The following is a 288,358-nucleotide window of genomic DNA, read 5'->3' on the forward strand; positions in this document are numbered from 1 at the left end:
CAAAGTCAGCTTGAGACTTGGGAGCAATTGCATGAAAGGACAAGACACGAGTCCACTTTGAATAGAGCGAGCAGAGGGAAGATGCTGGCTGAGAACGTTTTGACCGGATTAACAGATTTGCGCTTACAGAAAAAGGAGAGAGATATCAAGAGGAAAATATCGTCTGCTTTCCGAACACTTTTTAGGCTGAATAAACAGATTTTTAGACTCAAAGGTGAAATCTGAAGGTCACTTTGTGTTCAAACCTGCAATGACGCATTTTACTGAGCCACTTCACACACACGAGAGTGAGCCAACCAATAGTTATATTTTAATGAAAACTATAGGTGGGCTCATTTGTGTTTTCACCTACTTTAACAAAAACGGCAAAATACAACACAGCACAGAGCTGTTTCTTCTCCATTTAAAACAATAAGATGGAGTGTGATAATTTGAAACAGCATTACATCACTCAGACAGCTGGTTACTGACTTGAGAGGTCACACTGCTGTTATTAGTGAGAGACTGTGAGCCACAATGACCACACACACTGGTTCCATATAACTGTAGATTCATTACAAATGTTCATAATAAAATCACAGTCGATGCCAAAGTCCCTGCAACAGATCACATTACACTTCACCCATGAAATAGATTAATGAGGGAGGGGAGGCCACGTGCTACTGTTCTCACACTGTTAACCAAAACGAAATACATCGAGCCACTTTGAACAAGTGTGTAAAATGTGTTTTTCTGAGATGGAACTGTATTTATTTCCATTTCATTTTGCGGGGAATAATCAGTTCTCCTCATACCTCGAGGCTTTTAATGACAGAACAAAACAGTTGTGCTGACGTTCAGAGAAAACAAAAGCTCAGAGTTTCAGATTTATTTACGAGGAAAAGGAATCAAGCAGAAAATGTAAAGACTGTCTGTCTCTGCTGAGCGGCGAGAGGCCCGACCAAAAAACAAAGTCATGCGATGAACTACAAGCGAGCATCAGTCTGGACTGACGACAATTATACTTCATGCACGGTTAAAGCGAGACGCACAAAATAATCTAGGGCTCACGGTGCAATGCAGAATATTAAGTAAAGTTGAAATAAAATAAAATTAGAAAGCCGCACGCAGCGCAGCAGACACTCTCTCATTTCGATCTCTGCAGCCGTCTGTACGGTCTCCGTTCAGCTGAACTGCATTTCACGCTTTAGCTTCATGTTGGCTGTTTAACGCTTCCTGGTTTTCCACAATGTGACCATTCGTGCAAATCAAGAGAGGAACGATTCATAAGCCAGAGCAGAAACAAGAGTCCAAATTTACGGTCTCTTTTCAAACCTGTGAGGCTAATGGGTCTAATGGGTCTCTTAGTGTGTGAGAGAAGACGTGGAACGTCACTGAGGTCACAGAGATGCATGCACACACTTACGCAGTTACACACACACACACACACACAATATTCTCAACAAGCGACCTATGACCTGACCAAGTGAAGAAAGCATTAAAGCTCCTTCCAATGCAAGAAACGGTTGCATTGAAGGAGATTCACTCAAACCAGATGTTGTACAGTATACACAGCAGAACATTTGAATAGTGAATTGTCGCTGTGTTTTAAGTCTGAATGTGTAATAAAACGAGATATTACAAATAAAGACAAATCTCAACCTCTCTTTGTGTTTATGATGGTATCTTGATGGATCTTATCTGAACAGAAAGGAGAATGAAGGAAAAAGTATGAAAAGAATATGAAAAAAGAAGCCGCAAAACTAAACAATGTGCAAGTCATCTTTCCCAGGATGCTCTATTAGTTCAAACCGCAAGTCTACAAAACACATCAGAGCTAATAAGTAGCTTTCAAGTCTAATGGGAAGTCAGAAAAGTCCAAAGAATCTCAGGAGACTTTGATCGATCTCCGGGTGTGACAGCTGAAGACGTCACAGGTGGTGGAGGCTATCTGAACGCAGACTTCATCTGCTTCGTCTCACTTTACCTTCACTCTTTGGTTTTGGTAATAAATCATTACCAGATGTGGTGGCAGCAGCTGTATGCGAGTGAAGGATGGTGGCCGTGGAGGGTCTATTGGTGGGGAGTCTGCAGCTTAGTGCCAGGTTTTTTTGGAAAAATGATGGACGGGAGGAGGGTTTCGGTACGGAAGCCTTTCATTACCTTTTCCAGCTTGTCTGCCAACTTAAAACACAAAGTACAACAAAAAAAAACAAAAACAAAAACGACAAAAACACTCCAAAAATACCTGACTATGCTTCATTTCCAGACGTTACGCTCATTTACTAACTCTTTCAAATGAATTTAATACCGTGAAAAAAGCATAGCACACAAACTGCATAGCGAGGATTAAACCAAGTGTTGCACATCAAGACGAGGTCAAGGCGAGTGTGCTGCATGCAGCCTGCGGCGGCGGTTTCAGCGGGAAGGAGCCGGTCACACGGTTGAAAAAACCCCGTTACTGCAGCCCTCTCTGCGTCTCCATGGGTATTGACTCGGAGCGCCATCGTTTTGCTTTAATGACGCAAAGAAAGCGAGAGGCATGGAGCAAAAACAGGATCGGAATCTCTATAACGGCGCGCAGAAACACACGGACTCCAGACGTCCTGATCCACAGCCGTGGCTGCGGAGCGAGGCCTGAGCTGGGAGTGGATTATCCACTTCTTCTCCACAGCGGGGACAAACACGGGCCCGAGCCAACTCCATTTTATAACACAGGATCAAAAGCCGCGCTCATTTATATGAACCCAAAGCCTGCCGGCAAATCAGCTCGGCTGACACGCGGTTCTGTAAAAAACCCGTTAAAAAAAGATTGTTTGGGAGGAGGCAGCAGACACAAACAGACTGTTCTGGAGCTTAGTTCACAGAAAGTTGTTAGAATACTTGTTAGTCAGTGTTCTCCACTCGGTAAAAGTCTTCATTGTGTTGCTGCATGCTCTGTGGAAACCAGAACATTCCTCCTTTGAATCTGAAGTTACAGCAACTGAGGTTAGGAAGCAGGTCCACGGCTAAAAGCATCTCTAATCACATGTCAAACATCATTACGCTGGATGGAACTCTTCTTCTGCTGTTTCCTCCATGCCCATTGGCTTTTCTTCCGTTCCTCCATCTCATATGCTGTTGCTTCTTGCTCGCAAACTGTAAATCCCGTTTGTTCACCGACACTGCGCAAGCGATCAGCTCTGGGTATTGCTTTCTGTTTCTTGACCCTATTTGGTACCTTTTTGATCGAGATACGATGTGGCTTTTGTTCTATGTCTCGGAGGATTATTTTGCCCTGTCGAATATGTACAGAATGTACAATGTACAGAACTATGTTGCTTTGAGAGTTTTTTTAAGTGGACTTTTAGAAGCCTGTGTAACTGAGTCGGTCTCACCCACAATCCATTTCTGTACCCATGTTAGAGTTCCTGTGTTTCGGATCCTCGTGCGCTATCCTGCCTATACAAAGCTTTGGCCTGCTTGTGTCTCCAGCTGCTGGAAACTGACTAAAACATCTGAAATGAGAGCAGCAAGTAAAGGGCTCTAGAGAAAGTTATTTTTGTATTAAATAACGGTTAAAAGAATGTATCTAAATCTGACCAAATCTGATCAGAAAAGATTTAAACCAGACTTTGAATCCCATGAGTACTTCACCGCTTCCCAAACTCTGTGCTGCGATATCAAATCAGCTGCTTCTCAGAAACTGAGGTTCAATACACAGCTGTGTGTAAAATGGAGAATCATATAAAATAAATATGATGAGGCTTTGGTTTGGCCTTTTTCTTCGGCCCTGCAGTGGAAACCACAGTTTTCTATTCTTGACCAGAAGGTTACAGCTACCATGGTGCGTGTATGGAGTTAACGGTCTATTTCAGTTCAAACCACATCTGATGTCATGTATTTTGTGGAGAGCAGGGAGTCATAACTGCAGTATCTGATTCAGGGCAGCCCGGGTCATTTATCCCTGCTGCCTGACTGAAAGGCCTTCTGGGGCTAATCAACGAAGGGGCCCATCCATCGCTACAAAGACTGTATTTTATATCACACACAGTGCGTTACGCTAGATACACAAAGATTACTCTCTGCCAAGTGGAACCCAAGCTGGACAGGTCCAATTTTACTGGACGGGTGACTTTAAAAAGCCTCGGACTGACTCCGGGACTGCGAGAGCGCGCTCTTTGGATCAGATGTTCCAGCGACACTTCCCCTCCTGACCCGAGCTGTCTGAGACACCTGACCCCCCGGAAGTGAGCGCGGGCTGTGACCGATGGCCCATAGCCCCGGAGCTCGAGTTGATGGTGCAGCGTGATACTCCCAGAGAGGGAAGGCGGAGAGAGGAGAGCCGGGCCTGGACTCAGGCAGCTCCTGGGGCTTAAACACAGCTGCTGCTGCTGCTGCTGCTGCTGATGATGATGATGATGCCAAAGAGGAAAGCTTGTCAATGCAACACCGAGGTGTCAGTGCAGCCTGTGTTAATGTCCAAGTTTATAGAAGGATTTCCAGGCTTATTGTGTGTCTATATGCATATTTCTGTATGTGTGTGTACTACATGAAATGTCTTATGCCTGCACACATGCTGCTGAAATCTCACCCCTGTATTTATATCCGAGTGTGAACGACGAAGACGAGGGGCAAAACAAATCTAAAATCGGAGCCAGCAAACTGCTTTCTCTGGATCTCGATCCGACAGCCAACACTCCTTTACGGCACTGCCGGTCTCCACCTCTCCTTCAGTCAGAGGTTTGAGTGCTGGAGGGGGTCAGCCAGACAGGAAATGACCTCATCCAGGGATTGATGAGGTTGGGCAATCAACACAAAGATAAAAGCAGAGCGCACTTAAGAGGGGAGGGGCTGAGAAGGTAACGAGAGAGCTGAGATCAACAGAGGAGTGAGGGGGCGCTTTACAGCTGGGGGCCAATGTGTGTGTGTGTGTGTGTGTGTGTGTGTGTGTGTGTGTGTGTGTGTGTGTGTGTGTGTGTGTGTGTGTGTGTGTGTGTGTGTGCATCCAAATCCAAATGTTGGTGCTGCAACAATAATAATGTAAGAAAATGAAAAATGAAGTGAGTTACTGCTTCTTCCCTCATGTCAATGGAACATCTTTGTTGTTTTTGGACTGACGGTCGGACAAAATAAGACATTTGAAATGTGAAATGAGTTTCAAAAGTGCTGGCAAAACAAAGTGAAATCTATAGAGACCGGGGAAAACCTATTTTACCCCAAAAAAAAGCTCTGACCGGAGGGCAAAACTGAACCTCTACATACATAACATGCTTCCCAAATTATAATGCATTCATAAATTAGCTCATCTCCTGCATGCTGTGAAATATTTTGACAGATTATTTTACATTTTAGTTGGGTGATACCAAAAACACTATCAGCAACATCAGAAACCTCCAGCACATAGAGCACACTGGATTTACAGTGTGTGCTCTTATTTCATCTGTACGCATGTATCAGTAATGCAGTAATGCAGAACAAAGAGGGTGACATCATGTAGTATCCATCTTGACGACCACATCATTAATCACACATCGGCTGATTGAGTTTTCTCCTCCTGTCTTCATCCCTCCTCCCACTCCCACTATATGAATCATACAGCCAGTCATCTGTCACAGAGGGAGGAGTCGTTGGGGGAATTTAGCATTTAGAAGTTTATGGAGAGTGAAAGAAAGTCAGAGGGAGGGAGAACACTTTTTCTATGTGACCAAAAGTATGTGGGCACATAATCGATTTTGCTCCATTTTCCTGGTTTAAACTCTTGAATTTGTTTAACATCTGAAACCTCGATTTGAAAGAAAGCTCCACATGTGGAAACTCATCTTGTGTCATGTCAGAGTTGCCTTGTTTTCATATTTGATCCAAAAAAAAATGACTGCACACGATGAACGGCAAGATCTAATGAACAAGTTTTGGCTGAACCTTCAGGGAGGATTTATCAGCGGCGACCATTTTCTTTCTTTCCATCTCATCTTCTAATCAGTCATCGCTGCCCCTTTGGTTGGGATCAATAGCCAATCAACAAAAGTCTTATACGCACATCACGAACAGAGAGAACAGACAGAAATTCATCATTGTTGTTTTAGTTTATTTGACTTTTCCCCGGGATTTGATTGAAGTTTGAAAGTTGATTAGCAGAACATTTGACTCCTCGCCACTTGGACGGTATCGATTTTCTGACCCAATTAAGGACACTGCTGAGTTGACAGAAAGCAGAACCGTGGCAGCCTTCACCATCAGTGACCCCAGTCAACAATTCCAGGTTGCACACAGTGACGAACACAGATGTCTTCTGGTTAATTTACTCGGTTACGGTCCTTAAATTAAACTTTATTTCTGAGAAATCCTTTTTGTCTTTCTTTCTAGGAGCAAAACATGTCAGCACAGCTGATCCAGGAAAGGTTTCTGTTAGCCCTGTGATTGGATGTTTCGAACTTAAATGGACCTTGGGAGTCGTATCGAGTTTCTTTCCTTCACCATGTATTTTCTAACTTTTCTTTCGTACTGACGAGGAGACGTTCATGCTCATCCAAGAAGCACCAACACATGTGCTTAAAAGGTCAGCACTTTGTTGGAGCTGCAGCAACTAATGTCTGTTAGAGGAAGTAGATCTGAACACACCTCGGCACTGGCTTCAGGTGTTGGCTGCTTGACAGCGGTGAATATTTCCCTCGTGCAGAACTGGCAGAGAAGTTGCATCCGCAGTATCAAACATCTTTCGGGCACTGCACGTGTTTGCCGACTGTTGGCCGATGCGCTAGAAACACTAGGATTCTGCAGATCGGACAGGAAACCACCCCGCTAAGCTGATCCTCCACAACGATCCTCGCGCTCGGTCGTCGGTGCCAGAGCTAATCAGGAGACATCAACATGTGCATACACATTCGGTAATGAACAAGAAACACACACATTCTCTGGCGAGCACCCCGAACAGTTGAGAACAATGATTATGACAACCGGTTCGTCTTCAGGCCTCAAAGACAACAAGGAAACCGGAGGGGAGTCGGCACGATCTGAACGTCTAAACACGGAGTCATTTCCAAACCGTCTCCAGAGCGGAACCCAATACGTGTTCCCGAGCTGCTCCGAACACATGCAGGCAGCGCGGGCAAGGCCGCGCAAATACTTTCCATCAGTTTGTGTACGTAAGCAATGATGAACACGTTACATGTAAATCATAAAAGCATGGATTTCGTGTTACGGCCGGGGCAGAGCTTTGGCAAACGAGATGTCCACTTTTCCCATGGTTGTGTTATAGAGGGAGAGTAGGTCTGTGTCTCATTTCTGTGTGTTTATGGCAGATCTAAATTATGGTATCAGGTTCGCCCCAAAACCGAACCAACTGCCAACTGTCATGGCCGACCCTCCAGCATAGACCACTTTTGTCTCTGGGAAGTAGTGTAACCCAATCTCTCCCCGAATTTCTGGCTCTCCGCTTGGATTCATTTTTGCCGTACGAGGGGAGAGAGAGAGAGAGAGAGAGGGAGAGAGAGAGAGAGAGAGAGAGAGAGAGAGAGAGAGAGAGAGAGAGAGAGAGAGAGAGAGAGAGAGAGAGAGAGCAGACAGGTCTGAAAAAGCAAACACAGACCTTTAGAACAAAGTTAACAGGTTCTTTTTTTTTATTATTTATTTATTTTTTAAAGTTGTTTTTTCCTCAAATAGAAAGCAGAAGAAATTGCGTCCGGCAGAGCCACGTTTTGCGAATGAATCTCAGCTGACAAACAGAGCGGCACTGTAAAGACTTTGTGATGTTTGTGTGTGCAAGCCTGAGTTTATACAGCCTTAGGAAGCCTAAAACACACACACATGCACACACGCGCACACACTTACACGACTGTCATGACGGGGAGATGCGCATTAATGACACGCTGTTTGTGACATGTTTTTATAATCAAAGCTAATGTTGTGTCACGTCACTTGAATCTGTAATACATAAGTTGTCCAAGAGATGGCGATGTTACAGAGAACAGTCAGGTGTCAGGAAGCGTTGGACCCCTTCCATCGGCATGTAGGTCAAGACACAACGATGATCACTGGGAAATTAAAATGATCCAACAATGGTTCAGAGGAAAGTGTTCTCCATTGCTGCTGAACGCAACGCTGACGAATCCCGTTTCAGTCCCTTGAACGTCAAGACGGCTGAGCACAATATGGCAGGCAGCATATCACAATGTAACCACGGCGAGGTCTGTTACATAAGCCCCCTGCAAGGGAGGATCAATCTTTTTTCAAGGTTGAAGAACTTATTGAAAAATACAATAAAGTAATGGTCGAGCTCAGCAAATTGGTGGCTTTTGCGTGACACCTTGCAATATGGAGTGCATATTACAAATGTACAATTCCTTGAGAACAATCATGAAACATTTTCTCAGATATGTGTTTTTTATATGTGTATGAGTTAAATGATTCTGAGAAAACAATTATGGTATACCTCCTCCCAATCAAATGGTGTACCGGGTGAAATCACACAGAGATGCCTGTAAGACCTGAATAAAAGGTCATGTATCCAGGCTGCACTTATACAAGCACGTTAAAAGGCCCAGGTGTGCATGGGTTCGTTTATGTGCCGAGGATGTGTTCACTGTTGGCCTGTAATTACAAAAACACATGGCTGGTAAATGAGTTGTTGGACCGCTTTCATGTATTCCTGGAGAAATTCACTTTTTAAATGTTTGAGGCTTTTTGTCCAACAGAAGCACTGCACACACACACACACACACACACACACACACACACACACACACACACACACACAGAAACACACACACACACTTGCTCAATGTTTGTGTGGGAATGTCAGTGGACAGCGTGACCAGCGAATGTCAACATCACTGAGCATCACTCTGCAGGTGTTTGTATAGATGGACTGGGTCGGTCGGCAATATATGTACATATAATACATTGGTGTCTGTGTGTGTGTGTGTGTGTGTGTGTGTGTGCGTGTGTGTGTGTGCATGTACTGTATACTGTATATACACTGGATGCGTGTCCTGCTTTCGGTTGTCTGTGGATGGAAATCAAAGGGACAGAGAGCGGGGCCCGAGGGCGCCGCTGCACTGAACCATCAGTTCGCAGGAAGAGAAGTGACTGTAAAATGAGACAAAGGGGAAGGGGAAGGGGGTTGTGGGGAAATGGTGGGTAAAAGAATAAATGGATGACATGATGGAGGCAGGAGGAAGAAGAGAATGGAGCGATCTGGGCAGAGGGTGACCTCATTTCAGAACGTGAGCCAATTAAAAACAACACAGCTTCCTCTGGGTCATGTTCAGTGATGGACTGGCCTTTGCATTCAATGTGTCCTGATTCAACGTCCAATCTTATACCAGAAGTAGATGCTAACAACCAAAGTCTTTCCCTGTTCTTTAAAGAATCTCTAAAATAAAAAAAAAATTTGAGTGAAAGGGATCCGATACTGTCTATTTGACGCTTTGAAATTCTTAGCTCGATTAAATTCATCATCTAAGTTAACATGGAAGAATGTGTTTTGCATAGTGATTTAATCTTTTGTTCATGTAAATATTGTGGTTGTGTGCAGCTTCATGTACAGTGAATGTTTTGCACACACCATGTACAATATGAACTTGTGGAACGTTAAAGAAAACCTTTGTAGCAGAGACACTTGAGGTACACTTGAAGCAGTGGGAATAAAACATATACATATGTTACGTATTTTATGTGTAATGCAATAAAAGGTATTCTACTTTTACAAAAGTATTAGCAACATGGATAACAAATGTTTTACTGAAGTATCAATAGTACAAATACTCATTGGGAATATTATCACTGATAACACGTTAGCATCATTTTAATGTTACAACTGGCAGAGGCACATTTTACATGCTGTTGGATAACAGCAGCACTGCTGTAGATAAAAAATAATCTACAGCAGTGCATTATGTATCACAAACTGTGCATATGTCGAAATCATATTCTGTAAAACAACTGAAAAATAACTGTATACCTGGAAGATGCATGTAGCAAAAAGTATACTATGAATTAGAAGTATTAAGTAACACAAAATAGTATGGAAATACTATAAAGGTAAAGTACAAGTACCTCAAAATTGTACTTATACAGTGCTTGAGTGTGTCTACTTAGACTCTTTCCACTGGCTTGAAACTCATTAATTTCCTGTCAGATAGAAATTGTATTTTCCTGACAGACTGTGTGTAGTTATGTCACTGCCGGAGTTTCCCACGTTACACACTGTAACCAACAACAGCTGAGCATGATTGTCTCTCTGTGTGAAGTAACCAAACATGTAATTATTCTGAGGGAACTTCAGGACATCAGCGCAACACTTTGGTGGCTTAGAATCGTGTGAAGCCTTTAAATGCTTCAGATTGTAGCGTTCACAAACCATCTGGATGGAATGTGAAAACGAGGGAGACATCGACTGCTCGGTCGGAGGAATTGCGCTTTGTCTTAAAGGAGGATTTGTTATATTGACTGGCACGTAAAATGGACTTATTAGCATTTAACTTACTGCTTTCTGTTCAAAAGTCTCTGCTGCATTAAACAGTATAAAAACCACAAACATGGGAAAACATGGTGGCACTGCCAGGTGAATTACGCGTTCCCCCAGAGTCTGCTGCTGGCTGCCTGGCCCGGCGCTGCGGCTGCTCTTCATTAGCCATCTCCACTCTACCTTTCTCTGACAAATTCAATAAATGTTCAGCTGGTTCCAATTAGGCCCTCGTTAGCAATAATTGTCCTGGTATTTACTAACAGCATTACTCAACACTGGCTGGCGCGGGCTGGGCCGGTGTGATCCGAGCCAGGCTACGCTCAGCCTTCTGGGTTTGTTAGTTACCTGCCAATCCACGGTGCCTTGCAGAAACCTGCTATCTCCAAGAAGGTCAACGTTCCACAGCTTGAAAATCCCCTAATCCCTCCTCCCACCCACTATTTTCTTCACGGCCTTTTTTAAACTTTCCCTCATTGTTCAACAAGAGTTTTATTTGCTCCCGGGGCTCAGAGACCGCTTCAACTATGTCCAAACTTATCACCAAACAAGAATGCAGATAATGGGCAATTCTGCTAAACCCCCTGGCTTAGGCTCACCGCCAACGCATCACCAAAGTATAGAAAGTGCAGTATGGTAAGGGTCGGCAACCAAAACACTTGGTTAAGGTTTGGAAAAGATGGTCATTATTAATACCAGGGTGAACATGAGGGGCTGGTTTTCCTACGTGAAAGTCGTGTGAGCTTCACACTGCACCATCATGACCTCCACATTTACTAACTCTACTTGTAAGTCTATTAAAGGCACTTGCATATGAGATGTATACCCATGTGTCGCATCACAAATTGCAGAACAATCACAGCTCTCTATATAATGAGGTGCCATTGTCATAAGTGTAAAGTCGTAAAATGGCCCTAAAGCTGTAAAAATGAAGTTTGATTTTTGAAATTATTCATATCTCTTGGGAAAACATAGCTTTACTCATGTGGATGAGCTGTTTTGGTGATGGCAATTAGTTTACGAAGGTCTTAGGTTCACAAAAGCAGTGGAATGTATGAATAAAATTCAATGGATTCAAGGGAATTACAGATGTCTCTTTTCCAATGTGGGGAAAACATTTTAATTTTGTATTGTTTATAAGGAGTGTGACATGACCCATTGGTTTGTGGACTGTCGTATTGAAACCTCGAGTTCACTGTTTAGGCCTTCGCCATCTTGGATTACGCCCGTCAACATCCTGGCATTTTTGCAACTGGTGAATGGAAATGACCATATTTAGACAGCAGAGAAGTGACGTCGAGAAGTCGTAAGATAGCGACATGTCTGTCTCAAGGTAGCCCCACCCGGAAGCATACTCTGCTTTATGGACCATAATTTACTTTAATATCATGCTGCATTGAAGAAGACTTAGATCTAGAGATTGAGAGCGTACAGTAATGTTCACTATGTTTAATAAAGTAATACGTCAAGTGAGAAATAGAGTCATTTTCTCATAGACTTCCAAACAATTGGACTTGTTTTTGCAACCATAGGAGTCGCCTGCTTCTGGTCAGTGGTCATCATACAAGTATTAAGGCACTTCTGCATTGGTTTCCTTCTTCAGAACCAGAGGTTTCTGCCTGACCCCATAGCTTCACATGACGAACCCAAAATTTGTAATTCAACCTTTTGGCCACTACGTAGAATTTGCTCAAGAGCCCGGTGTTTCTCCGCGGGGCTTGGTGGTATCCCTACCGACCAAATACTCCAAAGAGCATGTGTGAAACCTAAATTCTTAAGTGATAGTTTAGCTTTTGTAGTGGATCATTTGTTATTTGTTTGTCATTCGTCATTAGACAAAGAGCATAGAAACAAAGTCTCAGGAAACAATCAAACATGCATTTGTTTTCTTCAAGGCTTGAGCTCCACCATAATGCTCCTTCACACGCAAATTTCACTCCGTGCTTGTGTAAATAAGCAGAAACTGCATTCGACTAGGAATTATCCACTGACCCCACAGTTTGATTTTGTGCACCATCACACCCTGCGGGTAAAAGCTTGATTTTTAATATTGAACTCAGTGTAAACATCATATGGTTTTGATAAGGTATTGGGACAAAAAAAGTTGCAGAAATACTGCATTTCACACAATGTGAAAAAGTCAGTAGGAGGATCAGGCCTGTAAAGGTTAACATGTGTTGGACCGAGGTTGTGTGGGAGATGTGGGGTTTCTGCAGGACACTTAGGCCGTCCAGCTCCTGTCAGCCTCACCCAGCGGGGGCGAAGGCAGCGAGCCTTTGGTGCCGAGCTTGACGGTTCATTTCTAATGTTTCACTAGCAGAGTGAAAATATTTTTACAGGACGAAGAGAGAGAGACAGAGAGAGAGAGTGTTTTTCAAAGGAGAGAGAACAACTGCACTAATGAGGATTACTGCCATTTCACAAACTCTCAGGGGGATTTCAGTTTCAGGAAAAAGAAGAGTTGGATTTTTTAGTTTTTGACTCTGCTGGAAAACATCATGAGGTCAATTCATAGGGAGTCAGGAAGACAACGGGAGTGCCACAGACATGACATTACCATGGCTTGAGATGCGCTGCATGATCATGGGACAAGTATGTTGTGACCCGTCCGGATTTACAAGAAGTAAAGTCTGCCAGGTATGCTGCAGCAGAGGGCAACAACAATGTGGAACTCCATCTCTTTATATTTTCTAAATTGCCTACCTCCGTTTGTGGCTCCAATCCCATTGGTTCCTACAGAGACTTCCTAAAGACTTGCATCATACATCTTTTAAAACACCTCACACATATCTAGTTTAACTTGAAAAAAAAGTGGTCTATAATCTTCCTAAGACAGCTGGTATAAGTACTTAATCAAAAGAGGAAATAGTGCATATGTTTGGGACTATTTTCAGCCGAGGAATAATCCACATTTGGTGTTTTAGTGAGTATTTGACTGCTGCAATAGTAGGAATGATATATGTTCAGATTTGATCCACACAATACTCAGTAGACAGTCACTGTCATCTGGGCTTAATTCACATTGGACAGGCAAAAAAAAAAAGGGCCAATCAAAATCCAATCAGGATTGAAAACATGTTCCAGGGCCCTGCAGTATGATGAGTAGGGGTTGAACACATAAAATACTGTTTAGAGTGAAAGTGACAGACGATATGAGAACAAATGAAAGAGTGTTAAAGGGGCAGATGGATGGGGAAGGGGGGGGGGGGGGGGTAAGAGACTGAAAGAAACAAAAGAGAAGATTTCAAACAGAAAAGTGAGTGGCTGATGAAAATCGGTAGTTTCTCTGGCTGCTCCTGGTCTTCCTTTTCCCCCTCTGCTTGCAATTATTCCATTTAAAAGCTCCTTATTCACCGATAAGTCAGCGCTTTTTTACCAAAAGGCACCTGTCCCCAAAGCAGCAGAAAAACTTTCAATTTCATCACCCCATTCTGATTCCAGGAACCGTTCATTGGAAATAAATGATGACACATGGGTGAATATAGATCAGTTCCAAGTCAGGTTTTTTTTTCTTTCTTTCAAACAAGTTTTCCCTCCCTATTCTCTGGCAAGTGGGTGAGTATTCTCTGGTATGTGAGGAGGGAAGGGGAGGGGAGGGCTGTCTGTTCGGAGGTCTGCTCCGCACATGTCGCTCTTTCACATTCTTTTATAAGTTATCCCAACAGAGGAAAAAGAGAAGGAGATTTAAAGGAGGGAAAGAAGAAGGGGGAAAGCGAGAGCCTGCAGAATGAATCTGTGAGAGAAAAAGAGAAAGAGAGAGAGAGAGAGTAGATGAAGAGATGGCTTTGATTACACACAGATCTGGCCATTACCAGCCCACAGACAGACTCTATAACACAATAACAAATGGAGACCATCAGTCAGTCCATCAGTAATAAGCTACAACAACCAGCCCGCTGATGGGAAACACACCTGACAATCAGAGCAGCGGGACTAAAACGGACACAAAAGGAACCTTGTGCAAATCTAAATTCAATTTACCCTCCTAATGAATAGGTGTGTTTGATAGAAACACGACACAGGCGCCAGTTTGGAGGATGGAGGTTGAATCGGTCCAGCGAGTCGGCTTTTGTCGGGTAGTGCGTCGACATTTGTGTGTCTTGGCCTTTGGCAGAACATTTCAGACTTGTATCTTGTGCATTTAGGCCAACAAACTTGATTTTGATTAAATAGGGATCCTCGTTAAAATAAAGCTCCCTCTCTCTGCAGGGGGGAGGACCCACAGGACATCGCAGAACACTTTTTTTGAAACATTTTCTTGACACACATGCATGGACTCTGTGCTCCGGCTGGGTATCAGACCGCAGCTCTTTTTGTGGGACTGAACAACATGTGTCTGTGTGAGTATCAAAAACTGTCAACTGGCCCTGAACGCATTCTCAAATTTGTACTCTTTGTCTCATATTGTTCGATCGGATATAGGCTTCTTTTCTTATGGGCTTGCATAAAAAAAGGTTAATATTACTTAGACCTTTCTTTACGCTAGCTGTATAAAAACTGTGTATTTTATTCATGTTTTAGGATCTGCTCCTGTTGATTACAAAGTCAACACTTCCTCCATGTTTACCCTTTATCTCAATGATTTTAGAATATTGTGTTATGCTGACTTCAGCACCATTATATTACTTTTACAGCCTTCTAAATGTTTTTTACAGCTCAGTTCTCAAAGTAAGCTGTTGCAAAATAAAACTTGTTGTGGGTTTTATATCAGCAAGCAATGTAGACAGTAAAAAGTGTTTAACAATAAGCATTGTCCCCTCATGTGTTTTCCTTTATAAAAGTAACACAGAGCCATTTCCTGTGTCTGGTGAAGTGCAAACATTTAATGCTAAAATCCATCAAATTATCCTACAGAAAAGATGGCAGCTGTTGCTCTCCAGTTTACTAGCAAAGAAAAACCAGGTGAGGTGGCTGCCAAAACAAATGTTCTGACACTTGCATCAGCATATGTGGCTTGAAACAAGTACCTTTTGTCCAAAACTCAATTTCTGTTAACTGAAATACAAACAACAGCTGTTACAGAGTGGTTGATTGGCTGTTCTTTGTACCTGTTAGCACCAGGTGGCTAAACAGGAAGTAGAAACCAAAAGGAATAAGTGGAGCTCAGTAAAGACGGGTAGGGTTGAGATTATTGGGCTTTTTAGTTCCTAAAAGAACATATGTTGTATGTATTGTTTGAATAATGTGGAATATGTTAACAGTCTTTGCACAAGCAAACAAAAAAAACTGATCATGTGATCATACCTGACATAAGAATTTGACTTATGTCGGCCCAGTTGTTAATTCTTTTTGTAAAAAAATTGCAATTTTTGTCATGTTTTGTTGATTGGTTTTGAAAATGTATCTAGTATAGTGATTACCTCATGATCTTCCATACAATTAGACCAGACAAAGTCCTTATTGGTTACTTGTCTAACTGTCCAATGACTTTGTCCAGCATGTTTTCATAAAGCCGCAACAGAAATCATTACGTTTTATATGAGACATCTTGAATCGTGGTTTTAGTCTTGTGAGGTCACTGTGTTTACTGGTGATTGGTCAGCTGTACAGAGTGTCTAGAGACTGTGGTTTTAAACGCCAACTATACTGTGAGGGTAATTGCAGGATTTGGTCTGCCACTAAGCAGAAGACTGATTCATAAAAACACTTTTTTCGTCTTCTTCTTCTTCTCCTTCATCTTCATCTATTGCCTTTTTGTTTGTAACCGCTTCCACATGATCTGTGGGCTCTGGGGAAGGGAAGATGATGAAACCTAATGCATGAATACCTTCTGAATGAAATAAAAACACACAATGGAGCTGTGGAACATTCTGTAAACAATATAGAGAAGACATCCTGGAATGTGTAGATCATCAAAGCATTCATACGTGCACACGTCCGTGTATCGGACAAAACACAAATCATGTTGAGGAGCAGAAGATGATTTGCTGCCATGTGAAGTCGGTCACACATCAAGTATACGTGATGAATAAGACACGAGTTTGTCAGAAATGAAAGACAGATATACAGTCTGTCAGGTGTTTCCAGCCAGAGCCTGACGTTAACAGTCGGAGCGGCTGTATTACCGCAGGGAACAGATTACTGTACACTTTAACTGAACAATTATCATCCATGACCGACGCCGTGATCAAGTCAATATGTCTTCTCTGACCCGCTGAAGAGGAGCACCAATTTATTGCACGCGCCTGGGATCAATTAACAAAGTGGAGCTCAAACTACACCGACGGACCTCCAGAGTGAGTCTTTCTGTCTCTCTCCAGATGGTGACGCTGGTGCGGTATTGTGCAGCCGGCCTGAGAAACTAAGTGTTCTACAGACGCCTCAAGATGCTCGTGATGACATCTTTATGTGCTTTTGTAGGGAAGTAAAGATGATTGTGGTAAAAGTCCACTATATCTTGGCAGCGACGACGACAGCCGAACTCATAGCTCATCCAAAAATGGACCAATGGGTCGACCACACCTTGCAATACTTTATACCTTAATGTAATAACGAATGATGAGTTACATAAAAATGTATCTAGTATACAATTGTCATTCACAGTTAAAATATCTATGGAGCGCAAACCATGTTTTTCTATCAGGCTGTAGATGTGTTTATTTCTGCTGTAAAGTTGGGCCTAGAGGGATTGACTCTAGCAACCAGTGGCCTGAAAGCAAAGATTTCTCTGTGTTGTACTTGTAACCTGTGACTTCAAAGTTCACAATAAAAGGGGAAATCCACAGATTTTAAACCTTATGTCTCCCTACCAGATCTGTAGCTGTGCAGTCTTTGCTTGTTTTACGTTGCTAACAGTGGAAATGCCATCCCAATAAATGAGTGAAGACGAGGACTAGGATTTTTTATAGTGTACATTTCAGTGTTTTGGCTGACTCGTCCGTATCCAGCCGGATGTGCTGCCAAGAGTAAAAGACAGACTGGTGGTGCCTTTGCTCTCCGATGGCAACATGAAATGAAATGAAATCCTTCTGCAGTAATGAATGTCCGCTCGGGCAGATTTGTTCGATGTTGTTTTGGAGATTTTCAGGTATTCAAATAAAGCCAAAGTCCTCTGTGAACCGGGTAAAACAAAAATTGTAAACAAGTTTTTCTAAAATCTTTTTGGAGGTTTGTCGTAAGTCGTAGGCATATTAAACATGAATAAATTACGACAGTATCTCTCCAGCTTGCCGTGTAGGTTATTGCTGGTTTGACTGCTCTGTGGCAGCAATGTGCTGTCACTGCTGTCATGTGATGTGTGACAGAAGGACACTGAGTGTGTGGTTGTGTCTGCTCGTGCACATTGCAAAGATGTTAGTGCAAATGTGATTTAGAAAAGCAATTGTCATGCAACTGGCCATTGAGAACATTTCAAATTCTGTGTGTATGTGTGTGTGTGTGTTTGTGTCCGATGGCTAATTTGAGCCGGAGCAAATCTGCTGGTTGGCTGAGCTGAAAGCTGAGCTGCTGTGTATCGATCTGCAGCCTGTCTGAGTGCTGCTGCGGTGAAAACCGACTCCTGTGCTGACAACATGTCCATTAACGCACATCGGCTCATCCACCCGGATGCACTGCAAAAAGTTCACTCTGTATCACCCCTAAATCTGCTTCCCGAACATTTCGTTGAGGGAAGAACTGAGATGCATTCGAACATTTACTTCCTTTCAAAGTAGAGTCACACAGCTCCTCTCCGACATACTTTGTTTAATCTATACTTTGTTTCTTGTTGCTATTCATGTGATTTATGTGAGAAATATAGATAAAAGTAAAGAAGTATAGCAGAAGGGATCCTGCAGGGTTGACAAACAAGTGCAACAGCAGTTTAACAACAAGAAAGTCTTTGATTCTAAAGGTCATCTTTTTTTTTTTTTGTCAGGATAATAGCTATTATTAGCAGGTATTAAAACCAGATATATTGTATCTAATCCAAGCACCTGTTGTTTCATTTATCAGCTAAAAGAACAAAAACAAGACTTCAATTTATGTGACGTTTTTTTGCAGTGTAGTTGGGTTAAGGTGCAGACAGACAACCTGACATCAATATCTATTCTTAGTGGGAGATTTGAGACAACCAGAGAGGAGGAAACATGTTTCATACTTCAATATCAGTGAGGCCGTGTGGGCTTGGATGGTTTTTCCTCTAAAACCGATTGTTCTCACAAAGCTGCACATCATCCATTTCCTGTTCTGTTCTCCTAAAGCCTCTTCCCTGCTCAAAGACATTTCTTTTATGAAAGACAAAGACCAAAACTCATTCAGTTTGTTATTCCTTTCTGTTCTGTTTCCTATCCTCCTCCTCGAGCCAGTTGTTGGTTTTCTTTCCCGCTCTACTCTCTCAGTACAGGCCACATGGGCAAACTCATACGACGCCTCATCAACGCTGCACTATTAAAGTCTGCGGTGTCCCGGAACTCCATTTGACCTCAAACTCATCTGCCCGTCCATCTTTTGTTCTTCCCCTCCGTCTATATTGACATTTATCAGTATTGTCTTTTGAATATGTTCAATGTTTTTAAATCACAGAGCTTACCAAAATATGTTTTTTTTATTATGCACATACTACTTCCCCAATGCCTTTAGATTCCAGCAAAAAGTCTGTTAAATACCATAATAAATTTATTCTTTAAAAAAAAACTTCTACCGGTGTTGGCCACATGTTTTTTGTAGAACATTGTAAGCCATTAATGAATTTACTGCAAGCTTCTTGTATGCATCCTGTTTTTGTAAAAAGGTGAATGCTGTTGCATTGTGGTGAAGACAACTATTGCTTCTGCTGGCTGTGCAACACACTTTAGAATCCATTCACATAGTTGCTGTAAAATTTAGGCCGCAGTGTTGCCTATACATACCCCGGAAAATCTGCCTCACACGCTTTCACAACCGCGCCCAAGCGAGTGTCAAGACAGCCATAAGAACCACTAAACAACAACACACGCAGCAACCACCGAGCAACACCTTAGCAACCACCTAGACACAACAATTGTCCCAAAACCCACAGAGACCACTGGTGAGCCCATTGGACAGGACTGCTAACAACCAGCTAACTGCCTCAGACGCGCTAGTAACAGCTAAGCGACTGTTTAGCAAAGACAAAACATCAGACGTCGACATTGGAGGCCGCTGTTCAGTACCAGCTTAAAACCGCGAGTCAACTTTGGTTTGATCACAATTGTTCTTGACCAACTGATTAATATGGTAACCCGAAGTTCTCATTGAACCACAAATCTTGACCTTTTCCTCAACACTTTGCTGACAGGGGCTTCAGACCGAGCCGGAATATGTTTCTATTTGAGGCTCTGGTGGACGTGGACAAACAACATATTTTCTGTTCATTTAGAGGACTTGATTCACAAAAAAACTGTTCAAATTCATCCAAAATGTGATAGTAATTATTAATATTATTATTAGAATCAGGGAAAAGTCAAAAAATAAAAAAGACTTTAAATTGGTTGTATTGAAAATGTACAGCTTTTTTATTTTTTGCTAGATGACAGAGCATCACTGAAGTAAATATTCAGCATCATCTGTACAGTGACTGGATGTTTCTGTGTTTATCCAACAGTACAGCGCAAGATATCAGCTGCATAAAGCCATGAATCAGAGCCAACAGCTCGAGGGTTGAACACACACACACACACATACACACACACACACACACACACACACACACACACACACACACACACACACACAGCATTCTGACCTATTTACAAGTAAAACAACAAAAACTATGAGAGCTTGAAAAGCGAGAAGGAGATGAGAAACTCTAGGTAAAGGGAATTAAAAGAAATGTGTCATTTTTATCACAAATGGATTTCGCTGTCGGCTGCAGGATCGCGTGTTCCCTCTGTGTTTTGGTCTCCGCAAAACACGGTCCATTACTGCCACTCTGGCAATGGTAATCCAACACCGACAGACCTTTTTTCAAAGTGAACACTGAGGCCGAGGGCAAAATAACAGATTAACAACCATAATTTGTCCTGAGGTTTTAATGGCCAAAATTATATGCAATCCTCCCCCTTCTTCTATCAATCTAAGTGTCTCTGTGGTCGGTTTGAATTCACATTTATAGGCAGCCATGTGCTTTCAATTTCTCCCGCGGACTAATAAAGGCCATTTGAGAAAGGGGCATTTTGATTGGGTGATTTTTCTCTTTTGAAAACCTCCGGACTGCAGAGCGTGAATGTTTGACAGTTACAAATGCCGCTGTGGCAGGTTCGTGTTTCTTTCAACCAGCCTGCCGGAGGATTGATTCTTTAAACTGACGCAAATGTGGAGCGAGGACAAACTGTACGCGCACGCACACACTCACAGCCCTAACCTGGATTCAATAATCCAGACTGCTCTATTAAGATGAGAGGACCCACATACGCTACTGCTGTCAGGAAAACTTTATGTAAAACTACAGTGGCAAAGGAAGGTCAACAAACTTTAATCTGCTCCATCAGAATGAGGAGAACTTTTCAGACAGGACCTCGACTGTTACGTCTCTACTCAATAGCGAAAATCAGTTGTTTCCCTTTGTTATAGTTTTTAGGGTCTGAACTGTAAATAATCCAGGCCCGTTGATGGAATGCAGATAAATGACCTTCTGAACTCTGGCCTGAAAAATCGCACAGCGTAACATTTCAAAATAGTTTCTTGCCAGTTCTCTCGGTTTCTGAAATAACATTGAATTGAACATTATGTTTCAAAAGCCCTATATTTCACTGGATTAAATGTATCTGTCGAGTTCAAAAAGGTTTAGATCCAACTGAGACATAACATCCTCCTCAAAGTCAACCGATCTCGACCGACCGAAAGCGAGGAGCGTTGCCCAGATTTGCACACGAAATGCTATCAAAACTGTGCAACTTAACTATTTCTACAACAGTTTCCGCAACACTTGATCTAAAAAGGGAGAGGAAAAGAAAAACGTGCAAAAGTTTCCAAGGAGTTCTTGCAAAGTGGGGACTTGAGTTGAACTTTCACTTCACGGTTCACATGGAGCATTTGTCAGAGACAGTTGGACTCTGCATTGTCAGAGGTTCATTATTACAATTTAACATCATCTGCTTTGAAAGGTCTTCTATAATATAGGGCGCTGACACGTCATCCCACCCATTTGTCAACTCACAGAGATTAGAGATCTGAAGTGACACAAATACACCATCATATCACTTTTAATGGTAATACTGTTATAGATTAATTGAAAAATGTTAAAGCAACACACCAGGCAGGAAAATAAAAGGAAATATATATATGTGTGTGGTTTCTCACAATAAAGTCAATAAAAAAGAGACTACATAAATCCTCACTACCACAACATTCTTTAAAACCACTGTGCAACAGTGACTGAATTTAAATAATTATTTGTGGAAAATGGTGTGAAACATGTAAAAATTACTGGACCGGTCCTTTTCAAAAGGATTTCTGCAGGCCTGTGACACGTCTGCTGCGATTCGAACCCAGAGTCAGCGATCTCAGTCCATTACCCCTCGTCCCATACATGCAAAGCCGCTGTTTCGGTTGCAGTCTGTATGTCTGCATAAAGCGTGACTCATCCCTTCATCCCTCAGTGGGATAGTCGTAGGAAAACTTCAAAAGGAGAGCTGCCGCACAAATATAGCCTCCAACCAACCAGCCAAGAGCTTGTTTCTCTGCCGCTGCTCATGGAGCTGCAGGAGAAAAAAGCTCTTCATCCCGACAATACAAGGTTTTATATTCAAGATGCTTTCACCCACATGACGCTGGCATCCACATTGTTTTTTTATCGAATAACACAATCCACCTTAAACCAGACAGTCCGAGCAAAAAAATAATTACTGGAATGTCACTCCTGTCCTGGTTGAAGTCCATTTCAGCATAAACATGGACAATATCTGCACAGTTACATATGGCACACTGTGCTGGCTGATTTGAATTAGCAGCAGGTTTCCACATGTGTGGGAGTAAATCATTTTGCTCTGCAGTTCAGCCATCTTTATTTTGGTTTCAAAATGATTTCTGTTACATCTCTATGATGCAGAAGGAAACATAAAGAGTTACCTCAGCCGTATATACACAGGACTTAGATGCGTTGCATGTGCCTGAGGATGGATGTTCTAAACTAATTCATGCGTTGGACCTACTTTTGACGGACATGTCAGAACCGCTATAATTCAAAGGTCATATTATACTACAGTATGTCAGCAAGCTAGGCCTTAATTATCTCCCACATTTATTTTCTGTCTTGCACTTTATCTAAATACTAAACTGTTGGACTTGTCACTCCCTAAGATGAAACTGTGTGTGCCTGCAACTCCTTTTTGCAGGTTGTATGAATCTATGACAGCGATGTTGTAGTATACAAGAGAGGGGGGTTACTGTTTATACCTACCGTAAACGTCTGGTTACAAGCCGCTACTACCTTTGGTGAGTGTCCCCATGTAGCAAGCTAGAGCTGCTGCTAGCTTCTCGCTGCTGCTGCTGCTGCTGCTACGGCCAGCGTCCCCGCTGCTCATGCTGGGCGTCGTGCCGGGGCTGGTCCCGCTACCTTCGGTGGTTGTCGGGGAACTAGCGTGAGCTAGTGGGAGCTAGAGGAGAGCTTTAGCGGAGAGCTAGCGGGGAGCTAGTGGAGAACTAGCAGCAGTGTTAACTAGCTACAGCGGGGAGCTAGCAGGGACACCAACCGAAGGTAGTAGCGGCTTGTAACCCGATATTTACCGTGCATCAATTATTATTATTGAGACTCAGCCCAACTTATGATCCTGGATCTTGGTTACAAGAAGTCGAGTAGAGCCTGGCAGATGTGTAGATGTAATGGATACTGTTAAAGCGCCAAGCCAATGGTAGCAGTGGAAGAGTTTCAGTGAAGTAAAATGAGGTGTGATGCAAAGCTTTTAAAATGTTGCCTCTTGATACTATAAATTACCGGCTGTTTAAAAAGTCAAAATGGCCTTCAGGAGAAGAAATACAGTCTGTTATTTTTTTTTACCGCCGCTTTCTGTGTCTCAGAATCAATCAGAGATTTTGTTCTACAGGAACGGGTGGATTTCATCTCATCCTGCTGGAGTTTTACATTTCATATCATTTGACCTTTCTTCCCTCAATACAACACAAGCTCTCCCCAGTAATTCAGCATTTCTACAACCTGCTCCTCCTCCTATGGCTCTGTCCTTTACTAAAAGGGGAACAGCGTAATTGCAGCAAGCACCTCCAGAGTTATATCAGACCCATAATGCACCTGGCAAAGCTCCCAGAATCCATTACTTTGGCACAGAACCAGAACCAGAGGAAAACTACGCCTCTCATCTTCTCATTTCAAAAGCCAGCAGACATTATTTAGCTGTGTGGCTTTTCATACAGAATGCCTGATTCCAACATCTAAGAATATGTCTGATAGGATATATGGGTTTCAAATATTTATACTGTATATCATTCACATATCTCTTGTTAATGATCCTGTCTTAGTGTGAGGCATTAGCTAGGATCGGGGATACTTGCATCAAGTTGTAGAGAATGTGGAAACTTTCGAAATAGCTGCAAGGAAAATGATGCCCTGTAATTTCAGATTAGTTCTGTTGAATTTTGTATCCACACTAAGCCAACCTCAGAACAAGAAAAAAATGTTTGAATGTCTTCTTTTTGTAGTCTTTTAAGGTCAAAGCTGTGAGGAAATAACTTAATGGCCCAATCACTGCCGTAATGTAGCCGTGTGATGAACAGCAGGGTAAGTCTGTCCAATAACACAATACAGATGTAGTCACTGACATCTCTTTAGGTTTCTGCAGACGACTGTAACCTGACCGCAGGTCCGAAATGCCATCCATTAACTAAAGGAAACACTAATCCTGGGCCTTTAAAAAATAAAAAAACTTCACAAAGTAACTGAAAAAGAAAGATCTGTCAGTCACCACACCTTGAATGTGTGTCTGCCATGTTTTCTGAAAGGTTGACACATAAATGAATCCACTTGACAAAGTGTTTCAGACTATCCGATTGGGGCTATTAGAGCTAAGTGTGAGTAAGAGGCCAAACAAATCAAAGAGGGGGAACACAGTTTGTCATAACACAAATGTGGGTGGAGGGACAACTTGAGGACACAACGACGTTTGGACATTTGGTAGCGAGTTCATCCACAGGACTGATCTTGGGACCAATGAAAGCCTGCGTTAACGTGACAGCAGCTACATAAACGCTGATTCTTCTACAGACTCTCTAGCACATTGCTCCCTGGATCCAAAACGCTGCATCTCACTCCATCAACTCCAGAACACTAACGTCGGGTGAGTTTTACCCGAGCAATTGTGGTTACGATATTTTCATTGTGTTGTTTTTGTCTGCATAGCGTGGGTCCTTCTGTAGCTTAATGCTCCAACCTCACTAATGTGATTGAAGGGGACGTTGTCTCTCTGCTCCAATCCCTGTACACACGTGTGCCCTGTGCACGTGTTCGGATGATTTTCAAAGAACAAGTTCATAGCTCCATTATTTATATTGTATATCCTATAATATAAAAACTAAAAAAATATTATAACTCTATATTTTTAATCCAGCAGCACGAATCAGCAATTCCAGTTGATCAATCCGCTAAAAACAAGTCCTGTTATGTAATCAAAGACAATTAAGGTGAATGCAGAGCTCCATTTAAATGAGCGCTGTACAACTATATGTTACTGTATTTGTGAAATATGGGTAACCGATATGGATAAGGTCCTGTCAGACCTGGATCAGGACTACGGGCAAAACCCAGAGTTGCAACATCCTTAATATCCATGCAAGAAACGGACTGTGGAGAGTCAGCGGGAGAGGAGCAACATCTTTGACTCATGCAGAGTTCCTGTTGCCACATCATCTTCTTAAGCACACCTACATAGTGATTACCACAGAGCAGACACAAGCCTGGACATCTCTGACACACAGCGCTACGCTAACGTCACAACTGAAGCAGCAAACTCAAACATCATCAGAGCATGCACTCCGTATCACAGCACATGTTCTTACCTGCTCGAACTCTCTGAGGCTGTGCATCTGGACTGGTGGGCCTTTATCAGTCTCATCACACGAGAAATCTGCACGGATGGAAGAAAGAAGGACGTAAATAAATCAAATTAAACCGATTGTTCAAAAGGACTAGTTGAACCTGTAACTTCGGGCTTCCCGTGGCCTGGAGGTTTAAGAACCTTGTGAGGTTTTGTTATTTGGTTCTCTCTTGTTTCAAATTACTTTTCAAACTAGGACAATTTAGATATCTATCATTACAACCGCAACCGCACAACTGTCATTTTACGTACTGCTTGGTAGGAAAATGAAGGCAGTGATTGGACAAACCTTGTCATTAAATGTGTTTTAACTTTCCAAAAACACCAAGAGAAAAAAATCCAAATCCTCCTGTAGCCAGCGCACAATCAGTGCACACATTTCTTTTGCTTCACTGTGGTCATTGGGATCTTTAGTTTCCTCAATCATTCATCCTGTGTCATCTGTGTGTTTTATCACATTTCAGTTTGAGACATCTAGTGTGGTATCAGAGAGCAATCATTGTTCCTTTTTTAATTTATTGGTTATCCTAGTGATTAAAGGAATGCATGTAGATTTAGTTTCATAATTGAGGGCGGCACAATCAAGTTTATTTTGAATAATATAAATACTACAAATTCCTTTCTATTTTAGGGATGCTGTTACTGTATCTGACCTGTGAGAATGGAAAAGACTCATGCAACAGACTCATCATAATTACATTGAGCTTGACATTTAATTCAGCAGCTGACGAATCAATCCCCTCTCAGCTTTTTGTCAACATATTTTACTTCAATAGAAGATGAGCATCATTTTCAGAAAGGCGCACATGTTCTGTGTTTGTCTAGTAGGCATGTGTTTAATGCAAATAAACACATTTAATTTTAAAACTGCACCGTAAAGCCTGCACTATTTTTGAACTATTTAAAATGAATTACCTTCATTTAAAAAAGGTCCACTGCTGCTGAGAATCATCAGTCACACAGAACAGAGCTGGAATGTAAACACCTCTGGGCACAATGAGCAGCATCTCTGAGACGTCCTGATCAACCCTCCCCTCATTATAACCCTATTAAACCTGGATATATGGGCCGTGTCCACACACACACACACACACACACACACACACACACACACACACACACCCGACACGGTATAATACCGTCCAGCTGAAACACTTCCAGAGGTCTTAAGACGTCTCAAAGCCAAACTTATCATTTCTAAAAGGCCTGGAGCGTTCCCAGAAAGCCCCACACAGAAGGGATTTGTAAAATAGTTTGTGTTTTATTCTTCTAAAATAAGGGGCCAATTGGTTCGCAGTGGAATAGGGGTGGGGGTGCCAGATCCCAAGGGGTGTAATCAAGACGACTTTGGCGGAGCACAGACTTCTGACGGTTCCTTAAAATTGCGGCGCATTAAATGTTATTAAAAAGCTGCTCTGTAACATGAAGGTAGAAGGTATTCTGGATCAAGGCCTGGAGCAGGCCAGGGTACAAAATATTACACAACACTGATTTGAATGACTCACTAGTGCAACTATGCAAACACACACATACATGTGTTGTGTTGCTGTACTTGTGAGGCCCCTCAAACACATTGTGTTCCCTTCGTCCAAACCCAGATCCCAACAAAACCACACCTGCACATTTGAGCAAATGTTATTTTGCTTTTGTTTCAGGAGGGAGAGGTTTCAGATTGGTACCAATCCCATGGCTGTGTGATAAAGGGAAACTTCTTTATCGTGGCAATGTTGGTGGCGTATGAAAATGAACGATGTTCCACTTCTCTCCGCCTGGACCACACAAACCCACACTCCAACGATGCAAAGGTGGTCAAGCAGCAACGTCAGCATTTATGTACAACACTTGAGTCAGGATGTGATTAGCTTAGCTTAGCATAAAGACTGGGAGCAGGGGGAAACAGCTAGCCTGGCCCTTCCTAAAGATTTTACGGTCAACCTACATCTTGCTTGTTCAACCTGTATTGGAGGTAAAGTCATCACCTTTAGAGACAAAGCAGTACGCATATTCCCAAAAACAAATGGAATTTAAGTTTGCTACTAATATCCCTGAAAAGAACTGATATATATATATATATATATATATATATATATATATATATATATATATATATATATATATATACATATATATATATGTATATATATATGTATGTGTATATATATATGTATATATATATATATATATATATATATATATATATATATATATATATATATATATACATATATATATATATATATATGTATATATATATATATATATATATATATATATATATATATATATATATATATATATATATATATATATATAACTGTAAATTCTTTTTAAAAAGTTCCTAGAAACCCAAATATGTTCTAATAATAGGGGATAGTGATCACTAACCTCTAATTAATCAATTATCAGTACAATACTGAGAGTCTTTTCGTCAGTAAACAATGGGTGGAAACAATGTTTAAATAATACTTGATTTGAGTTCAAATGGATCTGTCAGTTTTTAGTCATTAAATCTTTCCAGGTTTATATAAACTCCAAATAACTAAGAAACTACTTCATGATGTTTTGGTTCTGTCTATAACCCACAAACAAATCAGGCAACACACACTATTAAAGGGGTGGTGGCTGCTCCCGACACACTCGGTCATTCATCGACTCGTAGTGTTGCTGCAACAAACAGCTAATTAGTCAACACAGGAGCTTGTATCAGGCTGAGGGCGGATTACTGTAATGAGGGGTTTCTACTGGCTTTTACCAGGAAAAACAAAACCGTAAAGTCTGAGAGGTGTGACAAATGAGACCAAGAACTCATCGATTACAGTTGAGAGAATTAAAAACCCATCAACAAAGAGCAAAGCTATACCGGAGTATTCATATATTTGGGATATGTACTCACCCATCATAGGTCCGATGCTCTTCGGCCTGGCCCGTTTCTCTGCACCACAGTGCCTGAAACAAGAAACAACCATCAGCACCGCGTCTTTGCTAGCAGCCACACACACACACGCACACACACGCACACACACACACACGCACACAGCTTCTTATCCCCGCACTGAAAACTGCGTTCATGGTCGACCATCTTTTCCCCTCGAGTACAGCCTACCTGCTGGTGTCCTGTCTGCTTCTCACGCCACTGTAAATGTGGCCAATCCTCAAAAAACACAGAAGGTCAAAAATAGTCCAGGATGAGCAGAGCTTCCCGCTGACATGTCAAGAGACAGCAGGCACACTCACACTCTGGTGGTGGAAACTGAGTCAGCGCATGCTTGAAGTCACACAGCCATCACTCAGCAGCTGAGAAACAGTAAACAAAGACGGAGAGTGGAAGAATCCATGAAGCCCTTCCACCCACTGGTCACCTCTCTATTCAGAAATGAAACCCTCTGGGGCTTTCTGAGAGTCTTTATTACTCATAAAAGGCACATTAATTCAGAGTTCAGCTAATGAAATGACTTCATTGGCTGCTAAAGTGAAGGTTTGTGTTTTTCCTTTACCTAAAAGAGTCGAAACGTAATGCTGTTCTTAACGTGGCTTAATGATTAAGGAGGATTCTGTTTTTAGGATCAGAGCAACGTGGGCAGGATTTTCTCCCCATTAGCACGTCCTCGGAGCCTTCCATGAATAATTTATGAGCAAGATTAAGTCAAAGCGGCTGTAAAAAGCTTCTTTTATCAACTGAATTGAAGATCAGGCAACTGAGGAGCTTCACGTCAGGGTGAGAAAGTAATGAGGCCAATTGTCTCTGGATAACACAGGAATCAAAGGCTTCAAATGCAATGAGTGGATTAATTTATTGGACAACAGCTTGACCACCGAGGTGTGTGTTTGTGTGTGTGTGTTTTCTGGGGGGTATACGATTAGACCTCCATGCTAGCCAGAACACTTGGTGATGACAGCTGGAGGAACTGTGAGTAAATGTGTGACAATAGAGGCTGAGCAGACAACAATAGGTGCTGAGTGCACGACATTTGTTCTCTAACGCGTGTGGTTACTCATTATCAGACCTCCGCCAATCAGCTCCTTCTATGCAAACTGATCCAACACTTGCAATGTATGTATAGGCCGAGGTTTCTGTCGGACACGTCATAACTTCTGCAGGAAGATCGCAAATATTTTAGACCCTGATTTATTCTCTATATTGTCCTATAAAAGTTAATCACATAACGGGCCATATCTATTCTGTATGACGACGCACACATTCTGTCTCATCGTTCCAGCGCTTAATTGAAACTGAATGCAGCACATATGTGTAATACATCTAAATAATAATGTGGTGCGAATAGATTTCCTTGTGTCAACTATCTTCAGAAAGATCATCTCTAGATGACTGTGGCATTTATGGAGAGGATTAGGAATGTAATTAGTGCTGTGTTAGTAATCGTGTAAAAATACGTGTGTCTTGATTCTATCAACTTGTTTTTCCAACTTCTGACAACTGTCTGATAACTTTCCACTGACAACGTGGTGATGGGTCAATGAAAAACAAAAATCAATTCTCTCTCTCTCTCTCTCTCTCTCTCTCTCTCTCTCTCTCTCTCTCTCTCTCTCTCTCTCACTCGGTGCATTCCAAACTCCAAACAAAGATGGCGACCCACACCACTATCATCACTTCCTGCTCTTGACTCTCAATAACAGATGTAAAATGCTCAAAAAATACAACATACAGGGACAACTGAATTCAAAAGCTTGGGACAAAGCACAAGACAACTCCAAGACATCAGTTTGAGCTCTGGACACGTTTTAGCTATGTGTGTTAGTGTTGATATTTAGAGACATCTAAAATATGTCCATCTGATGGAAAGGTCAGGAGTCCTGCTACATTTCACTCAGTGTAAACATCATATAGTTTCAATGAAGAGCTCTAATTGTGTCTCATCCAACTGACTACATACAATACAGAGAAACAGTGTGGAATAAGACGCACTCTAAATAAATCTGTGTTGAACATCTGTGTTGAACACATATATATATATATATATATATATATATATATATATATATATATATATATATATATATATATATATATATATATATATATATCGTATCAAACCAGATTGAAAGTTCTGACATGCATAACAGACCAACTGGAGTCAGTGAACAAATGTAAATTCAGGCGTTTTGCTTTGAAACGACTGAAACGGGCTCAGCCAATGGCTGCCCATCAGGAACACCACATGTGGGGAGTCCAGACCTCATTATGTAACACTGGCACAAAGGTCCTCTTTTCACTGCAAGCGAAAGAAGACTTGTTTTTACTTTTTTTCATCTGCATTCACTGAAGATGCGAGGCTTTTCTATTCACACAAACAAACACAAACCACACAATCACCCACACCGAACCGGCCCCCATGACTCATCACAGGAGCTGTTCTCATCCAGAAAGCCTTACCTTCCTCTGTAAAGATATCCACTCATTTTTCAGCTGAATGATATTTTAAAAAAAGTTTTTAAAAGAAAGTACAATTCCAGCTGCTCCAGCAGCTCCCAGTATCTCCTCAACCGGCAGGTGAGTCAGTGAGAGTGCCTCCACGGACCTGAACACATCAGGTTTATCTTGCAACCGGCGAGCGGATCCAGCAGACAGTCAGGCGCGGGCCAAAGTACCAGGCGGAGACGCGAAGCCGGCAGTTGGTGCTGGAGGGGAAAAAAATCTTCCGGGCAACGGTTTCTGACTCCTCAGACCGAGAGCAGAGTGACCACAGTCAGGCTTGTTTGGCCGCGAGGCTCCCAGAGGAGCGAGCCAAGCACCCAGGCAGTCATTTGACGTGGCAGAGAGCAGCAGAGAGAGGAGGTAAACACCAGTGGGGAGCAAAGGTACATGCTCTGCCCGGTTCAGCATGAAAGCCTGGTCTGTTTCAGCATGCCCCAAAACAGACGCTTCACTAGAGGTGTGTGTGTGTGTGTGTGTGCGCGTGTGTGTGTGTGTGTGTGTGTGTGTGTGTGTGTGTATGTGTGTGTCAGCATGTGTACAAACCACACCAACGTCTTTCCGCCATAGCTGGTAAAACAGTCACGAAGCTGTCAATTGACTACTTGCCTGTGGGAGTTTTTTGAAGGCAGGGTGGAGCACAAGGAGGACACCCGAAGATGTGTGTGTTCATGTGTTTCCTCCTCCCCCTGCAGGTGTGCGCGTCTGGCGTGTTGGAGCATGCTTTCAGCAGGTAAAACAAGGTATGAAGCTGTACCCAAAACCTGCTTTTATATTTCTGCCTGCAGGTCACAGGCTCAGAGATGAGAGCTCTACCTTAGTAAACCACATCAACTGAGTCTATTATCGCTCTGTTAGAAACGCAGTTCAGAAGACAAACAGTGCAGCTGTATTGACTTGATTCAATCAGACAGGCAGCACATTGAGGCTGGTGAGGGAGCTCAGGATCAAAGACAGACAGCGACGGGCCCAAAGTCTGGATCAACATCCATGGAAATTCCTCCTCGTTGCTTCTCCAAACAGGAGGGTGTGGCCTGCTGGAGTGTGTGTCTGCAGAATTGTGTGTGCGCACACACGCACACACACAATTATGCACAAAACATTTGTGTTGTTTGACCTTAAATGACCATCTCTGTGGTTTTGGGACGTTTAGTCTTATTGCAAATAGTCAAACGGTGCCCTTATGTACTGTAATGGATCAACCTGAAGTCTCACCTGCTCCCATTCAAATCTACTGCTGTTTCAGAATCTGTCTCAAATTAAAAACAGGCGAAACAATGACGCAAATCTCGCCGGAGGGCTTTTATTATGAAATTTCTACAGGAAGTGTTGAGTTTCAAGAAGAGGACTGTCCCGCAAAAGCATAATTGATTGGAAATTGCTTTCCTAATTCACAATGCGACCGCAATGAGCTATCAGGACTTTGAAATGAAGTGCCGCATTGTGTGCCAGATAACCGCCGCCCAATAGAATAGACAAAGAATCTGCATGTGAATAGTGAAAAATGCAGTCTGTCCCTTTAAATAACTACAACTCGATGTTCCCTGAACACCTGCAGCATGGGGGAGGAAGGTTGGAGCAAAATACATTCCAGATTCAGGACCTTGTGTCACCTGTCGTCGTCTGCATAAACCGACACATGCACTGTTGATGTATTAAAATTCAAGGAATTTCTCTCCCTCCCTTCTGCCCTTCCTCCCTTCCTTTCTCCCGACCAGCATAAGTATCCTCACATACCTGCCTCACATTCCACGCGTGCAGCCGGTTCAGTCAGTGGCGAGGGGCTGCAGCCCTGCAGGACTGAGAGGCTGAGAGGCTGAGAGGCTTCCCTCTGCCGAGCCAAACGCCTTATGCAATCAGCCAAAATAACAACCTGTCTCTCTTAGTGATTTACTGCATGTACACTTGGAGTCTTGGGAAGTTTATCGCTGCGTTTTCAACAGTTCTGCTCGTGGAGCTCAGAGTCTGAGACACCGATTCAAAACCTGAGCTGCTGGCGGATGAGGTTTCACAAAATAGGACGGAAAACTTAAATTGTACATTTGTTAAAAACTAGTTTCTCTGTTCAGGAGTAAAAAGTTAATCAATTAAGCTGAGAAAGCGAGTATACATTACTCTTTTAAAAAGGTATTACAAGCCACAATGGTTGTGAACTAGTGCACTAATCGAGAGTTGTTACATACTTGAACGTGTCACACACACAAAAGAATCCCTGCTGGCTGTTCATCTCAACTTCTCTTTACTTTATGTGGACGTGGTTTGTTTATGAATCTGCAAACTTGATACGTAGATGTTTCTGTGTCGTTTGCGTTTGCCTGGTTCAGGTTACAGAGACCAGGTGAGAAAATGTGCGGTCAGATTATCTTGGATGAGTTTCCATGTTTATTTTCAGGAGAGCCTGAACCTGAGCTCCAGAGATAAAACGAGAGCGGCTCAGTTTGTTCTGGATTCAGAATCAGTCAAGTTGACCGAGTTCATCACAAAGTTAACCAAGATGAGCGAGCTTGTTATTTTGGTTTGAGGCCGTCCTCCCAGCTCCCTGACTCAGAGAAGGAGGAGGAAGTTACCGGAAGACAAGAAGAACACAGACGAGACCCGAGGGAGAAGAAGGGCGGTCTGTAATTATCCTGATCGCACCTTTCCTCCGTTCTTCCCACATCAACCTTCCATGTCTACAGTAGGTTCCTCCCTCCATTTTCTCTGTTTTGGCAGCCGTCGCTAGAACAGCTGGGACAGCGCGTTCACTCACAAAAGATCCATCACCTAAACCTCCTTCTTTCAGACTAAACACATTAAAGCTGCACTTAGAGTCACTTCACACACAGATACTCACATATTCATCTGGAGACGGAAAACACAGTTGACAAACTACAGCTGAGAAACACCAAACAAAAATCACAAATACCTGGAATCACTCGTGATTGGTGGGTGGAAAGTGCCTTTGCACCCACTGCGTCTGGAGACATCATGATGATGAAGCTTTGTTTGGTTTACTGAGAGCATGTTGCATTATTATTCTACTGCAGATGTTTTCCCTAAAACCTAATCAACATTCAACTGCATTTATTATTAATAAGCATCCGACCAACCCCAAAGCTCATATTACTAAACACCACTCTTAAGAAATAATCAATGAGTCAACGTGATGTTTTGGCTCAACTCATAACCTCTTAGCAGTGGCCCAGTATTCAAACGCTTCACTGCAGTAAAAGCCAAAATAAAACTGTATAAGTCTTGCATTCGACATGTTAAACCACGAGTCTCCATCTTTTTTGGTGGTATTTTCTTTTCTTTTTTTCTCGCGCCCATGAATAGTCAATTACAAGCAGAAAATAACATCTTGTCTATAATCTGTGATGACTTCAAGCCAGACTCTGGTTATGTGTCTTATCTGTTTAGAGCTTCACATAATACACTAGACTGACAGAGTTGATATTACATTAACATCCTGCAGAGGCCTTTTCTATACGGTCCAAAATGAAGCCACTTTAAATCTTTAAAAATGATGCATATACCGAATCATTAATGTGTTCAGTGTCTTCTCCATATTCAACGTTTCCTGCCAACATGTCCCAAAGCAGATCTATGAATGAGTTTTGCTTATAGTTGCTGCTGGCCTCCACTCATTCACACAGTCTAAAAATCACTTTGATAGCTAATGTACACACACACAAACACACACACACGCAGACACACACACGCACGCACGCACGCGCTCACAGGGCCTGTTGGGCGTCATGCAGCTCAGAAATCAATAACTCAATACTGGACAGGAAGCTGTTATTGGCCCGGAGCTGACAGACCACCAGACAGCTGTCATCAGATCTTGATCCTGGTTGAAAATATAACTCCAGCACAACACAGTCAGCCTGCAGGAATTATAAACTGTGTTAAATCTGCTGCAATTGAAAATCAGCAGCACATTGCTCACGTATAAACACATTTGGAGCAATGTTCTCCCACTCGCATGATGGCAATATGTAAAAACAGTTATGTCACGCTATTGCAGCACTCCGTGCTTTACCTCTTAGTCCCAGACTAGTGGAGTGCGAGGCGGTGACAGCCGCGGTGCCCTCTCCATCTTCTCCTCAACACGTCGACGGGATCCTCCGCGCACATCACCGGTTTGCCGGCATCCTGAGATTAACCATCCGTCATCCGACTCGCCTCCCTCTGATTCGATCCCGGATCCATCCGCCAGTATCCCCGATTATCACCTCAATCTGGAGTCAGAGTCAGAGAGATGCTGCGCTGCTCTCAGACGACACCGCCGGTGCTCCCGTTTCAGCTCATTGGTCGGTTGCCCCGACGCGTCAGATGTCTCTCTCCCCCCCAACTACCACCACCACCACCACCACCAGCAGCAGCAGCAGCAGCAGCAGCAGCGGTGCGGCGTACCTAAACATCAAAAGAAAAAGCCACGTGACGCGCGGTTGGGGAGGCCTGCTGCTCTCGTTTTGGGCGCACAATCATATGATCAGTGGAATAACACCTGTTTACAGGAGAGACAGGAGATGATGCCCTGAAAAGAAGGTGGGGGGGGGCTCTCCAAATGTAAACAGATGGATCAGCCGTCCTGATCAGGTAACTGCTCACAACACAGCACCAAACATTCAAGTTGTCATCGGACTCTGAAGTCAGGTGGAAACATGGTGAGTTTATTGGTTACGCAAAGATGACCCATGAATAAGAGGGAACAAGTTGCAAAATGTTGCCGAAGTTGCCAGTGGGCAAAGACAAACAAATGCATGAATTGAATAAATATGATAAGCAAACATTTCTTGACTCCTGATTAGTCAGTTATGACCCCTGCGATAGTTTTCTCAAGAAGAACCAAAACAGGAAAACGTCTTTCTCGTAAAATATGATAAAAGAGAAATAATGCAGGAAACATTGAACTAAGCAGAGGTTCTTGTCGGCTTTTTGACCATCATCCACCACGTTTTATAAAAAAAAACCTCCAGAGAGCTTTATTTTTAGGTCTGCTGGCCTGTTCCCTCCGACATAATGATCTCTGTCGACATGTTGCTCTTGCTTTTGTCCCACATCAAACCGCATCCTTTCTTCTTTTTTTCCCCCTCCATTCTCTTTCGTTTTTATATTTATAGGTTTCGTTTCATCACTCCTCAGTTCTCCCACACAAATCTACTTCCTCCAAACAAGCCTGAGCCAGCGACTGCTTTTATGTCCCCTGGTGGCCAAATGCTGAACTACACACTTTTTGTTGCGTCTGCTCCGCCGTCACCTCTGTCATGCGTGTGTGTGTGCGTGTGTGTGTGTGTGTGTGTGTGTGTGTGCGTGTGTGCGTGCGTGCGTGTGTGTGCGTGTGTGCGCGCGCGTGTTCAGATTTTAATTACTCAGATAGTTGTGAGTATGAGAGATGACCAATGGATACATGTGGACCCAATGTGTTTTCTCTGTGTGAGTGAGGAAGTCAATCTGCAGATTGAGTCGATTGTGGACAGCATCTGGATCCATCATAGAACACTATCACACACACACACACACACACACACACACACACACACACACACACACACACACACACACACAAAGCAAGGTTCTTGTCAGATGGCACCATCGCCGTTCTAACTTGTTGCAGTCAGCCAAAGAAAATCTTTGTCAATAAACAGAGAAAGTAAAAGTACAATTGGTTAATTTTAGGGGGAGCTACGTGTTGGAACTATTTCTTGGGCAACGACCATCTCTGAGCCGCGATTAGGTGAACAGGCAGCTCCAGGCTATAGAAGCAGGGGCGCCATAATGTTGAATCAGTTACCTTTAAAGTTCTTTAAGAGGTGGTTAAAGGGTATAGCCTGCTGCCCCCCACCCACCTTGCATGAATCAAATGTGTGTACCGACTGCCGGCCTGTAGACGTGTTGATGAGTGACATTGCGTTTATGAAAATCTGCGCTGCTGACTGTTGTAGAAATACGGAGCCGCCCTCTCTTCAGTTTCCTGCTGTGTTTGTTTGAATTTGTCATAATTGTGCGTGACGTACACGCTAAAGTCAGAACATTTCAGCTGACTGTTAATATTAGCCCATTCCTGCAGCCAGAGCTGATGTGGAGGTCAAAACCCTGTGAGCTGGAGGATACGCAGCGCCCCGGCTGCGGCCTGGCACTGAGGTCCATCACAAGCATTACGAACACATGCTTACGCATACACCGGTACTTCATTCTGTTTATTGAGTTAGTCATTGATGAATGATGAAGGGGATTGACGTCACCGTCCTTGATGATGGCCATGGCGATGAAGGTTCAATGATGACAAGTGAGAAAGTATATACAAGGTTACCTTCGTAATAAAAAAGGGCCCTCAAAACGAACGTGGGACTCAAAAATATTTCCAAGGAAACAAAGCAAATCACTTGAACCCCAACTCTCTTCCCCCTAAATTAATTAGCGGCAACATAAAAAAAACCCTCTGTTGCCCTCTTCATCGTTTTCTCCTGCAGGCAAACAGGATTTGCTGGAATGCAGTGGCAGTGTTGCAACACAACAACATAGTTTGGGGCTTAATGAGGGATTAAGGAACAGGTGAGTCTCCATCAGGGAACGACCGACCTGACTGATAAAAAGCTCTCTCAGTTGGCGAAAGAAGAAGCAGGAAGTGGAAAAGGAGGTTCAAAAACAGCAGCAAAGTGACTATTATGAAAAGTTAATTGGTTAGAAAAATATACTCTTAAAGGGGACATAGCAATGCTCGTTTTCTGGTTCATACTTGTTCCGTGTACTAGCATGTTTAGATGCTTTAACGTTCATAAAACACATCATTTTTCTTATACTGTCCAAATATACACTTGTGTTTCTGTTGGAAACGCTCTGTTTGAGCACCTGTCTCTTTAAGACCCCCTCCCGAAAAAGCTCTGATTAGCTCAAAAGGAAAACATGGTGCCCCTTTGCAAAGGTTCTCAAGCCGGATCTGAAACACATGTACACACTTTAATTCATACTAGTTTAAAATGTGAGATGTTGGAGGTCTGTGCTCACTGAGTCTCCTTCAGATTTAGTATTTGTACATAACACTTTATGTCTATTTATCTGGTGCGACTTCAAGGCTTTTTCAATGGTCCAACATGAATGCAACATCAGCGCTATGTGCTCAACAATGACACGTGAATGCTTAGTGTTACAGTCAGAGTGTTTGTCAAACGTTAGCTCAGTGTCACATGCCAAAAGCTAGCGGACAGTATGAGCTTTGAGCAGTTGTTAATATGCTAACGGTGGGATGTTAGCAAGTTGGCTTCGCCTCGTTTAACTTGTGATAGAGCTTGTTTCGTAGCCAATGTGCTTCCAGTTGTTGTCCTGAACTGAGATCCATCCCTTAGCGCTTCTTTTTGACTGGATTCACATGTGGCGGAGTTTAGAGATCTTCTCATCTGACGGGACAGGAATCACACTCATTCCCTAAAAGGCTTCAGAGCAGTATTCGTGTGTAGTAGCCTAAGTGTTGCTGTTTGCTAGAAATGTGTAAATTGCAGCTCGGTTGCAGAAACAACGCTGTCACCTTTTGCAGGTCGTCATGCCAGAAGCTGGTTTCTGCAGGATTAATACAATCTTCAGTTTCTCGCCATGAGCTAAGAGACCATTCTAAAATAAACTGAAGGCCGATGTAGTAGATCAGAGAAGAGCCTCTACTCTTCTCTGATCTTTGCTCTGCCTTTCGTCTTCACCTCATTTTCTCCCACTCCCATCATTCCTGCTGTCCCTGCAGATTTAACATGTGTTCAGGGCAGATCGGCCTGTCTGGCCGAGAAGAAAAAAGATCCTCCACTGCACAATAGTCCAACAGCACGCATAATGAGCGGAGAGGGAAAAATAAAGATGAAGAAGAGTCGTTCCTCGGGGGAAGTGAGGCGTCAGCGATATTTCATGAGGCCCATTCAGGATGATGATGATGAGTCAGAAGAAAAACAACAACTGCGGAGGTGAAGAGTCCGACTAAAAACACTTGGACGACGTTTAATGATAAGCCGCTGGGCGTAACGTGTTATCGTTTCAATTCAGATTGGACTCCCCGCTCCGCCAAGTCGGTCTCCGTCATGGAAACTTGTAGTTACAGCCGATCAGAACAGACACATTCTGGAAACTGCAGACTCAGTGCTTTTTATGGCTGCTTGGCTGAACCGGAGGCCCGGTTTCGTTCATCATGCTGCATGTGTACTGGAATCATCTGTGCTTTCCTGTGCTCGTGCAGCAGAGCGTGAACAGAGTCTGGATCACACGAAGGACCCGCTCTCCAAGTCCAGATCGTCGGTTCAGGAACCGCAGGGTGCGAGTGAGGTGATGTCCTTGTCACTGAGGAGAGTTTACATTAAACACATACACATGGGTATGTTTTTATTGGCTGATTCAAAGGTCTGTATTTATTTTGAGTAAGAAAATAGTGAATGCATAACTGATTGAAGTTGGAATAAATTCACATTAAAAAGCAGCCTAATCCTGAATTAACATTACATCGTGACACTAGACTTTAGGTAATGTTTTTATTATTGTTTTTTTATAGGTCAAACTGAAAGACTGGATCAAAACCCCCTCTATCATCCGTCTGGGCCTTCCAAACAGTCATAAAATATATTCAGTATATAATGTGACAATGCTGAAGTTACAAAACAAACTGGTCCGCTGACTTCCTTTCATCATTTCTACGACCGCCAGAGGTCTTTGTCACTTGAACATAGACAGATGTTTATTTTTTTGGGGTGAAACATAATATAAGGAGGACAGTCTCAAGAGAACAATATTCTAGTTTATTCAATCAGACAATAGTTCAGAGGAATGGGAGTGAAGACAAATGTAGAATTATGTACCATTATTAAAGATTGAATTCATTCCTTTAAATGTGTTTGTACTTTGGATGAGAAGTGACAGCTTTAGTTAGTCGAGGTCTGTGAAGCAGCCTTCAGACTTTCATGTTGGCGTATAAAACTTGAAGCAAATAGTATAATCAATTGTTATAAAACACATTTTTACACACAAAGAGTTATAAGTAGCACAAGATTTAATAGGCATTTGAGGCTTTTCTCGAGTCACATAACGCCACGTCGTCGCCTTAAAATGGTTGCTGTTATGTTTAGGCAACAAAACCACTTAGTTAGGTTTAGGAAAAACATCATGGTTGGGCTCAAAATAAGTAAAACACAGTTGAAAGTCCTGTGTTTGACCCATCCACATGCCCAACAAGTCTATTACACATTTGATATACTACTCACACGTTCAGACTGTAGCATATTCACAGTCACATGGATGCGTTTACATTTCATCCAAAGAAAAAACAATTTTCAACAAAACAACTTTTTTAGTATCCTGGCTGCTGCTCTGCATGCGAAGAACATAATTATCAAACGAACCGAAAAACATCGACCATCCGTGTGTTACTCACACTCTCCATTGATTCCAGCACACGAGTCTCTAACACACACGTACTCAACATTCCCACTCGGATCTCAATCGAGTGCGTATGGAAAAAATAAAGTCACGGCTCCCAGCTCAGAAGTCAGCAGAGTACAGATGCAGAGATTGTGTCTGTGAGAAAAAAAAAAGCACTTGGAAAGCTAATTAAAGAAAAAAAAAAACGTCTGGAGAGGTTGTGATGGTCGGAGGCGATTACTGTAACTAGACAAACAAAGCAGCGTCGCAGCCAGCTGTCTCACAAACGCACGTCTCAGTGGTGACTCGCGCTCACTAATCAGGTATTAGTTTAAACGCCATTGTTAAATGAGGACAATACAAACATTTCCTCTCGGCGTGGAGCCCATCAGGCGCCTGCCACTTACACTAAATGGATAATTGAGAAAAAAAATAAACTGTGGGGTCCACTTGCTGCGGGCCAACTGGATCTGCGAGTTAATGTGTGTGAGTGTGTGTGTTGGGGGGGAGAGAGGGGGGAAACGGGGTTTTGGCGTTTGGTTTGTTCAGTGTGTGTGTGTGTGTGTGTGTGTGTGTGTGTGAGTGAGAGAAAAAGAGTTGGAGGGGCGAGCGCATGCACAGCCACCAGTAGAGGAAAATTGAAGGCAGATTTTCCAGCGGCAGGCGTTGGCTCTAAATTGCTCGTTTTGGACGGGGAATTTGCTCTGGCACGAGATGTGACAATGATATTCATTTCAGAGCTCACCCCCATTTATCCTGTGCTCAACACACACACACACACACACACACACACACAAACATAGGACCCAGCTGAACCAAAACTATTACAGAAAACTCAAACTGCCTTCAAAGGAGAAAAAGAAACATTCCTCATAGCCTCAAGTTTAGGCACTGATCAAAAGGCACATAAACTGTATCCCTCGCTTGTGCTCTCTTACACACACACACACACACACACACACACACACACACGCACACACACGCACACTTATGTACACCGTGTTCCGACGTCCACAGGCCCAGACCTGTAACATGTGCCCACATCGGGCTGATTTGATCCAAGCCCAGTGTCGTGTTTCTCTGAATAATCGTCTCCAACTGGTCGGCGTGGAGCCCATGACAGGCGACTCCACTCCAGAGGGAGTTTGTAGTTTCCTCCTCTCGGCCTCAGTCGGCAGCTCAGAGGAACATGGAAGGAAAAAACAGAGATTAAGACACACATGCATCATTTCACCACAGAATATCAACAGTTTCTCGCTCAACCTTGAAATGAGTTTGCAATATAATCTCATATGATCTTTTTATCGTTCATTTTAGTTTAAGTGTGCGCCAGGTCTTTTCTTGGCAACCGTGTTTGATTTTTATCCATTTTACTCATATTGATAACTGATTATTAGAGTTGCATATCAAACCTCCTAATTGGAGTTTGTCAAATTGATACATTATTGGACTGTAAGTTTGAGAAGTTTGGCTTTTTCCCTGGAAGTAAAAATGACTTTTGAAGGGAAAGAAAATCAATCAAAGTCAGGCAGGGTAAAGTAAAAGTGTTTTTTTACATTTTTGTTCAGAGATTTAATCTGATTTCCCACAGTGCACTGAGAGTAATTCAATTAGTTTCACTCTAATCAACTTGTCAATTCAACTGGGAGGCTTGATGAGCTGAGGACGATTATGTCTTCTGATCTCCAGTTCCCAAATTTTGTCCACTTTGTTTCACTTCGTTTCACATATTTTCTAAAATCTCGTTCTCGCAGAACCGCTCGACCTTCCTTGTATTTTCTTCGTTCAAGATGCATCTTCAGGTCGATTTCAGATTAAATGAAAAGAACGGACTTCAGGAACATTTTAGTTTGAGTTCATAGAGAGAAACCACTTGACGAGATCAATTTGTCTCTGATCAGCTTGTTGGTCAGCGGCTCCTCTGACCTGCAGCTGTGTGCACCGGCAGTGTCCAGCAGAGGGAGTAAGACAGCTGATAATCTGTGGACGAGTCCCTGTAAAGGTTACACATGGACAACCATGTCATAACCTTTACCATCGGCGGTGAGCAGAAGTCATAGTTGTTTTTGAGCATTAACATTTATTTTTTTTACAAACAAACTCTTTTCTGTTGTTATTTTGAGCCTGACAGTTGGAGTTAGATCTGCAGCTCTGACCCTCACGTCAAGACTCCAGAGTGAGCTGAAAGAGCCAGAGGTTTGGAGATTGTATCAGACGCCTAACGCCAGCTGACACACAGGATTGTGGGCACTCAACAGGCTCTGCTTTTAATCTGGTAACGTCTTTTGAAGTTTTAAATGTATCAAAACCCGAGCGGACTGCAAAGCCCATCGGAGGAATACTGTAACATTCCCCGCGGTCAGTAAATGTCTGCGCTCCTGAGACTTCGTACAGATCTCATCCACGTGTTCTGCTGCGAGAGGCCGGACTTCCTGTAAGTAAGAGCTGGAGAAAAGTCCCCCCAACACTGAGAATAGTTCATGCCATGAGGGAATATGAACTCTGGTGATGATTATATATCTAGTGACGATTTCTCGGAGCTCACGTCACGGGACTCACCATAATTGTTGTTTTGGTTGATGCGCTGCCGGACCTCAGCACGGCCGAGAGAATTAAAATGCTAATTCACAGAGGACCAGAAGGCTCACAGCAGCCATTTAAGTCCAGCCAGAAGCTTTTATCACACCGTAATTAAGTTACTAAAAGCTATCTTTGTCACTGTGTTACGTGCAGCATGGGGAAGCGCAGCATGTGACATTCGACAGCCTGTGCGTCTGTCTTAATGTGAAAAGTTTTGTCGTGTGGATGTGTGATACAAACGCTGGAGCGCTCACTTTTTCCCACACGAAGGGATGTATATCCATGTGAACTGCGGTAGTGTGTTCATCCGACTGCTCGCCTCGTGATCGTCTGACCCTCAAATGGATTTCCTCGTGTTTCCAGATCTCAGAAGTTAAAATGTTCCCGCTTTTCATGAATGATGGCCTGAACTACCAAAACCAGACCCGAGTCGCAATAATCCAAGCAGTCTCAGTTGCAGCCAAATCCATATTGGAGATACGAGGACGACTTAACATTGACATTCAGAGCCGTGATCATAAAAGGGAATTATTATGAAATCACATGACAAAGCAAATGGCAGCTAAGTGATGCTTAAGACTTTTTTTTTTTTTTTTTAAAGCAAACATTTATTGGTCAGCAAAAGCACGTAGAATCCCTTCTCTTGGGTAAAAGTCAGCTCACTTCATGCCCGTCCAGCACCCCCAGGGGGTCAGCGTGCTTGAAACAAACTGATTCATACGACTGTGCTGTCCAAAGTCAAAGTGTTTCTATCGTTCTGAATGTCCTCGCTGGAGGGCGGGGTCAACTAAGCCTGCCGCCGTTGATCTCCCTCCAACAACTCTTTTCAGCGCCAGGAATCGCACACATGTGGAAAATGTGTTGCTTTTGTTTTTTTTCCCACGAAATAGTTGGGTGAAGGACGGAAATAAGAGCTTAAAAGAGAGAGAAGTTCAAACCTCTACTCTCACCTCCACACACCTGGCCGATGACTGGCTGAGGTGGGGGTGACCGTCTGTTTTTTTGGAAAGTGACAAAAAATGGTCATACAGAGGCCCATAAAGTCCGACTACAATGAGACAGCCACGTTGAGTCCTTTCCTCTCAGCCCCGGCCACGTAAAGCGCACACGACTCCGACACTGGCACGGAGTGCTGCCTGACTACAAAAATAAAGCCAAAGTTTTAATACACCAGAGTCCTCCTTTAACGTTTACATGGTCTCCAGTTTCTAAGAGGATTTAATGACCTTCGAGCCCATTAAGCCGTCGTGAAATGTATACTTTTAAAAATAGTATGTTAATCAGAAAAAAAGGTATGCATCTTTTTTTTCATGGGCCGGAGGGGGGGGGGGGAAGCAGCCAGATTGTCTCACTTCTTAAGAAAAAGAAGCAATCACTCGTTGGCGACGTGCAGTGCACATGGTCATCAGCGTTAACCTTGAGATGGCAGTTTGAAGTTAATTATGTTTCCTTTGCAATCCAACAGAGAGTGTATTGCAGCCCGCATCTGTGTTTAGGAAAAGTGCGTAATAATAGTGACTTAATCACACAAACAGTGCAACCTCTCAGTCAACTTGACTTTGCGTGGAAACTCCACATCTCGGGGAAATTCTTTTGGTTGTTCACCCAAACCACACACTGTTAACAGCTGTGCAGTATTTCACTCGAGCTGCTCGGAGATTTTCTCTCTCTTTTTTTGTGTGTTTTTTTTCTTGCGCCGAGCTCTTTTCCAAAACCACTCATTAATGTAGTATGTTTTGATCATGTGGCACTGACAGCGGGACAAAGATCGCTGCGTGCAAAGAGGGAAAAAGCCAAAGTTAAGACGAAAAGAAACAAAGAGAAGAAAAAGAGGAAGAAAAAAAAAAGGTGGATGTTTTAAGGGAGAAGGGTCAAGAAACGCTTTCGTTCCCACTCCTCCTGCACGCACACACACACACACACACACACACACACACACACACACACACACACACATTCTGCATGCAGACTCCCCGCCCCTCCCTCGCTCTCACTGTCTCCTCTGTAATGAGCTCCAGATGTGTTGCTGAGGATGGGGGGTGGGTGGGTGAGGGCGAGGGAGGAGGAGGAGGAGGAAGAGGAGGAGGAGGAGAAGGAGTGCTAAAGGGGAGGGGGGGGGGCCTGCCTTGCATGTCATGTGCTCAGGCGAGGAGAGACGCTGTCCGAGGGGACGCTGTCAGCCCTGATGGAGTGGCTGGCCAGAGCCTGGGGGCGAATATGAGGGGGAGGAAGAGGAGGAGGATGGAAGGGGGAGGGGTCAAAAAGATCCCCACATCTGGAATCACTTCAGGTCAGCCCAGGCCCTGGCCGTGAAAGGTGAGACCGGGCGCCTGGCAGGGGAGAGGGGGACAGGGGTCTGACACTGGACATACCACAGTCAGGGATCAGTGATCAGGAAAACAACCAACAGCAGAAAGAGAAACGGCCTCAGAGAAAACAGAAATATCCCTTCTTTAAATGTGGCATCAAGGCAGCGAAAACCCCTCAAGTCACAAGGATGAAGCGCCTCTTTCTTCTGACTAGCCCTCACTCACTTTAAACACGCAACATGTGCAACAAGTCCTTCAAACTTTTACTGGATTAAAAATGGAGACAAAAGTCCTCCGACCGAAATATAGAGCAGGAAAACCTCCCACACTGGAGATAATGAAATGTTGTTGCTCCCCAAAATGTCAGGGTGTCTTGGGGATTGTGCTGCTTTATCAGATCAGAAGGATCATGAGGATTAGGTGCCAAACTAGTAAAAAATCCTCAGATCTAATTCTCTCTTTATGTTTTTTACAAAATTGTCAAGCAACAACAAGGCTGTTTAAGAGTTTATGAAAGGCTTTACCTCATGTTGAATGTAAATGGATGTGTAAGGTAGAAATTACAATGAACAGAAACAGGAAACACTCCAGCATCGTAAAGCTGAACTGAAGGAAGAGAACTTGAAAAATGTAATTAAACAAGAGGCTGAAACAGCGAATAACTGAATATAAAACAGCGTTTACCTTCAGGCAACACACAGCAGTGCTGAAACATTTTAAAAGATACACGTTCCCTGAAATAACTGAAAGTTAACATGTTTAGTTTTATGCCAAATTAAAGAAAAAACGATAGGAATGTAAAATATGTTGAAGGCAGTGTTTAAAGCTCGTCAAAGCAAAATTAAACTTCTGACAAAAAGAAGCAAATCAGCGTCTTGGGGGTGTTGTAAGTAATAAACATCTCCCAAAAGCATTTCTTGTGCACCCATTGAGCACTTTCAAAAACGAAGACTCCACCACGTCAGCTGCAGTTTCAGGCGAGCCCGCTTTTATGGCCCGTGTGCGCCGCACGGGGACGAGTGTCGACATGTGTTTGTTGACGGCAGAGGTTATGAGGGGCCAAGGAGAAGAAACACCTTGAATGACAGCCGCGGAGCCAAACGAGGCCCAGGGGCCCTCCGTAGTGAGGAGAGGATGTCCCTGCTCATGAATATCCTGTGTTTAAGATGGAAAATTCAGGTTGCGGCAATCATAGAAAAAGAAAACACACAAGGCGGGAGCGGCTTTAGTTTTTTTCTGAGGAGAAACTGTTTCTTAGGTTGTAAATCTCCCGTTTATGAGGCGCGCACAAAGTCCAGGATCACTTTGCTTTTTCTCATCATCTCAACTATCAATATACTTCTTCTTGGATTCATTTAGTTGTCTGCTTGGAGATTTTTTTACTCTGAGAAATAAAAAAAATAAAAAATGGAAGTGGAAGTTTGCTATTTGACCCTCTTTTGTAAGATCTGTTGAACTGGACACTGTGGCATTGCATTGCTTGAAATGCATTTTTATTAATATACAAGTTTTTATTCTGTTACAAATAAAGGATATCATAGGAAATTAAGAGATGGTTTTGGATTCAGAAATACATTAGCCTCTCCTTTATACTGGACTAGTACATGAAAATCAAAATGCGTTGGAAATGTTTGCTCGTCAGTGGTATAACATGGAAAGAAATGTGGAAAGTCAAAACTCTCTCTTAAAAGAATTGCATAAATGTCAGAGGAAGTCCTTATCGGGTTGTTGTTGTTTCAAAAGAGTGTTGATCCCAAACGTGGTCTGTAATTTTATCCGACACCGCGACCGAAGGGCCGAAGGGAATCCCACGTAGTCCGTACATGGCTCTCCGTCGAGAACAAGTTCTCTGATTAAAAAAACAAAACGATCTTTGAAAAACTCGCCCTCCACACCACAAATGTAAAACTATGCAGATATGCGACTATAGCATCCAGTCTAGCTGTCTTTTTGTACAAATGAGAGTTTGTTGATGCTCGGAAGAATAAAAAAAAAAAAAAAAAAAAATGAAAAAAGGCGGTTTAAGGGAAATCCTGCCATCAACTCGGTGTCCAACAACTTGCATATAGGTGTAAGTGTCGCCATCGAGGCTGCTCCAAAAGGGGACGGGAGGCCTCATGATCCAGGGTATGTAAGGTGATGCTCCACCCAGAGACGGTGTCCGTCCGCGGGGCTCCAGCGGCAGGGAGGTTCCCCTCCCCTCCTGCGCCAGTCCCAAGCCGCTCCTCCTCTCAGTTCACCGTGGGCACCTGGTTCAAGCTGTACTCCTTGGCTTTGAGCCGCAGGTTGGCGATGCTGTTGGCCATGTTCATGCCCTGGGACGTGTTGGTGTTGGAGCAGGTGGGCGGGTACGGCGCCATGGCGCTGAGAGACAAGAGGAGGAAGGGGGGGGTGGGGGGGAAAGGTTACATCACCTGTGGCTGACAGCGAGCTGAAGCTCAGCATGAGCCGCAGCTGTGGAAATATGAAAAGGAACAAAAACAGGTATCACTGATCACGTAATGCGATTCAGACAAAAGCTGACGTTAAAACCCCACAACCCCCCCCCCCCCCCCACCCGACCCCCCAAATAAATCACCGAAAGGAAGTCAAACCAGCGTTCCTGCACATTTTTACCCAACCATCACATTTCTCAGAACATGTGAGATGTGTTGATCTGCTATCGTTTGAGGTGTGCCGCCTTTCTGCGTAAAACTTCACACAGTATCTGATTTGATTTGGAAATTAAATATTCAGCCTTTTACTTTAAGGATTAACCGGAAAACTATTTAAAAGAAGACATCTGCTTTATCGTGTTTCCCCCAACTGTCAACATGAACACTTTTTCCTCCTTCCACACAACATTTAAAGAGGGACAGATCATAAAGAGTAGTTTCTGTTTTGTTGTTAGACTTGAATGAACATGATTTGACTTTGTCCAGGATTATTCCTTCCATGGAGAGAGCTTTCAAAGTTTATATTTCCAATCTTTAACAATGTTCCTCATTAAGTCCATCACTTGGAACATGTCACAGTTTGAATATTGAAGCCTGATGTTGCTTGTTTAATAATGTCCAAAAAATAGCAGAATAGCAGATATTGATAATTAGCTTTGGGAAAATGTCCAATTTGAAGAGGTATTTATTTTTAAGGTAAGGAATATAGAATTAGTATATGCTTGTCTAATGTGGGCCTTTTTTTGTTACTTAGTACTGAAGGTGTTTCCTCGTCTCCTTAGGACTGAGGACAGATCCCTCATTCTAGCTTTTTTTACACAACAGTTGCTCTCTGGCTTGATTTATTTCCTTTTTCTTTCTTTTTTTTTTTAAACTAAAAATGTTGTAAATTTGCGCAGCTTTTGTTTTCAGTTTAAGAGACTAAAAATGTGCTTTATGTTAGTGATGATCGTTTCTGTTTTGGGGTTATTTTAGTTTGTCTTTAGCGATACATGCAATATTATTTGTAATCATCCTGAGGCACATACACCTGCAGACATTATTTGCAGGAGCTGGCTCACAATTATCTGCACAAAGAATTTATGAAAAAAAATAAAAATAATAATACACTTTAATTTGTGATTGTATTATTTCCAACTGTGTTTAAATCATTGTTTATACTGTACGGTTATTATATGATTATTCATCTGAGAGAGCAGAGGGATTTAAAACATCACATTACCTCAGAACGATTACATGACTTTAACTAAAATAAAAGCAGATAGCAATTATCTATCTAAAGAGCGTTTAGAGAAGCAGTATCTATTGATTTCACTGTTTAGAAAGAGATTGTTGCAAAGAGGAAAGGATTTTCTTTTGGGGTGATTTTTGAAATTGTGTTGAAATGCGCAAAAACACTGTAATAATCCTTTTTTTTTTTTTTTTTACACACACAAACAAACACTGTTTTTGAAGTAAAATTGTCAAAATTGACCAAAAAAACATTTAAAGGGCGCATTCAAATTCAAGAAATAGATTCAGAAAATAACTTAGAAAACAATAAATGTATGTGAAAAAGGGCAGTATTCTTCTTTAGAGGAGAATACGGCGAGTTTCCTTTAAACAGAAAAGAACTGAATGTAGTAAAGTGGCAGCGTACTTGTTCTCTGAGGGCAGCATTTTCTGTGGCACTCGCACTGGCCCCCCCTCCGGCATCGGATACCAGCTTTAGGATAATATACAGGGAAGTGTTAGCACCACATTAGCGTGTTCCACATAGCATTATTCCTGCTTCACAAAAGACTTCCCCCGCTGCTCTGCGTCCGGCCAAAAAGCTCTCAGAGAGTTTGAGCCGCGGCCGCAGGGTTTGACATTTTACACCCGAGTTTCATAACGGAGGATTACTGTAAATCATGACCAATGTAACCAGAGTCACAAAAAATGTTGCCCAGTAGAGCTCTGTCTCTCGGTGTAGCGTTCATTATCTGGTGTAGTGTAGCAGACGGAGGTCACAGGGGTCAACAGTGGATTTAATACGGTTTGTTTTCACATTATCACCTCGTCAGGAGGGTCACAGGATCTGGTCCCGCCCTGCTCATGCTGACAGAGGGGAGCGATGGGACTGAGGGCGAGGAAAAGGGTGTTTTTATTCAACACAATTAGTTTGGAGTAAGATATGTGCAAGACAGGACTGTGATATATTCAGTGCAGGAAAATGGCTGCAGGAAGGACGAGGCAAAAGGCCACAGCAGAGTGAAGGGACAGAGAAGGAAAAGAGTGTTTTAGGAAAACTTTGGCTCAATTTTCACAGCAAAATGTAATGTCAAAAAGAGAATGCGCTGAACTCTAGCTGAAGGTAAATAATGTATTCCTATAACATCTCGCATAGCACAGAAATAACACACATGGGTTATGACACAAAATTGTCATTTCATGATAAAATAATGCTTTTAAACCATCCTCATCAGGATTTGCTGACAAAGCAGGAACTTGCAACGTACATAGAAGTCTGTGTCTTATATATTAAAGGCACTGTAATACTTAGATAATGTACTTTACATTAGAGTAAACATTAGATATTTTCATTACTTGAGAGTTTAACTAATCATTTAAATTGTAAGCCAACGCTGTAATGCTACAATGCTAGAAAGCATGCACCAGAACATTCACATTTTAAGACAATTATTGTTATTTTGTGTTTGGCATGTTGTTGTTGTAAAAGCAACCACACAATACTGCAATATCACAGCGGGAGAATACAAGTAACACTTGGCTTGTGGCGCTCAAAGAGACAAAAATACATTTAAAATACTCAGCAGCGATGTCTCGCCCCTTAAATCATGACCTGGTTACTCAAGAGGATCCACACAGCTTGTTGTGAGCAGTTTCACAGGAACGATGAATATTAGATTGAAAAATAGCACTACAGGGAAGAGGAAAATAGTTTTCATTTTGGAGTGAACTGTCCCTTTAAGTAAAATGGCTACAGGGAACCAGCTGTTTCTCACAGTATGTGCATGTACACTTAACTTACATTTACTGAATACATTCAGGGAAATGTGACGCTGATTTTGAAATCAACATGAATAAAAATGTTCACCGCCGACACTTTTCATTCGTTTTTCTTGAAATATTTGCTCATGAATAACAGAAACAATTCTGCTGCCACAAATACCAACGACAATACCAAACGTGGATTCATACGCTGCTTAAAAAATACATGCCAACACATGCGCCTGTTTGTTTGATGGAAACTCCTGTGACCAGCTGCTTTCAGGAAATGACAGAGCCTCTTTTAAAAGAAGGAAACTACTGTTTCTATAGATTCATATCTTCAGGAGGAGCCAGTGGGTTCACAGCCAGGACGCCAGGGCAGCGTTGAGAAACGGACTAACACGTTGGAGGCTGAACATGGGATTTGATGAGCGTAAGGATAACATATAGAGCATAACCAGACCCATGCCATAACTTTTTATATCCCGCGTATAAATAAAGGTTGAATGAATAAAACAACACACATTAAAGGGTCCGGTGACCTGCAGCTCTGCAGTTTGAGTCCAGGTGGATCAGAAGAGATGAGGACGGTCAGAGGAGCTATGAGAAGCATGTGCAGGTAGAAGAGAAGGAGGAAATGAAACAATAACAGGGAGCAGTGCCAGGGTCCGGGTGTGTGTGTGTGTGTGTGTGTGTGTGTGTGTGTGTGTGTGTGTGACGGTGGTGTTAACATGTGGTTATTGTGGTATCAGCTGTGCTTATTCATCTGGAGAAACGTGTGTGATTGGTGTTCTGCAGCAGGGAGCAGAGGACCAGTAAGTACAGTACTGAAGTACAGTTTGTGGTACTGCAGTAGTACTTAACTTGTGTATTTTGAAATTTGAGGGAGCGTTCTACGTTCTACTCCACTTCGAGATTTCAGATCCAACACGAGATAACTCACATAATTTATGTTATTACATATCGCTTTTGGTCTGTCCTACTTTTCTGCTCTTCACACTTTTCTCCTTCCCTTCCTTTCTTCTTTCTATCCTTAGTTTATTTCCTCCTTCCTATCTTAAGCCACTCTCTTCTCTCTGTGTTTCCCTTCATGTGTATTTTTTTTTCTCTTCCTGTTACGCTGTCTTCTTTAACAGAAGTAAAAGCGCTGATGGGATTTTCACTCAAGCGAAACTAAAGTTCTTCACCATTTCCTGCTTTGAAGATTTTACAAACAAATTAAGAAAGAAGGCTTTCGTTGCTAAATCTAAGACCTTTAAACACATCATGAAGCCCTTATTTGCAAATGAAGAGACCTTTTACTGCTGAAACTTTTCCATTTGGGCTTTCTGAAGGCCCGACTCTCTTGGCTGTGCGTCTACTCGAGTAGTTTGAGCTCTTCTTCGCTCTGTGCTGCAGATGAGCTGCCGGAGCCGTCAGTGCAGAAGCAGAAGGAGCGCAGAGTGGAGAACAGGGTGTGTCGCCGTGACGTGAATGTGAGGTGATGGGGTGCGTGGTGTGAGGCGAGAGAGCGAGAGAGAGAGAGAGAGAGAGAGAGAGAGAGAGAGCAGAGAGGGCTCTACCTGTAGGGGGCGGCGCTGCCCCAGGACAGGTAGTCGTTTGGGCGCGGCGCCGGGCGCGGGACGATGGGCTGCTCCACCGCCGTCACGTCGCCCGAGTACGACTTGAGGAGCGAGGCGTTTTTGCTGGCCAGCATGGCGCGCTCGTTCCTGCGGAATTTAGCTCTCCGGTTCTGAAACCAAACCTGGAATCAAAGAAGACAACGGCATGAAGCGAGTCAAACGACACTTCCCTTGTTGTCTTATCATTGCATTTTCCTCCACGGATGCTACCAGCATCACAAACTCTTGACAGAAGCACAGATCCAAGGAGGCCACGTCATTTGAACTTTAAAGGGCAAACCAATGTGATCCTGAACAACCTAAATTCAAGTGCAACATGTTGCTCTGCGCCTCGGCCTCCTCTAACATTGTGTGACAACATCTTCTCAACTCAAAGCTCCAACGTTTAGCTTTTCCTTGTGCGCTCTCTACCACATCTTATGGTCTTCATTGGAGGGTTAAACAACATGAGACGGTTCTCGCGTGTGCTGACTGTGTTTCTCAGCGCCAGGAGGAATCAAACAAGAGGAACAGAGGCCATGAAAGTCCAAATGCTAAATTAAATAAACCAGAAGTGGTTTTTTTTTCCTGTGTAATTCTCTGGCTCTAAACTCTTTTCTCAGTTACAAACTTTATATTCTCACATATGCATCCCCCCCCCCCCCTTCCTCTGCCTTACGTCCACACGCATCCTTCATCTCCAATTCACCATCCACCCCTCATCCCCCCGCCTCCTGCCCTTTCTTCAGAACGTACCCCCGCCCTTTACCAAACACATGATGATGTGACTCGGGGGTTGCTAGTGTTGTTCCTCGCTGTGAAATCAAATCCATTATTAGATGCCGTGGGCGCTCGCAGGGGCTCTGTGTCTGCTGACGCACGGCCTCAGGAATGAGCCCAAAGTCTCTTTTATCAAAGCCGTGCTGCATCGCTCTCTGCTACACATTATTCACAGATGTGCCGCTTCGCTCCCTCCAACATCACCATTTCCTCTCTCCCGCTCTCTCGCTCTGCCCACTGAACAAATACTCACTTTGTGTCTCCAAAGACACCAAAAAAAAAGCCTGATAGTTCCATATTATTGCAAGTGTGCATTTATCTTATAGTTGCACGCTACTTATCTTGAGCTGCTCGTGACAAATGTGCTTTCATTTCTAAACTAATGCAGTGCAACCAGGAGAGTAATTCCTCACTTATCAGGTCATAGTTGTGTTCCTCTGACTTTTACAGTTGCCATTAGAGTGACTCATCAAAATCACTAAAAACAGCATCCTCTTTTTATAATCAAGATGAAAGAACATCTGATTGCACACATGCACAGCCGTAATTTCACAGCTTCATGAGTATTTGTGGATTTTTGTTGATCTCGTTTTTTTAATAAAATAGGTTGTTGCAGCAACATATCTCAGCCTTACTCGTCTTTCACTGGAACGAAAGGCTGTTTTCAGTTGCCTTCATGCATCGATGCCATTATTATACTCTTTCGTTAACTGTAGAACTGCACGTAAAGACAGAAAGTATAGCGGTGACTTTTCTCAGTGGAATCCGTGTTCTCTGTCGTGTCAATGACGGCATTCGGGAGAGTGATCGCCCTCATTTGGCCAAATACTGCTTCATATAGCTCCTGTTCTTCTGCAGCCCGCATGTGTTGCACATTTTATCACTGATCTGTAAACCGCTGAGGAAATTAAACAACCATTACATCCACTTTTCTGATCACATCCAGTTCCCTCGGGGAGTTTACAAGCTGCTCAAAGGCTCAGCGGTCATTTTAGAGATTGCGTGAGAACGATAGAGGATGTTTGTGACATGGTGACGAGTTCTTATCAGTTCCTTTAAAACCCCATAATGGAGAGCCTAAACAGATTAATGGACCATGAAAACTGCTCGCCACGAAGGAGGCCTAATAACTGAATCTATTAGGCTGAGAGGCAACAGATGGCGTGAAGATGCCCTCCAGTGTTTTGTCAAACTTATTTTCAATAACAAGTTGGTTCTGCTGCTCTCTGTTCATCATACAAACAAAGCTGTCCATTAATCGTTTTTTAAACCCTGGTACGAGTCATGAGGACTCAACGGACTCAACAGGTCCCCACTGGGATTCAGCTAGTTTCTGTGTGTTCATAGGAACCTGATTATTTGTGAATCCCTCCGGTCAAAGTGGTTTTAAAGGGGAATGACTAAGGGCCTCCTTCTGTCCTTTGAGACTGTGCATTTGAGATCTGGTGTGTTTTACGACCGCTGTCTTCTTTGATCAAAGGTTAAACCGGCCTGATAAATCACTGCTGCTTAAGGAGAACCTCCAGACTTCAAGGCATCAGGCTTTTATTTTGTAAGGGCGTGTCCAAAATAGATGTCCCTGACTGACTCTCGAGGTCACATGAGATTAACAGGCTTTCGTTACCTGGACTCTAGCCTCGGTGAGGTTGACCCGGCGGGCCAGGTCCTCCCTGACGAAGGCGTCGGGGTAGTGTGTCCTCTCAAACACTCTCTCCAGAGCCTGCAGCTGGCTGCTGTTGAAGGTGGTCCTGTTCCTGCGCTGCTTCCTCTTCTTCTTCTCCTCCGTGTTCATCTGTTCGTCTGCGGGGAGAGAAGAAGAGGGCGGTGTAGCCTCGATAAGACTCGATGGGAACACGGCTGTCCCATCGGTGCACGATGCCCGAGGAGATGCAAGAAGAATATAATAATAATATTTTTTTTAAAAAGCCCCGTGTCAGACCATGTTCCATTTTAATAATAAAAACAGCTCCCTGCATTCAGACAACTGCTGCTCAAGGCCGTTCAGAGTATGAAGCATCAACGCAGGCGCGCTATGCTGTGTGTTACTCGTGGGCTCTTTAAATTAGCATTAAACTACTGCCGACACATTAATATATCAATAACTCTGAAATGTAGACTCTTGGATGTAGAATTAGTATTGCATGCATATAGGAACTTTTGTCCGATGTGCTTTTGTCTAATTGTATTTCCCGTGCATGCACACTTCGGGTTCAGGCGCGAGCTGCTCTCCACCTGCAGCCTCGACCGAGTCCTTTCACTTGGACAGCTGAGTTCAGCTAATACTTTTGTTTACCAGGACATGTTAACATCACTGCGTTACTGTTTCTACTTAAGTGAAAGGTCTGAATTCTGAACACTGTTGTCTGTTAATCTGATACCATGGCAGCACCCTCATTTAGCATCTCTCTCTCTCTCTCTCTCTCTCTCTCTCTCTCTCTCTCTCTCTCTCTCTCTCTCTCTCTCTCTCTCTCTCTCTCTCTCTCTCTCTCTATCTCTCTCTCTCTCCTTTTCTCTCTCCCCCTCTCTCTGCACTTCCTGTCTGCTTCTCAAATCTTAACATTATTAAAGTCAAATACGTCCGAAAAAAAAAATATATATATATAGATTTTTTTTTTAAAAGAAGAAATGCACACACACACACAAAAAACATTTAACCTGGATAACCCAATTAAATCAATACAAAACTGACCCATTATATTGGGTGCGGAGGCAGACATGTCAGGGACAGTCATCTCGAAACATGGCGAGAGAACACGGATGGCGTGTGAGGAAATTGGGTGACGTGATTATTTAAAAGATCCTTCAAAACAATTCCTGGATCTGCACCAAAAAACAGCAACTTGTTCCTGGATCCCAGAGCCAGACTAACCAACAAACAGACACACATCCAGGCAAACAAACAGGAGACATGTGTAATCCGCTCTGGACCCAGAGCACCTTCATGTGCGTGTGTGTGTGTGTGTGTGTGTGTGTGTGTGTGTGTGTGCGTACATGTTGGGCTTGAATGCTCCTGCCGGCTGGAGTCAGTGTCGGTTCCTTGTGGCCGCACAACAAGACCACAAATAACACTTTCACATCGAGAAAAAACCCAGGCCGCGATCATCCATGTTACTGCCTAATTATGCACTCAATACACACACACACACACACACACACACACACACACACACACACACACAGGTGGGAAGTTACTCTGTACATTCTTGCAGAACAGTTCAGGGCTTCATAAACTTTATTTAAGTATTTTAATGTTGATAAATCTCATATTTTCCACTGCATTATGTTTATCTAACAGTGTGAGCCAGGACGCACTTTGCAGTCAGTTTTCATTTCATTTTAAATAAAAAATGCCATTTTGTCCGCTAAAAATCTTGTATCACTAAAATATCAAATTTTCAGAATTAACACAGAGCATAAAATAGTATTGAAATGAAGTTCAATGTACATTTGCAAATGCCAATTTATTTATTTTTGTGGTCTGAAGATTTATTTTGTTCTTATTTTAGAGTTTGACCAAGGTGTTATTTCTTTGGATTAAGTGAACATGGTGAAGAACAAACATCAGCATCGAATAACATCAGTAGTTTGTTACAACCTGAAGTCTCAAAGTTTTTATGATCCTTTTACGATAAATGCCTGAACAAAATATTTTCATAAATTGGCTTTAACGGGATGCTAAAAGGGAAAGTTAATCATTTGCAGATGCTCGGTGTGAAGATTTTTGGCAATTTGCTGATAAAAAAAAAATAAAATCTCTGCAGCATTATTTTTTAGCTGATGCAAAATATGAATGCAATATTATAGAGAACCGCCTGCTCCTTGTTTACTGTTTTACTGCAGTGTACATTTTGAAGAGCGGTATTGATGTACTTTTACCTCAAAGATTTGAACCCTCGATCCATCACTCACGTGCAAGTCTTGTAGCTCCAAAATGTCGACTAGATGATCAAACGACTTTATACATTATCCAACGATGAAACTACGAGTTCAGTCTTTACCTTATAAACTTCTAGACGTGTTTGATTTGAAAGATGAAGAACTAGATGACAAGAAAATCTCCAAATTATAGAGGTGCAGGTTGTCCGTCAAAATCCCAAAATGGCAGATTTTTCTATTCACAACAATTGTACTTAATTCATATGTAAACTCTTAAATAACATTATTACGTTAAATTAAATGTAACTACATGCGTTGGCTTTATTTATCTCTTTTAAATTAACAGGAGCACCAAAACGTCCTCGGCTGGACTCGAACATGTTCAGTGCAACTTGTAAAGGACTGCTTTTACTTCTTCCACACACACACACACACACACACACACACACACACACACATACACACACACACACACACACACACACACACGCACACACACACACACACACACACACACACACACACACACGGCAGGCTCGGTCAGATGCTGCAGTGTGTCAACACTGGGCCTGTTTGCTTTGTTGTCTAATGACAGAACCCCTCCCCCCCTGCAGCTTCAGCCAATCAGGAGACAGATGTAAACTCTTACAGCTGCTGGTTGAAAAATGACAGAACAGACTATAAAGCAAAAAAACACTTGTGACCTCAAATATTAGTCTGTGTTTAACTACAGTTTGGTTGTTGAGCCGTTTGGAAGGGACGTCTCACATTGAAGGATTTTTACAGGCCACATTAAACGCGTTTGGTAATTCACCAGAAGAAAAAAAGAAAAAAAGGGAAGGATTTGAGACAAGAAGTTGTTTTTGAGAAAGATAAAACCATTCTTGTTTATTGATTAAATGAATTGAATCATCCTGTGACCTCTCCAGGGTCCAGAGTGTATTCATCTTTTACAGCTGATGTCAATGTTGGTAAAATGTTGCACAAAAAAAAAATGCGGATTTTTATTTCTGTAGACTGAGATGCGTTAGCGTTTTTTATCCGCCCATATGTTGTGAAGACGTTTTAAAAGCTGCTCCACAATCCCTTCGGCCTTTCAGCGGTTCTTAAAACTCTGTGGGCCGTTTAAGTTAAACTGACTTTTAGTGAGACGTCTATTGTTTCTCTGTTCCTTCCTTTTGTTTCAAAGTTCTTCTTTCTCCTCGCTTCTATTTGTTAGTGGAGATGTTGTTGTGGAGAGAGATGTCTTTTTGTTTGTGTGCTGGTTTGCTCTTTAAAAAAAAATCAATTCACATATTGAGACTCAAATATTAAAAATACAAATAAAGAAAAATAAACTTTTTTTCTTTCTAATCCTGTTAATCCTTCCGTGACCTTTCAGACTTTATCTTGACCTCTGAGGGGCCTGACCCCGGCAGTTAAACGTCAATAGATTAAAAACATTACAATACTAAATCATTGATAAAATGATTATGTTTTGACAGATAAGTGAAAGCCTTCAGCGTAGCATTTATTTTGTTTTATTTTATTTTATTTTTTCTGAGGTTGGGGGGGGAGGGGGTATTTCATCATCATCATCATCATTATAACAATGATTATTACCACTATTAAAATTGCTCTTTGAAAAAAAAACACGTGATTAAATCCGAAGAACTGGCCTAAAAATGACAAAATATGAAAATGTACCAGAAACTAGTCTGTGCTGCTCTGATCTCTACTTCACATACAGACGCGGTATTATTTAATCCAGTTGTGAATGTGTTTGTGGTTCGCGAGGAAACACTTCTCGCAGCTGATCGCTGATCTCTCCTCCGGCTCCGACACGTTGGATCAGTTGGCGCAGCACGTGCGGCTGCAGGAGGATCGCTGAGCAGTCGGACAGTAAAGTGCGGCTGTAAACGCTGATGGCAGCCGCACATGGCTAACCAGCGACCGCGCATAGTTTCCCCCTTAAAACACGCGCGCGCGCGCACACAGACACACGCGCACGCAGCCGTTTTACAGGCTCGAGGTTTTAGATTGAAACCGTGACGCACTTCATTAGCCCGCGTGATGACGTGACAAGCGGAGAAAAGTGCGACGACAAATTAAGGTGTGTCTGTCGGAAGAGTGAGATACAGAAAACAATGTGAAAAACTAAATAACATGTTAAAACGACATGAAGTTGGTTATTAAATATGATTGTGACTTGGCAAGTCAAAAATAATTTGCGGAAATTACTATTGTTAAAGCAATTGTAGAGCATTTAAATCACTAAAAACGTATTTTAAAGAAGGTTAATTGAAGGGGTTAATTAAATATTTGTGGTAAAATAATAGCCCTTATTTTTTACGAATTAATTATATTATATTATATTCTGTCCCAGCTGCTTTAACATAACACAAACATGAAAGATGAAATCCAAATATTTAAAAAGGGATCTGTGTTCATTTTATTAGTCTTGCAGAGCGGTTTGGTTTTGGAAAGCATTGAATCAAAGTGACATTTCAACTAAATCACATGAATCAAAGTTATTCCCGTCACCGTCCTCCTCCTCCTCCTCTTCATCCTGCAGTGTGGCCAACACGTGTGAGGAGACTGATCTCATCAGCAGCGTCAGTGAAAGTCAATCAGCTCATCCGCGAGGGGAGAGCTTGTTAAGTCCTAAAATAACAAAACACTTTTTCCCCATTTTACTTTAAAATGTTGTTTTATTTTCGATGTGAGTTTGTGGTCTATTTAGCTAATATCAATGGTAATTTGTGAAATTGATTAAAAATGCCCAAAAGTCATACTGTTGCTTTCACGTTCCTCACAATAAAATCGGGGGAAAAAGAATTTGCGTTATCGGCTCTATGTTTAGGCTCCAACACGTGTCAGTATTTCTTTCTGAATCTTGTGTAAATCTAAAAATGTTTCCTAAACCCGACTTGCTCACTTTAATGAGATGCTGTTATTTGATTCCTTAATTGTTGTCGCGAGGACACGCGTGGTAATTATGACAAATGATTTCGGCTCAGATATTCTGAGCGTTTGACAGGCCGAAAATAACCGGGAATTAACGACGTGACCCGACCACTTCCTCCCGCATATTTCTCACACGATTTTTAGCCTTTTAAAAAACTAACAATAACACTCATTAAAGCCCATAACGTTTCTGTCAGCCGCTGCAAATGGCCCTTTGAGCAGAGGAAGAGGAGGAAGAGGAGGAAGGAGGGAGCGTTTATTTACTCTCTCGATGGTGCGCCGGAGAGAGAGAGCGCGGCGGCTTTTTGTGGGCTTATCCCTGTTTTTTGTCAACTTCCACACATAAAAATAGAAAAAAAGAAAAAAAAAAGTTGGAAATAATAGCTCCGATTGTCAGGTTGGTGCACGAGCGGGTGCTCAGCGAGCAGTACCCGCCTCTTAGCTCATCAAACCCGGCTTAGATCGGCCACATGTTTACGCACACACGGAGGAATGTGTGGATTGAAAAAAAAACATTATTTAGTAATAAATGAATATTTATTTGTATCATTAAACGATCATACACGTTACGTAATCGACACGTGACTCGATCTAAATATATAGATATAGATATTTTGGATTAGTCTTTGAATTGTATTTATGTCGAGGTAAAAAAAAAAAAAAGATCAAAACGTGCTCGATCAAGAAACGTGGCCTCGTTTAGGTCACGAAAGAGATTTATTACCCCGGAGTCTGACTCGCAAGGTTCCTTCACTGACCATGTCCACCAACATCACCATACCTCACTGACATCAAAGTGTTAATGGTAAATTAATGGCCATTTTGAGGGGGAGGCCGTCAGGGATGATGCATTGCCAAAACTCACTAAAGGATTCCTTCCGTGCGCGCTGCATTCTGCAAGAGCTTCATTCATGCGCGCTGCACGCGAACACACGCCGGAAGGTAATGAAAACAAATGACTTTATTCTCAGCGAGATCTGCGTTTGTGTTTTGTTTTTTTCCCCGGGTATCGAGCCGCGGTTTTCCCCACCGAGGTTTTCCGCACACACACACACACACACACACACACACACACACACACACACACACACACACACACACACACACACACACACATACACACGCACGCACGCACACACCTACACACGCACGTACACGCACACACACACCGGTGGAAATGTAACATTTGGCTCGCACGATGTAAAAGTTGGGTTCGATCTCCTCCGCTCGGTCGCAGCCTGCGGGGCTCTCGCTCGGTCTGCTTTTCACTTACTCTCCTGCTGGGTCGTGTCGCTCCCGCTCGTCAGCCCCGGAGACTCCAGCATACTCCTCCCCGCCTCCCCGACGCTCTCGTCGGCCTGGGTGCCGACCATCTCCCCGGCCTCCTCCAGGTCCAACAGGTGGCTGACCGAGAAGTTCTTTTTGGCCTGCAGGTTGTCCAGGTTCGACGTGATCGGACTCTCCAGGCGGTTTGATAGCGAGGCTTGCCTGTCCATTACATGTGCGTAGCTAGAAGTCATGACGCAAGCGTGAAAGAAGAAACAAAAACGTATGAAAAAAAAGAGAGAAAAGAACCAAGAGAAAGAGAGGAAATCAACAAGCGAGCAGAAACAGATCCGCGCGTGCAGAGCGCACGAGCTCCAGAAACCAGAACCCGAGAGAGACTCGGTTCTTCCAAAGCGGAACGCGGATCTGTTCACATCCAGATCAGCCGCGCGAGGCTCGAACACACTTCAGCAACGTTTTCTCCTCGCCTGCTTTTTGGTTTCTTCTTTTCCCCCGATCAAACCCACAGACAATCCATCCAGCGGCGCGCGTCACCCGCGCAGAGGAAAAATATCAGCCTGTCCTGCTGCCCGAGAGAGAAAAGTCTCAAAGTCTCAAGCACGCGTTTCCCAGAAGTCCTCTGAGGAGACGGAGCTCTCTTCCCACTCTGGTTGAGTCACATCTGAGCAGGAAGAGCTGCTGCTGCTGATGATGAGGATGATGATGATGACGACCAGATGCGCGAAGCTCCGTGTGCGCAAAAACTTGCTCAGCGGCTGCAAGGCGCGGGGAGGCAGGACATTCCCGCCGCTCCTCCAGGCTACAGACCCTGTAGTCTCTCTCTCTCTCTCTCTCTCTCTCTCTCTCTCTCTCTCTCTCTCTCTCTCTCTCTCTCTCTCTCTCTCTCTCTCTCGTAATTACGTGGCAATGCCTTTATGTTGTGTCTGACGTTTCACAGGCCCTCACCACGAGCGGCCCCTCCTCCTCCTCCTCACCCCCCCTACAGGCAGAAACATCACCATCAGCACCATCAACACCCTGGTTTGGCCTGTTTTTGTTCCCCTGGCTGGCAAACCTCACTGCCTAATGAGTGTGTGTGTGTGTGTGTGTGTGTGTGTGTGTGTGTGTGTGAGGGGGGGGGGGGGGGGCACTGGTGTTATCACTGCTGGTGTGTTGATAAACTCCACTCCACTGTGGTCCAGCACCGATTAAAGCAACTATACAGCCCGTGCCGGTCAGCCTATCACAGGTCCGTCCTCATGAGGCTCAGCTGTCGGGGCGGCAGGGAGCACAAATATAAACACTGGATCCATGATTTCAAAAAGAAAAAAATGGAGTTGGGAAAAATAAATGGAAGCGAGCAGCAGTTTGGGGCCACCGTGGGGCCCCAACATGTGCAACAGGGAAATACATGCGTTACATGACTATGAGGTGAAAAGTGTCACGCGTCACGAACCCCCCGAGGTTTGTCACCAACCCTGTTGAGCGGTTCAGCCTCTTAGTTCTGGTTGTTGCCATAAAACAAGCTCATGTGCGCTGCCTGCAGCACCAGTGGAGGAAAGGAACTAAGTACATGCACTCAAGTAGCCTGCAGGTAAAGTTATTGTAATGGAACTTTAACTGCTTATGAAACTGTCTCAGATAATACTGATTCATCGAGCAATACTGATTCAAGCAAAAAAGATTGGCGATTTAGGTATTCCTAATGCTTTCCATCGGGGCCACTGCTGAAATCATGCAGGTACACCAAAGGGACACTGGGGCTCCGAAACACTACCGCTTTTGTCCACAGGGACCACCAAAATCAATGTAAGTTCCACGTCGTAGCTTTAAGTTCAATTTATTTGTATTTGATGGATGGATGATATTTTGTAACATCAGCAAAGACAGAAATAATGAAGACAAGAAACAGGGATGCTATTACAATCTTTAAAGAGATGTCCATTAGGTGGAGCGGGTTTGAATCCAAAGTGGTGGAAAGACACTTTCATAGCATGAAGTATTACAACACCGTAGACCACTGGTGTCAAACCCAAGGCCTGTGGGCCTGTTCGGCCCGCCATGTCATTTCATGTGGCCCGTGACAGCTTGAAAGGCATATGATGGCCCTAAAATGAAAGTGTATTCTGCTTTACGGTTTGCAGATACCATAGACTACATCTCCCACAATGCATTTTGATTTTGTGAGCAGGTGTGCTCTGGACCACATCTGTCACAAATGTTCTTAGCAGCGCACAATCAGTCGTTGGACCTGTTATGTCCTTCTCAACTGTGACAAAAAAGCTTTGAACAAAGTGAAAGTAATAATGTGCGTTTGATCTTTGTCTATATATATATATATATATATATATATATATATATATATATATATATATATATATATATTAAGTTAGCACCTTAATAGAGTAATGTGGGTTTCTTAACCTTTTATTAAATGGAGTTATGTTGTGATAAGAGATGTTATGCCGTTGTTTGTGCACAGGACTCAAACAGCCACACTCGGCTCTTATCGTCAAGCCACGTTGGCCGACTTGTGAGCTTAATCAGCCACTTAACTGCTCACAGGTGTGCGACTCTCAGGTGGTTTACAGAGGCTCAGCTCGGCCAATCAGAGCGGGAGGAGAGTCTGGACCGCCCACTCCATCAACTGGGCCCTGAGCTGATGCCCCCACGCCCCAATTTGAATCACAGCCCATCTCTTTTAATTTGAACAGAGCGGGAATTTTCATGCTCTCAGATCAGTTGAAGGAAGAAGAGACAGTTGCTCCATCCAAGGGCTCCTCAAGCAGTCCCAGGAACATTTGATGGGTTTACCTTTAAGGTGACATGTTTATTTATGTGTACTTGAAAAAGGCAAATCTGAGAGGGAACAGTCCCTGTTTGGTGAGCTTAATCACCAATAACTTGGTCACAGTCATAACCAAAAAAAAAACCGCCCAAACTCTTAGGACCCTCTGATTTCGGTGAAACATGGGTCGTGCTCGTACGTCATGTGATAACCTTTTCTCTGGATCTGCAACGTAACTGCAGCCGTCAGATTAACCTGCTGGAGTAAAAGTCTCTCAGTGTTTACTGAACTCGGGTTGGAGGGTGGTGGAGGTGAAGGGGTGAAGGAATGGAGGGAGCTGGGTGGTGGAGGTGATGGGGGGGGGAGGTCATGTGTTCAGATGGCAGGAGTCGACTCTGGGCTCCGAGCTGCCATAGACATCCCGTAGCTCGCAGCCCCCTGATCTGGGAAAAGAACACTTGACGCCATCAAAGGGACGCGGATTGAATCCAGATGTGCCTCTCTCGTTCTTTCCATGTATTTAATGAAGGCACAGGGATAGAGTAGACTTTTTCATCATTAGTTTTCCCCCCAGATTCTCTTTTCCTGCCTACAAGTCTATTCCGGTGCCAGCTAGGGCAGAAAGAGAAGGAAAAAAAAGAGGAAAAAAGGCCTCCCCATGTCTCAGACTCTCAGTCTTCTCCTCCAGGGGCCCTATTCTTTGTTCAGAGCTCGATGTGAAAGTGGCCTGTTTGCTCCCACTGCTACAGTTTGTCTGCGGCAAATGGAAAAGTCCAAACAACTACGAAAAGGAAAATGCCATCCTGCGGAGCTGACATTAGCGGGAAGAGTCTGTGAAAGAGGCTCAAAGGCTTCGCCGCAAAACAACAACAAAAATGAATCTGCTCTGGTCCATTTGCAACGTTTTGCTTTTTTTGAAACTTTTTTTTATAAATGCTTTTTGAAGTCGCTCTGTGTTGTTTGACCAAACAGAATCAAGAGGAACAAAAAAAAAAAGTAAAACAAGCAGCTTTCATAATAAACAGCTTATATAAAAGGTCATGAAAATATTAGCTCGATAACAGCAGCAGAGCATATTAAACGCGGCGTGCATATTTTAAAGGTCATTGCAGAGGTTAACGGCTAAGTGTGAGCTGTCATGGTTCTTCCCAGTCATCCTGAACAACTGCGGTGGACTTTAACTAAATTATCAGGTCATTTCAACATTACAACATTTAGTTAAAACAGCCCGACGCCGCAGGATTGCGTCGGAGGCATTAAAGACCCTGAAGAAGAATCAGGAAACCATCTGTTGGGGCGTCCTGATGCACCAGCGGCTTAAGGAGCATACCTCGTCGTCATGAAGTCCCCACTTTGAATCCGGCCTTCAACACCTGTGTGCCTCTTTACCGTAGCGATCTGATTAAAGTCCCAAAAAGACGAGCTTTTCATGTCGAATCCGTGTGGAATAAATCCTCCACGAGTCTTGAGTCTTCAAAGTAAACAATCAGCGCTCCATGAGAGTTGTGTTTCAAAACTTCTGTGTAAAACTTGCATTCTTACAAGGAACTCACTTACGGTACATGTTTGTATATTTGAAGGTATACTTACATTTGCATTTTATGATACTTCATACTGCTCCTGCGACATTTCAGACATACGTTGGTACTTTTTTATATCACAGCTACTTTTCAGATCAACATAACCTATAGTAATCACATAATCAAATATGAATTATTTTAAGATAAATTCCCATAACATAAAATGTTGCTCACAAGTTAATGAACCTGCCATATTCCATTTTTATGTGATGAATATAACATGTGGCTTGTTTTGCAAAATAAAACTAATTAGTAATAGTATTTTTTTTTTAATTTGATGCTTTTACTCACGAAAAATTTCAAATTTGCCTGTATGGGTATTTGCTTTTAAATTGCTGCGTGTTATGACTTCCAGGAGCAGTGAGTCAAAACATCCTCACACCTCTTCCACTGCAACTCATTTGGTTTTCTCCTCATCTTAAACGGAGAGCATTCGATGTGCCACAGGGCATATTTACACCACGCCTGCGTCACGTCAGTCGTCGCATTTATAAAAAATAAAACACGTCACAGCGGCCTCACAGACAGACAGGACACTTTCCCAGGATCAAGAAGGAACCAACAGTGTGTGTGCCATAAAAAGAAGAATAATAAAAGCTAAATGGGCCCATGATGGAGCATACACCAACAGCATATGAGCACAGTGTTACCTGTGTGTTAAATAAATGGAGGTTCACTGTGTCACAGCCACTGTCCTCCTCTGATCTGCAACGCAAAGCACTTGACGGTTCAATAAAGGCTCTGAGTGTTTGATCAGATACAGGCGTCTGTCTTTGTCTGACAGGCAGGTTCTGGGCTCGGAGTTCACGTCGATAAAGTCGCTCCACATAAATTTCAAACACTGATCTCTTTCGCTCTGATCCAGTATGGAACACGCCAGGAACACGGACGACTAAATGAATGCCGGGGAATCAGATATGTTTCGTGAGTCTGAACTGGAACTTGATCACAGGGTCGTGAAACTCCACACCTTAACTCATGTCAGGACTGGAAGCCTGAAACCGGGATAATTAAGGTCTGTACCGGTTTGTCTGATCCAGCTCGAGGAGCCTGTGGGTGGGAACTGAACGGTGGAACCCCTAAAAGCCGGCTGACCCTCTGAGACCGCTGTAAATCTTCAGCAAGGCCGGTGACAGTGTGGTGTCACAGAAAACACAACGTTTCTGTCTTGATACACTGAGTTGTTTTACCATAATGAAGATCTGCCACCTTTACTGCCTTTTTCACTCAAAAGACAATGCTACAAGGGCTGGAAGCAACTGATACTCTTATACAGATACAATACTTACGTTACATTTCCAAAACACATAGTGCATTTTTACTCACTTGTCTGATGTATAAAGTGACTTTCCGATGCAGTCTGACATATAACAGGAGATCAAACTCATCCTTAAATCATAAAACATCACTGTCTTCATGTACAAACCTGTTTGGTGTAAATATCTCCAATTATCTTGATTGGAGGAGATTTGTTTAACCTTTAGTGGAGCCACGGAGGAAAATAAAAGTACATTTTCTTCCTGTGAGCACTTTTATTATCTGCACTACATCTCAGAAGGACATTGTATTTTGTACTCCTCTGACCTGACTCCTCTTCATGGAGTAAACATTAAAATACTGCTCACATGATGGGCTAAAAACCGAAGTGTTGAAAGTCCTGTAATACAATTTAAATGCGACACCTTCACTTTAGAAAGTATTTGTATACTATTGGAAGTTAAAAACGTGCCCTACCAGACCTGTCAATCAAAACGACCCCATTAGAATAACAGCCTTAATGCGCTTCCTCTGGGTCTGAGTCAACTCAGTCCCTCCGTGCAGTCTCGGCCCCAGGCTGTGAAGGAGGAGGAGGAGGAGGATGATGATGAAGATTCCGCCACCGCTGTCCAGTGACCCCTGGTGCTGATTGGAGTGGCACTTTTGGCCCCTGTCCTGTTTTATTTCCCTAATTGGGAGTAAATGGCCTCCTCGCCGGCTCTGTACATCCTGTGCAGGAGCCACATGTTGCGGACGCGCTCCCTGCGCGCCGCGCCTGAGTGCTGCGGCTGCACGGGGACGCGTGCAGCGCACCGGCTGCTGCCGAGCGGCGGGTCCTCTCACAGACAGACAGACAGACTCTGGGGCTCATTAGAGCTCTTTCAGAAGGAGGCTGTCGGAGGCGGAGGAGTCAGGACTGGAGCCGCGGGTCCGCAACGCTGAACATGAAGGTTGTGTTGAACGTGCAGCAGGTTGCTCATCCTTCACTTTGCACATTAGAGGTCGATCTCTGACTCTAAAGAGTTCGTGCGCTATATACAAGGTAGAAGATGAGGTACATGTTGGTGGGAGGCAAGTATTTACACAATGTGTACTGCAGGATTGTGAGGCTTCACTATCTGTATTTTATACCACTTTTTTTTTATTTCACTCCTTTTAGGTCAAACTGTTTTATCCATTACAGCTGTGCTTTGCCGTGTTTTACCCAAAACATGTGATCAATTTAAACTAAACGGCATATAATAGATTTGTTTGTGCTTACATTAAAAAAAAAAAGTTGTATACATGTTGCTAAATTTCTACCTTTTTGAGTGCAGGAGATTTTTACTAATTTTTGCTAATGTTTACTAAATACATGCAAGCCATTGCTGCTGTATTTTGATCTGGAATAACAAGATGAAGCTGCACAATATGCACACAGGTTTAAGGCCTGGAGACGGATTTGTCCCTTTTTTAAAATGATTTGTCCTGTGTGTTCATATACTTGTGTGGTGCTGTAATGTTCTCCTCAATAAACTATTCTTTCTTGAATATATTGAAGACATCCCCATCAGCATCTAAACATACTTTGCTGAGTCGGACATTTGCCTTAAAATGGAGAAGCATTTGTTTACATCAAAAGTAAAATATTTAAATAAAAAAACATGTATAATAAAAAGTATTATTCTTAATATTAAAATGTACTTATCGAATTGTTACATAATTAATGCATCAATAAATCTCCATCTTTTTGAAGCAGTAAACGAGCAACAAATGAAATTCTGCCAAATCTATTTTTTTTCCTCCCGAATTAAATTGGAGGATCACGTGTTGTTCTGGTGTTGGCTGAAATAAAACTCCATTCACACGATGCTCGAGTTGAGTTTTTGTTATCGAGCTGAAATGAGCCTGAAAGCCCCCTTTGGAGAAAACAGCGATGTTTTATGATATGATCAAATGAACCCCAGCTGTCTGATAAATGCAGTGAAAAAAGCAAAAGGAGAAGAAGAAAAAAACACATAAATACTACACTTGCCAGTAATTGTTTTAATCGTGAGTAAATGTGGGCTACTTATATGAACTATCTGTGTCCTCTTTATGTTTTACGACTCGTTGGGTTCCTCTGTCTCAATTGCTGCGCGCGCAGCTGTAACTGTAAACGGTCTGTGGTGCTCCGACATAAAACAGCCAATCTGCTGTTGATTAAAACAACACGCAGAGTTTACAGAGCAAGTGGCCGTGTGAAATTAATTCAGATTCTCTTTATTGCAAAGCCCCAAAAACCGCTCAGAAAAAGGCGGCCCGGGACACCGCAAACAGAGCTGATCATCAGGGGACAGAAATAAATCAATCAGTCAGGCTTATTAGTGGTTTTCTTCCTCTGGGGTTTGGTTCACTTGTTTGTCAGATTAGGGTTTGGTTAATTTATATTTATAGTTACGGGGTGAATCGTTTTCCAAACAGGTCAAAGACGTTTTATTTTTTTATTATATGTATTTTGGTGCTTTTTCTCCTTCGTAAACATTTCTAATTTTTTGGGTGAACTGAATTCGTTTCCCATCAAATGTTTTAACAGCCGGGACATGGAGCCATGTTTCATTCACGCTTCTGTACATTTTGACGTCGAAATAGTTTAATTGTGTATTTATTTGCGGATGGATCTAGTATGAGTCCACCGGCGGGTTCTTGTGGATTTTAACAGGATTTCGGCTACAACAGTGACGCAATCACTAAAAGTGGTATTGTGTTAATTACCCAGCAGCTCAAATAACCCGGGACCAGGTTTTATTAATTACCAAAGCGAATTAGGCCTCGATAAAAGACGTTGTTTTACATCACTACAAAAAAAAAACAAAAAAAAAAAAAACATAAAGCCAGTTCCATCTATTTCTCTATTTTCTGTCGCTTCACAGTTGAACCGACAGTGAGTTCAAAGGTCAGTTGATGTGGAGGTGAAGCTCGGGCTCGTCCAGATGGCGGAGATTTTTTTTTATTTTTTAGAAAAACTTGATTTGGGTTTCTTTTCTTTTTTTCTTCTTCTTCTCTTTCTTTTCCTCTCGGACTTCTCAGGTTTCACGGTCTCTCTCGGCCTGTCGAAGGACGCCAGCGCCACATAAATCACACTTTACTTTATAAACCCTGCTCTCTGAAGTCCGGCCCAACACACACACACACACACACACACACACGCGCACACACACTACTCCCCTATGGAAATGTATTTCTAATGTAGAAGCCTTTTCTGCCGATGCCTTAATCTCCACTGCCTGTATCTTCTCATCTTTCTTGTCATAATCCAGAGTACTTTTCTTTTCACAGGAGACCTCCTCTGAGGAGTTTCGACAATCATTATAACTCCCCCTTTTTTTTTTAAACGAAGCAGTGAGGTAATGTAGAGGAGCATAAACACCCTCATGTTCAGCTTGCACTTTTCATCTAAACAAGTTCTACAATATCAATAAATAAAAAATTATGATGAGAAATCTACTCTAATAACATATGTATTCAAGATGCACTTAAAATATTGTAAAACGACAATATTTTACTATACACCTCTTTTACATTCTAGATTTGTTATTGATACAAATACATAAGCAGCATTTAGATGTTGAAGTGTAACACAATCGCATAAGTCTAGAACTTAAACAGGGTTGACAGAATAATGCTGGTTGCTGCACAACAATTATATTAAAAAAATAAACTTGATTTGAGAAAGATACTTCAGTTAATCTGCATTTTTTATGAAATATAATTATAGAACTGGCAGATTCTCCCTTTTAAACCTCAAATGTGGACTTGTGAGATCACATGAGAACCTCAACAGTACTTCATAGTGACGTTCCACTAGTAGATGTTGTGTAAATTACATATTTAAGTCCTTTATTGGAACGTCTTGATAATTTGGTCAAATCTGACCTGGAGTCTGCTCCGGGGGACTTCAAACGATGACCTTGGAGGTTGTGTGCAGACAGGACGGTGGTCACTCTCTCACTCTGAGCACCTACCAACTAATTAAGAGAGCTGCTTTTACGGCCTCCCCTTCAGACGGCCAGATGTGACCGGAGCGCTGTAAAATCTCAAAGCGGTTTACAGAAACACTTACTGCACTTAGAAAAAAAAAAAAAAAAAAGAAACAACTTTTAAAAGCGACAAGTCCCAAAGTGCTCCCCGGGAAAAAATATTTCCAACACCACAAGCTCCAGTCCTGCAGATAACTCATTAATTTAAAAAATGACTGACGTGATGACAACATGCCCAAAGGGAAAATATGTTTTTTAAAGAGTTTATTTTTGTAAAAAAAAAAATAAAAAAAAAAGAAATCATACTGTACATGTATATCTAAATAGTACATCTTTAAATATTTACCTCATTTAAATAACTACATCTTTTTTTTTAAATATTTTTTTCATGTCATTTTGTTCACAGCAGGCTTGGGCCCGGCAAACAGATGCAGATCAACATCAGATTATTGTCAGAGAATATTGTCGACACATTGTGCAGTCGGAGAAAGTAAACTGCATAATGGCATGCAGCTGAAAGTACACACATTAACAGGTATCATGTGACCATATGCAGTTGAAAGTACACATATTAACAGGTATTATGTTACCATGTGCAGCTGAAAGTACACACATTAACAGGTATCATCTTACCATTCAGGAAGCCCGCTGCTCCTCGACTGCACTGACAAGACGAGAATTAGCTTTGAGAAACGCGAGCCCAGCACCGGCGGACATGTTCGTCTACAACACACAGGACAGGCGGGTTCATGTTCTGGAACAGAAACAGATCCGTGACTCCTTCCAGGAAGTAAGCCCGGCCCGTCGCTCACTGCTGCCGCAAAGAACACGACAGTCGAACGAGGTCATCGTTTCAATGCAACCTTCGCTCGGAAGGATGATTCATGCGAGCGATGTTTTATCCACAGGCGTGGACGCGTTGGAAGCGCACAAACAAAAAGACACTTTGATTTACTCTGCAGCTGAACAGGATGTGGGTCTGATCCTGCAGGTACACAGACTGAGGGAGGGTGTTGATCGCAACCTGTCGATATTGTACTCAGTTTTCACCAAAATAAATATTTATTTTACTACTTTAATACTTACCGACACCTTTCTACATTCAACAAAAGAAGTCTCAACTGTTGTCTCAATACAAGACGTTAAATCCAATCAGAAAATCCCCCTTTAAGATCATGAAGCTGAACCAGATTGTTGATATGAACTTTGGATGCTTGACAGTTTAGTAAAAAGGTTTTTTGTTATATACACGACTAATCAGCAACATAAAATGTCTTTTGAAGGACATGCAATACCACCCAGATTGTATTTCTTACAAACAAAATAAATATAATGCACAAAGTCTCAAAAAGAGACACATCGATCCCAATCCGATAAGAACGCTCTCTTTTACCCCCCCAACCTAGTATTAAAAATTTGTGAAAGCTACTTTACTGTTAGAGATTGTGGGGACAAATTTCTCTAACTGCAGCCTGACAATCTTTGTTACAGTCACACGTCGTCATAAACAGTCAACAGCTCACAGGACTTTTTCAATAACCAGACGTTGTCACAGCCCTGGACATTACAGCGTCGAGGATCACTTCCTCTGGCGGAGGGAAACATTACTGCGTTACTCAAGTCCCGATGTTATCTGAGCATCACGAGGCTGCGACGCCACCCGGAACAGAGTTTTCTAGAGTCTGACCGTCGTGTTTGTTCTTCGGTGCTTCAGTCGGCGGGACGCCACCTCCTTTCCCCTCTATCACAGTCTCCTCCTCCGTGGGTCGACGGTCGTTGGTCGATTGCACCGTTCCCTCCGGATCCGCCACCGAGCCGTTCCCCTGTTTCCCATCACTCTGCGTCTCCACGCAGTTTCTTATTTTCTTCTTCTCCTCCTCTTCCTCCTCTCTCTGCTTCTCCAGCTCTTCCTCCGTGGCCTGAAGCTGCAGCTGCTGCATCAGCTCCTCCAGCTTGTGGGCTTTCCGCAGCTCGTTCTGCTGGATGATGGCACAGAGGTGCTCCGTCAGCTGCTCCTTCGCCTCCGTCTTCTTGTGCAGGTCCAGCTTGGCTGTCACGTACTCCACCTCGGCCCTCTCGTACCGCTTTCTGAGAAAACGTTAACAGACACTAAATAACGCCGCTGCACAATTTCTCATTTACACTCTGCAGAGTATCTCACCTTCACATACGGATAATAACATTAACTGTGACAGTCTGTTCATTCCATTTGCAATATTTGCTGCAATAAATCAAAGTACTCCTGTCTGCACGCCTCACCTGCTGAATATGCCGAGTGTCTATCACGCAACATCTTCCTCTTCTAACTCCTATTTTTTTGTGTGTTAAAGACAGAATAAGATAATTCTGATTTGCTTAAGACAGAAATAATCCAGCTAATATATTTAAGATCAGAGACAACACGTCTGACTGAGATTAAAATCCCAAAACACAGAGTCCACTGAGGAGCACGGTTAGTTGCAGCGCACAAAGGATTTGTCAATGAACTGATTTGTTTAATTGTTAATTGATCATCATGTCATTGTTTCAATTATTCACAAAGAATTTTTTTTTTTTAAATGAAAAGCCAAATATTATCTTTTTCCAGCTTCTAAAATCTGTCAATTTTCTATTTTCTGTAATCCATATCCCTTTTAAATGTTGCATGTATTTAAGTCTTATGTCTGTCATCAGTATTTTCTCATTTGCAAACATGATCAGACCGATTGATTGATTAGGTCTAATTCACCCTGGTTGGGTTTTTAACATTGAACTTGTTAGGTATAGATGGAAATATGAGTATCATAACCTTCAGACAATTGGCAGAATCATAATCTTGTTTACCAAAATTTAGCATTTTAAAGCCTTGGCTTCTTTTGATGAATGTGGAATTTTTTTCTAGCAGAAAAAGATCTTTATATTTTCACCAGAAAAACACAAGTATGGTTTTGGTATCCGTTTTAAAACTCAGGTATTATAATGGCACCACATTCCCGCAGCTCCTCCTTCAATGTCTGGATGCAGAAACATTGTTGTAATGTGAAGAACAGAACATCACATGTTGTTTAGAAAACATTGTGGTAACTAAACAGATGATGTCAAACACATCCCCTCAGGGTTTTTATGTTGTAACCTCAGCAAAACCTCAACAATTGATTATATCAACAGAATCGTAACAGAATCCAGCATCACGACTGTGTGAAGGTCAGGTCCTCTTCCTGTTATACAAACATCTGGAATGAACACTGTTCATGACATGGAGATAATCTCGCTACACAACAAGCTGTCAAACAGCTTTCTGGATCAATGTTGGTCGAAAAAAAAAAAAACCACAAAATTATTCAGTCTTCATACTTTCTGTGACTGCTGTGGAAGTTTAATGCGGCTGATTAACAAGTAACATGTATATCATTTTAATTGTATATTGAGCTTTTAATTGCTGTCCTGCTTCATTAGTTTCTGCAGGTGAAAGCAAAGATAAAGACTCCCCAGACCATCTGAGCAGGACAGTCTGCGGAAACTAGTTCACAGCGTTTGAGAGCATGAGGATTACAAGTGTCTGGGGTGATGGGGGGTCAGGTTTACACGAGTACTGGCAACAAGCTGCAGGGGGCAGCATTTACAGTGGATGTAGGCTGCGTTACCTGGTTACTTTGATTTGTTGAAAACAAAGAGCTCACAGTGCCGTTTAGTTCCGTTTCAATTATTCAAATCAGATTGACTGGTTTCTCTTTCAAACACAAATGTGATTTTATAAAATCATGAAAGCTTAGTGGTCGTTTGTTTACATACATCTTATTGTTGCTGATGTCCCAGTAGTCACCCAACTCATCTGTCCACGTGTTGAAGTGTCCTCGGGCGAGACAATCTACCCTAAACCTCAGGTATTTCAACATAAATTTACATTAACTTGATAAGTGGCACTGTCGCATCCTCAATTAAAGTCTGTGAGTTCAATTCCAACTGTGGCAGGTTGTTAACTCTTTTACCTTCAGCCATGTTCAGGGCCCTTCCCATAATCTTTTATGTGTACAAAATATTCCAGTTTTTGCCTGTATTCCAAAAAAAGAAAATACTCCTAAAAAGCAATTTACATGGCTACTAAAAATGAATATTTCATGATATCGTGCAGACTTAGTGTGCATGATTGTACATTTAAAATCACAAGATGAGAACAATTCACTTTTTTGTAATTTCTCATTTCCTTGCGTTGTCTCTATACCTGGCAGCGGAGTAGTCCCAGCTGGCTTGTTCTATCTTCCCTCTCAGGATGCCAATATCATTGGACACCATGTCATCGAGGGCCTGAAGCTCTTTCTGGATCCTCTTCAGCTTCACAGCCTCTGCCTGAGTCTGTTTGGACCTGTAGGCAATGAAAAACTCTTGAGTTAAATGTCACCTTTCAGCCCCAATTTTGTTTTTACTTTCATGACAACGTGTTGCTCACTGCAGTACCAAGACAGCCATGCTTACTTCTCAGCAATCGTTTTCGTCAGCAGAGCTTTCTTGCGCTTATTCCTCTCTTCGATTATCTTTTGCCCCTGCTGCAGTTGCTCCAGACGCGTCTTTTCTCGTCTGTGATCAAACACAGTGAGAATTCAACACACAGAAATGCAGAGCAAATACAAAAATAAAACTAAATCCACACTATGAAAGGAGTTTTGGGTCTGATGCCAAAGACACATCGAAACAAATATGTACTTTAAACAACGATTTGACTAAAACTTTATAAAATAATAACAACTCATAACATTCACAGTATGAAGGAAAGATGCAATAAGACCCTTAAATTGCGTGACAATGGTTAAATTTGTGGTGCACAAAACCCATGTTTATTTCATAATAAACGGTACATCAAATATCAGCATCAGTTACATCTCAATATCTGTACATGTTCAGATTTCAGATTATCCCCCAAAAGACTCTCCTTTATTGTTAATTCAATCACTTGTGTGATTGTAGATTGAGTGACATCTCCTCAGTGTCTCTCTCTTTCATCTCATCCGTCAAAGATGAAAGAGAGAGAGAGACGCTGACTTGTTTTCCTCCTGTTCGCACAGGTTATGCTGTGAAGCCTGAACATTGAAGCAGCACAACCACAGGGAGACTGGATTAAAAACTATCTTTAACAATAGTGGTGACAACGCAGGACAGACATTTCTTTTTTTTACAAAAATCCCAACGGTGAGTGCGATATTAAAAAAAGGTATATACTAACAGTGCCACCTCTTGTTTCTCCAGCTCTTTGACAGCCGGAGTCTCCTGCTCCGGAGCCGGCTTCATCTCGGTGGGTTTGTGCTGCTCGCCGTGTCTGACAGCCGGAGCTTGTGCTGGCAGGGCTGCGGGATGAGGCTCGGGGTCTTTCGGCTCTTTGGGCGGCGGTTTGGTGAGCTGTTGCTCCGGCGGGAGGCAGACGGCGCTCTTTTGAGCGACGACCTGAAGGGCCCTGTCCCGCTGCAGCTGCTGCCGACTGCGGTTGGCCGGAACCGGTTTCCTCCCTCGGGCTGCCGCTGCAGGAATCGCTGCGTCTGTTAATACGAAGGTACATTTTTTTTTTCTTAGTGGAAATTGTGTTTGAAACCAAGCCAACAACAGCGGCAGAGAGGGAGACGTCAACGTGCCCGGCTACTATTAGCACTAGCTGTATGAAGTGTTACCTTGCTGCTGCATCTTCCGAAGCTCCGCCTCAGAAAAACCGGCCCAGCCGCTCATTTTACAGCGTCACACCGACAATGCCTCAAAAACACAGCGACAAGTATGCATATGTAAAATATATAGGCCTACTGGCTTAAGATAATCATTCTAAACTACTAAACATAAAGTCAAACTCTATGAAGCTCTACTTGCCACCGCCATCTTTGTTTATTGATGCCACGTCAAGGACCCTCAAAGACCAGTGATGTTCCAGATATTGCCTGAATAAAAAATAAAGAAAAACACTTAACACTAACGTTAAATATAAATGAATAAATACACATTTAATCTGACACAGTTATATAACATTCCTCTACATTTTAGAAGAACATGAATTATTAAGCTTGTTTTGCATTGTCTTTACATGTACATTTTATTTTGGAGGTGACAATTCAGAAGGCATTTCTTGTGGCTCACCTCTTACTATAGCTCCACAAAACTCCTTCAAAGGTTTCTCTGAAGTAAATGCTTTGGTATTTATGTGCCGATTGTGGCTGTCCATTGCTTCTGATATTCCAAATTATGCAGGGTGTTGCTGCACTGCAATGCCCAATCCCAATGCCCCCTCCTCCAATTTACCTCAGTGCACCTGACACCAAATTGTCTCAGAATTTCGTGGAAAATAACAGTTTACCTAGACTAGAGCACAGTTTTTAACAGAGAACAATGTACGTTACATTTTTTAAAACAAATTTGCCTTGAATGTGTACACTGTTGGAATTGTTTGTTACACGTTGAGTGTACATTCAGACTAGCAGAATTCTGGTGATGGTATTACTTCAGGTACAGCGGTGAAGATAAAATATGATCAAGGAAGGCTGCATTGTTAGAGGATTAGATCCATTAGCTTGAAGTCAGATAATAAGCCAATTTCCAGAACAGGTTCACAAAGTAAAACAGGATTTTACAGCTGTCACTCATCTTCCATCTCCATAATAATTAAGTTTCACTCAGCTGTCAACAACCTTCACTCTGCACCAAGGTGACAGCCCCCCCATCACCACATAAACACAAGACACCTTCCTTAGGGTAGAATATAAATACCTGTTTATACTCTCAATATTGTCTCTACTGTCTCTACTGTCTCTCATATTATCCAGCACACTGCACTGCACCTTAACTGCTTCTTTTGCACTCTAGACAGATGCAAACTACATTTCGTTATCTCAGTATTTGTACTATGTGTAATTTGGATCTAAACAGTAGAGTTACACAGTTCACTTTACCAAGTAATTCATCATTAAGTGAATGTGTGCTTGCACATATTAAATGGTGAAAGCACTACTAAATGTCCTGATGTTTTTGCGGTATAGCCTCTGCACCCTGTTGTACCAATAGAGGTATATGAGGGCTACATGTTTTCACACAGTGCTATTGTCAGCCTTAACATTGCCTTGAAACAGGTTTCACCATTGATCGCTTGTTTAGGTTACACATAAAAATTATGTCTGACTTTTAATCTGACTTTGCAAGCTCCCCAGAATGCCACAAAGTTTCTCATTCTTGTCATGTCGATGTGCTTTCCTTGTGAATATTGCCTATAAATTCATACAAATTGACAGCGGGCGTATTATCCCTGGTGAGTCAGCTGTGGAGGTGGAGTCTATGGACAGGAAACAGCACAGAAGGTATTTCTGAGTGCATATGATTTGATTACCTTTACCCCTGTCATTCAGCAAACACCATCACACACTGCCTTTGTTCAGCTCTATATTCCTTTATTGCGTCATTTTATTATTTACTTTGTACGGACTCCTTGTTTCTTTCCCTAATTGGTCAAGGTACAGACATAAAGCGTGTCTTTTTAACCTTGAGTGTACTGAGGAGTCAAAGCAATGCAAAAACAATGACCTCTGCTTGGCAACTAATAAAAACTGGCCCCCACATCGTTGTTTTTGCATCTGGGGGCCAATTATGTGCAAGTTAAAAGGCAAAACACCTCAGGAGGGCATAAATCGCTGGCAGAGTGGAGACGGGGCCAGGCATGGAGGCCAGATGGAGAGGAGACAACCGGAGCGTGTTTTGCTGCCGCGGCGTCGGGTCGAGGATGGGACGGCCTTGGATCCCTGATTAGTGAGCGCCAGAGGGGACCACATGGCTCATTACTGGCGTGACCTGCGAAGGCACATCAGGGCGAGAGGTGGGGTGAGAAGAAGTGTATGAATCCCCCCGGTAAGAAAGGGTGGAACTGATAGGAGAGAAGGAGGTTACCGCGATGACTGAGCACAGTTCAGAAGTTCAGCGTGTCAGATCTGTCGTCCACGTGTGTCGAGACGAGTCTTCTAAGAACCAGAGAAAGTTCATCCTTCTTGTTACACAGGAAGTGGAACTCTGATGCAAGAAACGTAAATCAATGTACGTTTGGCCCTATTCTGTGGAAGGAAAGGGAATTTAGGTGATATATCTTTGTGAGGATTGACTGCTCGTGGCGGTGGATGATTTAACACGAGCAGTAAGCGTGCACATCACCTTTGGCCCCCTCCAGTGCGCTCAGTGAAGCCCGAAAGCCCCGGGTGCTCAATCAAACAGGAAGTGCTGTGAAAAATAAACAGCCAATCTGAGGAGACATGCATCAGAGAGTCAGAGCCTGAACCAAATTGAGGATGATTAGGGGTCAGGCCGTCGCCGAGGCTCTGAGCTGGAAGCTGGAGGAAGTTCTAATTGCTGTTTTAAAAAAAAGAGTCTATATGCCGGGTCCACGCTGACCCAGAGCACCTTCCTCTCCCCTTTAGCTGCTGCTCTGAATTTGTTCTTTAATTTCCATCCCTGACCTCTCGTCCCGCCATCTGCAGCCAGTTTGCGGCGCCGAGTGGCGGCCTGACATCATGCACGCTGTTTCCCTTTATCTCTAACTCTCTTCCCCCTCAGCGTCTGTCCCTCGATTGTCCTGTGTATTCCTCCACCCTCCCTTTTCACTCGAGACAAGAAAGCGCTGCTTTGTCATCTCTTTTTTTCTTCTTTTTCCTTTGTCAGGGTTTTGAATTGATGTTTTCAAGCTCTCGAACCTTATTTTTCCACATTTATCTCATTTTATTCCGAGAAAGCGAGACACTTATACGGAATCTTGGCTCTATCTATTCCTTCAATTGGCTCTTTTTACTCTGTTTGACAATGTCATATGTGACAATGTCAATTCTAGCAAGCATATTAGTATTTTTGATAGCTTTCGGATCTTGAGTACAACTTGAACCAAAGTCAAGGTGTGTGTTATTGTCCCCAGGAAAATATCATATTCTTGTCAGCATGAAATCCCTGCAAGAGAGTTGATTATTCCTTGGTTGTGGTAATCTTTAAATCACAGGAAAACCTTCAACTCAAGCTCAAAACAATCTTTGGTGTTGATGAGGTTAAAGTGTACACAAAACTACAGATATCATCACTTAATTCTGCTGAAGCCAAAGGCTGTCCCACCACAGAATAAGGGCCTCTCTTGAGCTGCTCTACCATCATCACCATTTCCTCTAGACTTGGCTCTCAGTCGCGCCAACCTCACGTCAAGCCCTCTTACTGTTCTTGGAGAGTGTCCCTGATCCACCTGAACAGAGGTCTGTGCTGCAGACTCTGAGGAGTCTCACCTGTAAGGTGACATTGCCTCTCTGTCTCACCTTGCCTCCACCCCTCTATTTCCCCTGGCAGTCGGTTCGATGTGCGGGCCCTTTTGAACGCACCGGTGAGCTCTTTGGACAGCGTTCAGGCTTTCAACGCGTTTCAGCGGGCACTTCAACAGTCTGACGTCCAGACGTTCTGGACTCGTCCAGGGAGCCGAGGCTCAGCTGCAGCCTCGGCAGCTGGCAGGGCGGACAGGGTGCAAGTCAGTCTGGAGCCGGGCTGTCAGTTTGCATTGAGATGTAAAATGCAAGCAGTTAGATAAGACAGACACTCAGACCCAGAAAGAAGAGGGCAGGAGTAGAACAAAAGGACACATGGGAAGTACTATAAGTGGAAAAAGAAAACCAGCTCGGAGGCATACAGACCCCTCCATCCATCACTGGGATCTCAAACAAACTACAAATGTGAAATCTCTTTCTGATCTTTGGTTTCTTACCGAGAGTCAGATGAGAAGAAGGACAGAATTATTCTCTCCGGGTCCTGAACAGAGATCAAACCCAGCCTCGCCCGGAAACAGCCTCCCTTGATCAAAGTGTCTCTTATCAACTCCCAATTGCATCTCGTCAATATAACTTGGCTGCCTGTTCTCACCCAAAAAGATGCTGTTCTAATACTATGTTTCATGTCAAGCAGCCTCTTGTAGTCTGCTGTCACAGAGAGGCAAAGTCAACGGAGCAAACAAGGAGCAACCTCCGTTAAGTTTGAGTTGATAGGTATAACTTTCAGAGGGTAGCGGTCTGCTCCAGCTGCTAGTGTTTGTGCTAAGCTAAGATCAACACAACTTGGCGTACTATTTCTTGTCAGGTTGGGTGTCATTGTGCCTGTAAAAAAAACTAAAATCTGTGCTCAGCAGTATCGTTATAGCTGGAGATGTTGCACAGTAGTACGACCGCCACACAAAATAGTGACTTTAAGTTCAAGTCAAAGAAACAACAGATACCATGTGAATACATGTTTTAGGTGTTGGTTTGTGTACTTTTTTGTCTTTAGACAGAGCCAAGCAAGCTGTTTTTCCTTTGGAGCCTGTCTTTATGCTAAGCTATGCTAACCATGTCCTGACTCCAGCTCTTTGATGAACACAAAGAGGCAAGATTGACATCGATCTCACTCTCAGAAGTAAAGCCAATATGCGTACCCAATTACTCTAATTTTGATTCGATTTTTACTGTATTTAATTATTGCGGTGTCATTTACATATTTGGGAGCTGTTTTTAACCCCTCAAACACTTGTGCCTTCCCTGAGCTCTGTGATTAATAAAAATGACAGGGAGCTGGAGACACTTGCTGATGAAGGCAGGTTACTGGCCGATCAGTGGGAGTGTTTTGACTTTGAATTGACCCTGGCTGAACCTGACTAAACCGAGACAGAAAGTTTGGGACTTTTTAAACAGGCAATCACACGTGATGACAACCGATTCATTAGGCCTCATGCTTTGCCCAGAAAGTCCCCATAAAAAGACCTTGATCGAAGTCTCGTTGAAGCTCGTTAGGAGGGGAAATGTGGTCTCGCACACCAGAGCTCAAATAAAGACACAGCTGTCTCCGGCATGGCCTCGAACAATTTGGCCGCCGAATCAGATTCTTAATCAAATTATTTTTAGCTATGGCACATTTAATCCACTGTTGTTTTATTCATTAGCCATTCCACAAATTTATTGTGGCTCTGGCGGCCTCGCAGTCTCTCATCTCAGCCATTTCCCAGAGTGTAACACACACACACACATCTGTTCCCAATTAAGGAGAGGGAGAGAATGCCTAGCAGCCTCTGGCATCGGTACATTGTGAACAGTGGTGCCCCATCTCCCCTGGAGTTTCTGGTAGTTTTCAACTGTATACAAGCTCTCACTCGGCTCCGTTGCCACGCCCTTATTAACAGATTTCATTAGGAGGGAAACAGAATGAACAGGAGTTGTGGATTTTTTTTTTTTCTGGCAGCGCTGGAGGTATGGAGCCCCCGCTGAGAGCAGAGTTGAGATTTATGACACAGAAATGCAGAGTTAATCATATTAAAGCTAAGTATGTGTCGTGTATGTGGATATGAAAAGCAATAATGACTCATTGTTCCAAACCCCCCCAAAAAAGCTGTAATAATTATGCTAATTTATGACCTTCCCTTATTAGGTCTTTTTGTGTACTTCATAAACAATTACATTAAACTGATTTGATTATTTTTTAAATCTGATTTCATTAGGATCACTGGATTGTAGATGTAAAACAATACAATAGGTTGAGACAAGAGGTCCTGGATAACTCCAAATAGACTAATAGAAAGCATTCATGTGCATAAGCCTTTATTAAAAGTAGAAGCCAGTTGGTGAAAGATCCCCGATGTTGTTTTGTCTTTGAATCATCTGTTGGAATTTGAAAGCGTTTCAACTTGTTTTGATTTCTTGTAGAGAGAATGAGCCGGCTGGAAAGACTTAAAATAAATAATGGGAAACATCATGAAGTGAATCCAAGAGAATGAAAGTTTTGATGGAGATGAACTCTCAGCCGCCCTAACACCACCGTGACCAGAACCACAACCGCCATCACACACGTAAGTTGCTCAAAACCAAAGCGGATGTCCTGAACTTCTCAAAACAATATTAATTATAATTACATGAATAAAATAAACCCAATGTGCCCTAACTTTTCAGATTGTCTTCACCATAACGGTCCTCACTTTGTCTTAACTTGTCCTAGCTTTACCACACATGTCCTATAATGTAATACATTTTAATAATAATAATAATAATACATTGTATTTATATAGCGCTTTTCAAAGTACTCGAAGTCGCTTTACATGGTTATAATCAACATAAAACAAGGACATTGTATCAAATCACAGCATTAATTACATTAATATTCCAAAATGTCCTCACTTTCCAATTGGTCCGCCACATTTCCAAAATAGTCCTCAATTTCTTTCCTCTTGGGGATGTCCTCATTTCGTCCCTATGTTTCCCAATATATCCTCATTTCATAATAGGACACCAAAAATATAACCTAACCCTAAAGGACCTCACTTTCAACAATGCCTTTACTTTACATAAACATCCTGACGTTTTCAAAATGGCCTCACTTTCCTTAAACGTCCTCACTTAACGCCCCTCATGGCTACTGGCTATGTTAGCCCTCTGCACAACACGCCCCCCTCCCTCCACTCCAGCCTGGCCTTCTTCTCATCCAACTTGTTTTTAATTTTTCTTTGGACAATCTTTTTTAATAGTGTGTGTATGCATATATTATGTTGTGTGATGTAAATGTAAATGAAATGCAAAATTAGAAATAGAAAAGCACGCATCCACTGACGCGTGCACATTATGTGTTCTCAAGTCATTAGTCCATTCCATTTTGTCTTACATGCATGTCTTGTAATTTACTGCTACACTTTTCACTTGTACTTTAAATTAACTTAATTAAGTATTTTTCATATTGTCGCATTGCTGCTTGTAGCTTCTATAAAGGAGTATGTCGTCTACAGCTGCTACTTGCTGAACAAATATCCACAAATGGTATCTGAGGAGATATTAAACTGGAGGGGACAGTGTGAATTGTCTCTCTCTTACACACACACACACACACACACACACACACACACACACACACACACTGATGAAGACATCCTCTCACAAACACACAGTTAATCAGATGCAGGGACCGACTCGTCGAGCTATTCCCCTCAGAGACAACCTCCATATTTTGTGGGCCTGATTCTAAACATCACAAAGCTTTTGACTCTGGGTGACGGATTCCCGAGCTGCAGCATCAAATGACCACAAGCCAGCTGATAGTGCGGGACTGGGAACACGGTGGTGATGCCACGGGAACCAGTGACAAAGATCAGCGCACACTCGCGCACACTCACACACATATTGACACTGGTACACAAACCAACTGCACCGGGACTCCTGTTGATATCACTTCAAGTCCTCATCATGTACGCATGTGCCAGACGTTAAAATACAGTATGTGTGCCTACTGTAAGTGCACACATTTAGTCAATGTTCATTCATGGCATTGGATTTTTTTTTTATATGTCATGTATTACATTTTTAATTGTTGAAGGTCTGCAGGAAGGTCGTCCTGCCTTTTTTAAATGTCACAAAAATCAAGGAGTCAATCAGGATTATAGCCCACGTCTGATCAGTCACTTTTAATGTCTGCAGTTTCCCTGGTTTGGGAAAAACAATCGAGCTTTACAGGCCACGTTGACAATGTGGACGTTTCTGTATTCCAGAACAATGGCGTATATTGCTGCTTCTCTTCTGTCAACTGAAAATTAGGGCAAAATACCTGCCCCTCAGCCTAACAAACAACACAATGACAGACTAAACAAAGTAGGCAAAAAAAAGAAGAAGCATTTTCACAAAAGAAATTGACTTTAACCCCAAGGAGGGAAAACATTTCTGGCTCGGAAGCAGCTATTTGCTCCTAAGACACATGACGTGACGTGAACTGATGCAGTTCAGTTATCATGTGAGGAAATGATAAGCGCCTTTTAGGGGAACATGCTTTAAACAGTGCCTGTAGTCACGCACAAATAGACAGCTTGAGTAATTTGATTTCTGCCGCTTGTTTATCTAATTTGAGTTACAGCCTCGTAAATGTATCCGCTGTCGCCACCGCAGCAGCTTTTCCGAACGCCCGTCTAAACGTATTCACGCAATGAGCCGTTTGAAATCCGAGGCCAAGCACTTTCATCAGTGCGTTTGTTGGTGTTGATTGTTTCTCAAAGAGCTTCTCCCTCTCTGTCTCTGTCTCTGGGTGACATGATCCCCACGGCACCACATCAGAGCAACGCCGCTGTTACGTGTCGCACATTTAACGTAAACACGAGGGGTTGCCATGGGGAGGCTGGCAGCGCTGCCCGTTCGTGCCCACTTTCTTTCCCATCATCATCATCATCATCATCATCAGGCACCTCAAGCATTACGCAACATTTTGCTTTGCGCCCGCCAGACGACCCTTACTTTTTTATTTGGGTCCCAAACTTCCCAAACTGACAAAGTGGCTCTGGTGTGATCTCGCCCCTTTTTTGTGGAAAAAGTTGCTCTTTGTGCCGATGTGACCCGAGCTGACTCCATCGCATGCGTTCCCTCATTAGACCTGTCCGCCCTGCATTTGAAAATGTCTTTTATGTGTCACAGTTAGTTTCCACGCTTTGCATTTTCTCATTGTTTTCTCAAAGAAGTCCCAAACAACTAAATATTTCACCAGCATCTGGCACAAACATGGTGCGTTCCTCTTCTCGGTCTCTCAGCAGTGTGAGGCTTTGTTCCCCCTGTGATCTTCTTCTTTTTCTTATTTCGATCTGAAATGCAGCCAATCGCACAAAACAGTTGTCGTCAATAATGTGGTTTACTATCATGCGTCATATGTTTTTTAGTTTTTTTTTACCAATGCATTTACAAAACAACTCAGATGAGCATTTTGCTGATCTTTTGTTGCCATCTGTGACATGAAAGCTAGTTGTGTCTGCATGTTGAAATGCAAAACAGCTTTTAAATAGTAAATAACAAAAGTGTGAATTATTTAAGCTGAAAAGGTGACCACTCAGCTCACATTTCTGGTAGATTACTTTGCAACGTGAATGGTTTGATTCTGCTGTCAAACTGCCAATCATCAAGACTGAGAAGAACGCTGTTGTCTGTCGCGTTTCATGGTGTTCTAAACCTGCAGCGTCTTGTTGTTTGATACGTTTTCAAACTCATGGGTGTATCGTGACACTTGACTTTCTGATCACACCGGTATCTGGCGCGACACACGCTCACCAAAGCAGCCTCTTGTGCGTTTTGGGTTTGTTCTGTGTGCCGGTGAACGCCGTTGATCCTGGGAAGAGATTAACAAGAATCTAGTGTTGACTGTTGTGAACCTCCGTTTTGTCCTTTTTTGACTTCGTAAGACTTTTCCCGGCCTATAAGGATGTCACACTACGACTCCTGCAGTAGTGGGGCATTTAATCCACTTCAGCAATCAACCTGTGCTACTCTTTTTCTGTGGAGGGCATCTTAAAAAAATCTCCGCTTTCAAGGAGCGACGATGTCTTTACATCGACGCGAAGCCAAAGAGCCCAGAGAGAAAAGTCCATTTCTACATGCATCTGCACGAGTGTGAACATGGCCTTATTTGCAAACTGTTACACCCTTTCCTCTTTTACACCCTTGCACATTACTCTCTCTTTTAGCCTATTTTCTATCAACCCACAGGTCCCCTGGAGCCCCATTAACAAGCATGTGTTAGTAATTACATCCCTTTAGCCACCAGTGACATAGAGGTGCCCTGGCACAGAATCACTGGCAGCCAGTGCCTCTGCCTTAATGTTTGTGCCCCCTCCCAACCCTCAGCACCCCACCACGCCAACCCGTGTGCCCAAAATAGTTTAATGAGCAGCTTTTTAATGCCTTTATTATGGCAGAAGCTGGCACCAAGCTCCGAGGCCTAATGCCGCCACGCCGCCCCCACCTCAGCTCGCTGACTCATCCCCAGAGGTAATACTGTGTGAGCGCCCTGCCCTCCGGATTTGGGGAACATTTAAAAGCCTGTGTTGCCATTTTGTTTTTAATGCACTCACCCTGAACCTCACGCTGCTGCACGCACCTACGTCTGCACACATCTCGCTTGCACGCAAAAAAATAATGCACAAACACACAGCTGGGCAATCAGGCATCCTCGGGGGCAGTGATTTACTACCCGGGAGTATTTTATTAATTTAATTACACTTTTACAATCATTCTTCTCAGAGAAAAACGGGGAAGAAAAGTGCTGCCTGCTTGTGTTTTTTGCGGACGCAGACAATCTCGTTTTTATTTAATGCCAGAGAGAGAAAGATGTTGTTTTATTTTACGAGCGGCCCTCAAGGTTTCCTTAATGTGTTGGAAACACAAAGGGTGTGTCCTGTAAAGCGGAGGTTTTAAATGCCCTTGCTGTTTGTTTGGTTTCTTCTCTTTAAATTTCCACCAGCGTGACGAGGGAAACAATCACTCACTGTAAAACCAACAAACAGGGAAGCTTTTTTTTTTGCTATTTAATTTTCTAAAATTGCGCTGTCTGTCAAAACATGATGTGTTTCAGAGACATGAGGGCTTTCACGCTGAATCATGGGAGTCTGTTTTTCGCTTTGATTGTGTCAATATTTCTAAAAACTGTCAATTTTGCGAAATGATCCCACTAGTCTGTGTCAGACGACTTCCCACATGACGAGAGTCAAAATAAGGCGTCGTTAGTTTTTGTTACAGCAGGCCGGGAGATGAAATTTGTCAGTTTCATCCTTGAAGGGGGGAAAAATCTGTCACAACATTATTGCTCAACCACGATGCTAGCAGCTTGACAAACAATGAGATACTGCTGCTCTTTGCAAAGACAACCGTAGCCGGACATTCTCCTATTTAGTTGCTGACTAATTGATTCTTCACGCTGAATCACATGCAAAGTTTGAATGTGTAGAAACGGTTTAAGTGACTCAAACCTGTAAAGTCACAAGATGCAGAAAGAGAACAATTTCCGTGTGAACGTCAGAATCTCGATGATGAATGGAAAACATTGCCGATAAGATTTAAATCAGTGTGGCCCTGCTCTCGTCAAGTCATTTGACAAAAACAAGCCCCATTTTCTTGATTGAAAATATTCAGGAACACAACTGTACTCCCTCAGAGCTTTTAACTCGTTCATTGTTTCCACCAAAATTGCCATTCCTAGCCACTCAACTCACATTAACACATAATGATATTACAACAGGATTTGACAGTTAAAAGACGTTCACACACAAAAGTCTTACGGATAAGAAAGTGTCAGTGAACTTGTGTTAAGCACTGCATGTCCTGAAGGCGTACTCTGTCCCAGGCGTTGTAATCTCCACCTAAGTACACAGTACCAAGTCTCAGCACTGCGCCGGGTCGTGACTCCGAGCTGAAAAGTTAGTGGGCGTATCGCGTCATTCATCTCCTCGCCTTTCACTATAAGGGCCGGTCAGAAGCGCCGCCATTTGCAAGCATGGATCTGTCGTTAGCATGCGGCCGTCTCTGAGCTCAGGGAGGTTCGTCTGCGGTGGAAAACATCAGTCAGCCGCCAGCGTCTGACAGAGCTCATTACTCACGTTACCGGCTGACGATGGCAAGGAGCCTCAGCTTCAAGTCAAGACATCCAGCATCGCCTGCTATTTGGGCCCTTCAAGTACTGGGGCAGAACACACACAGACAGGGCTAAACACAGCCAGCGTAGCCACCAGGAATGTGTTTTTGCCTTATTTCTGTTGACGTGTAAGAGCAGCGAGGCTGAAGCATCTGTCTTCGTTTTCCTTGAAACTCTATATATGCAGAACAAGCCTTAATGCTGTCATTACATGTACTGTCTTATTGCTGCAAATCAAATCCATGGTCATGGAATTGGAAATAGATATGGCTGACAATCACTGTGTGTGTGTGTGTGTGTGTGTGTGTGTGTGTGTGTCTCAACTGCAGAGGTGTGCACAGACTCTCTACAGGCCACGGGGCAAATTGGAGAAGGGTTCATTTGTACCCATAGGTCACACCAGAGGGGCACCTGTGAGGGGTACTTGGACTGTTAGACTAATCAGAGGGGCATTTGATCGCTTGCTATATCCGGGGGGGAGTGGCTTTGGCTGCACTTTGGCCAATCTTAGTGTCATAAGGACCAACCTGAGGGGCACTTAAGCCATCCAAAGACACTTGTCCCAATCAAACCGCCACTGTAAGGTTTAACAATGGGAGCACTTGGTGACTTGAGCCAACCAGAGTCGTACCAGAGACAACAGAGATGGAACTTGGGTGGACGATAGGGGCAACTGGCCCAACCAGGGGGCAATAGAGGCAAACAGCGTCCCTCAGGGAGGCTCAAATAGTACATTCCAGATAGGCACTTGGGCCAACTAAAAGGTCAACCAATGATGTACATAGGCCATCAAGAGGAGCACTCGGTTTTCTTGGGCAAATTAAAGGGGCACCTGGGTTATTAAGTGGGCCCCCATGGCTGAACAGAAGGGTAATGTAGTAAACTATGAGGAAACTTAGGCCACAGAGATAGGCCCTTAGTTGTGTTATATCCAGCGGGGGATTAGAGTCAATCAGAAAGGCAACGGGGCTGAACAGGGGCAATTCAGAAGGGCATTTTGAACCAACCATGGGGACACAAGGGCCATTAGGAGGAGCACTTGAGAAACATAAAAGAACTTGAGCCAATCATGAGTTGGCCAATAAGTGATCGATAGAAGGTCACTTTGTCCAATTAAAGGACTGCTTGGTCCAGCGGGGGACTTTTTGGCCTCTTGAGTGATACTTGCGATATGGGATCAATGAGGGAAAAGAATGAGCATGTCCCATTATGGCATCGAGATATCACGACTTTCAAAAACAAAAGTCACTTTAGCTTTTCCCATGATGTCTTTTATTGGAAACAAGCTAGGTTCTGATCCCTGATCCACTTAACACTCATTAACACACACAGAAGGCACACAAGGGCTCCTCCCTGAAGTAATGTGTACACCAAACTACGACACCTGTTAACTTTCATGTCTGTCACTGTGCGTGAGCATGGCCTGAATTACAGGGGGAAAAAACAATTTCCCACCACCGACACCTCCACCGCCGAGCCTCGTACAACAAGTTGACTAACTTCTGGCCTGCAGAAGGCAGATTATTACAAGAATTCGGCTTAATGAAAACAGACACACACACATTAAGCCATCACAGGAAGAATGACTTGCAACGAAGATTACAGCATCCTCCGTGAGTCAAATGTGTGATACACTTTATGAGGGAGGACATGGGAAAACAAAAACACATGGATCCACTTTGATTTTTTTAAATGGGGGATCTGTTGGCTTAACAGTGTCCAAGGTCGTGACATGCACAACACACACAATAGTTCTCTTAACCATATCTGAATCCCACTTGTGCTATAAAATATTTATGATTGCACTCGCATACGTTTCGTATCCAGTATGAGAACATTGTAGATTTGTGTGTGTGTTTGTGTGTGTGTGGCAGTTGTCCAACAGCTGGATGGATGAGGTGTGATGCTGGCTTTATTCTCCCATGACAGAGGAGCAGCCAAGGAGCAGAGCAGCGACTCCCATGTCTCCGTCTCACATGATTCCTCAGTCTGACTGACGGAGTGAAGGAGGCAAACAGTGACTTAACCTCATTACAGCAACAACGAAAAACTACTATATGGACTAGAAGGATTTGTTTTCAATTATAGTCTTATCATATTTGGAAACCCTCGCCCCTCCAACACACACCAGAAGCAAATAAAATAAAAACATAGTGTCTGATAGAGTTTCATTTTGGAATGACAATGGAAATTAAATTAATGTGATTATCATGCTCCCAAGCCAAATGTGTGATTTGTTAAAATGTGTTTTTACTCCTCAAACTTGTTATTTTGAATAATCACAAACTGTATTGGCAACTCCAAATACAATATTTGTTCTAACAAAAATGAACTAAATTCTTTCAGTGGTCCCAAAATCTTTGGTATAACTTGCCTTGAATCAATTTTATCCTAAATGTCCTATTTGTGATCCAAAAATCTAGAGCATGCTTCAAATCTTTTTTTTGTGATACACATAGTTTTCAGGAATTTCCTCTCACATCAAATTGTCAAAAATAAAACAGAAAATGAGCCGAAGGAGAGTTTGTTTTGTTGATCGTTTTTGGGCCCCTGGTGGCTCCAACCTGCATGTACACACACAAACTTGTACACTTGTTTTGTGTGAAGAAAAAAAACAAACATGATAAAACATCCACTGCATTAACACTTTTCTACCTTTACAATTTGCTCTCATTCAACCATTCACACATGGAAACACACATTCACACACTTATGTTGGCGGCGCTGGCCGGCCCATTCGAGAGCAGCTTGGGGTTCAGCGTCCCCCCCACCCCACCAACGACTCTTCATCCAGGAGAAGCCGGGGAATCGAACAACCATTCTCCCACAGCGGTGGGACTCCATTGCTCACCACATCTCCTCTGCGGTGGAGGCTCCTCCACTCAGTGATATTAAACCCCGGTGCGGCGATCAAGAGAACCCTACATTGTCTGGCAACCTCGCAAGGCGCAGCCTGTGCCCCCTTATTTTAGCAGAACAAAAGCTTCTTGCTGTCAAAAAAAAGCACCCATCTGGAGCCAAAGAGAGAGAGGCTCCATTGTTCTTCCTCCCTCCTCCTCTCCTCCACGACCCCATCTTCCTGTTGTGCTGGCTTGGCAGCGAGGAGGGGATTTTTATTTTGGTTTCTCTGCTGGAGGTCAGAGTTCCCTGGGATGTGGAATCAGAGAAGACGTTGCCATGTTTCCCCTGGCTTTCTCAACCCTTCCCAGCAGTCCCTCTGGGGATAGGGAGCCGCGCATTTCATCTTCCATGGGAAACGTCAGCGGGCCGCGCGCGGTGGAGGCGGCGTGGAGCCGCGTGATCACGCGCCGTGCAGGGGTCCGTGCAGGCACGCAATCCCACGTATGATGCGTGCATGCAAGCATGGGAGCGAGCACATGTGCTGCTGCAGATGGGTTCACACACAGACACACACTTAGAAATTGCTCAATTATCTCCTTCTTTACTTCTATTAGTAGAGATATTTGTGTCTTTGTGGACTAAATTCTTATCAGTCATAAAATACAATACAAAAGCTCCTGTCAGGAACATAACTCATTATATTTGTGCAAAACTATGGTAATTGCGGTAGTTATGGGTGCACCATTTCTGTGAAATCCAACGGCCGTTTACACCAGACAGTTTGAGGAATAATTAAAAGTCTACCTTCCTTTGAACTATTAATATCAGCTGTTTATGTAATTATGTTTAATTGGACTTTTGATCATGTGGCGATGTTCAGTCGATGTTGTAAAGCGGTTGCAGTGTTCCTGTGTAAAATGTTATCATAACCAATGAGAGTAATGGCTAAAAACCACAAAAAAAGGCCCCAGATTTTTATGGAAGTCTCTAGGTGGACGTGATGGAGCTCTTTAGGGGCCCGGGCCAATTACATCATTATCTTAACCAAGCTGACTGAGGAGAGGCCTCGAGACCTTTTTTCTTCCTCTCTCCAAACACAATCACACGGACATTCATCACAAAGGCCTTTTTCTTTTCCAATTCTCCCTTTTACATATTTTTTTTTCCAATCTATTTTTTTCACACGACGCACAGCGGAGATGTTTTCGATGACACAACTGCACATGATGCCAGGTGAGCGTCTGACACATGCGATGAGTGGGCTGCAGATGTGTCTATCGGCGGCGGCAGAAGCCGCAGGGTTCCCGTGTTTCTGGCCCACAGACAGACAGCAAAGGGTGACTCTCCCATGTTGTTGCGCGGCAGAATGATGAGTCATTAAGTGTTTTTAGGAGGCCTTTTCAGATGTCTGCCGCCCCCCATGTTCCTCCTCCTCTCTCCTGGCTGCCCGGTCCAGCCCGGCTGTTCATTGCCAGTTTGGGGGGTTTCATATTTTCCGTGCACTGTGTCCAGGACATTTACAGTTGGCGTCAGGGTACGCTGTTGGTCTGAGGAGAGGCACTTTGAAGTGTTTGCGGTTTCGCCACATCTGCAGGCAAGATGTGCGTACGGGGCTGGGGGTTTAGGGTGGTGGGGGGAGGAGGAGGATGGAGTGAGGAGGCGGGTTTAAAGGAGGAGGTGGAGAGTTTTCTGTCGGCGCTGCTAATGTCATGTGACAATGAACAACATCCCTTAACTCTTTCCAAGGATCACCCGGCTCAGCCCGCTGAATCCTCATTTATCATATCATTTGAAATTGTGTGGAGCGAGCTTGTTTTTCTCTGACCGAGAAACAAATGTGCCAAGCATCGTGGGTTTGGGTGCACGCACACACATACACAGAAAAAAGGGGATCCATGTCCACAGGAAGAGGTGGATCGCGAGGCGGCGCTGAGCGAGGGACTTACCCAACATGTGCTTTTCATGTTGTCAGGGAGGTGTCTCTCCCATAATGTAGATAAATGCCTCACATTACTTCTGCCCCAAAACGAGAACACTGGCTTAGTGGATTAAGTGCTTGTTAGTACAACTTTGGCGAATCATTATTTTCAGTTTGTTTCACACTTTCTAAATATAGGGAGGAAAAAACATGTATAAAAAAAAAAAAAAGACTTCATCATGGTTTTAAAAAGTCCAACCACAGTGCAAGGGTGAAGCCAGGGTGGTGCCGCCGGTGCCTCCATTAAACCGTACACCGCGGTGCCCGTTAAACCCCCTCGTCAGACGTCGGTTTGTCTCGGTCTGCTCCTCTTCTTCAGGGGCCCAAAAGTTCACCCTGCGAGCCGCCAAAGCAAAGCGGAGCGTCTACACAGAATTAAGCCCTCGCCGCAGGGACATCGAGTTAATCATCAGTTTATGGAGCTGGATTTCGCTGAGCCCGTAGTCGCCGCGCCCACAAGTATTTTCACATTTCATTAGCTGGCGGGCGTTTGGGTGGCGGCGGAGGAGCTGGTGTTGATCCCAGCGTTGGAATTCTGACTTCTCTATTTTCCACACCCTATATCCCGCAATATTCCCTCTCCCTCCCGTGCTCCCAGACGCCGCAGCTGCCATTTGTAGCCATTATTAAAGTCATATTTCACAGCTTAGTTCATAAAAATCACTCGAATTGCTTCAAAATTAAGAGGGCTCTCTCATTCCCCTCATCTGTTCCCCTCTTGGCTCCGCCTTGGTTTACGGCGGATTTTGCCATCGAGCTTTAAGCTGCCATCTCGGGCCGAGATCTCTCGACTCACATCGGGTTCAGGTTCGAGTCTTGGCTCCTGAACACATGGCAGCACATTTCCTCACACCATAAATACTGCGACGACCGTATAAGTGTGATAGAGTCTCTCTCTCTCTGTGCCTGCACTCTGTTTTTTGAGAGTTTTTGTGCAGAAGAAACGTTTTTACATTTTCATTAAGTTAGCGTATGGTAGAGAAGAGTTTCATATGTTTATGCAGTCATTATTGACAGGTTAGGCGGTTAAAAAGTGCAGCTTGTTCAGCTAGCTGACCCCAAAATAGGGAGCCATTTTCCAAGATCTCTGCTGGTGTGTTTTGCAATTTTAGCATTAAACTTTTTAGCGTTTGGCAGCTAAACTACACTTTTTTTGTTTCTATTTTTCCAGCTGACGCAACATGTTCTGACCAAACAGCAAACGGACGGCAGTAGAGACCAGATATTTCCCCGGGGAGTTGGTGGAGACCAAACCGGAGCTGTGAGAGAGTGAATATTGGTTTCACATTCATTGGGGGGACATAAACACCACGTAAAACAAGTTCTCCATATCAACTTTATGTCCATGTTGTATCGGTAGCTTGTTGCGTTGCCCCCAAGCAGCTAACAGAAAAAAAGAATCAATGAATGGGGCTCTAAGGTAACAACGCTCGTCATCATTAATTGTGTGCAGCTGCAGAAAAGGAGGAACAAGTCGATGCTGTTGCTGAGTCCTGTGATGACTTTAGACTTTTCTGAGTGTAGTTCTTTCAACTATTCTATCATGTCTGTACATTTATTCGTATTAAATACTATAGTTTTTCGACATTTTTTGCACATGAGGTATTGCTGCTCTTCAGAGCTGCATGAATTAACTTTCACTTCCTTTCTAAACCCACAGTTTTTTTTATGATCCTCCCACACATTCCCCCCTTTTTTTTAACAGCAATGGGTTTTCCTTTTAATCGTCTCAAAAGCAAACAAACAAATAAACCTCTAGTGACTGTTTCAACAAGTAAACAGCGATAAAATCGAAAAGAAAAGCATTTGCTTTCCACATCAATGTGAATATTTGATTTGAACCGTGAAACGCTTTGACACATGCCTTTACTCGGTCGTTAACTGAGCATCACTCATCATCGCACAATTTTACCCAAATTACTTCCAACTATCCTCCTTCCCTGGAACAGTCTGCCCATATGAGAAGCAAATAACTGTTAAGGTTTGACTAAAAATGGCGCCCATGTGACTCCAATAAATCCCTTCCCCCTCTCTCACATCTTAACCACCGGCGTGTTTCAATGTTCCCCTTGTATACAAGCCCAGGAACACGACAGAACAATGTCTCTCTTCGTCATAAACTCCTTTAGTGTGGTTTTAAAAGTTCACATCCTGTTTTCCTCCAAATGCAAACACCCTGCTTGAGGTTGAGGGGGGTTTGGAACACTTACTTAAACTAAAAGATGCTGCAGCTCTTTCGTGAGTGGGAAGAGAATAAAGAGTCATTTCAGACGAAAAGAGGCGTCCACGGTTTCTTCCTCCGTCTCACCGCTTGTGTAATTAATGCATCAGGAACATTGAGACAGCCCTCACCAACAACAAGAAAACCAAAACCTGCCAGCATCGGTTATTTGTTCAAATTCCCAAAATGATCTTCAGTATAGTTTTGGTTATCCGGCAGGCGACCTCTCGTGATCGCAATTACGACTTTTGTGATTCACAAGGAAAGGAGAAAGTAGTTGGACGTTTGACACCTTATTAATAATATTGGGGATTGCTTCGGTAGGATAAGGGGTACTTTCAAGGATGCTACGTCATCTAATAAAATGTAATTTTACCAACGACTGAGTCCTTTGCTGGATTTATAAGGATGCATGCGTTTATCCTCCGTGCTTCTAAAAACACCCACATTGCTATGTGCCGAACGCATTTCCTGTTTCCCACTTCGGAAACAGGCAACATGTTGGTGAATTTTAAAGTATTTCATTTAATCAGTCGGATGACAAGCCACCAAAATCTTCACCTCGAGGCGTAAAAGACTATTCTAACCCAACCTAAGACTAATCTCGTTTGAAGCAAGTATGTTTTACAATTGGCGAGTAAAATGGCTGTTTTTCTGGTGGTTATGAGGAGTGCATATCACTTGTATGTTCAGTACTTCTATAAATTATGAATTCCATTACATTATCCGAACCGCTTATCCTGTGTAGGAGCCGATCCCAGCTGTCATTGGGCGAAGGCAGGGTTCACCCTGGACCTGGCGCCAGTTCATCACAGGCTCACATTCACACCTACGGGCAATTTAGAGTCCAATTAATCTGGGACACTTGTAAAAAAAAAAAAAAAAACCAGGCCAACAGACAGGATGGGAGGATATTCAACCAAACGGTATCGCTGACGTGTAGCGTTAACGCCACGTGGGCATATAGCTTGATGAGTGGATGAGCCTCAGGTATGCAGGTTTATTGGCAGCAGGAGAGAGATTGAGCGCCATGCCCAGACACACACACACATACACACCCACACACAAACAAACAAACATAAACAGAGAAAGGGGACCAAACAGGGAAAGTAGAGTAATGCAGAAAGACACTGGGAATGATGGAGGGATGCTATAAAGAGTCTAGCATCTTCGGCTTTGAGAGACACTCGAACTTAAATGCGCTCCACAAGTTGTCTGCTTTTTATAACCACACAGTCTTTCATCATCTTTAACCAGGCAGTTATTATCACAATGAATTTAACAGCGTAGTGGCTCAACAACTAAAGAAAACTCAAACATGAAGGTGGAAGTTCACACAACTGTGACATGAATCAGTTATTCTTTTGTTGTGGCCACTTGAGCCCGGTCATGAACCTGGAGCTTCTACAACCGAGTCCAGCTGTTTTCCTCACAATTAGAGGCCAGCTCCTCGTTTTCTCAAACCAGCCTCAAGAACAAACTCTGACGTTTCCATTTCCAGCCAGCGCAACAATCGGTCTAAAAGCAGTGCATCAGGGCTCGTTTGAGGAAAACCCCAACGTATTTTTCTCTATAGGTTCGTCACTGCGAGCGACCCCCTTTTTCACATCACACATTTAGTGCATTGCTAACATAAAACATTTGATTAGTGAAGGTTTAATAAAGTGTTTCGCTTTATAAGAACCACACCTTGCAGGAATATTGTGGGGAATCATTAATCTGAAAGAATTGGCAGTAAACATTTCAGAAAGCTGTTGCCAACGTGGAGTTTTACAGAATTGTCCAATTACAACAGTTGGCGAGTGTCCTGCATGCCCTCCAGGATGGGAATTTATACACACACACACACACACACACACAGAATGAAATTGAATAATAAACTGTTTGGCATCAAACCGCAACTTATTATGAAGGCCGAACCCCCACCGGCAGAAATGAGCTCTGCCTCCCAAGATCAAGAGACAGGAAATACCTGCCGCTGAAGGGCCGACTCTCTCAGGTCCCAGCAGATTTACTGGAGCAGCTAATGGCTCCAGCAGCGGGGCCTGTTTCTCTGCCCTGCTCCTCGTGAATATGTCACATCACACACATGCACACACACAGGCATATATACACAGGCATACAGTACACACAGGTAGTTTAGGCTGGATTAATTGCAAAATGGAATTATACGTAAAAGCAAACAAAGTGTTAACAGGCATTTAGACCAAGAAGCACTGCGTGAGAAATACACAAGAGGCTGCGTATGCGGGGAAGTCCAGTTAAAGTAACTGTGATCTGTGAGTTTGAAAGGTTTTATGCCTAAACACTGCGAGGCGGTTTTATAATCCTCTGGAGATTTATTAGGGTGGCAATCGTTTCATCTCTTATCACGGTTATCATGAAGTGGAGAAATAAGGCGATCACGTTACGGAGGAATCTGGCAAAAATGTGCGCTTGCATGGATTTGACTGGCAGCATTTTTTTCATTTCGCAAGTTTGCTTTTGACGCGTTTCGTTGTGCCATATTTCAATATAAATCCAAAAAAAAGTATTGTTTAGTGCGATGTTAGATCAGAGCTCTATTACCAGTTTTGGGGATTTTTGTGCTCTCGGATCATTTGATGGAGGGAAATAGAGAAAAAGCAAAAGAAGAAAAGGAAAGGAAAAAGAAGAAACAATGATAAGAAAAGGACACAAAAGAAACAAGGTTCGTTGTGTGTTTTTTTGAGTCATTAGATACATATAAAAATTAATATTTGCTTCGTAAATTCAAAAAAGGAAAAGTAGAATGTCAAGTACCAGAACTTACAGAACTGCAACGAGCATGAATAAATGTACTGAGATACTTTTCACCTCAGATGCTTTTTTAACAAACAAATGCACACACACACACGCACATACACATGCACACACACACACACGCACACACACTTGACTCCCCACACACATTTGACTCCCTGTAGACACACACCACGCTCCAAACCTCTGCCTCTCTGGCTCTCTGCACTGACTCAAGTAGGAAAAAAAGATTTAATCATGGGAGTAAATTGGCTCGGTCGGAAAAATGATTCGTCTGGGCATAATGTGCATGTGGAGGCCATTTCGACTCATTACGCCGTGATCTGAAAGGTTATGGAATTGAAACCAGCATGAGGGACGAGGCTTCCAAGGGCACCGAGAGCGCCGGGGCCCCGAGAGCGGCTCCACATGTTGTCAGACAACATGCTACCACGGCAACACTGAGGGGGGCGGCGGCATGAATTGTGGGTAAATCTAATTGGGTGGCTCTGTTCTTTAAACCTCAGTCAGAGGAATGAAATGAGGTGTTTGTTGTTCCAAATTACGCTGAATTTATGTACACACTTTCACTTACCACACACACATACACACACACACACACACACAGATGCCATCATCTGTGGTGTTTGTTTCCAGCTGGGATACGCTGTGTGTTTGTTTACAGGACAACACGTGGCCAAAAGTACGTGGACACCCGAGACACTCAGTCATGTAATGTGATTGTAACATCATGGCCATTAATGTGCTGCTACAGGATCCGCCCCTCTGCTTTCACGCTTTCCACCAGATCCTCCAAAAAAATCAAACGACTACATTGTTTGTCCAGATCCTTGAGGATCAACAACAGCAAGATGACGTATATGTCATATGTCGTTACAAATCCTCTGCCAAAGAATACATCTGTTTTGGGATTTGACAGTTCAATGGTTAAGGCTTAGTTAAGGCTTAGGGGAGAGCGGGAAATTGTGGTTTTGGTTCAAATAAGTATTATGCAAAGTGAAGTCATCATGGCTACAGTAATAACCACGTGGTTTATGTTTGATCGTGGTCCTGCTGGGAAAAAAGAGAAGTGTCTACAGGTTGAGTTTGTTGAATGGGGTTGAGGTCAGGACAGTTAGCCTCTCCTTCCATCTTGCCCATCTTTAAAGTCCAATTGAAGTTTAATTACAACATGTATACGTATATATAATTATTATTATTAACTGCTCAGTTGCAGCACATTGAACTGCATGTGAACGTACCTGCAAATGTGACTTGAGCTCTTCAGATGCTGGTGTGGCCCTAATGCGCTATGACATAGGCTTACAGCAGTTTGTCTACTTTGTCTCTTGTCCTTAAACGGTGTCGCACTGGCACTCTGTCAGCTCACCACTGACTGCTTCCTAATGTTTGCCGCTTTGTTTAGCATCCACCTTCCAATATCTCAGCGGAACCGAGGAGCCCATGGAAGAAACAAACCAGAAAGCCAAAGAGGGATAAGCGTGCCTACATGCGTTTGGCCTCTGTGTGTAAGTGTGAAGTTTACTTTCCCGGTTCAGTGAAAAGTTCTCCCACGTCTCCAGTTATGCATGAGAATGGGATGGAGATGAAAGAAAGGAAAAAAGAAAGGAACATAAGTAATATGAAGAAGCAAATAGTAAGGACAACATGAACAAAGGTGAGGAAGGACACAGTTCTTGTATGTCTATCTTCAAAATAAAAACCAGACAACTTTCACTTTAATGTCATGTACTCTCGGGCCTTTTGTCGATATTACATCCAGTATTTGAAACCCCCGGAAAAATATATACATTCACACGCAAGATTTGTGTGTGTTGTGTAATATCTTTGGAAGACAGCCAGAAATTCACACATCCAGATCAGAAATGTAACACCAGCCTTTAACATTGTGTACAGGCCTCAGGGTCTGGCTCTGCACATGGAGCCAAGAACGTACTGGCCTACACTGCTCCATCATAGTCCTGGTGAATCACACACATACGCACGCACACTCCGGCTCCAGATGGGGATAAATTCCTTCTTCTTTTTTTTCTTTCTTTTTCTTGTTGTTGGGAGCAGCGCTTTCCGTCACACGCTGCTCAGTGGGAAGGTCATTTTTGGCAAGACAAATAATTCCTCCTCTTGGTATTGCACCGTTTTTTTTTTTTCTTTCTAATGGCCACAGTTTTTAGGAATCTTCATGTATAGCGAGCTGAGGGTGCGACCTTCTGTACGGCTGTCGTCATTTGCCCCCTTTTGCTTGGCTCGCAGATTAAACCCTTACAGTCGGCAGCAATCGGATTCAGGCTCCAAACCCACATTGCTGCATGAAATATTACATGTTTCGGGGGGCCGGGCCAGTAAAATGTCTGTGTAACTAATCCCTGCCCTCTGAGCTGAGAGGAGCTGAGTGAGGCAAAAAAGAACAGAAAAAAAACACAACACTCAGACCCTTGACGACATGCTGGGAGAGTGTGCGGCCCAGCCAAAGAAAAAAACAGCCTGACTATCATCAGGTCTTTTTCTCTTTTCAGTGACATGATTTACTATGAGACCTGGAGATGAAGAGAAAGCACATTCTTCTGGTGTGAATTCATCCAGGGAGCGGAGGTTATGGGCTCACTCCTCAGAGGCCAAAACAGAGGTTTCGGCCTCTACAACTGTCCCGGCTCCAGAGACTGACTGAGGTTTCTCTCTACTGCGGATTCCCACAAAGAATCAGTGTGTCCGGGATGAAAGCTTCAGGCTGTCTGGGCCCGATGGCTCTCGCTCTGGAAAATGACCCCTCTGCTGCTTCCTGGGTGTGTTTACTGTCCTTGCGTGAGGGTGGAAGCTGCTGTGTGACCGTCCCTCTGTGTGTCCCATCTTCAGAACGAGACTGAAAAGCACTGTTAGCACCCCCTGCAGGCTGCAGTGCCCATTACACCCCACAACTAGAAAGTACTGTACAAATATATATATCATTTTTGTGATCATTATGTTGCTATACTAGTAATGGGGCTTGACAAAGTCGGTCCAGAGGTAATTTGAGCACGTTTTCTTTTCTTTAAATTTAAAGAAGCAAGATTTGCAAATGGCTGTTTCCCGTTTCGTAAGCGAAACAAATGATGTAGTGTCTTTGTGGGTTCACTAGCCTATTATGGTTTTATTTTGGTTTTTGGTTTGGTTCAGGCTTCACGTCGCTCTTTCTCTTTGGGATCCCAGCATACAGATAAGCACCTCTCTGCCAAGTTAGAAATAAGCAGAGTGGGCTAGCGTCAAAATATAATACTTTAACATGAACTGAGACTTTATTTTCACTTCTTTCAGGGGACTTTTGCAATAAAAGATACAAGAAAAAACAACAAAACAGCAGATTTATTATGGTGGTGCATGCTGAAACGTCTTCGGTATCCTCAGTGTCAAGATTACAGCCCTGAGAGCTCAACACAGTGCAACTTCAGAAATAATGTATGAATGGAAGGGACCATCCCCCGGGACAGCTATGATAATTGGGAACCACTTGTCGCTTAAGCTACCATTAGAAGAGTTATGGTTTGTTATCAATCACCTTTGTTCCTTTAAAAATAAACATTTAAAACGATGAGTCGACGAGAATGTTGGTGTGCAGAATATGTAAAATGGTCCAAGGATGCCGAGCAAACGACAGTAATAAAAGTAAAGTGATCATTTTGTTATAGTTGGAGCTGCGGCTTTGGGTCGAACGGTTCCAAGCCGTGTTTTGCAAGTTGAGGCGATCCCACTTAGTGTCGGTCACTCCGTCCCTCTGTGGTCTTCCTCCTGTCTCTGAGAGCCGTCTGACAAACACTCTGTCTGGAATCAGGCCCAAAAGCTCTACTCTGCTGACATGACTGGACAAATTAGTGTTACTCCAGCTAATATATTCAAACTGCTGCCGAGCGGCTGCGGAGGACATTGAGAAGTATTAGAAATGATAGCCTTGACTGTCAGCGACGCTAACCACTCCTGAAAAGGTGACAGCACATTTGGCTGCCATTTGCTGCGGGGGAGAGAAAAAAAAACACCGTAAAAGTTTAACTTAGGGGCATTTTGATCTTTAATTCATGCGGGATGTGGAAAATGTGTTTGGTCCATTGACATCTCAAAAGAGTTATTCTGACGAGAGGAACATGCCGTGGAGATAATCTCACGCCATCGCGCCTTCGACACTTTGATGATTTTGTTCTCTCTCCGTGCCAGTCGACTCATTGACAAACTATCCTTTCATAAAAAGCTCCGGGAGGAACGACTGCGCACCACTCCCGTCGAGCTTGTACGCACGCAAATGCTGAATATTTGAGGTGACTCCTGGGTGTGTTTTATGCAGACAACATCTGACAGGCTTGAAATGAAGCCAGGGCAGATATGAAAGCCGGCACTGTCTGTCAAAACCAGGAAATAATCAAGCCCCCCCCCCACACTCAATCCGCCTCAAGGGGCCCAGCTGAAAGTCATTAGCTCAAAACAATGTGCTGCTTCTACTGTTACTCTGAAGAAAAAATAATAGTAATAACACTTAGGAGAATTACCATAACAACTTGAGAGGATCTCAATTATCTGGTGTGTTTTCAGCTCACTCTGGAAGATCGGGTCACTGTCAGGGGTGTGGACGGGCCGCTGTAGGAATGTCGAGTGAAAAATCTGTCAGCATTCATGTGCCAGCCTTGATTATAATAGCCAGCAGCGATTACCCATCGCTAATCCTATTAGCGTTTGTTTGGAAAATGGGATGAAAAACCTTTGATATGAAAAGAGCATTCAAAAATCATAAAACCACATCCATATGCTTTCCGAGTTCGAAACATTTATTTTTCCAAAAACAATGCAGCTGAAGGTCTTCAGCTGAATTCAAGCACACGTACAATAAAATGCACAAAATGTAAATTTAAAAAAAGTATGATGACTCTGCAATATTACAAGCAAAAGTATAAAACACATAGTTACACAAAACCAAAAGTAATATTTACAACCTGATCAACCTGTATTACATGCACGAGACATTAGATGGCCTGATAACTTAGACCTCTTCTCCGCCTGGTATCAACATGTTACCCATGTCTGGATTAGGTAAAAAGACCAGATTAATGCAGATGCATCACAATTTGAATATTGGATTAGACTCTATCAGGAAGTCTAGTCAAGTGTAAATCTAAACTATGGCTGTATTCTTAAGAAATAAACTGTTGCGAGGTCACCCCTCCTCATACTCCAGCTGTGGTTCAAGAAGCTACAGACGAGCTCTTCATGAGCCCATACATACATACACCATGGATGTATTAGGAGAGCTGGATACGGCCCTGCCTGCGGTCCAAAAAGCATTAATACCATAGACCACCATTACATGACTGTTGACAGGAGCCTAACTCAAACTGCAAGCGATGTAAATGATTACTCTTTGAATAGTGAATTTATAATCCGTGAAGGTTTTATATTTGTACAAAATTCCCAGCGTCTACCCAAGAGCGCAGCGTGGGAGCTGCACAGTGTGGAAAGGAACGCTCCGTAAAACAGCATTTCTTTAGGAGACTCTCAAGGGTCGGCAATGACCTGCAAGACATGGGTCACGTGGCGGAGGGGGGTAGCTGAGGCAGCACTAATGCCAGTAAGCTTCTCCACTGGCCCCGATTATTACAGGTTAATGGCTTTCACACCAAAAGTGGAAGTTCAACATTGCGCTCTCTCAAACAAACCATATCATTGCACGCTCGCTCAACTTTGCGTCAGACTTTGTAAGCGTTTACCTCGACTGAACTCTGAACGGGCAATTTTTTCCCTAACACCTGGAAGCCGATTTTTGTTGTTTTTGTAATTGTGATTATTAACATTCGGACGCAGCATCCACAGTTGGCTGCTTTGTAAGAGTTTGTGCTGCTCTGCATTCTGCGGCCCGCGACGATTCAGTCACTTATCAAGGCCCCTGGTGTTAACTGTAGCCTACTGATATCAGGAGGTCCTTGGTTTGCAGGTTCTGGCTTTAGCTTGAGTCTCCTGTCTTGCACCTTTGACCAGGGGATGCATGTTGCGTATTTGGCGACAGGTCCAGCTGCTCCGGCCTAACTTGCAGACTGAGAACCGATCCCAATGTGAGCGAAATGAAGAACACTCAAGAATAGCGTAAAAAATTGTGTAAAAGTGTAAACTCAAAAGCCTGCGATCAGATGTCATCATCCAGATAACGTATCCAGATGCAGATCACATGCTCATCATGGTCTAAAATATGAAGCATTAACATTTAAAAAATCTAACATGATATATTATTGCTGATGATAAATTAGGTTGTACTTTTGCTGTAACATTTAGTCTAAAACGGAGACAAATCATTCAGTCAGGGGGGGAAACCGTCTGAATCCACATGTTATTCCAATGACCGCCAAGACAGGAACAAGCCTCTCCACACAGTTACACTCCGGCGAGCGCCGGGTCGATCTTTGATGCCATCGAGGTACAAACGCCGGAGGTGGTCGGCTGACAATAAATTACGGACTGGCTTCGTGGACGTATAGAGTGCTTCTGAAGAAGGTTAACGTCCACGTAAAAGCTTTCATTCATTTCTGGGCTGAGCGGAAAGAAATAACTCCCGTCTCCATAAAATCACCGCAGGTGCCAATCAAGCCGGAGTCCAGACTGTCGTTTCACAATTGATCTCCTGGGGACGTCGTGAGGATTGCTTGCTGTGTTGATTTGTCTAATTTAGAGACCTTGACAAAAGAGGAATAACACGTGAATTCAGCTTTAGGTTGGAATTTGCTCTTCAGTTTTTGTCTAACGGAGCAACGACAATCTTTGAAAAGTAATAATGCTACTTCTATTTCATCGCAATCATATAGACAGGCATCATGATCTCAGGGAAGCCTTCCTGCCTCTCCACAGCCAGGACCTCCAGGCCGGCCTTGCCGATAATGCACCTCATGATGTCCAGGTGGCGGCTGATGCTGCTGTCGATGGGATCCAGCTTGCAGCCCTGCCGCGCCATATTGTCCTTTATTATGATGACGCCGTTTGGACGCAGGCTCTTCTTGCAGCGCATCAGGAAGTTCATCAGGTCCTTGTCTGTTAGGTGGCCTGAAGAGAAAGGTGGGTAAGGGGTGAAGCACAAACAAACAACAACCAATCACAAAACAGATACCTGTCCCTGCTAGGATCTGTGTTTCCATAAGTTTCCTTACAGGTGGACACCAAAACTTGCCCAGGTAGATGGAGTTTTAATGGAAAGCAACACGGCCTCATGCATCAATTGATACACTGCAGTGACTAAGACAGGCACTGACATAAAAAAAAGAAAGATTATCTCTCTATTTGTTCTCCAAACGAGGTCAGCTGAGTTCAGACACCTTACCAATGAAACCTCTTTTTCCTGCTTTATACATTGTGTTAGAGCTTCAGATAGTGTCAGAAAAACTAATGTATGAAATAACAGCGGTGAGGGTTGTAACGTAGATCAACTGGTACATTTCGAGCTTCGGCTTCAGATTCAGCTCCTTCTTCATCACAACTAGAATGACGCCCACATCACTGCGGACTCTGCAGCAGTCTCACTGTCGATCACAAGCGTCATCTTTCCCTCACTGGCAAGGTACTGATGTATTTGAAGACATTCAATTTGTGGCGGCAACTCAGTTTTAAACCTGAACTTTGATAAATTAACAGTGTCAATCAAGGCAGGACCTTAAATCTCCTAACAGGAAATTTGAAATTAATGCTAGTCATCTAAAAATGAAAGAAGCCCTGTATCCTTTGGAATTGAGATCACATTTGATGAAATTACAGCAATTCAGGTCCAATGCCAGGAGCAAGTAATGAAGAGAGTATTGACGGAGATCCCTCTTATACTTACACGCCACCCACTGCATCCAGATGACGTCGTACTTGTTTTTTGGAGGCGTGAACTCTTGCAGGTTGAAGCAGTAGTAGGTCTCGATGCGGTCGGCGTCGTCGCCTAGGTACTCCTCGTGTGCGTGGAGCAGGAAGTGCTCCATCATGTCCGCCAACTCCATTTTCTCAAACACAGGAAGGAGGACGCCTTTGGACACACGGCCGATCCCGGAGCCACAGTCCAAGGCACAGTGCGTGTCGGCCTTACCGGGACCCTGTGTGCGGAGAAAAAGTGGATAAAACATTCATAGTTGTAGCAAAAGTCAACCTTATTTAGGGGTGCATCAAGAAAGGATGAAGTCAGGAAAATTCCTCAACTGAAGATCGTTTGTAAAGCAACCATAAAAGCAATGGAGCAGGATTTATGTTTCAGAGAAAAGAAAATGTACATTTAAATGTCAGTTTCCCTGCAGCATGTTATTACAATATCTATAAGTCAGGGATCTATACTTATACACTCTGCGTTGCCAGATGTCAGGCCTCTGTACCTCAAAAGCCCCGACAGCCCAAACAAGTCAACCTCAGTTCCTCAGGGCAATGGAACTATGAACTCCACCACGAGGGAACAAAAAGTTGCCTCGCTTGAATCATGCTGGTTTTTCTTTCTTTTCATTTGGTATTCTGACCTCACTCCAACCCCTCCGCATCAGGGGCCCCAGTGTGTGATTGTATGAAAGATGGGGCCCTGAGGAGCTGTGTGCTGGTTACAAGAGGCTTCCTGGTTTGGGTGAATTACTGCCATATTGCTGCCTGCGTATGTAGCTCAGTTTAATCTCGATGTGTTCTAAATCTTTTCCTTCCCGGACTTGTTTTTAATGGAGATGTCCGGTTTGAAAAGGAGCTGTTCACAGCCAGGGGAGCAGGACCTGTAACTGAGTACACGTTTGTAGAAGAGGTGGTGGGAGAGGGAGAGAGAGAATCCTAACATTCACACTTTAACTCAGAAAGCAACTATAAACGCATTCGCAATTGAAGTACAAGATGCTTTAAACACCTTTTGTACTCGATGCCGTGCAACATTACAAAGAATCACTGGGATAATCCGCTGTGACAGCAGCCATGTTTACCAGGTGTACGATAATTATGATATTTGCATGATGTTTTATTAAGAAACACTGGCCTGTAGCCCACTGCAGTCAAGTTGGTGAGCTGATGGATGTACTGTGAACTTCTGCACAGATTCATGTATAATATGGCACACTGCATTCTTGATTCACCACTGCAGTATGGATTTCAATATAGCATAGTTTGCCCTGAAATATGGTGTGCCATGTTCTCTTATTACGGTTATTTGGTTTCCAGCAGCTGGCAGTGCTGCTTCTCGCTGGCTCTAACCAGTCCAGTGGAAAGAGAACATCAATACATGTTATTTTAGAAAGAATGTACATTTGATGTCTTGGCTTTATTAGAATCATAACATGCTGTACTTTATGCTAGCAGTACATTGTATTATTCCAATCCACAAATAAAGAACTGTTTCGTCAATGTGAAGACACATTTTTAATACAAATTCCAATATTGGACACTGAATGAAAAAGAGGTAAACTATAAATCTTTCAGCTTTTTACTGATTTCAGTTCCCTTTCAGAGGATCTTTGATCTGTAATGATTACATTTTATCCTGTTGGAGTATAGCTCATTACATTTATTCATTATTATATTGTATTATATCAGTAGTAGAGGGCTTGTTGTGCTGAAATTAGCACATGTGAAATAAAATGCCATGTAACTGTCTGTATATCCTTTCAACACATCCTATCTTAGCACTTTATAATTAGAGCTCCTGTAAAACTGATCCTCTAAATAAGCCTGTCTCTGGGTCAAAGCCATTCCCCCGAATTAGTACTTTGACTCTTCCAACATCTAAAAACAAACCTCTAGTCCACTCTGACAAGCATTTACGTGAACATACAAAGATGCATGTGTACACTTTGACACACATGAGAATAATACAGGTAAAATAAAATTATGGCATATTTTCAAGGAAGGTTTTTACATTTTGGGATACAAGCGTATTCTCAGCTCGCCTAGCTCTGTCTAAAGGTAACGCAATCTGCCTTCAAGCACCTTTAAAGGCCACTACTTAAAGGTTGCTTTATGCTTATCAATCTCCTCATCTAACATTCGACAAGTGAGCAAATAGGCCTATTTCTCAAAATGTCAAACTAATTCTTAAGAATGTATCCCCTTTGGTCAATGATACACTACATTGCAGCATAAAAATATATAGATTAGATTATTCTCAACGGAAAAAGACTGATTGGCAGCTGTTGGCTCAGCTTGTTCAGTACGGGTGTTTATGAGGCGGAAATCAAGTCTGAGCTACTATTAGAAACTGCACTGAAACAAGATGGACTTCTTTTTATGCAGTCAGGAAGATGAATTCCTCACCCAAAATAGATTGTGACATGTATATCAATGGATTGCTACCAGTACAAACTATATACTGGTGGACTGTACTCAGAAGCCACAGTAAAGTGTGTAAATAATGGACCGACAGTTTCTCAAATTGAACCGTATCAAGTTTCCAGACCAGATTGAGCTTTTGATTTGAACCTGAATGTGAGTTACTATCGCGTGACTCACCACAAACCTCTTCAGAAACTGCCGGGAACCCTCCAGATCAACGTGGCATATCTCCACAAAATCTCCCAGCATGCCTTCCTCCGAGGCTGGGACGTCCTCATAGAACTGCTGAGCTATGTAGTAGAACTGTTTCTCTCCTTTAATGTACTCACAGGTGACTGGAAACAGCTTCACTGTTGGGGCAAATAGACACATAAGAGAAGCGCTTTACACACAGATTCATAATACTGTTTATTTCTTGTTGGTTGATGTGGTGTTACCCTTCAAAGAGGTTTTAAGTTTCAAGCTTAATGCTAACCACACCCTAGCAGTGATGTCACGGTGTCCATGAGAACACCTGTACATCACTGGAGTAATATATGTGAACTACTGGAGGTCAAAGGACAAGATTTATTGCACCTACATTACCAACAATGCTTAAAAATGTGTCATTCATCCTTTGGTTGAATTTAGCTCCACCCACTCATGTCACTTCTGGTTGCAGAAAGCAAAGATGGCGACAGCCAAAAACCAAGATGGCAAATTCACCCTGGACTGAAAAAGACAGCAAAAAAAAAAGGTGAAGTAGCATCCAAGCCTGATTCAATTTATCTCCAGGATTCATGACTCAATGTTTTTGAATATGGAAAATTAAAAAGAAAAAGGTAAAGGTTGGTCTGGAAGAAAAAAACTGAAGAAAATTGTGGTTACGTTTTTTTAAGCCACTTAACAGTTTGGGACAAATTTACATCAACTGCATGGAATGGTGAATGATTACCAAATCTTAAAAAATGTATTAGAGATTAGATTTGAGGACAATTTAAAGCACGTGGTAAGGAATTATTTTTAACATGTCATGACATTAGACTGCTGCGTGAGGAGAGGAACGCTGTTCACAATCTCAAAGGAAATGTAGAATGATTTGATTACCAAATGACTTTAAATAAGGACATGCTGCTTACACTCTCAGCTGTTACAGGATATAAAAAAAACAAGCTGACTCATTTATTTCCAATGTTGTGCATTCAGATGCTTTGTGAACGATCAATTAGCAAAACGTTAATATTTCTGTGAAACTTTGACCCTTCTACATCCTGTACCACAACAGATCATGGTAAATACTGTTTTTGTGTTCAATTCTGTGTGTTCCTGCAACACATATAACGTGTTGAAAAAAAGACATACTGTGGCATTAACTGGCTTCTGAGACAATCCCAACCATTCACTCTTCATTCTGCTGAGCTGAAATAAATCCCTCAAAATGAATGCTACATTTCCGAAGGCTTAGATGACACGTTCCTGGCGTAGATGGGTTGGGGGGTGATGGGAGAATGTCAGTCTGCTTGTCAAGGATCTCCAGTGGCAGAATTCATGACACCAAAGTGAAACATTAAGACGGGGGATTTGTTTCCAGCTGGACTCCCTCCTCCATGCCAGTAACAAGAAGCCAAGAAAGGGACCGAACTGATGGAGGTCACGCTAAAACAAGTTGTAAACAGACAACGCCGGGACTTTTCTCTCAACTTCCCACTTGGCTTTGAGCTGTTTTTTAGATTTTGTCTGGATCGGAGCATCTAAAGCTATCAGTTACATGTCATGTGACCCCTCGGGAAGACTTTCAGAAGAAGAGTAATTATAGAAACATCGAGCAAGACCAAGAAGGGGAGAAGACGGCCCGATGACAGGCACTTCTGCCAAAGAAAGTGTCAATCGGGTGCTGCCATGTTCTTCTTTCTCGCAACTTTAAAGTGGACCAGCTCATTAGAAGTTAACCTTCAATGAAACAGAATGAAACATCTGATTAAACAATACATGGTCTGAAGATATAATATTTCTTTCCAATATTTTCGGCCTGAATTGAACTGTAGTGATACCTTTCCATCTAGTAAACTCATTTTGAGTGTACTCTTTTTGCCTGACATTTTCTATACTAAGATCTAAATAAAGAGACTAGATACATATTTAATTCAGTATCTTTACTATTAAACGGTCACAGCGATTGGTAAATAATCTGACTGCAGCCCTTTGGCTGTCATGTATAGCACTGGCTGACATGAAATAATGCTTTCATGCCTCACATGCCATGCCATGAATGGTCTTTGTATCAAGTTAGTGGTAAGTAAATAAGGTGTCTTTCAGCCAGAATGTCCATCAGGTCAGGTTAGGATCTCCTCTTTCTGCAGATTGTGGTCTGGTGGACAAGTGCACACGCTGCACAGGATTAGATTAGACCTCCTACAACAAAGAGCAGCCCGCTGTTGCGATGCAGGCTGCCCTCGGGGAAAGTCATCGAACACTTGACGATTGGTCATTGATTTAATTGAGGTAACCAGAGACAGAAGTTTCTTGGAAATAAATCATTAAACTTGAAAAAAAGCACAATACCAATAATCGACTAAAGAGATTGTTGTCGACTACGACCAATATACCGATAACTTGACGAAGAGGGGGACAGTTCTGGTCTCGATGAAGAGGCTGTTCTATTATACACCTTTAAAAAGTTTGGGTTCACCTGTTGTGCCTTTCTTTTTTCCATCAATAACCGACAGTGATGGAATTATTTTTTGACAAATAGCCAGTCCCATTGTGTCTGTGCAGAAACCAAAGCCTGTGTTCCCTGACAGTATCTGAGAGAAAGTACAATAGAATAAACACAGAAGTCTGGAAGGATGTATCTATTTTTGTTTATAAAGAAATAGTTCCATCACCAAAAACTACAAACTTTGGTTTTAATGATTCTGTTTGTGAACACAAATTTATTTTTAGTTTTAAAAAAGGAATTAAAAAAGGTAGATACTTAAAGTCAGATGAGCCGCTTCCCTTTGTGACAAACATGTAAATGTATTCACATACACTTAAATATTTGGATTTTAAAGAGAAGTATGTATCCCTGAAAATACTCTTTTTAGACATTATTCCATCACAAAAGCAGATAAACCCTAGAAGAGGTGGAGGGAGCATCATAAAAGCTCCACACTTCTTTTAATGTGTGTCTGCAAAACCAGTATGTGGTGAACCTTTAAATGTATAATGATGTAAGATGATATTTACTTGTTGCTTAGTGAGGCCATTATTTGTTGGCTAGGCCAAAGACAATCCCCAAAGCTTCAAATAATTCCCTGTGTACTTGTGTGTTTTATCTTGTTCGGTATATACACTAAACTTCACTGCTCAAGACTTTCTAAAATCTTCCACGTAGCCATCATTTCAATAAATTTCACCACAATATGTAAATCGACTTTATAGAGGTGATCAATCATAGTGAATATCAGGACTGGTCTTTTAATCAATGGGCAATTTTAAACGCATTACCTTGTGATGAATATATGTGAGTCTAAAGCTTAATTTTGTATCTATTTTTAATGAATGGCAACAAATGAAAAACCCATCGGAAATAAATCATTTTTACTGCATATGGTATACTTTAAGGGGAAAATACTAGAACAATAGTGATTTGTACTCAACCAAAACATGCAAAACCTCCGGCATGCTCTTCAGCTTTGCCCAATTCTTAAAGGAGCCGAGGGTCAAGAAAAGGTTGTAAATCTTGACCTCTCTGCTGTGTGTGGTTGGCTCTTTGTGTGGCCCTTCTTACCCACAGGGGTTTTCTCCAGCAGGTACACGTAGCTGGCGAAGAACTCACTCCTCAGCGCGTGGTGCAGGTGGAAGGACATGCTGTGGCGACACATGCTCTCGTCCGTCTCTTTCCAGCGATCCCTGAACGCCTGGTGAGCGACCTTGTACGCCAAGTTGGCCGATGAGCTGCCGGTCGTTTCTTGCAGTGAAATCTCCATGTTGTCTCTCTGTGCACCTCACAGAGCGGCGGTAATGTCCAGAAGGTGTTTGAGTGAGCGATGATGGGGGGGGAGTAACACTGTGTTGTGTGTCCCGCTCCAGCTGCTGCTATATCTGTCAAGCTGAGTTTCCAATGTCTCAACCAGCGTTTAAGTGATCAGCAGAGATCCTTTTCAGGGGGCAGACCCCTGCCAGATTTACAGATCACCTGCTAGGGACACTGACTTTGGAGAAGTCAGAGGGGGGGGGAGTGGGCGAGGCGCCTGTCTCTGGAAGACACAGAGGTGACTGCATTTCAGCCCGCACTTGCAGCGGCACACGAGTCCATACGTCTGACCTCGAGGCCTAGGCGGCTGTGTAATGTGGTCCTAAAATTAGCAATGTCTTCTCATGTTTGTAAACACGACTCCTGTTTAGTTCTGGCACGGGACCACTGACAGCAGAGAACAAAGATTATAATATAGGCACCGAATCATCGTATTCTCTTTGTATACAGACCAACCCGAACATGTGATTTCACCCCCGTGTATATTTCTAATGGAGGATGAAGGCATCTGGGTGCTCAAAAAAGAGAGAGAAATACAACATTTAAATAAGCTCTGTGCCACTTAGTCACAGTGTGTGCCCCAGAATTTTAAAAGATTCAAACACCCACTTGGATAAAGGTTCAGCTTAATATATTGTCCACTGCGCGCACACACACACACACACACACACACACACACACACACACACACAATGTATTTGTGTGTAATTTAACACCAATTACATGGTTTTAAACAGGATTAACAGTTGGTATAGTAAAAAGTAATTAGTGATTGAGAACAATGTGGAATTTAAAATTAGTTGTGCAGTTGTTCCTTTGAGACAAATTCAATATTTTTGTCACTGCCCATTTGTATTAATTTATATATATGTATATATCTAACTTTTTTTTTCAAACACAAAATAAAGCAATTTTAATCATTCATAATTTGTGAGCTGAATGATTTGCATGTTGCCGCAGAGTTTGATATATGTGATAATCTGACGTAAATCCAGCAACTCTTTCCCAATCGCTTGTACTATGTGACGTTGGACAGATCCAGACTGTCAGGTTAATGTATTTGCTGCAGAATTTTGTTTGTTTTACTTATCATGATCTCAACAACCTGTGAAGGTTGAAGCTTCGCCTGAATGCCTCAGTCATGCGGTCATACACTTTTGAGTCTCGCCCGCTATATGCGCCACTCTTACTGACCTCATGTGTTGACGCCTTGAAATCTGACCTCAGGATGAGTTACAGTAGTTCTGGGGTTTAGATAGCTGTTTGTAGTTCCTATTCTTGACTTATCATATAAAATAGAAAGCTTTGCAGAGAGCGTGTTTAAACCACAATAGCTGCAATGGTCTGTTTTGTTAAGTGGACTAAGGCAACAAAAAAACTGCATGCACATCTTATACTGTCAAACAGTAGCAAACAACCTCTTTGTGTCCTTGTAGCATCATAAATCAGTCAGTCAGCAGGAAATAGAAAAATGTATAGTTTTGACCCCTAACAGAAATACTATTCCAATGTATCCATCACGAGCCACAGACTAAATTTAGTGCAGTGACATCAGCTGTCACTGGTGCTGAGACAAGCGAACACATTCAGGAGAGCAGTTGTATAATGTTACAGTATTGATTACGCCTACTGGCTATTTGTCTATAATCTCACTTGTAACTTTCATAAACTATGCATGCCATGAAAACCATTGCATCGTTTTAATCCTTTAATTTTAGCAAAACTATAGCACACTGTAAAAATGCACTGTTACAAGTAAAAGTCCTTCATTAAACTTGACTAAAAGAATACACGTAGAATCAGAAAACTTTACTAGCTCCTTGTTAATCATTAAGCTACTCACAAATTCATGTAAAAGCAGAATTTTGAACTATTAACTAGGATTATTTTTCATTATAAACTGCTGACTTCTTTTCTCCATTAATCAATTGTTTATTTTGTGAAAATAATGAGAAATGCTGTGACAATTACCAAGAGATGTAAAAGTGAGACAACACAGGTGTAGCTAATTGATGAAGTTAATTAGGGTCACATTCTAGTGAGTGTCACAGCCGTTTCAGTGAGCCAGCATACCCAATGCCAGTGCCACGCTCCAAAAGGAACAAGGGCTAAATTAACTTTGTTAAAGACACCTGTGTTAACTCTACCATGGCATGTCTCCTGGGGGAAAAGGGGCTGATAACTGTTAAGATAATCTTTTTTTTAATATCTGAATCTTTACTTAAACTGTTTAGTAACACTCGGTTAGTTTAATTTGCAACGAAAAGGTATTGTCAAACCTCTTAAGATATTGTCAAACCTCTCAAACCATAATGTATGTTTTGTTGACGTTACCAAACAAAATGAGTAAACTGACTTATGATAAATCTGTCAGATAAATGCAGGAGAGAGTAACGATAAATGAACACAATTTGCAGTGGAGAAGCCTATTTTTAGCAGGCGTGGTATGAAAAGAAAGAACCACACTTTAATAATGTACTTCAGTACGGCACTTGAGTAAATGTTCGTGACGTTAATCCACTACACATTATGCAAAGCTTGGCCTAACTCCCTGTCCTGCTGGTTTCTATTAAATTCGTCCTCCTTGCCGAGAGGTGGCAGCAGCGCTCCCTTGCTTTAGTAAAAACAACATTGCATGCTGGGAGCTGGCTGAGTCGCCGCCCTGGCAACAAGCTGCAGAGTAAAAAAAAAAAAAAAAACATCCGCCGTGTCTTCATCAGCATTAGCTGGCCCCGTTTGGGACTCAGGCAATTTAAATGTGTCATATTTTTCTCATCTAAAATGGACAGTTTGCAAGCAGAAGATCCGCAGTATCTGAAAAGGTAACGGCTGCCATCGGTAGCTAACCTCGTTGACGTGTGTGATGTGAGCGAGCAGGTCATTGAACGCGAGACAGGCTGTTTAAAAGGGGGACTACTCCGTTACACATAACGTTAATCATGAATGGGCATGTTGTGTGAGTACGAGCAGATTAAAGACGCCAACAGTAGTACCGGTTCCATAATAATAACCACATGTCCGTCTTGGGTGTGTCACGGGAATCTCTACGTCAAGAAAAATCGATGGATGACATAACTTACGTAAATTTAATCAATAAAAAAACACATTGGTTCTTGGTAGGTTCTTAGGTTTTACAAATTACACGAACAGTACATATATTAAAATGTTCAGTTCATTCACACATCAAATTTCCTTTCAATTATTATTTTTTTATTCGTCAATGGTGTTTATCATTTCTCCATCACCTGCCCATATACTCATGTATAGACATACCCTGCTTCTATACAACTCTTGACAATATTCATGAATGTTGGTGTACTATTTGTGGTTGTTGTTTACTTAGTTGGTTTAGTTACATTTCATAATCTATACATATGGAGTTGTATACTTCAGAGAAGTGGCTGATTTAAAAGCACTGTATATCATTTAGCCAAACTGAAGTGAATAAAACCAGGATGAGTATTTAGTACATTTTACTATACTACTACATGTTTCATCTTGAGCTAATGCTGACTGTGTCTCTGGATGACCCGCAGGAGAGTGAAGGGATGTACTCTTGAGGTCCACCCCACTGAGAGAGCCCTCGTGGTTCAGTATGAGGTGGAGGCAACTGTCTTGGGAGAGCTGGGGAACCCAATGGTTGGAGAACGCAAAGAGTGTCAGAAAATGTGAGAAAAGAGCACTGTCAGCACATTCAGGATTCACTCTTACTGAGTTTCTTTTAACGGCGTACAACCTAGTTACGGTTAATTCTTCTTTAGGAGAAATTATGATATTGTGTCAAAGCTGTTATTTTCTCATGTCTGTATGTTTCTCCTTCAGCATTCGCCTGAAAAGCCTGAACGCTCAGACAGACACGTCCTCTTTGGCCCGGAAAATCGTGGAGGAATGTCGGCTGATTCACTCGTCCAAACTCCGCGAGGTGGAGCAGCTGCTCTTCTATTTGCAAAACCGCAAACAATCCAATGGTATTGAGAAGTTACTTCAGGACTACTGACATGTTCATAGTGATGGTTAGTGTTCCTCAGAGTAGAAGTCACAAGAGGCCTTTTCGTGATGCTGAATATTGCTTTTTACAGACAACCAAGAGAAGAAACGCATCTCACCTAGAGACTTCACACCTAACGCAGGAGTGGAGGTACTGAACTGTACTGTACAATGTGTGTGTGTGTGCCCGTGTGTTTCTGTGCGCCCGCGTGTGTTTGTTTGCAGTTCTGAGGACATCTCGCAGTCCTGAGGCTGAACTTTATTTCCTTTCAGGACGAGGTGGCGAGCATCAACGGCATCGATGAGTATGTGGAGCTGCTGTACGAGGACATCCAGGAGAAGATCAGAGGAGCCACGCTCATCTTCCAGCTGGCTCGCAACCCGGACAACCTGGAGGAGCTCATGCAGAACGGTACCCTGCTCATAATCAGGATGTTCTTTGTTCTGCTTCAGGGGAAGAAAACAAGATTCTTTGTTTATCTCTATTCATGCACACATGCTGACATCCAGCACCAATCTGTTGATTTTCCAGGCTTAGTGTATTTACCTTTTCTCAAGTTATAGTAAAAATCCTGGTTCAAAAGATGTTTCCAGCTATCTTTTTCAAATAATGAAGTGCTTTCAATTATAATTTTTTTTTAAAGACCTTTATACTGTGACTCCGCTGCTAATTATCTTTTCATTCAAAAATACCACAGGCTGCGTACCAATCAAATCTCAATACTATTATGGTACTGAGTCAGCTTCATAGTTCTATGTTCTATTTTCTTTCTTTGTAGTAAAAATGTAGCCAATTGTGGGCATTTTGTTTAGCAGGCTGAACAATTAAGGTGGCAAACCAGTATGTTTCATTGTCGGTACTAAACAGACCATTTTTGTTTCTTCACATACTGGAGCTGTACTTGTATTTTGCCCCAATCCACCCTGCCCTGTTAACTGATGGTTATGTAGAATTTGACAATTTTTGAGCCTTCAGCAACATCTTGCGGTCTTCCTCGGCTGCTGGAGTTTGCGCAGATGGTCGTAAACGGAGGGGAGATAGTTACCCCGTCATGATATGGCGGTATGACAACATCTCCGTGGTAACCGAGCACACTCCATCTGCGTTGGAAGACCAAGATCAATGTCAAAAATGAACTGTTCATGCTCCATTATTCAGACTGTATTAATTTTCTGTAAATAATCTTTTTCCCGGCTAAGTGGAGCCAGTCGCTTAAGTTCAAAAGTGCAAACCTCTCTCGTATTCCAAACTCTCAAGCAAAAATCCAGATTTGGATGACCAGGGAGTTTTGGTAGTCGGAATATCGCTCGAGTGTCGAACCCCTTTGACTTCATCAGCCCGTCCTCTCGGCTCCTCTTCTCAAAGAAAAACAAAGCTCAGCTTCAGTTCTGCTCCCTTCCGTGACAACCGCGCTGTTTCTTCTACAACAGCACGGAGCCGTCATCCTCCGCAGCCTCGGCGAGACGGCACGGCTCTATTTGTATCTGTCACGATGCGTCGTCCGCTCACTCCGTCTGCCGCGCTGCATCAGCCGGTCCGCCGTTGATAAGAGCCGAGTGTTCGTGTGAACCGAGAGGCCTAGGGTCGACGTGGAAAGAGGAGACGAGTCCTGGGACGCGCGTCCCCGTAGCACAAAATCCTCAGGAACCTCCGACCTCATCACATTCCCCCACGCTTCTCTAAACTCACCTCCGGCTGCACTGCTCAGTCCGACTCTGATTGAATTCCACACGCAGACGCTTTGCATTTATTTATTTTTTTATTTCTTTATTTTTTACATCTGTGGTCCTTCATTCATGACCTTTTTTTAAATGAGCACCGCTGTGTGCGTGTTTGCATGTGTGTCTTCACGACCCTGTGTTTGTGTGTCTGCAGAGACGGTCCTTGGAGCGCTAGCCAGAGTCCTGAGGGAGGACTGGAAGCAGAGTGTGGACCTGGCAACGACCATCATCTATGTCTTCTTCTGCTTCTCCAGGTAAACCGGCACGTCAAACATATGCAGAGGCCCACAGGTGTCCGACTGTCCCTTCGGCCCAAAGTTTTAGTGACATATTGTCTTGGATCTTTTTGGGAGCCCCTTGCTATTGTTTTTTCAGGTTTGCTGTCCAGATTTAGAATGACAACTTTTAGGGAGTTTGAAACTTTTTTTATTATTTTTTTTTTACAGTATCCACTTCTTTATGGCTGCAAACTTTATTGCAAAATCCAAAATGTATGCCTCTATACTGACCTTGCATTTAGGTAATACGGCCTTTTGCATTTGAGGCACAAACCCAGTTTACTAGATTAAGGCAGTCATAACATTTTAACTGTATGGTTGCCTCCTTGTGCTTAGTATTTCTAAATTTCAGTTGTAACAGCCTTGACCCCCACTGACTCTGCTCTCTTCTCCTTTCTCTGCTCTCCCCCTTACTTACAGTAGTCATCCACCTTTGGCAGCGTACCTAGTACTGAAGTTTCACTCTCCAACTGGGGGTTAGGAAACCCTAAAATTAGCCCTCGCTAGAATAATACATAAACGTCTGTCAGAGCTGATTTAGGCAGGGAGAGGACGTGTACGTCTGAAAACCGATCGTCGCTCTTGGCTCGTGTCCATCTCCATGTTATGGTGTTTGGATTGTGAAACGGTTCAAGTTGGACTGATTATAAGTCGGACCAGGACATACTGTTTGACTGAATGTGTTTTGACTTTGACAGTTTACTTTGTAAACTACTTTAGGGGTGACGGATTGGGTCATTTTAATGACAGCTCCCAGCTGGAATCCCTGACACTTTTGGATAAATGGAAGTCTTTTTTTCTCTCTGTCTCCCATTTCTCTCTCTCTTTCCTTGCCTCTTAATTTTTTCATCTAGTTTCTCCCAGTTCCATGGCCATGTCACACATTTCAAGATTGGGGCCCTTTGTATGAATATCATTGAGCACGAGCTGAAGAGGTACGACCTCTGGCAGGACGAGCTGCAGAAGAAGAGGAAGGCCTATATCCTTTTTCTGAGAGTTATGTAACTGAAAAATCCTATTCTTACACCAGGCTGCTATCATGGTCTAGTTTTAATGTTTTCTGTATACATTTGATATCCTTGACTAATTTCACATGAAGAATTCTCTGAGAACCCAAATCTGAGGAAGGAACATGAGAAGTCTTTCAAAAAGTACCAGAGCCTTCTGACCAAGCAGGAGCAGCTCCTCAGAGGTAACTGGAAACTTTTTACCCCACGATGACGTCGAGCCTATGTGGCCTGCCGTGTCCACCAGGCTGTTAGCAGCAGGTACCGGAGGCGTGCGGGTCAGCGTAGTCTCTCGCTCAGCCCGGTTGTTTGACTTTGCCTTGCTCCCAGATTGCAAACGCCAATCTGCTCACTACGTCTTTAAGTCCTTTTTGTTTAACCTCTGCAGCCAATCAGCGCTGCCAGTTGGCCAATCGACAAAGTTTCCAGAGATATCAGATATGTTTTAAAGCTGCAATAAATACTGTATGTATGACACGGTTACAGCACTTTTTAAACCGAACATTCTAAGTCCTTATGGATTAAAATAGTTAGGCACAACATATAAAACCGGCAGGATTGTATCAGATATACTGACTGAAGTTGATATAATGAACAACAAATTAGATTTGTTAAGCAGTTATTGGGGAAGTTGTGCGTCTCCAATGAGGGGGTTTGCTGCTTTTGTCTTAATCATTTTCATCTCAATGTCCTTGAGGTTTAGATCCTTGTTCAGACAAAACAAGACTTCTGAATTTGGACTTTTCTGTTGTTTTTATAACAGAAAACAAGGTGATGATTCGTTAAGATCATTTACAAGAAGTAAAGCTCCATTGAATCAGAAATGACTTCCAAAAGCCAAAACCACAGTAACGTAGTACGTTACAGCTAAATGTCCGTTTCAGAAACAAACAAGTTTCTTATGTCCCTGACGCGTTTGACCCCGTAGTGTCTCTGTGTCTGCTGCTGAACCTGGCTGAGGACCCCCGCACAGAGCTGAAGATGAGGAACAAAAACATTGTCCACACGCTGGTGAAGCTCCTGGACCGGGATGACGAGGAGCTGCTGCTGGTGGTGGTCTCCTTCCTCAAGAAGCTCTCCATCTTCCTGGAGAACAAGAACGACATGGTGAGACAGAGGAGGCGGGGAGTCCAAGTTAAAACACTCCTCTTTTTTTTTTGTATCTTAACTGAAGCGCTGATATACACACGGCCTGCACCCTCCTTAGTTTCTATTTTGTTGCAATACAACCTGGAATATAATACATTTCTATTTTGTATTTTCTGTACTGAACCGACACAAAGTCATCAATATTGGTGGTGGATACCTTTTGAGAGGCACTGTGCCTGCTTCAAGCTGTGCTCGCATGTGCATGATGGCTTCCCCGTGTTCCCTCAGAGCTCTACTTCTGCATTTCCTCCACGCCAAAACGATGCACTTGTCAAGCCAATTTTATTTTATACAGCCTAATATCACAAATTAACACTTAAGCTAATGAACGCTGCAGATAGTCAAGTTGGAAAGTTTCACAAAGAAAAACTTTTTTCTCTGAATGTTTTTGTGAACGAAAATAATCCTGCAATTAAGTTGTATGTAAAACCACTCTTGCGTCTACACTTTTTGAATTTAATGAAGTGTTTGTTGGAGAATCTCTGCCAAACTATTCATTGTTTGAAATCTATGGCGTCTGTGTGTTGTTTTAAGTTTTTCTCGACTTGTATGTCAATCTCCTAAATTACATCTCTAATAAATGTGCTCTTTAACAAGGTTGAGATATTTAAACTCCATTAGTAAAATTTCAAGGAAGCAATCCTTCATTTGTTCTGTAAAACACTCCCCGGGTCATGTTGACAAATGGCTCCTCCGCTGTAGAAATGCCAGTTGAAACCACGCTTATCAAATTTCAATTTAATAAATGCTTAGAAGGTCCGCTTTTGGCCACGTGTCCCACAGCGCTCGTACAGGCGCCGACTTTCCCCTAATCCAGCCCCACCTGGTTCCAATCTCACTCAGTTTGTGGTTCTTTATCAAAGCCAGACCCTGTTAGGAACTGGTTTTATCTCCTTGTTTCCCCTTCAGTGTATCTTTGATTCAGATTAAGGAAGTCTTCAGGGAGTTTAGACCCACTCAAGCATGTGTCCTGCAGGAAAATAGTGGTTTCAACACTTTGACTTGGTTGAGGATATCAGTTTACACAAGGGAAAAAGGATTCCATTTAGGACATGGGTGTTTAATTTAAAAAAAAATTTTTTTAAAGACGACATAATCACTTAATGATGCTGTGTGTCGTCAGGTTTTATTTACTCAGCAAAAAAAAAGAGATAACATTTCAACGCAGATCTATATGTTTTTCCTCTGTCACTAATGAAACGGGAATGTCAGTAGTAATTGACACGGGCTGCAGTTGATTACGCCGTTTGTGGTCTGGTTTGTGATGGTGCGACTGGAGCTGGTTTCGTACACAGTAGCAGTGAGTGCGTTCTTTAACTGGGAGCAGGTTGCGTCACCGTGATATCTGGCTGCGGGGGGAGACCACAGGAGAGGAGAGGCCGCCGCGTTAACAGGCAGCACCGGACTGACGAGCGCCGCTCCGTCACACTGACACTCTCAGTGGCGGCGTTCATGGTCCAAAACGCTGCCGTGCTGGGCACACGCTCGCACATCGGTGACCCCTTAAAGAGTCGGCAGTCGTGGTTTTGTGCTCAGCGTCATCAGCTCAACACCTCCACCTGCCTGTAGGTCAGGTGAACCTTCTCCGAGCTGGACACCAGGACTTAAAAAAAAATGGGAAAGGCAAGATTTGAGTGGTTTATGAAGATGTTAAGTTGGTTAAGTTATTTGTTCTAATTATGAAAAATCCCTTTATTTGCACCCAGGAGTGTTTTTCAGAGCGGTAGCATAGATCAGTGTAAACTGACAGATAATGTATCCGAGAAGAAAATAATCATTACCTTTTTTTGTCATAATTTCATGAATTTTATTCTGCTTATGTCTTCAAAACATTGTTAAGGCTGCACGTCCCAGTAGAACATGAAGTGTATATTCCTTTCTATTAACTTCTGACAAAAGTATCCTATTCCTTTTCATTATCTAGATAATCATTTTCATCTTAAAAGGGAAAAATGTTGTAGAGCTGGATTATTTGTTGTTGTACTATATCATATGTCTGTGTGCTTCTGGAGCAGAACCTGGAAGTTTTGTTGTTTTGTCTTTTGTCTGCAGGCTGAAACGTTTGCCGTGGAGAAGCTGTCTCGACTGGTTCCCTGCGATCACGAGGAGCTCCTGAGCACCAACCTGCGCCTCCTGCTCAACCTCTCCTTCGACACGTCGCTGCGCAGCCAGATGGTCCACGCGAGGCTCCTTCCCAAAGTCTCCTCACTGCTCGGTAATCAGATTGCGTACTGAGGATGTGCATGTGTTTATACCGGCTCATTGTGTGTTTTATGACCGAGGTTGTATTCAGACACGTGTCATCCATCCTGGGCCAGCCGATGGCGCCTTTAAATTGGTTGTAGCTGAGGCGTATGTGCAGGTGCAGCATTTTACACAGCACCCAGGCCTCGAGAAAGCCTCTGGTGACATCCTGAAAGCTCCAGAGCGTGCGAACGGTACGCCGTCTCCTCCGCGAGGTCGCGTGACGCGGTCGGAGGCATCTCTGACGGGCCTTTTGAAGCCTCTCAGGGGGAGGCTCGGGTAACGGTGCATAATTAATATAATATATTTGTTAAAATAACATGCCACCGCCTCTGCGCTAATGTTGTTTTTGCAGGAGCGGGCCGAAGAGGTGGAGAGGTCTTCAGAGATTTAGAGAGCGCTGTTTTTTTGGGAAGTGGGGGGGTTGCTCATGCAGGAAGTGAGGCGCACATGTAATATAAGTTAACACTGAAATATTACGCCTGCTCACAGTCTTGACACTGTTGAGTTTGCCTGTATTTGTATGTTTGTGCATGGGTTTAATGCGCTCTGCATGTGAGTCGACGTGTCATTAATCATCTGCTTTCACTGCCGACTCTCCTCTTTTCAATTGACGCACTCTGCATGGGGACTCTCGAGGTCTTATCTCTGAAGAGAGAAGACAGCGAGGGGGCGGGGTCTGTCGGCCTCCACTCTCTGCATCCAGACCTGACCCGAGGTCACGGCTCCTGATGATAAGATGAAAGTGGGGTGCGCAGGGGGGGGGGCTCCGCTTGTCATCATCACCTCCCACTCGATCCATCCCACCACCACCTGAACTCAACAGGAAGTAGAAGATCCCTTTTTGTCAGCTGCACATTCTTTCTTTAAGTTTGAGTTATACAGCGAGTCGATCAGAAGTTAGTCGATCATTTTAAAAATCTGTCAGCAAAAATGCCAAACAAACATTCTCTACTTTTAATGTGAGCATTTGCTGCGTCTCACAGTACATTTAATATCTTTTGGTTTTGCGGTTGTTCGGGCAAAACAAAACATTTGAAGAAACTATGACGGTAACCTCTTTAACCCACTGAGAGGGTCAGCGTGATGTAAATTCAAGTCGACTTCCCGCAGCTGTCATGGCACCATGGACTGTGGGCATGGACCAAACGCACTGTCTGCACTTGTGTGTCCAAGATAGCATAAAAGATTCATAATAAATACCAAACATTCTCTAGGTTCAGCTCTTGAAACGTGTTTCCTTTTTGTCTTCTTAATCTTTTCGTGAACTGAGTCTCTGGGTTTGGACTGTAAGACGCTAAGGACAAATAATTGGAAAATGTCACCGTGGACATTTTGTAGTTAAAATATAAATAATCTGTTCCTCCAAAAATAATAACCCACCGATCCAATAATAAAAAAAACATATTAATTAGTTGCAGCCTCATTTCCAGCACTGCCTCTCAGCCCAACAGCATGTTGACTGGCAATACATTGCAAAAACAAACTACTATACTTGAGTGGGGGTGGGGACTTTTAAGAGCATTTTACCCTGTTAATTGGTGCGTGATGTCTCCGAAGACCAAACCCAGCTTGCTTATTTATCCAGAAAATACAATAACAGCGGCGTGGTGCTGTCGGCAAAGCAAACCCAGACGCCTCTTAATGTGTGCGGGTGTAATTTTACGAAGGTTAGGCGGTTTTAAATCAGGCTGGGGTGTAATTGGAGTTTAGCCTGCCCACTAACTGCCCCTGAACAGTCTAGTTAATTCTTAACAGCTCCCCTTCACCTTTTATTTTTTTTCTCCTCTTTCTTGCCCCAACCCCACCAGTGTTTTGAACATTTAATGGGATCTCTCTTGTCCCCCATAAAGGATCCTCCATGTTCCTACCAGTAAAGTGAGGGAGTCTGCAAGGTCTGGAGGAGCTTATTGCCTGTGTGTGTGTGTGTGTGTGTGTGTGTGTGTGTGTGTGTGTGTGTGTGTGTGTGTGTGTGTGTGTGTGTGTGTGTGTGTGTGTGTGTGTGTGTGTGCGCGCGCATGCTTGGTTGTTTTCATGTGCATTTCAAGGTATTGGTTGAGGTAAAGGATCGCTAATGAGAAGCACATGTTCTGGCCAATCGCTGGCTGCGCTGGAAGGTCCAGAGCAGTGAGCGGCGTAGCTTTAACTTATTAAAGGCAGTAAAATTGATGCTTCCTCCTGTTTTGCCAATTAAAGTTAGAAGCCGTCTCTCCCTCTTGTGATTTCAGGGCTTTACTGAGCACATCTGGATCTAATACTCGAGCGATAAGGCTCCCTGTACGGCCAGTGACCGAACACGGCTGGGACCAGTTTTAACTGGACCTGGTTGGGGATTTGGAGGCTGGTGGGCATTACAGGAGGTCTGTCGGTGGTTCTGGTCCAGTGAGGAGCCTCTCTCTTAACACTTCTCTTAATGAAAAGTTCCCGGGTCAAACTCTGGTCTGAACTCTATTAATCCCCCCTGGCTGGCTCCTCCTCCAGGCCTCCAGCCCCCCAGCTCAGGCCAGAGGTCAAACTCATAAAGGTCCGGGGCTCACTGACAGACTAACACTCAATCCATTCTGTCTTTATCTCCTGCATGCTGCTCCCGAGCCTTGATAAGCTCACAAAAGTGACTGGGAATTTACTCATTTTATTGGGACAAATACTAAAGGGTCAGTTCAAAAATAAAAATAAAAAAAGACACTTTTTTTTTCTCCTTAACCTCTGGCAGTATCTATCCATGCAGATGTCCAGGATTTGAGAGCTCCGGCTCTTGGATTTCTGGAAAGACCACAATGGAATGGACGTGAATTGCTTTTTGCAGACAAATTATTAATGCAGCTTTAAAAAGAATTCAGCATGAACGTGTCTTTCCACAAACAGCGTCTCGGTTACCCGGATAATCCACAGGCCTATCTGTCCACAGTTTTCATTGGAACCACTTCCTACCTAAGAAATGGTCCCTATGTAAACTGTTCGCCGTGAGGTCTGTGAAGTATCCCGACTCGTAACTGGGTCACTGTTTCTGGAGGGAGAGGAGGTTTTTTTTTTAAATTTCTTTATTTCAAGGCTGGCCTCATTTTATACATTTCTTCTTGTCAACAAATCCTATGTGCAGAGCCGAACTAACAGCATGCTGGTCCGTGTCTCGATACTGTCTGGCTTCCTGTCTGTCGCCCTCAGCCTCCAAGCCCATTGGTTCATACTGAGGATTTAATCTTTTGAAAAATGTCACAATCATATAATTCCATTAAATTAAATAAAAAGATGTACTCAAACAGGAAGACGGTTTATTTCAGGACTATTTTCAGTGGATTAATTCACATTTGGTGCAGCATGACAGTGTATGTTGATTTAAGTCAAAATGAACTTGAGTGCTCGTGGTAAAGTAAGAACCCATTGTGACCCATTGATGTGTTTTCAATAGTTCTGGACAACAATGCACAGAGGAAGAAGATATATCATTTGTTAGTAGACACATTCACGGTCGGTCTGCACATGGAATTTGTTGACAATAAGAAAATATATGATGTTGTCAGACTTATCCCCAAATGCTGTGAATAGCACAACAATTCCATTCACTTTCATTGTGTTGGGACAGAAGTCTGTATATATCAAAAGCTGCACAAATAAAGTACATAGGAACATATTTTTGTCTATTTATGTAGCATGGAAAGCTCGCTTTATTCAGTGTGCAGCTAGCTGCTGTTTCACATTCATCGTTTAAATGTTGTTTTTCCTCAAAAGGGCTTCCCATGAGACACTGAGAAACTGCAGTCGCCTGATTCTGCACCGAATGCCATTTGACCTTCAACAGGAATCGCTGTTAAAAAGGCCATTCAGCTCATTAATACTTTCAAAAAAACACACCACTCTTCTAGATGTGGTCATTGGCATCCCGCGAAGCGTTACGGCACAACCAGTCATTCATCCATTGACTTCCCTCCTCCTCCTGTTTATGTTGCAGCTGACGAGGCCCAGAGACAGCTCTGCATGTGCATTCTGTACCACATCAGCATGGACGACAGATTCAAGTCCATGTTTGCCGACACAGGCTGCATACCGCAGGTAAGGCTGGCTAATGTACAACGCCAGCAGACCAAGACAGACACATTGGCATCAGCAGCTAACGGCACCCGGGAGTTAATGCATGAGAAACGGAGCGGGGAGGGAGGGACGCACACCACATCTGGAGCCATAAACCGCCAGAGGACTGCTGCTCAGCCTTTGCTCTCGCTGTGATGACGTCTCTGTTTTTCCTTCTCTTTCCTGAAAACATCCTCTCGCCATCTCATCCTTTTTCTGTATCTTCTCCACATATTCGACTTTTAATTACCGTGACTAAACTGGGACGCCAGCGGTAGAGACAGGATTTGTGATTATGAAACTGAAGTTTGCCGCCTAATTTCAAACCCTTCTCCTTTGGGCTTGTTCCTTTCAACTTTCATTTAGAAATCCACTCCCTCCTGATTGAGTTGACCCCGGTCAGTCGCTCCTCTCATCATCGCCGATTAGCTAAATGTGCGTTGTGTTTGTTTGTTGGGATTGGGTGTAAATGCCGGCCAGATGTGGCGGGGGGAGCTTGCTGTTTGTTCAGAAGGTCACGTCAGCAGCAGATCTGAACCCCGGGCTCTGCTGCGCGGTAGAAAGGAGGCTGGCGAGCAGCATGACCAGGATGCGACCTCCAACCCCGCCCGAGGCCCGCTCACTCTCCTCACTCTCCCCACGCTACCCTCTACTACCTTTTGTCCCAATAATCGGGAGTGGATGAATATTAAAAAAAAACATAGTCTTGAAAACGTAGAACAAAACGGACGCCTCCTCAATCAAGGTCAGAGTTTGACAGTAACTAAGAAGACAACTCACTTTATTTGGGGGCTTTGAAATGGATAATTCTGACTTCATTGGACAGATTTTTTAAGCATACATGAGTACGAGTCAATTTTATCCACCAGAATTGCATAAAGTAACTGCCCCTATAGAAATGTGGAGCGTGAAAGAAAGATGATATGTTTTATTTTTCTCCACGATTTCTTACTGGCTCGGTGTAGTAGCAGCCCTGCCTGCCATCACTTATTTAAATTGCCAATGTTGCTGATCACACATCAACAGCTTTAATCGGTAGACAGGTAGCGTCTATTCATCAAGAGTGGTTGGATCATTTTTTTGTTCTTCTGTGTGAGGACAACAGGACAACTGTCTGTACGAAAGTGTAGGTGATGACGGAGATTTAATCGTTTTCCTTTTGTTGTGTACATGCAGATCTTTGCACAAGCCCCATCATTGAGCGTCACGTTCACACTTTGCAAACGTTATTCTTCTAATTTAGCCAGCTTTGCGTCGACATTATCGTCATTCACATTCTACGTTTTTGTCCCATGTAATATTTACATTTATTCGCCATCCTTATCAAACTGCCTCACCCTATTTCCCACATTTGTATCCTCTCTACCTAGTTTGTACTTCTAAGACCCCTCTCTTTTATCACTTTCCCAGGCTAGTAGCTGACCTGGCCCTTTCCCCTTCTCCAGCTTTTAATGGGGTCACCGTTTGGTGCTGGATGTGGGGTTTCTAGAGCAGGGATGCCAGGGGTGAGGGAGGAGAGGAATGGAGGTGGAGGTTGGGGGGGAGGTGGCTGCATTGGTCGGACTGCAGCGTGGCGTTGGGCCCTGACTGGGCCTCCGGTGGCTGTCTGTGGTAAATAAGCAGAGGCAGGTGCCAGAGAGTCTAGACGGGACTGATTTGGGGTCCGGGGCCCCTGGTATGTGATACCTAACCCAGGCCCGGCCCAGCCTTTCTTTGACTCCTGACTCCTCACAGGGAAGCAGTGCACCTCTGCCCCCACTCCCCGCCCCTCCTCTGCTCAAAGCCTTTCCTGTTTAATGTTAAATCAGTGCAGGAGAGACAGACAGACAGACAGCGGGAAGGAGGTGGTGGGTTTGAGAAGTTATGACTGATGCATGCCTTTATCTCTCAAACTCAAAAGCGTATATAAAAAAAAACTGAAATCAAATTGTGTTTCCTTGACCTCCTTTCCTTTCCATTGCTCAAATTAAATCAACAAAATGATGCGTTATAACCAAAAACACTCACACAACATGAAGACATGTCACTCATCTTCTACCATCTGCTCCTTTTTAGCTCACATCAGAAGATAAATACTGCCTCCTTTTGTGTTAGTTTGTCTTGAAACTCAGTGATGAATCAATTAAGAGGTTAACTGAACCTGTGATTGACAGCTGATGAAGATGGTGTTTGACTGTGGGGAGAAGAAGATGGACGTTGAGCTCATCTCGCTCTGCATCAACCTGGCTGCCAACAAGAGTAACGCCAAGGTCATCTGTGAAGGTCAGAGCTCCAAAGAACGGATAAACGCAACATGTGGAAAAGGGCATTTCACCCCGCGTGATGTCGCTACGCGCTAAAATGATCTTTCCCTCCTTGTTGCCCTAGGCAACGGTCTAAAGATGCTGATGAAGCGTGCTGTGAAGCTGAAGGATGTTCTGGTGATGAAGATGATCAGAAACCTTTCTCAGCACAACGGACCCACCAAGAGCCTCTTCCTGGTCAGTACTTTGTCCTTTGAACTCATCCTGTGTTCCAAAAGGAGAATCCATGTTAAGTCTTGAAGGCTGAAGGTGGATCGTATGCATCAGATGCTTAATAAGTTAAATTACGACCTCAAAGCAATGAGTGTTTTGATCAAAAGCACATTTTAGTAGATTACTTTTTGAGATTCCCCGTGGCTAACTCACAAAATCTCAAAATGTTACAACTTCAGAAGAAAAAGGGTAACAATAGGAGTAATGATGACAAGATCCAGGACAATCTGTCGTTCTTTAGGTTTTACTTTTCCCGTACTTTGTGTGTATTGTACCAAGGCAGAGCGTGCCCAATCAGCCGGGTTCTTCCATCTCACTGAAACTCCTCTATGCATTCATATAAAGAGAACTCTCGATGAAGGAAGAGACGAGCATACAAGTCAAGTCGTTATTTTTTTTCATTCAGGTTTTTTTTGGGGGGAGGAAGTGCGGAGTCGTCTATAACAAGTGCTATAACAGCCCTCATTTAAAAATTTCTCTGATCTTGGATTGTCTGTCTGCTGGTAGGAGCACGTCGATGACCTGGCAACTTGGATCAGCGAGGAGGAGGAGGCGGAGGAGTTTGTGATAGAGTGCCTGGGCACGCTGGCCAATCTGACCATCGCCGACATGGACTGGGCGCTGGTCCTCAAGGAGTACAACCTGGTGCCATACCTGAAAAACAGACTCAAACCAGGTGTGTGTTTGTATGTGTGTGCCTGTGTGTGTGTGTGTGTGTGTGTGTGTGTGTGTGTGTGTGTGTGTGTGTGTGTGTGTGTGTGTGTGTGTGTGTGTGTGTGTGTGTGAACACTACTTGTGTCTTCATCAGCTGTACCTCCTGGGAGGGTTTTTGTGATCTCTTTTAAACTCACTCTTGCAGGACGCACAGTAATGGCTTCCCTGGTTCTCTCATCTATCTCCCTTTAAAAGCAGAAGCCAGGTCTCTCCCATGCCCTCTTAACCTCTACCGAGTCCCCCTGCATCACACTATCAGTGAAGTGTCACTGGTCATGGATGATATGAGGACAGAAGACCCTCGTAAGGTCTGGGCCTAATCTTTACCTTTGATGACCAGTGACCTCCTCACCTCAGTCCAGTGCTAGATATTGAAGTTTATATTATTTGCATTGAAGGATAGAACATACAGACAGGAAGGTTTAAATGTAACATAAATGTATACTATATTCTTATTATTATTTAACAATAAACATCATGATGAAGTCTTGATCTGGGACACGGGTTGGATCGAGGGGTGTTGCTGCACGTCTCGGTCAATATGTTGTATGCTGCGTCATTAAATTGCATTATTGTTGGGCCCTTCTTTAACTTGTTTAATTAATGCACACTAGATTTGGGGAGGTTTTCTATGGGTAAGCGTTCACATGAAGTTTGAATGTTGGACCAGTGAAGACCTATCTTACAAATTTAGAACAAGAACCCTGGTTTATTTAGAATTATGACATTTGTCCAGATTTATTTCAGACACAAAGTTGCTTCTTTTTGTGTCATTTAATGTTTTCGATACCAGAGTACTAGAGTTTCACCTCCGATAATTTTTTTTATCCCTGACTTTGACAAAAAAAACTGAGAAATTTAACAAAAGAATACAAAGTGTTCTTTTTTTTTAGCCACACAACAAAAAAAATGTATTTATTTTTTTATCATAAAATTAGTTTTAATCTAATTTAATTCATTTTGTTTCATTTACTGGCTTCCAGGAATTGGCTTTATATCGGGTGCGATCGCCACATGTCATGATTCCAACAGTCTAAAAAGAGATCTGAGTGATTCTCAGTAACTTCCAGCTCGCTAACATCCAGCACTGAACTGCTCATGAATTATTTATTTATCTGAAAATGAGCCTCTTGTGATCCTCTAAAAGTAAATACATGTCCTCAGACACAAATGGAAAACTGGTCTTTTATTTATAACCTTTTATTCCCCAGGCAAGGTTTTCTAGACTACATTGGTATTAAGACGCAGAGGTCCAGCAGCTCCGCTGGCTCAGCACTCTGTTCTGCATATCGGAGGCCAGATGTTTCAGAGGATCAATGAGGTTCCTCGGCCGGTCATCCACTCAACTTGCTCTTTTCCCTGATCTCAGGTTCAGCTGAGGATGACCTCATTCTGGAGGTGGTGATCATGATCGGCACCGTGTCTATGGACGACTCGTGTGCAGCCATGTTGGCAAAGTCTGGGATCATTCCTGCTCTTATTGAGCTGCTTAACGGTGAGAACCAAATCCTACTACAGCTTTCCAAAGCATTATGAAATGTACCGTGGCGTATTCTTTCATTTCCATTTTTTTTATTCTAGGGACTAAAAGTCTGAACATCTTGCCTCCCTCGAATTAGATATTCAGCTTCTTTTTTTTATCCGTGTCTTCCAATTCCCCCAACTATCAGGAAGTACAATACCAAACTGCTGGCGTGCTCTTTTAAAAGCTGTGGTCTTCTCTCCACCTAAAAAAGCTTATCTTATTTAAGTAAACCACCATAACTGGTCTTAATTAAAGCAGTAGTATATTTTGAGTCTTTTGAATAAATGTGAACAATCACATGATCATATTCTGCCTTGTTGAACTCCCCATCTCCATAAAAGAATGAATTCTTTGAGTTAGAAAACAATATGTACATTGATTAAATCATGCTAATTACAACAGTGGCCATTTTTGTAATTTTGTGAATACAATCTGTGACATTGCTTCATATTCCACGACCCTGAAATAAAAGTCTTCGTCACATTGACTCTAACTTGGGCTGTGCCACCATGTACAAAGCACATAAGAACTTGTCTTGACATGTTCTGTCACACGGGTGTTAAGCTCTTGATCAATGTTTCCATCTCAGCCCAACAGGAGGATGATGAGTTTGTGTGTCAGATTGTCTACGTCTTCTACCAGATGGTCTTTCACGAAGCCACTAGGGACGTCATCGTCAAAGACACTCGTATCCTTTGTATCGAAGACATTTCTATGCCGTTAGATGAAATACACGTTTAGAGACGTGAGCCATCTACAGGACTGTTTTGAGTCGCTTCCACCACATTCACGTACAATGGCTGTATGTTATTCTCTGGTGTTCTCCATGAATAGTCCTTATAGTCTCTTGTATCTTAACTGTTTGGTCCCATCTGCATCTCTAGAACCACCTCTTTTAATCCGTCTACTTGTCTTTTTTTTTATTTTTATTTTCGTAACCCTCTGGGTATTTTAAGCTGCACAGTTGTGATCGGTGGCGGCTTGTGTCAGATTACAAATATGCTCTCTGTCAGCACGGTCTGATTGATGTTTCCTTTTTTTTTCTGCATGAAGAATATAATGAGAATATCTGATTCAGGCACCGCTGTGGGAGGAAAGTGTTCACTTCATCACAGGAAATGTAGACAGTGGTTTCTTCAGCCGCAGGGCACCTGTCTCCGATCTCTTTTGTATTCAAATGACAGAGTGGAAGTGGTTGTTCCTTCCCGCAGAACCACCGCATCCCAATGGTTCCCCCCTGCGATTGATTAGGGACAGACAAAGTAAGTGATTCAGCGTCGAAGCGTCCCAAAGAGGATGAGAGTTTTTTTCCTTGAGTCCTGATCTCAGAAGCGCCGGCGTACCTCATGGACTTGATGCACGACAACAACGCCGAGATCCGCAAAGTCTGCAACAACACTCTGGATATCATCGCTGTGAGTAACTGACGATGACTCATAAATGCAATGTCAAAACTACAGCTGGAGGAGCTGAGGGGCTTTGCCGCTTGAATTAAAAGTCACTATTATTTTTTTTTACTGATCTCCAAGGTTGCAAGTTCTTTAAAAAAAAAAAAAATTCAATTTTGCCCAAAGTTGTTTTAATAGATGTGTGATATATACAAAGGGAAAATGCAGGATGTAAGCCGTAGACTGTAGTTTTTCCATTCTATTCACATTAAAACAGGTCCTCCAGTATGTTGTCTTGTACAACTCTTTTCCATACCAATATGAAACGTTTTGACCTTTTTCCAGTCAAACTCTCTCACCTTCTCCTGATGTGCCACATTTGACATCAGCGATTAACAAACCGATGAACTCCCAAATCACCTCGTGACTGACAGGTGTGGTCAGCTCCCAGTCAGTGCGTGATCGCTGCCAGACCTCAGATCAGTGTAATTAGCAGTAGATTACAGCCAGCCAGTGTAGCGGGGCAGAGGAAGTGTTTCATTGAAATTATCAGTGAGACCTATTAAGCTGGGAACCACATGAAAGGCAGCCGGTGGGCTCTGGAGTGTGTCAGCGGCTGGACAGCAGAGGTGAGAGAGAAAGCAGAGCTGTGGATACAAACAGACACACGCTCACACACACACACACAAACACACACACACACACTCACACACAATCATTACTGCTCGGCTGTGCGGGATCCTTTTGGCAGCACACGCCATAACTGTGCAGTCCTGAGATGTTTGCCTTTGATCATTGTGGCGCTGCTCATGTACAAGCACGCACACACGCACACGCACGCACACGTGCAGCTTCACAAGGAACTTTGTAGATGCTCCAAGTGGGACAGAGGCTTAATTCACAGTGATGTATTCAGCGCCCGCCACGTTTCCAGAGGAATACGTTTAAAAAGCTCGCAAAACTTTGCATTTCCTCACCCCTGCTGCGATGAGCTCATGGTAATAACTGATTGGTCATTTTAAGCAAATGGAAGGGCATATTTTGCTCAGTGAAAACCTGAGTAAAGGTGCTATTTCAGCCTGTGATGTATCAGCACGCCGACGAAATGTGTCACTGTCACCTGCGGGTGGGGGTTTTAGGTGGAGCGCCTCTGCACGGCGGTCAATAGGCCCGTTTGAGTCCGGGGTCTCGGGCCCGGCTGTCAGTGCCCACGGCCCTCTGCTTTGCATCTGAGTGATTAATCTTTCGGGCCCTGGGCCCGCGGTCTCAAAGGCCGCCTTTATCGCTGTCCCTTTAGCCCCCGCAGAGAAAAAGAAAACAGAGTTCTGAGGTCGTCCTCCGCCCGAGCTGCGCACGCAAACAGAGGTTATTATAAGCCGCAGTGCGGATGGATGGAGGAGAAGACACACAGTACTTACAGGACATGGAGCTGTTGATCCCACTTGTCTGGTCTGTTGTGACTAAGAGTCATGTGGGGAGTATCAGTCTGTAGCGTTCAAAATGTGTGCCAACGAAGTGAACCCTCTCCTCCGAGATGAACGCTGAATCTGATAAGACGTCTGTCTCTGACATTCCATTCATTTTCTAAATTGTGCATTAAAAAAAGGCATTGTTGATACGCAAGAAATGTGGGGTGTAACAAATGCTGTCATGCTTGTGCTGAGGTGTAAAAGTTGTTGCGTTGAATACGACAAGATGCTAATTAAAGACTGATGGAAACGTAATTTCAAAATGTGCTTTGGCAGGGCAATAACTCGCTCTGTGCGTAGGCGGTGCCCCGCTGCCACTCTCTGTTACCAGAAATAATGAGTCGAGAGCGAGAAAATTTGTTTGATTCGAGGCTCTCGTTCCAATAAAGTAAACGCTGGAAAAAAAGAAAAAGTAAATGTGTGAAGTTTACATCCAGAACAAAACAATCCTTGAGTCAGCAGTCATGTGTCATTGAACAACAATTCTAAAATAGTGTCAAGAGCTCAAAATACAAATGAATTGGCAGCATTTATAACAAAAATTTATGGATTTTTTTTTTTTTCTTCTTTTTTTCTCTTTCCACCCAAACCCCTCTGCCCCCCAACATGGCTTCAGGAATATGACGAGGAGTGGGGAAAGAAGATCCAGAATGAGAAGTTCCGCGTCTACAACTGTCAGTGGCTGGATATGGTGGAGAACCGTCAGATGGATGAGGCGGGAGAGCCCTTCCTATTTGGGGACGACGGGGAACCCTTCATTGGGGACGAAGATATCCTGGAGAGGCCCGATCTGTTCTACAGCGCCGGTACGGACGCCCATCGGCCTTTTTTGCATCTGGAGGGTGGGATGAGAGGACGGATGTTGACGCTGAGCTCCATTAATAACGAGTGTCGTTTGTGTCGTTTCATCCAGATGGGCTGATGTCAGCAGACGGTGCCATCAGTCCCGACTTCTACACCGACTTCCAGGACGGAGAGCTGGGACAGACTGGATACATGAGCAGGTATGGAGCTCTGACTCGAGTTTCAGTTTTTGGTTCTGGGCCAAACGGCACTCGTCCTGTCAAGCAGTCTTTGTCAGTTGTGTACTTCATTTGTCAAAGAGAAGAAGAAAAAAAGGACCAGTACTGTGTGATTAGTCGTCTTGTGGTTATAGCATAACTTCTATCCCTTAAACTATTATTAAACCCATCTGCTGGTCATGGAGCCTGTCAAGAAAGCGATATCCAGATTGATGGGGCATGATCGTCCAGTAGAGTAACCATGTTAACGTGTGAACACAGCAGCATGCGACTGCAGAAATTTCCCTCCAATCAACCAGAAAGAGAACAAGAGTTCAAACGGAGGTGTGGTCACGATTCAATTAATCTGTATCGCCCAATCACAAATCACAACTTCCATTATCCAGAAGGGAATCGCTGTGCATATGCAAGGCCAAAAACAAGCAACTGGCGCTAGAGATGTTGGAGAGCAGTGCTGCTTCCTTCTTTTTCTAATAAGTAATCTGTGGCACCATCTAACATGGAGCACCTTAACCAGAAAACACATGAGTTTTATTAAGTGGTGAATGCAACGGCCAGTAGAATTAAAAAAGAGAGGAGAATCCTGCTTCCTGAATGTTTTGTTGCTCTTTGCTCACGAAAAAGAAAGAAGCATTTGTGAGCTTCTGAATATGGATATTTAGCAAACCTAGCGCTGGACGCAGCACTGAGCCCAGCTATCGGACCCCAAGCCCCGCACAGAAAAAAACCGTGTGTCAGCAGGGCAGGTTGTCTTTGTCCAAAAACGGCGTCTGTGTCAGAGAGGAAACGCTAAACTGCGAGTGTTTACCTTCAGCCGGCTCGTCCGCCAGCCAGCGCTCTGCCCTCTCGTATTGTTTTTCTGAATCACTATTCGCTGATCTGTGTTATTGAACCAGGCCTGGCCTGAGTCAACAGGCCTCTCCAATCCCAGAAGGCATCGCTCCACCCTGAACAGCAGCGCTCCAGTTTGAGAACAAACACTCTCCGGCCGTCTGTCTCCATGTTTCTCTCTTTCTCGCTCTCTCTTGCTCTCTCTCTCTCTTTCTCTCTCTTTCTCATTCCTCCGTGTCTCCAACATATCGGCTACTTTAGTCCCAATACGCTGCTGACATTCCACAGCGAAACATGAAACTGAAGCCTGGGAATTAAAAATCAGCCCTGTTATCACTGAGACGGACTGCGAGTCCGTTTTTGGTCCCAATATCGAGCGGCAGCTAATTCGACACGCCGCTGAGATGATGAATAGTTGAGGAAATAGAGAGTTTGTTGTGAGTAAGTTGTCTTATTTATTATCAAACTTCTCCTTGCGTGCGATAAAGCTCATGTCTTTTCTCCCCCCCCCCTTCGCCGGCAGGAATGTTTAATTTGGCTGTTGTTGAGAGGCCGACTGTGAGCGGCGCAATCCACGACAGTTAGTCAGTCGAAAGAGAGAGAAATCCCAACCTGACTTCCCTTCACTCGTTTCTTTATTGTCTGTTTCTCCTCTGCTTCTGTCACTCTCTCCCAGCTTTGTAACCGATACCTTTTAAATATACTGAACGCGCCGTGGGAATCGGCGTCTGTGAGACTGTTTTAATTTGGCCGCTGTACTCTTGAGTGATCCAGGTTAACATAATAATCAAAGCCAGCTCCGTCGCTTATTTTAAACTATGTGTGAAACATGGTGTGAATGGGGCCTTTTTTTTTTAAATGGACATAGTACTGTACAATCAATGTTATTTGTATGAATATCAGAATTAGCTTTTTATACCATCGATATGCAATGACAATGAACAGTGTGTGAAGAAACTGCATTTTTCCGAAAAGCAAATTGTAAAATGGGTTTTACATGAATACCTCAGGACTAATTATTCATTTGTGACCAGAGGGATCCAACGCGGTGACCGATACGTCGCCCGTATAGTAAGAGGGCAGCTGCCGCTCAGTATTCAGAGCAGTTTGCTCTACTCTTCCTGTCCAAGAAACTTAATTTAATGTTCACGCTTATTTAATAATCTATATTTTTAATACATCGTAATCTGATTATTTTTTTAACTCAAATATCAGTCTGGATATATTGCTTATTTTACCTATCAGAAATGTATTTAATGTCCATAATTCTCTGCACACTTCTTAATTTAATGTTTATATATTATAAATAAATATTCAGTCGTATATTTGCGTTATTTCTATTGACGCTAATTCAGTGAAGTTCCAGAGCAGTTAACTTTTAAAGATTTGTTATAATTGCAACTTTTTATTTTTGCCTTTTTTATTGGACGGTTTATAATATAGAGACAAAACAGGAAATGACGCGATGACATGAACACTGGGACGTTTTGGTTGAATGTTATTCACCCGCTCTGATTAAGTGGACATTGTTTTAACTGTATGGACAGATGGACAGATTTCCCACAAGTGTTAATTGTCTTCCGTCGGGTAAAGAGCCGTCTCCAATAGAGAGGGCGACTCGTGGAAGACAGACAGTGTGCGACTGTGAACGCGCCAACAGGAGGCTCATTGAGCGCTTTGAGAGGCCGTCAGGATGTGGCGGGGCGCCGGGGAGAGAAGCGAGGTACGAAAGACATGAAGGGAAAAGGAGAGGCAGAACGCCGCCGCGATCAGGTGAGACGTGGAGATACGCGGAAAGGATGGAGGTGGCGGGGGGGCGAGACCTGGTTCTGTACCGGCGTGTTGGTTAGCTGTAACCTGAGCAGTGACAGCAGGGTGAGATCAAAGCGGGGGCCCTGGAAGAGACAGACGTAAGGAGGGCGGGGGGGAGGGCAAAGGGTCACGCCAAAGGAGGAAAAAGGCCTGATTCCCTTTCCTGTTCACTACCAAGGAATGTTCTCTGCGGGATGGGACGTGTCCCCGCCGCCTCCTGCAGCCGCTCCTCTGGGGCCACAAACTGGCATTTGTGGGAACACCGGGCCCCTTGTCTCAGCGACCCTCCCCCTCCCCCAACCACCCTCGCCTCATTTTGCCGGCGTGTCACAACACACATGACGGGAATGAGAGGGCAGACAGGTTGATTTGCATGTTTCATAATGAGAAATATCAGCAGCGGTGTTGGGCCGTCGTTTCTGGCGTCCAGACCTGCCGGGCTTCAAAAAAACAGCATTGAAAGCGTGATAAAAAAGCACCACTCACCTGGCTGGCTGAATTCGATTTCCTGAGCGGCAGCGTTTAACTTCTGGCCGTGACGGGAGCTTTTTGGTTTGATCTGCAGCTCTACGATGAGAGCCCGTGTTTCTTGCAAAAGGATCAAATCATTCCATAAGCACTTCCCCTTCTCGCTGCCGCTCACTTCTTGAGCTTTATTATATTTGTTCAGTTTCATTTCTTGTGTAATCTTTGGAACCCTGAGCTTCAGCTGACAAAGATTCAAAATACATAGAATAGTAGAAACGTTAAAAATACATTTTAATTTAATCTATTCAAGGAAAAACTCTGACTCTAATATTAACAACATCTTATTAATGTAGCTTTAAGGAGACGCAGCACTCATGTGTGCCCTATCTAAAACATCACATTCCCGTCATTTATTGGCAGTTGAATGAGGTTTATGTCTATACATCTTGGGCCAGTAAAACATCTGTTACTTGTATTGTTTTACTTTAACTACATTTCTACAATGAAACAAAGTCAATGTATCTTCTGGTCTTGAGTCAATGTATGCAGTTTAAGTTGAATACATTATTTAAATAAATCTGATAGATTGTAAAGAATTGCACATAATTATATATTTTCCCAGTGTATTCGCTCCTTTTTCATGTGAATAATTGGATGATTTTTAAAATATTCAACCAAAACCATCTGAGGAGGAAGAGCCACGATGTGCTTCCACTGGTCGACTGACACGACCTGTGACAAGAGATCAGAAGCTTAGCCATAAGTTCCCAGGGCCTGTGGTCACATCTTCAAATTAAATTTCATAAAAGTAAATCATGATTAACATTCGCAGTGGAGGTTAATAACTCAGAATTTGATCGTATTTTGATCAGCATCCCATCAAGATCTCGTATATGCTATATAGTTGTTTTTTTTGTCATCAAAGCTGTCCTGTCTGATCTTCAGGTCTCATTCGGGTTGTGAACAGATCCTAGAAGTCCGGGCCGGGGCGTGACCGGTCCGTCAGCCAGAGACACATGCAGACGTGCAGGCAGGCGGGCGGATGGTGTGACTCAGAGCTCCAGTGTTCCTCCAGCCTCCTTTAGCCGGACTCTCAAATCCCCCCTGACAGCCGTAGCGTGCGGAGGGGGAAAAGACATATTTCTGCCCAGAGAGGAGATGGGGGCGAAGGCAAAACGAAGAAGAAGAAGAAGAGGAGGTGGAGGAGGGAGAGTGGGGATATGCTGCAAGCTGTGTAACTGATCGCTGGAAGTGATTTGGCTAAAAACAACACGTCATTATAGGCGCTTGCAGGGGCAAAGCAAACAGCTCGTATTTTAGGAGGCTGAGGGAGGCGGCCGGCCGGCCGGCGAAGAGCAAGACGGGGATATGTGTGAGATGTGGTGTCATCCATCAGGGCCCAGTTTTATCCATCAACCGCTGCATCCCGACGAGGCGGCTGGGACCTGTTGGAGGTGACCCCCACCAACCGCCACCACCACCACCACCACCAGACACAAACTCCCAGCAGCTGGTCAGAAGATGGAGCATGAAATCGGCCCCCACCCTCCTTATCCACATCCCTGTAGTAACTGATTTATACGGTGCAGATACAGGCCTTTTATCATCCCCCTCAACAGGCCTCTGTAGCCAAGCGGAGGGCAGCCAGATCCTCCAGGTTTGGCCGCCGGCCTCCGCCCTCGTCACGGCGCTGTGTTTTGACATCACTTCATTTTTTTTTTTATTTTTTTTTTCACAGTTTGGCTGCCCTGTTGTTTACCCCTCCAGCCATCAGCAGTCTGTAACTCACACACTCACTGTGGATGTCCAACACCTGCATCAGGACAGATGAATATTACATTAACTTTTATGAGCCTTTCTTTTTTCTCCTTTTTCTTTACCTTGAGGGATTGGTCCGACCCTGGGGGGTTTCCATAGAGATGCCTGGTGTCAGAGCGCCACCTGGTGGTGGTGCTGGTTGTGCTTTCTGGTTTCACTCTTTCCTCCAGATGTTTGGAGGCTTCGCTCCCATTCAGACACCAGAGCGGGAGTGAGATCCAACACGGATGTTGGGGGATCAGGTCTGACTCTCAGTTGATCTTCCAGTTCATCCCTAAGATGCTGGACGGGGTTGAGTTCAGGACTCTGGTGCAGACCACTCAAGTTCCTCCGCTGCGAACTGTAGGAACTGTTTCTTGATGCAGCTGCTTTGTGCTCGAGAGCATTTTAATGTTGAAACCCGAAAGAAAAAAACTAGACTCGCCATTATAGGAGAAGTGGACAGTAGTGTAAATCACTAAAATACAGTTATGCACCATCCCTTTATTTTTATTTTTTATTTGTGGTTACTTGTTACAAACCTGGATTTTACGCTAGCTCATAAAATGTGTTTGGAGATAAGAAAGTATCAGGAGCTTTCCATCAGCCCTATTACAGTTATGCATTTTACATATATTTGTATTTTTGTTTGTTTATTTAGTTTTTATCTTGTAGAAATATCCCCCGGTTGCTTATCTACTTAGTTTCTTTACGAAAGGATAAATTCGTCGCTCTTTTCTTTGCTTATTTCGCGTCATATCTGGGCCTTTGGTGCTCACTCCCGGTTCTCCAAAGCACCGTCACAGGATGTTTCTGTCCCTCCCTTCTCTGCTCTGTGATGACCACACAGCCTCTGACCTCCCCGAGTCGCCTCACTAATTGAGTCATGTAAGCGGAGGCCATGCTTTAAACACACAATTTCATGCTTGTGTTCAACTTTGCGAGTATGTTTTATAGTCGAGTCAAAGAATCACGTGTGTCTCTGTCACAACCCTGTGAAAGACGGTTTAACATTTTGATAATAATGGATCCCATCTCTGCCTTCTCTTGTTTGTCCCTTCAGTTTGCAGGAGCAGTTTGTCCCCGCAGCCCGACCAGTCAGCGCTTACGGCTTCCGCCCCGATGAGCAGTTTTTCTACAACTGCAACACCGCCTCCCGGTAAACCTGGACGCTATCGCACATAACCAGCGTGCGAGCTGCATCTTGTTTGCAGAGGCGCAGCATCGACGCGCTTCTTTTCCTGATGCTTTGCTAAAGAATCATCCTCATATTAATAAGTCTGTCTGTTAATGAGACAGATGTTGGAGCACCAATTGGAATATTTAAATACACCAACGTTGATTCAGGGAAAACTGCTGAAACAAGCAACTGCACAGGGAATAAGTTGAATTACTCCGCCCACAAAATCCTCAAGACTCCATATGATGGAGGATTTATTAATGTTATTTGAATGTGATATACTTAAAAACTAACAAACCTCCATATTAAGGTCAGTCTTGAATTTCATTGACTTTTATTCTGATGAATTTTAATATTGCTTCTGTGATTCAAGAACACATTCTGTGACTCAAAGCTTAAAACGTCTGTTTGGTGATAAACTAGGCAGCTGTTGGTTTAACACTGAACTGCATCTTTCAGATTTTACCGTCACGCTTGACAAAGCCGAATGTTTTTGTTTTTTTGTAACCACCGCCTGCCTAATGTGATCGCTCATAAACCCAAAAAACAAAGAAAAGAAATAAGTGTGTTTTGAAAGTTAGATCTGGTGTTATTTTATATTCCTTTCACATGTCCAAACTTCTCTAATGCGCAGACTCGAACCAACGATGTGTTGGTCGTCTCAATACGTTCTGACTTCCACCTCCAAAACCTTTTGAAAAAGTGCTCTGGTGAGTGTTTGCGGCAGCAGGACGGTTGAGTCAAAATACACTAGTGTGTATTCATGGTGATGAAGGGACGTGTCATCCCGTGAACACTGTGGCTCATTGATGTGATTTTAATGGAGCTCTATGGCTCAGAGGAAGAAGACACACCGGGCTGTGACTGACACACGCACACACACACACACACACAGACACACACACACACACTTCTAGTAGATACATTCACTGTTGGTTGCTTGGAGAATATCACTAGACATATCCTTTAACAGAGATAATACTTCAATTTATTTTGTTTTGCTTGTGAAGCCTAAAGAGTTGGAAGTGAAAAAAGCGAAATATTATTCCCTTTAATCATATGGTGACCGCTCAGATTAATCTTGAGTCGACTGGGACGTATAGTATAGTATACTACGTCCCACAGAGAAATGCACGAAAAATAGTTGCGTTAATTAACTATACATCATATTTGATGTATTGTTTATGTTTGGGGTTCAGTATTTTCTTGATTTCAAAGGAAGCTTGCTGGTAATCACTGTGTAATTTGGCAGATATTTTAGGGACAATACTGGAGACTGACCGTGTTCAATTGGTGCACTTTGAATTGAAGTAGAACCTGGAGAGTCTTTCGGCTGGTCATCTGGATTTGCTGAATCACAAATCAACAACCTTTTATAATCTTCACATAACTCCCTAAACTTGAACAACAGTCTCAGAGCATTGTTTCTATAATTAGTCCCAAATTACAGTTCTTTCCAGGAAACGATGGACTATAAAATAAAAGCGTCCACACAGTGTCTCACTATAGAAGCTCTGCTGTAGACTGTAAAAAAAAAAAAAAAAAAAGTCCAAGTGCTGGATTAAGATGTGATTTATCATTATTTCTGTGAATGTAACTAAAGAAGAAATAACAGGCTTTATTGTCTTATCTTGAAAAATGTCTTCAATATGAACAAATGTTAATTTATTGTATTCTTTATCTTGTCCTCGATGTGCCTGGAGCGCTGCTGGCCCGCAGAAATATGTGGTGCAATATATCAAATGGATGTAAGGCGTATTATTGTAGTCGGACTGTATTTAGTATTTAATCGGTCACAGATGTTAGATCACTTGCAGGTTTTTGATATTTCTCAGCACAGTGTGTCAGTGATTGTGGACCAAAAAATAAATAATCCAAACCTCATGCTGCATTTGTTTTATTGGCAAATAAAACCATTTATTGTTTGTGTCGTTTTCCCCACATTGAAAACCAGAGGATTCACACAGAAATGGTTTGATGCCGTGTTTGTTTTTCCACACTCTTATTTTATTATTTCCACACAATGTTTCCATGAACAAACAGTCATCCCCGTTGACAGTAAATGGTCAAGAGTTTCTCCCTGTTCTCGCACTGTAAACTGTCCCACTAACCACGTCTGGTTCAAGACGCTCTGCACAGGTAGAAGGCACGGGAGGGGAGGGGGAGGGGGGGGTCGAGACGGCAACCGCTTCCATGCGAGCGAAGCCGGTTTCCTTCATTGTGTGACGTAAGGCACGAGGAGGCAACATGGAGGTGCTGTAAAGGCATTATGATGAGCTGCTACTTTAGTTTCCTTTTTAGCTGAAAACAAAACTAAAGAAAGTCCTTCAGTGGGTTAAAAAAACAAATCACATTGAAGCTGCATTCAGCATCCAGAGCATTAATACGACAGCAGACAGCGATATGGAGGATGAACGTCTACTGGAGCAGAGGATGAAGTCGCTCTCCATCTGAGTGTTTTACTGCCACGTGGCTTTAAGTGCATGTGAGGGTCCCCCACTAGCTAGCTAGCTCACAGCCGCCGCTCTGCGCTGCTCTCAAACGGCTCACAGCGGCGGCCTGATGGCGTAGCATCCATCCACCGCTGAACACCGATAGCTGCGCTGTTAGCAGCATTAGCTTTTAGCCGCCCGCTCACCTTCCGCCATGTTGAGAGCCAATAGAAATGCTCATAATCATGTATCTTGCACTTTTTTTATATTAGATCTTAAATATTGAATTTAGATGTGTAGTCTAATATATTTAGATATCTGTTATAGGAGTTTCCAAACTATTTAAAACTCAATGTATTAATGAGCTTAATTTTTGTGATAGATACAAATATCTTGTCTGTCTGTAATATTGAGCTGAAAGATTTAAAAAGAATAGTCTTTTTGTAGGTGTATTTTTAAATTTGACTGGACCGAGCTGGAAGTCTCTCCTGCTAAGCTAAGCTAACAAGGTCCTGATTCCAGCTCACACACTGACATTATATACGGAGATTGACGTCCATCTTCACATCTTACTTTCAGAGAGAACCACAGCGTAATGCAATTTCCAGGAACTTCCTCCCAAACTTCACATGAAGGTACCAAATCTGGGTTTTCCAAAAAAATGTTGGCGCTACATTAGTTTTAGTGTTAAAAGGAATTTACTGAATGAAACCGACATGTTTGTTATATACACCCGACACAGCTGATATTGATTTGTATAAATAATTTACAATAATTTCATGCATATGTGTTTTTAAAAAAAAAAAGTTAATGGAAGCTTTTGTGAATGTTTCTCAGGAGTCTTTCTTTTCCTGCTTCTGCTCTGAGAAGAAACGTTTTGACTCCAGGACAGTTTGAGGCTGAACGTTCTATTCTGGTAATGATTTGGTTTCCCTTCAGCAGAACATCCTAAACCATTTGTGTCCCCTGTGTTTGCTAAGAGAACATAAATGCTGTTGTGATTGATGCCTCATTCCTCCTCTTTTGGAACTCCGTCGGGGTACCGGTGCACCAGCTCCTCCACCTCGATCACCTCCACCACCAGGTCACGGATCTCCTTGATGCAGCCAGCGGGCTGGGCATCAGGGCTCTCCTCCTCGGCGGGCTCAGAAGGCTGAGAGGTTGCGGCATCTGGCGCCTCCGCTGGCGGCTCCGCGCTCGCTTCTGCCGTGGCCTCCGTCGGGGCCTGAGGAGACGACTCGTTGCTCGCGGCTCTGTCCCCGGCGGGGTCGTCCGAGCTCACGGGGGATCTGCCGACGTTGGCCTCCTCCAAGACGTCAGGCGTCGTTAAAGCTTCGTCCCCGTTGCTTTGTGTTATTTGAACATCCTCTAAGGACTCCATGTCTGACGGGGCCGACTCGCTTCCCACCGACACGGCCAGAGAATTGGCGTCTGAGACGGTCACTGGTTCTGCCTCTTGTCGCCTCAAGCCTGAGTAGATGTCTGCAGAAGTAAGTTCCGGGGTTTGACCACTAGAGGGAGCCTCTAACTTGATTTCTGAACTTCCACAGTTTGTCTCTCCTTCACTGCTGGCTGGCTGGTTCGCTGGTTCATTAGGAGGATCAGAACTTGGTACAGGAGCTTCCATCTGTGCTGCTTCTTCTGCATCCGTCTTTATGCTTTCTACAACAACAGGGATTTCTGACAAAGTGACTTCCATGTTTGGAGCATCTGTTGTCTGCACCTGAGGCTCGGCGACCACCTCCACGCTTTCAGTTTCGACAGAAATCGCTTCCTTTTGGATCACGGCCTCTGGAGATGCCTCTGCGTTGACTTCCTGCGACTCACTCGGGTTGGATGCATCTGCCAACGCAGCGGTGCCTGCTTCTGCTCCTGCCTCCACGGTCTGAAAGACGTCCTCAGCTGCCTCCTCACCGACAGCGACACTCTGAGCGACATCTTTTTGTTCAACCTTCCCCAGGGGCGTCTCAATAACGGACGCGTCCGGCGAGGCTTCGCTCTTCTCCGGCGGCGCTTCCTCCTGGGGGCTTAGTGGCAGGCCGTTGACCGCGAGAGGAGACGGGGGCTGGGGCTCAACGGAGGATTTAGAGGGGGAGGCCAGCCCCATGGCGGGGGTACCCGGAGTGGAGACGGGCGGCGAGGAGAGGCTGGAGCGGCTGGACTGACTGAGCAGGTCTCTGCTGTCTGTGAACAGGTTGTACTTCTTCAGGCTGGCCGCCTCCTTCACCACTGCAGGAGAAAACGGGACAGATCAGAGGTGTGTGTGTGTGTGTGCGTGTTGCTGATTTTTCACCGTCTAAAGTGACTGATTTACGTGACGAGCCACTCGGCTGCGTGCGGGAGAGGATCCTGTTCCTTATTACCCCATGTCAGTTACACCTGTGCCCCATATATAAACTGCCAGTATACTACCACAATACAATACACAGACATAACTAGTGGCTCCTCCACCATTGGTGTAACTTGTATCATACCTTTGGTGACCTCCTTGTCCAGAGATTGCAGGAGGATGCCCTCATAGACGTTCTCAACATGGATGTAGTTGGAGTGGTCGGTGTAGACTGACTGCTCGAGACCCTGAAGCTCCTACACACACACACACACACACACACACAGGCACGGGTCAGGCTCTCGAGCTGTCGTAGCTTTCTGGATAGTAACTCTCTGTGTGTTTGTGTGAGACTCACAGTTTTGCAGGAGGCCAGGTTCTTCTTGATGAAGGGCAGAGTGATGGAGACGAGCGCCTCCCTGGAGATCCTCTTCCTCACTGTGCTGCTGTCGTAGTCGTATTGCTGCAGGACACAGAGGTGAGAGACGGGGCTCGTCACTTCATGTCTGGGAGGTCGTTTTTTTTTCCTCTCCCCGCTTCTCGTCTCTTCCTCTCTCCCACCTCTCCCTTTCTTGTCCTCCGCACGTCTCACTCTCGCTTTCAACTTTCTCTCACATCTCGTCCCTGTCTCCTGCTCCCTCTCTCCCAATCCCTTTTCTCGTTCTTCTCTCCCATCTCTCCATCTTGTCTTTCGCTCTCTTGTCTCTTTCCCTCTCATACGCCCCTCTCTCCCTCTCTTTTACCCCTCACATCTTCCCCTCCCCATCTCCGCCTTGTGTCCTCTCTCTCCCCCCCCATCCAATTTTTTGTTCTTCTCTTCCTCGTATGCTTTCTCATGTCTCTGTCTCTCTCTCTTAACTTTCATGTGTTTTCTTTCTCTTGCTCTCTCTTTATCTGATTGGATTTGTAATGGCAGTAATGTGTTTCTTGATTCACTAAACGTCTGTTCCAAAGAATTGTTTGGAAACATGTCGATAGGATGCGTGTTATAAATTACAATCTGACCTTGAGCACTCTGTGTTTGGCCTTCTCGATGGCAGAGCCGGGGTTGTCGGGGTTGTCTTGGACGGCTTTGTGGAGCAGCTGCTCGAACGTGTAGGCTGCGTTCTCAGTCAGCTGAAGCACACAAAACACCGACACACACACACACACGATCAGATCAGACAGCAGTTAAATGCCCCAAACACACAGCGGAGATGAAAAAAAAAACAGCTGGAAATTCCATCAGTGTGAAATATCATCAGCAGACTCGTAATGTGTTGACACACTGCTCTGCCGAGTTGATGTATTGAAGGAACATCCATTACAAATCACAATTGTGTCAAAATGTTGGCTAATAAAACAACTCGGTCAGAAAAAATCCTCCGCCCACTGTCTGAGCAGAAGAATTACAGCTGAGTGGTCTGAAAGGAGGCGAGAGGGAATGAAACCAATCATTGTGTGTGTATGTGTGTGTGTGTGTGTGTGTCCCCTTTAAGTAAAAGTATCAATACATAATACTCTAATAATAGCGTAATTTAGTAAAAGTACAGAAGTGTTTGTCACAAATTGTTTTTGTGTGGTGGAAGTTACAATTTGGAGACATCTGAAGAGGCCCAGAAAGTGTGTGTGTGTGTGTGTGTGTGTGTGTGTGTGTGTGTGTGTGTGTGTGCGTGTGCGTGTGCACATGCGTGCGTGTGTGTGTACCTGCTGCAGGTCGATCTGCGCGCTGTGGATCACTCCTGAAATGTTGGAGAAACCAAATCTCTCCTGCAGGTGCTGCAGTTTTTCCTGCAGGGAGCCGATCTTCTGGTAGCAGCTCTGCAGGTCGGGTCTGGCCATGTCTGCCAGAGCCTGAGAAACGGAGAGAGGAAGGGGTCAAAGAACGGCCCGCTTCGCTCAGGGAGCACACTGAGTGTTGAAGGGCTGATCAGAAAGGATCCCGGCGGGGAAGCTAAACAAATTTGAGCCTCAAAAAAACGTTGGTAGTATGTTCAAATTAGTGTCAAGTAAATGTAACTGTAGGAACTAAAGTTATATGTTTCTATGTGTACGTCCAGTCAGTGAAGGCGGACCACCCAGAGAGTTGGCAGATGTGTTTTTGGTATTGAGGTGCTACAAATACTGAATGGAAAGTTATTATGTTCCTCTTCTCTATCCCCTGAACCGTCTTTTGTATTCAGTTGTGATGCAATGTTGCAGTATTTTGTAGTGCTGCAGCTGATACATATTTCATCATCTATCCACGTGTCAATTTATTTCCTAAAGCCAAGTGTGTCGTCCTCAAATAGCTTGTTTCATCTGACTAACAGCGATCATAGAGCATCTGTTTGAAATAAAAATATATAAAAATGTAAGACTAATCAATGTTGTGGACATTCACATTTTGCCTTTAATTTGTTGGTGTTTTCCAGGCATATTGTTGGAGTGCCAATACAATTTTTTTTTATGTTGAGCTTTGATGATTTAGTACAAATTAGATTGTGTCAAATCAAACAGGCGGTCTTCGTGGTGAACATACATGTTGGGTATAGACACCTTCAGAGGAGGCCTTCATTTAAATATTCATGTAGAAATAATCCCTCATTCTCATAGGGAAAACTCTGCTATATATTCAGCAAATAGAAAACAGAAAAAGATGATCATTCCTCAGTTTATTTAACCATTTTGTCCAACCATCTACTCCATTCTGGAAGGAGTCAGGGTTGGTCTTCAATAACAGAGGAAAGAAACCCAGAAAAGAGGATATTGATGATCGACAAACCTTCTTCAGTTCCTCTTTGTTTGCCAGCTGCAGGACGTCCTGACACACCTGGTCCATGGCGCGTTCGCTCAGCTGCCGTCCCTCCAGGAAGCCGGAGCTGACCGGCTCCATCAGCTCCTCCAGGACCGAGGCCAAGTACGGCTGGACGGACTCGGAGCACAGCTTCTCCGCTCGCTCCGACACTTTGGCTGGAGGACGAAATTCCAAACGTTTACTCTGAGAAAACCCTCACATTCATCGCAGAGGAATGCGGCTCTTACCTCTGACTTTTTCCTCCAGCTGCTGTCGGGAGTTGAGGATCGGGTCCATGTCGGAGTGGATGAGCACCTCCTGCTGCCGGACAGACGTTCGACATTCCTCCTTCAGTGCCGAGAGTCCCTCCAGCAGATGCTCCTGGATCAGGACGTACGCCGCCTCCACCGTCTGGGCACAAACAAGTCAATTGATCAAACACAGGTCAGATAAATCAGGTTTTCAGCTCACTTCATTTCTCACTGCTTAAAAATGCTCCATATGAAGATGTATAGTAGAGTGCACCGCGAGGATTAGCCCGCAGCATGAATGCATGATTTATCATTCTAGATTTAACTGGGTTAAATTTGACATAAAACACCATCAAAGGCAATTTACAAGGACACAAATGCTCCTTGTGCGCCGACTTTCAAATTAAAAACCGATGAGGTTTCATCTGCATGAGGATGAGCCAGCAGCTACAAAAGGATATAAAAAAGAAAAAGGTATCAAGTTAACAGTGTGACTCACAGCAAACCAGACTCTCTTCCTCTCCGTCTTCTTGGCTTTGAGGCGAGGCAGCATGTCTTTCTGAAGAGACGGCAGCAGCTGCTCCATCACCACGTTGGCCATCACCTGCAAACACACATGAGGGACTGGGATTATTATTAATTGTTGTTGTTTTTTGTAACACATGATGAAGCATTTGAACTATCTTTTTGGATATATCTCAGGTTACCAAATCTCAAAGTGATGTCCGGTTCTTATCCATTAACCGCAACCACTAGACGCTAGAGCTTCCTCTATTTACACGCTAGTTAGTTAGGTTGAAGAAACAGAAAATGCACAATAAAATAGAGACAGACTCAGAACATCATGTATATACAGAGGTTGCAAAGGAGGCTGGGAGACGTTTGAGAACAGCGCGTTCATCACTGACAAGTTCACTATAAAATGTCCCACATAAAAAAATCAAAGGGTATCAAAAGTGTTTGTTTATCTGAAAACAATACTATCCACAGATGTGTGTGTTGTTTTATAAAACCTCCCAAAAGATATCAGCCTAAAAAAATCCAAATTAACACTCTGAATATGCTCTATGTAAACATAGCATTGACCCAATTATCAAGGGTCTTAAAAGTGGATATAAAACTGCAGCCGGCAGTGAAGGAGAGACAAAGACACGGCCTCAAGACACTGCTACCATTGATATCGGTCTGGAAGGTTTTCACATAACCAAATGCATTTGGATCCAGAAAAGGTTACGCCTTGTAAAGACATTTTCTCGTTAAAATATTTGAAATAGTTTAGCCGAGTTGGTAATGAAGCCATCGGTCATACAACACAAACAAGAGACAAATATAACACAAACTAGAGAGAACGAAGGACTGAGGGATCGAAGTCTAAATACACATCGAGATGGACAGTGGTGCGATACATGTGCCAGACTGTTCTTCATTCAACAGTGCAGAAGTTCATGAGAAAATATTCATGTGAAGAAAACACACACACACACACACTATCTGTAACTGATTGTAAAGTCTGAGACTGATTTATGATACTAATGCGGTGGTCATATCACTGCTGCCAACATTTCATTCATTCTTCTCGTGTCTTAGCTGTCACTGGTGTGCGTGTGTGTGTGTGTGTGTGTCAGACAAAAGCTATGTACAAGAAGAAAAAAATGCCGGTGAATGAGTGCACTTTGGTGTGTATTTTTCCTTCATACGTGTATGAACTGCACGCCAGGAGCAGATAAAACAGGACATTACTGATCTATTGCTCAAACGTGTGTGAGTGTGTGTATTTCCTGCAGCGACTCAAACTTCCTCTCACCTCTCGCATTGTGTTGAGTCACAATTAGTCAGTGAACAGCAACACAATAGAGCATTTACACCGTCATTATATGGGAGGATTCCTGAAAGAGGACGGAGCGAAAAACAGCAGGAACCACAACGGCAGAGCAGAGAGCTCTGGAGAGGAGGAAGGAAGGAAGGAAGGGAGGAAGGAAGGAAGAGAGAAACAGAGAGTAAGGAGAACTCAAGCTCCCTTTTATGTGTTTTCAGTGTTTTTTCCGGCCGCTGGAAGATTCCAGCAAACAGAGTGAGAGGATGCAAATGAGCCGTGACCGATGAGTCCACGCCCCCATCCGTCTGCATTCTTTGTGCAATGTTTCTACTTTCATTTATTTGTATGTATTTCTATCTGTTGCTGTTATATTCTTCCTCAAGTCTATAATTATGTCGTTGTAATGCTCTGTTATTTCCAGGTGCAGCGTGAACCTCTACTTACTTACTTACGCCTGCTCGGCAATGCTGAAGCAAAACCTTCAGCGCCGTCAATGAAACTTGTACTTTGACGATCATTTAATCTGCGATCACGCCAGCGCTGCTGTCATTATGTCATGAGGGCCTGTCTGCCTATTCAGTGCCTATTCAGGAGGACCATCAGCGGTGATGGCTCATATTCGTCATCATCACAAAGGTCAGAAAAGATAATCACGGATTTAGTCTTTAGCGCTCGTATCGTAATACAGTGTTGCTTTAGCACAACGTGGACGACAAGCCTTTCAAAGTCTGTGTGAGTTCTCTCTCTCTGTGTTGTTTAGTTCTGACCAGCAGTAGAAACAACCGCCTGGTTATGTCCCTACAAAGGCAGCATCATCCTCATCATCATCACTTCACCACTAACACAGTTCAGCCACTGGGCGCTGCTCCCCAGACAAATGTTCTGGTTTCGCAGCAGAACATCTGTTCATGAATGTTTCAGTCGTCTGCAGGATCGATTCATCCGTTTGACCGACGTAAAGCTTTATCCCAGAGTAAAGGTAAAAGTATGGATGTCTTTTATTAATCCGTTTTTCACGTGTAAAGCTTTTCTGTGGGCTAGAAGTTGTCGTATGTTGAGATTTTGTGAGAAATTTTGTGCAGTTATAGTTTCTGAGCTTTCACTTGTTTGGTGCCATTTAGACGCAATCCCACGCCTGTCTGTGAGTCCAGTGCAGGGTCAGAGCGGTTAGCCTAGCTTAGCATAAAGCCTGGAAACAGGGGACACCTCTACAGCGCGCCGATGACCACATTCTCCCTTCTCATCGGTTTTAACCTCCACTTCAATTCACAAAATGATGAGCTACTCCTCTGGCGGAGATGGACTCTGTCCGCATGTGTTGACCGCAGCAGGAGCAGCTTCTGCCGACGTAACTTCTACCGAGACTCTGAGCACACCAAGAAAAAGAAAAGAGAAGAATGGTGGTGGGACGTACCCTGACATCGCTCCCTATCAGCATGTCCCAGGCCTCGTATTTGCCTTGGTCCTGTCTGTAGAGCTGGATGGCTTTGAGGAAGGCCTGCACTTCACACGTCTTCTTCTTCAGGAAGTCTGACAGAGAGGAGCGATGGAGCGATTAGCAAAACACAGAGGAATGATGAGTCATCGGTCTCCAGCGCGTCCGCTTTATTCTAAGAGATGTGAATGAAATGCTTCGTCAACTCGCTCGGCGGCACAGAGCAGAGATGTTCCGCTTTAACTCGATTATGAAAATAAATATATAAATAAATGAAGGTCTCGGAGCTGGTGTGGCGAGTATGTTGCCATGGCAACTGCCGAAAGTGATTTAAGTGATGCCACGTAACCTAGATCCGTCTCTCGAACACTTAGATGCTGCTGCTGATGATACAGTGCTGTCGCTTCTCAAATCATTTCTGCAGAGTGTAAAATGGATCATTAGGGACCCTCTGTTAAAACATGAAATGTCATTTTTAATCAGTTTTATTCCACATCTGGGCGACTAACTACCGTCATCATCATGGGTTGTAAAATGTCACGTAATACTGAAACTGTTCATCACAGTGTCTCAAAGTCCATGTGACTGTATGAGTGACAGAAAGCCAGCACATCTGGAGCCAGTGAAGGTCTGGCATAGTAATATGGTATTAAAAAGCAACGAGGGTCTTGAGTGTGATTTTGATAACTATGAAAAAGAAAAACTATAAAAAGTAGCAAACTTTTTTGGTCCTTGAAAACTGAACGCTGTTAGTTTTTATATCTTGTCTGGGTTCTGTTCTTTTGGACAGATAGTTCCTGATTTAGAACAAAACATTCTGCCAACTTCAGACTGCATTTCATTTAGTAAAGTTAAAGTAAGGTAAGTAAATTTAAATAAGCATTTGGTAGAAAAACGAGTTTATGATCCCCCAAAGTAAGATATCAAAAAGAAAACAATCCCAAATTGGCCAAACAATTCCCTCGCCCTAAAAGAGAACGAGAGAGCCGCCGTGCCTGCGTTGCAGCAGAGGACGACAAGCCTGCGGCATTTAGACGGACCGCATCTTCTGGACTCACCTTGGTTCTGGTGTCGGATGCAGTCTGACAGGATGGAGAGGAAGGCAGCTTTTTTAACCTCCTGTCTGAAGCAGAAGTAGGAGTCTCTCCTGTAGGGCAGACGCAGGTAGACGGGCAGCGGTCCAGGCATCCCCGACAGAGGCGGGGCAAAGTCCTCCTTCACGGCTGGACACAGAAAACATGGAGATCAGCTGATGGCGACCACCGAGCTGAGCGGGAAGCCGTTGTTTTAGCCACACCGGCAGCTCAACGTTGGGGCGGGCGGTATGTTCTATCTACACTACAGTCCTACACGTCGTGAGTGGACTGTGTGGTTTCACTTCTGCTCGCCGTGTCCTCGGCTCATTGAAGCTTTAACGCCTCGTCACGCGTCAGTGTTTTTTCAAAGGCCTGCAACAGACCGATCTGAGTCGAGAGAGATGCACGAATGACTCCTCAGCTTTCATATGTAATGTTTTTAGGCTCTTGCCGGTTCAGTGACTGCTCTACGTTGTAAACCAGCAGAGGAGACTTTGAGAATAAAAGGCCCTCGGGTCAGGTGGCAGCACAACAGCACGAGCTTCGGAAACAACTAAATCTCTCTCTAACTCTCTCTGCTCTATTTAAGTCGGCGACTCAAAGGATTCACCATTTAGAGTGAATGTTTATTCATGTAAGAGTCAGATTATCTGAATAAAACACATGACCATGACCAGCAGCAACACTTTAAACATGAGGAGAATAAAACAGTTTTGACAATGCTCGGTTTGGTTTAATTTCATTATATTTAAAATATAAAAAAAGACACTTTGGGAAACATTTTGTTAATCATTGACATGTGTCTTATAATATATCTACCTGGTCCTTTTAGTTTGAGCAATAAAATACATAAATTGTGCCTATTCTACATAGATAATGCAGTACAGTATATTGTGGTTATGTATGAATATTAAGTTACCTCATAGATAAAACATTTTACTGGATGATTTTTCCCCCCAGTGCTTCGTCATTAATTATTATTCTAACATGATTTGATCTATTATCTACCGGAGTCCGCTGACGCCTCCGACCTGCCGCTTTAGTTTAGTTACACACAAATTAGAAAAGGCGAGTAAAACAGGTCACTCCAGGTGAACCCCTGTGGTCTGAAGGCTGCAGTGTTTGGGGGGAAGCCACACAGTAAACAGACTAAAGACAGTCTGGAACAGAGCTTGTCCAAACCTGCCCGCTTCCACACAGGACACCAGTTGTACTGCTGACGGGTATCTTTAGAGAAGTATTCCACTGAAAACCGACAGAAAACACCCGCAGGCTTGAAGTCTCGTTTCTTCCAAGAAGAAGAACAATGCAAGCTACATTTCCTGACATCTAAAAGCAGTTTCCTGCAACATTTCAATGAACACACAGTCAAACTGCAATGTGTGTTTTTGAAATGCATGTTTGAATTAGGCTGAATTCAATCAATTTAACATGGTCAAAGTGCTGCTTTGGGCCTGTGTGTCTTCAGCAGCGTTCTTCCTAAATTCCTTCAGTCTTTCTTGGCTCCCGAAACTCCCACCTGAGCTGCTTTTAGCTTTGTTGAGCACCCGTGGGTGGGAGGTTGTTGTTTAAGATCACAGTGGAAACAGGTTTCTCTTCTCCTCCATTAAGACACAAAGCTTAAGAAAATATAATCAGATCTAATATCTAGAGGGAAAACAGAGAGCTCCAGTTTAAGAGCTGCTTTGTCTTCTATGCACGCAAAAGAAGCTGCGCGAATGGCCAGCGATATATATGTATGATGACATTTTATATTTTTCTGATAGTTGGTGATGATGAAGATAGTGAACTTCGAGTCTGTGAAATTGGAAATGTATATGTGGAATTTTTTTTTTTTTGGAAGAAAACAAACTTCACCTGCATATTTTATGGATTTTAAAAGTAGAGAAATATTGTCAGATCCATGAATGAGCATGAATCCTGAAACCTTTTTCTTTCTCATCTGTAACCAACCGGTGGGAACGATACCCAGCATCCCTTTCTGAGAGCGTGTTTGTGTGCAAACAGCTAAATGACATCATTGCGTTCAGAAGCTCATCCTCTGCAGAGGTTACTGTTTACTCAGATGAAGATACATGTCTCTTTTCAAAAAGGCAGAAATGCCCGTAATAAAATACAAGAAGGGAGATTCTTTGTGAAGCTGTGAAACCAAAAGACACTCATTTATTGGATAAATGAAAAATTAAGAGATAAATTTTGCAATTTCTGTTGGTGGACATTGTAAACATCTAACATGCTTTAGATCAGTGGCGGAGGAAGAACTCAGATCCTTTAAAAGTAGAAATAACCCCAGTGTAAAAAATACTGTACAGACAACATATGTATTATTATCTTCGCCAGGAGATCATGTAATATTTGGTCGTGCATTTTTTTGGGAAATCTAAAAATATATTTGACTAATAACACATTTCATTGACAGTTTCATACCGTCTTTAACTGCTGATGCTACACTACTCTGACCCGGCCTGTTGCTTTAGTTTGGACTCTGCTACAGATTACGAAGTCTTCCTCTTTTAATTGCACACTTGTTTGTATGTTATGTGCTTTTCTTCTTTAATATGGATTGAATTAGATCAAATAGATTGCTCCATCTAATGTGTGCCAGTACTTGATCTCAAAGAGATCTTTTACTCACTGGTGTCATCAGGGAAGCACTTGTCCACCATGGCCATGTACTTCTCCTCTGAGGTCAGGACTGTGCCTCCTGTCGGCAGCAGCGTCTGACGGGGAGGAATCCCCTTCACAAATGTCTGGAGGAGGACAAGAGGAGAAGAAAAAGAATAAAGGTCAAGAGGACCAACCAAAAAAAACAGAGATGAAATGTGTTCTTTTGTACGGGAGTGGGTCTTCATATCAACGTGACGCGTTGGCGCTCACCTCCAGGCTGTCGTGGCACTCCAGGCAGTAGTTGGCTCTCACCACCACGTACCTCTCTTTCCACTTCCTGGTCTCGTCAAAGAAAAGGACGCCCTCCTCATACAGCACCTCGGCCGCCTCAGGAGCCACCTGCTCAACACACACACACACACACACACACGATGAACACACAGAATTTGATTTTGTCCTGTGAAGGTTGGAAATCCAGAGTAACAAGGACACTTTTTTCTGAAGAAAAGATGCAGTTTTTTTTTTAAATGTCAATTTGATGCTGCGTGCAGCACATTGATGAGGCCGATAATTCAAAGCTATCCAGCGGAATACCACGAGAGTGACGAAGGAGGACGTGCACGCCAGGATACGTTTCTTTTTTTTGTATGCTATGCATTAATATTAGTGTTTTTTGGGAGTTAAATGAACCCATCAGCTGTCATGTGCAAAACAAAGGGTCTACTCCAGAGTCTCCTCCATGTATTCCTGATCGGATACATGAGCCACGTCAACTTGCTCCCAGCCACGAGTAATCACTATTAGTTAGTTTAAGAAACAATTGAATTAACAGATCAGCTCTGATGTTGAGAAATACCTCAGCTTGGCCTTTTTTTTTAAATTAATTCACAGGTGAGCCAAAAACCATTGTTTACTTTCATTTTCTGATCATCATCTCTATTTGATTGTTTTGCCATGGGCCCTTTCATTAGCGAGTCCGGATGTAATCCCGCTGTTGGCTTTTCATCACAGTTGGCACGCAGCTCCCTCAAACTGTCTCTGTAATTTAGTTGACTCCTCTCTGTCTCACACAGCTGGATGACGTCACAGCTGTGAGCCACACCTGCCCACGTGCTTACTGCTGCAGTAACTCGGCCAAACCTCTGATTCATTGGACCCATTCTTAAAGAGAGAACGCTGACTCGGGGAGGGGGGGAGTCTGGCGCCGGTGCAGACACGTACCCTCTGTTTGAGCAGCTGCGTGATCTTCTCTTTGTGCTGCTCCAGATCGTCTTCGACCTCGGAGAAACGAGCCAGAGAGAACTGCTTTGTGTAGTACGGACTGAACTCCTTCAGCTGGGCCTCGGCCTGGCCTGCAACACACAGAGAGGAGAAGAAAACAACAATTACCGACTGGTGTTGGTGGGAAATTAAGCACCGATCGCACTTGAGGACGAGTGTTAGATACTGAGCCAGAGCATCCCAAATTGACCTCCTGGTCGGGTTTCATCCCGACTATAAGAACGAGGCCGCTCCGCTGTGGGCGTGTTTTTCTCAGGTCGAGGATGAAACATGAACCAGGAAGTCTAGAAAACTTCTTAAAACACAAAGACGCCTTATCTGTGCTTCCCTGAGAGAAATCTAGGGTAGTAAAGTATATTCTGGTCCAATGGAAGAAATGAAAATCCAAACAAAAAAAAAAGTCTCACACACACAGACACACAATAGAGCATTTTAAAAAACAAAACCTGAGCTCATCTACACGCTCATTTTCCACTTCTTCCTTGGCGCTGAGACGTGCCAAAGTCTTCCTCCAGCCTGGATAACAAACACCAGATGATATCACGCTGTACCCGAGGTGATCTCAGCAGAATATTGTAATCAGGACGCTGCTGCTGCTGCTGCTGTCTCTCTGGATCGTGAGTAACTGAGTAAGCGTCCAATCAGACTCTTTGTCTCTGTCCAAGTCTCCGAGGCGACACTCGCCACATCAAGCAGAGGCCTTTCGCTCCGTCCCTCCTGTGGTCTGTCAACCCTACGACTACAGCTGGCGGGACACTCACAGGATTACCGAGAGGAAAGACAATCCTCTCCGATTTCCCTCCGTTCCTGTTTGACCCGGGCCAGATTCCTGGCGCGGAGGGATTCAGTTTCTGAGGAAAAACGAAAAACAAAAGACTAAAGCTCCGTCAAAGCGTCCCCCCGTTTTCTGCCGTCTCTCCGCACGGCCGCAAACCACATCACAAACACGACATTCAGTGAGTGTTTACGCGGTCTTACATGCTCAATATCCACTAACTATTAGAGGTAATTCCCAGTGACACAGCCTCCACCTAATGGATAAACATGCCTGAACAGGCGGCTGCTGTGTATCGTCTCCCTCACTGAACGGCCAGTGTTGACGTCGGCGTCGAGTCGCTCCGTCATTATCTCCCTGGGATGTTTTAAGGCAGACTCCACGTCACTATGGGAACAGAGGCCGTGGTGCTCCCTCACACCGTGTCCGTCGGGGTTAGAGATGAATTTAGAAAACTGTCGTTTCTGTGGCTCAGATACAGCGCAGAGGAACAATTCCACCATCACCGATTTACCCACTAGTCAAAAAATATAATTAGTGTGTTCATTTGCAATTTCATGGGCTAGCAATACACAATATACATTCAGATATGTTACGGAGGATAATTAATCAGACATTTTTAATTAATAATCTTGTTAAGGGCCTTCAACATTAGAGGGACATACATTTTTTTTCCTTCAAAAATGTCTTTAACTGTGGTACAAATCCAATAAAGAACATAAATATGGTATAGCCCACAAAAGAAGACGCCTTTAAAATGTATTATTAAGTTCAAAATTCGGGGTAGCTGTAATTTCATATTGCATTAACTCTTAGGGTCATTAATGCTTCAAAACTCCTAAAAAAACAAACAAAGTCCCAACTTTAATAACACCTTAAATTGATTCACACAACAACCTGTGTTTTAAAGACATATTTCTGGCCACCGGACAAAGCATTTAGTCACATGTTTAAGGATTCATAGATTAGTGTTTGGTGAAGGATTGACGACAGGGGTTTAAAAGGTCGTTAACAGTAAAGCAGAGGCTGTTTGGAGCTGTGGATGGAGGATCTCAGGGGGCCTCCTTGTTTTTTCCTCAGTCTGAAACAATGCAGTGTGTGTGTCAAAGCGTTAGCTCCGTGTGTCGTCTCGCCATTGACCCCAACGAGTCTTCCGCTTATCCCTCCACTGATCAGCTACTCAGAGTGGATATCCTGCTCCCAGACGTGGGCAGTTTCCACTTCCTGGCCGGTAACACTCCACAGGGATGCCTTTTCATTTGTGCATGGAGATTTCAGAAGGTCCACTGCATGCTCTGTTCGTCTGGACCAGAAACAACACAAGCCGGATTTCCATCTACGTTTTTGTAGATATTTGGGGGCAGAATTAAAACATCTTGGCCTCCTATAGTGGCCCCCCATTAGGACAAAAACAAAGAGCTCCCCAGAGGTTGAACCCTTCCTGTCCGGACCATATATCAACTTCACACGGGGGATATTTAAATACAAGTGTAAGGTGTGTGATCAAGGTTCGAAATAGACACGATGATGTCATATTATTTAAATCTGTATGAAACAGCCACAGGACTGTTGCTGAATGTCACCAATGCACACTGGAGGATGTCTGACCTCATGGCTGCATATCTTGATGCAAAACCGGTTGTCACCTCAATCATTATTAAACGTGTTGGTGCGCGGCTAACTTTTCCTTTTTGCATTAATAATCCCTAAAGTCGTTCCTCTCACACCACACACTTTACATTTCTCAGAGCGGCTCGTGGTTTGAGTCGAAGAACTGTGCCGCAAGAAATTCTGGAAAGGTTATTTCAGCCCTGAAAAGGTAAACATACCCTGGCAGCTCATATACCGCGCTGGCATGAAGCACAGACTCTGCTTGTGTGACCGTCAGTGCAGCCTGCTGTCCTGCTTCTGCACAACAGCACCCAGTCAGGGTGGAGGTTGACCTTTTTTTTCGAAGAAAGAGAAGCTGTGAGTCACGCAGGGAGTATTAGAAGCGCTCACGGACACAAGTGAAGTTTTATTCTGCGACCCGTGGGGAGGACGCCCTGCACAGGAAATGCATTTTATTTGAGGGCTGGTCCAGTCCGTCGGAGATTTGATCTGCTCTGGCTGCCAGCTGTGAGGCACGTACACGTTTTGGACATGGTATAATTGACTCATTCTCTGCAAGTTCATCTCGGTGCGCGCTGCGCCCGAGTTGAACACGGCCCTCATCCGATAGCTCGGCTGCGGCTCATGCAAAATAGCTCCGGCCGCCATTTGTTTAATATTTTCCTTTTTATCAGGTTGAGTCGTTACGTAAAAGGTACTGTGTGAATGTTATCCAGGGGGAAGGCCTTCTCACCCCAGAGCCATGTTTTATATTTCAATATTTATCCTTATAAATTGTGTGTGCGCGTGTGTGTTATAATGATTATTTTCATTATAATACCTAAAAAATTAAAGTTTCTTAAAATTGTGAGCATGCACTACATGTAATTGTATCATATTTAAATCATATACAATTGTAAATTGTCCACAAAATCAATTGAGAAACAAGTTCTGCATGAAATGACATATTTTACTTGTGTGCTGAGAAATGTATTGAACCATACGGCCCGGTCCCTAATCAGTTTGCTACAGTCAGACACTCAGAAATCAGTTTGGGTTGGACACCTTGTTATTTTATAAACACAACTATCCACCATTCATTCAAATAATCTCTAATTATTCAGAATTACTGCTTTGCTTTTGTTTCCCGGGGACACTTCTGATTAATCAGCATGCCTGTAAATGAGCCAGAGTAAGCCATCTGCCTGCTTGTCATTTGTGTCCTGGCACGAGTAGAGACCCTCCACACAGATTAAAAACTGAAAACTGTGTGAAATGGCAAACGCACACTGTGAAGACATTAAAAAAAAAAAAGAAGCAAAACAGACAAGTGTCATACAAGCAACGTAAGGAGGTGATTCAGAGCCAATAACCCACCAGCGGACAGACATCCCCTCTCCACATACTCTGTTGTGTACAGAGACAACAGCAACTGGCACATGAGTGATAAAGTGGTGGAGCCAATTTAACCGCAGACTGTGATTATATGTTTGTGATATGCTGCTCACAGTTGGAGTCAGACATGAGCGTGGGAAGTTTAATTATCAATAAATCTGCATGGTTTCAAAGCTCAGATGACTTTCATTCTGATACGTGGTATCCAGAGCGAGGCCTCAAATGTAATTTGCCATCGACTGTACGTCACTTATCAGGTGCAGGAGCCTATCCCAGCATGCCCTGAGCCCACCCAGGCCTCAGAGTATTACAATCTCAAAAAGGACTAAACTCCCCACACATGATTCATACTCTCCTCGACAGACAGATGTATTTGAGTCTAGATTATCACAAAAGAGCACATGATCACTGACTCCGATCAAGGAGAACACAACTTCTCACATGCTGGAGCGCCACGCTGTGAACGGGCATCCATCAAAAGAGGTTTGGATTGTTCACTCGCCGTGCCGCCTGGGCAGAGGGAGAAACCGGTTCAAGAGTTCAGACGAGACAAGAACAAATTCTCGCTCACTGCACGCGGCGCTGCTTTACCCCGGCTCCAACGTCAACAGTTTAGATTTCAGTTGTAAATATCAAACCCTGTTTAACATTATCCCAAGGAGGGAAAACATTTTACAGTCTGAAACTTGATGGCAAACAATTAACACCACATACTGTATTATTTGAACTGCTAAAACAGGAAAGGGATGAGTCAATCAGCTGGCTTGAAGCTTACGTCTGCACAGCATCAAGATTTGGGAGCTGTTAAGCTCCTCTACATGCGCATGACTCCCCCTCTCTGAGTAGACTTCAGAAACATATACTGTAGGTGTATTCTCAGTGAACCGTAACACCTTTCTTAATTCCTACATGGTATTAAACCTCCAACTATGACTCTGTTAATAAGAATGTATCACAATGTGGGGCTTGCACATCAGGTTTTGTAGCTTCGAGTTCAAGAAGAAAAAAACAATTGCGAAAAGAGCCCCAAGAGAGATAAATCAAACGTTTTCTCATCTGCGAGGAAACTTGAAACACTGGCGACTGAATACTTAAAATACTGCAGGTTGGCGTCTGACTGAGTGCTGCACAGTATGTGACACCTGTTGGCACTTTAACAAGAAAATAAAGAGCCACACCTGCAGACTAATCCACGATGTAGGCGGAGTTTAACTGTGAACACACAGAATAATCCTGCGGCGCGTAAAGGATTCACTTTTTAGCTACAGCTGTACAACTTTTGTCAGAGAGGGAATGCTGTTGAATCTGTGTTAGAACGTAGTATTTTTTTTTAAAATATGGTGGATGATAGACTTTCCATCTTGCAAAGCTGCTTCATTTTTGTCCGGTAATTCTTTCAGCAAACAAACCGACGTGCTGGCAAACATGCCGGCCTGTCCTCGAACAGAAACGTATGCTGGAATGCGAGTGTTTGGTATGCGAGGTATGAGTGAGAGTTGTGAAGTGATTCAGCAGCAGCTCGACTCACAACCCCCCGTTTCACTGGAGCGACCGGCTCTTCCACCTTCAACGTTCACGACGTCGGCCAGCAGAAGATGAAACACAAGGGTGCCTGCAGGTTTCATGGCCTCGTGTTTCAGTCTCAGAGGTGGTTAAACTGTGCTTTTGAATTTCAGTGAGGGAACAAAAAAGTAATCAGTGACTGCTGGAAAACAGCCAGAGAGCCCAGTCTCCCACCATGGCTGTGTTTGATCACCTTTAACCTCGAGGCCAAACCAACGCACAGGTGCTATTTCACACACGTCTTTCTATTAAGTGCAGCAATTGTCCAAGCTGTCACCGACTACCAAAATTAATCTCAAGACCAGATCTGGGCGACACCTCGTGTATGAACCACACGAAAATGGTACGCAGCGCCTCATTGGAGCGCTGGGTCCAAAAACACGTATTGAGATCTATTTGAAAGTTTCCTCCTTTAGGATGTACTGAATACTATTTCTTTATTGTAATTGTTTAAAAATCAGTGGAGAGTATTTGAACAGCTTCTAGTGCACAATGAGGAGCATCACTCTTTGAAGATTAAGAAGAATAATGATTAATGAATATTATGGAGGAAAAAAGGGATTTTGGGGTTACAAAAAGACAAATTGAAATCTCCAACAGGTAAAGCACATGAAGTCGAACGGTAGAAGTGTTTATTTGTTCATGAGTGAGCAAGTTAGTGAGTGAGTGAGTGAGCCAACATGCAAACACACACAATGACTAAATGAACAAGTATGTACAATCACTGGTGAAACCTCTTCACTAGTTTAAAGCTAGAGACGTCCACACGGCACGTCGTCATCCTCATCAATAAAGCATATAGAAAAATGCCCAAAGTACAATAAGAAATGATTTATGTGTTTTTTAGCACATGCAAGGGACAGACGGGTTTGTGAAACTGGGAAGAGAAGAGACTCTTTGTGTTGTTAGGAAATACCCGAGACACCGAGCAAGTCACTGCAAGGCAGAAAAATGTTGGAAAAAGACACAATTTGTGTGTGTGTGTGTGTGTCTTTAGAGGAGGGGCTGGGAGTCGGTGACAGAATTATTTTGGGGTTTTCTCATTTTTAGAGCAGAGAGAGGTTCACTACATGTCCATGACAACATGTCCAAAATGCTGACCAGATGATTGGTCCCCTCCTGTCCTCTCTCTCTCTCTCTCTCCATCTCTCCTTTCACCCGTCTCTTAGGTCCCCTCCTCAAAACAAAGATGGTGGCCGGGCATGACTCCTTGCTTGTTTCTTACAGCAAAAGGAAACGTGTAAACATGTTTTTGTGGTTAACAGTTGTTTTGGTGTTGCAGCAGAATATTTTCCGAGGACTCTAGAAACTGATTCAGTGCTCAGTGTGGTTAAAAAGGACCTTGTGGGTTTTCTTGCAGACGGTCAGGGATTCCTCGCTCAGACAAATGGATGTTTTGCTCCGAGAGAAGAGAGTGAGAGAGAGTGGGGAATAATCGATAAAGATAAAGAGCAGCACTTGGACCGGTTGCTTCAATAAACTTCCCTCACATGGCCGACAGGTTTTACTGCCCTGGTTATTAGAACAGAGGCGCAGCATCAGACGGGCGTCGCCACACGAGAGCTCCTCTAAAACAATAATGAACTCATCTGTCCGTTAGTGGCTGTTATAAGCTGCAGAGCCGGTTTGACGCTCCCATACCATCATAGCCGGGTGATGAGCAGCAAGAGCGCCAAGGTCTTGGCGCCCAGCTCGGCACTCATTCCTCGTGTTTGCACTCAGAAGTAGCCGCGTCCAGACAACGTGACCAGAAAACTGACCGCATCACCGCACCCTTTAAACCGTGACGCTTGAAATAAAAGGCGGAAGAGCACCGTTTTGGAAAAACGAGAGTGAGATGAGAATCAGTCCACGTGTGTCAAGGACAGAGCTGGAGGATGTGGTTAGCTTAGCTTAGCATAAAGGCTGGAGGTCAGACAATTACACCCAAGCACACCTCTTAAGCTCACGGATTAACACATGTATCTCATTTGTTTAACAAATTACAATATCCGACAACATCTGACAACCTGTAGCCTGCACGGAGGCACTGCGTGGAAGGATACGCTGTTATCCATCAAGAAATAGTTCCGGCACGCAACTCTCTGTTCAAAAACAAACTGCTTTTATATAGATGTTCATGTTTTGCTTACGAGTTAAACATGTTTTAATCAGTTTTAATTAGTCAACTTTAGAGATTGCCAACTGTATCTTTTTTTAGGCTTTGGAGCTAGCCGTTTCCTCCTTTAAGTGAGAAAATGTGTGTGTGCGCGTGCGTGTTTGTGGTAAAGAATTACCAGCTCATTTGAAGTGGTATAAAGAGGCCGCAATCTCTTTCATCGTTTTCATCGTTTCAGGCGACCGTGTCGTCCTTTACAGTCATACAAATACATAAGTACACACTGTCCTGGCTACTCAAGTTTCAAGGTAAACCGTGTTTGAACAGCAGCAGATTTGCAGTGTTTGCATTGTGCACAGTGGACACTGGGTCAGAAGGAGTAAACAACAGGTGGGTGTCCAGCATAGAGCTTCAGCAGCAGCAGCTTCCTCTCTTTGTGGAGAGCAGTGCATTCAGATCTCAAAGAGGGGGGCTCACAGTCTCCCAGCTCCTCTGAATATCTGAGGGATTGTGTAATGGCAGCTGGAGTGACACAGCATGAAGAACCGCAGCCTGCCAGCAGAAAGCAAGTAATCTCCACAGCTTCTTCAGCCATGTTAGGGAACTCAAAGTTACAACTATGTTTTTCTCACTGGAAGTAAACTGACATTTCAATGACACTGACACACTCTGGATTTTATTTCTTTTTTCTGGGTGATTTATATGCCGGACAGATGATGTCATGCTGCACACTGAGCCGGGCTGGCTTTCTTTGAGGCATTGTGAGGGACAAACAAGTCGCAGTTTTACTTAAAACAATCGGACTCCGAAACCCCACCGGCAGCAAGACAGCTCCCGCGACGGAAAGTAACACTTTAGATGTCAAGGTGAAAACGTATTAAGAGCACAGAGATGCTTACCTTACAGCTGAGAGCAGGACACTACCTTTAGTTAAAGTCTAGCGCTGCTGTGGAGCTGTTTTTCAACAAGTGGCTCTCCATTTTGTTTATTTAATTTGACAAGACGCACAACCCTGCCAAAAGCTTCACACTACAGGTGGCAGTAACACACCAAGGAACACAACAACGCACCAACGACAGGCTGAGAAGAAGGAAACTGAACGCTGGTAAACATGGATGTTGTGGATTTTTTTGAACTTATTGGAGGAAAGATGTTTAATGGAAGAAGGGAATGCGTAAAGCGTAATACACACAATGTGACTTTGTGAGCAACACTGAAAATAAACAAAACGTTCGTCACCTGAGTACCGCAACGATTACACACACACACACACACACACACCTGTCACTTTGCCACGGTTAGTACCAGCAGAGCATTTCAACCTGCCCGCTATATTGTCGTAGGGAAGAGAAAGAGTTCGTCGTGCGATACGCGAAGTGCAAATACCCAATGAACGACTTTCCCAGCCGTGACCAGCTCGTTGACGTTCTGCTCCAGAGCAATCCAGAACCAGAACCGGCTTGCGGGCCGGTCTCCTGCACACATCCCAACACAACAATGAGTCACTGAGTGGTGGTGATGGTGAGCAATGGTTTCAGGGAAACCGCTCAAACCACTGAGTAATGCAGGAACCCTTCAGCGCAGACAGCACATGTTGCGCCCCTGTTGAGCTCCTCCGTTTGTCCCCCTTGGTGAAATATGTGGAGGATAAACATGCGTCACCGCTCTGCCAGATGTTGAAGATGCTCGGAAGTGGCACTGTTGTGCTAAACATCTTTACCATTCCTCTACCGAGGTCCCACATGTTCATAGTCTCGGACTACGTCTCCCTTAGTGTGAAAAGAGCCACGAATTCATGAGGCTCAGACACATGTTGGATCAATTAGTCAAACGTGGCCTCAACCTCATTATCATGTATTCAAAGTGGGTGTTGCAGCTTTGAGCCTCTCGTCTCTCCTCTCTTCATATCCAGTCTCAATTGCAGCTCGGTGCGTGCCAAATATGTAGTGCGGGCCATCGTGTTCCATCAGATAAGAGTTAGAAGTTGGAGAAAAAGGTCCACGTTACATCATGCAGCTCAAACTCAAAAGGAGGACAAATGTTCGGAGTGACAGGCCTCGTAAATCACATGCAGGCTGCGCGACAAAAGCAGACCCAACCCTGTACACTATGCCACCAAATATTCAACAGATTTCTCTGTACACACCCACCCCACCCTGCACCCTGAGTGTGTGAGAGAGAGAGAGAGAGAGAGAGGATCGTTGTCACCGCTCTGGGTTCGGCCTCCACTTAACCGCGCAGCCAGGAAAAACTGACGAGGCAACCATGAGAGCACACGGCTCGGAGAGCGAGCAGACTGAGCTGCGCAGCCACAGCTATCTGGGCCACAGGAGGTAAACGGCACCCAGGGGAACCCATTAAACAAGAGCCAGAGAGCAAGCTTCCTCCAACCTTGACCACACACACACACATATATATATATACACACACACACACACAGCGCATTGTTTGTCGGCTCATGTGCGAGACCCAGCAGGCCGAGAGAGGGAACTGAACAGTGACAACCGAAATATGCAAAACACATCTCCGTGATTTTCCCCTTCACACAGGACACGTTCTGGGCACAGTGTGGCACGGGGGTCAACATTTTTTACTTTTCCCATGGCCGCTTTCAACGTACAATACTCTGTAACCACGGCAACAGCCGAGGCAACCGGTGTCAACATCGACAGAGGACACAAAAGCATTTTCACAGACGATGTATCTGCTCAGAGTCCGATAATATACGAAAAGAGGGGGACCAGATTATTCTGCGTTTTAACAATCATTGTTGCCATTTGAGTCTTTGTTCTCCTTTGTTTGTGCTTCACCCTGTTTTCCTCAGCTTTCTCTGACTTTTCACCTTTATTTTGTCCGTTCACAACGACGCGGTTTCACTGAGCGCTGACCTCCGCCTGTTGTTCACGTGACCCAAGAAGCCAAAATGGCTTTGATCAGGTCACGCCGGGTTTCCAGACTCGAAGAATGAAGCAAGCGCTGGAACTCTCTGATCATCGTCGCAGAACAAAAGGTGCTCATACAAGTCCAGCTCGTCAATATCTGACAATGAACTTCAACTGGATGCAGACAGCGGGGTAAAACATGATGATTCTTTGTCAAAAGTAAGATAGATTTTGTTTCTCATAACTCCACCTGACTGTGACCGTACATTCTGATAGATTACATCCCGCTGAGCTGCATCGGATGCTGAATTGATCTCTGCAGCGAGCGGAGCATCCATCCATGCAGGACATAGACGCATCACACACACCGGAGCTGCAACAACTCAACGATTCATGAGAAATGTATTCGTTGGCAACTGTTTTTGATCACTCACCGATGATGTCTTTTCGGAAGCAGAAATATCAAATGTTTGGCCGCTCAGATGTGAAGATTTGCTGCTTTTGTACTTCTCTCACGTAAAGTAAATAATAGAAGATTTAGGACGAGCCACATGAAGACATCGCCGTAGCTCGACAAGTATCAGGGATGGGTTATTTACTGCTTTCTCATGTTTCATAGACTAATCGATTCATTGAGAAAATGACAGTTGAATCGATGTACATAAAACCATTGACTGTACGTCACATACAAGTACATAAAAGTCAGTCAGCTGTTCTCTGTGTGGGCCGGCTGGCTGTCTTATCCTCTCGCTCTGTTGTGCCAACATGTTCAGTGGACGCTGACGCAGCACCACAACCAGCACTCGACACGGAGCCGCATCAACAACCACGCAGAAGTTTGACATTTCAATGGATCCTTAGTTACAGCCCTGATCAGCAATATCTATGTCCCCTTTCCATTCTTTCACATTTTCATGCCCAAAAACCCATTCATAATTTGCTTTTTCTCCAGGTGGGAGGATGTTCAGCCACCAGTTGGTCACCAAACAAACTGAGGGATGCATGAAGGACTGTGATGATATGGTCTCCAAGCATCCTCGTGATTCATCTCACGCTTGCACATTAACACCGACATCCCAAATAAAGCAGCGGCATTCAAATATCGTTGCCGTCAAAAAGCAATTTTGGTCTCTGGATGTTGGCACACGCAGCATCCCTTCATGAACACCTGCGAGCATCCCCGCCTCTCTACCGCACTTCTGTGTGTGTCACTCACACACAATGACAACAAACCGACAGGCACTTTGTCCACTCACCAGATCTACCCGGGGACACACCCAGAAGCAGAGGACGCAGAGGACAAAAGAGAGAAACTGGGCTTGGCACTAATGTCCCTTCTCACTTTTCTTTTCCCCCTGCGGCACTGGAAAGGCAGGAGTGACTGGATCAGCCCCTCGGATAGCTGAGAACACTGACAGCGGGCGTTGAACCCCCCACCTGGGTTCATCCTCTGTCAAAGTCAGAGCAAACTGAGAGGATTCAACTCTATAGGAGAAGATACGTCTGTGGAAACGTACAAGGAAACCAGACAGACGAGGTTCCAGCAGCCCTGGCTGCTATCTGGGAATAAGTTTAGGCGAAATGTTCCTCAGAAACTCTCAGCTGAGGGACATCGAGACGTTCAAATCAGATTTTCAATGAGACTCCCGATTCCGATCAATCGGGAGAGAAAATTACATTCACAGTGCCCCCCCCCCACCCCCTCTCCTCCTCCTCCTCCTCTTCCCCGCCCTCTCCTCTGATTGATTTGCCTATTCCCACTCATCACCACTAACACTCAGACACGAAGCTCCACGGGATCGCACCGACAGAGAAGTGGAAGTTTCACAGTAGAAATCCAGTAGAGATCGCGTGTTGAAGGAAACGCGGTGCGTCCTCGCCGCGTCGCTCCAAAACGCGCTTCCGACCCGTGAATGTTTGTATTGCTACTTATCATGCGTATGCAATAGATATATTCATGTGTGTATATGTATTTACCTTTGATGTAGTTGGATTTGGTCTCATCCAGGAGACTGGACGCGGAGATCCCCATGGCGCTGCTGCTGCTGCTGCTGCTGCTGCTGCTGGGAGAGGATCCACAGGTTAGGGTTCCGTCCTCAGGTAGCCGACAAACACCGACACATCGATCTGCAGCAGCAGTGAGGGAGAGAGGGCGGAGGGACACGCCCCCCTCTTCCTCCTCCCCCTCCTCCTCCTCCAGACACTGTGCCATTCAGTGACGCTCAAACAGAAAATAAGCCAGCTCACTTTTTCTCCCCCGATCGTCACCCATGCTGCTCTGGGGTTCGGCTGCTCCAATTACGTAATCCGACAGCGATTTGATGACGTATGGGTTGGACCACATTAATCTTAATAAAATATCATAAACTGGTTCAGGGTGATAAATTCTGACACGAGCATACTCATTTGTGATCTCACATACTCGGCTGCTTCTGAAAAGTAATCGGTCCTATTTCACAGTTGTGGAAAGGCTTTAGTTTTTACGTTTATTAGAAATTAGTTACTTTACTTATTCAGATTAATAATACACATTATAAAATGACTAATTCATTATGTCTTAGGTTTGACAGCAGTAATTTAAGCTATCTTTATTTAGCAGCTGCAGCCTTAAAGTGCATAAATGATTATAATATAATATATATTATTCAGAAATGAGACATTTATTATAATGAGTACTTTTGCGTTTGCTACTTAAAGTATTTGTTGATGCTCCCGTGAGATTCAGAACCAACAGAGTCCAGTATCACCGGCTGCAACAGAACAAGAACCAATAAAAATCATCTCCAGCTCCATCAGAGACACATTCACACACAGCCAAACAAAACAGAGTTTATCCAGATGCAGCTTGACAACTAGGACAAAGGCTTTAATGCAGCTGTTCCTAGAACACAGTCCTCGTCTTAATTCAGTAAGTTTCATGTCTCCCTCTCGAGCGTCCTTTTGTCTGATCTGCTCCTCTGTGAAGAGTCCAGACCTCTCGGGTTCTCAGGTCTGCCTTTCCGTACCAATAAGTCCAGACTAAACACACAGAAGCAGCACTTCTCTTTGCATGATCCATCTGAACCAAACTCAGACACTCTGTTCTTTTAAATCAGTGCCATTTGCTGCTAAACTTTCATTCTGCCAGCTTTAGTTCAATATAGTTATGTCTTGTTTCTATATCTTTTCTGAAAACCTTTTATATCTTGAGGCACTTTGAATGGTCTTGTTGAACGGTGCATATAAATAAACTTGCTTTGCATGATATGTTTTGTACTTTATTTGATTGTGTCTTAGCTTTCTATTAAAACTGTATTTCTTATTGGGATTAATACATTCTCTCCTCAAAATTACAAGAACTGTGCTTCCATTAGACCTCAAACTGTTTAGAAGTCTTAGAAATACATATGGGCGCGTTTGTCTCTCAGACTCAAAGAATTGCAGGACATCACATTTGAGGCTTGTCAGATAATCTTTATTTTGTCTTTATAAAGACAGAAGAAACAATGCCAAAAAAATAAGTTAAAAAACATCTAGAAAAAAACATCTTTTAACTCAAGAATGTTCAAGAGAAGTCGGAAATAAATAGAAACAGTGGATCAGTTGGGCTCATTTGTGCAGCAGGATCAGTTTGGTTTTGCAGTTTTAATAACATTTTGGTTTGATTACATCTGATTACTACTTTGTTCTAGTGTATGCACGTCCACAGAGAGCTGTTGGTGGGTTTGTTTCCATATCAGTGCAGTCAGAACCTTGTTTAGGATAATAAAAACAGTCCGAGTGGAGAAGAAACTAGACGAGCAGATCTATTTAGTTCATTAAAGCGTGGAATGTTGTGGGTGAATCAACCTCCTTACTGCTCGTTCCTCACACAGTCTTCTCCGTGGGGACGCTGTACTTGGTGAGGACAGACTTAAACTGCTCCAACGTGGCGTCGGTTCGAACCCCCGTCGGGTCAAAGTGAGTCCGACTCACCTTGAAGCCTGCTTCCGTCAGGTACTGAAGGAACTTGTTCAACCTGTGAAGATAAAAGCACTTACTAATAATGATCATAAATAAAATCTTGCCATCTGCTCTCAGCTCAGTTTAAAAAAACACCTCACAAACATATAGCTTCATATTTAAAAAAGAAAAGGCTCAGTCATTTCCTTCAACAGCTGGTCACTGCAGTTTTTTATCAAACAGGAGGAAATGGTGCATTTGTTGGGGACTATTTTCAGCAGTGAATTAATTAGCATTTGGTGCTCCGGCGAGTGTTTTTGGCAACACAACGGTGTGTGGGATTGAGTTTAAATGAACTACAGTGTGTGTGTGCTCATGGTAATGAAGGAACATGTCACCCAGTGCTCACTGGTGTGTTTTTTAGTAGTTTCTGGACAACAATGGAGCTCAATGGCACAGAGGAAGAAAACATGTCGGGCTTTGATACGCACACAATACTTGTTAGCGGATAACATCTTTGTTGGATTGAGCGTGGACCCGACAGATGACACAATAAAACATCTGAGGTCATAGTTCGCTTACTTGGGCATGTTCATGCCTCTGATGCTGTGACGGTGGATGCTGTAATAGAAGGGAGGGTGGTCCAGAGACCCATCGGACTTCATCTTCTTCAATACATTCCCCGACTCTTCTGCCGTCTTCCTCTTACCTGCGGTCGAGAAAGACAGAAAGAAAACCCATGTGAGACTGTGCTAAACCCAGCAGTGACTCATGCTGCTTGGTCAGACTTTGTTTAAACCCCATAGTGTTAAAAAAAAAGAAATCGAATGGAGATCTCAAAGTTACCAAAGACAGCAAATCTGCCAAACAGAATTCTGGAGTAATGATTATAACAAATAGAATATTTCTATGTTGTCGTGACGCTGCTGCGACAACAGAAACTGTTCAGTTCCACAGTCGAGGGACTCAACAAAATAAACCTGTGAGTGTTGGCTATCACCTCGCGGCGGAGGAAGGAACAAGGAAATTGGCTTAACTGACTTTTTGCATAAATCACGCCCATGGAATGAACCAGAAACACTCACCTGTACTACGATATTGTACGAGCCTAGCTAAACGCCACGTCTCATTCATATGTGTGATCCTTAACGCGTAGCTAGTTCACATACGTGGCAATGTGTACACATGGTTAGAAATCAGTTTTTATGTAACTGCTGCAAAACAATTTTAAGCCAGTTTGAGCCAAAACAAAAATCAGTTTTTTCGAAAATCGTATAACAGAAATAAATATTCGAAACTTCAATCCAACAGTCTTCATTTTGAAAAGAACTACAGAAGATCACACGGGTCTCACCAGACTGCTCGGCAGGACCCGACTCCGCTCCGCTCTGTAAGGTCTTGATGACGACGCCACACTCCACTGCAGAGAGGAGACACAATGTTACCCGTCAGCGAGGCGTTTCGGTACGCAAACATCAGACGCGCGCGACAGATGAGAGGCGGGATCGCTTCACCCTGGTTGGTGAGCGCGGCCGGCCCGTGGACTAAAGACTTGAGCGTGGTGCAGTCGGACTCGCAGATGAGATTTTTGACGAGCGCCTGGATGTCGTCCATGCTGTGCTGCACTGCCGCCAACAGCATCCTCCTCAGGAAGCCTGTGTTAAACAGAGGACCAGACCTGGACACACACACACACACACAGAAACAACCAGTGAAAGGTTTGTCATGAGCTATTCTTCTTTCCTTCAATAAGAAGACAACAGTTCAACAGAGATAAGAAAAAATTAAAAAATATATATTTATTTTCACTTGAAATAGTTTTGGCACCGAAAAGAAGACCTGAATGATTCAAACTTCCATTTAGTGCAGCTCGTCAATAGCTGAATTATTGTGCTATGCTTCCATTTTATTTGACTAATAACTGGTGACCCTTATTCAACTGCTGCTCGGAGGGATCTTTGTCCCATTCTGGCCGTTCAATTGTCAGTCTGGTTGAACCATTGTACAGAGTTTTGTACAAAACACACCCTTCATAGAAAGTGACATTTGTAAAGAGGACTTTCTACAGCCTGAAAGCATGAAAGACCATTCAAACATATAGAGTAGTCCTTTCAGTCATCAGACTGGACCCAATCAAACATTTAAGGACTGGAGATTACAGTTTTCAACAGTACTGTCTCTCGATAATCTTCATTTTTGTATTCCAAATTTTGGTTTGTTGCCCACACCAGATGGTGCCAAGATGAGGACATCTGAAGTAGATGCTGTATTTAGTGACCTTTCAATCAGCTCAGTAAGGTATGCGTGTCTGTGACGGATGCTGCTGTGTGCAGGGATGCTGAGGGAGAGCTTACCATAACGGTCCCAGCTGCACTGCTGTCCTTCCGGGCAGACTTCCATGACAGTTGCAGGGCAGTGTATCTGGAGGAAATGCAAAAAAAAGGACATCAACAACAGCAGGACATAAAATGTATCGACCAACCAACAGCTAATAGTCGCATTCTGTATTTTGGCCAACAATGAGCTACAATTGACGCTGTTTTTATAGCCAGTGAAGGAGCCAGAACTTATTTTTTAAAGCCTGTAAAGGCTTGAGGCAAATGCCAGCACTCGATAAGAAGACAGCGTTGCTGCTGAACTCACCGTCCACCATGTTTCCCAGTTTGAGGAAGACTCTCTCCTCACACCACTGACAGTGGACCAGTTTCCGCAATTTCTTCGCCGACTCGTCGGCCTGCGTGGGCCCTCTGAGGACTCTCACCACCACCAGGACAAAGTGCTCCAACGCCACCGCCAGCAGCACCTCGATGCCTTTGTTACAGCGAGCCGCCGCTCTAGAACGGACAGCGAGGATTACATTTTCTTTCAGCCCAAGTATCATGTCAGAGACAGACACATACCACAAGTTTATAAAGTCCTACCTGGCCATAGTGGCCACCACCATGCGCGCCGCCAGCTCTTTGTAGTACTCAGTGCGCACAATGTGACAGCCGTAGTGACGCAGGGTGACGTTGGGAGACTTGGAGTACAGAGAGCCCGTGTCCGTGGACGTCACAGAGATGATGCCCAGGTTCCGGACGTTCCTGAAGGCAGCGTCCAGGTAGTTCACTGCCGTCCCGAACGGATCCAAGTGGCTGAAGGATCCAAGAGAGAAAGTGACTGATTAAATCCCTTAATGGTAAACATTTAGGAAGCATTATTTTTATTTTATTCTGCAGAATTTAGAAAAACTTTTATAGACAAAGAAATATATCTAAACTAGAGACATTTGACATAGTTAAAAAAAAGGTCTATTGATTTTGCTATATAATATGTATAATAATAATTTATGAAACAAGCCATAACAAGTTGGAAGAGTTGATGAAGTTGGTAATGAAGGAACATATCACAAGTTATTACAAATTATCACAATCACACACACACACACACACACACACACACAACAAACCAAGTCCATCCCAAACTCTGACAAACCCATCCTACTTACATGTAGTCAAAGGGCCACATGTGCATGGTGACGTTGGCGTCCATCTTGACGACCTCGACTGTGGCAATGGGCGCGCCCTCGACTTCGCTGCCGGCCCCGTCAGGCCCCCGGGGGCCTCGGGAGCCACGTGAGCCTCCATCCACTCGGATGTGGTTGAGCTCGCAGTTCTCTTTGATCATTTTGATGCACGTGTCGTTGATATCCGTTATGGTGACTTTGACGGCGTTATGGAGATGCTTCGCCCACTGGAGGCCCATAATCCCTAAGAGGAACAAACAGCGGACACACGGTGCAGGTGTAACGTCAGAGTGACGGTCTCGAAACATTTGATCAACAAATATTTCCAGGGCGTAATGTAAATTATTACTTTTTGCACATCTTTTTTTTTTACATTTGGCCCAAAACATACTTAAATAATTCTCAATAAAATATAAAAAGAGATGTTTTGTGGTATTAACTTTGTATTTATTACTGTATTTTTGTTTTAGACAACTGGAGAACTTTGTCCCACCTGTGGCTCCAAAAGCGTCCAGACACTCAAGCGGGTTTCTCTCCTGCGTCAGAACCGCCAGCGAACAGAACACCAGCTGCCTGAGCACACCAACAAACTCTGCTTTAAAAGGATGATCATGTTCACAGTTTACATAAAGCTGTGAAGCAAAAATGTACATTTGGTTTTGTCTCGAGCGCACGCCGACCTGTTCGTCTTCATCTTGCGGTTAAAGTAAGTGTCGCTCTTCTGCGGCGTGGTGTGGTTCGGGAGGAGCTGGACGTTGGTTCCAAGTTCTTTCATGATTTCATACGCCTGACCAGACGGAGCTGCCGAATATATAAGAGTCACGCAGAAAGATAATCACTTTTTGTGGGGTTTTTTGCACACAGTAAGGATAAAGGAATCTCTGAGGATTAAGAAATTCCAAAGTGTTGCCAAGACACAGAGGGCTACTCAGGGTGGACCTGGAATTATCTAAAGCATGTTTAAGGTAATGGCTCTCGTATAGGATGGAAGGTTCTGGGTTTTGCCACAGCTTATACGTATGTGAAGTATAAGTTTAAGTTTACTCAAAGGTTTGACAGTTTGAATGATGTATACCATGCAGCAACATGTATTGGCCAGAGGTACTCGAGGACATTAAAGGATGTGGGCCTTTTAAAAAAAACATTTTTTAATCTGTCTCTAGTGAGTCCCCATGTGCCGAGATGGTGTCGGTGCTTCTTACCCGGCTCCTCAAACGGGACGTCCGAGCTCCCGGAGTAGCTGGCTTCAGTCTCTCCTTTGTTGACGTGTCGCTTCAGGTGGCTGATCATGTCAGTCTTGCGGGCGATGGTCACAGAACACACCACACAGTGGTAGTGAGCCACGTGTCTCCCAGATGCCTGGAGAACAAAATATCGGTCCAAGAATTTCAATTTCGAGGTGAAAGCAGAAACTAAACACATCTGTAGCAGGAGGAAGAAGGGAAGTGTCCTTAAAATGTAATAATTACCAACTCAGAATTTGCACCAAATTTCCTCTGAAATGAAGTAACTACAAAGGTGCACTCAGTAGAGTGAGAGTGAATCAATACAACACATGAACAATAAAGTGCCACTGCAACACAACAAGATTTTCGCTTACAATATGCTATTGAAAAGTGTGAAGTGATCAACATGAATGTCACTGTGGCGTTGCAGCTTGAAGCTTCAGTGTTTCTATTGTTGCAAATATAAGGGAACATGAGCGGCAGGCAGTTTGTGCGTCTCATTACTCACCTGATCTCCACTGAGGCTGGGCTTCAGGTTTCTGCAGGGCAGGTGGCAGATGCACATTCTTTGGCCTGTTGAAGGTCAAGGGTCAAATGTCAACAATAGTTAATTACGATTTGATGATTTTTTTTGTTGTAGAAAAAAAAAGAAGCTTGAAAAACACTGACTTATAGTATAAATGTGTTCTAAAATCTATAGAAATTACAATGAAAATTAGAATGACAAAACTGCCAATGAAATGACATTTACACCAATGTGAAACAGCTCAAAGCACTAAATACAATATGTCCATTTTTACTATGACAGAGTTTCCTGGATACCGGTGTCGTTAATAGTTGCTTCTTTGTATATAAAACCAGAAAACGTACAAAGCCTTTGGACATGAGTTTTTGTGTTTGTCTCGTTCCTGTTTCAACATCACAAGGTCTTGACTGGCTTGTCCAGAGCGCTGACCTGAACCCCATCCAATTCTCTGGGATGAACTGAAGCGCCGACTGTGAGTCAGAACGGATTACATTCCTACCTTCAAACTCCACGTAGACTTTCCAGTGGAGGTTCTGCAGGTGTCGGCGTAGCTTGTGGCTGTAGCAGGCTTTAAACTTCTCCTCGGGACACAGAGGACACGATTTGCGCCCCGCTGATGACCGAAATACACAAGATCAATAAGCAGGACTGCTTGCTCTAAAGATAATTTAAAAAAAATGTATTTAAATGGAAAAATATGGCATACTTGACCATCAAACTCAAAAACTCAACATTTGGTTTACTATTATAGAGACAAAAAAAAACACTTAAAAAAGTAATTTTATTTTTGCAGTCAACACGTCCTCTAATTCTTCTTCTTTGTCACACGATTTATATTATTATAAAATAAAATAAACAGAGAAAAAGAGTAGGATGATGAAGATTTCCTGCAGAACTGAACTTACCACCGTTGAGGTCAACCAGCCCCTCGAGCCCCTCCAATTTAGTTTGGATGGAGATGTGTCTCTCTGTTTGTGGAAAACGACAAAACTTTCAAAACCAATGTTTTATCCTTAATGTCAGTGAATATAGACGATAGGACACCTTCACTGATGTCAACCAATTAATACACAGAAACAGCGTTAATTAATTCACCAGTAGTTGTGGTTGAGGGTTTGTCATCGCTGTCTTCAGCAGCTTCACTCTTCACTGCCTGTTCTGCAGCTTGGTCACCAACTGACGGTGCAGCTTCACCATCTTCATCTTCACATTCAGAAGAGAAACGTGTTTTTACTTTATTATGTTTTTTTAAGCTATTTTGATTATTTATTTGAGTGGACGAATAAGTGTGTGTGTGTGTGTGTGTGTGAATGATGACAAGTACTGTTAAAGCGCTTTGAGTGGTCAACGTCTCAAGAAGAACAGTTCTATATTATAAGTCTAATATAGTTGCTATAGATCTGCTCCCACTGTTTGTTGACACAACATACATTTTCCACAAACAATCTTCTGAACTCCGCCATCCTCTAAAGTTTAGCTATCGCCAGTAGACTGTCATTTCCTTTTGTTTTGAAACTAAAACCACAACGAATCGTCAATCAGCCAATAATAAACAAGACAGCTGATGGCTGAACTGAGCGGTCCCGTAGTGCAGCTCCGCGGTGAGACCGTGTCATCCTAAACTGTAGTACAACCCAAACAAACACTGTGGTTAAGGCTCTGTGAAGAGATACACTGTTGGAAGTAATAGTTAACGACAACGGTTGCGCTAATGTTAGCTCCAGCGCTTTTGACTCTGTCATTGTTGACTATTTAGGTCCCATGGCGGAGCTCCGTGGTGAGGCCCTCGTTTAGTTAAGCAGTTACAAACTCAAATTCTCCGTGAATTTACTGCGCCGCGCTGACGACGACTGAGCTGTGGTTTATTCTCCACTAGACTGCCCAGAAGGCGAAGTTCAGACGACAAAAGTGAGCAGTTTACTCACGTTTGATATCGGCGTCCTCCTGGTGAAGCTGAGCCGCCTCTGCCTCTTTGAGCTCCGCCATTGCTAACGACAGCAACATAAGCAGGATATGCTCCGTCGTACGTGGGTTACGTAAACTGCGCAGTTTGGAAACGTCAATTGCTGTTGAATTGAACAAAATGGACAAATGTACAAAGTTACAAGGTTCATTTGTTCGTCATTTTGCAACATTGGTTTTGCACAATGAAATGTAATTCGCTAAACAGACATATCACCTATGTCGCCTATTTATCAACACTTAGATTAGAATATAATTAAAGTATAAAGTGTTGATATAATACATATACATAAAACGTTTACAGTTAAAATAATCATTCACATAAAAAGGATTTAACACATACCACTGGACAAACAATATCGCCACGGTAATGGGGCGATATCTGAAAATGTAATGTAAGTGTTTTACCGCGTGACGCTCACCAACCAGTAACCAGGCAACACCAACCAGCAGGTGGCAGCAGAGCGTCGTAATGAAGGTGTCTCCTGTTAACATCGTAAGGGCTCCGCTCAGAGTACACACACACACACACACACACACACACACACACACACACACACACACACACACACACACACACACACACACACACACACACACACACACACACACACACACATATACTGTGTTTCATGTGTGTTTAAGACAATGCACACGACATCTTACTAGTTTTATTTAAAAGTGCAGCCATGAACGTGTGGCATATCAGGTTTTAACCCAGTGTTGCATAATCATAAGCTATTATATCTTCATGGAGAAAGAAAAACATAGTTTTCTAACCATCCATTCCTGGGAAACAAAAGTAAAAGCAAAAACATACCAGAAGACTTAAACATATAAATGCGTTCAAAGATTGCACAACACATTGATGTTCCCATACGATGGGAAGGTGCAGCCGTAAAATGGACGACAAGACATACGATTGCAAGCGTAAGCCACACGCCGCCCCGACGTCTAGTCTCGACCAATCACAATGCTCTTAAAGACATAAACATCTTGTAACTTCTCCTAGAGACATAGTCTCTATTGTCTTCTACACCCGGGAGTTGAGAAATTGACCTGTGTACACGTAATAGTTTGCTTTGCAGTATCTTTGTAGAATAAACATCTGTGTTCAACGTATACCATGACGTCCAGCCTCTTCCTCCTGAGACCAGTGTGATCTGGAATCTAATTTCATTCAACAGAGGTCAATTAAAGACACATATATTTAGTCCTTGATCCCTCCTCATATGCATGGCTCATGGGATAGAGTGGTCGTCCTGTTACCAGAAGGTAGCAGGGTCACTAAAACCCCAAGTTGGTTTTAAATGATGGTTTAAATTCTGGTGGCAGATTACTTCCGGAGAGCCATCAGGATGCAGCCGGACATGAAGGAGTGGAACATCAGTCACGTCATAGGGTTAGCGAGTGGCTTTAAGTACAGCGACACAGGGCTGCCGGCTGACTTGTTGAAGAAAATGAGAGTCGCCAAGGAACAAGATCCAGAGAATTTGTTCCTCGCTGCTAACTACCTTCAGCAACGCGGAAAGAAAGAAGACATTAAGGTAGAAGCATGTGAGTTGGCCAAAAAGGTTTTGATAAATCCTGTCAGCAGCTACAGTGATATAAAACCAATACTGAGGGTTTACAGAAATTATGTTTCTATTAATGAGGCTATTGATTTGGCAGAGGAGGCTCTGAAACAGCATCCAGATGAGCGTTATCTGAAGAGATGTGCTGCACTCTGTTATAAATGGAAGATCATTTTTACCCGCAACAGTCACCCAAAGAAAAGCACGACAGACAGAGCCGTCAGTCTCCATGAGGAGGTGATTTCTCTCTACCCTTACTCTTCACTTGTGGAGAAAATAGATCTTGCAAATATAAATGCAAAGAGCAGATGTACCAGGACCTGCTAAGAAGGGATGTGGAACCTGCAGACAAACAGCTCCTCTACAACCACAACACAAAATATTTAAACTACGATCGACATAAGGAAAGCAAGTCAATACAGTATCACATGAAGGCGGCAGCGATACCGGATCAATGTTTCTATCGTGGAAACAGCATCAAAGTTCTGGAGAAGATCAAGAATAGAAGAAGGAACCGAATGTGTGGAGAAATAGAGGAGTTTCTGGGAAACCTGTAAGAGCCATAGTGTCTGGTCATAAATCTGAAGAGAAAAAAATGCAATGGAAAAAGGTATTGCATTACCTAAAAAAATGTACTGGAAAATACTTATTAATTGATCAATTGTATCTTTTAAAAAGCAGGTGTTTGCAAGTTTTTATTTGTTTGTAGTCATCATATTAATCATATTTAAAACCTTGTTATTTTTTAGAAGTAGTACACTTGATTTGTAGACGGCTAAATTATTCAATAACACTGCTTTTTTAAATAACATCCACTGTGGACATGTCTCAATGTCATTACCATGATTAAATATTACTTGGTTTATTACAATAGATCCAGACGAGATGTTGTGTTTATTATATTCCTGTTATGTCTTTTTTTTCTCTCCCTCTCAGCATTGTATTTTAAGTTCATGTACGTTTATAATACTACTTCTAGCACCATATGAAATCAGCTTTGCTGTATGCCTTTGGGTTGTGAAATATTAAATTATAATATAATAGTTAATTTGATGTAAACTGAATATTACAGCCAGATGCTGTACTTTCTGGTTTCATAAACAGAACCCTGTCAGTGTGAAGTGGTCACCAAACAGTACCAATGGAGAGAGGGCGTATGTTACTGCATAGTCACGTTGCTTGTAGAATAACTTAACAGCAAGACTAACTGTTGTGGTTAGCTTGGTAGCTAGTCGTTCATTCCCTGTGTTTGAGCCGCGCTGTTGGGTTAGATAACGTCTTGGTTTTAAAATACCGCGGGGGCTTCGAGAGAAGCAACGCGTAAATTAGGGTGACCAGATTTGAGTTTGTTAAAAAGAGGATCGCCGCAATGCAACTACTGGAGGTGGCAAAGTGCTCAGTGTTGCCAGATTGGAAATGGCGAAGAATCGTACCAGAAGCTCAAAATGGTCATATTTGGAGGATAATTATTGTGCATCTCGCAACACTGAGATCGGTCGACCAATGACTCTGAAGTCAGAGCTCGCGCAAGAATGTGGAAAGTAAGATACCGTTTCCAAAACTTGTAAGGGCGTAATAACTAGTTAGTGAAAGACTCAGAGAAACACAAATATCCAACGAAGCAAAATCACAGACGTTTTTGGAATCCCTGCCGGACGCATTTTTTAGGTCTCGAAAAGAGGACATGTCCGGGGAAAAGAGGATATCCCAACATGAATACTCATCAGTTATACATGTTTAATTCTTGATTAATAGGCTTGGGTTTTCATACTTTATAAATGATTGATTCCCCATTTGGAAATTAAGTAGTAAGGACATATATATATATATATATATATATATATATATATATATATATATATATATATATATATATATATATATATTAATAAGATAATCTACAAAGTGTTAGTAAATGATTTTTAAAAAATGCTGCAAGTCATGATTAATTTAATAGTTACTACTTGTTAGTTAAGTATGTTCTGTGACCTAATCTAAAGTGAAGACTTATGTATGCTTAACAAAGCATTTATAAGCAGTGCCTCAAAGTTAGCAGACATCTCAGTTATCTTCTCAACACAAAAAGGAAATAGTCACAACACAAAGTGATGAAGAACATTAAGATGATGGTGCTGGGGGGCAATGCCCGTCAGTGAAACGAATGTTCCATAATTTGTTGGCACATAGCTACATATTATTTATTATGCGAGCTAGGTAGACGAGCTAGCGAGCAAGCTCGTCACTGGTCCAGAGATAGAGATAGACACACACCACCTCAGTTGTAAGTAGACCAATCCAGGTAATAGCGAGATAGTCCGATCAATCATTTGTACCAGCAAACTGAGAAATATGGCACTACTCGTACTACTGACGTGCATCGGCTGCTGGCTGGCGGAGTCAGAACGTCATCAACGTGAGACACGTGTTTACGCTCCAGGAAGACCCGTTGTGTGCCACCACTGTGCCTGGTCAGAAATAACTCCGGCCAGGCGATGAGAGCAAGACTTTCTGTGGGACACATCGGGTCCTCCTACGTATATGTGTGTCCCACATGGATGACGTGTCACCACCATCCGTGACCCGCGCCGGCCATATTGATGTTAGCCGATGCACGTCAGGTGTTAGCCATAGCTAGCATAATCAATCATATTGTAGCGACACTGGGTCAGGAAAGCTACGAGATGTTAGCCTACTTATTGTGTGGTTTATGGTAACAAGAACAGGCTACTGTGGGAACAGGCTACTGTGGGCCGTAGCCTACACCAAAACAACAGTCAAAACCTCTTAACATGTTTCACACTCTGCTCCTGGTCATAGACTCACTTTCAACAGTCTTGTGACACCATCCCACCTCACTCGCTCTGCCAATCACAGGCACACTCATGTGCACCAACACATAAATGCTTTGTTAAACATAGTCTTCCCTTTAGATTAGGTCACAAAACATACTTAACTAATGAATGGTAATTACTGAATTAATAATAACGTAGCTTTTTTTTAAAAATCATTTACTAACACTTTATAGATGATCATATTAATCATGATTTATAAAGTGTGAAAACCTAAGCTTATCAATCAAGAATTAAACATTTACAACTGTGTTTATGAATTGCATACTAATGAGTGACTAATGAGTGTTCATGTTGGAATAATGCTTTATAAATGATGAATTCAGTGTGTTGAAGACAACTGAGACCTTTTGTGTTGAAGTTAACTGAGACTTCTGCTTGCTTTGAGGCACTGATAATATAAAGGCATTAGTAGTCTTCACTTTAGATGAGGTCACAGAACATAATTAACTAATACTTAACAAGTAAACACTGAATAACCATGAACCCATGCAAGCTTTTTAATCAAGAATTAAACTAACAACTGTGTTTATTGATTGCACACTAATGAGTTACTAATGAGTGTTCATGTTGGAATAATGCTTTATAAATGATGAATTCAATGTTTATTGGTGAACTTATTATAAAGTCTGCTTGTTCTCCTTCACACCTTCCTTTCCTTTCCTTCCTTCTTTCTTACCTCTTTCGGTTCTTTCTCCCTTCTGCCCCCCTTTTCCTACTCTAGCTGTCTGACTCTATTTATTCCTTACTCACCATCAGCTTCTGACTTTTCTTTACTAATTTATTTATTTAGTCATTACTTACATATCTTTGCCTCACTCAAATATATATTCTTTTATTATTGAACCTGTGTGCTCCCCTGTGTGCTCCCCTGTGTGCTCCCCTGTGTGCTCCCCTGTGTGCTCCCCTGTGTGCTCCCCTGTGTGCTCCCCTGTGTGCTCCCCTGTGTGCTCCCCTGTGTGCTCCCCTGTTGTATGTTGTCGCTCCCCTGTTGTATGTTGTCAGTCTTCAGTTGGTCACACCCAGGTTTCTGCTCAGGGCCACACCCCTCTCCTTTGGCTCAGCTGTGGTGCATTTAAGGTGATCACGAGGCAGGTGTTATGAGGACCGTTTCCTTCCCTGACACGTTGTCAGGTCGTCAAGGTATTCAAGCTGTTTATTCTTCTGAAGAATAGCACGGTCACGTGCTCGGTTGAGTTGCTCTCCCCAGGCTTTAACTGAATAGAAGGACATCAGGTGGAATGGATCCCCTGTTGACCGATGCATATTGAGACGTTAGTCAGTTTTGTTTGTTTACATTTTTGTGTTGCACTTTGGAAGAAATAAAGTCCACTCTTGTTTGGGAAATTGCTGCGAGCGTGTGTTTGTGTCCTCTACACCACACCACACCCTAAAAGCACGTTGTCGACTGTCCCTGTGCACTCGTATGCTCTTTTGTTTGTTTGAGTAAGAGATCTGGGAAATATGCATCTGAACATCTTGTAGACTTTATCAAACAAGCTAAACCTGAACTTGTTTTCTTTGTTATGAAATTCTTTAGTAATTACGAGATCTGTTCTCATAAGTATGAGCTCTTTTCTTGTGATTACAAAACAGTGACACATTACTCCGAAGAGAAAATGTATTGAGTTATGTTTCAGTGTCATGAGATGTGTCTGTAGGTTTTCATCCGGGGAAAATCGCCTTAAGCAAAGCATGATAGACAGAGCTGTCAGTCTCCAAGAGGAGGTGATTTCTCTATACCCTCATTCGTCACTTAAGAAAATAGGCCTCGCAAATATACTTGCAAAATCTAATCACGACATGGCTAAAGCTGAGCAGATGTACCAGGACCTGTTGAGAAAAGATCTGGAACCTGCAGACAAACAGCTCCTCTACAACTATTACGGAAAATATTTAAACTACGATTGACGTGATGAAAACAAGTCAATACAGTATCACATGAAGGCGGCAGCGATACTGGAGCGATCCTACTATCATGAGAACAACATCGAAGTTCTGGAGAAGATCAAAAAGAAAAGAAAAAAACGAATGTGTGGAGAAATAGAGAGGTTTCTGGAAAACCTGCAAGAGCCATAGTGTTTATTTTTTTTACAACACTGGGCCCAAATCTGGAGAGAAAAAAATGCAACGCAAAAAGCTTTTGCATGACCTAAAAAATGATCTGAAAATACTTTTGTAGTCAATGGGGGGAAAAAGGCGTGACAAAAATCCTTTTAAAAACCTTGTTAATTGTTAAAAGTAGTACACTCGATTTGTATGACGGCTAAATCATTCAAGAACACTGCTCTTTTAAATAACATCCACTGTGGACATGTCTCAATGTCATTATCATAATTAAATATTACTTGGTTTATAACAACATATCCTGATCAGATGTTGTGTTTATTATATTCCTGTTATGTTTTTTGCCTCTTAGCATTGGATTTTAAGTTTATGTATTAGCATTTATATTACTCCTCCCAGCAGTATAAGAAATCTGCTGTTCTGTATATGTTAAGCTGTGTCTCAGTTGTACACAATTGCCTTGTAATAATACTATTAAATATAAAATGTGTAGAGAAAATGTATTGAGTTATGTTTAAGTGTCATGAGATGTGTCTGTAGGTTTTCATCCGGGGAAACGAAACTGAAGGAGAAGACAGATCACAACACACACAGATGCGTTCAAATGTTTTACAACTCTTCGATATTTTTAAGAGATGGGAAAGTGCAGCCCTACAGATATGGTATCTTGGGATTGAATCTTTCTCCAAGTGTGGCGTCATGTTTTGCAAGAAGAATAAAGAGAAAACTTAATCACGAAAATGTATTGATGAGTCATGTTTCATACTTATTAGACTGTTGGCCTCCATTCCTGGAAAACGAAAGTGTTTTTAAAATACAATAGAAACATTGACACGCTAATGCCCCGCCTTGGTGTATCTGTAAACATATAAAGCTGCTCAGAAGTATGACATTTCTACCTGAGAGACCAGAGCAGCATCACGAGCAGAAACCAGCCGCACTGACTTAGAGAAGTTACTGAGTTGAGGAAACAGCTACATGATGAGGTGAGAAACTGTTTCTGCATTTCATATCATTGTTGGAGTAAATCATTATTATCATTATGATTTGTTTGTTATCTTATTGTGTCTTCGAGCCAAAGATTATTACTATTATCCTTAAAGACATTGATGATGTTCATATCACCTTGTAGTTTGACTTTAATGAAGAAATTGTTGTTCTGAGTTTGTGGTTGAATGCACTTATTGTAAGTCGGTTTCTATAAAAGCATCAGCTAAATGAAAAGTAATGTAAAAACTCTGCCGTTCAATCTGATGTTTCTTCCTTCTACCTTTTCAGTCAGTGCCACAGAGATAATAAACATACATTTAAAAATGATGTATTTTACTTAATTATTACTGATCAGTTTTTTGTAAGTTTCATCCAACACTTCCAAGAATGTACTTCTAAGAAATTAATGATTAAATAATGCTTGAATCATTTTGTGAGATGATAATACAAGTGTTCTAGTGTGTGTGTGTGTGTGTGTGTGTGTGTGTGTGTGTGTGTGTGTGTGTGTGTGTGTGTGTGTGTGTGTGTGTGTGCGTGTGTGTGTGTGCGTGTGCGTGAGTGAAACAGGAGCACACCCGATGATGTTCAAGGTCAGATGTGAGGAGTTAGAAAAAGAGAGTGTAGCGCAGCTGTGGCTGATACAGGATGGTACACTGGAGAGCAAAGAACGGTTGCACGGGACACCCAACACATTCAATCATCCACAATTGTTAGATATTAAAACAATTAGATAAGAGAAACACAGACAGCATTGTATGCAATGTGCCTTGAAGTCAGGAGTTTACCTTCCCCCTCTCATAACTTGACTTCAAAATCCTACTGCTGGTTTATAAGGCGCTGAATGGTTAGGGGCCTAAGTATGTTTGTGATCTGCTGCTACCTTATGAACCATCCCGACCCCTCAGGTCGCCTGGTTCTGGTCTACTTTCTGTTCCAAGAGTCAGAACTAAACATGGAGAGGCAGCGTTCAGCTTTTTTGCTCCACATTTATGGAACAAGGTCCCTGAAAGCTGCAGATGTGCTGAGACCCTCAGCGCCTTTAAATCCAGTTTGAAGACTTTTCTGTTTGAGGTTTCCTTTCATTGAACTCGACTCAATGCTGCATCTCACTACTACATTTTATTTCTTAAACTGCACTGCAACTTTTATTAATTTCATTTGTATTTTTCTTAACTCTTTTAATGTTTTCGAAATTGTTTTTAAATCTGCCTTTCGTTTTTATTTCTCTTGACTGTTTTAATGTTTTCTTAACTGTCTTTAAATCTGCTTTTATGTGAAGCACTTTGAATCGGCTTGTTGCTGAAATGCGCTATACAAATAAACTTGCCTTGCCTCTAATAGATCTGGTCAGATTTAACACGGAGTCTAATGGAGCAGTTGGTATGACTTTATGTTACTTTCAGGCTTGCTGACAAAAAGTATAACGTTTGTTGGATTCCACGACGCATGTGTTGCACAAGCACAATATTTCCTCCGTTTCTATCCAACAATGGTGCATGAAGAGTGGAAATTGTGGGACTGAAGACAAAATAAGTTTAATTTTTTTACAAGTTTCTGTCGCTCTCCCTCTTTCAGTTGGTGCTCCACTGTCGCGACGAACATTCCGTGCCATACACACCCAATGTAAACTCTGAAATGGTCCAAACATTTTTCCTAAACTTTAACAGTAATTACATGAAAACTGTGCTAGCTATCAAAAAATGCCCAATTAGGAAAATAAACTCCAGCCTTTTGTCGACGTTTTAAACTTCAATTCATTTCTCTATGTTTAATTATGGCGAGTCACTATGGGCACAAAGGTGAGGTGTTGTTTTGCTCTCTTCACTGCGAAACCCCATTCAAAGTCAATGGGACAATTTCTCGCCGTTTCGCATTTTTCGGGAAAACAACCGGTCGAATCTCTTAGAAAAGTCATAGCTCACGATTCCCGATGTAAGCCGTACGTTTTAATGTGTTCTGACGTATGTGCTGGCAACGCTACAGGAGGAGATACAGTCCAAAGTTTTGGCTATAAGAAGAAACATAGCCAGTAAGCCCGCAGGAGAACATGAAGTGTGCTTGAAGCCACACTTAATAACAAATTAGGTCCAGACATTTGAAATTTCAAATAAAAACCTGATGTCTTCTGTGTAAAATGAGTGTTCCTGCCCCAGCATCATGGGACCTCTGCTTTTGCAATCACAGCGCTTGTTACTTTCATGTGACCAGGGTAAATAAATGATCAGAACGAGAGATGGTGTTTGGCTGAATTCTTCCGGAGGCTCTACCAGGCAATCAATATATGATTTACGAAAAAAAGATGTCTATTAATATTTGGTATTTTTATTTCCCATCAGTGCTGCTCAGAGTCAAACAACACTGATGGCAAAACTGGAGGCCCTGCAGTGCCACTTCACCTGGGATATGGAGCCCAACAAGAACAAACTTTTATGTCTCTACGAAAAGCTGGTGGACATCGGCACGGAGGAGGGAAACAGCTGGCTGGGTCACATCTACAACCTGCGGGGGTTCATTCAGTACAAGGTGGGCTCCACTGAAGACGCCCAGAGTTTCTTCAACAAGGCTGCAGAGGCCTTCAGCCAGACGAGAAATGCAGATGACGGTCCCTGGTTAGTGGTGAACTACGGGAACCTGGCTTGGCTCCACCACCACCTGGGAGACCAAGCAGAGAGCGAGGCTTACCTGTCAAAGGTTGACGCCCTGATGAAGAAATACCCACCACCATCGCAGGACGAGCTCCATGCAGAGACCTACGCTGAGAAAGCCTGGACCCTGATGAAGTTCAGCACAGACAAAGAGCTGGTGACAGATTACTTCCAGAGAGCCATCAGGATGCAGCCGGACATGGTGGAGTGGAACACCAGTCACGTCTTAGCATTATCGAATGCCTCTAAGTACTACGATAAAGAGCTGGCGGCTGACATCTTGGAGAAAATGAGAGTCGCCAAGGAACTGGATCCAGAGAACGTGTACCTTGCTGTTTTCTACCTTCAGCACCGTGCAAAGAAAGGAGAAGACGTTAAGGATGAAGCACGTGAGTTGGCCGAAAAGGTTTTGAGAAATCCTGTCAGCAGCTACAGTGGTATGAAAGCGATAATAAGGGTTTACAGAGAATATGTATCTATTGATGAGGCCATTGATTTGGCAGAGGAGGCTCTGAAACGCCATCCAGATGAGCGTTATCTGAAGAGATGTGCTGCACTCTGCTACAATTGGAAGATCGTGTTTTTCTATAACAAACACCTTAATCAAAGCATGAAAGACAGAGCAATCAGTCTCCAAGAGGAGGTGATTTCTCTCTACCCTCATTCTTCACTTCTTAAGAAAGTAGCCCTCGCAAATATACTTGCAAAATCTTACCGCGACATGGTTAAAGCTGAGCAGATGTACCAGGACCTGTTGGGACAAGATCTGGAACCTGCAGACAAACAGCTCCTCTACAACTATTACGGAAAATATTTAAACTACGATCGACATGATACAAACGAGTCAATACAGTTTCACATGAAGGCGGCAGCGATACCGGAGCAATCCTACTATCGTGAGAACAGCATCGAAGCTCTGGAGAAGATCAAAAAGAAAGGAAGGAACCCAATGTGTGGAGAAATAGAGAGGTTTCTGGAAAACCTGCAAGAGCCATAGTGTTGTTTTTTTTTTACAACACTGGTCCCAAATCTGGAGCGAAAAAAAATGCAATGCAAAAAGCTTTTGCATTACCTAAAAAAATGATCTGAAAATACTTTTGTAGTCAATGGGGGGAAAAAGGCGTGACAAAAATCCTTTTAAAAACCTTGTTAGTTGTTAAAAGTAGTACACTCGATTTGTATGACGGCTAAATCATTCAAGAACACTGCTCTTTTAAATAACATCCACTGTGGACATGTCTCAATGTCATTATCATAATTAAATATTACTTGGTTTATAACAATATATCCTGATCAGATGTTGTGTTTATTATATTCCTGTTATGTTTTCTGCCTCTTAGCATTGGATTTTAAGTTCATGTATTAGCGTTCATATTACTCCTCCCAGCAGTATAAGAAATCTGCTGTTCTGTATATGTTAAGCTGTGTCTCGGTTGTACACAATTGCCTTGTAATACTATTAAATATAAAATGTGTACACTAAGAAATCTTCAAGTTGTGTTTTTTTCTGGTAACTGTAAATGACACTCATGTACTCTACACAATCTTGCAGTACTCTACAGTGATGGATGTTAATCAAACTACAGCTCTTGAAAGCTACTGCCAAAGCTACTTTCTGGTGTATTAAACAGGACCCTGTCAGTGTGAAGTGGTCACCAAACAGTACCCAGGTTACACCTGAAGGTGGCAGCAGAGCAGCATAATGCAGGTGTCTCCAGGTAACCGCTGTTCATATCGACACTGTTCACATACACTTAATATATAAGCGTGTTTAAAACAATGCACTCTTAGTTAATATTTGAGTTGATGATAAATAAGGCTTCTAAAAAGGGCATTTAAAAAAAATACTTTTAAAATTGGATGTAATGCATATTTTTTGGGAATAATAACTTTTCAAAGTGGTTAATTGTATTTGTATATATTTATGATGTATGTATATATATATATATATATATATATATATATATATATATATATATATATATATATATATATATATATATATATATATATATACTTTAACTACGAGGGGACCACTGACGTACTGAGTTATTGAATATTTTTGTGATTTCTTCCTTTTTTTGCATTGCACCTTGTCGACTGTCCCTGCACACTCGTGTGCTCTTTTGTTTGTTTGAGTAAGTGATCTGGGAAGTCTGCATCTGAACATCTTTTAGACTTTATCAAACAGGCTAAACCTTAACTTTTTTTCTTTATAATGAAATTTGTATTCGGTAATTATGAGATCTGTTCTCATGAGTGTGAGCTCTTCACTTGTGATTACAAAACAGTGACACATTACTCAGAAGAGAAAATGTATTGAGTTATGTTTCAGTTTCATGAGATGTGGCTGTCGGTTTTCAATCTGGGGAAACAAAACTGAAGGAGAAGACAGATCACAACACACACAGATGCGTTCAAAGATTTCACAACACGTCAATATTTTTAAGAGATGGGAAGGTGCAGCCATACAGATAGGTATCTTGGGGTTGAATCTTTCTCCCCGTGTGACGTCATGTGCTGCAAGAAGAATGAAGAGAAAACATAATCACGACATTTCGTTGATGAGTCATCACACTTATTAGACTGTTGGCCTCCATTCCTGGAAAACGAAAGTCAAGGAGTGTTTTTAAAATACAGTAGAGACATTGACATGCTAATGCCCCGCCTCAGCATGATCATGAACATATAAAGCTGCTCAGCAACATGTCATCATTTCTACCTGAGAGACCAGAACAGCATCAAGAGCAGAAACCAGCCGCACTGACTTAGAGAAGTTACTGAGTTGAGAAAACAGCTACATGATGAGGTGAGAAGCCGTTCCTGCATTTCATATCATTGTTGGTGTAAATCATTAGTATCATTATGATTTGTTTAATATCTTATCATTGTGTCCTCGAGCCAAAGATTATTACCATTATCCTTCAAGACATTGGTGATGTATAAACTCTGCTGTTTAGTCCGATGTTTCTTTCTTCTTCCCTTTCAGTCAGTGTCACAGAGATTATGAACATACATATAAAAAGTCTGTCTTTTACTTAATAAGTATTACAGATCAGTTGTTTTCTTTAAGTTTCATCCCACACTTTCAAAAATATCATTCTGGTGGAGAAATGTTAAATGTATTTTATTTTCCATATTCATACTCATGTAATTCTGTGTTCTCCTCTGTGGCTCAGACCTTCCTTTCATTTTCTTCCTTCCTACCTTCCTTACCTCTTTCAAACATCTTTTCTTTCTCCCTTGGGTGGCTATCAAAGTTATTTTGTCATGCTCACTTTGGAGGAAGAAAAATGTTCATGCCACCAAAGTATGGACCACTCATGCCACTGATGGGTATGGCGCCCAGGACCACATCAATATTAATATTCTTTATCACTTTGTGTTGCGTCTATTTCTCTTTTTAACTACTGAATTCATCATAAAGTGCAGATTTCTTTTATCATTTACTAACACTTACATGATATTATTAATAATCTATAGTACGAATAGCATACTAATGAGTTACTGAGTAATAATGCTTTGCAAATGATGAATTCAGTGTTTAGTCGTGTACTTATTATAAAGTGCTACCGCTTGTTCTCCTCTGTGAATCACACCTTCCTTTCCTTTTCTTCCTTACCTCTTTCCGCCATCTTTTCTTTCTCCCTTCTGCCCACTTTTCCTTCTCCACCTGCCTGACTCTATTTATTCCTTACTCACCAGCAGCATCCTACCGTTCTTTATTAATTTATTTATTCATTACTTACTTCGTTCATCTTTGTGTTTTCTTTAAGTTATTGTTTCTTCTTGTCCTCCATGGTTTTTATTTTGTCTGTTCTTCTCTTTTCTTATCCATTCCTTCCCTCCATTGTCCCATTTAGCTCATCCCTTCCACGACGTCCATTTGCCTTCCTTTATCCTCATCACTTTCTCTTTCATCTTTTCCTTCTTTACTTACTTCCCTTTTCTGATCCTATACTTTTTCTTTCCAGCAGTATGTTGGTCCATATTTTTGTATTCCTATATTCTCATAATTCTTTCCTTATCCATTCTTTCTTTCATTATTCCTTCCTTATTTTCCATTCGATGCGCCCTACTCCATGTCTCATCCTCCCCTTCTATCTTACCTTACTTTCTTTTTTCCTTGCTGCCTTTCACATCAGACCCTTGTCACATACATGTCCATACACAGAACCTGTAGTGAAATTATTTTGTGCCAAGTTCAAAGAAGAAGCTAACAGATTATTATTTATTATAACGTGGGTAGATCAAATCAAGCATTCTGATTGGTTGAGATTGAGTCACAGGGTGTAGTTTATTCAGCCATAAAGTGCTGTACAACCTGTTTACATTTACCAGAGCGTTCCATATCAGTGCGCACTCAAAATAACAGGTCGATTTAAATTGTGCGACCGTTAGTTGTCATTTAAAGCTTGACAGTTACCAAACATGTCTAGCTGAGGGTCTATATTGCGCTTACACTATACGTATAATGATAATGACATAACAATGCTGCTCCATTAGGTAAGACAAGAGGGCAACCACTTTATTCTTGTCTCCCTTTTCCCACTCTCCCCTCTTTCCATTTTCCCCTCCACAATAAAAGCCCCAGCTGTAAACACATTTATTGCTATGCAACTGACACACATGGAACTCTACCCTAGAGACTATTTTCTCTAGGATATTGAAATGTGATACACAACGTTTGGTGGCTACAACTATTTTGTGCTGAAAGGCAGCTACTATTACTGTTGATAATGCCGCAGGTAACCGTATTATAAAAGCAATAAGGTACTCAAGGCAGTACTGTATCTATAATAATGTACACTTCAAGGGTGTTGTTAGGCCCAACGGGCAGCGAAGGTACATTATTCACGATACAGTACTGCCCTTTGTACCTCATTGCTTTATTATTTCCTTCCTGGACATTCCATTTTTCTTACTCCATTCCATTGATCCTCCCTTCCTCAAAAATGAAATGAACAATGATTATACAAACATAGCACGCCGCCGAGCATATTGTACAAACCTGGTGATATCTTTTAATATTTGTTATTTTTAATCCCCATCAGTGCTGCTCAGAGTCAAACAACACTGGTGGCAAAACTGGAGAACCTGCAGTGCCACTTCACCTGGGATCTGAAGGCCAACGAGACCAAACTTTTATATCTAAGTGACAAGCTGGTGGACATCGGCACGGAGGAGGGAAACAGCTGGCTGGGTCACATCTACAACCTGCGGGGGTTCATTCAGTACAAGCTGGGCTCCACCGAAGACGCCCAGAGTTTCTTCAACAAGGCTGCAGAGGCCTTCAGCCAGACGAGAAATGCAGATGACGGTCCCTGGTTAGTGGTGAACTACGGGAACCTGGCTTGGCTGCACCACCACCTGGGAGACCAAGCAGAGAGCGAGGCTTACCTGTCAAAGGTTGACGCCCTGATGAAGAAATACCCACCACCATCGCAGGACGAGCTCCATGCAGAGACCTACGCTGAGAAAGCCTGGACCCTGATGAAGTTCAGCACAGACAAAGAGCTGGTGACAGATTACTTCCAGAGAGCCATCAGGATGCAGCCGGACATGGTGGAGTGGAGCACCAGTCACGTCATCGGGTTAGCGAGTGCCTTTAAGTACGGCGACACAAAGCTGGTGGCTGACATCTTGGAGAAAGTGAGAGTCTCTAAGGAACTGGATCCAGAGAACGTGTTCCTCGCTGCTTACTACCTTCAGCAGCGTGCAAAGAAAGGAGAAAACGTTAAGGATGAAGCACGTGAGTTGGCCAAAAAGGTTTTGCGAAATCCCGTCAGCAGCTACAGTGGTCTGAAAGCGATACTAAGGGTTTACAAAAACTACGAATCTATTGATGAGGCCATTGATTTGGCAGAGGAGGCTCTGAAACAGCATCCAGATGAGCGTTATCTGAAGAGATGTGCTGCACTCTGCTACAATTGGAAGATCATTTTATTCAGCGACAGTAGCCCAAAGAAAAGCACGGTAGACACAGCCGTCAGTCTCCATGAGGAGGTGATTTCTCTCTACCCTCACTCTTCACTTGAGAAGAAAATAGATCTCGCAAATATACACACAAACTCCAATCATGGCATGGCTAAAGCTGAGCAGATCTACCAGGACCTGCTAAGAAAAGATCTGGAACCTGCAGAACAACAGATCCTCTACTACCACTACGCAAAATATTTAAACTACGATCGACGTGATGAAAACAAGTCAATACAGTATCACATGAAGGCGGCAGCGATACCGGATAAATGTTTCTATCGATGGAACAGCATCAAAGTTCTGGAGAAGATCAAGAACAGAAGCAGGAACCAAATGTGTGGAGAAATAGAGGAGTTTCTGAAAAACCTGTAAGAGCCATAGTGTTTGTTTTTGTCTTTTACAACATTGGTCCTAAATCTAAGCGTCAGTCAGGTGTCAGGACTGTGGCAAGTCTGTGGCATTCCTGTGACAACTACTAGCTCTTGCATCTTGTGGCACCAACCGACATATAAGGAGAGGACAAGATATTATTTGATTTGTATTTCAAAAACGTTTTGATAAATAGTTTTAAATTAGATTAAAAAGGATGATTTATTTTCATTATTTTAGCCGATTGTTGTAAATAACTAAAAAAGTTATTATTTGGAATGAGTATATTTTGTTCCATTTTGTTTCAACACTATCAAAATCATATATGTATAAAATGAATGATTAACAAAAAAGTACAGCGAGGGTACTCAAAGTATGTTTACTGAGAACAGGTCTCAGTTGACTAAATTAAAATCAGAAATTACCTACTCAAGTACTTTTAGACATTTTAATTTATTTGTTATGTTATTGTATTTACTTGTGAGCCATGCTGCTGTAATCCTGTAATTTCCCTACTCAGGGACTAATAAAGGATTATTTAATCTTATCCTAAATATGATTTACGGAAGCTGACCTTAACACCAACGGGTGTTTCCAGGAAATGTGGCTCAATCCAACCAGCATGGCTTTAAAAAAAAAGTTATTCTTTATTCAACAATTGCACACGCACAAATTTGTAACATGTCAATAAGTGACAGCAAAATAAATTTAAACTAACATGCCAGAGGTGCCAAGCGAGTGACGTTCGCTTGCAGCTGTCCTGGCACTTGACTGACCACAGACTTGCCACGGACTGCCAGTAACCAAACGCTCCACCCTCATTATTTTCCTTCTCCACCTGCGTCACTCTATTTCTTCCTTACCCACCAGCTGCATCCTACCTGTATTGACTAATTTATTTATTTATTCCTTCATTTATCTGTGTGTTCTATTTCTGCCTTTGTTTATTTTTGTCCTCAATGGTTTTTATTTTGTCTGTTCTTCTCCTCTTTTCTTATTCATTCCTTCCCTCCATTGTCCCATTTACCTCATTCCTCCCACTGCGTCCACTCATTTGCCTTCCTTTGTCCTCATCACTTTCTCTGTTAGGTTTTCCTTCTTTACCTCTTCTGATCCTATACTTTTTATTTACAGCAATATATTGATCCATATTTTTGTATTCCTATCTTCTCATACTTCTTTCCTTATCCATTCCTTCTTTCAGTACTTCTTTCTTATTTCCTTCCTCTCCATTCGATGCGCCCTACTCCATGTCCCATACACAGAACCTGTAGTAAATTTGTATCGAGATCAAAGAAGGAGCTAAAAGATTATTATTTATTATTTCTTTGCTGGGCATTCAATGCTCCTTACTCCATTTCTATCTTCCTCCCTTCCTCAACATGACGTGAACAATGATTATTCAAACATAGCACGCCTCCGAGCATATTATATGAACCTAGTGATGTCTATTAATATTTTGTATTTGTATTCCCCATCAGTGCTGGTCAGAGTCAAACAACACTTGTGGCAAAACTGGAGAACCTGCAGTGCCACTTCACCTGGGATTTGGAGCCCAACAAGACCAAATTTGTACGTCTCAGTGACAAGCTGGTGGACATTGGCACGGAGGAGGGAAACAGCTGGCTGGGTCACATCTACAACCTGCGGGGGTTCATTCAGTACAAGCTGGGCTCCACCGAAGACGCCCAGAGTTTCTTCAACAAGGCTGCAGAGGCCTTCAGCCAGATGAGAAATGCAGATGACGGTCCCTGGTTAGTGGTGAACTACGGGAACCTGGCTTGGCTGCACCACCACCTGGGAGACCAAGCAGAGAGCGAGGCTTACCTGTCAAAGGTTGACGCCCTGATGAAGAAATACCCACCACCATCGCAGGACGAGCTCCATGCAGAGACCTACGCTGAGAAAGCCTGGACCCTGATGAAGTTCAGCACAGACAAAGAGCTGGTGGCAGATTACTTCCAGAGAGCCATCAGGATGCAGCCGGACATGGTGGAGTGGAGCACAAGTCACGTCATCGGGTTAGCGAGGGCCTTTAAGCACAACGACACAGGGGTGCCGGCTGACATCTTGGAAAAAGTAAGAATCGCCAAGGAACAGGATCCAGAGAACGTGTACCTTGCTGCTTACTACCTTGAGCAACGTGGAAAGAAAGGTGAAGATGTTAAGGATGAAGCACGTGAGTTGGCCGAAAAAGTTTTGAGAAATCCCGTCAGCAGCTACAGTGGTCTGAAAGCAATACTATGGGTTTACAGAAACTGTGTATCTATTGATGAGGCCATTGATTTGGCAGAGGAGGCTCTGAAACAGCATCCAGATGAGCGTTATCTGAAGAGATGTGCTGCACTCTGCTACAAATGGAAGATCATTTTTTCCCGTAACAATCGCTTAAAGCAAAGCATGGTAGACAGAGCTGTCAGTCTCCATGAGGAGGTGATTTCTCTCTACCCTCATTCTTCACTTGTGGAGAAAATAGACCTTGCAAATATACATGCAAAGTCCAATCACAACATGGCTAAAGCTGAGCAGATGTACCAGGACCTGCTAAAAAAGTGTCTGGAACCTGCAAGCAAACAGGTTCTCTACAACCAATACGCACAATATTTAAACTACAATCAACAAGATGAAAACAAGTCAATACAGTATCACATGAATGCGGCAGCGATACCACAGCGATCTTACTATCGTAAGAACAGCATCAAAGTTCTGAAGAAGATCAAAAATAAAAGAAGGAACCGAATGTGTGGAGAAATACAGAGGTTTCTGGAAAACCTGCAAGAGCCATAGTGTTTATTTGCAACACTGGTTCTAAATCTGGAGAGAAAAAAAATGCAATGCAAAAAGCTTTTGCATGACCTAAAAATAATTGTACTTATTAATTGATTAATCGTATCCTTTAAAAGGCTGCAAGTTTTTACATGTTTTAGTCAATGGTAAAAAAAAAAAAAAAGGCGTTGAAAAACCTTGTTATTTTTTAGAAGTAGTACACTCCATTTTTATGACGGCTGAATCATTCAATAACACTGTTCTTTTATATAATATCCACTGTGGACATGTCTCCATGTCATTACCATAATGAAATAGTACTTGGTTTATTACAATAGATCTTTATAAGATGTTGTGTTTATTATACTCCTGTTATGTGTTTTTCTCCCTCTTAGCACTGGATTTTAAGTTGATGTAAGAGCATTTATATTCCTGCTCCTAGCACTATATGAAATCATCTTTTCTGTATGCCTTTGGGTTGTGAAATATTAAATTATCTCACCATGTAATAGTTAATTTGATGTAAACTGAATATTACAGCCAGATGCAACTGATTGAATGCATAGAAAGTGTCAAGCTGTGTCTCAGTTGTACACAATTGCCTTGTAATACTATTAAATATAAAATGTGTACACTAAGAAATCTTCAAGTTGTGTTTTTTTCTGGTAACTGTAAATGACACTCATGTACTCTACACAATCTTGCAGTACTCTACAGTGATGGATGTTAATCAAACTACAGCTCTTGAAAGCTACTGCCAAAGCTACTTTCTGGTGTATTAAACAGGACCCTGTCAGTGTGAAGTGGTCACCAAACAGTACCCAGGTTACACCTGAAGGTGGCAGCAGAGCAGCATAATGCAGGTGTCTCCAGGTAACCGCTGTTCATATCGACACTGTTCACATACACTTAATATATAAGTGTGTGTGAAATAATGCACGCGAAATTAATATTTGCGTCTGTGACAAATAAAGAAATAAAGATTAATTGTATTTTGAACAGTATTTTTTACTTGTTCAAACATGTCAGGGAAAGCAACAACATATTGTATGTGTGTGTGTGTGTGTGTGTGTGTGTGTGTGTGTGTGTGTGTGTGTGTGTATATATATATATATATATATATATATATATATATATATATATATATATATATATATATATATATATAAATAAATAAATAACTTTTACAATCTGGCATACTGTTGCTAATTTGACAGGTAGGCTTATACCTTCTGCCTACCTGCACAGCGGAATCAGAATTCTTAGGAATGAAGAATCAGAATTCTTAGAACTGAAGAACCTGCTCTTCAGTTTTTTTCAATTGCTAAACGACAGTGGGCACAACTGGAGTCAGGTGTGCAAAACTCTAACTACAGTCTGCACTACCAACAGTCACCTGACCAACAGTCACCTGAGCTAAACAGTTCTCATCACCTGCAAAACTCATTCCAAGCAACACAACTCTTAACACATGGCTCAAAACACGCTCAGTGCAGCCAAACACTATGCACAACCCTCACTGAGATAACACACACTGTCACTCAGAACACACTGAGAGGAAAAACACCAGCATCAAACACCAATACAGAAAATACAAACTTTTCATCTTTACAGTTTGAACTATTTCAGTGACTTCATACAAAGTAATATTTTCTTCAAAGAAAAGTGAGTGACATTCTTTCCAAAATGAGTCTTTCTGAGCTCTACCTATATATATATATATATATATATATATATATATATATATATATATATATATACATATATATATATATATATATATATATATATATATATATATATACATATATATATATATATATATATATATATATATATATATATATATATATGTGTGTGTGTGTGTGTGTGTGTGTGTGTGTGTGTGTGTGTGTGTTCACTAACAAGTCTAAAACAAGACACCTGCTTAGCCTTTTAGCTGAAATTTCAATCAGCAGTGTTTGAAAGGCACAAGGCTGAAATCTATTCCGTTTGAATGTGTGGTTCACAGTTTTGACAGCAGTGTATTAGCAGCAGTGTTGTGCAGGTTGTGGTTAAAGTCATGGGATAAGTGTGTTGAGTTTTGAAAACTGTGTTCAAGCAATGGAAAACAAACTAGAGTTTGGTCCACATGAACTGCTGCTGTGCAGACTGAAGTTAGAGTTTTGCACATGTGACTCCAGTTGTGCCCACTGTCGTTTAGCAAACAAAAAAAATTGTAAGACCGAGAGAGAAGAGAGCGAACATCTCCCTTATAAGGAAGTGGTGTCATGTGACTTCATGCCTTATGAGGCGCAACAGCGCCTCCCTGTGAACAAATGAATTTACACGCATCCATACAGTTATCAACTCTCAACACATTTACAGTTTTTTTCGTTTGCTAAACGACAGTGGGCACAACTGGACTACTTAAAACTATTACAAAATGCAGTAAATAATCTTAGAGCTTAAAATATAATAATGTAATATAGTGAAATTCCCTGCAGTTGTGTCACCTGACTTACTTACTCTTGACTTTTGCAATGTATTTCAAATTAATCAGGCACCCATCCACCTGTATTAGTTTTGGTTATTGTAAGCAAATTTATAAGTGTAGAAATATATTTGTAATTTTTTTTTAAAAAGCACTGTTGGCCGATAGCATTTGCTGTGTTTGTGTAAACACAGTGGCGGTTTCCCTTTTGTTTACATGTTAGTGTTAGTTTGTTGAACAGATGTATTGACTGTTCGAGTAAAAAGACACAGGATTAGCTTCTTTCTCTAAGTTACAAGCAAAGTTGCCTTCAAATCGAGTATTCTTCACTTCACCGGGTTCAGTCTCCACCGTCGCTCCTCTCTGCTCACTCACTGTGCGTGTGTGCGTGTGTGTGTGTGTGTGTGTGTGTGTGTGTGTGTGTGTGTGTGTGTGTCTGTGTGTGTGTGTGTGTGTGTGTGTGTGTGTGTATTTGGTGGAGCTCAACCCGACAGAGAATGTAGTAGTGTGATACTAAATTACACCAAACAAATAAAAAGTACTAATAACATGCATCTTTCCCTACGTTTTAGGAAACGCAAAAACACTCCACAGCATGACAAACTAAGTTATTGAATATTTTAGTGATTTCTTCTTTTCTTTTTGCATTTCACCTTGTCGACTGTCCCCGTGCACACGTGTGCTCTTTTGTTTGTTTGCGTAACTGATCTGGGAAGTCTGAATCTGAACATCTTTTAGACTTTATCAAACTTCCTCATTATGAAATTCGTATTTTGTAATTCCGAGATCTGTTCTCATAAATATGAGCTCTTTTCTTGTGATTACAAAACAGTGACGCATGACTCAGAAGAGAAAATGTAGAGTTATGGAAAGTTAAGTTTCAGTTTCATGAGATGTGACTGTAGGTTTTCAATCCGGGGAAACGAAACTGAAGGAGAAGACAGATCACAACACACACAGATGCTTTCAAAGATTTCACAACACGTCAATATTTTTAAGAGATGGGAAGGTGCAGCCATACAGATAGGTATCTTGGGGTTGAATCTTTTTCCCAGTGTGACGTCATGTGCTGCAAGAAGAATGAAGAGAAAACATAATCACGACATTTAATTGATGAGTCATGTTTCAGACTTATTAGACTCTTGGCTTCAATTCCCGGAAAACGAAAGTCAAGGAGTGTGTTTAAAATACAGTAGAGACATTGACATGCTAATGCCCCGCCTCAGCATGATCATGAACATATAAAGCTGCTCAGCAACATGTCATCATTTCTACCGGAGAGGCCATAACAGCATCACGAGCAGAAACCAGCCGCACTGACTTAGAGAAGTTACTGAGTTGAGGAAACAGCTACATGATGAGGTGAGAAACTGTTTTTGCATTTCATATCATTGTTGGTGTAAATCATTAGTATCATTATGATTTGTTTAATATCTTATCATTGTGTCCTCGAGCCAAAGATTATTACCATTATCCTTCAAGACATTGATGATGTATAAACTCTGCTGTTTCTTCTTCCCTTTCAGTCAGTGCCACAGAGATTATGAACATACATATAAAAATTCTGTAATTTATTAAAAAATTATTACATATCAGTTGTTTTCTTTAAGTTTCACCACATACTTCCAAGAATTTAGTTCTAAGAAATAAAAAACACACCCTCCCTTCTACTACGTCACGGTAATGGGGCAATATCTGAAAATGTAATATGAGATTTGTGTCGAAAAGTGTTTTGCAGTACTCTGTGACGCTCACCTACCAGTAACCAGGCAACACCAAGCAGCAAAATGGACAAATGTACAAAGTTACAAGGTTCATTTGTTCGTCATTTTACAACAAAAGTTTGCACAATGAAATGTAATTCGTTTATAAAATATAACATTGAGTAGCCTATTTATCAACACTTAGATTAAACTAAAAATATAAAACGGTTTACAGTTAAAATAAACATTGAAATAATAGGATGTAATAAATACCACTGGACAAACAATATCTCCACGGAAATGGGGCAATATCTGAAAATGTAATATGAGATTTTGTACTTCATGTGTGTTTAAGATAATTCACACGACATCTCACTAGTTTTATTTAAAGGTGCAGCCATGAACGTGTGGCATATTGGGTTTTAATATTTAAACCAGTGTTGCATAAACATAGGCTATTATATCTTTATGGAGAAAGGAAAAACATATTTTTCTAACCATCCATTCCAGGGAAACAAAAGTAAAGGCAAAAACATACCAGAAGACTTAAACATATAAATGCGTTCAAAGGTTACACAACACATTGATGTTCCCATACGATGGGAAGGTGCAGCTGTAAAATGAACAGACGATTGTCAGACGATTGAAGACATACGATTGTTGTGCATTGTCATGTGTCGGCTACATTGAGGTCAATTAAATACACATCTATGCAGTCCTTGATCCCTCCTCATATGTATGGCTCATGGGATAGAGTGGTCGATTTGTAACCACCAGGTAGCAGGTTCAATACCTTTAGCAAGACACTGACCCCGAGTTGCTCCCTGGGCGCTGCACAGCAGCCCACTGCGCCTAGAATACTAAGTATGGTTTAAATGCAATAATGTATTATTGCAATAAAATAAATAGGCCATGTCCACACCAGTACGTTTCTGATTTAAAAGGCATCTCTTTCGCTACGTGTACACTGAGTGTCCTCACGACGCCAGCGGTTTAGAGAGCCCCAAAAACGAAGGAGTTCGGAAACGCTTCAGAGGACTGATACGTTTTTACTAACGGACGCCTCACAGGCCTAATCCCAATCCCCATCCTAAACCCTCAAGCCCTGAACCCTCAGGGACTTAATAACGTTAGCTGCTAAGTGGTTGAGTGTAACTGGGTGAGCGGCGACTGAGGATCAGTAGTTAGCATGCCCGTCTTTCAATCAGAGGATCGGTGGTTCGAACCCTGGCTCTGCTACTCCCTGTTGTTGTGTCCTTGAGCGAGACACTTAACCCTGAATTGCTCCCCGTTGCTGTGTCTACGGTGTATAGAGCAAAAATGTCAGTTGCTTTGGATAAAAGTGTCAGCTAAATGTAATGTGAGAGGCTGTGAGGGCTTGAGCTGGTGTAAACATGAATAGGACAGTGCTTCTGCAACATCACGTGACATAAAAAAAATATTGTGTACAATTGTCTATTCATTTTATACTTTTTAGTCACTGATTTGAACGTCTTCCTCAGGAGATGAGAAGTCATTTTAAATTATTTATTCACCTGTTTTTGTAAAAACAAAATGTTTGATGAATGGAAAAAAATAAATATGAAATCATTTCGTATTTTCAGTGACTCAGTAACACCTCAAACTCCAAGATAAGAGGAGTTCCCTTTGGGAGCTTGTCCTCTGGGCAATGCAGAGCTTTCAGTCTTTGTTTCTTTGTGTCCTCCATAGTTTATATTTGATCTGTTCTTCTCTTTTCTTATTCAGTTCTTCCCTCCATTGTCCCATTTACATCATTCCTTCCACTACGTCCACTCATTTGCCTTCCTTTATCCTCATCACTTTCTCTTTCAAGTTTTGCTTTTTTACCTACTTCCCTCTGTATGTTGGTCCATATTTTTGTGTTCCTATCTTCTCATACTTCTTTCCTTATCCATTACTTTTTTCATCACGCTTTCTTTTTTTCTTTCCTGTCCATTCAATGGGCCTTACTCCATTTCTTACTTCTTTACTTCCTTTTTTCTTTGATGCCTTTCACATCAGACCCTGTTTATTTGTCACATACACAACTATACACAGAACCTGTAGTGAAATTATTTTGTGTCGACATCAAAGAAGGAGCTAACAGATTATTATTTATTATTTTCTTCCTGGGCATTCAATGTTCCTTACTCCATTTCTATCTTCTTCCCTTTCTCAACAGGAAATGGAAAATGGTTATAGCACACAACAAGCATATTATATGAACCTAGTGATGTCTATTAAATTTTGATATTTTTTTTCCCCATCAGTGCTGCTCAGAGTCAAACAACACTGATGGCAAAACTGGAGGCCCTGCAGTGCCACTTTACCTGGGATATGGAGCCTAACGAGAACAAACTTGTACGTCTCAGTGACGAGCTGGTGGACATCGGCACGGTGGAGGGAAACAGCTGGCTGGGTCACATCTACAACCTGCAGGGGTTCATTCAGTACAAGCTGGGCTCCACCGAAGACGCCCAGAGTTTCTTCAACAAGGCTGCAGAGGCCTTCAGCCAGATGAGAAATGCAGATGACGGTCCCTGGTTAGTGGTGAACTACGGGAACCTGGCTTGGCTCCACCACCACCTGGGAGACCAAGCAGAGAGCGAGGCTTACCTGTCAAAGGTTGACGCCCTGATGAAGAAATACCCACCACCATCGCAGGACGAGCTCCATGCAGAGACCTACGCTGAGAAAGCCTGGACCCTGATGAAGTTCAGCACAGACAAAGAGCTGGTGGCAGATTACTTCCAGAGAGCCATCAGGATGCAGCCGGACATGGTGGAGTGGAACACCAGTCACGTCATCGGGTTAGCGAGGGCCTTTAAACACAACGACACAGGGGTGCCAGCTGACATCTTGGAGAAAATGAGAGTCTCTAAGGAACTGGATCCAGAGAACTTGTACCTCGCTGCTTACTACCTTCAGCAGCGTGCAAAGAAAGGAGAAGACATTGAGGATGAAGCACGTGAGTTGGCCGAAAAGGTTTTGAGAAATCCCGTCAGCAGCTACAATGGTCTGAAAGCGATACTAAGGGTTTACAGAAACTATGTATCTGTTGATGAGGCCATTGATTTGGCAGAGGAGGCTCTGAAACAGCATCCAGATGAGCGTTATCTGAAGAGATGTGCTGCACTCTGCTACAAATGGAAGATCATTTTTTTCCGCGAAAGTCGCACAAAGCAAAGCATGATAGACAGAGCTGTCAGTCTCCACGAGGAGGTGATTTCTCTCTACCCTCACTCTTCACTTGTGAAGAAAATAGATCTTGCAAATGTACATGCAAAGTCCAATCATGGCATGGCTAAAGCTGAGCAGATGTACCAGGACCTGCTAAGAAAAGATCTGGAACCTGCAGACAAACAGGTTCTCTACAACCACTACGCAAAATATTTAAACTTTGATCGACGCGATGAAAACAAGTCAATACAGTATCACATGAAGGCGGCAGCGATACCGGATCAATCCTTCTATCGTGAGAACAGCATCAAAGTTCTGGAGAAGATCAAAAATAAAAGAAGGAACCGAATGTGTGGAGAAATAGAGGAGTTTCTGGAAAACCTGTAAGAGCCATAATGTTTTTTTTTTTTATAACACTTATCCTAAATCTGGGGAGAAAAAAATGCAATGCAAAAAGCTTTTGTATTACCGGAAAAAAATCTGAAAATACTTATCAACGAGACTGACTACACTGTGGACTTTGCCTGCAGGAGTGGCAGCTTGGCTGTGGGGCTCGATTTAAGATTTCAATAAACATGTTTTTTTGTCTTTTTACAAAATGTACCAAAACACTGGCGAAGAGGAAGATCTTGGGTAGAAAATTACAAGAATAAATATGAACAAAATGTAAATCATACCCTAGACTAAAAAGGTAATCTGGTTTGAATTGACATCAAACTCTATAACTAAGCTTTATCCGTTAAAAGGCAGGTGTCTGCAAGTTTTTACATGTTTGTAGTCAATAACAAAAATGATAGAATCCATTTGTATGAGTGTTTTTTTCCCTCTTCACACTGCATTTTAAGTTGATGTCAAAGGTTGACGCCCTGATGAAGAAATACCCACCACCATCGCAGGACGAGCTCCATGCAGAGACCTACGCTGAGAAAGCCTGGACCCTGATGAAGTTCAGCACAGACAAAGAGCTGGTGGCAGATTACTTCCAGAGAGCCATCAGGATGCAGCCGGACATGGTGGAGTGGAACACCAGTTACGTCTTAGCATTATCGAATGCCTCTAAGAATACAAATACAGAGCTGGCGGCTGACATCTTTGAGAAAATGAGAGTTGCCAAGGAACTGGATCCAGAGAACGTGTACCTTGCTGTTTTCTACCTTCAGCAACGTGCAATGAAAGGAGAAAACGTTAAGGATGAAGCACGTGAGTTGGCCGAAAAGGTTTTGAGAAATCCTGTCAGCAGCTACAGTGGTATGAAAGCGATAATAAGGGTTTACAGAGAATATGTATCTATTGATGAGGCCATTGATTTGGTAGAGGAGGCTCTGAAACGCCATCCAGATGAGCGTTATCTGAAGAGATGTGCTGCACTCTGCTACAAATGGAAGATCGTGTTTTTCTATAACAAACACCTTAAGCAAAGCATGATAGACAGAGCTGTCAGTCTCCAAGAGGAGGTGATTTCTCTCTACCCTCATTCTTCACTTCTTAAGAAAGTAGGCCTCGCAAATATATTTGCAAAATCTTACCGCGACATGGCTAAAGCTGAGCAGATGTACCAGGACCTGTTGGGACAAGATCTGGAACCTGCAGACAAACAGCTCCTCTACAACTATTACGGAAAACATTTACGACGTGATGAAAACAAGTCAATACAGTATCACATGAAGGCGGCAGCGATACCGGAGCGATCCTACTATCGTGAGAACAGCATCGAAGCTCTGGAGAAGATCAAAAAGAAAGGAAGGAACCCAATGTGTGGAGAAATAGAGAGGTTTCTGGAAAACCTGCAAGAGCCATAGTGTTGGGTTTTTTTTACAACACTGGTCCCAAATCTGGAGCGAAAAAAAATGCAATGCAAAAAGCTTTTGCATTACCTAAAAAAATGATCTGAAAATACTTTTGTAGTCAATGGGGGGAAAAAGGCGTGACAAAAATCCTTTTAAAAACCTTGTTAGTTGTTAAAAGTAGTACACTCGATTTGTATGACGGCTAAATCATTCAAGAACACTGCTCTTTTAAATAACATCCACTGTGGACATGTCTCAATGTCATTATCATAATTAAATATTACTTGGTTTATAACAATATATCCTGATCAGATGTTGTGTTTATTATATTCCTGTTATGTTTTCTGCCTCTTAGCATTGGATTTTAAGTTCATGTATTAGCGTTCATATTACTCCTCCCAGCAGTATAAGAAATCTGCTGTTCTGTATATGTTAAGCTGTGTCTCAGTTGTACACAATTGCCTTGTAATACTATTAAATATAAAATGTGTACACTAAGAAATCTTCAAGTTGTGTTTTTTTCTGGTAACTGTAAATGACACTCATGTACTCTACACAATCTTGCAGTACTCTACAGTGATGGATGTTAATCAAACTACAGCTCTTGAAAGCTACTGCCAAAGCTACTTTCTGGTGTATTAAACAGGACCCTGTCAGTGTGAAGTGGTCACCAAACAGTACCCAGGTTACACCTGAAGGTGGCAGCAGAGCGGCATAATGCAGGTGTCTCCAGGTAACCGCTGTTCATATCGACACTGTTCACATACACTTAATATATAAGCGTGTTTGAAACAATGCACTCTTAGTTAATATTTGAGTTGATGATAAATAAGGCTTCTAAAAAGGGCATTTAAAAAAAATACTTTTAAAATTGGATGTAATGCATATTTTTTGGGAATAATAACTTTTCAAAGTGGTTAATTGTATTTGTATATATTTATGATGTATGTATATATATATATATATATATATATATATATATATATATATATATATATATATATATATATATATATATACTTTAACTACGAGGGGACCACTGACGTACTGAGTTATTGAATATTTTTGTGATTTCTTCCTTTTTTTGCATTGCACCTTGTCGACTGTCCCTGCACACTCGTGTGCTCTTTTGTTTGTTTGAGTAAGTGATCTGGGAAGTCTGCATCTGAACATCTTTTAGACTTTATCAAACAGGCTAAACCTTAACTTTTTTTCTTTATAATGAAATTTGTATTCGGTAATTATGAGATCTGTTCTCATGAGTGTGAGCTCTTCACTTGTGATTACAAAACAGTGACACATTACTCAGAAGAGAAAATGTATTGAGTTATGTTTCAGTTTCATGAGATGTGGCTGTCGGTTTTCAATCTGGGGAAACAAAACTGAAGGAGAAGACAGATCACAACACACACAGATGCGTTCAAAGATTTCACAACACGTCAATATTTTTAAGAGATGGGAAGGTGCAGCCATACAGATAGGTATCTTGGGGTTGAATCTTTCTCCCAGTGTGACGTCATGTGCTGCAAGAAGAATGAAGAGAAAACATAATCACGACATTTCGTTGATGAGTCATCACACTTATTAGACTGTTGGCCTCCATTCCTGGAAAACGAAAGTCAAGGAGTGTTTTTAAAATACAGTAGAGACATTGACATGCTAATGCCCCGCCTCAGCATGATCATGAACATATAAAGCTGCTCAGCAACATGTCATCATTTCTACCTGAGAGACCAGAACAGCATCAAGAGCAGAAACCAGCCGCACTGACTTAGAGAAGTTACTGAGTTGAGAAAACAGCTACATGATGAGGTGAGAAGCCGTTCCTGCATTTCATATCATTGTTGGTGTAAATCATTAGTATCATTATGATTTGTTTAATATCTTATCATTGTGTCCTCGAGCCAAAGATTATTACCATTATCCTTCAAGACATTGGTGATGTATAAACTCTGCTGTTTAGTCCGATGTTTCTTTCTTCTTCCCTTTCAGTCAGTGTCACAGAGATTATGAACATACATATAAAAAGTCTGTCTTTTACTTAATAAGTATTACAGATCAGTTGTTTTCTTTAAGTTTCATCCCACACTTTCAAAAATATCATTCTGGTGGAGAAATGTTAAATGTATTTTATTTTCCATATTCATACTCATGTAATTCTGTGTTCTCCTCTGTGGCTCAGACCTTCCTTTCATTTTCTTCCTTCCTACCTTCCTTACCTCTTTCAAACATCTTTTCTTTCTCCCTTGGGTGGCTATCAAAGTTATTTTGTCATGCTCACTTTGGAGGAAGAAAAATGTTCATGCCACCAAAGTATGGACCACTCATGCCACTGATGGGTATGGCGCCCAGGACCACATCAATATTAATATTCTTTATCACTTTGTGTTGCGTCTATTTCTCTTTTTAACTACTGAATTCATCATAAAGTGCAGATTTCTTTTATCATTTACTAACACTTACATGATATTATTAATAATCTATAGTACGAATAGCATACTAATGAGTTACTGAGTAATAATGCTTTGCAAATGATGAATTCAGTGTTTAGTCGTGTACTTATTATAAAGTGCTACCGCTTGTTCTCCTCTGTGAATCACACCTTCCTTTCCTTTTCTTCCTTACCTCTTTCCGCCATCTTTTCTTTCTCCCTTCTGCCCACTTTTCCTTCTCCACCTGCCTGACTCTATTTATTCCTTACTCACCAGCAGCATCCTACCGTTCTTTATTAATTTATTTATTCATTACTTACTTTGTTCATCTTTGTGTTTTCTTTAAGTTATTGTTTCTTCTTGTCCTCCATGGTTTTTATTTTGTCTGTTCTTCTCTTTTCTTATCCATTCCTTCCCTCCATTGTCCCATTTAGCTCATCCCTTCCACGACGTCCATTTGCCTTCCTTTATCCTCATCACTTTCTCTTTCATCTTTTCCTTCTTTACTTACTTCCCTTTTCTGATCCTATACTTTTTCTTTCCAGCAGTATGTTGGTCCATATTTTTGTATTCCTATATTCTCATAATTCTTTCCTTATCCATTCTTTCTTTCATTATTCCTTCCTTATTTTCCATTCGATGCGCCCTACTCCATGTCTCATCCTCCCCTCCTATCTTACCTTACTTTCTTTTTTCCTTGCTGCCTTTCACATCAGACCCTTGTCACATACATGTCCATACACAGAACCTGTAGTGAAATTATTTTGTGCCAAGTTCAAAGAAGAAGCTAACAGATTATTATTTATTATAACGTGGGTAGATCAAATCAAGCATTCTGATTGGTTGAGATTGAGTCACGGGGTGTAGTTTATTCAGCCATAAAGTGCTGTACAACCTGTTTACATTTACCAGAGCGTTCCATATCAGTGCGCACTCAAAATAACAGGTCGATTTAAATTGTGCGACCGTTAGTTGTCATTTAAAGCTTGACAGTTACCAAACATGTCTAGCTGAGGGTCTATATTGCGCTTACACTATACGTATAATGATAATGACATAACAATGCTGCTCCATTAGGTAAGACAAGAGGGCAACCACTTTATTCTTGTCTCCCTTTTCCCACTCTCCCCTCTTTCCATTTTCCCCTCCACAATAAAAGCCCCAGCTGTAAACACATTTATTGCTATGCAACTGACACACATGGAACTCTACCCTAGAGACTATTTTCTCTAGGATATTGAAATGTGATACACAACGTTTGGTGGCTACAACTATTTTGTGCTGAAAGGCAGCTACTATTACTGTTGATAATGCCGCAGGTAACCGTATTATAAAAGCAATAAGGTACTCAAGGCAGTACTGTATCTATAATAATGTACACTTCAAGGGTGTTGTTAGGCCCAACGGGCAGCGAAGGTACATTATTCACGATACAGTACTGCCCTTTGTACCTCATTGCTTTATTATTTCCTTCCTGGACATTCCATTTTTCTTACTCCATTCCATTGATCCTCCCTTCCTCAAAAATGAAATGAACAATGATTATACAAACATAGCACGCCGCCGAGCATATTGTACAAACCTGGTGATATCTTTTAATATTTGTTATTTTTAATCCCCATCAGTGCTGCTCAGAGTCAAACAACACTGGTGGCAAAACTGGAGAACCTGCAGTGCCACTTCACCTGGGATCTGAAGGCCAACGAGACCAAACTTTTATATCTAAGTGACAAGCTGGTGGACATCGGCACGGAGGAGGGAAACAGCTGGCTGGGTCACATCTACAACCTGCGGGGGTTCATTCAGTACAAGCTGGGCTCCACCGAAGACGCCCAGAGTTTCTTCAACAAGGCTGCAGAGGCCTTCAGCCAGATGAGAAATGCAGATGACGGTCCCTGGTTAGTGGTGAACTACGGGAACCTGGCTTGGCTGCACCACCACCTGGGAGACCAAGCAGAGAGCGAGGCTTACCTGTCAAAGGTTGACGCCCTGATGAAGAAATACCCACCACCATCGCAGGACGAGCTCCATGCAGAGACCTACGCTGAGAAAGCCTGGACCCTGATGAAGTTCAGCACAGACAAAGAGCTGGTGGCAGATTACTTCCAGAGAGCCATCAGGATGCAGCCGGACATGGTGGAGTGGAACACCAGTCACGTCATCGGGTTAGCGAGTGCCTTTAAACACAACGACACAGGGGTGCCAGCTGACATCTTGGAGAAAATGAGAGTCTCTAAGGAACTGGATCCAGAGAACTTGTACCTCGCTGCTTATTACCTTGAGCAACGTGCAAAGAAAGGAGAAGACATTGAGGATGAAGCACGTGAGTTGGCCGAAAAGGTTTTGAGAAATCCCGTCAGCAGCTACAGTGGTCTGAAAGCGATACTAAGGGTTTACAGAAACTATGTATCTGTTGATGAGGCCATTGATTTGGCAGAGGAGGCTCTGAAACAGCATCCAGATGAGCGTTATCTGAAGAGATGTGCTGCACTCTGCTACAAATGGAAGATCATTTTTTTCCGCGAAAGTCGCACAAAGCAAAGCATGATAGACAGAGCTGTCAGTCTCCACGAGGAGGTGATTTCTCTCTACCCTCACTCTTCACTTGTGAAGAAAATAGATCTTGCAAATGTACATGCAAAGTCCAATCATGGCATGGCTAAAGCTGAGCAGATGTACCAGGACCTGCTAAGAAAAGATCTGGAACCTGCAGACAAACAGGTTCTCTACAACCACTACGCAAAATATTTCAACTTTGATCGACGCGATGAAAACAAGTCAATACAGTATCACATGAAGGCGGCAGCGATACCGGATCAATCCTTCTATCGTGAGGACAGCATCAAAGTTCTGGAGAAGATCAAAAATAAAAGAAGGAACCGAATGTGTGGAGAAATAGAGGAGTTTCTGGAAAACCTGTAAGAGCCATAATGTTGTTTTTTTTTATAACACTTATCCTAAATCTGGGGAGAAAAAAATGCAATGCAAAAAGCTTTTGTATTACCGGAAAAAAATCTGAAAATACTTATCAACGAGACTGACTACACTGTGGACTTTGCCTGCAGGAGTGGCAGCTTGGCTGTGGGGCTCGATTTAAGATTTCAATAAACATGTTTTTTTGTCTTTTTACAAAATGTACCAAAACACTGGCGAAGAGGAAGATCTTGGGTAGAAAATTACAAGAATAAATATGAACAAAATGTAAATCATACCCTCTAGACTAAAAAGGTAATCTGGTTTGAATTGACATCAAACTCTATAACTAAGCTTTATCCGTTAAAAGGCAGGTGTCTGCAAGTTTTTACATGTTTGTAGTCAATAACAAAAATGATAGAATCCATTTGTATGAGTGTTTTTTTCCCTCTTCGCACTGCATTTTAAGTTGATGAAAGACCATTTATATTACTACTCCTATAGCACTCTATGAAATCAGCTTTGCTGTTTGCCTTTGGGTTGTGAAATTTTAAACTATCTCATAATGTATCAGTTCATTTGATGTAAACTAAATATTACAACAAAAAAAATATGTTAAGCTGTGCCTCAGTTGTACACAATTGCCTTGTAATACTATTAAATATAAAATGTGTACACTAAGTTGTGTTTTTTTCTGGTTACTATACATGACATATATGTACTTTACATAATCTTGCAGTACTCTACAGGGATGGATGTTAATAAATCCACAGGTCTTTAAAGCTACTGCCAAAGATACTTGTTTTCATCTTCTAGCAAGTATCTTTTGTGTCCAGTGACTACCACATTTTAATTTTGTGAATGTGTTTTGTATTCATAATAAATTATATATATATATATGGGGTTGGGCACGTTAACGCGTTAAAAATGTGTTAACGCAGAGGGTCTTATCACTGCCGCATAGGTGCTGCACTTTAAACCCCTACCAGGCGGCATAGTTCAGACCTGGGCGTCTTACGGCCCGCGGGCTCTCCCAGTCTGACCCCGTGAGATCAATCAAAAAAGAAAAATAAATATATATGATGCACGTTATAAATGCAATACATTGGGACTGCTTTTACTTTGAAGGCGATTTGCTTAATTATTGAATTTGGTGCATAATGCGATTAATCGCAGTTGATCGCAGAAAAAACATTTTTTCAACTTTGCCCAGCCCTTGCATTCTATTGGCCAGGTTTTTGTATGTTAAGTATCCAATTTTACATTTTAACTAATACAAATAATGTATTATTTACATTTTAGTTATCAACAATAACTTGTATTAACCTATTCTTTATTGCTTTAATAATTAAGATTGAAACCTTAACCATTGAAATCACTCGTTGCTCATCACCGGTCTTCCACAAGTTGCAATTCTCACAGCTATGAGTACTATTAGCCGCCATGTTTGTTGTTTACGTTCATAATGATAATTTTGGGGGAGTGGCTCTCGAGGTTGAAGAGATGAAGAATCTGAGTCTTTCTCGCTAGATTTTGCAATGTTCCAGTGCTGCTACTTTCACTGGAAAAGAGTTGGCTTTTTTGAGGGGTTTGATAACTTTTACAATGTAGCATACTGTTGCTAATTTCTCATTATTACCAACCCTTAAAACTATTAAACTATTAAATGAAATAAAAAATCTTAGAGCTTCAAATATAATATAATATAGTAAAATTCCCTGCAGTTGCATCACCTGACTTACTGGTTGCGCCTCTTGACTTTTGCGACTTATTTCAAACATATCAGGCATCTATTTGGACACCTGTATTAGTTTTTGTTTTTCTCAGCAAATGTATATGTGTATTAATTTTTTTGTAAAAAATAAAGTTAAAAAAAAGAAGCGCTTTCGGCCAATAGCACGTGCTGTGTTTGTGTAAACACAGTGGTGGTGTATGAGAGCAGACAATTTAATTAGGTTTCACTTTTGTTTACATGTTAGTGTTAGCTTGTTGAACAGATGTATTGATAAAGTATTGACTTTTTACTCCAACAGTCACAAGCAAAGTTGTCTTCAAATCGAGTATTCTTCACTTCACAGTCAGTCCCCACCGTCTCTCCTCTCTGCCTACTCACTGTGTGTGTGTGTGTGTGTGTGTGTGTGTGTGTGTGTGTGTGTGTGTGTGTGTGTGTGTGTGTGTGTGTGTGTCAATGTGTGTGTGTAGTTGGAGGAGCTCAGCCCATCAAAGAAAGTAGTAGTGTGATATTAAATTACACCAAACAAATAAAAAGTACTAATAACATGCATCAGTAAATAAAACACAACAATTCTTAGTTTCAGGTCATGATACACTAATATAAACAAAGTTTTGCATATTATATTTCTGCCATTTAATCCCCGTAAATTCCCCACTGTTCCTTTAAGAGAAAAAATGATCACAATATTTGTTGCATCATGTTTTAGTTTGATCAGATAGGTTTCTGTTTCTGGGAAATAAAAGTCAATGCATGTTACGTGAGAACACATCATATGCAATTGCCTCTGCAATTTGCTGGCACTTCATCATACACATTTAAAGCTGCGCGCTCAACAACATCACATCATTTACAACCAGGCAGAAGTTGGACGTCACTGATCTTACACCATCGAGCCCAAACCAGCGTCAAGAGCATAAACCAGTCACTCCAGCTCATATTCAGAGAACTACGGAGTTGAGGAAACAGCTGAACGATGAGGTGAGTGGCTGCTTCTGCATTTGACACCATTGTTGGCGTAAGTAATCAATGGGCATATCATAACGTCGTTATTAATTTGTTCTTTTGAGTCCACATGTGAGTCCTAATGTCAAAGTGAGACGCTGGAGACACTTGCTGTAGTGTCTCTGCCACGTTTAATTTACCCCGTCTGTGGACAGATTTTGTTACCACGACAGCTTCACAACTCTAAGATGCAGTAACGAAACTTAACAGATGGGTAGTTGAGCCGAAAACTAAGGCTGAGTTTAAAGATGGGCGGGGTCCGAGCAAAGGGGGGCAAAGGGCCAGTCGCCCCTTCCCAGACTCTTTACGCCCCTGGCCCGATTTGGCAGTTGAGATCAAAATGAAGGCCGAGTTGAGAGATGGATGTGGTCTGAGCTGACCGTTGAGACTGGCCCATCACAGCTGGTGCGATCCCATCGCAGGATGGGCTCTAATTTAATACACATTATTGAGTCCCACAGCCCAAAACAATGATTTTAAAATCATTGCTGAGTTCCCTATTTCTTCCGCTCTCTCTTCAATGTTTCTTGTCCCTTCCCTTTCTTCCTTCTTAGCCAAGGCCACAGGGACTATTTCAAAATATCTTTGTAACAGTAATTACTGATCGATTGTTTTCTGAAAGTTCTGGCAAGTATCTCTTTGAGTGTCGACAGTGACTAACGCATTTATATTTTGTGGATGTATTTTGTATTTACAATATATTATACGTATTAAAGATCATTACATTCTACTGGCTAAGTTTTGGGTAACTTAAGCATCCAATTGTACGTTTAAACTAAGGAAATAATTATCCAAATGTACAAATAAATACATGCAATTAATAGTTGTTGTTTTCTGAAAGTTTTATCTTATACTGACAGGAATATATTTCTAGTGTAGAAATGCTAAGTGCTTGTATTTTGTTAGAATTGAATACATAAATGCTGTTCTTAATTTTCATTTTACTTAATTTTCTTTGCTCTTATGTGTTTCCTTAGTGGCAGTTAAGACTCTGCTTTCCATCATTTTCCTTCATTTCTTTCCTCATTTATGAATTCCTCGCTTTGTTTCTTCACTCCTTTTCTTTCTTAATGTATCATAATATCTTTATTGCTTCACCTTATTGCTTCTTCATTTCTCATCAAGACCCGCCCTGCCTTGTGGACACGGTTGGTTGAAGTTGGCCACTGACTGAGTGGTTGTGGTTAAGAGTCAGGAGTTGGCGTTCCTCTTTCCTTGCCCCTTTTTTTTTTGCAATCGCTCATTGCTTGAAAACTCTACCCGCGAGATGAATAAGAGACAGCACTTGAAGATAAACACTTCCCGTTTATGACAAAATAAAGCGAATGAGACATTTTTGCAAAAAAAGGATACATAGTTACAGTTTTATACGTTTGCAATAGTGTAATACTGGCTTTTGTGAAAGATTGTTACAATACAGTATATAACATTTTAATGAACACAAAAAACTATTAATGGTTCTCAATAGTAAAAAAACAACAAAGTAAATGACAGCGGATGGATACCCGTCATCTGTTAGTGTCTGGCCACATCACCTCATCCACGACAAAAGCAACATCTTCCCTGTTTCCCACTCTTTGTTCTTTTCTTCTTCCCACACTGAAATGTTTGATTCCATGTTTGTTTAGTTCTCACCAGAGAGGAGACCTTCCCTGAGGTCTATTTGTAGTGATAAGGATCAGAGTGGTTGTGTGTGTTGCCAATTCCAGGTATGGTTTAAATTTTGAATCGACGTTTTTTTCCATTAATTGCAAGAGATTTCATGCCTGGGCGTGTGTCCCATTGAAGAAACAGCGTGTATTGCTTTGTAAGAAGTGTTTTGCAGAACTGTTGGAACAAAGTTCCAAGCAGAAATTGTGTTTGTACTTTTAGTACCTGTGTTTAAGACATGGTTATCAAACCATGTCAGAAAAAACTGTACCATCCCTTTGTGTTATTTTTTCCCCATTACAGTCTGACCGCCCCTCGTTCTTGTCTTTTAATATTTGTCATCTTTAATCCCCATCAGTGCTGCTCAGAGTCAAACAACACTGGTGGAAAAACTGCAAGCCCTGCAGTGCCACTTCACCTGGGATATGGACCCCAGCAGGTCCACACTTTTACATCAAAGGGAAAAGCTGGTGGACATCGGCACAGAGGGAAAAAGCTGGCTGGGTCACATCTACAACCTGCGGGGGTTCATTCAGTTCAAGCTGGGCTCCACCGAAGACGCCCAGAGTTTCTTCTACAAGGCTGCAGAGGCCTTCAGCCAGACGAGAAATGCAGATGACGGTCCCTGGTTAGTGGTGAACTACGGGAACCTGGCTTGGCTGCACCACCACCTGGGAGACCAAGCAGAGAGTGAGGCTTACCTGTCAAAGGTTGACGCCCTGATGAAGAAATACCCACCACCATCGCAGGACGAGCTCCATGCAGAGACCTACGCTGAGAAAGCCTGGACCCTGATGAAGTTCAGCACAGACAAAGAGCTGGTGGCAGATTACTTCCAGAGAGCCATCAGGATGCAGCCGGACATGGTGGAGTGGAACACTTGTCATGTAATGTATAGCGATAAAGGGCCGGAGGCCGACTACTGGGAGAAAATGAGAGTTGTCAAGAAACAGGAGCCAGAGAACTTGTACTTTGCGGTTTACTACCTTGAGCAACGTGCAATGAAAGGAGAAGACGTTAGGGATGAAGCACGTGAGTTGGCCGAAAAGGTTTTGAGAAATCCTGTCAGCAGCTACAGTGGTCTGAAAGGGTTACTTAGGGTTTACAAAAACTGTTTAACTATTGATGAGGCCATTGATTTGGCGGAGGAGGCTCTGAAACACCATCCGGATGAGCGTTATCTGAAGAAATGTGCTGCACTTTACTACAAATGGTTAATTTATTTCAGCAAAAGTCTCCTAAAGCAAAGCATGATAGACAGAGCCGTCAGTCTCCATGAGGAGGTAATTTCTCTCTACCCTCATTCTTCACTTATGAAGAAAATAGACCTTGCAAATATACATGCAAAGTCCATTCACGGCATGGCTAAAGCTGAGCAGATCTACCAGGACCTGCTAAGAATGAATCTGGAACCTGCAGAACAACAGGTCCTCTACAATACCTACGCAAAATATTTAAATTTTGATCGACGGGATAGAAACAAGTCAATACAGTACCACATGAAGGCGGCAGCGATACCGCATCGATCCTCGTTCCGTAGGTACAGCTTCAGAGTTCTGGACAAGATCAATGAGGAACGCACAAACAATATGTGGAGAGAAGTCGAGGAGTTTCTGGAAAACCTGAAAGAGCAATGTGGATTTAACAACACGGGTTCGGATGTGTTGATGTAGCAGGCCGAAACACCCGACCCAGAACATGTAACGTGTGATCATCTCATTGTCTTTTCATGACTAAGAAGATTACAGTATCCCTGTGTCTCACAAGATTTTACACTATAGTCCAGTTAATGGAAGACAATCTAAAAACCTATCAATTTGTATGTAAGGCAGAATATTTCATGAAAACTATTAAGATTAATTATGTATGTTTATTATTGATGACTTTATTAGAGCCATATATATTTCATTGTATTTTCCCCAAAGAGAAATTTAGCATTATTGCCATACAGTGTAGTATGACAACTGAAAACACTGGTGTAATGGTTTTTGCATGTTGTTTTAGCTGAAAGTTCCTTGTAAATAAAAATCCCAGAAGCATCAATCAGAAGTTGTGTGTCCTACTCCTCCTCAGGAATCAAACAAACTTTGAAAAACACAACAATTATGAATCAGGGTCTTTATTTTCGGACGCATGTCAGGTCAAGAGTGTGAAGCACATTCTTAACAAACAGAAACACATTTTCTACATTTATACAGATCCCAAAGTAATCGATAATGGCCAGAACGTTCTGAAAACGGAGTATTCTCAAAGGGTTGGAACCACAAGATGAGACTGAGAGGTTGCACATGGGGGTAAAAGATTAGATACGACACACACACACACACACACACACACACACACACACACACACACACACACACACACACACACACACACACACACACACACACACACACACACACACACACACACACACACACGTGTCAGTGGTCCATCATCTAAAGAAGAAATTACTTTGAATTTGAAATAAAACAACAAAAAATTGAATTTCGTACAAGATTTAGACGCAAGTTCTCTGACAGGTCAGAGGTCAAATTAAAAAAAAAAAATGGGAAAGGGAGATCACTCGTTTCCTCTTCGACTCTTCTTGTGACTCTTTTTTGAACTCCTGTGATGGAGAAGAAACAAAATGATGTCAAATGGAATTAATCAAACAAATGATTCACATCTCATTAATAACAAGACCAAAGATATACAGGAACATAAAAGACGACAATCATGTGATAAGAGTGAAAAATAATTTTAAAAAAACTCCAGAAAACCACTATACAGACTTGTATATGATTTTGTTGAAGTTGTTTTGGTACAGACTAAAATGTATTATTGGCACCACCAAATATCGAGAAGTCCTGATTTTATTACGGTACTGGTAATGAAACTCCGGTCTTGAACCTGCACAATTATCATAATTTATCATAAAACAAACAAATACCCAGACCCGCATATCCCAATATATTTCATATTTTTGTGATAACAACAGTAGTATCTCTCACCTCTCTGGGGACTTTGAGTGGCTGCGATGTCTGTGGCTTCTGTGGTGACCTGGTTCAAAAGTAATGATCGAATGAGAACCAATCAACCTTCGTCAAATCATCACATACAGTAAGACATTTATTTCTTTTCTACGTGATAATTATAAGAACTTATGTGTTACGTTGAACTCAAAGAAAAAGAAAAAACACCAAATGGAAGAAATATGTGTGGTTGTTTTCGTGTCAGCTTTGTAAAACTCCTGAACTGAAAAAATAACCTCCTCAGATGAATATTTTGTATTCACTGTTGGGTTCATAGCAGGCTATAGTTTAGTGCCCAAACAATTAAAGATCATATGTAAAAATATATATATTATTATTAACCATGGCCATTCTTTGGATCTCAAGTCAATTAAAATATCCAGAATTTAAGTTGCGGCAGGCCAGACCAGCATACAAGCCAACAGCAGAGCCTATTCTTTGTACGTTTATTTTTGACAAACATTTCATTACCTGGAGATTTGGAGCGGTGCCGTCTGTCTCTGGACCGACTGCGGTGTCGGCGGGGGCTCTTGCTGCGATGGCGGTCTCTCCGAGGCGACGGGCTACACAAGTACACGCAACAAAAGACATAAATAAGCGTGAGCTACATGTGTTATAATTTAAAAAGGTGACAAAGGATTTCCAGTAAATGTCAACATACCTGCGCCTCTTCGGAGATCTGCTCCTCCTGGAAAAATAAATGAGTCACAGAGGATTTGATTCAGAGATGAACCCATGACTTACAATCACTTTACAAAGGGAGAACGTGTAGCTGTGCAAATATCTGGTTTTGGATCATTAAAAACACAAACCGTCTGGGTGAGCGACTGCGTCTGTAACGAGGCGAGGGAGAGCGACGAGGCCTGTCATTGTCACGGTAACCGTCACGCCGTCTGTGAGGCTCAGGGGTCTGCAGTCTCTCCGGCTGCAGGTGGAAAAAAACACAAACAACATGAGTTAAAATAGGTTCACAGTGTAACAAACACCACAAAGTTATTGGTATATTTTACCTGAAGAGGTTTTTGGACTGAAACTTAATAGTGGTAATAAAAAAAGAGAACATGTGTTCGACAGCGTCCATAACTTTTTGACTCTTTCAAATTTAACTGAGTTTAAGAGTTTCTACTGGAACAAATAAAATGTGTTGTCAAACAACATTGAGAATACAAAAAACTGGTAAATGGGCATATCTGCCATTGCCAATCAGTATTATTCACTTCTCAACAAACCAGTTTTCACATGGCGTTCCACAAGGTTTATTACACATTATTACCTTCTCTTCTTCCTCATCTTCTTCTTCACTGCTTTCCACCTCATCCAGATCTTCCTCCAGAGCGCTAATACGTGGATCTAACATCTCAGCCTCCTCAAGGACGTGTCTTTTCTGCAAGACACACACACACACACACACACACACACACACACACACACACACACACACACACACACACACACACACACACACACACACATCAGTGGTGTGGGCACTTGAATCGAGCCGTGTGTGTGTGTGTGTGTGTGTGAACAGGCGAGGTGTAAACGTACCTGAAGTCGGGGCAGAATGATGTCACACATCCTCTCTTCATGAAGAAGATCGTCAATGAACTCGTCTACGTGCATTAACTCAAACTCTGAAACCAAATACAAAATAAGAATAAAACATTTTAATAAACATCCACAACATAATCAGGGTTTCGTCTCATGTTCAAAACACTACGTAGAGTTTAACTAGTGAACCAAAAGAATGAAACGCTCACTGTACTGGAGAGAATGTTTCATCTTAATTAAATCTTGAGCCAACTTTTCAGTTCTGTGGGCTATTCAAGGGTTTTATTCCAAAAGTCTGGTGGGAGATCGGTTTGCCGCTTGTGTAGTTAGACATGGAACAGCTCCTCTGTGAAAACTGTTTTATTTAGAGAATTATTTTTCGATTAAAAAAAAAATCTAAATTAGTTTTATGCTGAAAAATGGGTCTGCGTGTTCGCAGGCCTCTTTACAATACAACCTATTTATAAGAACATAACTAAATATCCACAATATAAATGCTGCATACACTTAAGGTGGATCAATGAGGGCTTATCTTAATATCCAGATTTCAAACAAACACTCAACATTTTACTTCTGGTAGAGTCAGTGACAGGATGCACCATTTTCGTACCTTCCTCTAATATGCATGAGCAAATAAATAAGACGCAAACATGTAAATCGGAAAACTGTTCATTGGTAATAGGTGAATGTGTCCTCCTGTCTTGGAAGGCTATGAGTTTTCATCCTGCTTCCACTATTTGTGTCAAGCTAGGCTTAACAAATCAAAAGAAGAAGAATGTATGTATGTATGTATACATACATACATACATACATACATACATACATACATACACATCTTCCAAAAGAACGTTTATGTAAAAGACCTTCAGACGTAATGTACAGAGGACCCTCATGACAACTCCTTCTTGGCTTGAAAATAGACCATCCGCAGGCTCAGGAAACCACTGTCCTGATTTCAGGATGTGCATTGTGTCACAGTCCAAAATATGCAAACTTTACCTCCATTTCGGTTCTGACTCTTGACTCTTCTGTAATCATTGTACAGCGGCTCCAGGTATTTGTAGCAATCCACTGCAGTGCCAGTTAACCTCATGTACATCGCTCCAAGTAATCGAACGTATCTAGAAGAGAGAGGGAGCAAGCAGAGTAAAAGGAGTGTAAAAGATCACCAAAGCCGATATTATTTACGATTGACATGTCCTGTTTGTATACTGTACAAAGATAACTTTTTTTTTTTTTTTTTAATGTGCCAACATATTTTTTGGGCAAAGGGATTAAATAGATCGAAACTCACTTGAAATCCTCATTTTTGATGAACTCAACAATTATGTCTTTTTCTGGTTGAATCTGCAGCATCTTCAGTGTGAGGCAGAGGAAAGGAGTGGGCTTTATGTTTCCCCCAAAAACTCCACCAACGTACTTCAGCTCCATGGCTTTGTCGACCACCAGCTCAGCTGTGAATCACACAACATGCACACACACTTCGTTTAGCAGTCATTGTGAAACACAACAGGACACACGTGTATTTGTATAGTGTTACGTTGAGTTTTCCCTTTCAAGGAAGAGAGTATACAACAGGATGTGGAAGAGGTGTCAAAGTAAGTTTGGTTAAAATTCTCTCGTCAAAAGAAAAGAAACCTGTATGTCGCAGAGAGTGTTTTAGGCATCAGCCTATATAATAATTTCACTTATTTGTTGTTTGACAAGTAAAACACCACAAATACATCCCGCTTACAGCTTTTACAATGTCATGATTGCATTCGTTTAAATAATATACATAAAAAAGGGTAAATAACCAGCAACTTAATCGTTAATAGCAGCCCCGATCTGTCTCACACTGTTACAAAGTGACTTACGGTGTTTTAGCTTTTGATCAGACAAAAGAAAATTCCTATAAGAGTACATTTTGGTTTGTAGGAACGTGAATCAACACACTTAGCTTTAGCTTACTTATAAGTTAGAGCTATTTATAAACATATATAGAGTAAGCGATGCTACGAAAGTGACACACGTGGTTCTGTGAACGTTAGAGAGAAAAATGTTTTGAACACGTTTTGAACGCATTGAATTGCTTTAGTTAGAGAACAGTCACTAGCTGAACAGTCACTAGCAAAACAGTCACTAGCTGAACAGTCACTAGCCGTTAGCTCGCTGGCTAACACGCGACTCACCCGTTAGACCGAAACACTCCTCTTTCCAGTATTTAGACTCGTAGATTCGAGTCCGGATGATTTTCTCCACCAGATACTGCGGGTTGGTCCCGTGGATGCTGTTTGCATCTTTAACGGTTCGGTTTGCCATCGGAATGAAAAATGAATTACTCGCACAACGGCAACCGCCTGGGATTCACCACCGGAAACAGAATAATTGTAACTTCCTGTTGGTTTTTAGTTTGTTTTTTTCAGGAAGAATCATTCTTCAAATTGGTCTGCAGATGTCGCTGTCTTTCAGCGTAAAGAATGCTGAGCGGAGGTGCACTGGTTTGAGTTTATTAAAACCGAACCAACGACAATAAAAATGGACACGCAGGGAGAGAAACAAGTAGAATAAATCCACACGATGTTCATGTTAAATAGGGCCTATGGGGAAATGTTATCTTCACCACATAGGAAAAAGCGCTCGACCATTTAAAACTTCTATGAATAGAACGAGCAGGTCTCTGCCACCACTATGTCTAATTAAAAACATAGCATTAAAACAATGTGAGACTTTTTTATATTCATAGTTATTGATTTCTTACTTTGTCTTTCCAGCTGGACATATGATTCATTATATCTATTAAAGATCATAAACTAATGATGTAATACACTCCGTCACAGGAAAAGAGCGCCTGATTTTATGTAGCCCGCCATTTAAACTGGAGAAGAAGACAGAAACTACACAATATATATAATACATATATTTTTCGTGTTTTTTGGGGTATTTGTTTTTATTGTTTTGTTTGTTTATTTCTTATGTATTTTTAATGAATAATAAATACCAGTACAAGACAGTTTGATTCACGCACCAGACCAGTTGGTGGCGGTAATGCACCAAACAGTTGTGTGCTATCCGCCAATAAACCATAAAGAAGAAGAAGAAACTACGCAATTTTCGCGCGAAACCTCTGAGTGCTGATGTGTGTTGTCTGAAGACTTTCCCTGTGGAAATTGCATTTCTTTCTTTCCGATGCAGGGTTGGAATTAAACAGATAAACGAACAAACGTAAGTCCTCCTTTGTTCCTTGTTGTTGTTTGTGTTTTTGTACCTGAGCTCGTGCAGCAGACCGCGAGGACACAGGATGAAGTATTTCACCAGGTTGAGAGTCAGACGAGTCTACGAGTGGCGTGGAAAGCCTTTAAGTTTCAACAGGAAGTTGAAAACCTATGAATATGGGTGAGTACCAAGTTTTTTTGTTTTTGTGGTCTTTTGGAGATGCAGAAAACCCCAAACACCATAAGCTAAACTAAAATGTCCCCTCTTTGGTTTTTATTATATTATGTTTGGCCTTTCTGGATTCACATTACTGCTGCATCAGCGCGTACGTTTTACTGCTGTCTTGATAGATGTTTACGGTTGTGGCACTTTTACTCCTTTTATATACAGTTAAGTAGTTAAATCTACCGAAATGCATTATATTCTATACCATCATTATCTTCATCATCCTCGTCGCTGTGCTGTCAGAACCACGTATCTTAAAAAAAAAAAAATACAGCCCTCTGTTCAGCTGTGTGACGAGGCACTAATTTCCAGCTGATCCAAAAAGGCTTTTGAAATAGTTTATTATTATATTAGCTAAATACGTAAATGGGTACGTTTTCTCAACGCTTTAAGAGACACGTCATCCTCCACTTTATCACAAAGTCTACCGTGGACGCGTGGAACAGAAAGGAGAGGACGACCTGTACACTGACCAACTAACTAACCAACTAACCAACTAACTAACTAACGCTGCCAAATGTAACGGAGGAGAAATATAAAGTTTAAAAAAAATTGGACTTCTCATTCATATCTTGTACCACCATTGTAACTGATTGATTAGTAGTGTTTAGTTTAGTTAATTTAGTTTTTTAATATATATATTTTTTTAATTTATATCCTATTTGTCTTTTTGTATTATCTTGGGTGTTTTTTCTGTTCGTACCAGAGGAGGACGAAGCACTTAGATCAATAAAGTTTCAATAAAAGTACTAAAATGTTAGTATACTTCATGTACCAAAGGTACTCATAATGCAGAGTGGTCAATTTTTAGAAACAATGAACATTGGTTTATAATAATTGATGCCTCGTGTCTTCATTGCTTTAACATTGCGCAAGCAAATTTATATTTATTTTCTATCCGACTAGGCAGCTCGATCTGTAATCATACATCACGTGTCTTTTGATGATCGGCTTTGTATTAATAATCTGAATCTGTAAATCTCAGCTCTTTGGCCATCAGCGTGGAAGGTCTCCCGAGGACTACGGTCATCAAGACCGGCCAACACATCCTCATAGAAGGAGAGGACGAAGACAGCCCGTACGTGGCCAAAGTCATCCGGCTGTTCGGTAACGGTGAGTCCCAATCGCATGACGCAACGCTGGACTTTGTGCTCAAAGGACATGTCGCCGAACGTCTTCTCTCTCTATCTTGTTTCAGAGAACGGGAAGCAGAAGAAGGCTGTGGTTCAGTGGTTTGTTCGTGTGTCCGAAGTGCCTTTGAGCAAACGGAAGCTGCTGGGCAGAGAGCCTCACCCACAGGAGATCTTCTACTATCAGGGACGCAACTGTGACGACGAGGTTGACGCCGGGTCCATCCTCAAACCTGTGCAGGTGATGTTCAGCGACACCTTTCTTACTCGTCTTCCTGGGCTGCATGGAAATGCAAAAGACACAAACAGCTTCATGTTTTTACATTGGAAAACTCTTTCATTGAGAGAAAATTATTTCCTTTCCCCCCTTTTATGATTTAGAGTTTTCTCCAGCCTCATTTGGCTGACCGGAAGCCGCCAGGTTACCGTGAAGTATCATGGGAGTAAAAGTAAAAAGTGGATAACAAAAAAAAGAATTCTCTGTATGTAAAACCCAAAGTGATCACTGTAAGTGGACGACCTAATTCTGTGTGCAAATTATGTCCTGTGTATGTCAACTGGGGCAAAAGGTAATAAAAAGCAGGTCAGAATAACATCTTTTCTAACTGCCCGTCATGAGTTTCACACTATTGTAATGCGAAATCCGTGGACAACTGTGTGTACGAGTTTCTCTTTGCATGTGGCCTAATGTTTTTCCATGCAATACATTTCTATTTAAAACAAATTCTGACCTAATTTTAACATAAGCTGTCTGTATGGATATAGAACTACTGGAGGCGAGAGGGAAAATGTTTCGTGGGATTGAGGTGAAACGACCCTTAAAGTCTTTGTCGTTTCGCTCAAAGGTGACACACCTGGATGGAGAAGCTCCGTTCCCGGACTCTGGCGATGGGGACACCCTGTACGTGAAGCTGTCCTGGGACTCCAAGACCTTCAGAGTGCTGGACTCTGCTCTGATGGACCTCAAACTCTCTCCAGCTTCTTCTCCTCTTCCTTGTCCTAAACCCTCCCTTCCTCCCTCACCCCCCTGCTCCCCGCCTGCGGCGTCTCCGGTGTCTCGGGGCACCGCCTGGTGCGCCCTGCCGACGCCGGATCTCGGCGTCATGCGCCGGGCCTTGCAGGGAGAAGTGAGACACAGCCGGGCCACCATGAGCGCGGGCAAGCTCTTCACCGGCGAGGCAGAGTCGCTGCACTCCGCCACCAAACTGTCGGCCTCAAAATGTCTGAGCGCCAAGAGGAGGAACGCCTCGGACAGGACGCACGGCGTCCGCAAGAAACTGGAGCTGAGCAGTGGGTGATACAGTACATTCTCCTCTGGTGTCGTAGTGGTAGATTTGAGCTAATTACAGATATCGTACCCCAGTATTGGCAGATGTATCTGGCGACTTTTTTTTTTTTGCACACTTGACCTTTTCTTTTGCAGTAATTTAAAAAAAAAAATCTCTTCCGGCCATCTTGTCCCTCCTCGTCCCATCAGATCTGGAGAAGAAGTCGATCAGCGAGGACATCTTGAGCCAGCTGCTGGACGAGGAGCTGGAGGTGAAGTCGGCTGTCGGAAGACTGTTGCACTCTCCCCGCCAGGCCCTGCCCCTCCCCCACAGCCTCACACCCCTCAGGAAGCCCCACAAGGCCCCCGGTGCTCAGGACACCTTCCCACTGAGGCCGACCTCCAGCGTCATCCGCAAGGTGTCTCTCTCTGAGGGGAACAGTCCGCCATCACCGGCCAGACACGACTCCACCAGGTGAGAGTCCGCTGTCCCGCACAGCCGCAACGTCCACATCCTCTTACAGTCAGCCGCTGGCATGTTCCCATTCCATTTTTCTCAAATCCTAACACAATATTCTGTATCTATTCATATTTGTGGCATTTCAGGCTTCCAGCAGCGACGTTTTAGCTGCGCTTGCTCCCTCCAACAAAGCACACAGCTGTATTAGCAGAAGAGTCTTGCAGCAATCTATAACATCATCATAAATTCCATTTATACAACCTCAATGACACAAAATTCTATTTCCCCAAAGTCAATAGTGTGAGACAATACATGTGACGACGGACATTCAAAGCATTCATTTGAAAATCTCCATCAAAGCGTTGAATATTAACAAAGAAAATATATTCCATCCAGCCCTATGATGCATACAGCTGTAAATTGTACCAGATAAAGTGTAAACATCTAGTTTAATAATCATGTGATCGTCACTAAATCATCAGCCTGCTATCCGCAGACTACTGTAAGCCAGCATCGGCTACCCAGCGGGTATAGATGGATGATGTTGCAGCTGTTATGTACGCTACGTTTCAGTGCACAAGCTGACAGCTTCATGCTCCACAGTGTAAACTGTTGCACATTGTACAAAAACAAACATTTTAATTAATAAAACTAATCAAATATTTTTTGGTTGTGTCTCAAAATGGGACCACAATCTGCATTTTATTGTATACAATGACAATGAAATGTAACCTTGAAACATTGTATCGCCAATATTGAGGACATAAAATTACTTAAGTATGAATAAATGAACCATAAAGGCTTCATAGCTACACAGGGAGCTGGTTCTCTGCACGGAGCCTGCCACATCGCACCTCTATGTTTCTACGCTAATCGAGAATGGACAAAATCAAACTCCGGCTTTATCGCGAACCTTTCGGGTTTTTCGTTACTCAAGGGCCGATTCCTTTTCCCCCCGTGCTTGGAAAAGGAGGCGAGCAGAGGGGCATTCAGTTTGATGCCATCAGCAAACTTGCCACAGGTTTTAAACTGGTTTCAACCAGAGATGACCGGTTTTAAACTCGCAGACTTACTGGTGTTGCTTCTGTTGGATGAAAGTCCTCAGCAGGGTGATGATGGGATGGAGGCAGGGTTACTGAGAGGCTTGGTTGAGACGCCCAGAAGCAGAAACGCTACGCTAAGGAGACGGTAAGCCACCAGGGAGCAGAAGTGAGCCAGAAAACGTTTATGAGCACAACAACCAGGGTGTGTAAGAGAGCCTGGAGCTGACACACGTATGGGGTGATTTTTTTAAAATCTTGATATTCTTTGAGGTTTGAGTCTGCACGGCCGGTTGAAGTTGTCACACACGCATCACTTAATCATTAATGGGTTTGTTTTTCCCTTATTAAATGTGGTTAATTTAAACCCAAAATTCCAATGTGTCTTCAAACAGAGCTACCACTCCGTCTCGAAAAAAAGAACCGAGATCCCTGAAGGAACCAGCCATGGGAGTCCTGTGAGTATATACAGGTTTTCTAAACACAACACAACACAACCACTCCTTTTGGAAGTCGACACCTCGACAGAGAAACCTGATTCAATGGGACTTAGACTTTCCCAGGATGTCGTTATCCATGTTCCGGTCATTTTTTTTATTTTTTTCTTCATGTTTTTAAGTTTTCTTCAGTATTAAAATAGCATTGAGAGAGTTCTGTTCATCTCTGGTTACGCTGCAAGCAGGAGCTGCTAATGGATATTTCAGCAAACTTTTTATGATGATTATATGTATAAAAAAAAAAGTTAAACAAATGTACGGAAGGCAAGCAAACAGGGCTCAAGTTACAGCCTACAGCTAGTTCCCTGACTCCACGGCAACATTATTCTTTACTATCTGTTGACATCCCAGAATAACACATCAAAATCTTCAAAATGATCTCTCCCTTTTCCACCCGAATCCCCGTGCAAAGAATGACGGATCTTCTACCGTTGTGTGTCGTGGACAGGGCCGAGGTGGATAATGAAAACTCTGCGATGCTGCCGCTCACCATCACACCGAGGAGCTCGAAGAGGAAGTCGGCCCAGCTTGTGGCGTCTCGCATCAGAAAGCAGCTGTGAGTGCAGAGAGGAGGCCATCGGCCTTTCAATCCGCTGATCCATCCATTCATAAATTCTAGAGAAAGACTTCGAAGTACTGAAGCTTCACTTTCTGTATGATCAGGAATCTTCTGGACAACCTGCAGGACCTGAACTCTGACGGAGAGGATGAGGAGGAGTTTGTTCCGTCCAAGAAGGAGCTACAGAGCAGCAGTGAGGATGATGACGATGGGGAGGAGGAGGCGGGGCTTAATAGTGATGAGGAGGTAGTGTTTAAAAAGGGCAGATATGCTGCGGCAGGGTCTCGAACTCCTCAGTCGAAGCAGAGAACTCGCTCCTCGTCCAGAACGCCGCGAAAAACTCCAAACAAGAAGGTAAAGGTCCTGAACTCAAACGGATAGAATCAGGTCATCCGTTTCTTTTCTCACCGTCTCTCCTGTTAACTCTTTCTGATTCCTCAGGTCACACCCGGAACGCCGCGGACTCCCCATCGCGCCGTTCCCAGCATCCCCAGCAGGTCTCTGCCAGCCCGACAGCCTGCTAATGTTCTGGAGGAGGCCAGAACGAGGTGAGACGCACCAGCCGTGACCTCTGCCCTCATCTACTGTTCAAAATGTGTGATATCCTGCAGCACAAGTCATCTGTGTCAAGCAGCCATCATTCAAGGAAAGAAGAAGAAGAAAAGAAATGCAACATACCAGCTTATTCCAAGCGTTTCAACAGGAGCGTGTCACTGCACATCGCGGCTGGAGAATCCATCACGACGCTACCACACACACGCCACCTATCACACATGCCACACATCAAATCCTGAGATAAATAATTCTGACCTCTGATTGGCTGGTGTCTGTTTACACCTGCATCCACAACATTTCCCTGGTTTTTTTTTTATTTGTTTTTTGGCAAAATTGAAGCTTTGCTCTACAAAGTGTATTTCCTTTGTTTAAAGATTTTACTTGATAAAGGACGATTAATTGATTAAGAGATTAACTAACGAAGTAGTTCAGTATTAGTATCAGGCTCGTTTTAGAGCAGTGGGATAGTAAATTTAGGAATTTTCTGGCCAGAATCTTTTTTTTTTGTTCCTGTCCTGCAGACCTCATTTTCAAAATCTGAAACTTCATTTAGTTTTTCATTAGAAGGTTGAAATTGTCTGAAGTAGTTGACTCTTAAATCTCTTTAAGGAAACTCATACTCTCATAGTCCTTAAGGCATTTATTCCATTTTGAAGTCTTGTTACTTTTTTATTTCAACAGAAACTTCACAAAGGACCAGAATCTACTTCGACCTTGTGTGCATTAATGTTTGTTCACGTTATTGTGTCTCCTCAGGCTGCACGTGTCCTCGGTGCCGGAGTCCCTGCCCTGCAGGGAGCAGGAGTTCCAGGACATCTACAGCTTCGTGGAGAGCAAGATCACAGACGGCACGGGGGGGTAAGATGCACATCCTGATTCCGGGGTCTTTTGTTATTAGCAGGATCGCATTGGCACCAAGATGTAAAACATACAAACGATACAGCGTTTCAGCCGGAGACCCTGATCTGTGACCCGTTTGTTCCCTTCTCTAATTGTTTTCTTTCATCAGTTTTTAAAGTGCTCCTAAGGTAAAACTATTGAGTATTTCATAAGAAAACACAAATATAGCCATAACCTTTTGGGGCTGTGTCACATGCACATTCTACATAATCCTCCAATAATGAACGTTCAGTTATTTTTAGTGTTGCGATCATTTCATTTCTGCCACAAATTACATCCATCAAGGTGGAACTTTTTCTTCCAGCAGTTAGTAGATTATCATTTGCCGTTATCTTAATGGCATCTTGGTTTCACTTTAAGAGTCATTAAGTCGTCACAGCTGTTGTTTAGGTTTCTTCAATTGTCTACACCAAACTACTCAGTCTAAAAAGGGAAGCCTTTTTTTGCGTTATCGTTGTGTCCATGTCGGCCACAACAAATAGATGAATTGTTGTTTATCGGCCTCAGGATTCTACTTCGTTTCATTTCAAAATGTTTTCAATTCTTTGTTTGGAATTAGAATATATAATAAATCTGAACACGTTTGTTTATTTTCCAGTGCGACGTCTTCAAATCGTTTTTTTTTTTTTTCCAACCAAAAAGATAAATTAATTAGTCAATGAATTGCTGACCTCCAGGTTGACCACTGTTTAAATGAGGAGCTAACGTTTAATTAATCCCCAAAACCTGGAATAAATGTGAAAACCCAGTAATGTTTTGCCTTCAGATGTAACCTAATGTGTCATCGTAATAACCCTCCTTTTATAACAGTGAAACCCCATTCAGGGCGCTAGTTTCAGACCAATGCACAGATGGATTTAAAGACACTCGGACCGCCTCTCATCTTGTTTGCGTCTCAGGTGCATGTACATCTCGGGTGTGCCGGGTACGGGGAAGACGGCCACGGTCCAGGAGGTGATGCGCTGTCTGCAGCACGCGGCCGACGTGGACGAGATCCCTCCTTTCCACTTCATCGAGATCAACGGGATGAAGATGACGGATCCTCACCAGGCCTACGTCCAGATCCTCCAGGTGAGAGCAGGAAACTTCTTACAGGGGACAAAAGCACATGCACCGTGTGAATATTTTTGAAGAAACAGCCGGCAGATGTCGCACAAATCAGATACTTGAGCGAATGTAAAATTAGCGTGGCAGAAAAACGGTATGATTCCCGTGATGGAGGATAATAAAGCCGTCAACGTGCTCGGCTGCTGTTCACGTTTGTGTTCTGGTGGCGTCGGTACTTGGTTTCTGCTCCGTGATATTCACTTTCAACTAAATAACAAGACACTGTTTCCTGTTTTTTTTCATGGAGCCTTTTTTTGCTGGTCGATTTCATAGAACCCACTGTGGTATTTCAGTTGTTTGTTTTCCTGTTAGATTCCTTTGCTATCGTCAGTTATGTTCAGCTGCTTCTCCAAAGTTGTGTAATGATACTTACCACATGTGTGTTTTATCTTTCAATTTCATCATATTTTTCATACTTGAACATCCACAAGAAAGTACAATTAACTTAATGCATGAATAACAAAAAAAAGAGATACTGTTGTCACTCAGCGCCCCTGTTTTATCATGTATCATGGTTTAACTTGTAGAATTGGAAATGTTTCTGGATTTTAAAAGAAAGCGTTGCATCTTCCCCTGCAAACTTTAAAACACATCTTTTTCAACTACACCGTAAATAAGGAAAGTAGCCCTTCACTGATAGCACTATAGTTTAACTTTCTTAAAGAAATCATACTTTCTTGATTCTTGTTGTTGTGAGTTTGTACGTGAGAATTTAAGTCGCTTTGGATAAAAGCGTCAGCTAAATGAAATGTAATGTAAAAAAAAAGGTAACATTTTCAACACTTTTTTATTGATTTCACTTTAATTTCCTTAGCTGTCCGCCAACTTTAACTACTGCTCGCAGTTTCCACCGGCTTTCAGTCTTTGTGCTAAGCTAGGCTAACCTAGATATGTCATCTGCTCTGGAGAAGAAAAACATTGATCTGTTTTGCTGACTTTTAGGAGTAAATAATGCTCCATCTTGATTTAACGTTGTGGTGGGTTCACTAACTTGAACTCTCGTCTCTGCAGAAACTGACCGGTCAGAAGGCCACTGCCGACCACGCAGCAGCTCTGCTGGAGAAGAGATTCAGCAACCCTGCACCCAGGAAGGAGACTACCGTGCTGCTGGTGGACGAAGTAAGAGCTCAAAATCATATTGATGAGCATTTTATTTTATGGGTGTCTCTCAAAAACAATATGATTGCATCATTCTTTCACAGGAATAATATAAAGAATGTTTAAAAATGTCAATATAAATGAATAAAAGGGTAAACTAGATAGCTCGACTGAAGGTGAAATGACTGTACTCAAGCTGAGTCACAGTTTCAGCGAAACGCGTTGCACGCTGTCCTGGGGCAACAACGTGTCTGTCTCTCACACTGTTTTAACTTCCGTTGAGGAAGTGTGAACAAAACAAACCCTTTCAATTGCTTGATAAAATGTCAGTCGTACTACTTGACAAAAATCTGAAAACTCTTCACAGGCTTTAGCTAAAACTGTCAATCATATGTTATGTTATATCTGTCAAAGTAGGGAAAAGAAAGTAACGGAAATAAAGTTTCATTCTTCCAACTCGCAGCTCTGTTCTCACTTGTTCATTTGCTCTCTAACTCGCTCGTTGAGCAGGAGAGGACGGGCGAGTTTTGAATGCAGTGTTTACACGGAGCCACCAACAATGTGACTCCATATTATGCCTTTTTAATAAAATGGACATTGTTGAAGGGAAGAAGGAAAACAGCAATGTCTTTCTAAAGCTGTCGGGGTGATTGTGTGACTGCAGGCTTTTTAGAAACTAATCCCCCTTATGGGGGGGAAGACTGAGCGATTGTTATATAAAACTGTAAATCATAACTTTCTTTATGAAAAAATAGCCCAAAACTGCTGTATTTGGATGTATTGAACACCATAAGTAATATACAAGTGAATATATATGGTTTGGTACTTGAAAAAATGTAAATGTCACAGATGTGTGTAAATTTGTCCTAATACAAATTTTGCAGACCTCGACTGAATTTTCTCTGTACTAAACCCTCTGATAAAGTGAAGCAGAACAAAGTTACAAAGTCAACATTTGCATAGAGAATGTTCACATATTGTGCTATGATTTGGGTTAGAGTTACAGCTGCATCATTTCAAAGAAATAATCATCCTGAAAGTGTTTTTCTTTATCCTGTGTCATCTTCATTTACTCTTAACCAGTAACATATAGACTGATATTTACACATCTGAACAAAATCTCACATGTGTACCTTTTTATTATCACACAAGTAATTCAAGTAGCCCTAGTGGTTGCAGAGATACACCCTTTTTTGTTTAGGTATGCAATTTTCCAGGAAAGGGCCTAAAAGTAGGGTGGTTTCTAAAAGGTTAACTTGAACCTTTTTTTTGTGTTTTGGCCCGTAGTTGGACCTGTTATGGACCAGGAAGCAGAACGTCATGTACAACCTGTTCGACTGGCCGACGCGGCGTCACGCCCGCTTGGTGGTGCTGACCATCGCGAACACCATGGACCTGCCGGAGAGGATCATGATCAACAGAGTGGCCAGCAGACTGGTGAGGGAGCTCGACCTTATGCTGCGTAGCCCTGCCCCCGCTCTCGCGGCTCCTTTCTTCAGCTTGTATGATTCACAGGTCTCAGAAATCAAAGACACTTTGTGGTCGCGGGAATTGTGAAAAGGATGAGTAGGCGATGGCCGTGATGTGTGCCGTTAGGAGCCTCTGAAAGTCTGATATGACATCGCTCGGGCACAAATGAAGGGAAACTAGAACTCGTGTAATGTGGTCAGACTTTCTAGTTTTGTGAGGGTGACGGAAAATTGACGCCTGGATGTCAGAAAGCATGCGAAACAAATATGATGGAACTAATTCAATATAATGTAGTTACGGCCTTAAAGAATAGGAAATTGTGTTAGAAAATACCCAAATAAGAAGGGTGGGGGGAATATAAAAGAATGAATTAAAAGAATATTTTGTAAAGATTGTTGATGCGTGTCCAGAGTTCTCCATGAGCCCGGAAATCAGGTCCTCTGCAATTGCAATGTTATTTCAGAAAAGTCATGAATGCGTAACTAATGACTGGAAAAGGTACATTCAGGTCACAATTTAGGATTAACAGGTTTTAGCATCAATCTAGTTGAACTGAAATGGAAAATCTCTAGTCTCAACCATTATATGTGGGCTTTTTATGTAGTTGTAAAGCAATGGAAGGACAATTTTGTCGTAACAACTGCATGCCTCTAGGAAATGAAGAAGCAAAGAATAAGTGCTGTAGATAATATAAAGTATGAGTACTGTCAAATAACTGCAATCAGAAATCAGGTCAAATAGTTTATTAGGAAAGAAACCAGAAGGACTTATAAACAATCCAATAATGGCCACAGCAGTGATATTCCCTTCTACTGGAGTTACTAAATATTAATTATAAGATGCTAGAGCTGAGTTGGTGAGATTTTGACAATTTGAAGGTCAACAATATTGATTGAGGGAGACTATAAATAAGTTAGTTAATTAAATCCGTTAAATTAAGATCTACAAAGCTATCTAAATTAGGAATCAGATAACTTGAATGAGAAGTGAAATCACAATTACCGTAAAGCAGGAAATAAATATTTCCAGCACATCTTCTGCAACCTTATGCACATTGCAAATGAGTCGTGAAAAGGAAGTTGACTCAGAACTGCACGAAGCCCCTTAAACATCAGTATTGTTCACGATGGAACATTATGATGGAATTTAGGTAATTATCTGGTTTTAAAAAAAAGCATTTTTTGTTCTTTTTTTTTGTTCAGGGTTTGACCAGGATGTCGTTCCAGCCGTACAGCTTCAAGCAGCTGCAGCAGATCATCATGTCTCGGCTGAACAAGGTGAAGGCCTTCGAGGAGGATGCTCTGCAGCTGGTGTCCAGGAAGGTAAAAAAAAAACGGGGCGTCTCTCTCTGACCCAAACGCTCTCGCAGGTCCACTCTCGTCACAACTCTTCCTCCCCTCCCCCCAGGTTGCCGCGCTGTCGGGCGACGCTCGCCGATGTTTGGACATCTGCCGCAGGGCGACGGAGATCTGCGAGCACTCTGCCGCCGACCCTTCAGCCACTGGCTTGGTTGGAATGAGTCACGTGATGGAGGCGCTGAACGAGATGTTTTCCTCCGCCTACGTCACGGCCATCAAGTGAGTCTCTCATTCTGGTCCCGTTTAACGATGGCGGTGTTCAAAGGTGTGATGAGGTGACGTGACTAATGTGCGTCTTCAGGTGTGCGTCACTGCAGGAGCAGCTCTTCCTTCGAGCGGTCATCGCTGAGTTTCGGCGGCTGGGATTGGAGGAAGCCACCTTCCAACAGGTAAAAACCAACACACAGAGAGAGACGCGCACAAGTGTCGAGCTCTCTATTCTAATGTGGTGCTGTGTACATCAGGGTTCTTTCTCTGAAGTAGAAGTACACATCACAATACCACACAGTAAAAGTCCTGCGTTCAAACTTGTACTTTAAGTGCATAGCGAAAGAGGCGTTATCAGCACAATGTGCTTAAATTCACTCACGGTAAAGTCATCTTGGCTGTCTGGAGGAAGGAAATAAACAAACATTCGTTCTGTCATTTCTCACATGGTCACCGGGTACACATCACCGCTAAATCGGCGGCAGGCCGGTAGCCGGTGGGCTTCAGGATGGGTCGAGCTGTGACCTTCGGCTCCGAAGGCACAGACACCCCGAGTAAATGTCGCCCCCATCTGTTTTCCCCGTGCGCCAGGTGTTCGTGCAGCACCAGGCTCTGTGTCGGGTGGAGGGCCTGCAGCCCATCAGCGTGTCGGAGGGACTGGCGGTGTGCCAGCGCCTGGGAGCCTGCAGGTTGCTGCTGCTGGAGCCGAGCCGCCTGGGAGTCCTGCAGCGAGTCCGCCTCAACGTGAGCCAGGATGACGTGCTCTTCGCCCTGAAGGCCGACTGACTGGGGCTCCTCTTCACTCCTTTATCTGAACCGAGTGGTGAAATTGTTCCCAAAGTTTTTACAAACTGAAATCAAACAGACTTTGGTTTTTAACTACTTTGTGTGTCCTCAAATCACTCAGTTCATGAACAATATCACACTTTGAGCAGAGGGAAATATTTTGAGTCAAATGATGTTGTTTTGTGTGATTGTCCCCGGTTTAAAATGGGTTTTTGCTCTTATTGGAATTATTTTTAACTTTGTATAGTGCATTTTATTTTTAGGGTTGAATACCTGGATTTGCAATAAAACTCCTTATTTAATGTGAACCATTCATTTTTTTTCTTGCAGTGGGAATAGGAATACAAATATTGAGTAATTCAACCAAAGGAATAAAACAAAAGGAATCAATGGATCAGATTTTATGGACAGCACTTGCTGCTATTGTTGTATTTATTCAGAGGAGCCAGAAGCAGATGCATAGTTTATTTGGAAACCAGTGACTCGGATCAAACCACAACGAAATCTGACTTATCAGACTGAAAGGACGCCACAGAGGAAGTTGTGAAGTTATCTGCGGCGGTTTGTTTCCTGCACTTACATGTGTCAGTCAATCAGATGAAGCAAGAGCAGATGAGTGGGGGCAGTCAAGAGGTGAGCCAAATGGCATGTTAAGGATTAGCAAATAATCTATTTACTGTAGGTTATTGGAGACTAAATTATAACAAGATATTATGCAAACCAAAATATAGTGTCATTTGAAATATGTTTTTCCCCCATGAAAACATTTTGAAATTAGACTAATATCTTGCAGCAGGCAGCATCGACAATGCTTAGTGGTCAAGGCCGCCTCTTGTTCTTCCTCATGTAAGAGTTAATTAACTTACAAACACTGAAAGTTTGTGTATACAGCGAAAACAAAGAGATGCATGAGTATCTACACCTGTTCCAGACAGTAAAGGTCTTTCTCAACATCTCCCATGAGGCTTTGCTTGTTTGTAACACGTGATGACCAATTACATGAACTGAAAATGGAAAGAAAGTCAACTTTAATGTCTGATTTGGTTTGTTGCAATGTTCCACATTTAAATAAACATGGTGTATTTGATTCAAATGCCCGATTCTTCATAATCTGATAGAAACTTCAAAGTAATAATGACGCAATGATACAAAAGTTAAAATTATCACACATTTTAATTTAAAAAAAAACCCAGTGCAAATATCAGTACCAGTTTATTAAAAAACAAAATGTATAGACAATTTTTATTTATATTAAATTCTGCATATTTCTGTTACACACAGAATCAATTTGTACCGAATGAATTAGTCTTATTGAATTATCAAATAACAGCATTAAAACACTTCCTGGAAGCTCGCTCTCGTGGCTCCTTGATCATGGCTCCTCTGAGCAGAATAAGAGCTTTTGGACGGCCGTCGAGATGGTGGCGCAGAACCACTTCCGGTTCAAATCGGAGCGCTAGGAGCGAGGTCACGGCCATTACGAAACTTGTGATGCATCCTGTGAACACAGGATAGGTCAGCCAACCAACCATTCATTCGTGTTTCATATAGTCATGAAGGAGGGTGACGTTTTATACCATTTTTTAATCTTTGCAGATTTCTTGTAAGCAAACCCAAAGATGAATATCCCGATGAGGAGGAGGAGGAGGGGGAGGAGGAGGGGGAGCAGCCACCACCATTTGTGAGCACCTGTCAGCCACAGAAGAAACAACCGAGAGAAGAGACGGATGAGGACTGGTGGAATGCAAGGTACACATTTGAGGTACTTTTACTTCTTGCGTATCTTTCTACTAGACTAAATCTCAGAGGGAAATATTGTTCATTTTACTCCACTGCATTTCCCAGACAACTTTGGATATTTTTACAGACAGAACATGTGAAATATACTCTCTCTAAATATATTCTCTCTCTCTCTCTCTCTCTCTCTCTCTCTCTCTCTCTCTCTCTCATTTGCACCTACATTAACGAGAGTTATCTCTTCTGTGCCGTTGTTTACATTGTTAATTTGACATTTTAGCAGGACTCCAGTTGTTTTCTAGCAAACATGACTAAAGTCTTAATTGGCGGACACGTTTCTTAAATTAACAATGTACAATGAGCATTTAACAATGAGCAACCCGCTGATCAGTAGTCAGAAGTACTCACCCATGTCATCACCGGACAAGTCTACATGTTTATTTATGGCTGAAAGAACGATATGAAACCGTTATTATAGTAATTTTCCTGCAATATATTCCACTCTGATGTCAATCATGTAAATAAAGAGAAGACACTCACCTAGAAGTCCGGGGCAGTCTAAGTTAAAACACACACAACAGTTTACAGTTATTAGTCACCCAGTAAAGAGGATCGGGTATTTGTAAGACAAGTGAAAAGAGAAACACGGGTAAATGGACTGTACTTGTTTCACCCTTTTCTAGTCTTCCAAACACTCAAAGCACTTTAACACGACATTTCATCATTCACCCATTCACACACTGATGGGAGGGGCTACCATGCAGGGGGCCACTTCCAGATCAGGAGTAACTCGCATTCATACAACATTAATTTACCTAAAAGAGGATAAATTCCCAGTTCTCATTCGTCTAAGAAGAATCCAAAATAATTGTTAGGCCACATATTTTAATACCTGTAGAACAGCTACGGGAGCAATTTGGGGTTAAGTGTCTTGCTCAAGGACATTGACATGGACTAGCAGAACCGGGGATTGAACCACAGATCATCTGATTGAAGGACGACCTCACCACTGAGCCACAGTCGCCCACACGGGTACAACCATGAAGTTGGGATTTGATTAAAAAAAAACAAATGAAACCCAGTCCTACTTCAGCTCTTACCGCTATCGGTGAGGTCAATTGCTTGACTATCTCCCTCCATCACCAGCTTCACATTCTTCTGCAGGTCGGAGCAAACGGCAAAGACGAGCTGGTTGAGGCACAACGTACAGTTGGAGGGCGGAGGCGGGTGGGTGGAGGAGCAGAGTGGAGGTGTACCATTCCCCAAATACATGTGGTCGTTCTCAGTGTTGTCGTCATACAGCAGAAAATGACTCATGTTTGAAGCCGAGGTCCGAAAACAAGTTAAAGACATCTGTGTGTGTGTGTGTGGGGAGGGGGGGGATGGGGAGACAAGTTGATGAATGACTGAATGAAAAGTACTTTATTAATCTCCAAGGAGAATTTTTTTTGTCATACTAGCAGCATCCCAATGCAATAAGCTAAACACACAGATGAAATAAAATAAATAATAACAGGAACAGGGGTAACAGATATATACATAGGTATATATTGATCCTGACCATTTACAGTATTTTTGGACTCGGACATATGGGATATGTTAAGAAGTAATTGCAGTAGAAATGAATGAAACCAAATACTTTTAAAAACTTATAGTGATACATTTGACCCCGTCAGCACTTTCCACAAAACAAATCAAGCTCGTCTCACGTTTTAACTCAAGTGAGTCCAAACGTTTAACCTGAATCTGTGACAAAGGGAGACAGCTTTTTGACTTCGGCTTCAGGGGCCATGTGCTAGGGACGAGCTTACTACTTGACCAATCCTGTTTAACAATGAGGTTCGGACCACCCCAGCTCATTTGCATATAAGGACACAGAAATAAAGGCATACATAAATGAAGAAATACATACGGACACATAAACACAGACTGGAATTAAGAAATGTAAAAATACATTAATTTAATTATGTCCTGTTTTGGTATCAACTTATATTTATTGATGTATACATTTATTTATCTATTCCTATAGTTATTCATGTATTTAAGTATTTATTCATACTCAAGCCATTTTCTGTCCTACATACACCTGTACTTGTTTACTATAACGCACGTGTGTACTCTCGCCAGCTAGCATACAGCTTCTGGTAGCACGACGAACAATCCCAGAAAATAAAATGAATGCGACACGTTGACGTGTGGTCTCGTTTCCGGACAGGTTCATCAGGACGGCTTGTGGGGAAGGCGCAGTCTGAGTGGGTGGGTTTGTGCGTGCGTGCGCGTGCAGCTCCCTCGTGCCGGGTGATGCCGAGCAAAGTTCCTGCTGAACGTTTATCTGGGAAATAACTATATTTGAACTCACTAAATGCGTACATGTGGCTTGAATAAAAGCAGAGACCTAAAGTTTAGGTGTACTCTCATGACACGGGTGGAGGGATATACGCCCAAAGTGCACAAGTCGTCTAGCTACTTGTCCAACTTCATGCAAAAGACGCATCGATTTGTTTTTGACAACATGAAACACATGGCATTTACTTCTTAGAAGGTCTGCTCGTTCTTCATGCGAGTTATTTCCTTGTTTCATTTGTCTGCGAATTGTTAAAGGTAAACTAAATGGATAACTCACAACTGACGGCAAAGCCACACAACTGTAGTCGGAAATAGTGGCATTTGCTTTAATCCTTGCCAGGGAAGTGCTGACAGAAAAAGACACACCCTGTGTCTTTTTGTGTGTCCTGTGTGACACACACACACACACACACACTCACCAATGTTGGCAAGGAAAGTGGAAAGTTACCACCTACAGAGGGACGATGAGCGTCTTATAACCATCGCTTTTCTTAAAATAATCTGGGGTCTGATTGTTTTTAATGCCGTTCGGTTTTATGTCATTCTTAAAGATGTATGGATTCAACAGTCAACGACAGGTAGAAAAAAAAGACAGTTACATCTGCTCTTGTATATATGCCTCTAAGGTACACATGTAACTAATAATGAAATATGAATATTTCTTGAATCGTGAAAATGCACTATTAATGCCACAGTTTGCACAGTTCCATTATTATTGTGTAGTTTCATTTGCCATGGTACAGCTACTACTCTTTGCCTTAAATATTCACCTCTAAAGGTTTGTAAAAAAAAAAAAAAAAAGATTACCATGTGTTTCTGAATACGTTTCCTGACAGTAATTTAGGAAGTGGTTTCCATAGCGATATCGGTCCTTTAACGTGGGCATCACGTGAGGGGGAGAAGACAGTAAGGGCACGTACTGCTTCAGTGGTGGGGCAACAGACAACCCACAACTTGAGGAACAGCCAAGTGCCTTTATTCTACTGCGCTTGCACACATTTAACTGTTAAAACTTTCAGCTTCAACATCAGACAGGAAAGCTTGAAACTTCTGAAAAACATGAACAGCTGAGCGGCGTCTGGGCTCTCATCATCATCATCATCACCATCACCACCCACACAATCAGGTTCAAATCAAAAGCACGAGCTTTATCTGACACCTGATGCTTTAAGTTATCTGACAAGTATTCGTGTTTCTAGACATGCTCACGTTGTTGAATTCCCCGCATTATTGCGATGACTTTCGTGAGGCTCTGCTTTATGAAGTTTCCCGTTTCTCCCTGTGAGCTGAGCGACCTCGTAACTGCTAGTACGGGATTTTATGTTTGTTTTGTTCGGAGTTATTCCACCGTTTAATGTCGGCGAATTGTTTGGAAAAGACTCGAAAGGTAGAATATAGGGATACAACTCACCTCCGATGGCAAAAGCTTTCCACTGAAGTCTGAAATAGCTGCACAGAAGCACGGATGCTGACCGAGAAACGCAGGTGGTTTCTGAAGGTCCAGTTTGCAATGAATGAATTTGCTCCCGACTGTGCGTGCAATAGTTGGACCCGCCCACTGAAGCGAATTTACCGCGAGACGATATGAGAAGAGCACCGAGCGAAGTATTTTTAGAATTAAAGGTAACGCGTTGTCTTGATGAATGAACATATTTGAAGGTTTGAAGGTGTACAAAAAAACCACCGTCTCTCAAAGTCGGCGAGGAGAAAGGACATGTATAGCAGCCACATCTTACAACTGTTGCTCTTCTTCTGGGAATCTGCTTCGTCTGATTGTTTTCATGTCGTTCTGTTTTATGTTATTTTTGAAGATGTGTAGATTACACAGTCAACGACAGATAGAAAAAAAAGATCAAGATTTCTTGAAACGTGAGTTTGCACCCGACCTGCTCGTAGCACGATACGCAAGTACCAATGTTTTGAAAGCAGATGCTGGCGGCCACCGGCGGCCACTGAAGATCGCAGAGGAGCGGAGGAGTGTGAGTGAATTTGGGGAGGTTAAGGATTAGTCGAGTTTAATTATTGCTAGTTTAATCTGCCACGGCACAGCTAATACTCTCTGCCTTGAACATACACATCTAAAAGCGCTTTGTGTAGAATGTTAACACCAGTCAACCCTTATGCATAGTCTGAGATTGCTCTCAATAAAAAAAAACATATGTATGTAAATACATATACAATTGAGACGGCCGTTTAAAATCATTTATTTTGCAGAAAACACTTATAAACCCACATAGATCATCTCAGAGCAACATAATTTCATAGGCAACACAAACAATTTGTATTCCCAAACAAGTGATAAATTAATTTTCATTCAAATCTTCCAATTAGGTCCAATACATTGTACATAAAACACACAACAAAAATCCATAGAACCATTTAGTACTCTAAATTACCATATATTAATGAGAAATTTACACAATAAAAGGAAAGATAGAGCACATTTGGACTTGAAAAGCAAAAGCAAAGGCACATTTCATAATAACCTGACGAGTAGTTCACGTCTTTAAAGCTGAAGAGTTTATATATTATGAGATCAAATGAGATCGAAAATGAGTCACTCATACTGAAGATCTCATAAACGTGCAGCTCCAGTCAGCTTTTTAGCCTCATTTAGCTCCCAGTTCTGGTTTTACTTGTCAAATATTTTGATTACAAATTGATTATTCATCATTTATAAAGCAAAATACAGTTTCCAGCTTCTGAAATATGAGGATTTGATGCATTTTCTCTGTCATATATGATAATGAATGTCATCCTTTCGGTTGTGGGCTGTTTATCAGATAAAAATGTGAATGCGTATTTCGCACTTTTGGCAATGGGACATTATAATGTGCATTGCTTATAACATTTTTTTTCAACTTAAGTTGCAGCCCTAATGTTATGTTTTCAAGGAGGTTTTGCTGCCACACAAATGACAAATGTATGCAGCTGTATGGAGCAGGAGCTCGATACTACCTTACAAGACAACAATAAGTGAAATAATATAAATTGACGTACAAAGAGGAAATAAACTAAAGCAGATAAACAGCCTTGGAGTCTCACTCAACAGCTGATTTCTGGTCATACCAGAGATCAAACATGCCAACACATGAGTATATTCTTGTACATTTGAGTCTTAATACAACACCATGAAGTCTGTCATGTAATATATATATATATATATATATATATCTCTTTATATTTATTATTCATTATAATAAATAAATCTCCCAACTTCCACAGAGGAAGATCAATATTGATATCGATCAGTAAGAGCTCTGACTGTCCACATCATGTGGTTTTATCATCAAGTGATCTGATGTAAAGTTTTCTTCCTTTTCTTTCATTTCCTTTTCCTTTTCCGTTAACCATGGATCATGTTTCGGTCACTGGATTTCTAATCCAACCATTTATGTGCTATACTGTATGTGATAGTCATTTAGGCGCTGTGACCTCTGACCCTGTGACCTCCGGGGTAAGCGGAGGCTGGCGACTTTTAGGATTTCGGTTTCGAAGCCTTTTTTTTTTTAACTGTTGCAGTCGCAGGAGCTGAAAGCTGAACCCAATTCAAAACTGAATAGGCTTCTGAATTCTGAAACATGCCCCCAAGCTTAAGCGAATAGAGACGCAAAAGAGCGTCTCCATCCGTGCTTTTTGAACACCCTAAAAAACTGCTTTTCCTAAATAGTCCCTTGAGGTCAGCTTGGTGTGTTCGGGCAAGTGAAAAGACTATCTGGTTAAGCTCCTTTACAACCAGATGACATCTCTCAAAACCTCAGTTCAGGCTGCAAGATTCGAGTCTGGGAAATGTGATTCTGCAACAGCTCAGCTTACTTCCAGCCTCCGATTTATTCAGAAGCTAGTTTTGCTGGATGGTTTGAGAGAAAATGTGGTGGCTCCAGAACGGCAGCCTCGTTATTCCAGCGCCAACGGGAACAAAGACTGACACTGAATTTTGTCCCGATGGAGTGGAAAGTTTGACAAGCGAACACACTTGCACTAGAGTAGTCCGACTTGAGCTCAATGATTCATTCAATGAAACATTAAGAACTGTGGACATTGCGCACATCACAGTTTTACTTTGGATGGCGTTGGCCGGAGTAAAACCTCAAGAGAGAGAGAGAGTGAGAGAGTACAGGGGGAGCCAGTGAGAGCTTCTGAACAATGCTTGAGTTTGTTTTTTAGTGAACTTCACACATAGAAAATAAATATAAAAAATAATAATTATATTGCTTTATAATAGTGTTGTATGTATCGCACTTATTGGCATATATTTCTATTTAATATAATTTGACGAGTCTGTTAAACCATTATCATGATAAGTATAGAACAGTGGCCACATTTAGACTATAAGTAGTCAGTTTATCCTTGTTCAGCCACTGTTCTTTTGTACCACATGAACTTCTATTTCCTATGTCTTTACGGTGACACCTTTCATCTCCTCGAGCTCCATGTTAGTCTTCCCGTTGGCAGGAGTGTATGAAACACTCCTGGTCGCAGATTTTCTTCTTCTCCATTTGCAGATGCACAGCAGAGCCACGATGATGATGGCGGCGACTACAACAATCCCCAATACCCCAAGACCAAACGTGAGCTTGGTCAGACACCAACCCTCAGTGATGCAGGCCAACGTAGAGTTCACTGAAAGGAGAGAAAGACGAAAGGAAACCGGTCATTTCATATCACATGATTTCAGAAACATTGTCAAAGCGTTATTAGCCATGTTAGCAACGTGGCTCTATGGATGACCACCACGGGAATATCTCAACAACTATTGGATGTATGGATTGTGATTAAATTGGCTTCACACGTTCATGTTGGCCGGCTTCCAGTGTGTTCGTCACCTTAACGTTGTAGCTGATGAAGGTGTAACTCATTTTATGCCCACGCTCGGTAGCTAGAGCATTTCTTCCCTGTGGTCAGTGAAGTCTTATCTTGTGAAAATACATCAAATTTGATTTGCTAAATTGTATTCTGTTTTATTAATCTGAATCTGCAAAGGACCTAAAGTTATCTGATAACTGCTGTGGTGTAAAATGTTAAACGTTTGCGTTTGAAATGTAGAAGTGTGAAGTAGCATAAGTCGTGGCAAGTCTCCCTTTTACTTTGGTTAAATTAAATCACTTTTTAAATTTACAACTTGTGTTTTCTTCCCTCTCTGTTAAACCTGTTGGGAGGGAACATGTAAGGAAAGTAGGCCCACTGCATTCCTGCATGCAGCGTGTTATTATTCTTATCATTTCAAAGTGACTTAGCATAAGCCAAAATCAATAACCACTAAACAGCTGTTTCTTAACCTTACTAAAGTTCAATAATTATAGCTTAATGTACATTTATTATCTTCATATTCCGAGGTGTTAACATGTGTTATAACTAACTAGCCAATCTATGTCTTAAAGTACATGATGGGACAAAACTCTGAAAGCGAAACCATCTCCTTTTCTTTCTTTTCTATGGTGTCGTTTTTTGTTCTCTGTCACTGCTCTTCTTCAATTTTCCACTAACGGCTGAACCACAAACTGAACAACTTCTTCAAGACACAGGAAACTTCACTGAGCGCCCCGTTTTCATTCAATCTAAATGTAGCTGTACAGTACATGTGAGTTATAATGCAAAGTTTCTTTTTTCAGCTGTATAATGTTCAGTGGCAGCAAAAAGCCCACTTGTTTTTTTTTCCTCTGCTCAAGCTTTCTAATTACGAGCAGCAGGGCTGCACCTGTTTCCTATTGAGGAAAACGTGTCCTGCGGTGGGTTTTGTTACCTTATGAAACTGCCCCGAGCAGTAAATGAGGAGCTTTCTATACACTTTCAATCAAGGTTCAAAACGACAAAGCGCAGTTGAGACATACCAGTAATTGTGTGATTATCCTTGAGATCCAATATACGGCTGCAGTTGACTAAAGGACAGATAAGTGGAGAACACATTCGTAAATGTCTTTTATTTAAACCTCCCACATCATGAGTAGCTCCAGTCTTCGACGGACAACAGACACTTACTTTCGCAAGCGGCGTCCTCCCAGCCCTGCAGGAGGAAGGAGATACACTAAATGAGTGGTAGTGAGTAAATAGTGCAATAGTTACATTTTTACAATGATCTTTAAAATTATGAAATTGATGCAGGCGAAATAATCAACTACTTAACACTTTATTGATAAAATACATTTAAAGATGTTTTGAGTTTGTTTTTTTTTCCTTTTTTTTTTGAGTAAACATGCCTGGACATGTTTCAGGTCTGTGCCACAAAGTACTACAGTGTGGTCCTTGTTACAATGATCATGGTGCAAGAGGGTTGCTGCTTCACTTTTATAATAGTTACCTGAATATATTTGGGGTTTGGATTGTTGGTGAGACAAAACAAGCAACTTCAATATGTTATCTTGCCTGCATTCTGGGAAATTAAAATGGGTATTTTTCACTTTTCATCCTATATATATATATGATACTATATTGTAACGTCTGCTGCAGGAAGACTCGCAGACGTTGGTCTCATTAACTTGTTGGTTTATTTCACCAACCACTGCTACTGTAACAGGGCTCTTCGGTAATCACAAAGCTCACAAAGCTCACAAAGCTTCCTCTCCGCTACACATACAGCAGCCCACAACACACGTACTTCCTCTGTAACCACCATATATATAAAAAAAAAGAAAAATGAATCAATCATGAAAAAACACAACCGATAGTTCCAAACAACCCTTTTGTTTTTGCCGAAATAACCTGCTAAACTAATGACAGTCCCCATCTGCTTCAGCTGTATAGTGTGTTCCTTGATAATTCTCAGATAGCATGCCAACAACAGTCCAGCCAATGATCTCTGAACCCGTTTCTCATCTCGCGGAGGAGACACAAATGTGGGGGGAAACCCAAACTGTATTTCCACATTCACACATTTCATATTGTGAGGTGTGTCATGTTGAATTGTTCGTGAAATTTGGAACTGCATCTGGGTAGGAAGTTGTTCATTACCTCGGAGCAGTCGCTTATGTAGTGCAGGGAGTGATGGCAGTCCTTCATGGTGAGTGACTGGTTTGTCAAACTCCGAACCCGTTGTTTGTCAAAATCAGAGTCCTGGGCAATGACAGTTTTCTGGAAAATAGACACACAGACACAAATGTAGTAGATTAAAAGAAGAAAAAAAAACACTTACACAATGAGGTGGTGGAGATTTAGGGAGTTTTCAGTGCCATTTCTTTCCTCAATCTCGGCACCAGACAAGCAAAAGAGTAAATTCCCTTATGCACACTGGAACTGTGTGAGTCACACCAGCCCGGGCACTTCCCTTTAGCACAATGTCTCAGTGCCGGACCATAACCATAGCAATATCCTCCTAAAATATACACAATGTTCTTCGTAGCACCTGGACAAACAACTATTCCAAATCTTTTTTTATTTTCGTTCTGCCACTAAATAAGCAAAACACGCCACTCCCTAGCATTAAGGAAGCTCACATGCTCGACCACTGACAGCTTTGTAATTTATAAATAAACGACTAAACAGAAAAAAACAAAAGATCATTATCTCTTGCAGGATAGTGCAGCGTGTTTATCAGAGTTTTTGGTAACAATGTATCAACCAGCCAGATTGCAACAACTCAACCGGAAAACATGGAAGATTGCCACGAAAGAAATATGTTTTCAACACATTATCTAGCCTCTCCCTATTATTCATGCTAACCAAATATACTACTTACTTCTGCTATTGTTAGAAGATTGTAGTATATGAAAGTATAAAGATACAGTGGCTCAATATAACCTGCATAGATGCTGTATGTAGAATAGTCACTGAAGTATTATATAATCCGTCCTGTTTAAATAAGAACAACCAGCTAATGTTGTTGAGTAAACACAAAAAAAGGAGAGAGAAGCCTCCTGTAAGTTGACCACGATACAGGATAGCTCACGTGAGGGACGTATGGAACTAGGGCAGTGTGAGAAAAATTGTTACTCGACACCGGTTGTGAAATCACAGAGGAGGAAAGACAAGCTTCTAGCTTCAGGGGCTGGACGACACTTCTGTTATAAATTCAAAGCAGCGAAAGCTGACTCAGGAAAATTTGAGTAATCAGGACTGCTGGCATGGAACTGACATTCTCCAGCTTTTAGAGACTGTAACTTGTAATGTCAGTGGACTGGGCTTAAAGCAGCGAAAGAAACCCTGAGAAATCTTTAACCACTGTGACTGTTCCATTGAGTGGAAATTGTTGAGTAACTTTGTAAAAAAAAAAGCTGTAATAAAACCACAGCCTTACCATTTTCTAGTTCTTTAGACTAATCTAACCTTCTTCCCTGTCCATACAAAAGTGTAATAAACAGGCGACGCCCGATACTAGAGGAACTTAAGGTATTTTACCGACACCTGTGATGCACACTAATCCCTTCAGGTTGGTCGGAATGCTAACGGAGTTACCAGCGTGTTAGGTATGAGCCTGCCTCTGTTTTTTTTTCCCGGGCGGGGCCCGTTCACATTACACTAGTACAAAGTCAAAACGTCCCATGTGAGTCATAACTTGATTGACACTATCTCTTCTCATCAGTTATTGTCGGCGTCTTGAATGTTTCCTACGGTGATCTTTGCAAGTGAGAAAAAAACAGAGCAAGAATCAGAGCTTAATGAATTCTGCCAACCTCAGTGTCACAACAGGTGCCATCTTTCACATCTAAACATTCAAAAGTGTAGGCTGGGAATATAACCAGTACAGTTATAAAATCCTCTGATTTTAATGTGTTTTACTTCCGCCTTTATCGAACCATTAAAGCTGTGACCAACCACCTGGGCCTGCAGTACTGTTTTGGTCAGGCCCCTCACCTGAGACCAATCCGGTTTAGTCGAGCCTGAGTGGTGATGAAACTCCCACCCGGCACAGCTCTCATGGTCTCAGAGACACACAAGTCTCTCCCCCACCACTAGGTAGCAGCACAAGAAGATGGAGTATGGCTCACTGATCGACCCGGTGACCATGTCAAAAAACTAAAAACATCCCATAGTCACTACGGGATGTTTTTACGACAGTGTAGTGGGATCTCTGGTTAGCAAAAACTGATAAACCCAGTTAGGGTTGGGTGCAAAGGACTTACGTTCTTTGACTCCCAGCAAGTCTTGCACTCGGGTGAACGAGGAGGTCGGGACAGCCGGTAGGTGAATCCATCGGCTTGTCGGCTGACGTTGCATGTCAGAGTTGACAGAAGCGCTTCGGCTGTAGTGAACAGAGACAGCACTGCAAATGACAACACAAGAAAAAAAAACAGTTTTTAAACTCAGACACCTTCAGTCATTTTATATTTCATAGTAAACTTCATTTCCATTTCTATTATAATGTAATGCAGCTGCAGTGCATTACAATACCATGAGATGGGATTTGCTTTCACACACACATTCACGTTTCCCTCAGGATTCTTGTTAACAACTGGTGATCCTGTGACTTTTCAACCAGCACCATCATCAGGTCAACATACTTTTGTTTATGGCCAATTACCAGCTAAACAAATGCATTACATATAATCTGTAGTGAATCAGGTCATCTCATTGAGATCTTTTCTCAACCTTATCAAAGAACCACGTACAAGAACACAAATGAAAAGCAGTTTATCTGGGGACAATGTTTTATGAAGGGTGCTATGTGTCAATCTACACGATAAGTATTATTTTGGTCCCCACAGGTCTCAGGGTCAGAGGTCACGACCGCAGGGTCGAGACATGAAGACAGAGATGTGGACTGCCCAGTCAAGAATTTGATTGAGAATCCTGAATGATTTCAAGAAAGAGGAGAACTGCAGCAAAGGAGGAAACAATAAGAAACAAAGGAAGTGAAGAGGTCAAGAGGTCAAGCAGCTTATCACAGCCCATATTAGATCCTGATTGTTATCCGATGTCTTCTCTTACAGAATGAATCAACACTAAATGTAAACAGAGCTACGTGTAGCGGGACAGTGTTTAGTCAGGACTGAAATAAGCTTTGGTTCATCTGAGATTACATAAATCAGAGTCAGAGTTCAGATCAGTTCATCACAGAGCTGCCTTATTGTTGTTATAAGTTTTAAATTATGTATTGTAATACATACAACTACAGAGTTTTGTCTTTGGCAATAAAAATTGTAGATCCTCCAACTATGCTCATGTAATATGCTATATACTGTATGTGTGTGTGTATATATATATATATATATATATATATATATATATATATATATATATATATATATATATATATATATATATATATACAGAGAGAGAGAGAGAAAGAGATAGATAGATAGATAGATAGATAGATAGATAGATAGATAGATAGATATGATGATCAACTGTACACATACATATATTGTATATATATTCTGTACATATATTCAAATTAAGAGTGATTGTAAGATATCTGGCTTTTGACTTTTAAAAGAGTTGCAGATAATTAGCAACATTTTTGGGAAATGTTTTCTATTGTTCTTTGTCATTCCATGTTAACTATGTGTGGAAAGGAAAACGAAGCTAATGCTTTTCCCGCAGGTCATTTCAGACACGGGAAACAAAAGGTGAAGAAAACAATGAGATTTTAAACAACTACAAACTCAGTCTTTCGAAGGAGAAATCTGGGGAAACCAGTACACTTCTCCACTTGGCAACAAACTCCATGGGCTCGAGGCTGACAGCCACAGACCGGGAAGGGTGGGAAGTGGATTACTCAGCAGGCCTCCTGGGCACAGAGGCACCTGAATGTGTCAGGTCCGTACCCAAGGGCCCATTATCTTATAATTCAGATTTGTTGACAATATTAAAGTAACGCAAGATCTGCAGGCTTTCAAAAAGGCGACAGATTTGTGGATCATTTGCTTGACGTCCCTTTACTTCCTTAACTGTGGTGGTGCTTTCCAGTTCTTGTAGGTTCAGGTTTACTGCAGGTGAGGAGATGACCTCACAGGGTGTGTATGGATGAAAAACAAAACTTGACTTTCACCTGCAGCTGTGAGAGAAAGTCTCTCTGACTCAGATTTAATACACACTACAATATAATAAACTCGGTCCATTAAAAATAAATCAAGGGTGACTGTGTGTGGTGAAATAAAAACATAAATGAGTAAACGTTAGCCGCTCACCACATCTATTTATGCGGCACGGAATTCCCACTGTTACGCAATGATATACAATAGACCTTAAAAGGACATGTCATCACCAGGAAACTCAATGAGACTCAAAAATCAGCCATCACACTTCCCGGGTTAGAAATGCACCATGCACCTGTTTCACGGTGACAGCCATACAAGCTCAGACCTGGATGTTAATTCTGATGAGATTTGCTGAATTTATGTGGTCTCACATGAAAAAAAAGCGAATAGCTGTGAAGAAATGTCAATCGCATGACAGCTCAGGACTGGCACTCACTTTCTTACTTCTTCCACCTCTTGTCCTGGTGGAAAGCCCCCAAACTTCCAGCCTCTGCATTGTTTATTTAAGAGACATTTCCAGGAATCCGATCCCTTCAAATCAGGAAAATAGCAATATCTCCCCTGTTTGAATTATTATTATTATTATTATTTTTTACCATATATGATCTGTAACGTTATATGATCTTATAATGATCCCTGTGATGAACTGGCGACCTGTCCAGGGTGTACCCTGCCTTCGCCCCTTGACAGCTGGGATCGGCTCCAGCGCCCCGCGACCCTAATGAGGATAAGCGGTTAAGATAATGGATGGATGGATGGATCTGTAACGTCCCTTGTTTTCATCTGACCGCGGTCATGTCCTTTTTTTTTTTTTGTCGGCCTTGCTTTTGACCGGTTCAATAAGTAAGTTTGGTTTAAGTAGTTATGAAGTCTGAATGCATCAACTTACCGATCACGGCGATGAAGAATTTCCGAAACATCCCGGCGAATCGCACTCGGAGGAGCTTTTTTTTTTCTGAGAGCAGCGGCGCTGAAGGGGAAAGTTATGTGTGTAAAGTGTTGGACACGCTTTCGTTTGTTCACTCCGCCTTTTGTCGACGCCCATTTTCCATACGTAATAAGTGGGGTGATGAAACCGAAATTGTGGAAGACGTCCTCCTATTCAGACTCGTTGTTTAAATGAAAGTACTAATAGCCACACCGGAAAACTCTATTTCAACGTCCTGAAATCAAAACACTTCTTCAAGTATGAGCAGTAAAATGTCTTATTGACTTTATGTATCAGGTGTAAAAGTACACAAGTATTATCAGCTTCATGTGGTTACTTGAATGATGCTCAGTAACACATGCATTCATCCAACGGCAGCTTAAATGAGTTATTAATATGTGAACTATGATAATAAATAACCAAAGTTATTGCACCTTAACAACCAGGGTTTAACAAAGCAGGTCTAGAGTCACAGCACCACCTTCTGGTTATGACAGGTGATTCCTTGATTGGTTGTTCAATTATTGTTTCCCATTATGGATTCATATGATGGTGCTCTTCTCCATTAAGCAATTGGTTGCTTGGTTCGTAAAACAAACAAAAAAGTGACCCCACAAGAAAAGTGCCACATTGTCACATTTGAGAAGCTGAAAGCATTATTATGTTGGTGATGTTGTTGTGTCAGCTATACTTTTAAATTGTCATACTTTTGGTTCGCAAAGTAATTTAAACTGTCAGATTAATGCAAGACGTTGCTCCTATTGAGATGTAAATAGGAAGTGGCATGAGATTAAAATACTCAAGTTAAGCACCTCCGTTTGTACTCAAGTACTGCGCTTGAGTAAATGTACTGCGACCAAGCACTGCACGTACAACCATTTAATGTTGAGTTACAATATTTCAGTATCTACACACTCGATATTTCGGAGAAAGCACAACCCCCCCCCCCTCACACCCCCTCCGATGTCTCTGTTTATTGATGCCGAAGCAATTACACGCCTCACCGCTTCAGTTATGAGTCATAGCACGCAAATGACTGCTGCTCCTGCCGTGTGCGCGTCTGCACAAATCTGCCGTGTGATAGGGCGGAGGAGTTGCCTGTGAGGGGCCTGAAGGGAGGGGAAAGGAACATTTCATTCACATCGAAGCCGGTTTATTTTTAGGGGGAGGAGGTGACAGGCGGCAGACGCCTTTGCAAACATTCCCACATCGCTTCGCTCCACCTCGAGTTAACGCAGGAGGTCAGCGCAGAGCCGTGCGTAAAAGAAGCTGCGTGCGGCACCACGGAGAGGAGACGTTTTACAGGCAATACACCTCATTTCTGCAAGAAAAGAAAAAAATCCACTGTGCTGATTGCAAGCGACGCAAGCCGGTGTTCCTGATTTCCCGCACAGACGGTCGGTGGATCAGCTCGGACGCGCTGTTAAGGATACATTTGTTAGTTTTGTTATTAGTATTCATTTTGGGGGAGCCAGCTGCCTCCATCAGGTGCAGAGCAGAGAGCAAGAGAGAGAGAAAGAGAGAGAGAGAAAGAGAAAGAGAGAGAGCGAGCGAGAGAAGGAGAGAGCATCAGATCCGCCCAGCAGAGGTAAGAGACAAACAAACAAAAAACACATATGACCGGCGATGACACAACACCGTTTAACACCGGTTTTATGAACACACACACACACACACACACACACACACACACACACACACACACACACACACACACACACACACACACACACACACACACACACACACACACACAGGCCTGATGACTGATATGAATCCATGAACGTCGTTTAATGGAGCTCCAATATTTCCACATTGGCTAATCTCCTCATATGTAAATAATGGGGTTTTGTTTCATTTTAAATAATCCAATCTTTTTTATTAATCCTTATCATACACTTCAAGGCACTCACGGTGATCCAATAATGCTAAACATCGATCATAATGTAGACTATCGATACACAATAAAACAACACGGTATCCCATAATAATCTGACAGGTGCAGCGTATCTGTGGCTCTCTGGAGGGGGTTTAGCCTCGATTGGCCCCATGCTGATGTCTTAATCTATTGAAGCATGTCTATATGTTATCCCTCTATGGGAATGTATAGCGGTCCTATTGCACTGTTTTTACAAAGAAAATATCAAATGTTACACTCAATAATATTAAAACAGCTTTATATTATTGCATATATTTATATGAGGTTGCTCATAGTGTTCCTGCTTTGTTGATGTGTTGAGTTGTATGTATATTGATACTTTCACGTGTTAATCCTGTATATGGTTGTGAGGTTTTTTTTGTACTGGTGCAGGAGGATCATGTCCAGCAGCTGTGTGAGGCTGTACTGAGACACAGCACTGCTTCAAGTTCAATACTAACACGCTGATGTTTAGCAGCTATACGGTCGACCATGTTCACCATCGTAGTTTAGTTCATGCATGATTTGGCAGTAAGGTACAGCTGAGGCTAATGGAATTGGATTAGTTTTGCAGTTTTGTGCTTATGAACATCTTTGCCTGATTCTTCCTCTAGGCAACACGAATGTCCACAAAAATTCAGGCCAATGCATCCAATAGCTGTTGAGATATTTCCGACGAGATGAATTATTAGATTAGAAATGGATGTTGAGCGACTTGAATATAGCTGCCTCTGGATTAATAAGGCAGACGGTTCATTGGCACGTTCTCTTTGAAAACGTTTTGCATATTTGAAGCATGTATTTGAAAGTTTCCCTGAAGCCCTTGAGAGCGTTAACTTTTGGCAGACCAAGTGAAACTCAGGTCATGTCACTTGGTGTGGCGGTATAGCAAGAAAACTCATTCTACTTATGTGGAGAAGAGAGTTAATGACAGTTCTAGATCCTTGTACTAAAATGTCTCAAGGGTGTTGGACTGATGGTTTAATTGTGTATATCTCTATCGCTTTGTATATGTACTTCATTTTGCTAGTGCTATTGAAGGCCTATGATGCATTAGTAGGGGATGTACTCAGAGTAATATAGCAGCAAATAACTATTCGCTATGTGAAGATATAGTGACTGTTAACCTTAGCATGAATGAAGTCCCTTTCCCTCTGTATGTGCGGTTATAGATAGATAGATAGATAGATAGATAGATAGATAGATAGATAGATAGATAGATAGATTTATATATAGATTGATTCAGGGGGACATTTGTTTGTGGCAGTAGCAAGCAAAGTTACAGAGTAAACATACACATATTAAGTATAGAAAAAATTCTCAATATATACAATACAATAAAATAGCAGAGCAGAACATATTACATTTAAGAAAAGAAAATAATACAGAAAATGCAAAGTATGTACAGTGTATATAAAGCAGTGTCGTAGAAGTAGTGGTTAACTAAACTTGGAATATTGATGATTCATTTGGAGGATCTGGCCAGAGGTGATTTATTATAATGTCTTATAGCATGTGGCAGGAATCTAAGCTTTTTACACAGCTGAGTCATGTTTTTTGTGCATGTGGGCGTTCCCCGCTGGTTGGCTCATTCTCATACCGTCGTTATGACACCGTCCTGACCCACGGTGTTGTTGCCGAAGTGTAGCACCCAACGCTTACTAAAGGCCATTGAGTGCAAATAGATGTGAACCTTTGTTTGTGAAACAATACAAGAACTACCAGGGACGTATACTTAAAGTATTAAAAGTGAAATTACTCTATGCAGAAAAAAAACAAGTCATGCTGGATCTGGGTCTGTCTGGGTGGGCTGGTCACGGTCGGAGGCCTCGCTGGGGAATGTGCTGACGGGGTTTCTGGTAAATCTACATGGTTTTAGTTGGTATTTGGCCTGGCAGCGCTGACAAGCTTAAAAAATAACTATATAGACAGAGAATAGTAAATCGGTTTACTGATGGTCTTGTTTACTTATGTAGGTCATATAGTATTGAATTGAGACTGTTTCATAACCAGTTTAAAGTTCCTCATTGTGACTTTAAAACCCTAAAATAAGAAGATCAATATGACTGGGACCGTCTCATAAACCATTGATAACATGACAAGTCTTGAATAGAAAGCAGAAGCACTGGAGTGACAGATGACGAGGAATACGTCGTTGTATTGAATGCCAAAAAAATCTACAAAGTCCCTCTTGACATGCTGCAAAAAGTCAGTTATTTTCCACCAAATGAAACACGTGCATAGTCTCATCAACGATCCAGAGATAATAAGGCTTCGTCCACAACTAGAATCATCATTTCAGATGGATTTTGTAGTACTTTCTTTTCCCCTCCCCCGGTCGCTAACGGAGAGGATGAGTCTCCACTGGCACAGCCATCCATGCTAGATCGGACCCAGCAGGATCTTCAGCTCTGACTCATCTGCTGCTCTTATTCGTTCAGTCCTTAAAACCGACCTCTACCTGTCTGCAAGGTCAAACTCAGAGGTGGCTGAGGCTTTCCTTTTGACTTGAGAGGCGAAGTCTAACAGGAAATGTATGTTTGCAGTGTGTCTTTGTTTAACGCATTATGCGTATTTAAAAATGGTTTTACTTGCTCTTTGTGCTTGAATCACATTTGACTGCAATCGGGCCAATAACTTCTGAAACGTCAGCTTTCCAGGAACAAAGAGGAGCAGCTTTGCACAGTTTTTTGGCTCTATCAACAGGTTTCGTCACAGCTAGAGGTCGGGTGTTTTTCTCTGAGGAAGATCTAATCTGAAGTGAGCAATTAAAAGATCTTCAACTGTTAACTGCCTTTGGCACGAGATTGGATTCCGAGCAAGTAAAATTGTGCTGCATACAAAGCACATTGTTTTATTTCCACAACTGAAACATGTTTATGTTGTCACCCGCCATGGATGCAATACGGTGTGTCTGTTTATCACGTAAACAATTCATTCCACTTGCAAAGAGAAAAGAGAAATGTCATTGTCTGAAGTTATTTCCTGCATTTTGATTACCTAGGATTTATGCGCCTTAAATGAGACAAACAACTAGTCTAACCGGGGTTGAAGATACGAGGCGCTCAGCTCTTCAGAAAGAAAAATGAGCTCCCCAGCAAGAAAAAAGTATTTGAGAAAAGTGGGATCGCTAAAATGACTTCCACTGTGACTTCAACTTTTTATTTTTATATTTATTGCCCTGTATATTTACGTTCCTAAACTAAATAATAGGCTAAAGAATTTTCTCCTTGATGACGCTGATTGTGTTTTTATCTCCCTTCCCTCAAACTTAACCTCCAGATGGCGAAGGCAGACCAGCGTTTCGGCCAGCGGGATGGCTCCGACCAGAACTTTGATTACATGTTCAAGCTCCTGATCATCGGTAATAGCAGCGTTGGGAAAACTTCCTTCCTGTTTCGCTACGCCGACGACTCCTTCAGCAACTCCTTCGTCAGCACCGTGGGCATCGACTTCAAGGTGAAGACGGTGTATCGGAACGACAAGAGGATCAAGCTGCAGATCTGGGTGAGGGTGGAAGGATTCATGTTTGTATGTCTGTCTGGCTAGATCACAAATAGAGAGACAGGAAGATTGATCCAACATATATGTGTGTAACATATCATCATATAATGCATTGCAGCATACAGTAACATCATAGTATATTAAACTGCAACATACAGTAACATCATGCTATATTAAATTGTAACATACAATAACATCATGATATATTAAACTGTAACATACACTCACATCATGCTCAATTAAATTGTAACATACAGTAACATCACGCTATATTAAACAGTATCAGCATTAGAAACATCATGCTATATTAAACTGTAACATACAGTCACATCATAGTATATTATGCTATAATATACAGTAACATCATAGTATATTATACTATAATATACAGTAACATCATGCTATATTAAACTGTAACATACAGTCACATCATAGTATATTATACTATAATATACAGTAACATCGTCGTATATTATACTATAATATACAGTAACATCGTCGTATATTATACTATAATATACAGTAATATCATTGTATATTATACTATAATATACAGTAACATCATGCTATATTAAACTGTAACATAGTCACATCATGCTATATTAAACTGTAACATACAGTAACCTCATAGTATATTATATTATAATATACAGTAACATCATGCTATATTAAACTGTAACATAGTAGAGCAACAGTATTGCGACATCGAGTGATGCGATGTAACATGGTGTTCTGCTCTCAACAACAAGCTGCTGGGAGGAGAGAAAAAAAAAGACAGATACACAGACTTCTGGTTCTCCTCAGCTTGTATCATCGGTGTGATGTTGTTGCCATGGCAGCAGCTCTTCATGCTCACTCACTCTCTCATTGACACACACTTGCAGCACACACGCATGCACACACACACACATGCACACACACGGTGGCAATTAAAGCGAGCTCTTGGGGTGAAGAGGTTGAGACCTGGCAGGGGACAGAGAAGCCTAGAGGAAGGGAGGTGGGGGAGGGAGATGGGTGGAGTGTGTGAGTGTGTGTGTGTGCGTGTATTTGGGAGGTGGGGAAAGAGTGCCATAAGTAGAGCCAATCAGAGCCGATTAATTCAAACTGAAAGCACATCAGTGAGGAGTAAAAATAGACACAACACACACAACATGAACACACATAAGCAATACAGTGCAATAAAACAACAGGATTTGTGTTGACAACATGAATACAGATTTTGACTTCAGATTTGTTACGTTGACAAAAATGTTTATAGAAAACAAAACAAAGGTCTCAGTGCATGTCAACTAGTTTTGGTAATTTTCCGACAAATTTGTGAAGGAATTTGCACCAAACTACTTGTACAATATCTATATCTATATATATATATATATATATATATATATATATATATATATATATATATATATATATATATATATATATATATATATATATATAAGACATTAGCAATATTTTTAGACTATGCTGTGTTTACGTGGTGCATTTTCAGACAAAGTTGCGTTCATAATGGTAGAAAAATAAATAAGAATTTCATGTAGGTCTTTGTATTTATAGCTGCCTCAAGTCTTTTATGTTTACAACAAACTTTACAAGAAAGAGCATGGTGCTTTCCCACGTTATCTTTGACTAATGATCAGGCTCGTACCAAAGCGAGAGTGAATCTGGGGTTGGCTTCACTTGCTGGCGAGCACCGTATGACCCCCGTTGACCCCCGCCGGAGAGGCCAACTTTGAATGTTGTGTTTACGAATGTCAACCAACAAATCCTACTCATTGTGCCTTTGAGCTCATTGTTTTGATCACATTGTAACAACTGAAGGAGGATCAGATTAGTGTTTCAACAATTTCCAGACCGAATTTTTGAATGGTTTCCCCCGGTTTGGTTTAAGAGAACTTGACTGATCTGTAGCTCTTCCGTCCAGCACCTTTTGAGTCAAACCTGATCACCACATCAGTGTTGGCTCTCATGAGTACCTGTCTCCGAGTTTGCTGCAAAGACTGGAACCAGAAGATTGGAGAGTTGTTCGATCAGCACATTAATGTGCGTACTGTCCCATTGTTCAGCGGTTCACTTTATTCCTCTGTGAAAATCAAACACATTTTTCTCTGCTTTGAACCAAACTGAGAGGAATCAGTCACTGCCTGCGGCTAAGCTTATCACGCTTCTTATGATGAATGTCGACACTACACACACACACACACACACACACACACACACACACATATATATATATATATATATATATATATATATATATATATATATATATATATATATATATATATATATATGGATATATAATCACACTCTGCATCAAATTTGAATTAATTAAATGCAAACAAGCATTTGCCATATCCCACAAGAAGCCAAAGAAAGAGAAAACCAGAATAAGCGCAGAGGAAGTGAGGCACAAAAGAGCTAAATTTAGCCGAATGACTGCACCCAGTCCAGCTGTATTGGTATGAGGACGAAATGGTGGAGGATGGCGGTGGCTGAACGAAGTGGGAGTTGTTGTGGACAGGCGTGAAAGTCACATTAAGGCTCAACTGATTTGTTGCAGTGATCGGCGCTGGCGGTTGCCCGTATTGATCGAGGCGCCAGATAAGACGGTTAAGAGTCTTAAGAACGGAGGAAGATGTTTGGTTCCTGTGAGATGTTCACACTCTGACAGCAGAGACGGTCGTCATCACCGACTAGCTGCGCAAAATCCAAAGCCATGTATCCCAGATGTTTTAAATTTATCATTAAGTAGATTTCAAAACCACCAGATTTTTAACTTTTTTATTTGTATCTTTTTACATTTCAAAAGAGGGCAGCAACTGTGGTCACAACCAATGGAAGTCTATATATTGAGAGCAAATTCCTTGCATATTCCTTGGGCAATACAACTGATTATGATTCAATGCATTGAGCAATTCCTGATCCATGGAGAAAGGCTAAGCTGTATTATAAATATATGTATATATATATATATATATATATATATATATATATATATATATATATATGTATATATGTACATATATATATATATCAGTTGTTACAATGTGATCAAAACAATGAGCTCAAAGGCACAATGAGTAGGATATATATATATATGTATATATATATATATATATATATATATATATATATATATATATATATATATATATATATATATATATTGGAGGCTATAAAAACATATCGATGCTATAGGCACCATATACAATGCACGGCCTGCAAACTGATGGCAGGGTGAAAGTGTAGGCTGAGAGCTCCTGTGAGCGTTGTGTGAAACTGCAACTTCAACACTTGCTCTGTGTGGTTGAGAGGTGAGAACGTGTGTGTGTGTGTGTGTGTGTGTGTGTGTGTGTGTGTGTGTTGGATGATGATTGCTCCAGAATTAGGATCTAGTATTGGATATTTTCTTTCATGTCTGTAAGACATCTGTTTATGTATTCATATATTCGGTGTTTGTACCGCAGCTTTCCATTGCGAAAATATATGCTTTATAACAACTTGCCGTCCAAATGATGGAGACTTGTTATCATAGCTTGTGTCTCCATGGAAACACCATTAGCCAAAATCAAACAGCCTGGTTTTGAAAGCCAGGCTATAACAGATAATACCCCCAGCCTAGTATTTTGAGATATGGGCTTATCTATTCACAGTTAGCAAGACACAGTGTCCAACCGTTTAGACACAGAATATCAGTGAGGTTAGCTGTGGATGTGAATGGACTACAATTGATAATATTTTTTCTTTCCCATAGTAGTATCATCACTGCAAATGTCACCATTTTATCAGCTGGAAATGTCTGTGAATCCCAAATGTAATGGCTCCATTTAAACATCCAGATGTGATTTTGTTCACTTTCGTTTTTTTAGTGTAGTTCGATCACAAATCGGATCGACAACCTGTCGGGTTTGACGCAGATCCGGGTCGGCACAACTCCTTTCCTGAAGGAGGTGGTAATGGCCTTGTAACTGGAGCACAATGTGGTTTCAACTATTCAGCCTCAGTGGGAGCACAGATCGTTCTCTTGTTAAAATGATCAGGGATCTGACGAACGCTACAGCAGCTTGGTGTGCCGTCTGTATATGAACACGTGTTGAGGTTGCTGGAGCTACTTCTCTCTTGCTTTGCTGTTGCTTCTAAACATGAGTGGGAGAATGATGGTTAATTTAACTGCAACTGAAGTGTAACTTCAGGAGGAGTAAGTTAATTGATGCATCATGGAGAGACAGATGTCTTAACACCTCCTTAACATCTGGGACAAATTGGTTCGGGATGCATTTACACTTTGTTCACGTCAGATAGCTATTCCGATGCATGCTCTGTCTGACACTTAAATTATGCTTCTCTGTAGAAACATGTGAATGCATAGCCCAAGAAATTTAGACTCTCCGAGGTCTTCTAATCTTTACTATCCTGCAATGACCCTTTTCGGTTATCAGCAATTTACTTACTAGACATTTCAACGACTTCCTACCACACCCGCGAATAAGCTGACACACCAAGTCTCAATCACGTGTTGGGTGAACCTGCACCGGTAGCAAGCTGATTGGCTGCCGGTTAATTTAATTCCTGTCTAAAGGCGGGTTTGAACTGCAGACGATTAGGGTAGTCTGCAGTACAAGACGAAAAGAAACCACACAGTGACCCCGACCCCTGCGCACCTTTGTCTACCTGCAGTCTGGAGAAGCATTGTTCCAATTTAAGGATTGGGGAGAACAATTGTATCATCCCCCTGGCGTTTTTTCTGTTGCCCTCCACTGAGAACCATCACACTACAAAGGGCAGATCTTCATTACATTTGCTGAGCACAATCATGCTCCTTAGAGGATAAACTCCCTCTCCTCAAGTGTTACCTTTAAGCCAGAGCTTGGACACAAGGAATGTTAATGTGTTCTGGTGATGGTCTCTTTCCTCTAAAATAAAATGATCGATATGTTGTTTGTTCTCTCTGTTATGGTCTTACGACTTGAGACTTACAAGTATACAAACCCACAATTTAGATTTTGACTGGCAGTTTGTTTTGTTTTTTTAGGACACGGCAGGACAGGAGCGTTACCGCACAATCACCACGGCCTACTACCGTGGTGCCATGGGCTTCATCCTCATGTATGACATCACAAATGAGGAGTCCTTTAACGCCGTCCAGGACTGGTAGGAGATCGCCATGGAAGCAGTGTGTGGATGACGCTTCTTTGTGTTTGATATTCAAAGTAAAGGATTTTAAAATGTGCTTTCAGGGCGACTCAGATAAAGACGTACTCATGGGACAACGCCCAGGTAATCATGGTGGGCAACAAGTGCGACATGGACGAGGAGAGAATCGTGCCTCCAGAGAAAGGAAGGCACCTCGCCGACCAGTTAGGTGAGATGTTGCGACATGAGTGCTACAGATAACTTTAATACAACGGGGGTTCTGAGAGGACTCTACATGGCTAACAAAGAGAGGTTAATGAAGTATTTTCTCACCAAGTTCTTGCTTAACAACTTCCTCAACACAGAAAGTATCCAGGATAATGTACCAGTTTTTTTATTCAGACCATTGGTTTGAATGATTTCAACTATGTTTCTATTTGTTTTGTGAGGATTGGCTCTAGATACTACAATACCCATGAACCTCTGCTGTCTCACATGGCACATGTGCAGATTATAAACATTAAAATGTGAGAATTGTCATCCAACAGTTTTTATAATTTAATAAACAATGAGTTAAAAAACTGGAATTCAATTTTTTGTCAGTTTCACCAACCATTGATTTGAATTCAAATGACAGCTGTCAGTTGTATTTACACAGTAGTAATGATATAATGGTGATTCAGTGATTTGCAGTCATAATAAAACAATGTATTTTTAGCTCACTAGTTGAAAACAAGAAAATAAAGAAGCTGCATTGCTCTAACTGGTCCAGTATAAAACATGTTTCTTTCTAACATTACACTGTTGAAATGAACTAACACAGATACACCGTGATACATAATATGATTTTAAAATTCCAGATTCAATACTTAATTGCCATCCGACTTATAGTTGTAAGGAATGTGTGTCTGTGTGCTTATGACAGAAGAAAAAACAACAGTCAAGACACATGATGAAGAAACAGAAACCATAAATAACACCTTCCACCAGAAAACATAACATCCATAGATCTAAGATGTTATTAGTCAAAGAGGAAAGTCTAGTGGAAAATAAGAATGAAGTACAGTTACTTTAAAATACATTAGGACTCAGTGCTTTGCTTGTGCCAAGTGTTGATGCAAAATTGTGGAGCCCTTTATTAGTTGGCTGGTTAGCAGTAAGTGCTGCTGAGGAAATGAGATGTTCTAGTTTCCTTTTAGTTTTTTTTAGACCTCTGCGCTGAATGCGGTAGATGTAGTTTCCAGGTGATAAGTTCCTTGGACAAGCAACACAAAGGTAAAATGTATGCTTGATTGTTTGTATTTTCAAACAATTAGTTTTACTTTGACTGACGCTCCTCAGCAGGAGCTGCTAAAAGCTAATTCCGAATACTTGTGATGGAGACAATTTGACTAAATGTAAACAAATAATTTTTCAACACTCATTTGAATTAGGTATTATTCATCTATACCGTGAGATACAGCTGAATTTCTCTTCCCTGAGCCGTCCTGAGGAATAACTAAGTAATACTATGTGTATTGCCAAAAGCCTAAGAGGCGTTTGAATTAGAACTGCACAAAACTGGTTTTAGCTCCACCGCTGGGAGCTATTTCTTCCCCAACACCAGCCTTTATTACATAAATGCTGCAGGCTGAAACACTCAAACAAGAGTTTGCTGCTGCAAAAGGTTTCACACTGGTCAGCAAATGTATTTTGCAATGTAGGTGTGCTTCAGTAAAGCCACATTCAGAAAATAAAGTGTTTCATGGGCAGCTATAGGTGGAGTTTGAACGACTGCGAGCGATGACCTTTCATTTTTTCCGATGAAAGAGCATCGCACAAAGTGGCTGCCTGAAGAAATGTTTCAAGCCGCCTGCAACTGTGTGGTTTCACAGTGTCACATTCAAACAGATGGTATCCCAGGTTACAAATAGATATTTGTGAAGTGGGAAGAAAAGTCTGAAAAGAGCAAACACACCATGAGAACCACACCTAACTGTGAGACAACAGTCTTTAAAAGCCTAAAGATAGCACTGTAAATATTAAGGACACTAATTTCCAAATGTGTCGGCATGTGACCCCTAAAGTGAGGAAATGTCTACGTATATAATGTCACAAACATAATATATCTATAGTACACCATACTTGAACTTGACACCTGTTTAAAAATGAATTTGTCCTCACACTGATTGTTAGATTTAGATCATTTTAGAAGTGTTGTTTTTTAATTCAATCCTATCCCGGCTTTATCTTACAAGCATGTCAAAAACACAAAATTCAATAATTGCACCAGCTGAGTGTCCAGTCCATTTGTTTTTATATTTTGACATGATTTAACTGTTTCTAGCAATATAACCAATGAGTATACAGTTTTGGACAAGTTTGATATCAAAATATAAAAAATACTGTATTCAAAGGAGTCAGTGTTTTTCTGCCAATTTGTATTTTTTGTTATGATTATATTTCTGCCTGTTTGCTTTTCCCATGTCGATATGCCCCAAGTCTCACCAACTTAAATTGCTCAAATTTATGAAAAAGCATTTTACTTTGAATTAAATTGCCTAGAAATGCATTAATATAATGTTTGAATAATCATTAGTTGAGGTTTTGTTTCTTTCAGGAGAGCTTTGGTCTCCTTTAGCAGAGATAACCCCCTGGCTTCATATAAAACTTAATAATATATTACATTTTTGTTAATCGCTGAAACAACTTCTCTCCCCGTTTTATTATCTGATCCACAACTGCACTACAAATTATCATCATCATTGCCTTTTTTTGCTGTAACAGTACTATTCCCAGCTGGTACTCCAACCGAGCTAAATCTCCGGTCTTTATCACAACTGCTGCCTTCACATGAACAAATCTGCATGTATTCACTTTGAACTGTTTAACCATCTGTTTCCTCCTGCAGGCTTTGAGTATTTCGAGGCGAGCGCCAAGGAGAACATCAATGTCCGGCAGGTCTTTGAGCGCCTGGTGGACATCATCTGTGTGAAGATGTCAGAGCGCGTGGATGTGGAGGTGCCAGCGGCCCCCGGCGCCAAGACCACCCGACTGACCGACAAGCCCGCACAGCTACCTCAGAAGTGCTGCTGATCGTCCGTCCGTCTGTCGGCTCATCCCGCAGCTGTCCTCCCTCCATAGCTCTCAAGAAAAATGAAAAAAAAAAAAATGAAAAAAAAAGATTAACTATTGCAACATTCCTCATCACACACTCTCTGCTTCAGTCCATGTTTGTGAGCAGTCAATAATCATTACGCCTACTGCAACTTATATAGCCAGTTTCATCCCGTGCCCAAGAATCTGAGGTTGGTCCTTACTTAGGTGGTGGAGTAAGGGTGGCAGTGAACTCTGAACAAAATTGAACTTGGCTTGTTTAAAAAAGTTACAGAGCCAAGATAGAATACAGGAGGATATGAGATAACGGTGTAAACTTAAAGCCTCGTCACGCCAGAAAGTGGCAATTAGCGTGTTAGAAGTTTGGTGACATAGTGAATATTTGCAGTGATTATTGACCTAAAAGGTTCCTGCAACCCATTGTTGTCTACTTTTCGATCGCATTCTGAAGATTAGGCAATTTAGATGCACAACCATCAAGAGACAACAAACTAGATTTTGTTGAAAGAGCACTGCTGAGCGGAGATGGTAGTTGGGTTCACGGGGAAGCACAGCACAGCCTCTCCTCTCAAAGTGTAGCACAATGAGAAGCTCACACCAGAGCGGCTCACATTCACAAGTTTTAAGGGCACAGTCGTTCGCCCGCGAGTCATCCGCCAAAAAACAACCAACTAGGCTGCTTCTCCGATAGCTAGTAATAGTGAGTTCCCTCTACTACAATTAATATGCCTATAGTCTAACTAACTGTTACTGGCCTTACTTAGTGCTGTTTGTCGCTTGAAAGACGCTTTAGGGCTACACCACCAATGCACAACTCCCAGGCAGGGCTGCAGCCACAATCATTAGAGGAGCGGGTCGAGTCCAAAAACAGGTCTGAAGTTCAAGTCTATTGCTGCTCTGTAGTGTTTTTCACAGCATAAAGTTAAACAGCGAGTGCCTCCTGGGGTTCTAACAGGGTTCATTTAGATTAGTAGTGTTGTTATTGGGTAGAGTTATAACACAAATCATTGTACAGTATGTGTAGTATAGTAGTACAGTAGTATGTGGTGAAACAAACATATCATATTTGGTTGGGTACTGCAAACAAGGAAGGATTACTGAACGGGCCCAATGTGTGCCGGCCACGGCTCAAGAGGTCAGAGGGACCAGAACTGACTGTTATAGGCAAAACTTAATTCAACATTTTCACACAAAACAGCTGCAAAGAGAAGCAAAATGACCACAAAAAAGAAGTGAAACAACTACAGTGACTTAAAATGTCCACAAATCCCATCTCCCCAACAGGCTGCCAGAGACTCGACCCCAGACTGCCACTAAGAGCTGCAGCCCTGTTTCATGGTGGCTTACAGCTTTTGCACTGGCCGACACAATCCAGCGTCACACTGAGGGTCTTTTATACTCACGCACACATGTGAGCAGAGCTGATAAGTGACGAGCACATGGTTCTCTCCTTCCCCCTTAGCAGGTGTAGTCAAGTAGTCGTCCTGTTTGCAGTGTTTCCTACATGAATGTGTGTGTATGTGTGTGCGTGTGCGTGTGTGTGTGTGTGTGTGTATGTGTGTGATTTTAGAGCCAACATTGTGTTGCATATGGTTATCATGATATTTATTGCGTGTTGAGTTGTAATGTTTCTTTGTGTTTGTGTACAGTATCTTTGACGGGAGTGTGATATTTTGATAATGTCATGTCAGCTGAGATACAGTACATGAGTGTTCACGAAAGACGTGAAGAAAAAAAAAGAAGACAAGGAGAAAAAAAATGCATTTATTATTAAATATTGAAGATAGAAAAAATACAATATCCTGCCAAATTGTTATATAGCTAGCACAGCGCACGTTTTTGTGTGTAATTCCATGTGTGTCTTCATATTGGTTAAAAGAAACATACAATAATATTGTCATTGTCTTCATATGATTATTTTTTAAGTGAATTTGTAAATGATAGATTTAGAAATTATAACAGTGTTGAGTATGAATTTATTTTTTATGCTGTGTATACATGGACAAACTATATAGAGAGTGTAAAATTGTTGTCTTACAGTTTACTCCTGTATGGGGGAGAAGCACAAAGTGATTGTACAATATATTGTGAATGTTTGTATATTATAGATGCAATTTAGTATATTAAAAATCACAATCTTTAAATCAAAACTTTTGATTTTTTTCCTGTGTGGCTATTGTTGACTTTTTTTTACTCTACATCTTGTACCAGTTTTGCTATTACTTGATTAATAATAAAGTAAACACTTGAATACAAAAGATAACGTGAACAAAATATAACAAATACATGCTACAGATCTACTTCAACACTAGATTTACTAGTGTGTGTATGCATACATGTGGTGAAGTTCCTTGATAGCTAATTAATTATTGTATCATCGATGCATTATACAACCTTTTCCTTATAACCTAATGTTATAACAAATGACTCCACAGACTTGAAATGCAAACACTATTCTGGACTAAAAAACTATTTTATTGACTCTGCATTTAATGTGTGTTTAATTTACATTTACATTTGAATATTAATTAATGCTAAGGCAGCAAAACTGTATTTAAATCTAATAGATTTTCATTTATTAAGCTATTCTATTTTGAGTTAGATATTTAAATGCAACACAGACCGCTGTTGTGAAGACTAGTTTGGTTCGATAAAGGTAAAACATAATAATAATAGTAATAGAAAAACTGTTTGTTTTATCAATTGAAATCGTCATCCATCTAACGACTAGTATTACCATGACCATCATCACGCAGTTTTTTGGTATTTATCTAAACGTTTCCTCGGTCCCTCCTCGACCAATCAGATTGTACGTAATTGTCTGCGCTCGAGCAGCCAATCACTGGCTTTGTTTTGGCTGACTGCTACTCGACCCCGGCGGCTAGGCAGCTGCACTGAACCCGAAGCTGAAACTGTACATGTATACACTGAAGCTAAACCCTCGACAACTTCCATCGACATTCGGCTCACAGAAATAAAGGTAAGTGTATCTTCGTGTCGGAGCGGAACAGACCAACGTACGGCGTCTCGTCTCGTTCCTGTGAGTTCAGATGTGGCTAACGGCTCCACTCAACGGTCGTGTTATAGCTCGTGTGGCTAAACTAATTTATCTGTTAACAGGCGCTGTGTCGCTCTCAACAGCAGGATTAGCGGAAGCCGTCCCGTTGCTTAATTAGCTTATTTACCACCCGAGATAAGGGTCCAACTTAATTACTTCCTGTCTTCAACGCAGCAGTTTTTTAAGTGACGTTATTTTGAAAGTTAGCAGAAAAACTTAGCGTGTTAGCATCCCAGTGTTTTCTGCCAACTACTGTTGACGCTTTAACCATGGATCTCTGCTAATGATAACTTTAAATCCTCATTAAAGGAAAAGTCCACATTCTCTGTCTCAATCTTCAGCTAACAGTACTCAAGTGTTTGTACAGTAGTCGTTTATTCTGTCAATTCAAAAATGATGCATAGTTTTATGTTGTTGCGTGAGCATTTTGTCTTTATTTTATACTTAATTTAATACACATTGCACTGTGTTGTCGTTGGCTGTTGAATTTGTTTTTCTCGTCTAACGTCTCATGTCTAATGTTGCACCTTCCACCAAGGAAAATTGTGAAAACATTCCTGGCAATAAACGGTTTCTGATTCTGAATCATGTAATTAGACTTTAAATAACAACACAATCCTCACATTTGAGGAAGCCCTGAAGTACAATCCATGTTTGGTAGTTTTGCTTGATGACTTATTGACCGACAATCAAAATGTCTGTCAATTAATTGACTTGTTTATTCGTTATTTGATTAGTCAACTGGTTGTTTAAGCTCCAGAGATTTGTTCCCAATCAGCCACAACACAAGAGCCCTAGTGATGTCCATCACTGATGTATAGGGATGAGTCCTGGTTCACAGTCAGCGTTATTAGAAAATGTACAATGTTGACATGACAACATGACCTACAATACTAACATGTTATGTATATTTGTTTTTGTGTTCTCCTGCATGTTCAGTGCTGTCACTCCAGAGGGTCTCTTTCAAAATGCCTCAGACCAACAAGTCAGTGAGCAGTGGCAGTGCTCAAGGTCAGGTATCTGCCCAAGACCAGGGTGAGCCACCACCACCTCACGATGTCAGGACCCAGGCTGGTGGGGATGGTTCTGAACCTGCAGGGGATGAAGTTGCTGTGGAAGACCAGGGAGACCAGAATATTGTCAGATCACCCAGTGACCCAAAGAAATACAGGTGGGAGAGTGAAAGTTGTGTTTTATTTTTTAAGACCTCCGGTTTCTAAAGCATTAAAGAACACAGCTTTTGTTTTTTTTACAGCTACTAAGACAGAGTAAGCCACGGTGTTTAAATGTTGCTGTCCCACTCTCTGCAGATACATTGAGCTGAGTAACGGCCTCAGAGTGCTCCTCATCTCTGACTTCAGCGGGATGGACAGAAAGGGAGGCAATGAAAACGAAGAGGAAGAGGACGAGGGCGAGACGGAAGACGGGGAGGACGAGGAGGAAGGAGGGGAAACTGAGGAAGAAGGGGATTCTGGTGAGGGGTCAGAGGAGGAAGAGGAAGAGAACAAGGAGGAAGAGCAGGACAGTGACTTTGATGAGCTATACGAGGATAACACGGAGAAGAAGAAAAGAGGGACCTCTGAGAAGCAGGTGGGTGAAGTAAAGCTACTCCGAACAGAAGTATCAGACCTGTTAGATTAAGCAACGGGTGTATGTGTTTTTGACGAGGCTTTGTTTTCTGTTTATGAATGTAATGTAAATAATATATTTTACAGTATTATTTTTTTAAACAAAATATTTTACATTTATTTAGTCAACGCTTTAATCCAAAGTGACAACTGTGAGGAACTTCTAACTAGTTACTAAACAGTCTCAGTTTAATACTGATGTAAACTAAACCATCAGCAAGACGATTATCTATTTCTACATAGTTATTCATAATGCTTGTCCCCGATGCTACCAGGTAAAAGCCTGCAGTTTCCTGTTAGTAAGTTTAAGTTAATATAACTTCGTACACTTTCTAACTATAATATACTTGTGTGTGTGTGTGTGTGTGTGTGTGTGTGTGTGTGTGTGTGTGTGTGTGTGTGTGTGTGTGTGTGTCACAGCCTGATGTATTTTCTTCCTCTGAGTCATAAAGCTTCATTGTTGTCCAGAAATAATTGAAAACACATCAATGAGTCACACTGTAGCGGTGGGTGATGTGTTCCTTCATTACCATGAACACACAAACACTGTAGTTTATTTTGACTCAATCCCACTCACACCATCCTGCTGCCACAAATCACTAGAGCACCAAATGGGGATTAATCCAAACAAATGAAGTGTTTACTAAAACTATAGTGACCAACTGTTTTTAGATTACTGAGTTTCTTTCTTCTTTTTTTTTTACAATAAAATTATGTATTTGTGAAGCGTTTTTAAAGCTGAATAGCTAAAGTAATGGTGTTTGAATAGTTATATTGTTTACTGAATCACTGACATGGAGAGAATGTAGTAAAAGGTTTAAAGTGAAGATGACTGCTGTGTTGTGTCCTGAACGCACATATAAACATTGTAGGTACCGTTGATGGTCTTCTGCGTGCTGAATGAATATTCAAGTTGAAAGTTTGTGTGTGTTTCCAGGCGGCAGCTGCTCTGTGCATCAGTGTGGGGAGCTTCAGTGACCCGGACGACCTACCCGGCCTCGCCCACTTCCTGGAGCACAGTGAGTCTTCCTATAATGCTGCTTTCTGACTGAGAGAGCTTTTTTAGAGCTGCACATTTTAGTGCATAGTTTTTGTGTTATTTGCATGCAGAGCCTACCACAGAGAAATCATGTTATTCATGTTTCTGGCTGTTAATCACATCTTCTGATTATCTTCTTTACTGTTTATTTCCTCCTCTGATGTTCAGTGGTGTTTATGGGCAGTGAGAAATACCCAGCGGAGAATGGCTTTGACGCCTTCCTTAAGAAGCACGGTGGAAGTGACAACGCCTCCACCGACTGTGAGAGGACCATTTTTCAGTTTGACGTGCAGAAGAAGTATTTCAGAGAAGCGCTCGACAGGTGAGGCCGGCTTTGGCGCAGACAGCTGCGAACTTTGTGACCAAATCTTTTGGAGGTTTATCATACAAAACAAACAAACACAGTTCTGAAGCTGTGGCAGAGCTTGAGTGGGCCCAGACTGGTACTCACGGTGAACCATAGGCCAGTAAACATGAGATCTTGGGCGTCTTCATGCCGTGAAGGTGAAGGCCGGTGTCCAGTGTGTTTGTATTGCTGGCAGCTTCTTGTTGGCCTTCTGGCTCTCTGACGGGAGGTCATCTCGCTGTTTTTGGACCCACCATCGGCGTATGCCAACACATTGGATTAGGAGACCCCTGCAGTTTGCTCTGCAGGTGAATTCCTCAGGTTGAGTTATTGACGTCTGCATAAAGCAGCTGCCAAAATGTTACCTCTGCAGGAGAACATTTGTGACCATTGATGTTGCTTCTTTGCAAAGAGAGATGCATTGTTTTAACAGCAAGGCTGCAGCTGATTATTATTTTCCTCGTTATTTAACCTTAATCCTTTGTTCGGTAAAATGTCTAATTGTGAAAAGGGAACGTGTTCCCAGAGACCAATGTGACGTTGTTATAAGCTTTTTTTTTTGCTTTGCCAACAATTCAAATCTCAAAGATATTCAGTTTACTATCATTTAAAATAGAGTCTTCCACATTGGAGGAGCTGGAAGAAAGAAAAGCATTTTTGTGTGACATAAACCAGTTAATCAATAAAGTACAATACAATCAAACAAGTAATTTATCTTGTTTTCAACTTTTTTTCTCCCTTTTTCTCTCTTTGTCTATCATGTTTATGTTCCAGGTGGGCTCAGTTCTTCATCTGTCCTCTGATGATAGAAAATGCCATCGATAGAGAGGTGGAGGCTGTGGACAGTGGTGAGTGATACAAATTACACATCATCAAACCTTTTCTGTAATCAGATACTCTAGCATCCTAAAACCCCACCTGTGCCCATTTTTATCTGAAATGTTTCCACACATTTTTCTCCTCATGCACTGAACTAACCACCTAACCTTTTAGCTTAAGTCACACTTTTTTAATTTTTATTTTATTTTTTATTCTTTCTATTCTCTCTTTTCTGATTTCCTTTTCAGAGTACCAGCTAGCAAGGCCGTCTGACTCTCATCGTAAGGAGATGCTGTTTGGGAGTCTGGCTAAACCGGGACACCCTATGGGCAAATTCTGCTGGGGTAAGAACAACACACAACTGTTGTGCCTTTTCCATTGAATCCCTGCTACTTTTTCCGTCCTTTTTATATCATGAAAATTGCTTTTAAAGACCTAAAAAAAAATGCAAAATGCTAGGTTTTTAGTGTTCTTGAGTACAAATACTTTAAAGTCATACATGTTCCATACATTTCCACTTTTTCCAGAAATGTAAATGTTACACATTTTATTCTAAATAAAGGTTTTTTGGGTTCTCTGATGCACAGTTGGCTTCCAATAGCCAAAAAGTCCTATTTCTAAAGGTGATGGAATTGGAAAGAAGTGGTTTGATGTCACCTCATTATTGAACATCTCCTCCTGTCAGGTAACGCTCAGACATTAAAGCACGACCCCAAAGAGAAGCAGATCAACACCTACCAGCGGCTCAGAGTCTTCTGGAGAAGATATTACTCTGCTCATTACATGACGCTCACCGTTCAGTCCAAAGGTACTTAAACTCTCTAGAGATGAGTCTTTGAAGATGTCTGCATTGTCTTTTTTTCTAAACTGATTTTGCAGCTTGTTCAGCTTGATTTGCTGCTGCTGTTTAACAAAATGAGTTAAAGCTCAATGAAGCTAAATGAGATGTTCTGCTTTTTTGTGGTTGATTAGAGACTCTGGACACTCTGGAGCAGTGGGTCAAAGAGATCTTCATCAAAATTCCTAACAAGTAAGACACTTTGTAGTATGAAAGTAAAGTCTAATTTTCTACAAAATGACAAACTCTTGACGAACAGCCGATACTGTATTCATCAGATTATGAATGAAAACAAGTTTGTGTTGTAACATGTTTTTATTGTTTGTTGGTTTTTAGTAGCGAACCGCGAGCTGACTTCTCTCACCTCATGCAGCCGTTTGACACACCAGCATTCAACAAACTCTACAGAGGTCAGATAGTAATGGTAATAGTAGTCGTAGTCACAGTAGTAGTAGTAGTAGTAGTAGTAGTAGAAATAGTACCAGGATATGTTTTTCTTCTCTTAAGTACCCTAAACACTAATGTTTACTTGTATGTATATTTGTTATATTATTGAATATAGTAGTTCTACTAATAGCATTTCTACATGCATGAATTATGGTAATAGTTGGAGAAATCCAACCGTATAATCATGGTTCATGTGATTATTACTGCGGTTCTATGATTGATAATTACTAAAAGCATTTTTAGGTCTAATTTCAACATGTGTCTTGCAGTCATCCCTGTGAGGAAGGTTCATGCTCTGACCATCAGCTGGGCTGTACCGCCTCAGGGGAAACACTACAGGTGAGTCAGCCTCCAATACAGTATATTATGAAGAAGTAAAACATTTGTAACGGATCATAAAAAAGAGCAAAGTTGGGGAGGAGCTTGAGACAGGACAGCAATCCAGTACGCGATATTAAATACTGAAAAAGTTCACCTGGTCGAGAGACTCACGAGACAGATGAATCATTTGCGTTAAGTCAAACTGTTGCCGACATGTACACATTTCTCAGTTTGATTGGACTTCACAGAATCTGCCTCTTTTCTTTTGCCAGAGTGAAGCCTCTTCACTACATCTCCTGGCTGATCGGACACGAAGGAACTGGCAGCATCCTGTCTCTCCTCAGGAAGAAGTGAGTCGTGAAGAAATGAACAGATTGTAAACTGGCAGTAAATCTTAAGTTGTTGCACAGGACTTATTGTGTGTGTCTATGTGTTTTTAGGTGCTGGGCTCTGGCTCTGTTTGGAGGAAACAGTGAGACGGGTTTCGACCAGAACACCACCTATTCGATCTTCTCCATCTCAATCACCCTCACTAACCAGGGCTACCAGAACTTCTATGAGGTCAACGCACACACACAGTCATATTTGTCTGTCTACACTAGTGAGGACCCCTAACCTCAACCTTAAAAATGTTAACCGTCAAACAATCTTGTGATGTGGTGAGGTTTCAACATGAAATTGGTCCTCACAAAGACATACATACACACACATAGATGTAATTTGATGGTGGTTTTGAAGCTCTTAAACTGATGCTGATGGTGCTGTTTAAGTAGTCACTAAAAAAAAAATTCATTTCTAAATGCTTCATGATTTCTGCAGGTGGTCCATTTTGTGTTCCAGTACTTGAAAATGCTACAGACTCTCGGCCCGCAGCAAAGGTCAGTCTACTTACAACACACTTATTTTGGGTACTTCGATACACCATTGTAACAGTTTTACCCCTTTTCTGTCGCACAAGCACATGTGTAAAACCTCCCAAATGAAACTGTCTACATACAAGTAAATGTTGATGTTTGTATGCTGAACCAGAAAAAAAGATATCTGGCAGAAATTCCGTGGCGTGCACATAAGTTCTTTTAAAAATAAATCTTTGAGCACAGCAACATAAAAATGCTTTTTTTAGTAATCAAGTAGCTCTAGAACATGAACAATAAAAATATTATTTGCATATCAATATAAACACACGTTGTGCTTGTTTGTCTCTATTTGTTTCATATTTCGGTAAACTTTTTTTCAGGATCTATGAAGAAATTCAGAAAATTGAAGCCAACGAGTTCCACTATCAGGAGCAGGTACCGCAGCACAGACACACTGTAAACAGAAACACCCCTCGGTTGGTAAATGAGTGTGTTTACAACAAAATAACAACATACTGTTTAGTCAGCAGGTAATTTACCAATCTTGTTGTGTTTGCATATCTTTGTTCCGACAATTCAGAAGAAGGTTCTTAGGAGAGAATCGTCAGTTGTAGATGTTATAGCTACAATTATAATAATGACAATGTTTTGAAATTATAGCTTTTAAATTCAATGACATGAGCCCGTCCATCACCACTAATAATCAAGTGTGAGTGTAACATGGATATTTTCTCTCATCTGAATATATTTAAGTTACAAATTGTATTACAGTGCCAATTAATTGGGTTCAAGTTGAACCGAAACAGATCTGATATAAAATGTCTGACACTTCTTGAAGCATTGATGAAGGCAAAAAACACTTGAAGAGTTAGCGAGAACATTGGTGCGTGTCCTGAATTAAACCTAAATATGTCATTGATTTTGTCCTGTTATCTTTGCCGACAGACGGATCCCATCGAGTTTGTGGAGAACATCTGCGAGAACATGCAGCTGTTTCCCAAAGAGGACTACCTGACCGGAGACCTGCTCATGTTTGACTTTGACCCGGAGGTAACCAGGGCCACAAGACCCAGACCTGGTCCAGAATCAGCATGAGTCCTGAGAATAATTTCAATCAAAATTTGGCTAAAATATAAGTCGAAGGGAAAGCTAATCCAGTTCATGGGTGTTTTGTTTTTTTTGTGCGTGTTTAGGTGATCAGTGCCGCTCTCGCCCCGCTGACTCCCGACAGAGCAAATCTACTACTGCTGTCGCCAGAGAACGAAGGCCAATGTCCACTCAAAGAGAAGTGGTTCGGTACCTGTTACAACATGGAGGGTACGACACACACACACACACACACACACACACACACACGTGAGAGTCACTATGTGTCCTCCTGCTTACTCTTGAAATAAGAATCTTTACCAGAGTAAAGAAAAATTGTCATTAAGTTAAACTTGGATGTGTTTGTTTTGTCTCGTCAGACATCCTGGAGGAGTGGGCCGAGCGCTGGTCAGGAGACTTCAAACTCAACCCTGAACTCCACCTTCCTGCTGAGAACAAATTCATCGGTCAGTACCATCACAACTATACACAATACCACAAAAGATTAAAAAAAACAATACAAACTTGAATCCAACACCTTCAGCTGCTCCATCAGATTCATGATGTCGTTCTTCCTTCTTCTTCTCTGTTCCTTTTTTTTTTTCTTGTTTCCCCATGATTATCGTCATCATCATTGTCATCATCATCGTCATCATCATTGTCATCATCAGCGTCGGATTTTAGCTTGAAGGAGTCTGACTGTCCGGACACTGAGTTTCCTGTCAGGATCATGAACAACGAGCGAGGCTGTATGTGGTACAAGAAGGACAACAAGTTCAAGATCCCCAAAGGTAAACGCAGAAAGCATGAATGTTTGTTGGGCTGTGACTCAACGAACATTTTCACTTTCAACTCATCTGCTGATTGTGAGGCTGTGGAATCTTCAAAATAACGCCTAAATCTTTTTATTCTATTTTTTCTTTTACCATTACAGAATTGTTTTTCAGCCAAGGCTGTATAAATTAACTGTAATATTATTCATATTATTATTATTTTAAGCATCAACATTACATAAAACGGGCTAAAAAAAACTTTTCATTCAGTTTATTCACTTGGCTATTACTGTACAACTGTCTCCCACAAATAAATACGATTTTATCCCGACATTTTAGCTTCTCCACCATTTTATGAAGAGAGAAACATCTCCCATGATTGTCTTTTTATACATATTTAATGAGCATCATTAGAGGCAGCCTGAACGCTATAATCATTTTTTTCTAACAGCTGCTTCTCTGCAATTGTTGTAGATAAGACAATAAATAACTAAATACTTATACGTGGGATTTTAGATGAATGAAAACTCACTAAATACTAATTTAACATGATCCACACTTCTTCTGTCTTTCAGCTTATATCCGTTTCAACCTGATCTCCCCCATCATTCAGAAGAGTCCTGAGAAGTAAGAGACGCATCTTAAAATCAATAACTAAGGATTTGTCTTCCCGTGGCGACCACGCTGCTGCGCTTGTGTTCACCCGCGTTGTTCCTCTTTCAGTCTGGTTCTGTTTGACATCTTCGTGAACGTCTTGGCTCACAACCTGGCGGAGCCGGCCTACGAGGCCGACGTGGCTCAGCTGGAGTACAAGCTTGTGGCCGGAGAGCACGGGATGGTGATCCGACTGAAGGGCTTCAACCACAAGCTGCCGGTGATGAGACTCACTGGACACACAGCAGCTCTGCTCTCCATGTTCACATTTTAGAGAGTCTTAGTCACATTTTTCTCATTCATTACATATTATTTCACCTCTCTGCAATCAAATCAGAATGGTGATAACTATAACCCAATCTGCCGAGTAACCGTGGACATAACTGCAATCTGCGTATCTCTAGTACACACTGACAGACACAGTTGGAGACTAGCTGGTAAGCACAGTAAGTGGAGTGCGACCAGCTCTGGAAGAAGTTCACAGAGGCTGAGGAGCGTGTTTCTCACGTAGAACTTGACCGATAGAGAATATCTCCGGTACAAGCGCACTGGAAGCCCACGTCACAGCTGTGTGACTGAGGAGGTGTTTGCTAGATTTGACAACAAAAGTGTATTCGATTAGAATCGCACAGTCCTTCTTTAAGTGCATTATTTGAGTAAATGTACTTCATTTCTTTCCACTCATTGGCCTCTTTGCTTGTGTTTCAGCTGCTGTTGAGACTCATCGTGGATCATCTTGCAGACTTCCGAGCTGAGCCGGGCGTCTTCAACATGTTCTCTGAGCAGCTGAAGAAAACCTACTTCAACATCCTCATTAAACCTGAGAGGCTGGGAAAGTACGTCTGACACACACACACACTGTATAACCACCGTAAAATATGACTTCATTATTGACCAGGGCTTTATTTGAAGCATGTGTATATATCCCAAGCATGCCTTTATGTCTAATTCCCTCTGTTTGAATCCTCCTTGCTTAGTAAATCAATGTAGTTGTGTCTCTGAATCTGTACAAACTCCAGAGAGGTCGACTGAGCAGCAGCTGTCTCTGTAAAGGTGTTTACCGTCGGCTTGTTTACTTCCCCACCGTCTCTCTGCAGGGACGTCCGTCTGTTGATCCTGGAGCACTGTCGCTGGTCAGTGATTCAGAAGTATCAGGCCGTCATGAAGGGGCTGACCGTCGATGACCTCATGACCTTTGTCACTGGTCTGAAGGCAGAGCTGTACGTTGAGGGGCTGGTGCAGGGGAACTTTACCAGCTCGGTGAGACACAAAAGCAGTCAGTTCCCCCAAATAACAAAAATAACAATGTATGCTCTATTTTTAGTTTTAAGTTTCCATGTGATCAGACACCTCAGTCTAGAATACTCTGGAGGGGAATGGAGTTTATTTTGTGCTGCGCTCAGATCTCATGAGATATTACTTTATTTATCCGGAGGGAAATCTTTTGCAGTACAAATACACAACAGGTATCCAAAATCCAAAAATCCATACAAGGTTAATAAGGATCAGAGGTTGCTAATATCTCAAACCTGCTTCTTGGTGATTGCATATTGATATGTATGATACATTGCATTAACAATTGCTAGCTATGTACAATATACAATCTGAAGTTCAAGTACAGGCTTAATAAAACAATTAACACAAATTTCTTAGATATTTCACTGCAACTATTGATTGACAATCTCAAAGTCATTAAACCTGTTTTTGTTGTAAAACCCACAGTTATTCTGTTTACTTCAGGGTCATGCACACATGTGTTTTTTTTTGTCCACTTGCTGTTAAGAGAACCAGATTGAAAACGTGTAATCTCACTCACATTGTTTCCTCAAACAGGAGTCCAAAGAGTTTCTGCAGTACTTCATCGAGTGAGTATTCTGCGTCTTTTCTTTCTTGCACTTTTAGTGTTTACTGGTGTGGGAGGTTTTAAAGTAGAAGTTACTTAAATGTTGACACTTTTATAAGTTGCCAGTGTTAAACTGTAATTTATAATTTATGGAGAAAAAAAAAAGTTTCTAAAGGTTAAAGTGAAGAACACTGAAATGAGTTTTTATCATTTACAACAAAAACAAAAAAACATCTGTTGCATTACCGCCGTGAGGGTGCAGTGTGATGTAAACAAAGGGGAGTGTGACTTCATCCTGTCTGTCTGTCTGTCTGCAGTAAGCTGCAGTTCCAGTCTCTGTCAGCAGAGGTCCCCGTGTTGTTCCGGGTGGTGGAGCTCCCTCTTAAACAACATCTCTGTAAAGTCAAGTCTCTCAACAAAGGAGATGCCAACTCTGAGGTCACTGTCTACTATCAGGTAGGAACACCAGGACGCTTCTCACCCTTTCAGATGCACATTTGTTCGCCATCCGTCATGTTTTTGAACCAGGGGTATTTATCTTTTGACACACAACCCTTGTTCAGTCTGGTCGTGCAGATTGTTTCAGTTTTAAATGTCAGGCCTGCCATAACGGTGGTATAATGATGGTGTATTTAGTCATTCAACAACAGCGTCTCTTATTCAGACAGTGCCCCTGTTGCTCTGGATAATCCACAGGAAACACTGCAGGCAGTTTTCAGAGGGATTATGTCAACATCTGATGCTCGTTTGAGTCACTGAGACTTAATCTTTCAATTCTTCGCGTGCCACAAACAAAGATTCCATTTGATCAGATATCTTCTAACTCCAGAAAGAAAACATCAAAACTGGCCTTATACAAGGAAGGCAAAGTGGAAAAAACATTTTTTTTGGGTGAACTGAACTTTAACTGTTCAAAATTAACCTGAAGTGACCCAGAAGTTGTCTCCGCGGCAGAAAGATCGCTCGATTGCATTCGTTGACCCTAATAATGCGACATTGTGAACAAATCAGGCACAAACTGAGCTCGTTAAAATGAGCTGAGGAAGGTCTTAATGTGAATATGAGGGTCAAAGGTCACAGTGACCTCATGACACGTTTTTGGCTAATTATGACAACTAAACAAAGATGTCTTGGAGAATATCATTATGAACCGGTGACATTTTTCAAAAAACATTACAAGTGATTCGTCCATTTAATAAGAAGTCGATTGACAGAAAATTATTGGCAACTATTTTGACGGTTAGAGTCATTTTACATGTAAAAACATTGAATGGTTCCCTGGTGTTTTTAATACTTTTAAGTAGATGTACCTGATTTAACTTATATACTTTTACTTCTGTCACAATTTAAATGGAGTATTTCTACAGTGTGGTATTAGCGCTTTTACTTCCTCCACCACTGATGTCTTCTTGTAGAAAGTTTATTTTTACCCTCTGCTCTTGTTGATGAGTTTGGGTTCTGTTACAGTCGGGGCTGAAGAACCTCAGAGAACACGCTCTGATGGAGCTGATGGTGGTGAGTGATGTTTACTACCAGCTCGCCAATGTCTAAGTTCTGCTGCGAGAAAGTCACGGTTCTCCATTAAAAATAATACCTGATTTTGTGAATAAGTTAATTCAATGTCTACTATTACAAACTGATTAAATAATACTGAGTACTCACAAGAGCGTAGCACTGTCAGAAAACCTGATATTGTCTTAATCCATGAATGATTCTCTCAAATCTATGGCAGTTGAATCAGGATCGTTTTCTATCTTATCGGTCTGATTTTTAAACGGTAAAAAAGTACTCAAGCTGCTTTGGTGTCAATATTCAAATGAAACCAAGTCTGTTGTTGGACACTGTGCACATCATCGGCCTGACTTTGACTCGTCTGCTCCAACAGATGCACATGGAGGAGCCATGCTTTGACTTCCTCAGGACGAAGGAGACGCTGGGGTCGGTGTCGGTCAATAGTATACAGATTAGCGATGCACACTCACATCTGTTTTAATCCTCAAAACCCTCTTGATCCCCAGGTACCAAGTGTACCCGACCTGCAGAAACACCTCAGGGGTGCTGGGATTCTCCGTCACCGTAGAAACACAGGCCACTAAGTTCAGGTGAGTTGACCTTCCTAAAGCGTGAGCTGCAACAGTGACGCTGGCTTTTTGCCTCGTGTGGAAGGACTTTTGATGCAGTCACAAAAGTTAAAGTGTGCGTAGTTGATCAAAGTGAATACTGGCTGAACCACAAGCCGAGCACACACTTCTGTCGTTTCTAAAACCCCGTCCGTCTCCACAGCACCGAGTTTGTGGAGGGGAAGATCGAGGAGTTCCTGGTCAGCTTCGGGGAGCGTCTGTCCAGTCTGAGCGAGGAGGCGTTCAGGACCCAGGTATCGGCGCTCATCAAGCTGAAGGAATGCGAGGACGCTCACCTGGGAGAGGAAGTGGACCGCAACTGGTTCGAGGTTGTCACACAGCAGTATATCTTCAAGAGGCTCAACAAGGAGGTGAGACGTGCCTGTTCTCTTGATCTCACGCTTTCCCGCCGTCTCCGGCCTCTACTGCATCTCCCTTTTCAAGTAGTGTGTATAAATAAAACCAACTGAATCTATTGGATCAAAGTGTTTTGAGTGAGGATCAGCTCTGTGGTTCTAACCTCTTGTGGTCTCCGCTGCAGATCGAGGCTCTGAAGTTGTTTTCTCAAGAGGAGCTGGTCTTCTGGTTCCAGCAACACAGAAACGCCGACAGCAGGAAGCTCAGTGTCCACGTAAGAGGGTTTTTTGTTCACTTGAATTGTAGATAAGCATACTGTATAAGTACTTTTGCGAGCACAGGAAATCAAGATGGTTTTGAGATTTTAGTGATGCAGGCATCGTCTCTTTTACCAAATGCATCACAAGTTTTAGACAAACAAGAAAAGGTCGAGATGAGACCACAAAGTCAATTATTGGCACGTTTGGGTCTCTACGAATTAGTTTTTATAGAAATAATCTGAAACCGGTGGCTGTTGCTTTGAAGAAAGTCTACTAAAAAGTGACGTCAGAAGGAATTGAACGTATACACAATTTTTAACCATTAAAGTATTAAAGTAGAACTATCAAGTAGAGCAGATAAACATTTGCCAACGTGTTTGTTTTCTGTGTCTCGATTAGGTCGTTGGTTTTGGGGTGGAGGAGAACGACCCGGCAGAACCGAGCGCCGCCGACAGCCCCGACATCCCGCCCTCCTCGTCCTACGGGGAAGTGTGCGAGTTGACCTTTGTGCCGGCCTCCTCGCCGCTGCTCAAGGACTCCATGCTCATCACCGACATCCGAGCGTTCACCTCGTCCATCCCGCTGCACCCTTACCACAAAATCCTCAACTAGGCCATTGCACTAGATTCCTCCTTGAGTTATTAACAGTTACATAATCATTTTAACAACTAGCGTCGACATTTGATCAAAGAGGACACTTTTAGGACGGGCATTTCACGTGCGTTTAGTTCCTTTTTGTTTCATGTACTCGCATAAAACAAAAGAAATCAAACGCTGCATTCTCATGCCTTTGGAAGAAAAGGAAAAAAGTGTAAATCTGGGCATGTATTTTTAAAGCATCTTATGGGCAAACATTTTATGACTGTTTACATGATACACAAGAAACTTCTTTTTTTTTAATTTGGCATAATGGCTCAACATATACAGTCAACACAAAATACAGTATCAACAATTAAAATGTCTTCTCACTGATAAAAGGGTGTCCATGGTCATTAAAACTTGTTCTACTCAAATTTCAGGTGTAATCTGATTCTTGGGACTTCAGACAGGGTCTGGTATTAATTATGTTAATTCTTTTTATTGCTACTGCGAAGAAGCTGAACAGGAAACTACATCTGAGCATTCTGATGGATATAAATGAGCCTGATTGTTGCTTTGAGCCGAGGACTACTTGATTCCCAGTTGAAGTGACAGCGGTGCAATGACTCAGGGCTCTGGCTTGAAATGCATCAAAGAAGGGTAGAATTATCATTTCAATGCCACTATCACTGTTAAACGACATGTTTTAATTAATTTCTTCTGAGGTCACATACACGTGTCGATACTTTAATAATGTCTGATGTAAAAGAAATGTCATGACTAACTATCTGTTGGCCAGTGACAGAAAAATGTCAGAATGTTGGGCAGTAGTGTGTGGAGACTGGACAGTGCCATCAACATTTTAATCAATCAACTGCATTCCTAATAAAACTACTGTATTTAAATGCTTGAGTTCAGAGGGGTTTTTTGTATTACTGCAGGAGTCTTGGTGGATAAGGAAATACTTTTTAAAAGAAATTGTCTTTTTCGCTGATAATCATATATAGGCATTAAGTTGAGACTGATTCATAACAATTTAAATGTTTCTTACAGTAACTAAGTATGCTAACGAAATTAGTGTTTAACAATACTTCATAGCAATGCCTTGTATACCGCTGGAAAGACAGTTTATTTCCTTTTAAACAATGCCCCATTCTTAAGAAACATGCATTTGTGGGATGAGCAGCACAGCCGAGTATGTGTGTTGTGCCCATTCAACATTTGCCAAATTGAAGTCTATCAGTAACAAGGAAGAAATGATACATAGTAGCAATTTTACAAAATAGTCATTTAACAAACAGTTAGGAGCCTCAGTGGCACAACCACAGCCTGGCTCCTCCTCACAGCTTGGCTCTTCCTCATGTGGTCACACCTGCTGTGGGACAGTCCTCTTCATGCAGATGGACACAGGGAACAGGAGGATAATAAACAGTGATTTTAAAAAAGAAATTTCCAAAACTAAAACTTACATGCCAGGTGAGTACAAAATTAGCAACTCAAAATCCAAGGAACCAGAACGGGCAAAACTACAGCAAACAGGACGGAGGAGCTCTGACATGTGCGTGAGGCAGCCAGGTGCCTCACGCACCAAAGGCTGGACAAGAAGTGAACCCTAAATGGGCACACTTTGATATGTCACAAGGTATAAAATCAATAAAACATGTTAGGTATCAAATTAAACATAGAAATCAGGCCTACAGTAATATATAATCCCCATGTAAAACCTATAAACACAACTCTAACAAATAGGATTGGGGGTTATAGGGTAAGGGCTTAAAGGGCTACACTAAATAAAAACAGGAAACCAATTAAATGAAAACCAAGGCAGAAGCAGCAACACCAGCGTTAGTTTAATTCTGAGGAAAAACAAACTCCACCATTCTAAAATCTAATTGCATTCAGGCCAACTTGCTCAATCAATAAACTTTCACCAACTTTAAGAGGCCAGCGAGCTCCTCCATCGTCCCTACCTTTTCTCGGGCATTACGTCCATCAGAGCAAAGACCACGAGGTGTGACTTCTTTATCTTGCACTTTGCACTTTGGATGGTTGGATGGATCTTCTTGAGCTCCATCAACACTTCAAAATGATCATGAATCACAAATACAACTTCACATAATCACATTGATTGTAGTTTGGTTTGAGAAACAAAGTATTTGTTGCTATTGAGAGCTGGGCTTTATTGATACATAACCATCCCAAATAATTTGGAATAACCTGTGCAACACAAGATACATCACTGATGGTTATATTGGTTCTCAGTGACTGTTTTAACTGACTGAGCTCGCCAGTAGAAAACAAACATGGAAAGCACCATGATGTATATCAAAAGCCAGGCACAACTAGACTAATTATAAATTTCTGTTTAAATGTATTTCTTTAATGTGGGATTATTACAGCTGTTACTGTACTTATAATAAACCTACATTAATATATTACTCCGTGCTGACAGCAAGTCCCCTTTGCTTTTTATTGATTTAATACCTTAATGTATTTGTCCCTGTAAAATAAACAAACAAGCAATGTTATCTTTTAGCATTAGCAGCTAATGAAAGCCTTAACCTCAATAGAAGTTGCTGCTTGCACATGTGCATGAGCTCGTGTGGATATGGAGTTACTTCACCTCAGCACATACTGTTGGTGAATGTTTATCGTGAGAGAAAAACTCTAAAAGCTTCACAGGGCATTTCTTTGTTTTCACTAAATCCAATGTAAAACTTGGTTCACTACGCTATGACTGTGCTTATGCTTCAGGCCCCACCGTATAACACAGACACACACACACACGAATAAAAACTCAAAACTCTTATCAAAATATATTTTATTCTGGACTTTTGTTTTACCGATCTGACTTCAATGATAACAGACCAATGTGATGCGAGTTGCAGAAGAAAAAAAAGACAAAAACAATTCATAAAGGCTTTGAGACCCCATGGGCGCGATGCTGTTGAGACCCACGCGTCTGTGACGGCACAAATAAAGGCTGACTCAACATTAGCCACGTTTACCCAGACAAAGTGTGACGGCAGAGACCGAACGATGGCATGAATTTGCCCGCGTGAGACATTTTCTTCACTATTGGCTCAAGTGCTTTAAAATACAGGGAAGGAAAAACTCTCCGAATAGTGCACAGGACTCCTAAAGGCAACACATCCAATCGCTGTAAGCCCATTAGTAAAAACGGCAAATGTATTACAGATGAACACAGGAGAAAATAGAGCGGCTTTGTAGCCGTACAACCGTTTTGTCAGAAGCAGCGCTCTGGAGGGAGATTTAATATTGTTGGTTTCATGAAACCTCTGAGTGAAGCCAACCTGAAGCTTAAACTCTCACACAGGAAAAATAATATGTATCTTTGCGTATTGATATTCCTTCGAGTGCTCCCTATCCTCTTAAGAGACCGGCGATCGTTGCAATGATCGGGTCGGGGACTAAATGGCCAGCAGGGAATCACCGACGAAGACGTTGTGAGAGCCCAGAGACTCACGTGGATGAGAGCAACCACACAATCGCATCAACTGAGCAGAGAATAGATTTTTGTTTTGTCTTTTCTAAGAAAATCCTTTGGGTGCTAAAAGTTTCTTTATAAAATATAAATCGATTATGCAAAAACAATCCTTTTCTGTGCTCACAATATCTGATTGCGCACAAGCAATTCAGACGCAAATTTAGGTCCAATTCAACCAATTAAATCCACTTCCAGAGCAACGCCGTCCGAGTCCCAACTGTCACAAAAGAAAAAGTCCTGGCTTAATTTAAAAAAATATAAAAGAAAAGTTACAATTGTGTTCAATTTAAAGAGTAACTTTTGTTTTCTAAATCGTTTTATTTGTTCGCCAAGGAGAAAGTCCTTTTCATCTGGGACCAAGATTCCCCAAAACATTTCTTTATGACAAATTTAGTGGTAATTTTCTCCCGGGACAACTCTTCCCAAGCGAGGCGCCTCCAGCTCGGTAAGCCTTTCATAACAGGGTCAACCTTTAGCATTTGCAATAGCATCAAAGTAATAAACAAAACCTTTAAAATTGATCGAACATGTAAATTAACACTGCCAATAAGTCATTAATTTACATTTTTTTCAAATCTACAAAAAAAATTACAAAAATGTAACTATAATTTGTGTTTAAAAGATTATAAAATGTCTCATCAGTAAGGAACCTCAGTCCAATGTGAGCAGAATTTTGAAGGTGAAGAACACAAATGGAGGTGAAAGGGGCGGGGCAAATAGATTTAAATACATTGAATGCACAGCATGACATTTTCAGTTTTTCCCTTCATCAGAATGTCATGCTGCGGATAAAAGACTTTACATTTGACCTTTAGCTTCTTCAGATCATTAGATCTCGGCATTGTTCACGTCCTCTTGTCTCTTGGTAAATGCAGTGTACTTATCCCCACATTAGGACAAGGAGCTGGTAATAAAAACAGACAAAAAATTAAAATGTCCAGATATTGCTTTAATGTTTGGATCTGCTTTTGAGCTCAATTATAAATGGCAACCTTGTGCCAGGGTTCAGCCAGTAAGATTCAACAGGGAAAAAAATAATCA

The 288,358-nt window shown here is 42.2% G+C and overlaps 18 protein-coding genes and 1 pseudogene across 22 annotated transcripts in view; 12 read left to right on the forward strand and 7 right to left on the reverse strand.

Annotated features, from left to right (window-relative positions):
• The window catches only part of pde4dip (phosphodiesterase 4D interacting protein), a 71,571-nt gene extending 40,661 nt beyond the window's left edge, over positions 1–30,910 (reverse strand). Inside the window, exons 1-3 of the mRNA XM_068589495.1 lie at positions 30,797–30,910; positions 28,298–28,350; positions 25,367–25,434 (exon numbers count right to left, since the gene is read on the reverse strand). Of these exons, the coding sequence (XP_068445596.1) occupies positions 25,367–25,434; positions 28,298–28,350; positions 30,797–30,822 (147 nt within the window). The 5' untranslated portion in view covers positions 30,823–30,910. The remainder of the gene's footprint in view (positions 1–25,366; positions 25,435–28,297; positions 28,351–30,796) is intronic.
• A 16,354-nt stretch (positions 30,911–47,264) lies between these two features.
• Positions 47,265–61,383, reverse strand: prrx1b (paired related homeobox 1b). The gene is made up of 4 exons (XM_068589898.1): positions 60,981–61,383; positions 54,510–54,685; positions 52,067–52,248; positions 47,265–47,460 (listed from the first exon to the last, which is right to left on the reverse strand). Exons 1-4 carry the CDS (start codon positions 61,225–61,227, stop codon positions 47,328–47,330), a joined length of 738 nt encoding a protein of 245 aa, XP_068445999.1. The 5' UTR covers positions 61,228–61,383; the 3' UTR covers positions 47,265–47,327.
• Positions 61,384–70,912: 9,529 nt separating this feature from the next.
• gorab (golgin, rab6-interacting) lies at positions 70,913–76,418 on the reverse strand. Its single transcript, XM_068589501.1, has 5 exons — positions 76,233–76,418; positions 75,794–76,103; positions 75,049–75,150; positions 74,798–74,938; positions 70,913–72,684 (listed from the first exon to the last, which is right to left on the reverse strand). The coding sequence occupies exons 1-5, from the start codon at positions 76,285–76,287 to the stop codon at positions 72,237–72,239; spliced, it is 1,056 nt and encodes a 351-aa protein (XP_068445602.1). The 5' UTR covers positions 76,288–76,418; the 3' UTR covers positions 70,913–72,236.
• Positions 76,419–102,584: 26,166 nt separating this feature from the next.
• ntmt2 (N-terminal Xaa-Pro-Lys N-methyltransferase) lies at positions 102,585–112,089 on the reverse strand. The gene is made up of 4 exons (XM_068589874.1): positions 111,823–112,089; positions 108,249–108,421; positions 105,625–105,877; positions 102,585–104,852 (listed from the first exon to the last, which is right to left on the reverse strand). Exons 1-4 carry the CDS (start codon positions 112,019–112,021, stop codon positions 104,596–104,598), a joined length of 882 nt encoding a protein of 293 aa, XP_068445975.1. The 5' UTR covers positions 112,022–112,089; the 3' UTR covers positions 102,585–104,595.
• A 2,642-nt stretch (positions 112,090–114,731) lies between these two features.
• kifap3a (kinesin-associated protein 3a) lies at positions 114,732–143,129 on the forward strand. The gene is made up of 20 exons (XM_068589592.1): positions 114,732–114,890; positions 115,605–115,736; positions 115,891–116,036; positions 116,148–116,206; positions 116,329–116,467; positions 117,932–118,031; positions 118,910–119,034; positions 119,149–119,247; positions 119,991–120,169; positions 122,264–122,426; positions 126,405–126,505; positions 128,677–128,785; positions 128,891–129,003; positions 129,547–129,715; positions 131,123–131,248; positions 131,868–131,966; positions 132,608–132,693; positions 134,752–134,941; positions 135,049–135,139; positions 141,129–143,129. Exons 1-20 carry the CDS (start codon positions 114,850–114,852, stop codon positions 141,226–141,228), a joined length of 2,367 nt encoding a protein of 788 aa, XP_068445693.1. The 5' UTR covers positions 114,732–114,849; the 3' UTR covers positions 141,229–143,129.
• A 721-nt stretch (positions 143,130–143,850) lies between these two features.
• On the reverse strand, positions 143,851–169,642 carry niban1a (niban apoptosis regulator 1a). The gene is made up of 14 exons (XM_068589591.1): positions 169,508–169,642; positions 157,168–157,298; positions 156,217–156,345; positions 155,975–156,089; positions 153,322–153,486; positions 152,243–152,358; positions 149,512–149,616; positions 149,010–149,172; positions 148,750–148,937; positions 147,693–147,839; positions 147,012–147,122; positions 146,365–146,469; positions 146,152–146,263; positions 143,851–145,906 (listed from the first exon to the last, which is right to left on the reverse strand). Exons 1-14 carry the CDS (start codon positions 169,560–169,562, stop codon positions 144,687–144,689), a joined length of 2,862 nt encoding a protein of 953 aa, XP_068445692.1. The 5' UTR covers positions 169,563–169,642; the 3' UTR covers positions 143,851–144,686.
• Positions 169,643–170,962: 1,320 nt separating this feature from the next.
• trmt1l (tRNA methyltransferase 1-like) lies at positions 170,963–182,039 on the reverse strand. 3 transcript variants are annotated; one of them, XM_068589850.1, is made up of 17 exons: positions 179,093–182,039; positions 178,634–178,774; positions 177,804–177,911; positions 177,614–177,676; positions 177,208–177,321; positions 176,691–176,755; positions 176,159–176,315; positions 175,637–175,757; positions 175,450–175,529; positions 174,939–175,200; positions 174,373–174,585; positions 174,095–174,285; positions 173,806–173,872; positions 172,966–173,129; positions 172,806–172,871; positions 172,034–172,160; positions 170,963–171,527 (listed from the first exon to the last, which is right to left on the reverse strand). In XM_068589850.1, the coding sequence occupies exons 1-17, from the start codon at positions 179,163–179,165 to the stop codon at positions 171,377–171,379; spliced, it is 2,163 nt and encodes a 720-aa protein (XP_068445951.1). In that variant the 5' UTR covers positions 179,166–182,039; the 3' UTR covers positions 170,963–171,376. The 3 variants fall into 3 exon arrangements, with proteins under 3 accessions (XP_068445951.1, XP_068445954.1, XP_068445952.1); XM_068589853.1 differs by having other exon boundaries at positions 179,079–182,039; XM_068589851.1 differs by lacking the exon at positions 179,093–182,039 and adding an exon at positions 179,014–179,069.
• Positions 179,573–185,172, forward strand: LOC137793776 (interferon-induced protein with tetratricopeptide repeats 1-like; annotated as a pseudogene).
• Positions 185,173–186,064: 892 nt separating this feature from the next.
• Positions 186,065–190,238, forward strand: LOC137793591 (interferon-induced protein with tetratricopeptide repeats 2-like). Its single transcript, XM_068589855.1, has 2 exons — positions 186,065–186,146; positions 188,487–190,238. Exons 1-2 carry the CDS (start codon positions 186,139–186,141, stop codon positions 189,790–189,792), a joined length of 1,314 nt encoding a protein of 437 aa, XP_068445956.1. The 5' UTR covers positions 186,065–186,138; the 3' UTR covers positions 189,793–190,238.
• A 1,361-nt stretch (positions 190,239–191,599) lies between these two features.
• Positions 191,600–195,146, forward strand: LOC137793777 (interferon-induced protein with tetratricopeptide repeats 1-like). Its single transcript, XM_068590131.1, has 2 exons — positions 191,600–191,604; positions 193,850–195,146. Exons 1-2 carry the CDS (start codon positions 191,600–191,602, stop codon positions 195,144–195,146), a joined length of 1,302 nt encoding a protein of 433 aa, XP_068446232.1.
• Positions 195,147–195,861: 715 nt separating this feature from the next.
• Positions 195,862–197,930, forward strand: LOC137793778 (interferon-induced protein with tetratricopeptide repeats 1-like). The gene is given in 3 exon segments (XM_068590133.1): positions 195,862–195,870; positions 196,556–196,582; positions 196,584–197,930. Coding segments are annotated over 3 exon segments (1,383 nt in total).
• A 3,743-nt stretch (positions 197,931–201,673) lies between these two features.
• On the forward strand, positions 201,674–205,652 carry LOC137793644 (interferon-induced protein with tetratricopeptide repeats 1-like). Its single transcript, XM_068589916.1, has 2 exons — positions 201,674–201,744; positions 204,356–205,652. Exons 1-2 carry the CDS (start codon positions 201,737–201,739, stop codon positions 205,650–205,652), a joined length of 1,305 nt encoding a protein of 434 aa, XP_068446017.1. The 5' UTR covers positions 201,674–201,736.
• A 461-nt stretch (positions 205,653–206,113) lies between these two features.
• LOC137793617 (interferon-induced protein with tetratricopeptide repeats 1B-like) lies at positions 206,114–207,064 on the forward strand. Its single transcript, XM_068589885.1, has one exon. It carries the CDS (start codon positions 206,114–206,116, stop codon positions 207,062–207,064), a length of 951 nt encoding a protein of 316 aa, XP_068445986.1.
• A 1,795-nt stretch (positions 207,065–208,859) lies between these two features.
• Positions 208,860–212,406, forward strand: LOC137793779 (interferon-induced protein with tetratricopeptide repeats 1-like). The gene is made up of 2 exons (XM_068590134.1): positions 208,860–208,864; positions 211,110–212,406. Exons 1-2 carry the CDS (start codon positions 208,860–208,862, stop codon positions 212,404–212,406), a joined length of 1,302 nt encoding a protein of 433 aa, XP_068446235.1.
• Positions 212,407–214,982: 2,576 nt separating this feature from the next.
• Positions 214,983–218,606, forward strand: LOC137793706 (interferon-induced protein with tetratricopeptide repeats 1-like). Its single transcript, XM_068590013.1, has 2 exons — positions 214,983–215,110; positions 217,143–218,606. Exons 1-2 carry the CDS (start codon positions 215,106–215,108, stop codon positions 218,455–218,457), a joined length of 1,320 nt encoding a protein of 439 aa, XP_068446114.1. The 5' UTR covers positions 214,983–215,105; the 3' UTR covers positions 218,458–218,606.
• A 281-nt stretch (positions 218,607–218,887) lies between these two features.
• prpf38a (pre-mRNA processing factor 38A) lies at positions 218,888–223,823 on the reverse strand. The gene is made up of 10 exons (XM_068589840.1): positions 223,521–223,823; positions 222,644–222,803; positions 222,349–222,470; positions 221,347–221,432; positions 221,075–221,185; positions 220,614–220,726; positions 220,463–220,489; positions 220,273–220,364; positions 219,781–219,829; positions 218,888–219,395 (listed from the first exon to the last, which is right to left on the reverse strand). The coding sequence occupies exons 1-10, from the start codon at positions 223,648–223,650 to the stop codon at positions 219,350–219,352; spliced, it is 936 nt and encodes a 311-aa protein (XP_068445941.1). The 5' UTR covers positions 223,651–223,823; the 3' UTR covers positions 218,888–219,349.
• A 635-nt stretch (positions 223,824–224,458) lies between these two features.
• Positions 224,459–237,818, forward strand: orc1 (origin recognition complex, subunit 1). 2 transcript variants are annotated; one of them, XM_068590011.1, is made up of 18 exons: positions 224,459–224,724; positions 225,755–225,882; positions 225,968–226,140; positions 226,745–227,189; positions 227,377–227,641; positions 228,725–228,814; positions 229,062–229,124; positions 229,612–229,719; positions 229,827–230,076; positions 230,164–230,270; positions 231,034–231,135; positions 232,077–232,248; positions 233,296–233,403; positions 234,670–234,819; positions 236,055–236,174; positions 236,260–236,429; positions 236,512–236,599; positions 237,009–237,818. In XM_068590011.1, exons 1-18 carry the CDS (start codon positions 224,630–224,632, stop codon positions 237,201–237,203), a joined length of 2,829 nt encoding a protein of 942 aa, XP_068446112.1. In that variant the 5' UTR covers positions 224,459–224,629; the 3' UTR covers positions 237,204–237,818. The 2 variants fall into 2 exon arrangements, with proteins under 2 accessions (XP_068446112.1, XP_068446113.1); XM_068590012.1 differs by lacking the exon at positions 228,725–228,814.
• Positions 237,819–254,210: 16,392 nt separating this feature from the next.
• rab3b (RAB3B, member RAS oncogene family) lies at positions 254,211–268,927 on the forward strand. Its single transcript, XM_068589978.1, has 5 exons — positions 254,211–254,715; positions 258,328–258,552; positions 263,588–263,706; positions 263,793–263,917; positions 266,579–268,927. The coding sequence occupies exons 2-5, from the start codon at positions 258,328–258,330 to the stop codon at positions 266,761–266,763; spliced, it is 654 nt and encodes a 217-aa protein (XP_068446079.1). The 5' UTR covers positions 254,211–254,715; the 3' UTR covers positions 266,764–268,927.
• Positions 268,928–269,603: 676 nt separating this feature from the next.
• Positions 269,604–284,243, forward strand: LOC137793678 (nardilysin-like). Of its 2 annotated transcripts, none has more exons than XM_068589976.1 (31): positions 269,604–269,764; positions 270,782–271,013; positions 271,153–271,432; positions 272,408–272,489; positions 272,678–272,831; positions 273,630–273,703; positions 273,923–274,018; positions 274,360–274,482; positions 274,647–274,704; positions 274,849–274,922; positions 275,229–275,298; positions 275,553–275,630; positions 275,721–275,841; positions 276,100–276,158; positions 276,518–276,572; positions 277,083–277,187; positions 277,331–277,454; positions 277,604–277,690; positions 277,895–278,014; positions 278,572–278,623; positions 278,720–278,870; positions 279,359–279,486; positions 279,748–279,910; positions 280,484–280,515; positions 280,811–280,949; positions 281,961–282,008; positions 282,379–282,431; positions 282,512–282,595; positions 282,777–282,984; positions 283,155–283,244; positions 283,630–284,243. In XM_068589976.1, exons 2-31 carry the CDS (start codon positions 270,811–270,813, stop codon positions 283,840–283,842), a joined length of 3,324 nt encoding a protein of 1,107 aa, XP_068446077.1. In that variant the 5' UTR covers positions 269,604–269,764; positions 270,782–270,810; the 3' UTR covers positions 283,843–284,243. The 2 variants fall into 2 exon arrangements, with proteins under 2 accessions (XP_068446077.1, XP_068446078.1); XM_068589977.1 differs by having other exon boundaries at positions 269,617–269,824.
• The last annotated feature ends 4,115 nt before the right edge of the window (positions 284,244–288,358 follow it).

This window comes from Clinocottus analis, unplaced genomic scaffold, assembly GCF_023055335.1.
Source record: "Clinocottus analis isolate CAN_PGR_092001 unplaced genomic scaffold, fCliAna1.0.p SCAF_23, whole genome shotgun sequence".
NCBI classification, from domain to species: Eukaryota; Metazoa; Chordata; class Actinopteri; order Perciformes; family Cottidae; genus Clinocottus; species Clinocottus analis.

Bases quoted from the DNA above. Each gene is read 5' to 3' on its own strand.
- ntmt2 (XM_068589874.1), bottom strand. From the start codon at position 112,021: ATGGAGATTTCACTGCAAGAAACGACCGGCAGCTCATCGGCCAACTTG. The intron at 108,422-111,822 runs GTAAGAAGGGCC...TTGCCCCAACAG, and splicing joins GCTGGAGAAAACCCCTGTGG to TGAAGCTGTTTCCAGTCACC. The intron at 104,853-105,624 runs GTAAGTATAAGA...CTTTCTCTTCAG, and splicing joins CTGGATGCAGTGGGTGGCGT to GCCACCTAACAGACAAGGAC.
- LOC137793617 (XM_068589885.1), top strand. From the start codon at position 206,114: ATGTCAAAGGTTGACGCCCTGATGAAGAAATACCCACCACCATCGCAG.
- kifap3a (XM_068589592.1), top strand. From the start codon at position 114,850: ATGGACAGTTTGCAAGCAGAAGATCCGCAGTATCTGAAAAG. The intron at 116,468-117,931 runs GTACCCTGCTCA...GTGTGTCTGCAG, and splicing joins GGAGGAGCTCATGCAGAACG to AGACGGTCCTTGGAGCGCTA. The intron at 131,967-132,607 runs GTATCCTTTGTA...TCCTGATCTCAG, and splicing joins CGTCATCGTCAAAGACACTC to AAGCGCCGGCGTACCTCATG.
- orc1 (XM_068590011.1), top strand. From the start codon at position 224,630: ATGAAGTATTTCACCAGGTTGAGAGTCAGACGAGTCTACGAGTGGCGT. The intron at 234,820-236,054 runs GTGAGGGAGCTC...TTTTTTGTTCAG, and splicing joins ACAGAGTGGCCAGCAGACTG to GGTTTGACCAGGATGTCGTT. The intron at 236,175-236,259 runs GTAAAAAAAAAA...CCCTCCCCCCAG, and splicing joins TGCAGCTGGTGTCCAGGAAG to GTTGCCGCGCTGTCGGGCGA.
- LOC137793678 (XM_068589976.1), top strand. From the start codon at position 270,811: ATGCCTCAGACCAACAAGTCAGTGAGCAGTGGCAGTGCTCAAGGTCAG. The intron at 272,490-272,677 runs GTGAGTCTTCCT...TCTGATGTTCAG, and splicing joins CGCCCACTTCCTGGAGCACA to TGGTGTTTATGGGCAGTGAG. The intron at 282,432-282,511 runs GTCGGTGTCGGT...CTTGATCCCCAG, and splicing joins AGGACGAAGGAGACGCTGGG to GTACCAAGTGTACCCGACCT.
- niban1a (XM_068589591.1), bottom strand. From the start codon at position 169,562: ATGGGGATCTCCGCGTCCAGTCTCCTGGATGAGACCAAATCCAACTAC. The intron at 147,123-147,692 runs GTACACACACAC...TGTGTGCTTCAG, and splicing joins CGCAGATCGACCTGCAGCAG to CTGACTGAGAACGCAGCCTA. The intron at 146,264-146,364 runs GTGAGTCTCACA...GTGTGTGTGTAG, and splicing joins ACCTGGCCTCCTGCAAAACT to GAGCTTCAGGGTCTCGAGCA.
- gorab (XM_068589501.1), bottom strand. From the start codon at position 76,287: ATGAGCGGCTGGGCCGGTTTTTCTGAGGCGGAGCTTCGGAAGATGCAG. The intron at 76,104-76,232 runs GTAACACTTCAT...TCGTATTAACAG, and splicing joins TCGGAAGATGCAGCAGCAAG to ACGCAGCGATTCCTGCAGCG. The intron at 72,685-74,797 runs GTATAGAGACAA...ACGTTTTCTCAG, and splicing joins TGGGACTACTCCGCTGCCAG to AAAGCGGTACGAGAGGGCCG.
- rab3b (XM_068589978.1), top strand. From the start codon at position 258,328: ATGGCGAAGGCAGACCAGCGTTTCGGCCAGCGGGATGGCTCCGACCAG. The intron at 263,707-263,792 runs GTAGGAGATCGC...ATGTGCTTTCAG, and splicing joins TTTAACGCCGTCCAGGACTG to GGCGACTCAGATAAAGACGT. The intron at 263,918-266,578 runs GTGAGATGTTGC...TTCCTCCTGCAG, and splicing joins GCACCTCGCCGACCAGTTAG to GCTTTGAGTATTTCGAGGCG.
- trmt1l (XM_068589850.1), bottom strand. From the start codon at position 179,165: ATGTTAACAGGAGACACCTTCATTACGACGCTCTGCTGCCACCTGCTG. The intron at 177,677-177,803 runs GTGAATTAATTA...TTCCACAAACAG, and splicing joins ACCCTCAACCACAACTACTG to AGAGACACATCTCCATCCAA. The intron at 172,161-172,805 runs GTGAGACCCGTG...TCTCGACCGCAG, and splicing joins GGGTCCTGCCGAGCAGTCTG to GTAAGAGGAAGACGGCAGAA.
- prpf38a (XM_068589840.1), bottom strand. From the start codon at position 223,650: ATGGCAAACCGAACCGTTAAAGATGCAAACAGCATCCACGGGACCAAC. The intron at 221,186-221,346 runs GTACGTTTACAC...TGTGTCTTGCAG, and splicing joins TCATTCTGCCCCGACTTCAG to AAAAGACACGTCCTTGAGGA. The intron at 220,490-220,613 runs GTTTGTGTTTTT...TTATTTTTCCAG, and splicing joins CGCAGTCGCTCACCCAGACG to GAGGAGCAGATCTCCGAAGA.
- prrx1b (XM_068589898.1), bottom strand. From the start codon at position 61,227: ATGACTTCTAGCTACGCACATGTAATGGACAGGCAAGCCTCGCTATCA. The intron at 54,686-60,980 runs GTAAGTGAAAAG...CTCTCCCCGCAG, and splicing joins CGACACGACCCAGCAGGAGA to ACGAACAGATGAACACGGAG. The intron at 47,461-52,066 runs GTAGAGCCCTCT...CTTGTCTCTCAG, and splicing joins GGCAGCGCCGCCCCCTACAG to CGCCATGGCGCCGTACCCGC.